General features: G+C 40.5%; 3 protein-coding genes across 3 annotated transcripts; 1 reads left to right on the plus strand and 2 right to left on the minus strand.

Moving 5' to 3' along the window:
- Nucleotides 1–732: 732 nt before the first annotated feature.
- SLC2A13 (solute carrier family 2 member 13) lies at nucleotides 733–134,384 on the minus strand (the record flags this gene model as incomplete). Its single annotated transcript, XM_079544480.1, has 10 exons — nucleotides 733–959; nucleotides 1,902–2,054; nucleotides 2,187–2,308; nucleotides 23,447–23,572; nucleotides 32,561–32,681; nucleotides 37,244–37,407; nucleotides 71,730–71,838; nucleotides 99,519–99,727; nucleotides 105,736–105,895; nucleotides 133,835–134,384. The coding sequence occupies 10 exons, from the start codon at nucleotides 134,382–134,384 to the stop codon at nucleotides 733–735; spliced, it is 1,941 nt and encodes a 646-aa protein (XP_079400606.1).
- Nucleotides 134,385–186,078: 51,694 nt separating this feature from the next.
- On the plus strand, nucleotides 186,079–247,473 carry LRRK2 (leucine rich repeat kinase 2; the record flags this gene model as incomplete). The annotated part of the gene is made up of 51 exons (XM_079536224.1): nucleotides 186,079–186,238; nucleotides 186,317–186,402; nucleotides 190,826–190,932; nucleotides 194,272–194,360; nucleotides 195,727–195,861; nucleotides 196,370–196,504; nucleotides 199,432–199,563; nucleotides 201,814–201,933; nucleotides 203,094–203,218; nucleotides 203,811–203,890; nucleotides 204,482–204,588; nucleotides 206,490–206,619; nucleotides 207,599–207,723; nucleotides 209,337–209,467; nucleotides 210,713–210,857; nucleotides 211,163–211,302; nucleotides 212,613–212,741; nucleotides 212,827–212,997; nucleotides 214,560–214,815; nucleotides 215,031–215,219; nucleotides 216,877–216,998; nucleotides 217,385–217,454; nucleotides 217,891–218,111; nucleotides 218,607–218,857; nucleotides 220,072–220,220; nucleotides 221,198–221,291; nucleotides 222,329–222,515; nucleotides 222,917–223,098; nucleotides 223,611–223,840; nucleotides 224,616–224,743; nucleotides 225,852–226,070; nucleotides 228,045–228,246; nucleotides 228,861–228,949; nucleotides 229,937–230,124; nucleotides 230,842–230,996; nucleotides 231,944–232,090; nucleotides 232,245–232,436; nucleotides 232,561–232,707; nucleotides 233,035–233,135; nucleotides 233,287–233,477; nucleotides 234,158–234,318; nucleotides 235,083–235,253; nucleotides 236,857–236,957; nucleotides 237,633–237,827; nucleotides 238,941–239,134; nucleotides 239,430–239,502; nucleotides 240,326–240,510; nucleotides 241,867–242,019; nucleotides 242,784–242,996; nucleotides 245,659–245,729; nucleotides 247,352–247,473. 51 exons carry the CDS (start codon nucleotides 186,079–186,081, stop codon nucleotides 247,471–247,473), a joined length of 7,596 nt encoding a protein of 2,531 aa, XP_079392350.1.
- An 8,962-nt stretch (nucleotides 247,474–256,435) lies between these two features.
- On the minus strand, nucleotides 256,436–274,064 carry ERGIC2 (ERGIC and golgi 2; the record flags this gene model as incomplete). The annotated part of the gene is made up of 13 exons (XM_079544614.1): nucleotides 256,436–256,501; nucleotides 257,100–257,179; nucleotides 258,064–258,226; nucleotides 260,325–260,422; nucleotides 261,633–261,731; nucleotides 262,691–262,746; nucleotides 264,156–264,251; nucleotides 265,205–265,306; nucleotides 266,416–266,456; nucleotides 267,967–268,037; nucleotides 269,293–269,339; nucleotides 271,121–271,229; nucleotides 273,959–274,064. The coding sequence occupies 13 exons, from the start codon at nucleotides 274,062–274,064 to the stop codon at nucleotides 256,436–256,438; spliced, it is 1,134 nt and encodes a 377-aa protein (XP_079400740.1).
- Nucleotides 274,065–280,771: the final 6,707 nt, after the last annotated feature.

Here is a 280,771-nt window from a genome sequence, read left to right on the forward strand (position 1 = left end):
CTGGGTTCTGTTTCCTGTTCTCAGAATGTTGTTCTGGCAGTGGATCTCACAGACACGAGCTGCTGACTGCAGCGTGTCCGTAAAGAGCAGCAACCGCAACACAACCTGGGACAACAGACTCGTGCCGCCCTGATGAGGCACCACCTGCGTGACCATGGCTCTCCACAGTCATCTCAAATGAATACAAATGAAATTCCATCGGGATAATTTGGACAAGGTTCCCTCTGACAGACACAGGAGATACATGTAATCCTTTCAAATGGCTACCACTGCAGCAGCAACCTTTGTTGTGTGGTATACAAGAGCTGTCTGATAGACTGCTAAGAGCTGGGGATCTGACTGATGTCAGCTGCTTTCTGACTAGCTACAACATTACTTCAACTTTTGCCAGTATTGAAGATAAGGACAACTACTGACCACCTAGGATAGCCTTCTACATTCATCTGGCACAGTACATCATGCAAAATACCTCAGCATGGTGTGGGATTGCAAACATCTGGCTAATTCATATAATTGTGGAATTCAATCTCTTTTGGAAGCCATTGCTTTTAGTTATCAAGAAAACATGAGCATATTGAATTTCCTCCCAAACGGAGCCATTTTGAACACGAAGGCATTTTTAACTAGACAGCAGAAAGGAGAACCAGACCAGAAGCAGGGCAGTGAGGTCACCAGAGAGCTGCTTTTCCCCCAGAAGGCTTTTACATGATTAAATACATTAGCAGCTGAAAATTATTCCACATCAGAAGCATCATTGTCAGAAAGATGGTAATTACTTCCCTTCACCCGAATATATTCAATATACCTCCCTTCATCAGAATCTGACATACCACATGTACACAGCCTGCTTTCAAACAAAGATTCAATTTCCTCTAGTTTTTTCCCTTTAGTCTCAGGAAGGCAGCCATAGATGAAAAGGAGTCCCAGGCCAGCAAACCCTGCGTACAGAAAGAAGGCTCCTGCAATACAAAAGAACACACACAGTCAGTGATGGAGCATCCCACCCCTCTGGGAAAGGCAGAAGAACTCATCTGTTTTTTGGCAAGTCATTTTACTGTGAAAATAAGCAGCAATTAAATTATTGCATAGCCAATAAAAAAAAGGTGATAGGAAGGGTGAGAAGTTTCTTAGTTATTCTTAATGTCACGGGAATCACTAAGACTGCTTCCCAAAAATGAGAAACTTCAACAAAAAAGAAACAGCCGGGATTAAAATAGTGCTTGAGACTCTTACATCTAATTATCACTTACCAAAGACAATTAGCACTGAGAATGATCTCATCACCCCTCATACATTTGCCCCCCCCATTTATGGGGAGCCAAGAAGGCACCAAGAGCCCAACATTTACCTGCCATTTGTTTCAAGACCGATGCCTGAAAAGAGCAGCAGCAGCTGAAAGGCTCTGCACCAGTAATGATGTGAAGGTCACCAGATCTTCATGCAATGTACAGGACTTGTAGCAGAGGGGCTGAGCAGTAAGCTGACCAGCTCTCCACAGGCTCCAGCAGACAGGACTCAATAATCAACAGCTGGGAGCAGATCAGTAGCATCTTCAGCTGTATGGAGTTTTGGCAATGACAACTGATAATGGTCTCAGATGCCATTACAAAATGAGAAATTGCAGATGCCGTCTTTCTAAGTGAAATATTTCACCAAGCCAAAAGGTAATTTTTTCAGATTCCTTGTTTATGCAACTTTCTAGAAAGAAAGAAGCATTTCTTATGGAATCAGGACCAAACTGCAGGCAGGTCATACCAGGTGCCTGGTCTTAATGGAACACAGTTAGGTGAGAACACTGCATTCACAGTTGCAATTTCACAGCCAAACTAACTGAGATCTAGAATCTAAGTAGCAGAAAATCAATGCTAGCACTGTGTCCGTGGACACAGACTGTTCCTTACCATAGTAGGTCAGATATTCAGCTGTATGCAGGAAGGTCAGTGACACCAGCACGTTGAAAACCCAGTTGACTCCAGATGAACACGCGTTTCCTGTACTTCTAGCCCACAGAGGGTAGATTTCAGAATTCACGGTCCAGGGCATGGGACCCATCCCTAAGAATTAAAAACAAATCAATCTCAGTTTAATGGCTGCATTGAAGAGCAAGTTTAATGTGTAGCCTCACCATTTATTATTTCACCTTTACCATTTCTTAAACTTCAACGTGAAAACAAACATTAGCTTACCAGGTGCAAAGAAAACCAAGTATAAAATAAGGCCCAGAAGTGCTGTCCAGGAGTATGGGGTGGGGCAGAAATTATACGCCCAAAACAAATCTTCTTTTTTGAATATGGTTTCATTTGAACACCTGAAAAAAAAAACAATAAAATCTAGCGTTAAACAGTTTTCAGGGAAAGGATGACATACCAAAATTATCATGGCATGCAGCTTCTTAGGGAAAGCTGACAAACGTGAAATTAAGCGAGGAAAGCCCCACCCTGTTTTGTCCTTTAAGCCAAATCCTACATTTGGAAACGTGCTTTTTCCTGAGCCTCACAGATAACATTGTGTGTGGCCTTAGGAAAAGCACCCTGCAGCACATTCCTGAGTTTAAGCACTTGGCTTCTTGTATCTGCTCCTTCAAATGAATTGTCTTTATCAGGCCAGCAGTCACACCAAAGCCAATGAGAACACTAACACAGGTATCACACAGTGCAACAAGAGGTGCAGCGACAGAATTTGAGCTGAAAATGAAAGGATTTAGGTCAAATGGAAGTTAGCCCTTAAGGCACTGATGAGCTGTGTGCAGCACACCTTGGGTGTAAGGGATAAAGGCTGTGGAGTGTGCTACAGCAACATGAAGTTGTAAGAAAAGGAGAAATAGACTTCCTTTTCTCTGCAGTGAAATAATTAGGAAGGTCACGGCATTTCAAACTAGACAGTAAAAAGCAGAATCAGAGCAGAGGTAACAGAGCCTGAGCTGATAAAAGAAAAATTGATTTTATTCCCAGGACTGCGTAGAAATTGCATATTTCTAGGAATAGGCATAAAATCATGTATTTGAGTGCCAACAATGTAAAGTATTTTAAAGGAATTCTGACAACTTCATCTTTTCGTTATATATCTTATTTGTGGAAATCAGCATTTGTTTAAAGGAACAAGAAGCCATTGCTGTAACTAGAGAAACTTTTCAGCTGCAATCTCAGCAATTGCTACAGCTGAAAAAATGTGTACTTCTGGCAGAGTAGACTTAGGCAGAGAACACCCTTTCATATGCAAACCAAGTTATTTACTTGAAGAGAAGTCACAGAGTACTGAACATCTGTCTGGACTACAATTTCCAGCTTAGCTGAGCACTTATGTGAAGGACAGGACCCCCTCCTTTGTAGAAAAACTAGAACAAACCCTGCAGTGGGTGATAAATCAACATATTGATATTGCAACAAATAGCAAGACAGAGGAGCAAAGATCACCACTGCAGCCAGCTTCCTAAGGAAAATTTCCAGCACAACTTTCTCCTCTAAGTTTTCCATTACGAAACAATCAGCCAGCTCTGAACTGAAGAGGAATGAATGCTGGTGAGCACCAGGGTGCCCAATGGCTGATTCTGGGGCAGAAACAGTCCTGATGTTGGCAAGAAAGTAGCAACAAAACAACCTTTAAATCAAGGCATCACCATGAAGTCCCAAACCCAGTTTTGGGACAGTCGGACATCCGGAATTCAAATACACTTAAACAGAGGGGTTAATCCAAGAAATCTTGGGAAGTGTGTGTGAAACCTTTTCAATGGCAGTGCCAGCTTGCACCTACCTCATGTAGGCACACAGATTCAGTTCTGGGGTGATCAATAATATAAGGAGAACAGAGTTCAGCTGAACAGCACCCTGACAGATACGTCCCTCAAGCCTGAGATGCTGGCAGCTGCCAAATCTGGTATTTCTGCCTTCTCTCAGAGTGAAATCCTACAGCCAGCATTACAATTTCTTGATCTTGCTTCTCAGTACTGCCCAGTACTGTCCTTCTTACGGCACTTTGCTCTTTCATGGCTCAGCTCAGTGTCTCTTTTATGTCATGACAGCCAGGCAGGGATCATTCCCCATCAGCATCCACTCTGACATTCTCACGCTGATCTCTCACCATGTATGGGTCACATCAGCTCCCAGATACATCTCAGGTACAGAAGGCAGAACTGTGCAATTCCTTACATTAGGGAAATGCTGTTTGCAAGACGGATTACCTAATACCTGGAGATGACATTGCTACCTCTCATTCCACCTTAATAGCTGCCTGCTTCAGATCAGCATCCCTGTGAAATCATGGCATTGCTCAGTGCCACACATTTGTACAACTGCACATTTGCTTCTTTGCTACTACTCTCATTTAATTCGCAGGTGTTTGGTAATAAATACAAACTGATTAGCGTGCTAAAATGCCCTGATGCTGAAAATGGTTTCTCCAGTCAGGCCAGCCAGCTTGGCAGCTCCTCGAAGAGAAGCCTCATACATGATGAGCTTGGTTAATTACCTCACACACACCTCTATCAGCCAACCTGCCAATTCACAGCCACAGCTATGGGGAGGATGTGTCCCCCACCACCTTTCCCTACACACCATGTATGTGGGAAAGCCATGTATCACTGAAGCCTCCTAAATTGCAGAAGCTGCTGACTATGCCCTCCTCTCTGACAGTAACTAAGAGGAAATCTGGTTGCAAGAAAGCAGATTCAGTACACTGAAACAGGAAAAATTGCACAGGAAACATGGATTTAACAGAAACCTTGCAATAATAAGCTTCTGTGTTTTACTTATCCTTCAGGAGTAAAACAGGATGGCACACAGAATGTAAGCAAAGACACCTGCATCTGTTGGAGTCTTGTATTCGCTGGGTATGTACACAACAGCACTCCAGTGAGGACACGTCCGGGGGTGCACTCAGGTGCTGTCACTGTGCTAATTCTCCTGCTGCACTCCATTTCTATGAGAGCTGCTTTGTGCTAAAGAATATACTAGTGATTTCTGTATAAGATAATGCCAGATACAATTCTGAATTTGGTCTGGGATGAAAGACCAAATAGGAATCTACACTGGAAAGCAGACAAGCAGCTACTGATCTCTTCACTAGCTAAAAAGCACAGAGAAGCTTCCATGTAAACCACTTACAAGTGAAATTATGCAGTCACGTACCACTGCAAATAAATAACAACGTGCTGGGTCATTGGCACCTTTGTATAAATGGTGAAGACAGACCACATTCTTCCCTCTGAAATTGCTGCCAAAGTGAAAGCACGATTACTTTGAAAATCTTTACCACTCATTATGTTCTCCCCAGACATTTTAGGAAGCACATCTGTTATAATCAGTGGAAACCAAACCTTCTGACAATTGATGTGAACAATTCTATGGACTGGAAATTAATCAGAACAGCAGCAGATTTCTATGTCATGTGCATTATGTATTTGGTTTCAAAGAGCCCATCCTAGATCAGATTTAGCCTGCAGTGCAGAAGGCGTAAAGCTTTGCTCCCTGCCTTCTAAATTACCTTCGTACGGTGCATTAAAAGGTGAGAAAGAAGGGCTGCTGCAGGTGGTCTAAGAGGCAATTCTTAATAACAAGAAGATAAAACAAGATAAGACCACTTCCTTGATAATCAGTCTAAATTATCCTAATAGTTGAGCCAATTTGGTTGCAGAGTAATTCTCAACACCGAAAACCACAAACCAGGGCTGTCTTAGATGCTACATAGCAAAGAACATGTTAGCACAGCACAAGAAGGCTGGTTTTCTTCTCAAACTTCTGTTAATTTTTACTTTGCTCCAGTGAGGAATGTGTGGCTCTAAATATATGGCTTTGTAAGAACTGAGTGTTTCATTTAGAAAAGCCCTTATATTTTTAATATGAAAGCTGCTAACTTCTCACTGTCTCTTCAGCCCTTCAGAAGCATCTTAAGTGGATTTAGATAAAAAAAATTCTAAAAGGTCAAAACTCAAATCTAATGAGATTATGGAAATAAATTACTGCTAAAGAAAATCGAGTGTTATCGTTTGTGTTCTTAAAAAGCTCATTAGAGCAGCCTTATTTCCAAAGTACGCATCCTGCTCTGAGAAAAATGTCAGCATTGGGTTTGGATGGTACAGAATTCAGATCCAATTCTCAGTTGCACTAATCCACCATTTCCTTGTTCTAACAAGAGGAAAACTGCTTAAGGACTGTTGTTATGTCAGACTTCTGTGTCTGGGTTATCAAGACAGAGATAACTGACAATTTATCAACTTAGTTTCTGGTGTAACACCCAGTTCATGGATTTGAAATATCAACATTAAAGTGATCTTAAAAGTCTCCTTGTGTAAAGAGCTGACTTTCATATCACGCCCATCAAACTGAGCAGTATACAGTTAGCCTGAGCTTACTGACCCAGCTTTCCACCAGAAGCCTGGGCACGGCAAGGACAGAGCAGCCAACTGACCTCACTAAGAGTAGCTGCTGCCTGCAAGAGGAACACTTCCTGTGGGAGATGCTTGGGGACAACTACAATTATTTACCCACAGGCAGCTACTGGTCCCGTGGAAGAGTTCACTCCTTAACATTTGCTTTGGTTGTCACAGCTTCTCTGCTTCCATTGAAGATAGCTGTTTGTTCAAACAGACCCCTAACTGTCATTACATTACTTACAGGAGAGACCTTAGCAAGTTATCAGCCTAATTGTGCAATAAGTTCGTATGGTCAGACATGTAACTAAGGACAACTTTGGAAACTGCCTCTATGCTGCTCATCGGGTGAAGCTGAGCTGAGGCTGATCCAAACAATACCCAAAATCAAGCTGTGCTGGCACCAGAGGCAGAGGAGTTCAAAGCTACAGGTTCATTCACCCGGCCTCTACCATCTGCCAAATGCAAAAAAGATTCCTTAGCAAAATCCATTGAACTGCAAGATATAGTTTCACTATAAATCAGTATATCCTGGTTTAAAGAGAAATTTCTACTCCTTTCAGCATCTGATTTTATTTTTATATGTAGATATACATAAGGTAAGATGCTATCTGAAGCTCTAGTGTAACTCATTCCTTGCAGCAAACAGCAGATTAACTACACAGTGAGCAGTATCTGAAGCCATACTGAAACTTCTCAAGGTTCCCTAGCTGCTGCCTGCTGTGCCTCAAAGATGCACCATAGATCCATGTCTCTTTAGAGAAGTTTGCATCCACTGCTTTGAGTCTGTAGTTGGCACAGAGAAGTAACTCATCCACTAAACTGGATGTTGCTAAAAAAATGCAGGTGGCATTCTCATGCCAAGTGATGGCAGTAATAAAGTAATAAAGCACATACACACAAAAACCACAGAAAAGAACAAGAACAAAGAACAAACATACGCAACCTTGGAAAACATATCTGTACCATTTTATGGCATTCTGCTAGACATGAGTTAACCCTCACTGCAATCTGAATTTTGAGACATTTACTACTGCATTTTGCTAAAACTAGTAAGGGGTTTTTAAGATACTAACATGCACCTTAAAGTCTCAGGAATAACAGTTTACTACAGGAAAGCTCCCATTGAATGTGTTTGCACATGACAGAAAAGCAGTCCTCATCACTCTGAAGCCCACCGCTTTGTTATGCATGCAGAGCTGTGAGTTACATCTTGAGCAACTGGATAACAGCTGCGGTAATTGCCACTGTCCAAAAGAACTGAAAACTCTTAAACTGAAACAAAATTAATTAATTTCTTTATGCACTGCATTCCATGCCCAGTGAGTTTATGAGTGTTACAAGAGCTAGCACAGTGCCAGCAGCAGGGTGTTCTCCTGGGGTTGAATGGTTCTGCATCTGGGAAGCTGAAAGCACATAGTCAAAGACAAATCAAAAAGGTAATATAGGAAGCTTGGCTGCTTTACCCATTTCAGAGCCAAAGAGCTCACAGTAGCTTGCTTTATTCTGTGCCGTAGGAGAAGAATTTCTCCTGCCATTTTACATTTTAAGCAGACATTTCTTACAGATGTGTTTGGAGACAGCCGCAAACAGATTCAGAAATAATCATCATTATTCACATCAAGCAACTTTTTCTTTACTGGTTGTTATCCTCCGATCCTCCTTTTATCTTCTTTCTTACAGATGTGATTGAGACCCCACAGACTGCTAAAATCTAAAATCAATCATAAGGAATTTTTTAATATATATCATTAGGCTGTTACATTAATAAATTACTTAATATTTCATGTACTTAAGGATGAGAGCTCTCTGAAACAACTACTTTATAGAATTTTCTATAGCACGACTACCTTCCATCACCTCAGCCTTCTCAGAAAGCACACCTGCATGACATTCAGTGCCCTGCTCTGGTTTACCTCTGCTCCTGACCATCTGGACAAAGGAGCAAATGCTTTTCATACATACATATATGAAGAAAAGTCTTAAGAGTTTTAAAGATTTGTATTTTCGCCAGCTGTTCCTATCCTCTCCAAGTCCAACTTGCTGCTCCTTTAGGCTTCTTTCTCCCCCATGCTAGCATCTCCTGAGCTCTGCTGGCCTCCTCGTGGTCACTGGCTGCAATTGTCCCGCCCTGCAGTCACGGTACAGATGCTTCAAGCTTCGTTTTTATTCTATCTACCAGAAACCAGAGAGAGGCAGCCCACTGCTGCCTCCCACACCGCTGCTGTATATGCTTCCCTCCTCAGCCTCTGTGTTCTCCTCACCTCAAGATACGAATGCAAGCAGGACCAGGCAGAATACACCTGAGGTTAAAGCCCTCCCATCAGATTTCACAGCGGTTGGTAGCACTCATTAAGCACATCCGTAAGCCAGTCTCCCATGAAGCACACTTAGGAACCACGAATGGAACCACGAATACCTTTTTGTTTGTTATGGGATCTGAACCACATCACACATGCGCAGACGTCTCTTTCTTCCAACCATTTTTCTACTGTTCTAAAGTACCAGATGGTAATGAACATGACGTGCTTGTCCTTTACAGAGTGCCCCATCCTCAGCCTGATTCTGATCTCAACTGGACACACTCCGCTTATCACAATACAAATTAAAATTAAGTAGCAATAATTAAATTGTACATTTCCTAATTCTGTCGTGATCAAACCATAAATAATTTAAATACTGTATTAATAATGCATAAACTTGAGGCGGCTCATACAACAGCTATGAAAAATAATCATCATCCATTCACTTACATGTCCTGTAGTCAGGCCTACAGAATTTTAATGGACAGAACTGAAATAAAAACCTTATCAAAATGCAAACTCTAAATCAGCTCGGGGGCTTGGGGTACAAGCATCTTAGCTTAACGCCACGGTCCTTCATGCATTTCTGCCTATGCTTATTTCAATGACTTTAATTGTTACACAATAGGTCAGAGTTTCAAAATGAGGTGGTCAGTACTTCTTAACATCAGACACTTTCAGGTTCCTAACATGTAGCTGATAGCACTAAATCAGCTATTTGGTTGAGAGACAAAGATGAAGGAAAATGGCATATCCATCTCATTTTCTTGAAGAGAAACTTCAAAATTGCTCTGGCTTTCAGAAAAATGAAATGAGAAAACAAAAAGGATAGGAATAGAAAAGAGCCCAAAACAACTTTTGGTTTAAGACTTTTTTTTTCTTTTTTTTTTTTTTCCTCCAGAAAGCTATGAAAACATTTAAATATATATATAGTTACAGAAAATGAGGACCTTATAATAATACTTTAAATACAAACTCATATATTTAAACATATTGCTGCACAATCTGAGCACACAGAGGTCTAATTTATATCCATATGTATCCAAGTCTAAGGCTAAAACAGCAGGCAGGAGGCTTGGGTAGGTTGAAACCACAGCTGTGAAAATCAGATGCAGTACTCTCAGTTAGGAAGCCATGACACAAATGTGTTGCTACATGAACCCAGAAGGTTTGAAGGTGCAAAATTCAGTGATAGCTATAGCACAGAAAGATGATTCTAAGATGGAGAATCAAATGCCAGCATGTACAATAAACAAGAGCACAATCTGGTAATCATTTCTGGATAGATTCTTGCTAAAAGTTAGTTGATTATTTAAAGATACTTTTCCCTGTAGACACACAGAGATATGTTTTTGTTTCTTTAAAATATAGACATTCTGAAGAGCTTTTTCCCAATCAGATGACTCACTTCTTAGCCTGATATGTTGATATTTAGCTGCAGAAAATATTTCTCCAAAATATCAGAAAAAGCTTCACTGACAATGATGTCATACAAGGTCAGTGTTCCAGAAAGGTAAGCAGAAGCAAAGCCCACATCTGTTAAATGCTTTCCCAAAAAGAGAAAATAACGGATTTTTGCAAATTTAAAGATCAATCTGTAATATAATATTTCAAGCTACCAAAAGTAGGATAATGTAACAAAAGAATGCACTATTTCAGGTACTGCTGAGAATGGTAATGCAAGACTTTTGCTCTTTTGCCCTCTTCCATTTGTCCTCTAAGGATTTACAGTCTCTTACATCTGTGTACTTTAAAGACCAAGTCCTTTCATAATTTTTGCTGCTTTTTCATTTACATAATGTTCTCAAAATGCTACAGAAAAACACTAAATCTGGCAGTCCATACTGAAAAATATGTATGCAAACATTGGTTCTGTCCCATTCATTGACACATCCTGGCACTACAGTTTCTGCATCTGCAAGAGATTGTGCCTGCTGGTCCACCAGGATTTTACTGTTCACCACAGAACTCTGCTTGTCCATGTCTTTGAACAACTTTATTAATCCAAATCTTCTATTGCTCCATTAGGATAGGTTCCACTGCTCCACAGCTTCCAAACTAATGATGGGCATGAGGACTTTGATCACTTTATAAACATGGAGGTGTGCTCTCGCACAGTGCCATTGGCAAGTTATGAAGCTATGGGGATACCAACTTCCCTGTGCAGCCTGTTCCAATGCTGGACCACCCCCTCCATTAAGAAATTCATCCTAATTCCCCCTTGGTGTAAGTTGAGACTGTTTTCTCATGTCCTATCAGACACCCACCTCACTATAACCTCCCTTCAGGTGGTTGTAGAAAGCCATGAAATCTCCCCTCAGCCACCTTTTCTCCAGACTAAACAACTCCAATTCCTCCAGCTGCTCCTCAAAACTCTCGTTTTCTAGTTACATCAGCTTGAGCAACTCTACATACTTCTTGTAGTGAGGGGCCCTGAACTGAACCCACTACTCAAGCTGCAGCCTCACCAGTGCACCACACAAGGAACAGCCACCTCCCCAGTCCTGCTGCCGCACTACTTCTGATGCAGCTCAGGACGCTGTTGGCCTCTTTGGCCGCCTGGCCACAATGGTGGCTCTCATTCAGCCAGCTGCCAACCAGCACTCCCAGATCCAATTCTGCTGAGCATCTTTCCAGCCACTCTTCCCCAGGTGTGTACTGCCGGATGGGGTTCTTATGACCAAAGTGCGGAACCCAGATACTTTGTTGGCGGTATTTCACAAATTTTAGACATAACAATCATTGACTAGACACAATTTTTAGCATTAATAACAGAAGCACAAAGCTGTCCGTGCACTAGAAGAGCGGAAAGGTGTGGAGGCAGTCTGGAGACCATATGTACTGGTTTGATATGTTTTTGGAAGTGGAGGGAATATGGAAAGAGCTCCGCATGGAATTACTGATAGAAATTGGGTCAAAGAGCTCAATAATTCCTGATTTCTGCTTCCAGAAGTTAAAGCATTTAGTCTTTCCAATTGTATCACTTCGCACCATTAATATTTAATAATTAAATTGTGGAAATAAATTGGTCTGTGGATAAGGATGTCAAATTCAGCCTTTAGAATTGCATGCAAATTCACTATCAAATAAATCTCTACGCAATGTTTAATCTCATTTGATTATTTTTTTAATCTGATTTTACATTTAATTAACTAAATAATTAGCATTTTAAAGTTTTCCTGGTTACAAGGCAAATATGAACCAGCTGTGTATTTGTTGCAGAAGCATTAGTTTCCCTCAATGGCAGCCAGCAGACCCTGAAGGCGGCCAGCAGCCCCTCTTTCTTACTTCCTATGAAGACAGGCTGCCTCAGCGATCTGCACTGCAAGTGCTGAGAGCAGGGCCCAGCTCAGATTTTAGAAGAGAGGAGGGAGAGAAGACGGGTTTTTGATCTCTGTTCACAAAGGTTATATTTTAATTTTAATAAAAATATCAAAAGCAATGTGAATATCCTCTTAAAACTTTTCCTTTAAAATATTAACAGAATAGCGTGCAAGAATTGCTGGCATGACGGAACAGTCTATTCTATAAAATACAGGCTAAGTCAGCTGCAAAGGAACCATATGGACCAACATCTTTTACTCCATTAGCCAAGGAACTACAAGAGAGATGGAGGCTGATACCTTTGACATCAGAAGTTGAGTAAGACAAATTCTATCCATACTTCTTGGTCTTACTCACACTTAGAAGTAACTTTCACTCTTATGCACTGTGCTGTTCACACACTGCCCAAACGTCAGCAACATCTGAAAGGCACCACTTCAGTTAGAGTTGCCAAAGGTAATGCTAAGACCAAAGACACAGGAAGCCAGGACGTTGATGTATTTTAGGGTGATGGTGACTTAGCAGAGGTATTGACTGCAAACTCACCTCCAAATGAAACAGGTTCTATTGCAGTGTTATCATTTTGTTTTTCCATATGCTTCCAAACATTCCATTAAGCAATAAAAAAAAAAAACAAAAAACCAAAAACAAAAAAACACAGAAATAATTCTATTGGTTCTGATCAGTCACCAAGTTTGTAGAGAATAGCATGTAATTAAATATAATACAAAAAAAAAATCCTACTCTGAGCCCACAGATGGGAAACGCTGAGCTACAGACGTGGCACGGAATGGCAAGTGTTACAGATTCAATTCTTAATCCAAATGAAACACTTTCAAAGTTTCAGTCCTGAAGTCCCAGCCAGGTGAACTGCAGCACAAGTGCCAGCGGGTGGCCCTGTGCCAGCCCTGCTGCTGCAGGCACACTGCTGCAAACCCAACACCACTTCATCCTGCCTGAACTGCCCAGCTGTCGCTGCATCTTACAGCCTGCAGAAGTGACCCTGCACAGAAAATGGTTTTCCATACGGCTCGTAAACCTCAGACTCACATTCATGTTTCAGCTGGAAGTTAAGAGAGAACAAAATTTTGTCTGTCTGAAGTTTTGCTGAAATCCAAAGGAAAGTAGATGGGTAAAAACGCTCTTCTGAGTTTGCTCTTTTGTTGAATCTGATTTAAGGAACGGTGAGAACAAAAAGCGCAAAGCACGTTATCAGTACTGTCTGTATGAGCATGCCTTTTTAGCACCTTCCTTCTCTATTTCATTTCTAGCTATTGATATATACACAGATACATTTTATGTTAATTGTTCCAGTTTATCCCACTTCCAGCCAAAGTACAGAGCTGTTACACTCAATTTCTGTTACTGTAAATTAGATTCAGGTATTACAATTTACCTACCATCAGCAGCAATGTCTGCCATTACAATCAAAATCCATCTAAATCTGAGACTTGTGGATCATTTTCTAAAATACATCGTGGAACAACAAGCTTTTCCCTGATTCCAGTAGGTGGCAATGTCTTTGCCCTAAAGAGAAAATGCAGCTTCAGAAGGGAAAAGCATCAGCACATCCCTTCCTCAGAGGCTATGGGGAGGGTGTCCATGAAATTGATAGGACTCTAAGGAGAACTGAAGGAACTGGGGCTGTTTATTCTGGGGAAAAGGAGGCTGAGGGGAGACCTTACTGCTCTCTTCAACTACCTGAAAGGTGCTTACAGCGAGAGCAGGGTTGGTCTCTTCTCAGTGGTGACAGAACAAGGGGAAATGGCCTTAAGTTGTACCAGGGTAATTTTAGCGTGGATATCAGGAAACATTTCTTTACAGAAAGGGTTGTTGAGCTCCCCAGGGAGGTGGATGAGTCGTCATCCCTGGATGTGTTTAAAACCCATTTGGATGTGGTGCTCGGGGACATGACTTAGAGGAGGGTTGTTAGTTAGGGTAGTATGGTTAGGTTGTATGTGGTATGTGGTTGGACTCGATGATCTTTAAGGTCTTTCCCAGCCTGAGTAATTCTATGATTAAGAACAATTCCTCAGCTTTCAGTCCTGGTAAATGCTCTGGAAATCATTAATTTGGGGACTGCAAATGGAGCCCCAAAGAGATTTTTAAAATGTCCAAAGTCCGCTTATAAAGAGCAATTATTTCACACTAGATTTGTGAGAGCAATCGCTCAGCATACAGCATCACTCTGCTTTGATCTGTGAGCGCAGGCACAACACCTATGGCAAACGCAGGGCATTTTATAAAATACAGAAATGATGAAAGGTTACATTATCTCCAGCTTATGATATTAGTAAACGTCACATACCAAGGCTTTCAATATTACAGGAAACTCAAAGCACGGAATCTGGGAGAATGTAGTGTGCTTTTTAAAACAGTTACTTTACCAAGAAAATGTGCTAAATGGGAATATGCATCACCTGAAGCCCAGGTTTTAAGAACTAAATACTCAAACGGAACCACAGGCGGCAGAGAAATCACAGAATCATAGCATCACCAAGGTTGGAAAAGACCTACAAGATCATCCTGTCCAACTGTCTGCCTATCATCAGCAGTCCTCACTAAACCACAGAGAAAAAAGTCCATACGACCCACATGCCAGAAGTGCCCCATGTGCCACAGTTCAGCAGCACACCCCATCCCTCACAGGCTGCCCACTTCTGAGCTGTATTAACAGGAACGTTGGGTTAAAATAAGGTCATGGCTTTAAAGGAAATGAATCAATAATTCTAGCTCGTCTTGTACTGCTGAAGGACTGATGTTATTGTCTCCGTCCTCAAGGAAATGGACCACACACGCAGACAGTGCACACAATAATTCATACAAATTAAAACTCATTAATCATACAGAATTACTCCACAGTTCTAATGCAGAAATGTGCTAATTTATTTTCTCTCCAGAAGGAAACATAAACAGACAAACAAAAATACTCTGAAAAAGCTTTAATCCTTTTAGGAAGGGAAGATATCACTACCACTTCATTAAATGACACCATTACTGAATAATTACTTGTTATGGAAAAGAAAGTGGGTAAAATACGGGCTATAGATGCTGGTAAAGGTACAAACTTCTGCTAGTAGAACTGGGTTTGACTCTGCTGAACGTTCTTTATCAATACAGATCCCCAGGAACATCCATCTTTAGAAGACTTTTTAAGGGAACGGGAACAGGAAGGGAAATTTCAATTTATTAATTCTTTTCAAAGTGTAAGAACCTAAAAAATCTGCTGAGGCAGTTTTCAATGAGGATTTTTATTTAAATCTGAAATTCAGAATCAGTAGTGAATTATACATGAAAAGTCTTTACTGTCCCTTCTCCTTTCTCAGAAATCAAAATGCACAGGCTCCAAAACAGGAAGCAATCCCTGTTGCACCGGCTCCCAGGGAATGGGGAAATTCCCAGCCCGCTCCCAGCAGCAGCTCCGCAGTGCTCCCAGGAGAGGCAGGAGGGAGAGGCAGAGGCTTTCCCATCTGTCCCTAAAAAGACGAGCAGCTGCAGAAGCTAATTAGCAGCAGACCTCTATGGGTAATGAAAGACTTTTCTCCAATGCACATTTTGTAAGAGTGAGAAAGCAGCTGCAGGAGTTGTCCACCCACTCTAAGCACCTTGACAAGAGACAGGCAATTCTCTCATTTATGTCGGCATTCTTTTTCTTTCCTTTCCTAGCTACCTCCTTTGTGAACCAAAAGCTTTTTAAGTGGGAAACGATTATTTTCCTCTAGTCCCATCCCAGTTAACATTTCTCCATTGAAATCACTGTAACACATTTTTAAATGACATCAGACAGCACCTGGGAATGCTTTAGCTCAAGGGCCACCTTTACTCTTCTATTCCAGTTACCTCAGTGCTGTACCATTTGAAGTAGCTCTTACAGCAACTATCCCAAACAGATGTCAGCATCTGTCTCTTCATTATTCTCTTTCAGAATGCCTTTATGAATAGTAATGCAGACTAAGATCTGGAAGTGGGGTTCAATTCCAGAGATGAGAACAGATGTACAAATGACATTTCAAACTAAGCAGATCTGCTTATAAATCCTACTTTGTGCTGGATGTCTCCAATAAATACATTGTCTTCAGTATATAAACTAAACATTTCCAGGATCTGAACATATTCACAACAAAACTGACTAGGCATATGTTTTGTCCTCCTTTCATCCAGAATTTGCCATTGGTTGAGTAGATGTGATGAGTTAGAACCATAGTAATATAGCTCCAATACATATTGCTCTAATAAAATAGTCATTCCCAACTAATTACTCTAAAGGAACAAAAACAGTTTCAGTTCAGATTACCATGTTGCTCTGCTTATTATCTGAGGCCTAAGATACAGACACGATACGTAAAGAACATTAATTGTTCAGGCATTAGATTCAGTCAGAAATCATAAAATCCACCCTGCATATTAAAAAGAATCAAGAGACTCCATCTTCTATTACAGTTTCAACAATATTGCACCTCCAAAAATTAAAGTACCACAAAGTAAGTACCATCTTTTTAAAAGTTTAAAGAGATCTGATTAAAGTTATCAGTCCCACCACATAGTAACCCCATTTTAAGAGATCTAAAATACATGACGTCTCAAGGATTTGAGGGGAAAGAGTGGCTGAAAGGATCAGAACATTAAAACTGCACTCATTTGGCTACTTACTTCTGCGTCGCCAAGAGCATAGGCTTCATCTGTGGCTGACACAATACTCCGCATCACTCTGTCCTTCTGTTCTTCCCACTTGCCCTTACCCATCAGCATTAAAATATGAACAAGGGGTTTCTGAAGTTCGTCCTCCACCTCCCCTCTCTCAAGAATCACACCTCTGCGTGCCATATAACCACGGTGATTATGCTAATACCCGCCTCTCAGGAAAGACCCAGTTCTTAGATTTTACGCTGACAAAGACTGTAATCAGCTTCAGAGCTCTCATTCATTTCTGTTTCCACACACCTCACTACCTTATATTAGATGTTATTACGCTGAAGGATGTCCTCCTAATCAAAGAGGACAAGGAGCACTGTGAGCTCCCTGCTGGCCCAGGTTTCCATCCTCATGGGCAAGTGGTGAATGTAATCAGAATTAAATCGTATTTGAAACTACAAACATTCTGTTTCTCCTTCCTAAATGATAACTGGAGGGAGAGGGAAGATTCTGTGTTATGGTTCCCAGTGTAGTCATAAATATTCCAATTCAGTAAACAATTAGCATAGTTTAGAAAGAGATTTTGCTATGAATAACAGCAACTCTTCTAAGTGATGCTTACGTATGCACGGATGTAAATATTCTGTACATCTAGCCAGTTTGCAAAATACATTTATTCTCCCTGCTACACTTCTGCATCACAAATGTGAGACAGTTCTACGCATCATCTTTATCAATCAGAATACTTAATAAAAGAAATACTAGTTTATCTTCTAATTGGTGAATTTAGTAACACTTTTCCATAGAATCCTTGTAGAAAGATTCCAGATAATGATTTCAGTAATAAAATTCTTCCTACATCTCGGAACAAGTAATGGACATATGACATGTGGACATACGGACAGAGGAGTTCTTCATTCTTGGAGTGCAGGCTGGTGCCAGCCGGTGGGCACAGGGCAGGCTTTGTATCTCTTGTCCTGCCATGCACTGAAAACAGGTTCTCAGGCTCCAATGACTGGAGGACACACACATTTATTTGTATTAATAAAGCAGTCACAGCAACTTTTACACATGTACTTGGCACTGCAACAGCATCTTCAAAGAGAGTGACTTGCAAAACAAACATAAGGAACTCATGGCTCTACTTATAAACAGCAAACAGAACCCAACATTTCTAGAAAAAAACTAATGTCTCTACCAAGAAAAAAGTATTCTAGTAACTTCTAACAGCTTCATCTGCTATGGATTAGACAACAGGAAGCACAGTGTGGATTTAAAATTCTCTGGAATACTTACAAGGCTGTGACAGACACCGGCACATCCCCCACTGGACACAAATCAGGCCATTGTCTGAGAACCCGGCTAACAAACTTCTCATTTTTTGTAAATGCTGGAATCTATTTAGCATCCAAGCTTGGATGCTGAGGCCGCAAGGCAGATTCCTGTGGTGGGAATTCTCATGCAACTGGGAGAGGGAGTGCAGTGGCTGATGAATCTACAATGCGTGATTTAAACCCAACTTTGTCCAGAACTTTAAGCTACAGTAACACAAACTCTAATGGACACAAGCACCAGGCACAGAGTGACATGCAGCATCTGCATGCACACTTTCTACCTGAGAGGAAGTGCTCAAGAGAGCAGCAGCCATCAGACAGCAAATGACTTTGCAAAAGGGGAGCTCTGCTTCCTTCCACCTTCGTACCAAATGCCCTTGGAGAGTGGAATGCTGCTTTACATTCACAAGAAGGTTTGCTGGCTTCCCACGCATTAATAACAATGGTGTATGTTTGGGGTTTTTTTTAATCTTTTGAGATTACATACTTGTCTGTTTCTCTGCCTTCTAAGCATGTAAACTTTTACACTAACTTTGAGTTGGGAATATTCTGTGAATGTTCTATTGGGCTGCTGAAAGTCTAAATCTAGAAGTAATTGTAGCCATGTTTGTTGAATAAAACCAGTATACTGCAGTTTATAGCACTGCTATTCCACGAAGGGAAGGGACTGTCCTGCTCTGGTACTGCCTCACTTTCAGCACTGGGAGCAGTTTTGGGCAGCACACTTTAAGGACATAAAACTATTAGAAGGCATCCAAGGGACAGCAACAAAGATGGGGAAGGGTCTAGAGTGTGAGGAGAAGCTCAGCTCCCTGTGTTTGCTCAGCCCAGAGCAGAGGAGCTGAGGGGAGGCCTGATGGCTGCAGCTCCTCACAGGGAGCGGAGGGGCAGCGCTGAGCTCTGCTCTGTGTGACAGCGACAGGGCCCGAGGGGACGGCATGGAGCTGCGTCAGGGGAGGGGCGGGAAAAGGGGCTCGGGAAAGGCTCTGCACCAGGGGGCGGTGGGCGCGGAACGGGCTGCCCAGGGCACGGTCCCGAGCTGCTGGAGTTCATCCAGCAAGAGTTCGGTGCTATCAGAAATACGATTTGATTTTTGGGTGGTGCTGTGTGCAGCCAGGAGCGGGACTCAACAATCCTCGTGGGTCACTACCAACTCATAATGTCCTGTGATCCTACGATTCTCCATCAACCATTAAACTCCCGTGACAAAAAAGATGTTCCTTGATGAAGTTAAAAATGGCAGAAGAAAGCAAATCACTTAGCTCTTCTCCTTCATAGATTTCTGCTACCAGTCCTCCTCCTCGGGGGATTGTGGAGACCTGCCAGCTAATTCTGTGGACAGGATGGCTTCTAGACTTGCCTCTGATCTGCAATGATGCTATTATTTCTTCATTATTGTCTACTGTATAAAATCAGCATCTTTCTCCCCAGAAGGAGATTGCTCAGAGTTGCTCATGAGAGCCATTTAGCTCACAGGGGTGGGCCTGCTGGGGACCTACAATATTCCCATATCAGGGTTAATGTCACATCAAGGCACTATTAGTACCTCCTTTCCTTCCACAGTTATTCATTCAGCTGTAAGATTACTAATGCAATTTAAAGTTCTTTCTAGAGTACTGTTGGCTGGCCGTCAGGGTTATTGTAATTACATGGAGAGATATTTCAAGGTTTCTGAGAGCACTGGGGTAGAAATTGCAGTTGTGGGGAAGGAGTGGGTTTTCAGTTACACTACAGAAGTGCAGAACTGAAAGCAGCTGCCTCCACATTCGGCACTGACCAAAAACTGACTCTGCCCAATGCCACCCGAGCTGCGTATTGGAATTTTCCCACTGCATTCCCATCTGTAGAACAGAGATAACGTTTTTTATCAGCTTTGTGGGGATTTTATAATTCCATGTTCATGAAGAGAATAGAACTGCCAGCTACAAAACTTTCACAGGCCTTGGAAAACAGAATTCCAACAGAGAACTCTCATAATGCACTGCAAGAGAAGACACTGCTCTTCTTCTTTTGTAACAAAATGAATAATTTAAGAACACTCAGTTGCTGTCTTGAAGCCATCTTTTACTTGTCCCTGGGCAGAGCTGGAGGCAGCGTGGTTTGCATGCCAGCTGCTGTTTGTTAGCCAGTTCAGCAACACCGTGGGCTGCGAAGCACTGGCTGTGCCAGCATGATAGACAAGATGCTCTTCTGCGTTTTTTCCCAGTATTAGAGCCAGGCTTATGCAACTGATTAATAACAAAAACAATCTATTTTCTTTGTCTCATGCGAATGATCTTACAAGTGTACCCATTGTGCATTACCTGCACTGCTCTTAGGCTGGACTTGGATTTGGTCTAAATTATTCTTGCACTATTTCTATGGCATTCTCCATCTCCTGGGGCCACTGCTGGCTGCAAAGTTCCCTATATTCAAAAGGAACCAAAATGCTATATTCTTCTAGAAAAACATTTGGATGGTTTAATTGTCTGCCTAGGTTCCTATGACAACCACAGCAACACAAACAGCCTTCCTGGCAACCACTGGAGACCAAAATCTCTGCTCTCTCCCCTCCCTTCGCTATAACTTCTCAATTTAGAACACACTGTAACTGGATAAATATGATTAGCAAAAAAAAAAAAAAAAAAAAAAAAAAAAGTAGTGTCTAGTATACAAAGCTCGCACTGGGGAAACCTCTTGCAAATGAAAATGTATTACTGTATTTTTAGATAACAGCCAAAACATTGCCTGTTAGGTCAGTGTTATCAAAGTACCTTGGGATCAACTGTAAAGAGCAGTGCAGAGCTATAAACATAGAAAAAGGAGGGGTTTCTCTGTCAGCTCATGAGGTTGTGGTGAGCTGTAAAAGAAGTATGACAAGATCTCTCCTGGTGCCTCATAGCACCGCTCACCTGGCTGGCAGGCTATGCATCACAAATAGATACACATGGCAGAGCTGCTGGGGTTATGATGGCTGCAGAGATATGTGGCTGCACGCACATCGTGTGATGTGACCGTATGCACTCCTCTATGTCTGCAGCTCAAATCCTTCCAGAAAGAAAAGCATAAAGAAGACAAGAGCACAGCAGCGCAGAAACACCACATGGCACAATCAATGCAAGCACAGCAGAAGCTGTTTTTCTGAAGCTCCAGCATCATGGAAGATGGCCAGCATTGCTGCCCGAACAAACTGAGGTCCAGCAGATCCCAGATAATATAGCCTGTGTATTCTTTCTCCCCTAAGCAAAATTGCTGCCAAAAAAAAATGGCCAAAATTAATTCTAGAGGTTTAAGAACCTTAAACCCATTCAGCCAATACTGGATGGCATTAAACCATCAAAACAAGTTACAAAGAGGCTGTGTGTGATGCATTTAGAGGATATTCACAACTCACAAAATTGTCTTTTAAGCTATTAAACTAGTTTCTCATTGTAAAAATATCATATATTTGTTGAGCCTTGTTGCTGTAAATCTAGCCTGTGACAACATAACTTTGTGGAACAAGGGGATTGCAGTTACAGCACAGCTGTAACTTCTTCACTAGTGCGGTTGGTCTCCCTTAGGCACCCATCCTCCCTACAATGGCAGAATGATACAGATGGCTCCTGCCACACTGAACAACTGGAAATGTAACTATACAGGTTTCACCACAACAATCCTCTTGGAGAGGAAATCCTCTCTGTGGGACTAGTTTTGCTGTGAAGCAGACTCAGCATTTGAGGAACCAGAGGTAAGAAGTCTATGATGTGAATCCTCAGAAGCCAGAATTCTATAGTTATTCCTTCCAAACCATTATGTGAGATGTATGTGGGAGGAGGAGGGGAGATACATGCCAGTCCCACAGGATGTGTGACAGAAGGCAGCACCTGGCAGTCTACAGCTTGAATGACCAGATTGTGGAAAACTTCCTGATTATGCAGACCAGGTGGAGGCAAGATTAGAACTTAATGAATTAAACACTAGACATGAGGATGCACACATAATCTTTGGAAAAAGAAATGTAGTTATTTCATTGGATTTCTTTCTTAAGGCAGGAAATTCACTCTAATGAATATCAATATAACAAATTTAAAACTTGAGTTTTTTATTTAAAGATTTTGAACAGGCTCATTGTGCTATGAAACTATTGTACAGTATATAAATATTGTATTCTGCAGTTTGAACTTGAAATATTTTTTTCTTGTCTAATTTGCTCCAGTAGGCTGCACAACAAGGAGTGCTCTGTGAGACTAAATCACAAATGTAAAAGGATTACTGATACCTATATTTTCCACATGCTGTATAATAAGACTATCAAATAAAGTTTATCTACCAATTATACCTTACAAATTTATGTTTCCATTTATATGTTACCGTGTGCTTTTATGATATTGCTAAGTAAAGAATAGTACTTAAAATTACAGTATAAATGAGATGAATGTTGACAGAATATGAAGGCTTCTTTCTGCATCTGGAATGAGCCACTAGGCATAACACCCTAACAGTGCTGAAATAAAAAGGAGGACAGTTTTACAGTCATTTTAAATCATTTTATGATTCGCTGATACCTTCATATCTTCCAAACTCTGTCCAGTATGACTTGCTACCTGCTTGGATTTAATTTCTGAGAAATACATGCAAACAAAAAAAGACCAAACCTCCACACAAACTTCTGCATATTTTCCAAGTATGTTTATAGTGTGCTGGTGGCAGAGATAAGGAATGGCAAGAAGGTTTTATCAGCAGCAATTACACACTTATCAGCAGTGATTCTCTTGTGCCATTGAACCATTCTTCAGTGTAAGCCTAGCCCTGATGGTTTTAGAAGTGTTGATAAAGCCATTCCAGGACTTTACTCCATCTCCTGAAATCATTCTTTAAGAACAGTCAATACTTCAGCAAACTTGGGAAGTGCTGTGATTTCACCAGGAATCTGTGCTGCTTAAGAAAAAGAGGTGTGATGTATTTTGCACATCAGTGGGTATTCTGCAGTTACACTGGGACATTTCACTGAATTCACACATTTTTACATGGTAAGTGCAATGTACATCATGTTCCCATGTTAAGCACAGAAACACAGAAACGTAGCTGCAAACCATGCTTTGGGCAATTTGAACTTTTCAGATTTTTACCATTTTAGATTCTTCAGCAACAAGGTTTCCTCATTAAGTCAATAATAAAAATGTTTCTTAATCAAAGTACTTAAAAAGAAAATTAATTCAGGGGGTAGAAATGTGTATTTAGGGAATATGCCACCTTGAGCAAATGAAGACCTCTGGGGAAAGTTAATTTAACTAATTGCTGATATACTTTTGCCATGGCAAAACTGGCAGAACATGCAGAACCCACTGGCATAAATGCTTTTATTTAGGACGTTTGTTAGAATGTAATTGCCCATTTATTTACAGTGCTTTTCTTTTTTTCTTTCAGAAGATCCTAGAGTAAGATTCTATCTAAAAGAGAAAGTGTTCTTGACTGCACGTGTGCCATAAGAATAGCGTAAGGCCAGAAGATCTTGAAAAGCAACATACCTGCCCCAAGCGGCTTTCATCGTCGAATGTTTGTCAACAGGGATGCATGAGGACTCAACAACACTTGATTTATTCAGTTTGTAGCAGAGACCACAGTCCGGATCTAACATACATCCATTACAGTAACTGAAAGAGAGAGAAAGAAAGAAATACTTAAGCAACACTTTATTTACTTGTAACTGTCAAAGGCAACAGCATTGTCTAATCATTCTTGGGATGCACATAATCAAGTTGTCAGTGCTGAAGACAAGATAATAGAAATGGCCCTAAAGGGAATACAAATAACTTTCTCCTTCATCTGCATGACATTTCGGCAAAGGGCAAGACTACTTGCAAATCTTGAGCCCTGTGAATCTTGATCAGGATTCAGGAGAATTCTCCTATGAAATCAACTGTGAATTTAAAAACAGAGATAGATGGTGGTTGAATAGAAAGAACTGTGTATCATACAGTTGATAATCAATCCAGGATTTGGGCACATAGGATTTGGGAGCCCATCTGAAATTATATCTCCACGTGAGAACTCAGGCAATGAGTTCTAGGCAGAGTAAATATGTCAGTGGAGCCAATCCATATAGAGGCATCCAGCACCCCAAACATATAGAGGCATCCAGCACCCCAAACTATCCCATCTGCCCTTTACTGTGGCAAGCACTGCTCTTTCGATCGTTCCTGTGTATCATATTTGCCAGCTTCATAAATATATCTCAGATTTCCTTGGGATTCTTACAGAGCAAGAAATGCTCACATTGAGGCAAAGTTTGGTCAATGCATTCTCGAGAGTGATTCCAGTGACAAGGCTGCAAACTTTTCCAGACTCTTTATCATAGCAACGACTCAGTGAATGAAGAAATAATCTGCTAAAACTACTACGCTGTAATTAGCAAATGTAAAAGTGACTGGATAACAAAGTTCCAAAATCTAATTCAATAACGTAGATTATAAGGCTTTTAAAAATCCGAAAGCACGTTTACCATTGAGTTATTCTAACTTTCCTTACGGGGGTGTAGCGATATAAAAGCGGTATAATAAGGTGAGTTTGTATGATACTTGGCAAAACGTCTGGGAGAGCATTGAAACCAATGCATTAATTTGAAGTAGGTACTTTTATACTTCTCTGAAGTTTCAGCACCATGTAGTCTTTGTTACTGCAGGCTTTCTAAATTACCAAATGATTGCAGAATTTCCAGACTGTCTGCTCTTGATAAACTAAATGTACACCTTCCTCTTGCGTAACTGAGAGCTCAAATCCAGGTTTCAACATCTGGCTTTTTTTTTTTTAATAATTTCGTCAACTCTTAGCAGTAAAGATTTCTTTCCTCTCTTGCATATATAGATAAAAAGAATACAGCTCTGCAATTATAAGCCCTGAAAGGAACACTTCAATATTACATTAGCTGAAGTTAGTTGCATTTTGTTAATCACAGCAATGGACAGCAATCAAAACAGAACAGAAACAGAAGATAGCAGATTAATTTTTTTATGTTTTATATATATTTTAGATTAAATATTCTATATTTTTTATAAATCACGAATGTTCAGGTATGTAACAACAATTACAAAATAACTAAATACTAAATACACCTACTTTCATTAGTAGCTGTAATGGAAAAAATTACATCCTATGATGTCACACAGGATGCTAGCATATGATTTTCAAACCACAGAACGCCATCCACTTCAGATACGTTGTATATCAAAGCATTTTTTTAACAAAATAAATTTCTATAAAGACTCCTGCTCCAACTCAGCCTGGCTTCCTGGCACAGAAGGCTGCTACCTCCAAACACCGTGTGCTATCCAATGCATGGTAGATTTTCAAGTCAAATATATGCGAATTCTATTTAACGTGAACATCAGGTGGAAAATATGGCACATTAAAATGTAAGTTGTATGCAGGAGTTCTCTCAGGAGCATTACAGGATAGAAAGTTCTCTAGATTTATTTTTCGTGGGTTTTACCTCAAGCAGAAATACAGCCCAGTACACAGCACCAGGCAGAACAGCACAAGAGCGCACAGGAATGACAGTGATACACAATGATGGGATCATCCCTGTGGTGTTCCCTGTGAAGGATGGAACAGGGATGGAACACTTCATCATCTACCTCAGCATCCTCACAAAAATCCACACACAATATGAATGGCAAAACTAAACTCTTTATTCTGTCCTACTGAGCTTGCTCTACAGATAACTCCATATAAATATATGCAGAGTTGGGTATGGCTGTCAGTCCTGAAGCAGAACCTATCTCATTAATTACTTCTTCTTCATCCACTGGTTCAGAAAAAATAAAAATCTGATTATTAATGACTTCATCTGTCTTCAGGCTTTATGAGTGTGCATAACTGTGTCCTGCAGTTGCCATTCAGCATGATAAAGGCTGCTGGATTTCAAGTGATGTCAAAAGTCAGAGATTATTGTTACTCATAACAGATTAACAATCCAAAAATTAACGTAGATGTAAAATATGTGTTAGTTTCAGGCTTATGCTCTTCTTCACTTCAGCCCTATTATTGTTTGCTAAATAGAAATGTTTAAACAATTCAAACTTGAGCCCATGTTCTTGCATACATGCTCACAGTGATGCAGACAAATCAGGAAGCACAATGAATCAGGAAAAGAAATGTACAATACAGTGCTTACTGACATCTAACTATCAACTACTGATCTCCTCCTTGTCCTCAAATGTACCTTCTTATCAGCCCTACCCAGATATACCCAACTGTATGTCAGAATAATGAGATAGAAAATAGAAATGCTGCCACGTATTCATATACACACTGCAGTCCAGTTATAGCATTGAAAGCTCCATCCCAGAATACATCAGGATGTCTATGTTAAGAAGGATATTTGCATCCAATTATAAAAAGGAAATGCATTTCCTGCACTTTATCAGGACATATTGATTTCCACACTAAGGTTACAAGGTAGCGTCTTGGAAATGGGCTCCTTTGTGAAGAGCCAGCAGAAAATTCCCAGACAGAATGTTGTCAGTGAGATGTCAGTTTGTCAGGATTGAAATATCTGGCAGAGATTATTTGATTTTGATGAAGCCAGGCAGCAGGAAGGTTCTGCAGTGCACCTAGTGCCCTCACAGCTGGATCCTAGGCAAGCCAACAAGAAGGCCAGACTTCAGGTGCTTCAGCCTACCTAACGGAGTAACAACAAGTAGAGAATCAGGAAAGCAAGGCTCCAGAAGTCCCTGCTTCTTTGCAGCTCAGTTGAATGAAGCCCTCAAAACAGAAGTCTCAGTATCCTGGCCCCTCTATTTATTGGGAAGAGCCAAGGAATGGCATTTCTGGGACACTGCTTCACCGTCAAAGCGCATTTTCCAACAAGCTGACGGACAGTTAGGAGGCTGCCTGTCCCCAGACTTGTAATTCCCCACTCTCGTGGTGCCAACTCAGCGGAGGCTTCCCAAGCTCTTACATTCTTTTCATCTGACCAAATGGGAATATCTGAAGCTTTGAAAGCCTGACAGCACTAGCTTTGAGGTCTCTAGCTAGCAGTTTCCTGTCAGGCTGAGCACACAAGCTTTCAGGATGCAGCCTGCCCTATTAACTTTTTTTTCCTGAGTTTACAAGTTGACAATTCCTTCCTCTTTCAGAGAGGATTTGAAGTATTTAGATGTATAATGAATCAGCTGGCAGTGCACACCTTTTCTGAACCAAAAGTACAGCTTGCTTGCTTTCTAACAGTGTACTTTAGAAGCCTCTGGTGCGGTCTCATAAGAAGGTGAAATAAAATCTCTGTCCTGTTGAAATGGTCCTCCAGATGCCAAGGAAAGGTTGACAATTGCTTCTCCCTACTTTTCTTTCCTCTGCTGTTTAGAGTACTCCATACTTACGTTTGGATTGTCACTACATTTTGTGTTTTAATATTGATAGAAGTACTTCTAAGTATAGCTTTCTTACAGCTCTCAGGGGTTTCTTAATTCGAGCTGCAAACTGTACCATGCCAGTTTTTGAGTGATTCAGTAGTAAAAAAGCTTTGTCCAGTGTTCTTGTTCTGCAAGCACTGCTACTCTTTCTATCAAGCTGTTTACATTCCTTCTAGCCACGCCTCAAATTTGCAATTGTTAATTTCAAAACATTTTATCAGTTTTCACTTTTGCCTCATTTTTAGGAACTTTCAGCTTTCTCTTCCACATTTTGCAGCTATAAAACTACATTACTATGAAAATCTGATCCACTCACAACACGCAAGACATTTTCCTCATGCCCTGACAGACTGGGTCTTCTCCATAGAGGAAATTTCAGTGTTGAGTGCCTGCTGCCCTCCACTCCTTCTCCTAATCCTGAACTTGGGTTCAAGGTCTAGTGCTGTTTGCATGTGCCTCGCTGCACCTCAGGCACATAAACAAGCACTTCCTTATCCTTCTGATGATTCCTGTGTTGCTTCCAAAAGCCAATCATTAAATTCTGATTGATCACATACCACTGAGCAAAGAACATGGGGGATACTTTAAGTAGTTAAATCCTTGGAAACTGCAAGCTACTACTTCAAGCTGCCATATCTGGGACACAGGAAATAGGATATTCAACACAAATGAGAAAAACACAGCAGGGCTTTGGAAGCATTTTTTCACTACTGCGAGAAACTAAACTACAGAAGCTGTTTGCTGGGCTCTGCTGACAGTCTGAGAGGTAATGCATATACACACCTGACGTGCTTAGGTCCTCGTGGCTGCACCCCCGCTGCCAGAAGTAGCCTGCCAGCAGCTGGTGTGCTGGGATGCTGACCCACACACAGAGCATCTCACCTGCGCATATGTGAGGATCTATCCTCTCTCAGCTCAGATGATCTTTCTTCCTGAATTTATACTTTAATAAGAATCATATTTTTAAAAAAATACTGGTTCTGAGGTATAGTGACGTTATGAAGGATCCTGAACTCCCACTGTTAACGAGTTAACTCGGAAAAATAAAGTACAATAGTTTGCTCTATTTATATTAAATACTCTGTTAATGGAGGATGTACGTTGTTTTTACTAAAGCTGTTTAAATCACTATAACCAGTCTTAGTTCAGGGCTGGTCACAATAAATCATTTTTGCAAAATTCATAAAGAAAGTACATATTTTTGCCTATTGTCTATCTAGTATAATTAATGTGTAACAGCACTCAGTGTTGGAGCCTTCAGCTCAGTGATGTATAAGCATACATTGAACTCAGGACTTCGAACCATGTGAGGATGACAAAGTCAAAGAAGAACAAGGGAATCCTTGTGAGCCCAGCCCAGCTGGCGCTGCCCAGATTGTTTTACTGAAACTATGAAGACAACCAGCTTGGGAAGGAACCTGAGGAAGTTCTGTACAGGTATCATTTCCCTGCAGTATGAGCCTCAGGGTCAGCTTGAGATCAACCCCAAATTTACCATTTTCACACAGCAGCATTTCTTAAGCAGAACAAGTTCCAATTATGCCTTGTACAGCTGATCAAATCTTAAGCAGTACAGTAAAAGAGACACTTGACTGGAGGAAGATAAAAAGGCCAAGAACACAAGGACACAGGACAATAATCTTTGTTCACAAATGGGTCAGTTTCCCAAAGAAAGGTAGAGTGGGATGGTCACCTATGATTTGCTGAATACTGGAAAAAGACAGAAGCCAGCTACTGCACCTGTCCTACACTTGACCGCTTCTCAGAAGCAGGCAGGACCCCATAAAACTGGGAACATCTTTATAGCTTTGAGAATTCAAGAAAACAGCAGGAGACACCTGCTCATCTTTTCTCAATGACAGATTTTGGAATCCTGCTGTTCTGTACTCCTGAATTTACCTCTGAACTTCTCTCTGTCTTTGAAGGTAAGTAATAGATTGCAGCTATTCTGTTGAACAGACTCAGATCAAAGAAGAGACGTGGTCATGCTGTGAACACCTGCACAGCCTTACCTGGGCTGAGTGTGAAAATAAAATTTGATTTAAGGGCAGTACGTAGGAAGGTGTTCCCCTTTCCTTTCCTCAGTGAGACAGCTGTGAGGAGATGTGGAGGCCTTCAATGGCCAGGACTTGTGCTGCCTCCATGATGACCTTGTGAGTAAAGATTACATTTGATTTTTTTCACTGATTTATGCATTATTTTTTGACTGTTGCTCCACTATCATATTGTACTTCTCTACAGCACATGAAAATATTTTACTTGATATTTGCGGAGCACCTTATTGGTTTGCATTCTGCAAAAAACATGTGTCTGTCTGCAGGGTACAGCTCTTTCAAAAGACTGTATTCAAGCCCTAGGTGTATTTTTCAGAATGCTGTCAGTGCTCTTTGTCAGTCCGTTGTATCTTCATTGCTGTTCTTCCAGCAGCAGGAATTAATCTGTGCAGAGGAATACAGATCAAAGGAACAACAAACAAACAGGCTATTTGTAGTAGTTCTAAGGCTTCCATCATGGACACTCATGCTTATTTTAACCCAGCTGATCTGCAAACATAAAAAGCACTTTTACTCTGCACCGTATCAGCAAAACCTCTGTCAGCAAAATAAATTTTGCTGGTGTTGTTTTAACTTTCAAACACATTTTGGCAAAGATAAATAAAAGTGATATGTGGGAGTCCCCCTACACTATGAAGCACCCAATCTGCACAACGGTGTAGATCCTGGAAAGTGCACCTCACCCCAGAGAAGCCCTGCACCACGCCAGCTGAAGGACTGCTGGCTGCATTTGTGTAGGCACGCTAATTTAAAAGTGGTTACAGTGGCCACAGGGACATGACATTATGTGTTCATCTTCTGAAGTCCTGCTGGCTTTTGGTTTTCCACAAGTGCCTGAGACCTATAAGAGGATTGCAAAGTACAATACTAAGCAAGATGAGATACCAGCAGTTATACTGAAGTGAGCAAAATATGGATTAAACAGCAATAAACCCTTGCAGGGGACATACAAAAACTAACTCCATCTTCTAACAGGTTGATTGGTGAGGATGCCATTTGCTTGCTCATGACACAAACATTTTTTAAAATTTAATTTCACTTACACAGAAAGCAGCTGACTGGTATCTCAAACAGCCACTTCTTCAAGGTGTATACAGTGTATAGTTCTATGTCATCCACTCCAAAAATAATCTAGGTAAAGGAATGAATTAATCTATATGCTCTCTGTATAGCTACAAAAACTCAGCAGAAAGACATGCTGAAACCAGGGTGCACTGGGGATATCACTGGGGATGAAATGCTTTTTAAAATCGTTTCTTCTTCCCTTGATCTATGCTAAAAAAGAGAACAACATTTTGTGTAGTTCCTGCTATCTGGGCTGAAAACACTTGGAATTTTGAGGCTTCTGGTACTGGGACAGAAGCAAGCAGCCATTGACTTCCATTCTGGACACTGAAATTCATTATTCTGAAGAAGTTTGGGGATGTTTTAAATCAGGAAAATTGATATCCCAAATATATGAATTTTTATACACGTGTGTGAAAGTCATCGCTCACGATGTAAATGCTTGTTTTTTATTGAATGTTTAAAGAGTGGGTGCTGTAGCCTAATTCTATGATTTGTTACATATATTAGTATCATCTCACCTGGCTTTTGTGTCTCTTTCCAAAGTTATGGTACAAGATGAAAATAAAAGCTCCTAAAGGTCTCTCATACACTGCTCACTATTTTACATTTTACACTATGTAACACTATGTTCAGTTTTGTCTGAGAGCTCATTCTTTTTCAAAATACACCCATATGAAAATGTGTCATTGATTTTCTTGCTCTTATCTAGATCCCTCGAATTATCATATCTGCTTTTTCTCTTTTTATGTCAGAAATCACAACAGATTAAAGCATTCCAATAATCATTAAATAATGTGCTTTTATTTGAATTACTTGCTTTATTTGGTCATGCTTTTAGCTAGAAGTGCTCACAATACTGAATGTGAACTACCCATATTTCTTACATGCACATCTGTACACCGTTTCAGGTTATAAAATCACCTACTTTCATCAGATAGCAAATAACAAGTCCTGCAAGTGGTGCATCAGCTGTCTCCAGACATCTTGTCCAAACAGTTAACCAAAGTCTGAGGAAAATCCTTTTGACATCTTGCTATTAACATTATCTTACTCTTAAAGGAGAGCATTTGAAAGCTCTTCGCCCCCTCTTCATTCTTTAACTAGTTTACTTGTAGTCTAAAAAACTGCATAGGCATATCTAAAAAATAGCAATATAGCTGACATCGCAATGGGAAAAAAAGTAAAAACACAGCTTTTGAAAGTTGTGATCCTCATCTCTGCTAGTATTAGCATCTGTGTACTCATCTGAACACTTTCCTTCCTGTCCACATGGGCCTGTGAAATTTCAGTTCCTCAGAATCATTGCTGTAGCATACGAAAAGCCTTGAGCCACATTTCTAAGCAAGACCTCTAGGAGACCAGAAACTACCATTCATTTCTCAGTTTTATGTCTATAACCAACACATGTACAACATGTTTTGAACTTAAGAATTTCTCCAGCCACGTAGCCAGTTTTGTCTCAATTAGAGCCCTGACATTTACCAGCCTGCCAATTTGGTGAATGTCACTCACATGAGTAAGAAAACACGAAATATAGAAAATGGCACATTCATAATACCTTAGAAATTATCTTATTTGAAACCACAACTGCATACAGTTGGGAATGTTTTATATACTACAGAATAAAAAGTCAAAAAATCAGGTTTAACTGTTAATTGGTCTGTAATTGTTGGGAAGTTGTTTGTTGTTTGTCTGTTTGCTAAAACAAAAGGCAAGGAACAAGTCTTTTTGAACAGTTCACAGCTGTTACAGATGACGACCCTACAAGCAGACTAATAACAGCAACCATATTTGCAAATTACTTTTAAAATATTTCAAACTTGGTGTCCACTGTGAACTTCAGCAGGTCTGATATAACAAAGAAGATCTGAAGTGTGCAGTCTGGTGCTTAACTGCTCTACTTTATCCAAGAAACTACACAGGATTATTCACAGCATTTAAACAAAGAGTCTAATTTTCTTCTCTATTGAGGGAAGTAAAGATTTTAACTTCAGGTATCCTACTTAATTCCTTAAACTAGAGTGTGTGAATACTTATCCATTGCCCACATGAGGCTGTAAAATCCAACTGGCTGGAAAAAAAGTCTTCAAGAAAGACCATGAAATCTCACCTGTATTTTGTGCAGGTAGAGTTTTGATGTGAAGGATCTGGTGGATTAAGTGTGACTCTTGGCGAGACCTGAGCTGACAGCAAAAATCCCGAAGCTAGGATAATGAGTGCTACAGCAGTGCCTAAAAATACAGATAAAGAACAATGTGATACTTTTCTCCAGAAAACATGAAATAATTCTCTATTGAACTGGGCTACGCTTCAGAAAGCAAGGTACCCAATTATTATGCACACGGCATTTGCCATTACGCAGAGCAGCTGTGATGAGAACCTGAGAAGAATACCCTTTATACTACATCTTCATCTTGAATTAGGTTAGACATTAAAGTCAAGTGAATCAGGTTTAACATCCAGATATTCAATTAATAGGTCAAGACTTTTTTGTCATATGCGTAATTGAAGGCTGCTTGAATGAACAGAGAAACTCTTTTCAGTGTTGAAAAGTGCTGCAAAGGTAAAATTTAACAAGCAGTGTTTACATCACATTTCCTCCCATTCCCAGACTTGCAGGCTTTCCTGAAGACAGAAAATAGCATCAGCTTTTCCATCAATTATTCTTCCCTTTGTCAAACAAGAGAAATCTGACTGTTCATAGAATGCCACCAAAATGTCCAACTGCAGTTTCTGAACTTCTTGTTTCAAGGATTGCATGTAACAAAACTGATAGGAAAGAGCCCCCTCCACCTCTTTGCTCCTGGCTCCAACAAATTTCTTGTACACGCCCAAGATTCCTACTTTGTAGAACAGGTCATTGCCTGAGCTCTATGCAGCTTTGCTATTTGTCACACACACACACAGCATGTGCTGCATCATTTCAATGACATCAGTATAATCCATTACTGAGTATTGCAACCAACTTGAACTCAGACTAATGAAATCTTTACATCTTGGTACTTGGTGAGGCATTTAATTCTGCGTTGAATAAAATGCACTCTTTGTCACATAAATAGCAAGTACACAAGTAGGTGTATTTTGAGAGGTCCCATAGACCATCACGTACAGACGACCAAAAATACAGAACTACTTACAACTTTATTTGTGCATTAGTTACTGATTGTTTAATCACATTTTCCTTAGCATACAAAGACTGACTCAGGCACCACCAAAGCACATTCCAATTGGAAGGCTGTAGTGCATTCTGAAGTATGCAATGTCACAGCTTAATGGTTGAGGGCAAATAAGAATATTCAATCCAAGAAGATGCCTCAGCAAGCACTTGCTGTTCATGATAGAAATTCACAGAACGCACCTGTGCAAACCTTTAAAAATGTCACTGCATTGAAAACCTTAACGTGTCACTCTTCTCACTCTTTAACAATTACACATTCTCCATTTTTACTTTTTGATTCTTAGTTTTTTCTCTCTCAACAAGAATTTTCTAGCAGGCAAATCCTTCAAGAATAGGATTTTTTTTTTTCTGAAGTATAAATAATATCTTAGGCACCAAGATAATAAAAATATAATTCATTAACATGTCTGTGCAGCAGCCATGGCTAATAGATATGAATATGCATGAACTCAAGATTACTGGAACGCAGTTACCTGAATGGAGGCAACTGACATCGTAAATTCAATCACAAAACATATATGAGATAGCAACTATCCACCATAAAACATAATTTGAATTTATTCTATACTGGGCTTTATACTGCTATGGCGACCAGCTATGCTGATAATTCCATTTTTCTGGGCAGGTGCAATACTGTACTAGATTTACTGTACTTTCTGTATTTACTAAGCTTTCAAAATGCCATGAACCAGACAGCCAATATATTTAGAGAGGGCCCCTAATCTTATTTATATTCATTCTAAATATGTCATGTCTTTCTCTCAAGTTAACTGAATACACAAATGTGCATTACAGTACCTCTGCACGTCTTATTTCTTTGGAGAAGTACTGAATTATAAAATTGGTGAATTAAGTTTATTATATGTTGTCATTCTGTGGAAGGTTTGTTTAAGATTCACTAAAACATACAATTGTAGTATGCCATTAACTGAGATGAAAAAAAAGGATAAATATCTTGAAGATATTCTAGATCCATTCTGCTACAAACAAAAATACAAATTGTCAAATGCCCAAATATCACCATGCTTTCAGATTGCCGGTTCTGAAGGAATGAAAGGAAAACACGAATAAAATGGGATACTGCACTTACCAAAATTCCAACATTTCACAATGAATAAAGTTGAGAAAAGAAATACACAGAGGAAAGGAAAGATGGAGAATCCTTGCCAAGATACATGAAGGGGAAATTAAGAGGAATCAGTAACTAAGAGTGCGTTGATGTTTAATCAAAATCTTACCATCTTTTTACAAAAACATCAAATCCATTAGCCTTTACAAAAAAAAATAAACAAAACCAGCAGCCTTGCAGCAGCAGGCAAAGGTAGCAGTCTAACTCTCATTCTGTACTGGGGCTCACATGCTTTCCCCAAAGAAAAGCACCCAGTGCAATAACTCCATGTGAAAATTGATTTCCTTAGAACCATAAACCGAAGTACAGCAGTAATACAGAAGTTCACCCGAGACAAAAAAGTTACTGTTGAAAACAAATCCACCAGCTGATTTAGTGATTATCATGTTAGCCCACTTGCTGAGAAAAGAACATCATACTCACCACTACCTAAATGTTTGTCAACACTTGTATCAAGAAATTCTAAATAGCACAGACATGATGTGGGATTTCATTACTGTCATTATTGCTGCCATATTTTCCTTAAGCAGAGACCGTGCAATACTGAGCACAGTGAGAATGCAGCATGGATCAAGTGAAGCTGCAGGACTGACAGTGGGCCGCCAACTACAGAACAAGGAACACAAATATCATTACTAATGACTTCATGTCCAAATACCATAAACAAATAACCCTTAACTGTGTTATTCTCCTTTGCTAATTTGGTGTCTTATTTCTATCCTCTCATCTGTTCCATGACTCATATGCTTTACAAGACACATTACTATCCACATTCAATCTTAGAACCTTTGAATACATCAACCAGAGCCAAAAAGAAGAGTTCAGTGATTGTGTACAAAATCCACATGGTAATCACACCTGTATGGTGGTTCCAAACAAGCAGTGAACCCCCATAGGGCTGGCCAGACATATGAGGTGTCATGGCATAACACAGAAATATATAAAAACAGAATGAATTCTATTAGAGTATAAATGAGAGATAATGCCCACAAAACAAGTTTCAGGAGAATGATAGAATTGTATTTCACAGGAAAAAAAAAACAGAAAACAAAAGAGATAATCAAAGGAAAAACGGAATTGAGCCAGGTAACAGTACAGGGCTGGGGCTTTTTTCTCTGAAAGATGTGATACTGGCTACACAAAAGAACCCACAGAGGAAAAGTAGTTTAACAGATCCGAAGGTGGGCTGATAAAAGGATGTCATCCAAAGGTCAAGGTGATGCACTTGGGTCAGAGCAATCCCAGATACGTGTACAAACTGGGAGAAGAACTCCTTGAGAGCCACCCTGTGGAGAAGGACTTGAAAGTCCTGGTGGACAAAAAGCTGGACACAAGCCAACAGTGTGTGCTTGCAGCCCCAAAGGCCAACAGTATTCTGAGCTGCATCAAAAGAGAGGTGGCCAGTAGGGAGAGGGAGGTGATTGTCCTCCTTTGTTCAGCCTGAAGAGGTCCTCACTACAGCCTTTCAGTATCTAAACAAAGCTTACAAACAAGATGGAGGCTGATTCTGTATACAATCTGATAGTGATAGGACAAGGGGGAATAGTTTTGAAATTAAAGAGGGGAGATTTAGGTTAGATGTTAGGAGGAAAATTATTACTCAGAGGGCAGTGAGGCCCTGGTACAGCTGCCCACAGAGCTGTGGGTGCCCCATCCCTGCAGGCACTCAGGGCCAGGTTGGATGGGGCCCTGGGCAGCCTGACCTGGTGAGGGGCAGCCAGCCCAGGGCAGGGGTTGGGGCTGGTGGGCTTTAAAGTCTCTTCCAACCCAATCCAAACCGTTCTATGATTCTACATAAAGGTAACCCTCTGAGATTTTTTTGGTCATTTTTTTAAGATGTGAGGAATGTGCTTTCTCAACCTCCCTCCACATCCATGGACTTGGATCATGAAAAACATTTTGGGTTTCTCAGCTTCAAATCAACATCACAACACATCAAACACAGACTTCTTACAATCTGGAAATACCAAACATGCCACAAGTCCATGTTATACCAGTTTAGGTAGCTGTAAAAAAATACACGCAATACTGCCATCACTGTTTGGCCTAAAAGAAGGCATCCAAATGCTCTGGGCAGACAGATACCTGTTCTGGGGGGACTGCAAGTGGGCAGGACTCTGGCAGGTATTCCTCTCTGCTCTATCACATCTACAGCAAGTCTGGATCCCACACCGGACAGCACTGTGAGATACAGAGACATTCAAGCTTGCCAGTTAAGCAGCTGTGAGCATTAATCCAAGAGGAGCAAGAATCTCTCTCCTTCTTCCAGACCATGGTCTTGGAAATACCACAGCCTTCACATGTTCAGCAGATACTGCCAGCTGTATTGTACTGCTATTCTTGATTAGCTACATGATTTCAGCGAGGAGACAGGAGTCAACATCATTAGTTTGAAGAGGATTACTTTGATCAAGTTAGCACTTGGAACGTCCTTGTTTCATTCACGTTACCACGAGGAAGGCACATCTCACTCCCGAGGCACTCACCTGCTAAGCTGCCCAGTGTCAGCTTACGGCGGCCCATCCTCTCAACGAGCCAGACTCCCACCAGAGTGAAGATGAAGTTGATGAAGGCCGTGAGGGCAGCCAGCCAGATGGCCAGCCTGTCATCCTCAACCCCTGACATCTGCAGGATGGTCGCACTGTAGTACCTGCAGGCAGAAGGACACAGCCATCACTGGCATCAGTTTGCCTCCCGTTATTCTCCGATTGTAAATCAAAGGAGATGACAGCAAACGCCAAGTGTGAGCTCCTGTGAATGCGGCCCCAGCCGGACACCAACCACATGGGGAAACCAGGCGTTGCCATGGCACGGCTTGCGCTTGGCTGAAGTTTTGACCGAAGGACACTGAGAGATGAATTGCCATTCCTTTGGCTGTTTGCATTTCCCATGGTCAATCATATTCTGCCAGAAATTAGGTTTGCACTTTTTATTTAAACAAATCTGCACAGCCATTGCTTTATGCTCTTTTTTCTTTTTTTTTTTTTCTGCCAGGATGTGGGATTTCAGCAGTGTACTGTCTAGGGAAAACATGAAATATGTTTTTGCACCTATTAAAGGTCACACAGAAGTAGTCTAAGGCACCCAACACATCACAACCGCCCCACCCAACCTCCTTTAGGTTTCAGGCTGCGTAGTTTTATTCCCCTATGGCTGTAGTGCCTCACAGTGCTCATTGCATCACCTCTGTCCAGCCAAAATCCCATCGTCTTGAAACACATCAGCACCATATTGCAGGAACGTGAATCTGCACCAGCCAGGAGCATTTGACACAAGTTTCTGTTTCTTTTTAGAAGGAATTGACCATTCCACCCAAATGGTAACTTACATATTACTCAGCTGAGCAAAATGAAAACAGAAGGAATAAATAAAGGAAATCTCCTATTGCTTTTCACAGAGATTGGATGAATACAGATACTGCACCTGTGTTCCCAAGGAGAGTTCAGGAAAACACATGAGCAGCTTTGTTTGCGTTGCATAAGCAGTTTTCTTCTTGTTCTGTTAATTTGTGCCAACTGCGACACAGAATATTCTGTCATTCAAATACTTAACAGCCCACGGGCTTTCAGGCAGTAATAACTGCCAAAAATATCAAAGCTCTGGTTTCTTTTTTTCCCTCGGTCAAAATGCAGCTTGCTTTCAAAGCCACTCCATTGCCTTAATGCCCAGATGTGTTTCCTCCAGAAGTTTCACTGATCAACATGTTTTTAATTCTAAGCACAAATTGCTTTTTATTTCACACCCACAACCCATGATGGACAGAGGGTTCAGTGACTGCTTGTAACAGAGCCTGCTGTCTGCTTTCGGAGCTCCACGGACAACCTAACGGCTGGAACATCTTTTTTAGGCTCATTTGGTCTGAAAGAACAGACTGCGTCCTTGAGACACAGCAACATGTAATATATTGGTACTATATGGTTAAAAAAGCAAAGAATAAAAATGACTTAATAGCACATAGATGTTCAGTTCCAGTCACACACACACAGGCACCTTCCACACCCGACACTCGTCTGAGTCGCTTTCTGCAATGGTTATCTTTCTCAGCTAGAAGCTCACTGCTTACCCACAAGTAACGTATTTCACTTCTATGGAAAACAAATTAGGGAAATCTATAATCTGTAAATCCAAATAACACGCTAACACAGCTTGGCTGCTGGGCATGATGCTAATGTTTATTACAGCACAGCAATCAAATTTCAGAAATTTAGAAGAATACTTGCATAGATAAGTACTAAATATATATTTGCTTATGCCAAGCTATTTCAGAATTCCCATTTTTAATACCAACCTGTGCAACCCTAACTGCCTATTAATGCAACAAGATCACGAGTCTTGCTAATTTCTTCCTGACAAGGAGAAAAACTGTGTGGCAGAAAAAGGTCAGGCTGCGATATTATACAACCACAGTAAATACTGCAGCTCTTACAGGAAATGCAATGTCAGTGACAAAGTTTGGCAGCCCTAATTTATTTTCTAAAATGTACAAAAAATGACAAAAGCACACACACACACCTCCTCGGAATTTTAAAGCAAGCACTTCATCTTTAGAAGCAGAAAAATACAGACAATTACAAAACCAAACAAACTGAGTCAGACACACACCAAAAGATTTTAATATTGATCATTTCTAGGGATGTCAAAACTATGAAGCTGTTCTATCAAGAGTAAAAAACAACTCAGGCATTTCCACAGACCTTTCACTGGACTAATCTTTTCACTGAAAATGTGCAGAAATGTAACCTGCACACACTTTCCTCTCCCACCTTTATGGTCATTTTAAAAATGCCTGCATCTACTGTTTGTAGAAAAAGAAAATTCAAGACAATTTCAAAAGCATCAGGTCCCAGGTTAGCTCACTCAGTAGCAGATCACACCAGGCTTTGTAGCTCTCAATCAGCCACCCAGAAAAGCCTCTCAAACAGCTGCCAGGTTGTCTGCATCACAGCTTTGATTGCCCCAGTCCTTCTGGAGGAGCTGCTCCAGCCCATCTGTTACAGCTAACAAAGTTTCTATCCAGTGATGTTGACCATTTTGGACAGAATTTGTCATTCCTATAAAACTAATGAGTAAACCTAAACTCAGACGTAACCTTAACCATATTAAAACCATTTATTTTCTGTTGCTGATTTTAAGAAAATAAAGATCTAATACTCTGGCACTGGTTTGTTGAGTTTTTCTAGCACAATATTTTGGAAAGCAGTGTCCAACTACTCAAACTACTCAGTTCAAGAAAAACAGTCCCTGGAGATAATTCATCCCTCCCTCTTCCTCCTCAATTCAGTTGCAGTAATGCAAAGTGAAATGCAAGGCGTGCCACAGCCAACAAACGGATGATGAAATATTGAAGAAAATCCAAAATGGTGAAAATTTCTGCAGGTTCACACACTCTCTTTCTGCAGCTATGCTTAAACAGGTCCTCTCTTTGTGCCCTACCAGTTTACTGAATGTCACGACTACTGGCCTGAGAGACAAGACTGTTCAAAACAAAACACCCCACACTCACAAAAACAGTAGTCTTGTTTCTGCACCTTGACAATGCTTCTCTTTTCCTTTAGGGACTATTAAAGCTTACTGCCACCAAATCTGACGATTTGCCTTCCTTTAAGTAGTAAGGCTTATCGTTCCTAAATATTCTAGATATTAAAGGTGCTCAAGAAAGAGCAAGCACAAGCCCGAAGTTCTCACTATAATTACTGCTACTGGAAAGAAGCCAGGCACATTGAATACTGGCAGATTAACAGGAAGATTGTAGAGGCTTGAGCACAGCTTCCAGAGCAAGGCTTGTAGAGCTGCACACTTGCATCTGCCTGTCACGTTCATTTACACCAACATTAAGAAAAAGGGTTTATTTAGAAAGATTTAAGCTCACATTTTAATGACTTCAGAACTACTACAGCATTACCGATACATTGAACTGTGGCACCTCATCTTTATCAATGATCTCACAGAAACAGCAGAAGAAAGCAAGAGCAGCATATGGGAGATAAGGTGAGAAAGAACTGGAAATGAAAACAAGATGGGAAGAAGCTAATGTATCTGGAAGGAGCCAAACACAGCACTTGATCCAGGTATGGCAGATATCAGACAGGTCTTGCTGAGCACCACATGAGAACTGGGAAAGGGAAACAGGCACAATGGCAAGTTGGTTATGGTTGTTTGAAATACGGATTGCAGAACAAGATGGCAGCATCTATCAGTAATTGGAGTGTTGGATAACGTGGTTCAACAGCCCAGCTTCATGTCCTCTACACCAGAGTGACAAGGAAGATGTTCCACTTTCTATTTCACTGCACAACATCTGTAGATCCCAGTTTAGAGAATAGAGCAATTACTGAGACATTGCTGCTCCCTTGTCTATAACTCCTATCCTGTCTGTCTAACCTCTCATCCGTCTTTGGTCAAGCACTGGAATGGGCTAACCACAGAAGAGGTGTAGTTTCCATCCCTGGAGGTATTTAAGAGACATGTAGATACAGCACTAAGGGACATGGTTCAGTGATAGGACATGGTAGGTCAGGTTGATGGTTGGACCTGATAATCTTGACTGTCTTTTCCAACTGAAATGATTTGATTCTATGTCAATGAGACCTATTCTTTGATAGTAAGATCATTCCAGCTCTTTAGATCCAAAGGCAACTGGACTTAAGCTATAACACAGAACTTCTGGATACACATGAGTTTTCTTTATCCTCAACATAAAAAAGCCTGAAATCATACTGGAGTCTTTCAATTCATAGCAGATGCTGCAGATTTACAGGATGCCAATTCAGATTACAGCTGAATGTTTTTCTATACTCCTACTTTAGAGACTTAAGAAGCTCCCAAAGGAAAAGGTGGCTGCATCATCTGAAAGACTGTACTGGATTTTCCAAAAACAGTGCCTAGGAGGCAACCTGGGGCAGTGCCACTGTGTACCTACCTATTGTAGTTACACCTTCAAATTCCCCGTTTAGCAGTAATGATGTGTTGTGTTATAAATGCTTTTAGCATAAAGTAAAATGACACAGTGATTAAAATCGGTATATTTTAGTAATAAAAACCCTTAGAATTTGGTCCTGGTTTTTTTTTTCAGATAACTCCTTACATCCAGCAGGTTCTCTGATTCATCTTCTATATACATTATGCACAAGCAAGACACATGCAAATATTTCAAGGTTTATCATTTAATTATGCTAGGAAAACACTGGAATTCTTTTTGTTTGTAAAGAGTCTTATTAATACAGCTACTAAGCGAAGTTAAAATACCAGTGTTTGACAGGGATTAAAAATACCTTCAGAGGATTAAGATCACCAAGATACACAAAGGAATACTCACTTTCCTAATGGAAGGGAATTCTGTCACAGAGATATTTGGCTATTTTAAAACTCTGTTGCAGTATCTGCTGTGAAATTGGGGAAAAAAAAATATTTCATTTTTCTGCTTATACACTCTGCACCCGATATGTCTGCACACAGTCACGTTATGTTTTACACTCAGGCATACCCACCTATATTGGGTCGTGTACAGACTTCAGAGTTTTCACATGAAACTATAGAGGATGGAAATTGTTTCCCTCTTCATAATAGAAAAGTGGTAAGACACAAAAGAAGGATTTCAAACTGTTGTTTAAAAGGAAAAAGAAAGAAGAAAAATAATACCAACCCTATACTTGAGCCTGTAATGGACAAAGTGCTCTGTAAATTTGAGGACAAAACCCTGTAGTCAAGTCCCTTAAAGAAATAGGTTGAATTCAACAGTAGAGTTAACTGAAGAGAAACAAGCAACGCTCGAATGTAAATGAAAGCACCAAGAAGAGCAAAGTCCTGACCTTCCTCCTCTTCCCAAATCACAGATGTAGTTTCCAGCATGCTACAAATAGGCTGCATTCTGCAACACCTACAGTTCAGCATTGCAATGAAAAGCAAAATGTCAACATTTTCACTTTGTCTATGATGTTTTCACTCAATATAAAAGCGCCTAACCTCAATAGAAACTTTATAAAAGAGAATTACCACCATCATCCCTATCTTTTGGGAAGAGGAGAAAGGCAGATAAGTACTGGCAGTCATTTCCCAGTCCTACCTGGACCACAGTAATGACACTTCAGAGTCTCTCTTCAGATAAGTGCTGTCTGAAAATTAATAAGTATAAAAGCAGGGAAAGAAAATCCCCCAGGTGTTTCACAGAATGTACCTCATTCAATTATTCATTCATTCTGATAACTTCAGTTTAATCTAAATTATGTTTAATATTGTAGGATATTCTAAAGCTGGAAAGCACTTATGCCTGCAATAAGGTACCTGGGATCTAGAAAAACAAATGAGTCTTCATTAAAATCAATGAACTTGCTAAACGTGTAGCATTAAAAAAAAAATTAAAAAAATGAAAAGATGAAGCTTGCTCCATTGTTGAAGCCAAGCTCAGGGGCAAGCAAAGGGAAGGAAGTACTATAGCCTGGAGAGGCAGGAGTTAGCAAGCTGGGAACAGTGAGAGCTTGGAAAGCAATGAAAAAAAAATAACAATGTCTTTATTTTGAACCTAGTTCATGGATGCTTCTGCAGCTAAAAGTAAGCTTCCATGCTGAATATTCATTTACCTTCTGGAAAATAGTACTACTTACATTTTTTTTCTTAGGAATAATAAAAAGATAATGTCAACATCTAACCCCAACTTTTCACCTTTGGTTTTGTATCTGAATGGAATCATGATGAATGTCCCAACCTACGTTTCTATTCATGCTGAAGAAAAAAATGCACTATAAAGTGTTAAAAAAAATAGTAGTCTTAATGTACCTCATGGAATCTGACCTTTCAGTCATTTTTCAGTTGAGAAGAAAGAGGTAACAGTGTTATTCAGTTTACACAGCACTCCTTTTCACACAGTACATCTTGAAAATGCAGCACTTTTCACCCCTTTATTAACCAAGCAGGGTCACATTCCCCTCATGTGCTCTGCAGAGCTCTCACTACCAGAGCTCAGTGTCACCCCAGCAGGAGGGGCTTCCTGGAGCAGCCATTTCACATTTATTAGCATGCACTGACAGCACCGCCTGAAGGTACCCTGCTGTCAGCTGCCTGGCATCACCAAACTGCCCGCACACCCTGCTGCCGCCGTGCTCAGGCCAGCTCCTGCCCCTTCCCTGCCCTAAAACATTCTCCCATGTAACCACACTCGCTTCTTGTTGTAATTCAGTAAGCTCACCTGCACACAAGGCGTTTTAAAACTAGAAGTTTCTGGTTTTAAATATCTGTACAACACTACAAACAAGATATCTTCATAAATCTAGCTTATAGAATCATAGAATAACTTGGATTGGAAGGGACCTCCAGGATCTTCAAGCTCCAGCCCCCCAGATCTTTCAATCTTGTAAATATTAAAAACTCAGTCTTACATACGTGGAACTCTATTTCCACACTGAAATCCTACAAGTGATCAAAGTAATTTGTCAATGGTACAAAAAACTAGTAATATTTCAGTGGCGGTACAAATATTAAGTCATATATGTAAGTTAAATCATATACGTAAGTTAAATCTTATGAATATTCTATTCTTCTCCATTTTAATTAAAAGATGTTGCATTAATAATGTTTATTTTGCACATCTTTAGAACTCTTTCCACGAGAATGATTGCAATGAATTGTTACTAAGAATCCATAAAATTGGTCTAAAATAATCAATACGACACAGTGATATCTTCTGACGAACACGAAAAATTCAGGAGGGTTGAGGAAAATTGTTTAGTTAGGAGAAGAGAAGGTTCTGGGAAGACCTCATTGTGAGCTTCCAATACTTGAAGAGAGCATATAAACAGGAGGGGCAGTGGCTGTTTACAAAGGTGGACAGTGATAGAACAAGGGGGAATGGTTTTAAACTGACACAGGGGAGGTTTAAGTTAGATATTAGGAGGAAGTTTTTCACACAGGAACAGATTGTCCAAGGAGGTTGTGGATGCCTCATCCCTGGAGGTATTCAAGGCCAGGCTGGATGTGGCTCTGGGCAGCCTGGTCTGGTGGTTGGCACTTAGCAGGGAATTTGAAACCAGATGATCATCATGGAACTTTTCAACCCAGGCCATTCTAGGATTCTATGATCCCTCAGAATTAAGACTAGGAATGGAGTCAAGGTGTTGACTGAACAAACAAAAACTGACAAAAACATATGCTTTTATTTATTAAAAGATGGGCAAGCAAGAGAGAAAAAAAGAGAAGAAAAGGAGGGAGAGGAAAAAAAAAGAAATGAAAGAAAAGCAAGTACTGTTTGTTCTGCACCTTCCACAAGAGAATTACAGTGCAGTTTTTGTTCTGAGGCCTTCACAAGATTGTTAGGGTTTTGTTCCTAGCTGCCAGTCACCAGCAAGTCTGTCTCTGAACGGAAAGAGAGCAAGAATTCACAGTGCTACAGTTCTGTGCTGTGTTGTCGCAGAGTGCGAGCCAGAAACACGTCACTGCATTCCCACAAAAGGCTTTGAGTACCTTTGGATCAAAAAGAACAGAAAGAAGGCAGCTCCCAAGCACACAGCATGCTGTACCACTAGGGAGGAGCTCTTAAACCCACTGTAGTGACACCAGAGCACGCCCCTGGCTAGGTTGGAATGAACAGCAGAAGCCTACTTCAAGAACTCTGCAGCAAACATGCTTCTCCTCATTCCGAATTAGTCAATTGCAGCACCACTCAATGAGTAAATCATAACAAAAAATAAAAAATCTATCAGCACCACCTCCGCAGTCATCCACGGAAAATTCCATGCTGAGCAATGGGAGTAACAGCACACATATGGGCGTATGAGGGCACCGGAGCTGCTCTCACTACTGGGCACGATGCCTACACTAGCAACAATTTTGAGCATATGTCCCGTGTAAGAAAAAAAATAAATTCGGGGAAATAATTGGCACAAAAGTCTTCCCTGGACTCAAACACACAGATGCACCCATATGATCAACAGTTATTTCAGGACTGTTTAAAAAACAAACTGAAAAGAGTAATTCCAGTGCGACATCATCTGAGCTCATCATTCACGGAAGCAGATGAGATCCTTGTATGGAATGTAAGTTTTGGCAAAAAAATTCAACAAACTCTATTGTCCATGCTAAATCTGCATCTGGGAATTCGTGTTTTTGGATGTTCCCAGCATCAAATATGAAGAAATTGAAACAGTTCAGCACCTTTCAAATTCAAGCAGCTCCACTTTGGTGCTTTAATTGAGATTTCTAAACCCAGTCTCAGGTTTTAATATTCATACAATCCAATATTACATCCGCATTGTATTTCAGACATACGCTGCACAAGATCTCAACAGACTTGTATTTTCTCCTTCCTTAGAAAACAAAATGAATTGCACTGCAAACTAAAGTGTGTGCAATGTGAATATTAATTTGTTGGTGTCTGTTTCTATTACGCATAGTTTTTTACGTTGTCTCTCACCCCATCTGTTCCAGCAGTGAAAGGAAAAATCATGGCAGACCCAAGAAAAACTCCTTGGAGTGACTTCACCAATACATACAGATTTTTTCCTCTGACGTTCAGGATGGCTAAAAGCCACAGATGTAGCATTAACACAGCACACAATGACAGTGAGAATATGAAAGGTTTTGATTCCTGATGTCTTAATGATTAATCCACCTGAACACAGCTTCCAGCTGCTACCTGAAAACTAAAGAGACAAGGATCACCCCGCTCCCAAGGAGCTCTTTGTGCCATCTCCTGCAGTACAGCTTGCTTCACCTTGCTGGTCCCCCCCACACACCCCATGGTTTGATTGCCTCCTGTGTGCAGAACCCACGCGTTTCACCTGAGGAAACTGAATTTACTCATTCTACCACGGATTTAGCTCTTAACTTGCACTTTCTTAATTGTGACGTGGGTGCAGCTATGTTTCTCTACTGCTGTGAGGTTTGTGGCTTCTGCACCAGCTGCCATTCACAAATGCTAAGAATAGCTGGCATTACCCTTCAGTTGCAATGAGAAATTAAAGCAGCAGGAAATAGGCCTCATTTCTAATGTACTGTGAAAAAGGAAAACGGCACTATAAAAAACACAGAATGGCTATTTGGGGAATGTATATTTCAACACAGGCTGCACAATGAAAGCGAAGCAACATTTCTGAATGTGCTACCTATTTAAAAGAACTAACATATTGTATTTTTCTTCAGCATAAAATGTGTCAATTAAGTACCACATCAACTCTATTAGAGTTATATAAAGCACTGTGAAAACAAATGCAATAAAGACTAAGATTCTCTACAGTGCAGAACAGTTGTCTTTTCATCTGTGAGCCATGTGTTAAGCAATAAATGTGTCTGATAACCTTTGGATACACTCTATACTTCTATTCTGCAGCCAAATACAGCTCTCAATTTATGCAGACAACTTTAAAAAGATTCTTTTATATCACTTAGCCATATAGGAGAGAAGTTATCAGTTATACCATTTACTGCTACACAATATATAATATTTAAATGTACTTCAAATATATGTAAAATAAAACTTAGGATAAAATTGTGTGAAAATTTCTGACTCATAATGAAGAAATAACCATGGAATCATAGAATGATTTAGGTTGGAGGGGACCTTAATGCCCACCAGCCCCAATCCCTGTACCAACCAAGCTGCCCCCCACCAGCTCAGGCTGCCCAGGGCCCCATCCAACCCGGCCCTGAGCGCCTGCAGGGATGGGGCACCCGCAGCTCTATGGGCAGCTGTGCCAGGGCCTCACCGCCCTCTCATTAAAGAATTTCTTCCGAACGTAACCTAAATCTCCCCTCTTTTACTTTAAAGCCATCCTCCCCTGTCTTACACTATCTGACCGTTTCAAAAGTCGCTCCTCCTCCTGCTTTAAGCTCCTCTCAAGTACTGTAAAGCCACAATGAGATCTCCCCCACGCCATCTCTTCTCCAAGCTGAACAAACCAAGCTCCCTCCCTTTCTTCATTGAAGAGGTGCTGCAGCCCTCTGATCCTCTTTTTAGCCCTCCTCTGAACCCACTCCAACAGCTCCACATCCTTCCTGTGCTGAGGGGCCCAGGCCTGGACGCAGTGCTCCAGATGGAGCCTCTTCTCACGTACAGATAGGCAGCTCACCATCCTGCGGTTCATCAGGTCTTCCTTTCTCTCTTTCTTGAATGTAGGAGTGATGCTTCTCTTAAAAATTCCCTTAAAAATAGATTTTGCTAAAGATTTTATGCTGGATATTCTGAAGTTGTGTTCTACCTTATCTCAGAAATAATCATTGTTACCTGCAAACTCTTAGTAGAGGACAGACATTACATGGCCTTTGTGTTTAACTGCTTCAAACAAACACGTTCCATATCAACTCTGTTTTCCTTTGTTGCCGCTGGGTGAAGAGCGCTTTCATGTTTTATCATTTTCTTGTTGCAAATAATTATGCTGCCAAGTTTTAAATCCCTGGCATCTCACACTATTCAGACCAATTACTTTGTGCAAGGACAGTGACTACATGCAATTTATGTTCTCTGTCCCTCAGAGTTCATCATTTGAGCTCAAGGCCAAGACCAAAAATCTAAATTTTAATCCCAATTCTCTGACTTTGTAGCCTTGGACATGTCACTTCACTCATTTGTATTTGTTCCTCTTCTGCAAAAGCTTTTTAAACATTTTTTCCACACCTCTCATGAAAGCCTTCATATGTGGATCATAATTTTCTCTTGGAAAAGAGGAAGGGAACAAAGGTATTCACCAGTTCTCCTCACGTTTACAAGAAGGGCCCTGTGAAGGCTGTGTTAGAGTTTAGGAAGAGGCTGGACAGCACTAGTGCTCTGGAAAAGGGGGTGAAGAGCGAGCTTGTTTTTTGAAAGAAAGAACTCCATCCACCAGCATGGACAGATGCTAAGGTGGGGTTGTGTAGCCTGAAAAATATGTTACAAGGAATCTAATCGGTGTCTTCCACAACTGAGGCAGGGTTACCAAGTCAAACTCTTCTCAGAGCAAAATGACTAGAAGCAATTACCACACATTGCACGAGCTGAAATTTCAACTCATAATAATGGGAAAAATTCTTTACCATCCCGGTTTTTAAGCTCTAAGATTGCCAAGAGAGACTGAAGAATATCCATTCTTAGACACCTTAAAACCTTAACAGGACAAAATCATCTTTGCAGGCAGCTCTACTTGGAACAGCAGGATGAACCAAATGGCTTCTATGTGTTCCTTCCTACTGAAATCACTCAGTAATATGAACTTACTACACGGTAACTCAATAGCTAAAGGCTGCTCAGTTATTTTCCCGATCAGGCATTAAAGGTATACGAATATCATTTCTAACTCTCTTGAGATTCATCCGAAACAAAGAACTGGCACAAAACTCTTAAATCAATCCTTCGCTGCTGCAGGAAACCACAACACACCCCATCAAATCAGTTAGGCCCTTCCTTGCATTATGCTCCAAAATCATCCTCTTCCAGAGGTTAGAAACTGCCTTCTCACTTCAAGCCTATATTTACTGCCAGTGGCAATAAATCCTAATTTTGTTTCAACGTCATTAGCAAAGTGAAACCTTTGGCACCAAAGTCTACAGCAAGAATAAGAAAAAAGGCAAGATTAATTATTCTTTCCAGTACAGTACCTCTCTCTCAACCTTCTGTCACGTCATCTTGGTTAGACCTTTACTTATCTTACGGTTCTTGAGCAATGCCATCTACTCAAAAACTAAAACTCAATTAAAAAATGTTTCATGTGAACGAGGATCCATACTTGGGTGGAATGCAGATAAATGAAAACTTCCATTTCTCCTCAGCCTAACAAAAGCAGTTATTTTCTCACAGAACAGTGTCTGGTTTGTCTACAGCTTCATTTTCCTTTGTCAAATCAATGCATTATAACCTATTTATCCCATTTTACTTAATCCAATTACTCTTCATACTTTTAATTAATTTTCCTTTGTTATCTTGCAGTGCTCCTTCTCTATTTAACTGTTATTTTAACCTATTTTTTAATTGTAATCTCTTGAAAAAAAAGAAGAAATTTTGCTCTATATTTCTACACCATGTAGTACAGCACTGCCTTGCTCCACAAATGAGCTTTTAAACACAACAGTAATACAAGTCAGCTTTATCAGGGTAGAGGCTAGCCATCACAAAATTGCCCAATTTCTCATCATTTACTGAAACAATTCTATGTTTTCCTGTATTCACATGCTAATAGTAACACTTGCTGCGAGTGGATAAAATGTTTTTTGTTTCCAGAACTTACTATGATTCAGCCACTTACTGGCTTGGGGGAGAAAAAAAAGCAGCCTGTGAAGACTTCCAGTAAGTGACAAACCAAGCGTTGCTAATTTTTTTTTTTTTTTTTTTTTTTTTTAACACTACCAGGTATGTAAAATATAATATATGGAGAAAGATAGAGAAGTGAAATATTCAAATGTATGGAATCAGAGAAGAGGAAAAAAAAGTCCTATCATTACCGTGTGAACAACGAACAATGAGATCACTGTGCCATCACCTTATCCATAAAATGAATTCTGTTTTACACAGAGATTGTTTTTAAACACAATTTTCATCACTCATGCTCATTCAGCAAATGGAAGTATGCACAAGATTTGTTTAGAACAATCTTTGGGTTTCTATGCTAAAAAATATCAAATGGCATTATATTCCTTGAGTTTTCTCATGTAGGCAAAAGTAACTCACTTATGGCATTTTTAGATAAGTACTCTACTATTTCAGTATAGTCTACGAATACGAACTGTCAATATGCACTACAGAAATGCATAGAATAACTTTGATTTTGGGCTTCTCTGTTAAATAAACATTTTTATATTTTGATAATCTCTGTACTGCTTGTAGACTATAGTGTCTAAACAAACTCATCTTGGCTTCTCTTCGCATCTCGCACAGAAAGTTTTAATGAACTGGTTGTCTGGTGAATACTTACTGTTTCTTATTAGATCAGGTTACATGCAAATCAGAATGAAATATTTCTTCTGCTAAAATAAGACAATTGTGTAAAAGTCCAAGTGAGGCTGAAGCTCTCTAATCAGAAGCCTTGTTAAGATCTACAGAGAAAACCAGTCTTCTTGGCAACTTTAACTTACATCCTGCAACTGGGCTTTTGGTTTAAAATGTCAACTTGAGCAAAAATTTACATTTGAGAATTTCCATGACAGATATCTGGAGAACTTAAGGGCACACAAGAATTTGAACTGAAGTATTCTGATCAAGTGGCAATTGCAGGGTAATACAAAGCCAAATCTCCCCACAGGTCCATTTAAAAACAGCAACCTTGAATGGAAACTGCATCTAGAGCTGACAGCTCAGGTGATGGAAGACGGCTGCCTTCACAGCGTGCAAGACCGATGACATACTGTTCTGCAAAATATTCTGCTTCAGACAAGTGAGGGCTGTGTGAAACCGACAAGAGGAAAAACATCTCCTAAATGAAATTTCTATAAGAGTTTCATTGACACAAAGAAAAGGTCTTCTCACCTAAGGACATTCACTTTCAAATTCTTAGTGATGAACGCAAGATTTCATTTGTAAGAGCAAAGCAAAAGGCAAAGAGAAGACAGAGACCTACAAAAATGCAAAGCAGCAGCAGAATTCACTGATCAGGTGTCTGACTTATGTGAGAAGCAGTAATTCTATTTCCACTTTTAAGGCAGCTGCAAAAATCTTTGCAAGAAATGCTCAGACAATGTTTCCTTTCTTTGAGGCAGAAATCCAGACCAGAGATAATTTATATATATGTTCCTATATTTTTACCCATACGAATGTCAGTTGGGTCACTTCCTTAGATATGACCTATAATACTCAGATGTAAGTGCCCCCAGGTTACTGAATGAGTCCATGCCCCCCAGGTTACTGAATGATCCTAGGATCAGGCAATTTAGCTTCTCACTCACCTACTATCAGTTTAATCCCCCTTTTTTTAAGGTGACACAGAACTATATTCATCAGCAGATGACTTGGTGACCAGCAGGATGACGCTGCCTTTGTTCTGTTCATTCATACTCAAAATATCTCTGCATGTAGGAAATCTGGGTTTCTTTCCTGTCTGCTTACCCATCAATTACAATCTGAATGCTGTTGTTTTGTCATAAGCCACCTTTTGTGTTTTGAAGTGTTCCTCACCATTATAAAAATTAAAAACAGCTGGATGGCAACTGATTAGTCACACTGGGCAGTCAAATCATGACCGGCTAACAATAACAAAGTTTAGAAGTTGGCAAAATGTAGGATGTAAAACAATTCCTCCAAGGCCTGCTATTATCTGATATAAAGAAACATTTACTAAGATACAACCTCCATTCTTATCTGTTCAGAATATTTCCCGTGCTGGTATAGAGGAAGTTAACCGACACACCAGCATGCTAAAATTCCTCTATTCATCCGAAATCTTGCTTGTGCTTCTGCCTGCTTTTCCCTACTGATTGCTCCCTTTGTCTTCATTCTTCCTGGCTTTTTATTCATTTGCTAGAGAGAGATGTGCAATCTCTCTCTTTTTCATTTTTTCCAAGTTAATGCCTTTTTGCTTCTTTCACTTTCTTTCACAACACATTTTACACTGGCCTTTTAGTTCCTATTCTGTTCCTCAGTGTTGCCAATTCTAAGAATTTCAGATTGAAACCTGTTTGAATGTATTTCTCTTAGCTCCATCCCTAGTATAGAACCTAGTTATTGCATCAAATATCTCAGATTATCAAGGTGTTGTAAGAAGTGCATAATATTTGACATAAGGGAGTGCACTAGAGAGACCAGTAAATCATATTACTATATTTGAGAATTTACTAGTTCAGATTTAGTAGACAGTCACACATATTCTTAATTTAAATAACTCATCGTAAAATAAAACACCGCAATGTCAAACTCTGGGGTTATAAAATGAAGATGAGCTCTGGTAACTATGGTATGCTCAAACACCATCACTGACCAGTAAAGAAAGGGCAACATCTAAACATTTTCTCACAGAGAATTTAAAATCTCAACTTCATTTATTAAAGAGTGTCCTACACCACCATCAAAGCTGCCTGTGACCGTCTGCCAACACATTAGGAACTTCCTTCCAGAAGGAAAAACTGGACCAAAAAAAGAGCAAGCATTCCACCAGTGCACATTAGTGGAAAGGAAAAGAAGAGAAATCAGAACATCAGATTCTATATTGGGATAAAACCAGTTATTTAGGAGAGAACTGCCTGCAAAATTACCCCATTCAAAGCAACATGTCGCATAGCGTCATTCCTAAAGGTCGGCCGCATTACCGGAACGTCTGCCTTCCCACTGGAAGGGACACAGTATGCTAAGTGCTGCACAAACACTGAACAACTGAATGACCTCTCCCAGAAAGCTGGCAAAGCAAACACGAAGCAAAAAGAAGAGGGAAAAAAAAGCAACCAACAAATGGATGCTGACAGATGGGGAAAGAGAAGATGCTGAGAAAGGAGCTCTCGTCACCACCATGCAGTGATGTTGGCACATCAATACCATGGTGCTCACGTAGTTCTGTCTTTATGAGGGTTGTTGATTTTATTATTTAAGAATTTGCTTCAGAAGAAAATTTGAATTGTGGGGGAAAAGAAAATCAAAGGGAAATTAAAGGTGAAAAGCTCTCAACAGATTACATGGGTAAAATGGGCCGGGGAAATACGAGGTTGGCACAGCGAGGAAAGAAGCATCAATTTTCCCGAGTAGCCAACTGTTCAACTGCCCAGCTTGTCTGCCTGACAGCAGTGTCCTTTGCTTCAAGGAGCAGAGGGAAAGCAGAAAAAGGCACATTTGCAAGCAACTCAGGGGATGTAGACAGCTGTTCTGCCCACTGGGACACAGCTCACCAACACAGCCTGTGTGTGGCCTCCGCTGGACCCAGTGCTCTTCTTTAACCCAGGCACAGGGGAGCCAAGTGGCTGGGAAGGAGTGAGCAGCAATTCTCACTGCCTGAGCAACAATTTAGCAGGAATACTTCTGAGAGAAGCCAAAAGCTTTGGCTTTGAATGCTCCTGAACATTGAACGGGCATCTCCTGAACACTGACATGCTGCTTCTCCTTCAGACCGGTTACTGCCCCTCACAGACTTGGTAATGTTCTCTCCAGACACAAACCTTACACCAGCTGCTTTTCATTCAGGCCCTTATCTTGTGCTGGCACTCAGCAATCCTAGTGATGCCACAGCCTGCATTTGATGGGAATAACTACTGAGCTGGGGGTTGTCAACATTTATTATAGGTATAAAGAGACTGGAATAAATCAGAGGCAGAAGTGTATGATTCAAATACAACTTCTGAAAAGAATGAATGCTAAAAAGGATGTTAGCTTTTGCTAACTGTACTTTCATATGGAGGGGCATTAGAAAAGAACAAAAAAAACCCATATAAATAGATGGAAAAAAATCTTAAGAAATACTTACCTGGCAGATCTGTCTACATAGGTACCATATTCAAAAATTTCAAAGCATTCAAAGTACGTCAAATAGTAGTGTGCATACAGCAAACAATTGTGCCCTGTACCATTAGATGCCATGCCTCTCTCCATTGTTCTTCACAAATATTTGCAGGGAAGCAATGGAGGAAGCCTCCCTCCAAGGGAACACAACACAAACACATGAATTACTGTGCAATTCACAGAAAAAAAAGTTTACTTTGCTGGTCAAGCAACAAAAGATTACTATTATTTGATACATTTCCTTTTGCTGGCTAATACCAGCAGGAGGATTAGAAATCAAGCCTTCCTTATTGCTCCTGGGAAAGATGCCACCTTATTGATGGGATCAGGTTTCCTAAGCAAAGGTCCTACTCTCCCAAAAAAAGCAATGGTCAAGAATGGTGGCCTTTGAAGACTAAAGGGTCATATGCCTTGGACAGTGATAGATAAATGCTTACTCTAATGTCTTCTCACCATTCAGTAACACAATTTTTCAGTCTTTACAAAAAGCTGGTAAAATCACCCAAGGTATATATGGGTCTATAAATATATATATATATACACCATCAGTATCAGTGTATAATGTTCCCAATTTCCTTGATGAAGAAAGAGTGATGCTACTAACAGTTTAATGTTGCATAGACATACAGCAGTAACAAAGATTCCAGCATTTAACATATTTAACATATATACTGTAAATAAATTTTCTTTGTGAACATAAAGCACCTTTATTAGTATCAATAATATGTAAGATATTAATGCTCTGCATATTTGTTTCTACCATAAATTGCAAAAATAAAGCAAAGTCGACTTATTTCAAAACTGCCATGTCATCCTTTCTCTTCCCAGAAATAGTTCACACACCATTTATCATCTTTAAGCCAAAATTTCCCATCCTTTTCTAGAATCTCTAGAGTTGCCCAGACATAGGAAAAGGTTTTAGATCCATAACAAATCGACAGGCAGTCTGCTGTTACAAGTGAAAAACACAGTGCCACAATGAAGTTGCAGCAGATTCAGTGCCACATATTGGTGTTCTGCTTTTTAAGGGCAGAAACTAATGCAAGCACGATGGTTTGCTCCCATTCTCCCCATTTCACTCCTCTTTTATCATAGTATCCCTAATTTCACACAGGGAAAGAATTCCCTTATAGAGTGGTGGTTGCCTGGCCATTCCCTTCCACAAATACAGATGTCACTGCGCTTAGATACTCTGTACAGCACAAGCAAGATTATACCAGGCAGCAATCTATTTAAGTTTCATGACAACGTGAAATACCTGCTTGTCTGTATAAATTGCTATATGCAAAATTTTAAACACTGAAAATAGTCAATAGCCTGAATTTTCCAGAAAGCTAACTGATATGCCCATTTTGGCAAGCTATGTCATATTGCTTTACTCAATCATTAATTAGTCTAATGAACACTAAAACCCCTCTAGATAGGATGAAGTTGTGACTCAGAGCAACAGATGTGATTGTGATCTGCAGTCCCCAGGGAGTGCCTGTGACAGCGATGTAGCAGTCAGCCTGAGGAGCAGCACCATGGAGAAAGGAATTTCTGCCATGAAGGAAAAGAATTAGTCCTTGAATGGCAGTTAATTTGTTCCAGACAAAGAATTTTGCTGTTATGAAAGGAAAATGTCTTTTATGAAACCAGAATAAATCCCCAAGCAAGTAAATTATTTTAACTCTATAGAAAACATCTAGTTTAGAAAGAAGCATAATAGTTGCTAATGCACTCTTCATAACTATATTTAGATACAAGATAAAGTAATAAGCTAATGCTGAGAATCTAAGACATACTAACACCAATGAAAACATTAACATTAACATCTTAAATTTACTTTGAGTGCTTCTGTACATTATGGTCTACCACGCAGCAGGCATGGGATAGCTGTAAGGTTATGTTGTTAGCAAAAACCAAAGTTGTCTTGCGGAAAAGTCAAGGTGCAGACCAGCTCTGATGTGGAAGAGAAGACAAAGGACAGGCCTTGGAGCTGCCCAGCTGGTGGCAGTGGCTCAGCAGCAGGCCTCCTACGCCGCCTGGGCACTGGCCTGCATGCTGAAGCTTGCGCAGGTCCAGAGCTTTACTGCAGCTGACCACAACTTCCAAGCTACAGACTAGCACAAACAAGCCTCACAGCTGAGGTTGTGATGCTCCAAACTATGAAATCTTGTCACTGTGTGAATACTGGTACACCCTATAAACACACCACAGGAAGCTACAACGTGTCATTTAATGAAAGACAGTAAATTGCTAGCCTGAATTAGAAAATGTGCTCCTAACTTCTTGCAGGCGTAGGTGCCAGAGTGGCTAGTTGAGAAAGAACAGAGGTGCTCCAAGAGCATCTTCTCTTCTCTCTTACACAGCCATTCGCTCCATTGTATTCTCACAAGACAATGTAGAAACAAGAGCTCAAGAATTGCCAAACTTAGAGCTGTTTGGTTACTGCTTGTAAGGCAAGAAAGTAAACACGGCTCATGTTCTGCTGAGAGGAAGGCAAGTGAGCTAAGTTTCTAACCAAGGAATTAACTTCTCTTTCCAGTACATTTTGAAGCACTGTCCATCTCTGTTAATGTGTCTTTCTTCTATTTCTTTTTTCATTCTTGCTTCTAAAATTTATTCCCCCTCTGGCATTCTACAGTGTCCTTGCCACATCAATTGTTTCCAGTAGAATTTTACTATTTTACATTTTACTATTAAGGCAGCTAAGATTTCCAAAACTGGTCAGTAGTCCTCCAACTCAAATTGCTAACCTATATCTATTATAACCATCTGGTTAGTAAGCATTTCTGCATTGAAGAGTTTCCACAGTTGGTTGCATCACGCACAGCCAAGTCAGTAAAAGACACTGCAGTTGCCCAAACACAACTGAGGACAGCAAAAACATTTGTGGAGATGCTCAAAGAAGAGGCAATCAGACCAGACATTTTAGAGAGGGACTCTTTTCTCAGGTGACAAGCAATAGGATGTGAGGAAATTGTCTCAAGTGGCAGCAGGGGAGATCTGGATGGGACATTAAGAAGAATTTCTGCACAGACAGGGAGGTAAAGAATTAGAACAGGCTGCCCAGAGAAGTGGTAGAGTTCCCATCCCTGCAGGTATTTAAGAGGCATGTAAATACAGCACCAAGGGACATGGTTTAGTGATGGGACTCGTTAGGTCAGCTTGATGGTTGGACTTCATGGTCTTTAAGGTCTTTTCCAACCTCAGTGATTTTATAAAACCACGTGAGAATTTGTTTACACTGTCTTCTAGCTAGTTTAAATTAACAAATGTAATAAATCAACAAACAGTGAGATCCAGATGCCTGTGGAGATCTCACCAGTATCTTGCAGAGTCTGTGTTCCAGATCTCAGTACAGTCAATCATATTATATACACGTTACTGCAAGGACAACCTGTTTCTGCCTCTGTTCAGAACTCAAGCTCACTTTTCACAGTGTGACAAGAATCCAAATGAAAAATAGTTTTTTGCTGTAAGATAAAAGCACTTAAAGTAGGACTGTATATCCTGGAAAATACAATGAGCTAAGCCTTGCTAATTTTACATAATCAAATCTCCAATAAAGCAAATATGAGAGAAAAAAGAAATGTGATGTATTGGATAATTTTAAAATCATAAATGCTTAAACGTGATGATTATTTCTCAACTGTCATGTGGAGCAGTATGAAAAGAAAGAATGGAAAGTGACTCAGAATGAGTGTGTTTTCCTCAAAGCTGTCCTATCTCATGAATTAGTCAGTCTCCTTATATGCATTAGAAGAAACACCAGTCTGCATCCTGTCATTTATTTACATCATAAAGAGATGGCATATATTACAACCTGCAACAAAAAATGTAAATTCGGTTCTTGAACATTAAAATTGAGGTGGCTGTTGAAAAATCTAGGATTTTTGGAATGTGAAATTGAAAGTGCCGTCACCATCAAACAGACCACAAACTTTTCACTCTTGTAAGAACCCTTTTCTTCTGTTCCTCTGTGCAAATGGAAAGGGGCTGCTGATGCTGCATAGCACTATGATTTCATTCAGTTCTTTGCACTGAAATCAGCCCACCATTTATGTGCTCTTCTTTTCCATTACAAGACATAGAGAATAATTAAAACTTCTCTGTAGGATTCATAAAATTCATCCGACAACTTAGCCTCACAGATTTTTCTGTTGTCCAAACTGTGTGTAAGGCACGCTCTTGGGAGAGTACAATATACAAGTGACTACTGAAAGGAAATAAAATATCAAAAACAATTTTGCGCTTTCTGAAAAAGTTCAAACAACATTAACTGAAGTATTTTTACCTGCCATGGTTGTTAGCCATGCTAAGCAGTCCCAGACAGGTCCCCTGTCACCCAGAGAGGATTGGACCCAAGTTGCACCCCAACGTGTTTCCCTCCAGCTCTGCTAACCATGATCTTTGAAGAAACTACTGGACATAGAGACAAGAAGCACTTATTCTTTTCGTTTCTGTGCCCTAACCCTCTGGTTGTGCTGGCATCCTTGTTCCCATCCTGAGCCCCTGTCATTAACATTGTCTGCTTTACCACTCGTTTTCCTCACTGGCTTTGCACATAGCACTCTTCCTCACTGTACCAGTGAATTAAGAGTCACTTCAGTGATTTCTTATTTTTCTTTCAATTTGGTGACTGTACTCCATACCACATCATCTGCATGGGCAATTTTGATTACAGCAATCTTTGTTTTGTAGGCTGCTCACAATAACCAACCCTTGATTAGCCTTTAGATGTTACCTATTTTTTGCTATACTTTACGATCCACTTCTGGACTATTTTCACTTACAGTAACCTCTTGCACTGAGCAGAAGCTTTCTATATATACAAATATTCTGTCTCTCAACCTCTGCTGTATAAAGCATTTTGAGTAGCCTGATGTGGTTTAACTCTTATTGACAGACTCCATAGAATCCAATTTACAGAGCTGGTTTCTATGCCCTTAAAGTAAAGGTGAATAAACAGATTTAAAGGGCATCATATCTCTCCCTCTGCATTTGAATGGGATTGGTAATATATTTCACTGAGGTTTTCGTGTTGCTGTATAGAGCAGCATCTAATCAGGTGACCTTTTCCAGTCTAATTTTGTGTCTTCTCAGTATGCACTGTATTTGAATTCTTTTCCACGTGTTATTCCTTTTTTCTGTGTAAGTAGACACCTTGTTATTGCTAAGAATATATTTGAGTAATACATGTCCCTTAGGTTTTCACACATGACAGAATGTACAACATAAACACAATTCCCTTGCTATACCTTAAGGAAAATGAACTGAATTGGTCACTTATTGATATCTGATTTCCTCGTCTAAAAACCAAAGAATGGCCCTCACTAGAGGTAACAGAAACATAAGAGTTCAACAAAATCACACCCACTAAACATTAAAACTATGGAAAAAGTGAATTTTTACAGGAGAAACTGCTGAGACAGAAGTGTGCTCCAGAAGCTATTATGATAAATAACATGTTTTTAAAAAACACCACAAAACAAACAAAAAACCCAACCCTACAGCATTACTATTTAGGGAACCTTCTCCAGCAAGCATTTATGAATGATTTACAAAAAGCATCGCCACTCTGAGTTCATTTCATTGCTTGGCTGTACATGTGAACAGCATGAATTAGATGCATTTAACTGACTTATCAGTAGCAACACCACGTCCATACTAAATGTAAAGCCAAGCCTTTTCAGTTCACATAATTGCTAATAACCCAAGCCATATGTTCCAACAAAGTCTTTGCTCCCTTCCATGCAGTTCACGTATTTCCTTCTTTATGGTCCTGCAGTGAAGTTAATACTGACTTTGTGACATGAGAGTCATTACCAAGGCAACAGACAGGAATCAAACAGCGTTATGATTTCACTATAGGCAAAAGGAAGAGATGAAGCCAAAAGCAGAAAAAAAATGGGAAAAAAATATATTAAAAACAAAACCTTCAATAACGACAAAAGAAATGCTAGAAAATATAATTGCGTGTACATTTCTTCTTCAAATAAGTACTTGGTTTTCAAATCGTCTCCATAGTGAAAATCCTTTAAATGCTGTTTCATAACCTAGAGAACCATAGGAACAGATTTTTATCATCTATCATTTTAAAAAAATTACATTAAGGCAAAACAACAACGAAAAGCAGCATTAGCAGGATTGTTCTTCAAGATTTTAATAACAGCTTCTCAAAATTCTGGCTAGCTTCCCTCTGAAGACTACATTAATTTTTATGAAAAGACGGTGAGGTGGAGGGGGCGAAGTGTTCTTGTGCACACAGTCCCTGTTGAAACTACATTTTATTAAAAAGAAAACATTCTTCTAGATAATAACCCAAGGCAGTAGTCAAAAGGGAATGGGAATAAGGAAAAGATTTCCCACTGTAGCTCACTGAGTTAAAGGTTCAGCTTTGGAAGAGAAATAAACAGGCGTAAAGCATCAGAGATATCAGCCAAAAATATAATTTCAAGATTTATGAACTGGAAAAAAAATGCAGTGTTTCAAAAAAGATTGAGAATCTACATTTAAGTGCCCAGTGTAGGACCTCACATCAGTACCCTAAACCTGCTTCCTCTGCATTCTTTGTTATTTGTTCTTAAACCTAAGAAAAAATATAATGCAAATAAACATCAGTCTCAAGATTAAGTGCTTGGTAGTCTAATATTTATTTATATTTCAGTTTGTTTAGGTTTCTTTTTGCTTTTACAATAGATATGTAGGTTAAGAGAATTATTGGGAGAGATACGGGATATAGAATTTTAACTTAAGGAAAATGCTCTTTGATCTGACCCTTGTTTTCTGTAGTATGCATACTAATTCAAACACCAGAAAACTAAACCTCATCTCTAATATAACAATAGAGAATGTACCAGTTTGAGCAATTAGAAAGGATGAACTTCCTGCTTGCTTAAGAGACATTTTCAGCCAAACATCTCCAAGCACTAAACCATGCTCTGATAATCACTCCAGATTTTACTTCCCTTAATTTCACCCCATTACTCCCATTACACAATACTTTGAACTATTTGCCCGATCTTTCTGATACTCATCCCTTCAAAAGTTTTATGCCTGAATTACTCATCCTTTGATCTCCAATATTTCATCCCCCAAACGATTTGGCTAGTTAAATTGACAAAACAAGTAGCATCTTCCATAAGACGAACTCTGTACAGCTTTAATCTATCTAACAACTCCATCATGATTCATCGGTCTGTTTTGCATCTTTTTTTTTTCTTTTCTTCAAATGCCTTAGAGCTGCGATTTTTCTTTTCTATTTCAAAAGGACTGAAAAAACAAAAAGCACAAGAACTGGAATGAGCAGAGAGAACCTTCTGGTGAGAGGCAGCCTTGCAGCTCTGTGTACTGCACTGCCCAAATAACCCAAGCCTCAGGTTTTTGCTTGCTGGCTTCACAGTGAATTTCAAATCTATACTTACAAACTGACTCAGACCATTTTCTGACCATCACACAAGGTCAGCACAACAGGAGAAGGAAGATTCACTTTCTGTTCAATGTTATCTTTAATTTGAAACCGAGCATAGGGTGGTTTTAGTGCTATCAACACTTCACAGTGCTTCACGGGTGTCTTTTTTTTTTTTTTTAAATAGTCTCTCACTGGTATCCAGAACAAACTCTCAGTTATTTCAGCTGATAAATTACAGTCTTTGGAGATAACACATGAAACCCTTAAGCTGCTGAGATGTATGCACAGTTGTACACACACAGCATGGGGTGTTGCTGGCCATCTGCAACAAGCACTCAAAAATACCCAAGAAAAGTATTTTACTATTTTACTAAACAGGCACAGAAAATGATACATACATTTCAGCAACATCACGACAGACTATAAATTATCAAGTTTACTGAAGTGCCTTTTTTTGGAAAAGGTCCTTTCTTCCATCCCATTCTTGGAAGCCAAGCCCTCCTCTAGGTACTGAAAGCGCACCCACATTCCAGACTTAAGGGAGGAGGCATCACATACTCTTCACCCCATCTCAGCATCCTCTCCCTAAGGCAAACAGTTACTTTTATTCTCAGGCTTGCTGCAATTTTCCTTAGCTGGCTAACTTGCTATTTGTTTGCTTATTTTTTAATTCTCGGGTACAGCAATTGGCATCTTGTCATCAACACATCCATGGTTCAGGTTGCCATGGATGACACAATCCCATGATGAGGTAGAAGAGAAACTTCAGGACAGGAGATGGCAAAAGGGGAGGGGCTCCTTCTTGGCCTAGACCCAGGGGAGGGCCATGGGGAAGAGCTGCCTTGCACACGGCCTTTCCCAGCAGTTGTAAGCTGTGCGCACGACTCCTGTAAAAACACTGTCATCAAATACTGCCTACAATTTCTGCTACCTGTTCCCATTTCTAAGTATCTTAATGTGTTCCCATTTCTGAGCATCTTAACTGCTGGCTTTTAAACTCTTCCTGTCCAATTAGCAAATTTAAGACCCCAAATATCAGGCGGCACCTCCATTTCTGAAACAGAATGTGTCCTCCTTGGTCACATCCAAAGCCACAGCTTTTCTCATCAGGCTGCAGAATAATGTTCCATATTTAAGATGAGATTTCCACAGACCTAGTAACTTTCCAATTCAAATTTGCAAATTTACTAAGAGGAAAAAATACTACTGCACTAAAAAATAATAATGTATGTTCCAGGGCTTGGAAAACATGTAGCACTGTAGAGTCTTCATGCAATAATCCAGTGTCTGATAAGGACAAATAGGTGACTATCAGGTGTTTGGAGCTCCTTTTTTTTTTTTTTTTTTTTTTTTAATATGTTTTTTTGAAGTTTTTTAATGTTTCTGTTGTTTATAAGGAAATAATCTCAGCTGTGACAGTAGTACATTGTCTATGGATAGCAAGAAAGGTTTTTTAAGCATATTAATAGTAAAAGGAGGACTAGGGAAAATGTGGATTTGCTGCTGAAAGAAGTGGATGCCCTGGTAACAGGGGACACTGAGAAGGTGGATCTACTGACTATCTTCTCTGCTTCAGTCTTTACTGCTAACACTGCTCCTTGAGAATCCCAGACCCTGGAGGTAATAGGGAGAATCTAGGGAATGGAAGACTTCCCTTTGGATCTGATCAGAGAGCATCTAGCCAAAATCAATGCACACAGATCCATGGGCCCCAATGGGATGCACCCACATGAGCTGAGGGAGCTGGCAGAGCTCTGAACAGTTCATCTTTGAAAGAACTGTGTGCAGTTATATATAAAGCATCTTTCAATATGAAGGAAGGATAATATGGTAAAATGAAGGTCACTCCTTGAAAAAAAAACAGGTTATTGCAAGTATTTATTAAAACTCAATAAAATATTTAAAGGATTGTTAACTGAAAAGCAAGCAGGCCTGTAACATGCAGGCTTTCTTTTGGTAAGGCCCCTTCTCTAAGGCCCAAGGGGAAGATGCAAAATTTAAAATATGAGATATGAATGAGATTTTCTCCACAAATAATACTGAAGGGCAAAAACCTAAGCAAGTAGCAGCTTAATGCTTTAGAGTCGGAAACAATTAAGCCTGCCAACTGCCAAAACTTCTCAAAAGTGTCTTGACAACATTACAAAGGCTGTATTTTAAAAACATTAATGTAAGTGCCCCTCACTTCAGTCAGATTTAAAGCACTGTTGGATCTCAAGAGTATTCAAAAACAACTGAGTATAGAAGTTACTGGTCATGAAAAAAAGGAGGTGACATGGCAATCTGCTTGGAAATTATTGTCACTCAGTTTAAATCTAAATGGAGACCACACTAAAAGATACTTCATTCTTTAATACATGCCATTCAACTTGCATGTAATCTTAACATTGTGTAAGCTTCTGGGACTTTACTTTTTGTTTTAAAATGCACAACCAAAAAGAACTTAATACAACCTAAAATCGAAGCTACAAATCACAAGTCACAGAATTGCCAAGGTTGGAAAAGACCTATAAGATCATCCAGTCCAATCATCCACCTATCACCATTATTTGCCACTAAACCATGTCCCTCAGTATAAAATGTGACCTGTAGTTACATTTTTCCAGTACAACCTCTGTTTACAGATATCAACAACTGGTTTCCAATATGCAAACCAACAGTCAGTGGTCCAGCAAAGTCTCATTTCAATGACCAGTTTACTAATTTTAAATCTGGCATAAAGCATAAATAAATTCATTTTTAAATTCTGAAACCCTCTATGGCTGCTGAAGCCAAAGGAGAAAAGGTTGCTACTTGTATTGTAGTTTACAAAATCCTGAATAAATAACATTTAATGAGACACTTTTTACCGATCTTCAACCCAAATACCAAGGGTTTATCAGCAGCCACTGTTCTGTGCTACCTACTCTATATTTTATTAAAATTAAAAAAAAAAAAAAAAAAAAAAAAGCATAAGAACTGGAATTCAAAGCAGAGTTTCTCTATCTTGACTTTCCCAATCCCTGAGCGTTAAATCACAGGTTGCTCCCCAGGGCAGCTGTCCTTCTGAGGACAGGTGAATACTGCCTGATGCTCAGCAGCTGACAGGAGCCAAAGTTTACAGCTCCTCACAGGTCGGAGCCCTGTAATTGCTGCACAATAGACCCAGCTATTAAACCTGTCAGGAAATATTCTCTGATTCTATTAAACTCCTCTCCAGCATCCATTACACTTCAGAAATATCCTGGCCTCTTTCCAGCCTCGTTCCTTTCCTCTTTCTTTCTCTCATTTACATTCAGCATGGTGTTCATTCATTTCTCACATTAATTGCTTTTAACATTCTTAACTTATCCTCAAATCTTCAATTTCCAGTTGTTATACAACTTCCTCTTGTCTTCTTTTGTCTTGTCCTTTCTTTTTTACAGCTTTTCCTTGTCTCTCATTGCTTTGAGTTTTTTTCCTTCCCCATGTATTAATTTCTTCCACTTCCTATTTCTTGCCAGTTGGAAAAAGTTGCCTGTTTTTATCATCCCTTTTTTTTTCTTTTCTTTTGTTCACTTGCACAGATTAAAAACCCAAAACTGGTAAAGCTCAAAAGCATCTGTGGACCAAACCCAGACATTAATATATATTTAACATGTGGATTCACTTAACTTTTAGGAGATGCATGGATTTCTTAACAATGAAAGGACATTTTGTTAAGTAGGAAAAACAGATCATGTATGCAAGCAAAAATAGGAGCCTAAATGTTAACAAAAATGCTGAAGGCCTTAAGTGCTCCTTGTTGGTACATTACACCATGTTTGTGCTACAGAAAGCTTTTTCAGCACAATGTGAAAAGATAATGGCCAATGACTAAATTAACATCACATTAAGGTTATTGTTTCAGCTTCAGAACACAGTACTTTGTCTGCCTTTTATGAAGTCCACTTTTCTTAAAGTTCTGCAAGAACAGAGGTATAATCAAGATGTTACAGCTATCTCATACCTCAGACGTATGGTCTTCTTTGGGGCACAGGCAGTCTGTGAGAAGACACATCAGCCAGTCCCAAAAATGCCAGTACAGATGACAGTACCTTCAAGAAATTCTGACAAGACAATACTGAGCTGCCTCCAATTACGGCTAAATTACTGCTTAGTATTCAAGGGAACTCAGTATTGTTCCGAAAGCTTTCTTGTCCATGACAGTTTTTTTTCTTTTGAGTGCAGTAAAGCTGCATAGTGTCAGGAATGTTTTCAGAAGTCAGTCTTGCTAAGATTTGAGAATATAGCTAAAACACTGACTGAAGTCTTTGCTTCTTTCTCCTCTACTGAAGTTTTTCACCAGATAATGTGAAATAGCCAAATCCTTCAAGCCTTGTCTTCCCCCTGCCCCCTCCCCCCCAAATATTTTCTGCCTTTTTATTGTTATTACTATTATTATTAAAAGAAGGAACCGATGGGAAAATTGAGCTTACAGTTTTGCCATTAAATGGTCCTGTCCTCCGATATTTTAAGAACAGTCACCGTGGGCTTGAACATACCTGCATACCCCTGTTTCAGCACACTTCTGGGACACCTTATTATCAGATAGCTAACTTGTAGCACTCAGTATTTTGGAATACCACTTCTTCCCAGGGCCTTTCTCAGTACCTTGTCAGACAGATTTGTTAAACGAGGCCTGGAAGAATCATAGAATCATAGAATCATAGAATCACTAAGGTTGGAAAAGACCTAAAAGATCACCCAGTCCAACCGTTCACCTATTCCCAATAGCTCCTACTAAACCATGTCCCTCAACGCAACATCCAGTCTTTCCTTGAACACCCCCAGGGTCGGTGATTCCACCACCTCCCTGGGCAGTCCATTCCAGTGCCTGACCACCCTTTCTGAAAAGTAATACTTCCTCATGTCCAGCCTGAATTTCCCCTGGCGTAGCTTGAAACCATTCCCCCTGGTCCTATCACTAATGACACGAGAGAAGAGGCCGACCCCCAGCTCACTACAACCTCCCTTCAGGAAGTTATAGAGAGCAATAAGGTCTCCCCTGAGCCTCCTCTTCTCCAGGCTGAACATTCCCAGCTCCTTCAGCCTCTCCTCATATGGCCTGTGCTCCAGACCCCTCACCAGCTTCGTTGCCCTTCTTTGAACACGCTCCAGGGCCTCAATATCTTTCTTGCAGTGAGGGGCCCAAAACTGGACACAGTACTCGAGGTGCGGCCTGACGAGTGCTGAATATAGGGGAACAATCACCTCTCTGCTCCTGCTTGCAACACTGTTTCTGATGCAAGCCAGGATGCCATTGGCCTTCTTGGCCACCTGGGCACACTGTCGGCTCATGTTCAGCCGAGCATCAATCAATACCCCAGGTCCATTTCCTCTACGCAGTCCTCCAGCCACACCGCCCCAAGCCTGTAGCGTCGCCTGGGGTTGTTGTGGCCGAAGTGCAGGACCCGGCATTTGGCCTTGTTGAAACTCATCCCATTGGCTCCAGCCCAGCTCTCCAGCCTGTCCAGATCCCTCTGTAGGGCGTCGCTACCCCCAGGCAGATCCACGCTTCCAGCCAATTTGGTGTCATCTGCGAATTTACTGAGGGTGCACTCGATGCCCTCATCGAGGTCATCTATAAAGATATTGAAGAGGACAGGCCCCAGCACCGACCCCTGCGGAACACCACTCACGACCGGTCGCCAGCTGGATTTGACTCCATTCACCACCACTCTCTGCGCCCGGCCCTCCAGCCAGCTCCTTACCCAGCCAAGAGTGTACCCATCCAAGCCTCTGACTGCCAGCTTCTGCAGGAGAATGCTGTGGGAGACAGTGTCAAAGGCTTTGCTGAAGTCTAGGTAGACCACATCAACAGCCTTTCCTTCATCCACCAGATGGGTCACTAGATCATAGAAGGAGATCAGGTTGAGCTTCTGTTTTCAAGAAGAGAAAATATCAGAATGACAAGAAACTGGAAAGCTGAACTATTTCAGATCTGCTTGCAGAAGTGTTAGAAATGGTTGCCTAAAATTGCCTGACTTAATCTTTTACAGGCAAAAGCTTTGACAAAAAGGAAACATTTTTTCTACTTCAGGCACCACCTCCAGCTGTGGTATCTTGTTCTTAAGGGGGGAAAAAAAAAAAAAAAGAAAAATGAGTGAAAGTAATAGGTCACTGAGCTTTATTCTTTTAACGACTAAATTTATCATGCTAGCATTTGTTCCCATAAGAGTCACACGCTCCTTAGCCTATTTTTACTCTCTGTGTCTTTTCTAGATTCACCCCCTCAATGCAGAGGTTGCTCTGCATGCTGTTCTCACCATTTCAATAACATCTTGTCCAGGACTACAGTTCCTGGTTCCCCAAAGTTGGATGACATATGCGCATACATGGCTGACACAATATGGAACTACATCAGCTTATTGCACAGCGGTGTGGCAAGAGTCTTCAAGAATTCTTACCAATGTTCTTTGAGTTCTTCTTTCACCATTCCCAAGAGAAATCCAACTACATATGGACTTTGTTACCCTCCTTGGATTCAGAACCGATGAATATTTTCTGGTTAAAAACTTGATAAGGGATTTCTGAACCCTTAAACGCTGAAGAGTTGACAACTGTTGTTGTCTCCGTGTTTTGGGGTTTGTTTCTTGCTTTTTAGGATCTCTCCTGCTCCTGGGGACACTTGATGATGATTTTTAGACCTCTGAAAAACTCCTCTACACAATTTCCTACCTCTAACACCCATACTTTTTAATTATTGTTTAACTACTTTCTTCCTTATACTTTCATTTAATTTTCCTGCTTTGTACTTTTTATCGCTATTACTAACACTCATTTATTTACTAGCTTTAAAGATCCACACAAACTCACTCCTCTGAGAATTCCTTTCTAAAATACAAGATTTAACAAATCCCTTTGCATCAGAAGAAATGGAAAGTCCCAAGCTAAAAAATTAGAAGAAGCTGGGGCCCATCATGCGTGCCACCAGGTTCAGTGCTCACAGTGCAGAAGTGTGCTGTGGGAATATGTATGGAGAAAGGGTCAAAGTACAGGCTGCTCAGTGCTCTACAAGGGAAAGGCAGGCAACAGCAAAACAGGATGGTAAGACCTTTCTCCTGCAGCATACAAGGAGGACATTCAGCAGCACCAGTAAGTTACAGTAAACAACAACCATCAAAACATTTTTTTACAAGCAATGGGTTTTGGTAACTGAGTTTGCCAAAACAGTGAAACCCTACAAGCTCCATTTTCCTGCTGCTACAAAACAGAAATCCCAGAATGACAGAACCAAATGTTAGGGAGAGAAACGTACTCTTTAAAAAATTAATACAATCTGACAGTTCCACAAGGTACCATTTAATTACTGCATTAAAAAGCAATCATCAGACTCTATGCAAGCAAACCATTAATAGACTGATGCTTACTTGTATTTGAAAAATATCCTTTCATAGGAGAATGTTTATCTTGCATACTTGATAAATAAAAACTTTCTTATACAAGATTGTTAAAAAATACTAGATATTGCAAGTGGTTTACAAGTCAGGCATTTAACAACAGTGCCTTCACGTGTTTATTATAGGCATTTTCTTGTTTTAAAGTCAGGATTCAGAAATGTTTTATTGCAGTTCTGTCCACCTACACATCCAAAAAGCAAATTAGGTCAATTCTAAACTATTTGCAAAACCTCCTACAGATGAAGTAGTTTGAGATTTTAAAACATGCAAAGGTTGAAATAAGCAGAGTCAACCTAGCAGAGTCACAAACCTTGTAAACTGTCAGGTTTTGGAACTGGCCTAGGAATACATCCCCAAAGCAGCAAGAAACAACATGTGAAAAAGACTGTCCTTGGCCAAAGGCTGCATCCATATAAACTATACTAATAGTTACATAATGTTTATTATATCAAGTTCTCTGATTACTTCTAAATTTATTTCTACTTTTGAAATCCATAACATCTAACATCCCATGGCAATGAGGTCCATCCTGTAACTATGTCTTGTATGAAAAGAATGTTTCCTTGTGTTTATTTTACTGTTAGGTAAGAACCAGAAGTCAACAAAACTGATATAAGAATTAATTACTAACCATAACCTTCCCAATTTTTGCACAGCATTAATAATTTTACATGTGTATTTCTTTTATATGTGTATACGTGCATTTCTTCTCAACTTATTTCTTTTCCCAGTTGCAGAGTTCTGACTACCGTGTTCAAATACAGGTGTCAATCTCCCCATACACAACCTGGTTTATCCATATTTAAAAAAAAAAAACGATATCTACAGCTGTTTGAACTATTACAGACTGATCATGAATATCATTGTTGTTTATACATTGAATTATATTCAGCTTCAAGATCTCGAGACAATTCTCCCCAGCAAGCTTTGCTGCAAAGTATTGTAAAATTAACACTTTTGCCACTTCCCTTGTCATTTTGTGTTATTTTCCCACAACAGTTCATTTTCACAGATTTGGGATATTAACCTTCTGAATAGTGTATAAGTACAAGCTGGTTTTTTGCTGTTTAACCTCCTTCATAAAGTTAAAAATGTCAGAGAGCAAAGATCTCCAAGTAGATTCCTGTAGGATTCTACACAGGACTTTCCTCCACTGTGACATTTTCTTCTTATTCTTTGTTTCTTATCTAAAAAGTTATTAACCCAGGAGGATTATTTTCTTACTTTTGTGACCAGGTGACTTCTTGAAGAAACTGGCTGCCATGGATGAATGTGGTTGGATCGTATGGCACAGTCCTCACATGCCCACCAACTCTCCTACCCATCAGACTTCCATCTATAGAATGCATCCAACAATCACACTGGTTCTTCTTCATTATCTTATCTTCCCTGTATATATGTTTTTCATATTCATAAACACATCTCCTCCTTTGATTCTGTGACAGTTTTAATTTTGGTATGGTGAGAAATAAAACCTCCTGGACTGGAGCTTCAGACAGAGAAAGTTACGTTTCCAAATTCTGTTATTATGCATTTGAAATAGTCCAGACCTATTGAGCACACCCTGATTAAATCTAGACAATTCATTATTCATTTTAATCTGCTTTTTCTAACTCTACAGTTTGCAACAGAACACGTGAGGCATCTTAAGTAAGCTCTAGTGTGGGAATTTTCATATTTCCTCCATAATCAACACAGACGCAACAAGGGTCTTTAAGATTTATCTCCTGCTACTGTTCTCATGCCCTGACCCATACTGGACCTAAAGACCCTGTTATGTTGCTTCCTCTGCTGTGCCTGAAGATTTCTTCAGAGCTCCTTCTGTGCCTTCTGATTTTTACAGATAACTTAGCAGTTGTGCATTCTCTTCTTTCTCACCCTGGGTTACAATTTCCACTTTATAATGTCACTCTTTATAAAGTCTATTTCGGACTTCCCTTCTTCACAGCTTAACAGTACTATTTGTTTTTGTTTTTTTTTTCCCCTTATAACAGAGGGTAGATATTTAATATTTAATACGGAGGCTCTCAATACACTAAAAGCTTTATTATTTAAGCTCTTCCTTTTAACTATTTCTTAACCAGCTTCCTCATTCAGATGTAATCTCTCCATAAAATGTTACTGCAATGTATTTTAGAATTCCTCTTAAGTAACAGAGAAATCATGATTGTTATGGCTACTCTTGAAGGGAAGCTCAGCTGTAATTTCATCTTAAAGTAGGTCTTGTGCAATGTACATTTATCATGAGCTACTCCTCACGTGGGCTGACAGTTTATCAGGAAACACAATATATTCTTTTTCATCTCTGCATCTGCTGAGTCTTTGTACACATAATAGAACATATGATAAGGCAAATGTTTCTTCCCTTAGCATCTTACCTTCTGTAGCACTTCACAGTAATTTTCCATTCTGTTTGCATGGTCAACAGTCTCATACTCACAGCATTTTGATTTATTTGCACACAAATGCAAGTCATAAGAGTACCTTCTTATCTATGCTTGCATAGCTTGGACTGTAAACCCCAGCATATACTAAAACATATACTAATGTCTCTCTCAGAGTAGTTTGCAATGTCATGTCTATATAAACATTTACCCTTATACTAACGTCTTGCATCACTTTGCTGAGATGCCAAATATATCAATATACAGATTTAGAACCAGCATTCCAGCTCTCACACTCAATTTCTCATATTTCAGATTTTCTCCAGAAGGCCAACTACAACTGGTCCAATTTTTCTCCCTTTTTTTTTTTCCTTTTTTTTTTTTTTTAATATATTTTTAAAAGAGAAGCAAGCAGCAGATACATACATGACGGTGTTAATCCCTGACAGTTGTTGAAACATCTGCAGACCACAACCCACAATTAAGGCTCTTCGAGTTGGAGGGTATGTTAGCATTCTGCAGATCACAGGTCCAGCTTAAAAATAAAAAATAAAAAAAAAAGAATACGTAATAGTTCTTAAGTGATCTCTACAAAACAATGTTCCCAGGCACAACAGGTCTTGCACCTTAGTTTCACACAAGCTTGGCCTATTTCAATTATTTTTGAACCACTTGATCAGTTCAGTTCTACTTTTCCATACTGTACTACAAATATGATTGTCATGAAGCACCAGGCAAAAACACGAAACAATTTTTGGATGCAGGGCACAGTTCTATGGATGGCAGATGTACGGTTCCCCTATACCATACAACAGACTGCACATCTGCTGAAACTGAATGTACACACACTTATCACAAAATATCTTATTTGTTTCTTTTCTTAAAGCTCCCAATGTTTTTGTAAGGTTACTTCAAAAATGCCATTACGCACTGCTCAGAGCCGCTGGATCTTCCAGATGGAAACATTCTCCCAGTTCCCACCAATGTTCTCTCAATTTCCATAAAATTACTGCAGGTTTTAAAGGTGTGGGAGAGATCTGTGTGGCACAGTTCTAAGGCCAGCAAAGGGAGCATAAATTAATTAAACCTTTTCCATACGCTTGGTAGCTGGTTTATGCTCAAAAAGCAGACAATACTTTCACACTGAAGAGAAAGCCAAACATTCCTGGCAAACAAAGTTTTCTTCTCTGTATCTCAGAGAACTTTAAAGGGTCCTAAAAACATTTCATACAGAAAATGATATGAAATCTAGCAAAAATATAAGTTATTTTACTCCATTATTTACTTGATTTTATTTCTGCACACAGCATTGTTTGGGCCAGAATAAACTCTGGTGAAATATTCTAGGTGTTACACATTTTATCACACCTGATATATCTCTCAGAACAACTCGTATAGATGACATTATATGTAAGTCATAACAGTTGCCATAAAAACAAACAAACAAAAAAAATAACAAAAAACCACAGTAATGCAAGTCATAGCTGGTGGAGAAAAGAATCTTTACTTTATGGCTATAGTTTCACATTTTCATCAACACCCCCCCCCCTCCCCGTATAGGAAGTATTACATGCACTGATTCAAAACCAAAAGCTGTACAGGTCTGTTAGCGAAGAACGATTTGTATACATAGCTACTTGCCTGAGGAAGAGTTATTTTCATGAAAGAAAAAAAAAAGGATTTTTGTCACCACTTAGCTTTGCTTCTTTGTCATTAACAGCAAAATCTAGCACGACGTTTTTTCCAGCTGGTGTCCAGGTAACATTGCATGCAGACAGAACACAGCTGTACCTATTCTGCCACAAGGCCACAACACAACCTTCAACACATCTCTAAGTAAGTCACTGATAAACAGAACCAGAGTCAAGGTAAGATATTCTCAAGCAGGATGTGTGGCACCAAAGGACTGAGTAGCCCAAGTGAGATTTCCTTGGCAGAGGGACAAGAAGAAGCAGTACTGCTGCTAGCTAGCAACTCTCCTCAGCTCCAGAACACTCATGGACTCCAAGTCAAATGGAAAACACTACTATCTCAAACTTAATTCACCACCTCAAGTCTTCATGCTCTGCATCCCACCTGAGCAGGAAGGCTTTGGGCTTACAAGGCTTTGTCCACAACAGGTTTTGCAGCATCCTTTATGAACCCACCGTGCCGAATGCCTATGAGCATCTGCTCCATAAAATGCCTACAAAGTTCTCAATCAAGCTCAAGTCTTGAATTTTGAATCAACAGCAATGCTCACTGTAGCAGAAAAGGAGGCAAGAGTGCCATATGGAACTAATGCAAAGATTTTAACAATTTTTGATCCATCTGATATTTGATGGAAGTTACATAAAACCCTATTCATAACAAAGCATCATACAAAACAATTGAAGACATTAAAATGAACAGCTCAAAATTAAAGCAGCTGTTCCCAGACAATGGTTTGCAACTCAGAGGGATCCATGAACTCTCAGCAAAACTTAATTGCAAAAATCGGATTGTGTGCCTGCAGTTTGTGTGCCTGCAGATTGTATCCCTGCAGAAAGTCCAGGGCCACATATTAATGTCTGCCTTGACCTTTTCTGTCAGCTAAATTCAGTAAGCACTGATTTTTTTTCATATTTCATGATGCTAATGATAATACTGTTTATACTGGAGACTTAAAAGCTTCACTACAAATCTGCATCATAGCAATGGCATAAATGAATAGGTATACACAAAATTCAAGGATTTTCTTTCATAAAATTCACAGCCTTCAGATTTACAAGCCAATAAACTGACTGATAGACATAAAAGAAATTGTTATCTCTGCATTAAAGAAGCTTTATAAACTCAGCTAAAAACCCAAATGACTTTTGACGTCTGTTTTTAAAAACAGAAAGAGCTTTATTTTTTTTCTTAAAATTATCTACCCTTATACTATTTTTGTGTTTCCCTGTCTTCAGCCCTGCTACTCATTTTTTGTTGTGCTTATATATTACAAACACCTTAAAACTACGCAACTGCAGGCAAATAAATCATAATTGGCCACAGCAGAAAATGGTTCTAAACTGAAGGATGAAAAAAAATAACCTGAACATATTTTTACACTGAAAATACAACTTCAGGAAGCTAAAACTGTAGTTCAGTGGTTTGATAACTGCTACATTTCTTCTTATTTATTACTATGGAGGAAAATGGCACAAAACAACAAAATCAAGGGAAACAGATGATGCAAAGGATGCACCACAAAAAATAAAATTTAACATTTGGCAAATTTTGCAGTGGAAAAAATAGATATTTGACTCCATAATACTTCTCCCTTCCTGCTCTTGTTTTATCATTCCTACACTTGAACTTGAGATATCACTGAGATGTTTGTTTTTCTTCTAGCCATGAATAAAAATGAAGTCAAAAAGATGAGACCCACTAATGTCATCATTAATTTAATGAGACTAGATTTGCTCAATTTTTTTTAATGCCGTGGCTTAGATAATTACTTTAGCTGAAGTAAATTTCCTTAATGCATATGTTTACCAATGTTCACAATACGCTTTAGTAAAGGGCAGCCAAAGTGGTTCTAGCCAAAGTGCAAAATGGCAGGAATAGATAAAGAGCAATGGGAAAAAGGATACTAGGATAAGGATGTAGAAGGTGACGTTGCACAAAGGATTGCTGTGCTCTAATCAGCTTTTTCTGAGCTTGGTCTAATTATTATACCTAACCAGATATTTACCTGATAAGCAAAAGGGAAAAAACAGTACATTTTGGGAGTTTGGCCTTGTGCTCAAAAAAAAAAAAAAAACAAAAAAAAACAAATGTGCTGTGCCAAAGCCATTTACAGGTTTAAATATCCATTTGTCAAGTAACCAAGGTGACAGCTTGTGGCAACAGCTTAAGACGACATAGGGTTGCTGCCACATTTTGTGTTCTTACTGTAGAAGACTGTTCCTGCAAAAGCAAGCTTACCAAGCAAGAAGAGTTACCCATCAGTACAGCATCACTTCAGCTCACTCTACAGATAAGCTTTACAAAGCTGCTCTTATCCTAAGTCAATGCCTTCTCTTCCATCCAGACACAGCTTCCCAGAACTGCCCTAGTGTCATGAGTGGCACAAGGAAGGATGTCAGGCTGGTGATCTGGATGGCGGAAGGCTGACATGGGAACCACTCCTCTCATTTGGCTTTCCTTACAGCAAGGCAACTTCCAGCCCAGCATCTTCTGCATCGTCTGGAGAAAGTGACTCCACCTAAATCAGCGCTCACTGAGGTTTTCTGCACAGGACTGATATTCTAAAGCAAGCATTTTCTTTCCCAGTCTTACATATACTATTTTCTGAGAGCATCAACTTCATTCATTTTTCCTTTTTTATTTACCAAATTAAAAAATATCAGAAGTAGTTTTGAGATTAAAACTGGAGTATTTATCCTGGACAAATACAAAACCATTACACCTGTATACCAAGCTCTTCCCCACATTTTTATGACCCTTCCACTAACTCCAGAAGAATAACTTGCAGCACTAAAGGAAGCTCCTCACCTCAGAGTTTTCTATTTCTTGGAGACAGCTCAAAAGGATGCTTGAACCTTTTCCTCTTTTTTCTTTTTTATGTCAGTCAACCATTGAACAAGACAAGAAAATTCTGCTAGCTTGCATCTGAGTCTGAGTCCATTTTTGATATTCCAAAGCAAATACATCCAGCGGTATAGCAAGACAATTTGCTCTAGCAGAAAACAGTAACTTAGACACAGTCTTTTCAGTTTCAGAGATTTGAGGAAATACAAGGAGTTTTTCCATGCCTACTCAAACAGAAAGAGGTTTTTTTTTTTTTTTTCTCAGGAAATACAGATTTCAAATAAACAGTCCCTTCAAATGATCTTTTTAATCCATACAGAATTATTCAGAATAAAGATTTTTTTTTTTCCTCATGTTGTTTTGACAAGAAAGTAGGGTTGGTCTTTCGGGAATCATGAAAACAAAACAATTTTCTTCTTTCTGTAAAAAGAAAAAGAATACCATCTTTCCCTTAGTACCACATTCTTTGATTCAGAGCTTTGGTGATGGAAAATCTATGTGACTGAGTACTTGCACAAAGAAAGCAGCAGTTAAGAATGCCTTTGAAAAGGACAAGCAGTGGCATGTGGGGAAGCAAAACAAAAAAAGTAGTGTGTTTTGGCTCTGTATGACACGTTTTGTACAGAAAAGAGAAGCCATGGTAATGAATTCCTTTCAAACCGGAGACACCACAGCAAAGCAGGATACAGAGATCAGCAGCAATTCACATGATGCCACTGGGAGAAGCGGCCACGATGACTGAAGAGAGACAATGACTGAGGAGCTGGACCACTGCCTGCCAAAACCTGAGCAGGGCGCGGAGCTGGGGAGGTTTGCCTGCTTCTTCAGTGGGAGAATGGCTTGAGACAGAGGAAAATCAGGGCCTCGTTGTGCTTTCTCCTGGCACAATAACTGCCTTGGAAACAAAGTGGGACGTGTTAAGGCTGACTTTAGCATACCCTCAGCCTGCAATGTGCTTTGAAGCAAAAGGCTCCTTCTTTTCACCCTCCTCATCACCTAACTAATGGCAGTGCAGAGCGTTTATCAGTTCGGAACTGGAAAGCTTTTTTTTTTTCTTTTAAGTTGAGGAATGACACTTAAAAGGAAATTGCAGTCAGGGAAATTTCAAGATTTATTTATTTATTTGCTGAAAAGAGCATCAAAAAAGCTGATGACTCAAGTTCCTTCCAACCTAATCAGTAACCTACTCTCAAGCTGATCCTTCCAGCTGTTACCCTATTAACACTCACGCAGATATTGCATTCTGTTTCCTGAAGAGAGCACTTCAAGCCTTACACCTTCTGCACATTTTTCTGCTAAGATGTTAGTTTAGAATGTGGTTGCATTTGTTTTGTTTTCTTCTGCCTTACCCTCTACCCCCATTTCCAAATGAACTATCCCTGTTCCTGCCACAAGCTGCTGCTTTTAAAGGTGAAAACCATGAAAAAATGAACATTATTAGAATTAGTGTAAAGAAAAAGAAAATGGAGCTCAGTGAAAATCTCAGTGGGAACTTTTGGCTACAATCTGTTGCATGCTCACTCCTTTGTTTACTTTATTAATAGCACATTTAGTTTAGACCACCCATGGGGCCTGAATAACTCCTGTTTCTTTTTTTTTCTTTTTATATTTATAACATTAGCCTAAGTTGTTCATTTTAAAAAGAACACGTGCAATTTTTTTTGCTTCTGCATGTTACATCTCAGTTGAGTAGCAAACCCAACCCAACCACCTGCTTTAGCACTGTCACTGACTACTGGAAAATTGCAATTAAAGACATAGAGAACAGATAGCAATCTCCTGGGCTAAGGTCTTAAGAAGTGTTTCTATCATGAGAATTGAAGATTATGAAAAGCTGATGGTAATGACAGTTTTCAGATCCTCCAATTTCTGGAGGATTCACATACAGCCTCCGTGAATTTGTGTGTGTGAGCCACTCTGGAATTTCAGACATAATAAAGTACTTCACAATGAAGTATGATTCTTGGCAATCTTGCATCTGATATAATCATCATCACCTATGCAAAAGCAGAATGGAAGCAGTTCACTCCTACTTGTACAAAGAAGAAAGCCTATGGAGAATCAGATAAGGAACCTCTTCTCATTTGTTTCATAAATGCTGTCAGGGGTAGCAACAAATTGCATCCAGCAGGGTGCACAGAATGTTCTTAACGTATCTTCACAGAAAAGTCTCATTGGCTTCCAAGAATTAACAAGAAATTGCCTTCTGCACAAACTTCGGAGAGTTTCTCAAGAGTAATTCTTGCTAAGGTCAGTAAGACAAAAGTAGCTGTATTTATGTGAAACAGTTTGTACAGCTGCAGTATTTTTTGCCTGCTGATTAACAGGAGAACACACTGTGGGTCTGGCTTTTGTTTTTAAAAGTAATTTCAAAACCTGACAAGCAGATATCCTGTATCATCAGCTGCAACTGAATCACTGAGGAAAGGTATACAGAACATAAAAACCACTCTATAATACCACACGGAACAGCAGGCAAAAGGCAGCTTGTCACGTCAAGACTCTGGTTTTAGGAAGAATAGAATTAATATTACATAACAGACAGTTCAAAGTCCCTCACGTACTATGGATTACATGAAATTTGAAAGCTGCTTAGCTTGTACTGAGTTGAAACCCCTCTGATCATTTTCAGCATAATGATGATAGAATGGCGTTGCCTAAATATGTTTATATGGAGTTTCCTTATACATACAAAGTATTTTAAGCAGTGGTTCTTTAAAAAGTTATTGAAAACCCAGTGGAGTGTTAAGATTACAGCTAATATCTCTTTCCATGTCAGGCATGGTTTTTCCTTCAAAAAAAAATCATATATACATAAAATCAGTCTAAATTGTAGTAAATTAACTGTTTTATTAATGTGCTACATGTGATAAAAACATGTAGGACAAAGACCTCTTCACTGCCCCTGTAAAACTCACAGATCTTATAGTTAGAAAGGAAGATCATCAAGATTTTATTAAATCATTCAGGAGCCTGAGGCCCATTTTTCAAAAGAATACAGGGATTCTGAGGTTTCCTTATGAATTTCAGCAACTGGTTCTTTATGCTGATTTTAGACTCTCAGTGAATTAGCTCATCAGCTGAAATAAAGGATAATGCACAAATGACAAACATCATTCAGAAAACACTAACAGATTTTTTTCTCATTTTCTAAGATAGATAAAAGCTGGTATTTATGATTCATCTCAGTTTTCTCTTCCACTCCCATATTGATTTGTTTTAGAACGTTAAGTTGAAAGTTCAAGCTTGGGACAGATGTCATCTTTTTAAACAGTGCTTCTTGTACTTACTGCTTGTCCTAATATAAGAAAGTTTTTACACAAGTAAAACAGGTCTATTAAGAGTGGATGAAATGCACATCAGAACTGCTATTTCACACACTTAAGTGAAGGGTCATCTCTCAGACATCTGCAGTGATCTGAGCCATTTCAGTTTCCAGAGACGTGTCTTTTGTGATAGACACTAACAAAAATGTTAAAATACCAATTATAAATGCTACAAGAATGCTATTTTCTCAGAATAAAAAGAGAAGGGAGCAATAGGATTGGTTAGAGCACCTTGTGCCCAGAGGGTTCTCATCACAAGGAATCACACCCTCTCTGGATCACCCGCTCCAGGATGAGCATTATTCATCACTGTGGTAAAGGAAACAGTTTATCACAGAATAATGCCTAGTAACATTCTCCCAAACAAGAACAAGGCACCAAGAAAGCTACTGCACATCAAGAGACCAATGCGAGGTTTCAGTTAGTGCTTACAGCACCAACTCCCCAAAGCTATGTTACTGCACCTAAACATCCATGACTGCAACTTGTCTCAAGAACATCCCAGCTGTCCTTAAAGATGCTGCATGGAAACGTGCTACACTCAGCTTCTTCCTAATTTCATTTGTTAGTGCTCATTTTTTTCAAATACAAAAGATCAAGGACAGAAATAGAACTAGCAGTAATAGCACCACCAGGACACACATAGCAAAATCAATACAAATATAAAATATAGAGAAAACCCACGCAGTCTAGTTCTTGCACATGAAAAGTGCTATTAGTACACACTATTCAAATACTTTGGTCTGCTAAAGTTCTAGACCAAGTCTAGAAGAATTAAGAAGTAGCTGCACTGGTGCGGGCTCACCTCAAGCACTGGGTGCAGTTTTGGGCACCACAGTACAAAAAGAACATAAATCAGACAATCATGGAAGAATGTGGGCAGTGGACGTAAGAATCTGACAACAGTGCTTGGGAGAAAATATAAAATTAAATAAGTGTCAGACATAATAGAAAACCTACTTCACAACACAGAGATGATATCAGCTTTGCTGAGCTCACAATCCCACTACGTCTTTGGGTAATCAGAGAAGCAGTAAAACACTTCCATTTTGGAGACCATTAGGGCACTATGCGTGAGACAACGGTCAGTTTTCACGGACACACTGATAGAGAAGGAAAAACCAAAGCATGCCTGTAGTTGGAAGTTCCATAAGCATTTTGCAAAGTGTAATTACCAGCCTATGAATGCATTAAGGAATTATCATTCAAGCACCTAACACTCATCAGAAGGGAATGGTGTATGTTTGAGACCAAATACAGTAAATGCCAAGACAGGTAGCATGTGTATCTGTGTAAGCTGCAAGACTTGGGGTGAAAAGTTTGGCCACGGCATGGCAGCTGTGAGATAAAATTATCGCCATAAGGAAAAGTAATTTCCTGAAGAAGATAAAATACCACAAAGCCCTTCCCTCCTCAGAGAAGTGCAAACTTTGACTGGCAGAGGAGACTACATGCAACCCTACCACCTCCAGTTATCTATAAAAGTTAACAATATGCCTGTGCACGGTTATACAACATGCTCTCGTTTATAAAGAAAATGAATTCCGTGAGGCAGCTCATGGTTTAAGAAGCAGCGTGACCATATGCATCTGGGCAGCCTATGGAATGCAGTAGACTGGGGCCACCAGGCTGAAGCAGTTTGAAGTTGAGGTCTCTCAATGTGCACAACAAATGATGTGAAGATTTTCTGTCAGCCTGGATTTAGTCAGTCCCTGAGGCAGAGTACTATCACAGCTAGGCTGTTAGAAGCCATTGTGTGAGAGAGGCCAGTGGTTTCAACCTTCACACCTCCATGAGGGTCACAGAACATTGAGGGCATCCCTGGAGCAGACCTCTGGTTTTGTTTCCACTGAAGGCATTTCTTAATTCCATGGGCACTAATGCTCCTGGGTGATCTGAACAAACACTACGTGGAGCAATGGCAGGAGATGAGCAGAGACTCACTGCAGAGCTACACCACTGTTCCAGCCAAAATGCAAATGCAGATGCAGCCAGTGCATCTTTTAGTAGTTGACAGCAACTGGAATGGTTCTACGTAAAACAAGGGAAAAAGCAATAATAATAAGCTGTTCTTCCAAACTGTTAGGTTCTATTACAAATTAATTTTGAAGTATAGGACAAAATTAACTCCATATTTAGTAATGCTAGCTCAATGAAATACATTATGCTGCATGTCTATATGGGCTTGAGACTTCTTCCTTTTTCCTTACTCTCCCATTACTAGTTTTGCAAGGTCAACCTAAAACCTGGCAGTCAACCAAGTTCTTTGTCTGTTATCGTTAATAGCCTTTGGCAAGAAACAAAAGGTGTTTTTTTCCAGTGGTGTTTTTTTTGTTGTTGTTGTTTTGTTTTTACAATGGAATTCCAAAGTTTTACTGCCTCCAGTATGGCTGTATATCTTTTTACTACACAAGCTAAGTACTAATAGAAAATGTGTGTGCTGGTGTTGCAGGGGCACAGTAAAGACAGGCTCTGACAGATGGTCGTGTCCTAAGTCCTCTGCTTGCCTACTTGATTTTCAGGATAACCAAAAGGAAGAGTATATGGGATTTTAAAATAAATCTGTCAACAGGGATATGGAAAGCTTTAATAAGCAGGTTTTTATTTTATGTTGTACATCACATACTAATTGCTCCTGACGTTCTGCTTTTCAATAATGCCACTTCCTTGGACAGACCCTTTGGTCACAAGGGGAGCCCACAGGAAAGGATCTCTGTGATCTGTGGGAGAAGACAGCACACTTTTCCATTCTTTTTGATGTCGAACCTAACTTTGCAGTGTTAAGAAAAAATCCTAAGACTTATAAAGAAGCTGAGCAAGAGGCAAGAGGAAGTTGGGAAGAAGGAAAGCAGAAAGCTGGGGTTGTGATTCTAGGTAAAAGAAAAAAAACACACAACTTCTCAAAGAGGCAGTTTCAAAGAAAGCTATTTACTGCCATCTACAGATGTGGGGGTTAGGAGAAAAAACTTGCTTGTGCCCCAGAAATGCAACAGACCTCTCCCCTCCCCTGAAAACACATCAGGGCACAGCCAACAGCCATTCTGGGGGGCCCAGCAAGCCTCTAAAGAAACACCACGAACTTCTATCAAAAAATAGACACAGTCCCTACAGAAGGAGCTGGGGGGAAGTGGCTTGGCAGAAAACAGACCCAGAGGCATGAATCCACACACACCCCAGCTCAGGGATCAGCACATGCTGCCCTAACAGAAGAAGTGATTCATCAGGCAGTCACTCTGTAAACCAACCCATGAGCCTAAGGGCTAAGCCTAAGAAGAAATTAAAGCAATGTCACCTCATTCTGCTACAATACAGGAATTGTGATTTTAAACTCTGGCCTCCTGCAGTAAAGGACAGCAACTCAATCCTGTGATGGAGAAGAGCAGTATTTTGCTTTAGAAGTCACATCTTGATAGATAGCATTGCCATGGCATTGATTTGAAATGGGAAGCTTTCCTACTCTCAGTGGACAAAAGCAGTGATCAGAAATGTCACCTACGTGACACGCATCATCTTCCCAGGCTTTGGGTGGGGAGAAGCTCTCAAAAGCAGCTGATGTGACACAACAACAGCAAAAACACACAGTGCCTTGTAGGAAAGTGACATCAATATTCGAGTAACCATTCCAGATCAGCAGCATACAAAATGTACACCAAAGGGCCCCTTTCTCTGCACAAGGTGACACTCAACCTTCCACAAAGCTCTACAGCACCAATCACGGTGCTCAGTTTGTTACCCGATTTCATACTTTAAGCCAGGTCCCCTAACAGACTTCCTCACACCACATCCTACCTGTATTTCGTTCCTCCCAAAATCCAGGTGTTTACTTTATAACGCTTGTTGGTAACTTAGACCTCCTAGTGACATCCCATCAGAAGGGCCAAGTGGAAACAGTGCACACACTGTAATTTCTTACATCTGGATCTCCAACATCTCTCTTTATTTTACAAGCTTGGAAAGAAATATTTTAAGAGATAATAAACTCATTAATCTGGCACTGATATGAAAAGCGAAAGCTGTCGCTATTTGGTATCAGACGGAAGGAAAGTCTCAAAGACTTGTAGATACCAAAGAGCAGAAGAAAAGAAATGAGTTACAGCATGACAACTACTTTTCAGTTAATAAAAGTAGAACAAATGTTTATTTAATTTTTGCTTGTTCATGCTTTTCTTGAGAACAACGATGTAACTGGTTTGAAACCAGAATAAAAGCGAATCATGCAAGACTTTTCAGAATCAACTTCATAAATATTTCAACTGCACCTTAAAGTGCACTTCATGCTGTACATATAAAGCAGAAGAAAAAGTCCAAAGAACCTGTTTTAAAACAACCCTTCTTATATTCACTGGGCACACTCAGTTTCAAGAATTGGAAAAATGTAAATTCCACCTGGAATCTATACAGATGCACATCCTCAAGGGAAACAAGACAAAACAAAAAAAACAGAAAATCAATAATGACCACCATCCTCTTGGGACACAACCCTCTGGCTGTGACCATCCATAATTCTTTAGCCACATAATAGTCCAAATGTCAGATCTATATTTTTCTAATTTAGATAAGGATGTGGTACAGGACCATGTCTAAGGCCTTGCACAAGTCCAGATCTAACAAGAAAGTACTTCCTCTTTCTTTCTCATGGGTCTTTTTCCCAGTCTGGTTGTTCCCATCAATATTTGAGATTCTCAGAATTACTGGGTAAGTTTCTGCTGTGGCTTTACTAACCCAGCTTTGTTTTTCATCTCAGTGTGGTGATCTTCAGTGCATGTACAAAGCATCCAAGTGGATTCTTTGGAAAGTACATGGGCTCCATGTGGGATACTGCTGAGAGGCACCACTGTGTTACACTCAAATGCACTACATTCATGGAAACTACTGAAAATGCCAACCAGTGGAATAGCAGCATCACAAAGTACAAAATAGCTGCCCTAACCCTAGAGACAGCTGCTGCTTCTTGCTATCATATAGGCAAAATTTAGGATATTTTCTCCCATGGACTAGCTCACAAGACATTGCATCTTTCTGGATGTGACAACTTTAGTAAACTGGCTATAAAAGAAAAGAAAATTCATTTAAAGCTAGCTGACAAGACAGATACAGACCAAAAGTAAACATGGCCAAAATTTCAATCTTGATTTCCCTCAAGTACTGCAAAACCTGCAGCTGTGAGCAGCAAGTCTCTGTTCAATTTTTCCTAAGTATTCCTGGTGGATACCAATTCATTAGCCATTGCTATTGAAACAGCATTATAATAGAAAAAACAAGAAGCATCTATCCCCATGTGGTATTATAAGAATTAGGGAAATCAAAAGACAATTGCAGATCTCAAAAAGTAATAAAAACAGGTTAAGAAAATGAAGAAAATAACAACCAACAAAAAGCTTCGGGAGAACAAGCATTGCTCACAGCTCATTTTTCAGGAGGTCCATACTTCAAAAAAAATCCTCAGGGATCAATTTGTGACTGCTGCTTGGACTAGAAAGCTCTAGCTCATACAGATGGATGCTTCGCCTTTGAATCATGCAAGATGTAATGCATGTGGATTGTCTGTCCACATCTGTCTTTGGGGATGCACTGCCCCGGTTTGCCACCCGGTTCCATTTTTTTGGGTGATATTTTCCAAGGTTTTTGTTTGTGTTGCTTAGCATCAATTTTTAAAGAGACTGTGAGAGGATCACTGTGTCTGCACACAGCAGCTCAGCTTGCACAAGGGCACAGGAACAAGTTCAGGTGATGTGTTGTGTTTCTAAAAAGCTCAGGAGAAAAAGCAAGACACCACTCCAAGCTTGCTGAGAGCACCAGGCAAGAAGAATTTCTGTAACAGTTCCTGTTCTACAGCATCATCGCTGCTTTGCACCTTCAAAATCAAGGCAAATCCCTTGCTTGTTCTCTCTCTGCAAAGGAGTAATAGTTGAACTTCATTACATTAAGGAGTTGAAAACAGTTAGAAATCAAGAGGTGCACACTTTCAATGTATGGACATTTCCTAATTCAGGTTGAAAACCTGGGAAGCAAGAACTGTCTTTTCTGTAAAAAGCTAAAGAATTTCATCAACAAAAAGTAGTCAAATCCTAAAAAGTTCAGTTCAGGAAACTGAATTAGTTTTCTGTAAACTTTCAGAACACTTAGTTCTTGTCATAAAAACAATAACAAATAAAGCCAAAACCAAAAAAGCCCACACACAAAGCCCACACATCTAAATACGTAGGAACATCTGATGAAAAGCTAAAAGAAAACTCAGATTAAAACAAAAAGCAACAGAATTAAAATCATCATTTATATGTCACCCTATAGTTAATCTATGGTTGAAGTTTAACTATGCACAACATAATAAAATTGTGCATGGGGAGACCAATTTCATGGACAATAAACCTGAAATGATCAGAAACTGGAAGAGTGCTTGGTACTTGATAAAACATCATACATGTTCATGCTCTTCTACTGCTCCCTAGACATTTTCTGTTTGCTGTTGTTGAATCATGATTGGGTTCACGGTACTACGTGAAAAAACAAGCCAGTAGATCTACGGACAATTTAATTATTTCATTCCCACCAGTGTGTGAATGCTTCTCTTTGCTTATGTGTGCTCTTCTAATATTACTGCTGAATGTTCTTTTGGTATTACCAACACTTGTATTCTGGTAATTAAAAAGATTGTGCAACCATCTGTCTGCAGTCACTTGGGTCCGTACATACCTTTAGCAAATGAGACAAGAATAATCCTCTAGCAGCAGGTTTATTATCACTAGAAGATGCCAAGTAACAAACTGAACAGTAAATGGCAGAAGCACATTTCACAAGTGGTGGATGCAGTATGGGAACTATACTGTGCCTCAGAAAGGTGCAGCAGTAAAAGAACTTGATGCCTTGGGTCTATTCTCAGCTCTACCAGAAATTCCATCAGCCACCTCAACCATTTATTCTGAGCAACAGTGGGGTGACCTTGACAGAATCCTCATAGTGGGAGAGCTATGCAAGGAACTGAAGAACTGAAGCCTTTATTTCCAGAACATTTAGTGTGCCCTTGCCCCAACAACTTCAAATGGAGGAAAGGAGTAGAAAGTAGTTTGCTTGAGCTTTCGTCGAGTTTAGTTCCATGCTGTGCTTCCCAACAGTGAAGAACACATCGCAATTTTTACAGGTCAACAATAGATGGAATTTTTGTTTACTTGTGTTGTTGGGTTTTTTTTTCTGCTTGTTGTGTTGTTTTGTTTAAAAAAATATAAAGAAAAGCAAAATTTTCTTATTCCCACGCTCACCACTAACCTGAAATTACAAGCTGTTTTACCAAGCACACAAGATGTTTGCTGATACGTAACCACAGGAGTAGTTCAGATACTGCAGCAATAGATGGCTCTGAACATTTTTACTAAGGAATATAACAAACATACGCAACTTACACAAGCTATTTCTGAAGATCAATACAGAAGAATGAATCACTAGACAAAAAAAAAAACAAAAAGAACACACACCACAAAAAGTCCAAGTTTATCCTACAGGTAAAATTTAGGTGAGGCATTACTACATCTCAGGTCCTAACAGCAACCTACAGTAAAAATAGTTCTGTCATTGAAGGTTTATACCCTCAACGGAACTCAGATTGTAGATGATATTTTTCTCATTGTAGCTATTTCAATTATTGTAAGCTGCTGGAAGGAATCTTGAAAAAACGACTGTGCTCATCACCATAGCAACAAAATACTACACTTCTGAGTTGGATGTTGTGCAGGGTTTAACCAAAATTGATTAGCAGTTTCCAACAGTTGTTGGAAATCTAACAATTAGAACTGGCTACCAATCTGTCTAATATAATATTTATGTCTCAATATCATTATTGGTAAATGTAAGCAAAAGTTAGGTCTAACACTGACATCAGAAAAAAACAGTATTCAAATCTGCAAACACTGAGAACACAAGGGAGAAATTTTATTACCAAACAGAATTAATACACTTAAAGAGACATGGAAGGAAGAGAGGATTTCTTTAAATTATCAAAGTCATGATAAATGAAAATTACTTTGAAACTGCTATACTAAAATTGAAGACAGCTCTTCATGAGGTTCCTATCAAAAATTTGGAAGGCATGTAAGAGTTTTTACAGGTTATTTTCTCTCTGCTAGAGATAGAGCAAAAAGGAATAAAAGCTTATCAGCAGGGCAGAAAAGAGCAATCTTATTAAAACTGCATTTCAGAATAACTCTCATTGGATTCTAAAAACTTTTTACAGATAAGAAGGAAAAAAAACCACCCAATTCAGAGCACATTAGAAGTCCTTATTTTAAAGTATTTTTGCAATGTACGATCTCCCAGTGTACCCAGCACAAATTACCCTGCCTAAGAAACTGCAGCTGCATCCATGATGGTCCTCCCGAGTTTGTGTTTTCAAGGACCCACCTGCACCTGTAGAGGGAACACTGTGACCTCCAGCAGGCACATTTCTGGGGTTGGCCAGAGCGCTATGCACAGCAGGTATTTGTACCTCACAGAGCACAAAGGCTGCAGATGGTAGGGAATGTTTCTTGGATGAGAACAGAATGCTAAATTGAGCAATGACTTCTCAAATTCGTAAAACACAAGTATTTGCCTCAAAGTACTAAAAAAAACTAACAACGAAAAACCCCACCCAACACCATAACTCCTTCATAATGCTGCCAGCTTGGGCTATACTTGCATTAAATATAGAATAAATTTAAGCTACATTTTAAAATGTATCTTTTTTGTTTATCTCAGTGATTTACATAAACTAACACTTTATGTCAAGGAATATTTTAAAACAATATCATTAAAATGCAGCGCTGCAGGACGTATATTACTCCTAGACACACCACATTACTCACCAGCCATAATTTGTTATATTTACACACATTTATATAAAACTGGGCAGATTTCTCTAATAAAGTACCAACAGATTCATGGTCTACTGACAGCCCAGATACCTAAAGCTCTTTCTTTAGGTCTCCACTACATGTTTTCATGATATTCACTGTATTTTCACTATATACATTGCCTTTGACACCAAGTAGTTAACACTAATTAAATGAATTACCAAGGACAACCAAATGAGCATCCACTGCAGTGAAAGAAATAAGAACCAGAAACTACAAATTAAAGTTGTTGTTTACACATTAAGTATTCTGAAGGTCACAACTAAGAAAATCTTGTCTGTTGCAGCAAAAGAAGATTTCATAAAGTCTTTTAGATGATTAAGATCTCAGAATGATCCAGTTTCAGCCTCAAGTTGGTGTCAGATGTTCCCATCCTGCCAAGTGCACACAAGCATTGCTGGTGTTTGTCAAGGTCAGTGTCTGATAGGGGCATGGCACAACAAATTGGTGTATGAATGACCAGCCATCATGTGGTTTTTATGTATGCACACACTATGCTTAAATAACAGCAAGTTTTGACTTCATCTTGAATATGAAATAGAGTGTCTACACTCTGTCCTTTAAAAAAAATAAAGAGAAAAAATGTCACATCTATTTAATCCTCATACTCGTATATTTTGTCCTATGGATTTTGAGAAGACTTAGAGACGAAAAATTAAACATCTTGACGGATAGCAGCTGAGACAGATGGGGGCATGATGATTAATTTGAGGCTGCTCATTCTTGAATAGGTGCTATTTGGGTATTCTACAATGGAGCAATCCTCTGGGAACATGCTTCCAAGGGCTTTGAGGCATGTCAAGCTTTAAACAATCCAATCTGGAGACAAAATGGTGCCTCAGACCTCTTCCATTGTTGCCCTGCACTGCAATTAGAGTAGGATAAACACTCTTCACTAAATGCAAATCGATTTATTTGCAGCCTGTTATCCCCTACCAACCCTACCAATCTGGTGCTTTGGTAAATACTGCTTTAATTTATCTTCTTTTATAAGACTCTTATGCCTTTTGTCTCTGGGAGCTACTAAACATTATCATTGCTTAAAAAATTTGATGTCTAAACAATTTGAAGTCCCAAAAGACGCAAAGGTAACATGAATCAGCATTAAAGTTTAAATCTTAGCATTTATATGCAGAATCCCATTTTTCATAGACAGTGAAAAGAAGGAAGGAGAATATAAAGGGGGAAGTAATAAATACCAGAAAGACCTTATAATTCCAATTTTTTTTTTTTTAATTAAGTATAGGGCTATTTTTCCTTAATAGAAATCTTATTTTCCTTTGGCTATGAAATGAGCTATTCTGCAACTGTCACCTTTATTTTAGACTAGCAACAGTCAGAACCACCTACATTTCAAATTTGCTTTTATTGCCATAGAAACGTATGTTTGCTTTAACTAAAAAGGACGTCTACTGGCCCAGAGACAATAGCCTACTTTCCATATCACAAGCTACAGAAAATATTACAATTTATTCCTCTATATCCATACTTGCATTCTCTGAGTGAGCTACATCCACCTCAACTACAGTGAAATTACATGTACTCTGTGTTACATATTTATACACATACATTCAAATTAAATGAAATCAGTGCAATCCACTTTATAGCATCACAGAAGTACAGAATTACTTTAGAATTACTTATGCTCTTCAACAAATCCAATTTCAAGTATACTTTAGAAAACTTCTGCTTCAATAATAATTTAATGTTTAGAGCAGTTGTGCACCATTAGATTCAATATTTGCAGTGAAACCTTTTCATTTTCACTACGTGATGACAAACAGGTCAAAATATGCCAAGAAAATCATATTTTTTTTCTCTTTATAGCCACTATTGTCATGAAGAATGCAGTCAGAAATGAAAGGTATTCAGCACTCAGAAAATATGTATTAATGTGGTTTAGGTATCAAAACAAAGACCTACAATCTTCTTTCTACCCTACAGTGTTGCCCCACAAGGTGTCTGAGCAGAGGTACAGGCAGCCCTCCCAGTCCAGTTCCCATGGGGCCAAAGACATCATTCCAGCCATCAGCATCATGCCCCATGAAAACTGGTAGTGCTGCCGGCAGGTTGAGGCTCTCCTGCTTTACAGCAAGATGCCTGCTTCATAACCTGCAGTGCTAACTGCCACTGCATAACCAAAAGGCAGAATTAACATGCAGCATGTCCATTTAAACACAGCTAGGTAATTACAAGAAATTCAGCAGCTCAAACTGTTAGCATTCTCTTTGTAATTCTACAAGAACTACAGCAGGAGAGGGGAAAAATAATTTTTCTAGGTTTGATGGTGTTCTAGGTGCTAGGTTTGATGATGTTAAATATGAGCCTAATATAAGGAGGAATCAATGAACACTAAGCATAGCAGGGAAAAGGAGATACTTTTCTAAGACATTCAGAGATTCTGTAAATAAAAGAATCCTCAATATTGGGAAAAAAATCATTTCTTCATTTGTAAATCACTACAGCTGCAGTGTTAGAGAACTTACTTTGACTAGATAAAAATATCTACTGTCTGATTTTTGGTAAATATTTGAGTGTCCTTAGACACTGAACAATACTGTTTTTGAAAACATTATTTCTTATTCAACAAAAATAGAAATACTGAAGTACATCCAGAATTGGGATAAAAAACGTTCAAAACAGACATACACAGAGATGCGGAATTTCTGTCTGACTGTTCAGGGGAAAGAAAACACACAGATCAACGACTTCTGGAGCAGTGCAATGCCCCTTTCCTCAGAGGAATGAGGGAGAGATCCATTTACCAGAATAGCAATATGCTGGGAAAGAAAGAATTACAAAGTGACGAAAGACTTTTGGTGACTATTTGGATTCTTGCACTTTACACCAGAGCATGAAATTTCCTGAAATAATTGTGTTTGGTTTCGTTTTTTAGCAAAACAAAAACCTGAAAACGGGAGGGAGAAGAACTCACAATCTTACTGAGTCTTGTTAAAAAATTTAGGTTGGCATCAGTGATTTAGAGCTTTATATGTATTGCTATTTCCAAAACATGACTGAGATATTGTTTAATACCTAAGAAAGACACATTTTTAAGAACTTAGACTAAAAATTTTAAGTATTCACAGCATTACATACAGTTTCACACAGAAAAAATCTTTAATGCTTCCCAAACAAATACATCGAAGGAAACTGTAGTTTCCCCACAGACGACTGACAAGCAAAAAGAAAGTCTAAATTAATTGGATAATTATTCATTGTGGATTATTACACAGCAGTAGTTACACACACTTCAGCTGTATAAAATCCCTCACCTACACCAGCATTTTCCAGGAGATCAGTCATACACTGGATTACAAAAGGCTCTGATAGCACAATAAACTTCCCAGAAAGTACTTGCTTCCAGAAATGGCACGTGACAAGAGTGAGCCCATGGACTCGTTTATTCAGACGACAAAAGGAAACGGTGGTGCTAACCTTTCCTATTCGGGACTGAAATAGTATGGGCAGAAGCTCCTTCTCAGTATCTTGTTTCTGAATGGAGTCAAGCACAACGCTGCGCAGCTAATGAGCATTACCACAGCTCAAGGTATCATTACCAAAAAAGAAAGCAGAGTTCCAAATTTTTGTGGACCAAAAATTAAGAATATGAATGAAAAACGATCTTGAATTTGTTCACCCCTCATAAAAATTTTTAACCACCAAAGAGAATTAACAATAACGGAAGAAAATTTTTTCTTAACTACCAGATAAATAACTGCTCTAGCAGGTAAATAAATCAGCTTAGTAAGTGTGATAATTACTCCTTAGCAGCTTAAAAAGAAAGTTTTCCTCCATGTCCATTAATATTTTCACACCACACTGTATATTTTGTCTGAATCCCCACTGCATGAATACAAGCAAATCAAGTGGGAGCATCCTGCTTACAATTCCACATTCAGTCCAGATGCCAGGTCCAGCAGGGAAACAGTGAAGAATTTTTTTTATGCTTTTGTTTCTTAAATAAACCAAGCTCTTGCATTCTGCTGTTAATGCAGCATGTGCCCATCTCTCAGAGGAGCACACCAGGAACACCTCCAGCCTGGTGGCTCCCCACACTCAGCTCCCATAGCCTGGAGCTGAGGCTGCTCTCTGGGCACACCAGTTCCAGCACCCATCTGTTGGTTATTCTCCACACAGGCCAAGGAGGAAGGCGAGGTTATCAGAAGGTCACCGCTGGCAAGGCTGGGGTATGGCCAAGCACCTCCAGCTACAAGGCATAGCTTTCCTTTAAGCACACGACTCTGTTCATTCATGCTACCCCATCACTATCAGCCTTTTACCACCTACAGGCTTCTCTTCCCTCTGGCACATCTCACTTCCTCAGGCTAAAAAACCCAACCTGCATCAATTACAGATGTTTATATAGGTGTCTCCCACCATTTAGCTTTTCTCACACTTCAGTACTAAGTAATCTGCCTTATCACTCTTCAGGATAGGTTTTCCCTACAGCAACAAAAGAACGACCACCTCTTTTCCTTCTTTCTCCTCTACCTCTACTCTTTGCTGATTGCTTTGTTCCTTCACTATCCCTCACACTGTACACATCCTTTTTTTTTTTTTTTTTTTTTTTTTTTTTTTTTTTTTTTTTTTTTTTTGCTGATTAAAGTCTTTTTCCCCCAAACTCTCTGAAGTCCACTCCCTTCAGGAACCTTTCCATGCAGTTTGTTAAAGTAAAGCTTAGTAAGCGCATCCTGATATTTGTATTTTTCACCTCAACCAGCTGGGACATACAAATGCTGATTGAATTTTTTTCTATTTTAAAGCATATTTTTAATAATCGGTCAAAATATGTCACTAACTACCACTTCTTCTGAAATTCCAGTTCATAACAACTCTGTTTCTGTTCCTCAACAATATACTTGATCCTAAATTGGAACACGTTCCTAAACAAATCCTAGAGAGGAGCAGAGTGCCCAGTGATGCATTTGGATTTGAAGCAGCATCCACAGATACCCTATTAGCAGCAGTGAACACCACTGAAACGTCAGCAAATTCACCTTTGATCTGTGAATGTCATTTGATTTACAACAAAATTACTATGTGTGAATTTATTTTTCAATTAATAGAGACAAAAACAAAGGTTTATTTTATTTTCCATACTTCTAGCTCTAATTTTCTACAGGCATCAGACTGAGACAAAGCTAACAACACTGCCCATGGGAAGTAGTTCCACTCTGAAGTTTTTACATAAACTTTAGAGTGAATCTGAAACAAGTTAAAAAAAAACAGAACAGCAGCTCCTACACAAGCACCCTACTGCCTCATAATGATTCCCTATGCTTTTTATGAAGTTTCACTTTTTTCTGCCCTTTGGGACTACCCTATACAAAATCTGTCCAGACCTTAGGTAAAGAAGAATTTGGCTCACAACGTTCACCTGATGCAGTCTACTCTAAAGTAGCTCTTCTTCAGAGGCAGCTAATCCCCATTTCCAGATGAACATTCAATTTATGTAGGCGTGTTGGAAACTAACGTGAAAGATGAAGGGATTGGTTTTGGTCATGAGCTGCTGAAGGAAGACCAGCTCCCAACATCCTGCCGGGTACAAACTGTAACCCCAGGGCCCTAAAGTACACACACATTCACATACTCCTGGCTACATCTGCAGCCTGCAGGCTGCTCTAATGTAATGAGAGATTATTTTGAACTTACAGTAGTTTTATTTTTTGATAAGATAGAAAAAATTCATATATTTTTTTTACAGACTATTTTTCAAAGCTCATGTTAGCCTTTAAAAAGCTTTAAGGATAAAAAAGAGAATCAAGAACACTTTTTATCTGTCTCTATCAATTGTTTAGTATAGCAATTCATACTTTCACTACTGCTTGCTCAGTTTGCAGAAGGCTGCAGCCAGAAGAATATCCCCGTGCACCAGCACAGGCTGGGGACTGACCTACTGGATAGTTGTTCTGTGAAGAAGAACCAGGATGTCCTGGTAAACAACAGATAGACCACAAGCTAGCAGTGTGCCATTGTGGCTTAAAATGCCAATGGAACCCTGAGCTGCATTAGGAATAGCACTGCCAGCAGGCCCAGGCAGGTAAGTAACCCTGCCCCTCTACTCATACCTGGTGAGGTCTCACCTGGAGAGCTGTGTCCAGATCTAGGCTCCCAGCACAGGAGACACAGAGCTCCTGGAGTGAGCCCAGTGAAGGGCTACTAAACAACAAAGGGACTGCAGTACCTCTCGAATGATGAAAGGCTGAGGGAGCTGGGCCTGTCCAGCCTGGAGGAGGCTGTGGTGGGATCTGACTGATGTGATTAAGAACCTCAAGGGAGGATGACATGAGGATGGGTCCAGATTCTTCTCAGTGGTGCCCAGCAATGGGATGAGAGGCAACGGACACAAATTGAAACACTCCTTCCAACCTCAACCCTTCTGTGATAAATTATCTGATCATACACTGAATCGAGTTAGCGTACTTTCTCAAAATCAAAGTGCCTCTATGTTATATTTGATTGCATTGTATAAATTTTAAATTAACCAGAGGTGTTCTTTTTTCATGGCTTCAATTCAAAATAAATTCCAGTGAAGATATGTCACTGCACAGGAAGAATTTTTGTTCTTAAGAGACAGGAAATAATTCTACAGCTCAAATAGTTACAATATGTGAATGGAACAGTGACATTTCTCCAGATACCTCATGTGTTGGCTGTACTCTCTCACAAAACCAAAAGCAAAACTGACTTGGTTTTGCAAAGTCCCTCACATTGGTATTGTCACAAATAAGAATTTCAAGCTTGCAATCACGTGGACTTTGGGGTTTTCTTGGACAAATCTTTAGTGCATCTCTTTTAAAAGAAAGAAAGGCTTTAACTCAGTTTCTGGGTTACAGGTAGCAGCAGCCACTCAATCTCATGACAGAGGGATTCATTCTAAACACGGATTAAGCGCCTACAACTGAAATGGTTCAGAGCTTTGCACAGCCCTTCTGCAGCATAACAGTACTACCAACTTGCATTAAATAAGATTCTAGCTGATGTCCAATAATAAGCATGTCTGTATCTTTTTGAATTCCAGGCATGTCAGGCAATTGCATGGGATAAGAAGGACTCCCAGAAGCAGGGGTAGTTTATGATTAATAATGAAAGTATGGAAAGCTTCCAGCATCTCCCTAGGGAGATGTATGTCAAATAGCTGCAGCCAAAGCCATAGGCAGAAATACTGACAAGTTAAAATGTTCCTTAAGCAGAAAAGTTGCAAGAAATATAAATATACTGTAGCCGGGAAGGCTACCTTCCCTCACAACATCCTATTTTAACTGAGAGTTAATTGGTAAAGTTATAAGCTGAAAACTAATGGTAATGAGGTGATCTTTCTTTTAAATCATAACACATTCATCTCCTGCAGGGAAATACAAAACCTGAAAGAGTAGACTGACTCACAGATCAGATGGTAAATTCAGCAAAAAAAGAAAGAGAGTGAAGCTGAAAGTGAGTGAAGCTTACAGGATTTAAAGAATAGTATGGATAGGTTGTTCTCAAAGAAAACCCTTAGTCTAACTATTTCTTTTTTTAACAAAGAATTACTGGAAATACAAGAAAATACCTCAACCAGAAGCAACAGCCATTACAAAACACTCTGGTACAGGCACAAAAAGGTCGGTTTAATTATCCTACAGTGCAATTACTCATTTTCTATATCACTCAGTGTACTTCAACAGAAGCATTGTGGTTCCACGCACTGCTAAGCCAAGTACACTTTTTACATGGCCAGAATTACAAAGCATAACGTGCAAATAAAAACATGATCAGAAATTGACACATATATGTGCACAGAAGCATACTATAAAATGTCTATCCCAGGTCATAGTGTAGAGGTTCAAGAGTCTCAAAAGTAACTCAGAGGTCAGAAAAACATGGAATAAATGGGACTGGGGGAGATTACACTGCTCTCCTGGTATAATTACAATCCATGCCTATACGTACTTTATTTACGCAGACATAAATGTCTAATCTTAATACAAATTATATTTATTTTGTCAGACATTGTGTTAGTACAACATTCACCACCACTAATTTTGTGTGTAATGTGGGGTATCCTGGTATGCCATAGCTCAATACTGGTACAAGAGGAGCATGTGGGAAAGCCACGCAACTTGTAGGTACTTTCATCCGAAATTTTAAAAAAAACACACTTTCATATGTTTTTCTTTGAATACTGGAGATCTGTTAAATATTTAGGAAATTAACTATCAATCCCCAACTTCCCTATTGAACAGCAGCATAATTTCTTTCTGGTTTGAATTTACCACTACAGTGGCAGTCCATAAAACTTTCACAAAGGTATGTAGCTCTTCTGTTACTGTAAATTCACTCTAAAATGCCTGCTCAAGAAGATTACAAATCCCACTCTAATTCACTTAGCAGCACAGGTTCTTCATCTGTACCTGTATATTTAAGTCACTGTAGCAGTGCTTACATGCAACGCTACGATCAGATTGCCAGTTCTTCACTAACATGCAGCACAGAACCTCAGCAGCAACGTTTAGCTAACGGGAGGCCAAGAGTCAACCCTGCCATTGATGCTTTGATCTAACTGCTCCTACCTGTTTTCCACCCTCTTCCCTCTCCTTAGGACTTCATGAGCCAAGCAGTGGGGAATTTGCAAAATCTAGAGCCTGTTTAAAGGGGAATAGCACATACCACTTAAAAATTACTGTTTTCCCCCAATCTCAGGGAGCTCTCTCCTTTCTAAGGTCTCCCCCTGTAACACTCCTGCCCTGGATACTCCTATCACCAGATCTCTTTGCACTACAACCCTGTCATCTGAGACGATGATGTTAAGAGATGCTGTTGAGCTGGACTTGACCTAATTGGTTTTGTGACATTACTGCAAATGCAGTGCCTTCCTCCTCTGTTCTCAAAACATGAGCTGTGGTGCAGAAAACAGTCATGGATTTTACAACACCACAGGTTGCTTTAGGGGTACAGAACAGAGCATGCAAAAGTCGTATTCACTGCTGCTAGAAAATTGTCAGCTGTATAATCACTAAAGAGGGAAGTGTTTGTCACAATCTGAAGATGCTAAATCTCAGCTGTGGTGATCTGGTTGAATGTATTGGAAAGGATAAAGAGCTGTGAATCATTCACCCAACAGGTATCCCACACGAGTACAAGAGACTTCTGAAACAGAAGTTGCTGCTCAAGGCATTTTTATTGCTTTCAAGATAGAAGCTGCTTGATGACCATATGGAATCTGCAATGAACCTCTCTGGTTTTATGATAGACGTTAATATTAAACCCTTTTAAAAGCAGTTGAAGTAACACAGATGAAGTTCTCCTGTGATTCATTAGTTCAGTGACAAGAATAGCTGATGAAACAGTTACAAAAGGCAGATTTTAGTGTGGGACTAGGAGAATATGTTCCAGCTGCACCCTGTTACTCCCTTGTAGAGTCAGATATAAGTTTATTCTCACTTAGAAAATGAGGCCCTGAAGAACTGGCAAAGATGTTTATGTATCAGTTATTGAAGAAGAACACCTGTTCTTTTTCAAGAAAGGAAATGCCAAAAAAGGAAATGGCACAATTACCTAAAAGTAAGCGGGATGATTTTTGATTTGCAAAGTTGTCTTTGGTTGAATTCCACATACGAACAGGAAGTTGGCTCTCGTACCATGCATTCCACATTCAATTCTGAATATCTAGACAACTCCTCAAGAAATGAAGATAATTATATTTCAACATTACTTTGAAGAACCACCTATAAGTCCCAGAAAAGTAACAAAATAAGCACATTTTGATGCTGACACACAACAAATGTTTTTAGAACAACCAGGAGTCCGAGTTAAATGGGATAAGAGCAATTACAGCTAAGTTGCAATCAAACTCGAAAGTGACCATGGGTATGTAATGCCTGTTTGTAAGTATTTACAACAAGTGGGTAAGCAGGTATTCAGAACTACCCTCACTGTGCCATTTGGTGGCAGCTCTGAAGCTGTTGATTATCCAAGAGGAAAATGCCAGTTTCCATGTAAGCATGCTTTTCTATGGGAACATGCTTGACTAAACTCCAGCAAGACAATTATTTTTTCTTTGGGAAAAAAATAAATAAATAAAAAAAAGTCAAGAAACTCAGGAAGCTCTGTAACTGGTCTGCCAGTCTAAGATACAGCTGCAAAAAGGACCAGGTTGGAGTCAGTCCTACCACAATCTTACTACAACAAATTTATAAACTGCAAAGCGGCAGCATAAAAATGATTTAAAGGAGAGAAACAAGGTTGTGCTGTACAGCCCAATGACTGAAAATAGGGAACCAAACCAGCCAAACACCTGCTTCTTTCATTTCTACAAAGCAGATAAACATTAATACCAGACATTAAGTGGCTCTCCATGGAATCAAACAGTCCAATGACTAATTAGGATTGAGAACCTTGGTACAAGACTCAAAATCCAAGCTGTTCTAAAAATGCCCACTTCAGCTTTTTGTCAGATCAACTCAAATAACTTTTCTTTCCACTGCTAAAGAAAAAAAAAAAAAAAAGTGTTCAAAAGCCTGAAAAAATAATGGAAGAAACAAATCCAGCCCTACTACAAATCAGTGATGAACATTTGAACGTTTTGAATGCAGTAACTTCAAGATACCCAGTCTTCTATTGTAAGCTTCAAGCTTCAAGCTCAAGGAGGCAATGAGATTGGATACTATCAGACATTGGATCTCAGTATGTACAGCTGTAAAATAAATTGCATTTTTCTTCCCACATCCTGTGAGAAGTTATAGTACCACACAAACTACATTTAAAGAAGCAAGAACTAAGGTGAATCTCACTTTAGAGACTTAATTAAGAGTCCTATTCTACTTCAGCACAAATCTAAGAAAAATTATTTAGTAGACAAAAAGATAGTCAATGGAATGGTAATCTTGCTTTATAATACCTGCCTATGTAAACACAAAGTTTTGAGAAATTATAGAACAAGGGTACAAAAACAGAATAAAGTATTTGATTAAGATGCTGCATTCTCTTGGGCAGACTAAGAAGGCTTCAGAAACTGCCCTTACTGAAAAATTATTTTGTAAATCTTTCCAAAACTGCTTAGCTGGAATTATGATCAGCCACAATATAGACTCTGGATAACGCATGCATGCAAAATGCCTTCTGACCTTAATGGTTGTTAGATCTTTTTCTTTGAAGAGAGAAACCAAACTATTTTATTTCCACTCTTCAAGATGTGCATTCTTAAAATGGGCAATTTTTTTAGCAATTCTTATGTAACTCTAGCTTGCATAACTTGTATTCTTACAGAACTTTACTTCTTCCTCATTGAAGAAACCAGAATTAAATTTAAAACTGTAGTATCACAGAAACATCTATTCAACTCTGAAATTACCAGTACATGAAGTATATTAAACAGCAAAACTACCAAGAACAGCAAATCATCAGGCTCCCATAGGCTATGACGTGAAAATTTCTTCTCATTTCATCTCTTCAATGATTGACAGAGATGCCAACAAGCATTCACAGCATACCTGCTCCAACTTCTTTTTCTTCTTCTTCAATGTTGTTTTTGATACTGTCATACTCCTCATCGATTGCCTGGTTGCCACGCATCTGAGACAGAATCCTCCTTGCTCTCTGAGTCTGGCCTTTCTGAATCAGCCAGCGGGGGCTTTCAGGGAGAAACAGGAAACCAAAAAACTGTATAACTGCTGGCACAGCTGACAGCCCCAACATGTACCTGGAAATAAAGAAATAAACAAATTTCTTGTATTTGCCTACAAGAGCGTGCTGTGAGAAGACACACAGCAACCGAGGCTGTAATTTACAAACCAAACCTTGTTCCTTTGTATTCATTATTGCCAGAAATTAATCAGGCAAGAACCCTACTCTGGAAGTACCATAGAAAAAAGACCTTTGCTTTCTATTCCAGTATACCTCAGGATGCTCTGAATATTCTGCTGTCACTGACTCAACAGTTGCTCATCGAGAGGACACTAACTCAGACTCAGTGAACACTCTGAAACATTCCAGTGGTTTGGAAACTGATACCCCTACTGTGAAGATATAAGAAAAGAATTAACAGGAAAAAAAAAGCAAAGGTGTACAGAACAGATGGGTACTGCTGATGACAACGATGAGGCTGAAATCCTGCTCATTGTTTTACAGACATAATAAAAAAGATAAACCAAAAGCAGCCAACCATAATTGCTTAATTTGGTCAGCAAGTACATGTACGCAGTCACACGTGGCCAGGGAATAAACCTCTTGTATAAGGAAATGGCTGTTTCTGACTGTAGAAAGAAACACTGGAAAAAGTTCATTTAATCAGCACTGCATCCATTTACACTAGATCTTTCAGATAGTCTGCTCTTAAATGTTCAGCCAGATGCAGCGTTGTTTTAAATCAAAACAGCATTTTAAGTGCACAGAGGGATTTCACTGTACACAGCATTAATGCCAGGATTACTGCTGCAGGAGAGCTGCCCCTCCAGCAGCCAGCATTGCCACCTGTCCAGCACTCACACACAACAGGACTTGCTCCAAATGAAGTGAGGCCAAAGGCCGTGGAAGATAAGCATATCACCATCTGCCATAGGTGGTTCTGATTCTCACACTCCACATTATTCAATAAAACACTAAAAACAAGAATTACAGAATAGAACATAATGTTATTCTGCTTTTTAAATCTGACTTTTTTCCCTACATCTGATAAATCGTTTGTGCTTGAAAGATTATTTTGGCTTCTGTTAAAGACTTTAGATGATGTTGGCATCATCCATACATCACTGCAAACAACATAGGCTTCACATCAGTGGTTATAACCGTTCCACCACCTCCAGAAAAGTCTTCACCCTGAATATCAGGGTACTCTGTGCTCATAAATAGGTTCACACCTTGAAGTCAGGAAAGTAGGGAGATGAGCAAATCTTTCCTCTAGCCTCTCTCACTGTGCACTCTTTCTCACTGATGGTTCTGAATTCTCTCGCATGGATGTTTTTATAAAGTTGGCTATGCAATGAGATTGCTAATAGAGTATGAAAGAGAGCAAGATTGTTAATAGAAACCTCATTTCAGGGCAACAAACCACAAGTATTTGACAAGTCCAAATGCATTTCCAGTGAAAATGGAAAAAGACTCACAATCAACAGGGCAGAAAAATGAAGAACGGAAAAAAAATACAACATACAAAAGGTGAAGGAAAGAAGTTGGCCACCCCTGGACAAGGTGCATGCAGGCCAGTCCTCCCATCCCCTAGCTGAGCTCTCAAGTTCCTCCTTAAACTGGCAATATTGTCCAAAGGTTATATAATTACATCTTGGTCTAGAAATAAAATTGCAAACAAGCCTCTCATTTTCAGAATGGTATAGCTCATCTTTAGTCGAAAAAAAAAAAAAAGGAAAGCAGGAAGAAAATAAATTCAAAACGCAAACATTGTGGAAGGATTAATTGCTGAGCAGACTTTAGCCAGCATATCTAACAAGTGTCACTAATGTTCTCGTTCCTCATTCACTAATGGTCTCATTCATCTGTGTCCTCATTTCTTCCTATGCTCCTCCTTCTCCACAAACAGTATTTTGGAAGCTGCATACAGAATCACATCAATATATACACTGCTGAAGCTCAACAAATAGTATATTCAATATCTGTGATTAGTGTGGTATTTAGAGAGCCTCTTCTATTTCAAATGAAGAGTAGCCCAAAGACATAGAAATTAAAAGCACTGACAAACTGCAAGCAAAAGGATTCTTTTAGCACATCTAAGTATACAGATTTAGTCCTTGATACTCATATGACCCAAGTCTACTCCTCCAAAACCCTTCCACCCCTTAAATGCAGCAGAATTTCCAGAACTGAGCAGCTGCATACCTGCAATTATTTTAGGAGGAGAAAAAAAAAAAAAAAAAAAAAAAAAAAAAAGAGAAAAAGCAAGATCTAGGCTGTTAATCTACCACTGAACACTGTTGGGTTGTTTATCACAGAGGAGATAGAAAAGAAAGTGTTTGGTCACTAAGGGCAGTTTCCAACTGCCATGTTTCTGGTCAAAGCAGAGTACAAGGAGCAGGCCAGAAGGAAAATATTCACTTAGGGGCATACGTCCACTCTAAGTTCATGAGCTCTTGCAATTTTCAGACCAAGCAATTTTGATAGAACCAATTTAGTAAAAGCAGGCAATTTTGGACATTACGTGCTGTGAGCCAGCTTTCTGAAATCTAATACAGTTCTTTCCTATACAGAGAATAAAATTTTGCTTTTGAAGTCAGATGTCTAGCAGACCTGAAAAAATCCAGCAGAAAATTTAATACATCAGTGATAACACTTCTCCTTGAGACATACTGCTGCAACACCATTAAAATGAATGAGTAGTGTTGTATAAAACTAACTTGTCAGATTCAACATTTGTTTTCTTTTGCTTATTTTTAATTTAATATCCAGCATTTCCAAGAATAAACAGAATTAAAGTTCCTGTTTTTTTTTTTTTCTTTCTAGTACACAGTCACTTGATCACTGAGAGCTACAATAATTGCTGTAATTCTCCTTCTTATACGCAGAGATTCAGGAGCAAACATCTCTGAACTCTCCCCAGGTGCATGCTGGACACTCTTTCCAAGGGAGGGCCCATCTGTATTCTGTTCTGCTCAGTCTCAGGTTGCAGCCAGCGAGCTGAGGATAGAGAAGTATGCAATTCCAAACCCACCACTCCAGCACTTCCTTGGATACCTCAGCATTAGCATAGCCTATTTCTGCCCAGCACATCTGAGAAGTGGAAATGACTACCTAACAAGATTTTCAGAAGTCAGCTGGACAAAGGCCTGAATAAATAAATTCAGCCTGCTTTACCTTAAGATGCAAACCCAGCTTGAGGAGCTGTACGTTAGCCTCAACACCCCGGATTACCTTTCAGTGGAATTTTTCTATGATTCAGAAAGTGCAGATCTGTTCTTAGTTTTCCACGATTTATTTTTACTGATTTGAAAGTCGTAACGTTTCCTTCTCTGTTGCACTGGTCTTGTACGCAACTATGTCTTTTTTTCATGAAAATCCAGAGTCATAGAATCATTCAGGTTAGAAAAGACCACTAAGATGACTTAATCCAGCCATCAGCCCCTCACCACCGTGCTTACTAACCCACATCCCTGAGTACCGCCACATCTATCCTTTTTTTGAAAGCCTCCAGGGACGGCGAGTTCACTGCTTCCCTGAGCAGCCAGTTCCAATGCTTGATCAAGAATTTGATCAGGCCATGTGATGGCATTGAACAGCCATGGACAGACACACACGTGGAAGAAACCAGTACAGAACAACAAGACTGAGGAGCATCACAATGAGAAGGACTATGGTCTTCATTGGCATCACTGGCCAGATAGACTGTAAGGGAGTAAAATATGGTTCAAAGGATCTTTTACACACATTGCGTTATACTCACACATTGTGTTAATGACTGTTTGCTACGGTGGACAGTGACAGGACAAGGGGAAACGGTCTTAAACTGAGACAGGGGAGATTTAGGTTAGATATTAGGAGGAAGTTTTTCACAGAGGGTGGTGACGCACTGGAACAGGTTGCCCAAGGAGGTTGTGGATGCCCCATCCCTGGAGGCGTTCAAGGCCAGGCTGGATGTGGCTCTGGGCAGCCTGGTCTGGTGGTTGGCGACCTGCACATAGCAGGGGGTTGAAACTGGATGATCATTGTGGTCAGAGGGGCAGAATCACCTCCCTCACCCTGCTGGCCATGCTGCTTTTTATGCAGCCCAGGATACAGTTGGCTTTCTGGGCTGCGAGGGCGCATTGCTGGCTCATGATTTGTATTTATCTGAACAATTACACAAAAATACAGCTCAAATAAGATCAAGGCTTGTTGGATATTTTATTAGCAATATTTTTCTTCCTATATGGTAGTATTTACGTACAGATTACAAACACATCCTTAGCTTGTAAGCATCAGCCCACTGACGCAAAAAGAAAACAACAGCAAAAAAATGAAAGAACCAAAAAACCCAAACATATTTATATCCACAAATGCTTTTCCCAGCAGAATCTCTAACCTCTAAAGTAAACTGAAATCAAAATATCTGCCTAAAAAGAAAGTGCACAAACACCTGAAACACTAATGGTGACTCAGAGCTCCATTTCTAAATAAATACCTTTGCTGTCCATTCCTCACCACCCAGCCCCATGCATAAGGAGCTTTTACATTAGCAAATTACTTAGGCTAATAGTCAATTTAAATTAATAATGTAGCTACTGGATAATCTGTATTGGTTGTCAAATACTTCCATTTATTTTACCTAGCCAGGCATTACTGCATACCATTACCTCTTCTAAAATTTGAACATATTTCATTAACTGCAGAAAGGGATTAGCAATCCCCTAAATTTTTCTTTCAGTGAAGTCATTTCTCTGTCCTCTATAACTGGAGGCACAGCCTGAGGGAGCATGCAGCTGCTTTGGCAATGACTAGGATATCAAAAGATTCATGAAAATGTGAAAATGTGAAATGCTATTTCCATTTAGGCTAGAAAGCAAAAAGCAGAGCTAGGATCGACTGTATTAAATAAAATCAGCATGATGTCATTTTTTTTCTTAAGGTCAGAATGTGACATCTTTTTACCTAAGAGGCAAAGGAAGCGATCACTTCAGCAGAAAGTAAAATCCTCAACGTTCTTGGACCTTCAGACATATATAGAATAAACTGTGGATTCACCTTTAAAACATTAACTTCTTATTTTAATGCATATTTCTTTACATATTAAAGAAAGATCAGCCTCTAAATACCTCTACATATGTTCCATATGAATTGTTACTAGCTTAAAACTTATCCTTACTCAATTCCATTGAAAGTCAGTGAATGCAATAATATTTATATTGCAAACTTTTTGGGGGAGATAGGGAGCGAAAATATTTCATATTAGGATTTTCAAATATCAAAAAGGTTCCAGGCTGTAGCAACAGAAATTGAAGACCCTACAACAGCACACACCCTTTTCCCACAAGAGTTTTGATAAAAAAAGCAAACGTAATAAGCACAAGTTTCCAAAAGCTGGAATGTGCGGTATAAGTTACTCCTCCTACACATTTCTGTTAATTTTTTCACATCAGCACTGCAACTAAATTGCTGAGCTCCAGAAACGTCTGAACTCTCTCAAATGACACATCACCACAAAGAAGGTAGGTGCAGTCCATAAACTCTTAGCAATGTCTACAGAAAGAGCAAAATATTCAGAAAGTAGAGTAGAAGAGATTCATAAATTCCATATAATCAAAAGTTTATAGTTAAAAGTTATACTACAATACCTGTAACTTCAGTTCTGATTAGATTACTACTGCTCAAATTAAATGCATTCAATATACACCTCTGTTCTGTGCATGTAGTATCAGTTACAGGAAATGTGCCTTTTGAAAAATCAGCATGTAATTATTCTAAATGCAAAAGGCAAAAGGTACTTTTATAAACATCATGATGATAGTTCAAGCTTGTTGATGCATATGCATCATATGCAATGCATTGCTCATCCATTTTAAAGTTTAGTGAAATCAGAAAACGAAAACATTCTGTGATACTGAGTGAAAGCTTTATGTATATCATTTGGCAAGAGTTATTAAAACTTCACTTCAGAATGCAGATCTACCATTTTATATGTAAACTCTGTGGCGATAGCTGTCAGCCACTAAAAGTTATTTCACACATGTATCTAGCTTTGCTCAAACCATAACCACGTTTTGCTTTTAGCACTGAAGGCTCACATACCTCCATCCATCCTTCACGAGGTAGCTGAACAGTCCATCCACGACGCTTGCAAAAAACTGCCCTCCAGTGATGAAAAGGGTGTTAATGGTGACTAATCTGCCTCTTAAGTGTGGCGGAGCAACTTCTGCGATGTACACAGGCACTGTCATAGATGCTACACCTACAAGAATAAATTAAATTACATTTAGGAAACTGAAAGAGATACTACATTCTTTTTATTTTTATAGAGCTATGGCACGATTTTCACCTTGAAGAAAACACAAAGCTAAGCATCATTGTTATTATTACTACTAGTATTATATAATTTTATTATTGTTATGTAGAATTAATTCTTTCCTGACTTCTCTGGAGTTTAAAACTACCCCATAATGCACTAGAAGCTCTAATACCATCTAATACCATTTCCAGTAGGCAAAGACTGAGGCTAAAGCATAGCCACCTTTTATTCTCTCTTAATACCAGTAGTATCTTCTATGAATCAAGCCCTGGCTCTAGATGAACCACTTGTACAGGAGACATGCCCATGGGAAGACTACCATGTGCATACAACCACAAGCCAAAGAGCAGAAGTTCAGTGATATATAAAGAGCAGAGAAGGGCACAGCTCATGTTTCAGTGGTCCACATCCACCTAGAAATCCACAGTCACTTCCACAGAATCCACAGAAATTTGTTTCCCTATTTCATTAGAAGAACCAACATGACATCCTGCAATGATATTTTTTTAAATCTTTGTTTAAAAAAAAAAAAAAGAAAAGAAAAAAGAAAAAAGAAAAACCCACTAGCACAGCATGCACAAATCCACATTTCTGCTGAAGCTGAGCAACTGCCTCCTCCAGCCCATCCTTCCCCCTCAAGGCAAGCTGACAGAGCTGCTGGGCCTCCCAGAGCCCCAGTGAGGAATACAGATTGGTTAATAAGATATTCTGGTGCTCTGAAGATATTTTTTTACAGTGCATGTTTGCAACAACTTCTCTGCACAAGAGCCTGGTTCCTGAAGCAAAGCTCCTGGGACACACCAGTGCCTCCTGCAACTGACAGAGCAATCCACACACAACACAAAAACACATAGAAGCGTCACCAAAGAAAAAAGAAATTAAAAATGTATTTAATCTTTTTTCCAAATTGCAGTAGAAGACACCAAGGAGAAGAGCATCCAAACAGCCCTTTGTAATACAGAAGTATATTTTCTAACACATTGCACCATTAGGGATATTCCCCTTGTGTCTTTCACAGTACTGTTTCAACTAATTACAATTAAAGTGATGGAGACAGCACACAAACAAGAGAAAGGCCTTTACAGGAAAGTGGAGGAGTACATTTGCTTTCTCAGAACGAAGCCATCAGCCACAGACCAGCCACAGAGAGCTAGGAAAGGCTGGGCAGCGGAATAAGCTCCAAGCAGTCCCCTAGCACAGCCTAAACATGCTTTCAGCAATCACTAAGTCCCGCAATTCATTTACCAGGGACATCTGGTATCTCTGGAGGGTATCACTTTTTGTATGTTTGGGGTTTTTAGATACCATTCATATTTTGTTCTACTCTGAGCAATCCTTGCTAAAAGGCTACAATGCCTCTAACACACCACCGAGAAGTGACTGAATTCAGAGCAATAGGAATGACATGGGAGACCACGTTCCTCCAACAAGCAACTTGTGGGTATGGAAACAGAACTGGGTCTTGCAACATGTATATGTACAAGGAAGAAAAATATTGTGTTTCTCTCTTTTGAGGGACCAAAAAAAATCCAACCTTATACTTCTTTCTTGAAGGCTACTGGAAGTCGATCACTCACTTTCCCCATGGCGTGCAAACATGGATGACATTAAAAGTTTTAAAAAATAACACAGAACCACAGAATGGCCAGGGTTGAAAGGGACCTCAAGGATCATGAGTCTCCAACCCCCCTGCCATATGCAGAGCCACCAACCTCCACATTTAATACTAGACCAGGCTGCCCAGGGCCCCATCCAACCTGGCCTTGAACACCTCCAGGGACGGAGCACCCTCAACCTGTCTGGGCAGCCTGTGCCACCACCTCACCACTCTCTCTGTAAAGAACTTCTCCCTGATATCTAACCTAAATCTTCCCTCCCTCAACTTAAAACCATTTCACCTTGTCCTGCTGTTATCTACCTTTCCAAAGAGTTGATTCCCCTCCTGTTTGTAGGCTCCCTTTAGGTACTGAAAAACTGAAAATACAATTAGGTCACCCTGCAGCCTTCTTTTCTCCAGGCTTAACAAACCCAGCTCCCTCAGCCTCAACACGTATTCCCAACAAGGCTACCTCTGAATTAGATAATCATTCAGTAATGCTACTTTAAGAGGTTATGTTGGGATGGTCTGTACATGGATTTTACTGGTAAGTAGTTAGAAAGACGTGCACAACCAAAACCAAAATATGCCCTACAGAAAGGCTACTTTTTTTTCCCTCTCATTGCACATCTTGTTTAAGGTCAAAGTGATTACAACAAAATTCTCCTCATATTGTGATTTTTCCACCTAGAGGTTGTGTTAGCTGATGGCATAACAGTACCTCAGTGACAGGGGTGCCTCATACAACCAGTTAGAAAAAAATACCATGCATCAAAAACTGGGACGCTTCCTCAAGCTGACCAGCTGAGGGGCATTTTCATAGATATGCAGCCTCAAACAACACACACACACAAAAAACAAGTGTCGTAGTGTTGTAACACCACATAGAATCCTAGAACCACAGAACGGTTTGGATTGGAAGAGACCCTAAAGCCCACCAGCCCCAACCCCTGCAGTGGGCTGGCTGGCCCAGGCCCAGTCCAACCCAGCCCAGCCCTGAGTGTCTCCAGGGATGGGGTACCCACAGCTGCCAGTCCTTACTACCCTCTGAGTAAAAAATTTCCCCCTGACATCTAATCTAAATCTCTCTTTTAGTTTAAAGCCATTCCCCCTGGTGCTATCACTATCAGACTGCATAAAAAGCCGATCCCCTCCTGCTTGTAAGTTCCCCTCAAGTACTGGAAGGCCACAATGAGGTCTCCCCAGAGTTTCATCTCCTCCAAGCTGAACAAGCCCAGCTCCCTCAGCCTTTCTTCACAGGAGAAGTGCTTCAGTCATCTTCTAGCCCTCCTCTGGACTTGCTCTAACAGCTACACATCATTCCTGTGCTGGGGGCCCAAGGCCTGGATGCAGTATTGCAGGTAGGTCCTCATGAGGGCAAAGTATAGGAGGACAATCACCTCCCTTGCCCTGCTGGCCACCACTCTTTCAACGTAGCCCGGGATGCCTGTTGGCCTTCCAACAGCTGGCCTGTCCAACTCTTTCTGAAAGCTGATTTTATACAGGACCTGCAGAGAAATCTTATTTGAAACATGAAAAATTGTTTCCAAGGCATCCAAGAAGCAGGGTCACACCTGCTTGGTACAGATCAGCAGATATGGCCCATTACAGAGCACACTATCAGTCTGTTAGCCATGTTTTACCTATAACTTGCCATTCACTGAAAAATTAGAGCCTATAGGAGATCACCTGGTCTAGCCCCAGCTGCTCAAGCTAGGCCAGCTACAGCAGATTGCCCAGGTCCATGCTGATCAAACAAAGGTATCCCTACCCATGGCAGCGCGGGGTGGAGTGAGATAACCTTTCAAGGTCAATTCCAGCCCCAAACATTCTATGACACTGTGCTCAGTTAGGCTGTGATCATCTCCACAGGTAGATAATCTCCAGCCACTGTGATTCTGTGACTTGCGCATCAGTTTTCTTACCTTGAAACTTTTCACATCATTGCTGTACATCTTGCCTTATACTCTGACCTTATGGCCCCTACTGAGTTTCTCAAAACCCAGAGGTTCAAAACATCCAAACAATTTCTTGATGTTCAATCTCAGTTGAGCAGAAAAACAAAACAAACAAACAAAAAGGTTATGTGTTTCCATTTAACATTTAAAAATCAAGACACATGCATTTCTACTCTGATTCTGAAACAGAGAGCAGCAGGTTTCAGGAAACGGAGGAAGGCGAGTGGAAAAGCCTCCCCAGTTTGACTGGCTGCCATCCAACAAGTGCTATCACAGAAAAGGATATTTTTCTATAAAAAATTGCCAGAAAGAAAAAAAGCTATTCTGAGGCAGAATTAAGGAAAAATTCATATCACTTAAAGTAAAAAATGTCATATTTCAGACTTTATAATGTTATTCCTACTACAGTTTTGCTTTCAGCTGCCTTAGCATATACTCTGCAGATTTTCCTTTCAACTTGTGACCCAGAACAGTGTAGGAAGACAAGTTAAATAGCTATAAAAATATCTAAAATACGTAACCAGTACTCATTAAGTAGTTACTTTAATGGACAAATATTAAACAAATTTGAAAGCAAAGAACATCTTTCCTAGCAGAATAAATACAGCTGCAATGCAATCTTTTCTTAATCTTTCATATGAGAATGCTTTCATTTACACTTAGATGACATTTTCTAATATGCCCTCACTGTTAAACTGCTCACACCAAAAAAAAGAATCTTCCTGCAGGCACATGTATTGCTATCTAACTAATAAAGCTCGTAAGTGACAAGACGTGAAGAAAAGAAAATGAAACAATTAACTGGAAAGCTGTCAGGGAAAGTTCAAACTCCAAATTGTGCGCAACAGCTACGAATTCTGAGAAAATGCAGCAGACGCTCCAGTCCTTATTCACTGCAATGCATTAGCCTTACGACCTCGGTAAAGAAAAGGGTTCAAAAATATATATAATGGAAGGTTCTTTCAAATTAGACCACAGTTAGTTAGTTGCAGCTATTTGCTTTTCAGAAAACATACCACAGGACAGACTGAAGTTTTCACATTCAAATGTTTTTTCCACACCTAAACCAGTCACTTCAGACACTAATTACTAATGCTGTCACTGTAATCTGCAAATTTAGAAAGCAGTTAGGAGAGTGCACAGCTCAATTTTAAAACAATCAGTAGAAAGCAGGTATGAAAAGGCATCTTAGAGTCACATTAACATCCAACAAGGTATTTTTGTTATGAACTTGTATGCATTATAAAGAGTTCATTGAGAAGTCCAGGAATTAAGTCAACAGGACAGGAAAGTTAAAAAGATCATGAAGGAGAATCCCTACAATAATTAGGACAAAAAGGAAGATCTGCCTGCTGTAAGTGAAGATCAGGTTCAAGACCATCTAAATAACCTGAAGATGCACAAGTCCATGGGATCTGATGAGATCTATCCATGAGTTTGGGAGGGAAGTGGTGGATGAAGTTGCCAGGCTGCTATCCATCGTATTTGAAAGGTCATGGCAGTCTGGTGAAGTTCCCACTGACTGGAAAAGGGGAAACATAACATCTGTTTTCAAGAAGGGAAAAAAAGAAGATCCAGGGAACTACGCGTCAGTCAGTCTCACCTCTGTGCCTGGCAAGATCATGGTGCAGATCCTCCTGAAGGCCCTACTACTGCATGAGGAAAATAATGATGAGGTGATTGTCATGCCTGACAAATTTGATGGCCTTTTATGATGGAGTTACAGCATCAGTGGATAAAGGAAGAGCAACTGATGTCATCTATCTGGACTTGTGCAAAGCATTGGATACTGTCCTGCACAACACCGTGGTCATCAAATTGGAGAAAAATGGATGCGATGGATGGACCACTTGCTGGATAAGGAATTGGCTGGACGGTTGCACTCAGAGAGTTGTGATCGATGGCTCAACATCCATTGGAGATCAGTGATCAGTGCTGTGATTGGTATTATTTGACATCATTGTAAGCAACATGGACAGTGGGATTGGGTCCACACTCAGCAAGTTTGCAGATGACACCAACCTGAGTGGTGCAGTTGACACATCAGAGGAAAGGGATGACATCCAGAGGGACCTGGGCAGACTTGAGAGGCGGGCCCATGGCAACTTCATGAAGTTCATCAAGGCCAAAGCGCGAACTCCTGCACCTGGGCTGGGGCAATCCCAAGTACAAATACAAGTCGGGCGGAGAATGACTTGAGAGCAGCCCTGAGGAGGAGTTGGGGGTGTCAGTTGATGCAAAATTCAACATGAGCCAGCAGTGTATGGTTGCAGCCCAGAAGGCCAACAGTACCTTGGGTTGCATCAAGAGAAGTATGACCAGCAGGTCAAGGGAGGTGATTCTGCCCCTCTGCTCTTGTGAGACCCCACCTGGAGTACTGCATCCAGTTCTGGGGCCCCCAGCACAAGAAGGACATGGAGCTGTTGGAGTGGGTCTAGAGGAAGACCACTAAGATGCTCAGAGGGTTGGAACATCTCCCTTATGAGGACAGGCTGACAAAGCTGGGGCTTTTCAGCCTGGAGAAGAGAAGGCTCTGGAGGAACTTTATAGCAGCCTACCAGTACCTGAAGGGGGCCTACAGGAAAGCTGGGGAGGGACTTTTTTTTTTTTTTTTTTTATAAGGGCAGGTAGTGACAGGACAAGGGGAAACTGCTTTAAACTGGAAGAGGGTAGGTTTAGACTATAAGGAAGAAATTCTTTACTGAGGCTGGTGACACACTGGAACAGGTTGCCCAGAGAGGTTGTGGAGGAGGCATTCAAGGCCAGGCTGGACGGGGCTTTCAGCAACCTGGCCTAGAGGGAGGTGTCCCTGCCTATAGCAGGGGGGCTGGAACTACATGATCTTAAAGATCCCTTTCAACCCAAATCATTCTATGATTCTATGAAAATTAAAAGTATATTTAAAAAAAAATAAATTAATGTAGCAAAACAAAAAGATTAAAGGTAGAATCCAAGTTTTTCATCATAGAAAGCATTTGGGAATAAATACCAGAGAGATGGAATGATTACGTAAGACTTTTGTGCAAGATCAGATGAGCACCAACACACCCTGTAACAACTAGGACTTCCACCACAGCTCAGATGGTGTCTAGCGGACAGGAGGTAAGGAGCATTACATAAACAACAAATGAGCAACAAAAGCTGGAGACAGGATATTGAATAAGATGCACTGTTTCTCCTAACGTAATTAAAAAGCTCTAAGGCACCAGAGATGTGTCTGCCATTTCAGGAGCATCAACAAATAACTAGCAGCAGCAAAAACATTGGGAAGGACTGGGAAGGATTCTTGACATTTTTGTTGTTGTTGCTATATTGATTGTCATGAGAAAAGGATCATAAAAACAAAATAATAAAAAAAACAGACCATACAACTCACAATTGTCAGCCTTTTGTGCTTTGGAGTAAAGAAGGCTGCTTGTTAACTAGAAGCACTAAGGAAATCCACCCAGGAGCTGGTGCATCTATGAATCATTTTGTTGTTCTGTCCCTCCTTCCATCAGCTCATACCAATTCCTTGCACCGACACCACCAAACCCAACGGTAAACTGGAGATATGATCAGTTCACCATAAGACCCAGAGCCTGCACTGGCCCAAAGGCAGAACCATGTACAATAAGAGATTGGCCTGAACTACTGTGGAACCCGAGATCACCCAGTTCAAAAATAAAATTGGGCTTTGAAGAACAAAAAGCAAATGACAAAGATATTCCTAGTTTTGTTTCAGTGCTCTCACAGTACAGTACTGAAGCCATTAATCATTAAAAAAGAACAGTCACAGCTCATTAAAGAAAACTATATTGTTAAAGGTTCCAAGTAAACAAGCAAAAATTATTAAAATGCTTCCTTTCGTAATAATGGTCACAGGGAATGAGGCATTATATGCTAACATATAAAGCTGCACTGAGGTACTTAAAAAAAACTCACAAAAAAACTATTGTCTTGGTTTAACATCTCTATCTCCTCTCTTAAAATGAAATGGTAAGAGCAAATTTTCTTTACAACGTTAAACTTTAATACAAGCAGCTTTCAAGTTCACTTCATTAAGAAGTGGCAGTTTGTGCTCCCTGTAAGGGCTCCAAACAGCCGCAGCTAACGGATCCTTAGAGGATCTGGAGAGGGCACCTGATGAAGAGTGAGTTCATGGAAAAGAGAATCAGGAATAAAATATTAATAGACAGCTGAAAGGATATTGTTATGCTATGAGAAAGTTGGAATAGGAACTTCAGGTGCAACTTTTGGATTCGTTTTAATTAAACAGGCAATCTGAAAAACTTGTTACATTTTTGGCATTAGACATGTACATGCTTAGTGCCTGGAAGCACCACTGATCCCAGGAGCACATCATACGGTACAGACTTTCATCATTTCTTTTCTTTCTGTTGTATTCCCACACATGATCCTATAAGGTTTATATTATGTCTCCCACAAAAAAAAAAAAACCACAAAAAAAACACAAAAAACCACTGCTGACATCTAAGCACTAACATTCAGGAAGGTGAGGGAAGGAAGCTCAGCATGCTGAAAGAACCAGGAGTTCCACAATAATCCTATATTCTTCTGCCAGTCTCTAGGAGAATTAAGTAGTCTGTGGGAGAAGAATGTCTCAGTAACTAAGGACACAATTTAACTGCAAAGAGTATTTGTTCTAAAAGACCACCAGCTTTCATAACCACATGTGTGAGCTGGATGGCTCCAAAGACTGCTCTGCAACATATTGTAAAGTCATCACCAATTCTAAGGATTCACCAAAACAAAAATAGAGACTTTTTGTAGTCTCATAGAGGCCTTTTCTGTCATTACAGTTAACACTCCAGTTTTCAGTAATGACAGTCAGCCTGAGGGGACATTAGAGTGCCTCATTACACAAGCTAATGGGAAGTATTTGAGGAAGCAGCATATTTGTATGCCGTTCTAGTACACTAACCACTTGCCTGGCAGACAAAATTGAAACAGCTCTTACTTGAGTCAGGGGAAAGCTCAAGTCCCTCAATACCTAGGCTTTCCACCAACCACACACACCTAATAAAGGCATTCACAGCAATTTAAAATTGGTTCCTGAAAGCTACATAAGGGATGACTGGCAGCAGATCTCCCATTCCAGTCTCTCTCTATCATCAGATGAGTACAAGCCCTGTTCTTCGCAGCAACATGAGCACATTGGGCTGCAGCACAGCTCTGAAACACATCAGGGCAATGGGACAAACCACTAACACTAATCACATTTTATTTTGGAGAATGTACATCACGGTAACCTGCACAGCTCCTCTCTACAGGGAGTCCAGTGTCAGAAGACTTCACCAAAGTCTGGAACTTCATTTAAACAGACTTATCAAAGCAGAAAGAACTAGTTCATCTCAGAGAACCTGTACCACTGAACATCACAGAACGGTCCAGGTTGGAAGGGACCTCAAGGATCATGAATCTCCAACCCCCCTGCCACATGCAGGGCCACCAACCTCCACATTTAATACCAGACCAGGCTGCCCAGGACTCATCCAACCTGGCCTTGAACACCTGGAGGGACAGGGCACCCACAACCTCTCTGGGCAGCCTGTTCCAGCACCTCACTGCTCTCACAGTCAATCTAACACCCAAAGCTGTTACAAAATACAGAATTGCTCAGATTGGAAAAGATCTTAAAGATCACCAAGTCCAAGTGCAACCTAACCATGCTACCCTAACTCTAAATCCTTACATTCCTTGCCTAAACCAGAGCAACCATCAATGTCAGTGCCAAAAACCTGAGCTACTATACAGCAATCAGCTGTGAAGGAGTCCAAGCCCTGATATTGCTTCAATTTTGTGAAAGCACCTTTTCTTAATGAGCTGGGATGAATAACTCCTCCTATTCACTTGAAGATTTTTCAGCACTGTGTATATCAGCAAGGACTGAGAACACAGAATTACTGTTCACCAAAAAACCTCCCCCAAAATTGTGTGCTACTAGAAATGACCACAACTTTCATTTGTAGATAAAGAACTAATAGCAATAGAAATAGCCCTTGTGAATTACATCACATATATAAACTCTCCTTTGATCAAAAGTTACAGATATAAACCCAAACCATCAGAAAAATAAGTAAAAACAGTGACACAACTCTTGCATAAGAGAAGCACTAAAATCTTCTGACACCTTCAGGGCAAGGAGAGCATAAGGAAAACCACCAATTACAGCAGAGAGACGTAAATACACCACAAACTGAGTCATCATGAGGGAATTACTCATTACAGTACTTAGGGGAAAGGGAAAAGTGAGCCTAGAAACCTGCAATAAGACAGAGAAGAACCTGCCATTTACAGACTAGATTGTCAAAGTTCAGTAAAATAAAGCCTGGTTTGTTTTGTTGCTTTCTTAGCTGATTAATATACTATTACCTTTTATTGAAACTTTTGTTATCATTATTGTTATGAGCAAAAACATGAAGTAATACATAAAATTTTGCAGGAATCTTTTGTTTATAATACACAAAGAGTAAATTAAAATCATTATTCACAGCCAGAAAACCTCCAGTCTTCTAACAAATAACATCTGCACATAGAAGGGAATACACAGCATGCCACAGTCTGTAGACACCAAAAGAGTAAGTAGGAGAGCTAAGGGGGGGAAATACTTCTCCTGTAAGTTTTTCAGAACAGGAAGAAGGGAAAGAATTTTACACACAGGCAAATAGAACTGAGAATGTTGTTAAGGTCAGATGAAAATAATTGTAGTGAAGTGTTTGAATCACTTCAATTATGGGATCCCCACCCAACTTCAGCCCCAATGTTAGCACTATAGATCAGTTCTTTCTAGGTCACAGTTAGGCTGCTATCAATTAGTATTTGATAACTTGCGACTCCCAACATTGAAAGGAATTTTTTTTTTCCCCTGAAATGAAGCAGGCAGGAAGAGAGGAGTTACTGACAGCACTTTTAGGAAAGCCAAAATGAAAAAAAATTCTCAAAAAATATGTGCACTCACACAGGAGAGGGAGCATCCCTGAATTTCAATATTGAAATTGTTATGGCTCTCTGTACCTGACTGGTATCAGAAATTGTGATGAACTGCATTTTTGATCCATGCAAGAAAACAAGATTAACTATCAGACTGAAAAGCAATGAAGAAGTTCCAAAAGCACTGAAGTAGAAAGCTCTAATTAGTTTTGTTTCTGAATTAATTTTAATCAAGCAGTACTTACAAAGATTCTGGGAACTTACAAGCTGTGGAAAATCTGTCCTTGTGAAATAGCAAAGCAGCATGGGTTTGTGTAAAAAACAACCTTGTGCAACCTTTTTTTTTTTTTATTTAAATCACATTATTGAGATTCTCACTTAAAGAAAATAAGAGCATTTTATCTTTCTTCCATTTGACGAAAAGGAGAACTACTAGGTTGTATTTATGATGGCCTGAATAAACATGTAAGACAAGCTCTACTTCATTGTAAACTGAGAGTGGAGCTTTCAGTTTTAATAAACTGTGATTGATATCAGCAGTGCTTTGCTTTCCCTTCAGCAGGTGCAGAGCTGGCACAGCACACCTGCTCGCTCACACCTAGCAAAACAAGCAGGCCAACACGGCCACGTCCCAGGGCAGAGACCAGGAGCCACCTCCCCATCCTGCAAGGCGCTGGGCACAGACACAATCCTGGGCCCAATAACCCTTTCTCACCTGCACTTGTCACCTGGTGGCTGACATGGCTTTTCACAGGGGAAAAAAAAAAAAGTGATACTTAATGAAAGAGGAAGAAGCTTTACTTTAAAAGCATGCCTTGAACTTAGACCCAAAAGCCCTACATCTTCAGCTAAGGAATAACTTAGTTTCAGCCCTATCTCTTTCTATAGGTGCACTCATGAAAACAGGCGAGCCAGGCAACTTCTCTGTAAACTGCTTTGGGTTTCAGTGAATTCACTGAAAGTCCAGCAGCTGACTGAAAATCGCAACGTGAAGCTTCGGGTGAAGAGAAGATTGCATTCTCTTATTTACCGCCCATCTTTAATTTCAAAAATGAATCTAAAAAGTAAAGCCAATCTCATTACAAACTTAACACTTTAGAGAGTAACTATAAAGTAACCCTATTTGTACCATGTTCTGGAGAGCCATTTATAAAAACACTGTCTGGTTTACATTCCCAGTAATTTCATGCTTGCAATGTGCAGATACATTGCAACTATCAGTGCAGAAAACCGTTTCTGGATACAAATTGCTGTATTCAGTTGCCCACTTACGCAAAGATTATTTCTAGGACAACTGGTACCAGTTATAGGGTTTTACAATTATTGCTCTAAAATCAAGGAACAGACTAGAACCTGACTTTAAAAAAAAAAAAAGAAGTGTTCAATTACATCATTACAATGAAAGTAACAGTCATGAATTTAAGTGTTATTACAGTTAAAACACAAAACACAGGGAATGCTGAGATTCTTTCCACAGTAGGTATTTCACACACAACATCACATCTACATGCTCCATTTAAAGTAAGTGATCAACGTAGAGAAAACAAAAGACATTTTTGACCAGGCAGAAAAATAAATGATGGAGCACTGGAGCTTGAGGTGGAGGGGGGCAAAAATCAATGCACATCTTGCTCAAGATACATAGGCTGCTCCAAAAGTAATGCCTCCTACTTTATTTCCATGGAAAGTACAGCAGATCTGAAGGGTACAATAACACTATTTGATAGAGTCAATTCTTAGCTACAAAACACTATTTTCCAGCACAGTCACCACCAATAGCTATACATTTTTGCCAATAATGAACAAGAGCCTGCATGATGCACTCCCAAAAATCTATATCAGCAGAGGTGATCATAGGTGGTATGATGGCACTGTTAGGAAAGTCTGTCTTTCATCAGCCTGAAGGGGTGGAAGTCAGAAGGCACAAAATCTGGACTATATGGTGGTTATGGTTGGAGACAGCACAGCCAAGACTGGCATGCTCCATGATCTCCAAACTAGTATGGGGCCTGGATTTATTGTGTTGCAAGAGAAAGGTTGTCTTTTTCAAGCCTTTGGCTTAATAAGCATCATGACGTCACAGAGTTGAGTTTGTCTGGGTTCCAGGAAATCCAGAAGGATCACCCTTTTCTTATCCCAAATGACACTGCACATCACTTTACCTGCTGAAGGTTGCATCTAGAACTTTTTCTTTGATGGGGATTTCACAATGGACTGCTGTTTGGACTCCAGCTTGAAGTGGTGTCACATCTGGTCAGTGGTAATGATGTGATCCAGGAAACGGTCACCTTCAGCTTTGTATTGGTTCAGTAAGTCCTGATAAACTTGCACACAGTGTTCTTTCTGAACCTGTGCAAGAATTCATGGGACTCACCCGGCACAAACCTTGCAGTCTTTCAGCACTGTCACTACCATTCCCAATACACTGAAGCTGATATTCTCTGGATGTAATCTAATGATTTGTGTGGATGAGCTAATTGAGACACTTCATCTCATGGTGTGATAGCTGCATGTGGCCACTGAGAACATGGCTTGTCCCTTGCATTGCTAAAATGCAGCACCCACCACCTCACTGTGGTGACATCCACTGTTTAGTCAACATAAGCATTCAGAACCATCAGTGATTGTCAGTGAGTGCCATTTTTTTCCCCCACATAGAGGAATTAAATGACAGTCCTTCACTTCATATGCACTTCCATGTCAGACACCATTTTGCCAGAGTGCCCCTCTGCTGCAACCTGTTGAACAGCAACAAAACATAATGAAACATTGGTGGGAAGTTTCAACCTCTACTGCCATACCACCACCATCTGCCTCTGATGTCACAGACCAACATAACATGATAGCAGGCATTATTTTCAAACCAGCTCTCATGCCTCATATGTTGTATTATCTTGCATTCTAATATCTTTTTTAGTAAATTAACTTTCCTCCTCAGATCACCGCCTGTTTCATTTTTAGGCCCATCTCCCTACCCTTTCCTCTCTTCCCCTTTCCCGGGGTGTGGGTCCTTGGTTCCCCTGCCCCATTAGTCACAGAATGAGGCCAAACCAGCCCATAAACTGTTGACACATGGCATGTGTGCTTTACATGCTAAGGAGAGCACTGTCCCTAGTACATGGCAGTTAAGTCAACACCTTAAGTCCACAGTCCAAGCACTGCACATCTCTTTGCTTTGCAAGGAGCAGCCCATCAAATATCTAGCTTCCGTGCAAGTCCTCCCCAGAGCCTGGAGCCTCCCTCTGCCATTTCCACAACTGCTTGGTGCACATGATATGTAACACTGACAGGAAACCAACATGATGAGGTGGAGAGAATTCAATAGGGACCTCTCAGGTAAAGCAGTGAAGTCCTAGAAAGGGTTTTGACTATTACACAGATCCTGCATTGAACTTTCCATATTAGAGGGAAATCTTCACTGAATAGTATTGAACTTCATGTCACATGGGTTTATTCCTAGAACAGACCTGAGACAGCCTAGATCAGCAGTCACGGCTGCAGGGCAAAGTCATGACTCACAGCATAACACTCAAGCTGTCAAGGAATATTAGGGTACTTTGGCCTATTTTGGTACGTATTTACTTCCCTCAGTCACTTTTGCTGCCAACAGGCAGACGTCACAAGTGAAGAATTAGGCTGCTGCATCCATGGAAGACAAACAGTGGCTGTCAAGGGCTAAAAGGAAAAAGGAACAGATCATCTACTCCATTACCAATACCTAAATAAACAGAAGCTGAGGAGTCTCAAAATTAATCAGGAGCAGGTGGGAGGAAATCACTGCTACATTTTCTGTCAGAAGTGGACGGCCAAAGAATTTGCTAAAAACAAGACTGTGAGGCTCATGGCCTTGGGGGAGCAACTCGAGGCAGGCAAAAATTCCAGGAAAACCTCCATGGCTTTCAGCTTCTGACAATTCACAGTCTCAGACACTTTAATGTAATCTGCAGACATAATCCAGCTAACAGGACTGCTTTATTTAAAAGCTTGATTTGTAGAGCTCCTTATTAATAAGTGTTCAAAGGACAAGGATGAGAGAACCTAGATCACAGTAGGGTCAGAGCACAGGGCTCCCCTGCATGCCCTGCCCCAGTCCTGACCATGTTCCAGGCACAGTGGTAGCAGAGCACTGAGACAAAGCTGGAAGTCAGCCTGCAGGCACAGCTGGGAGGGCATTCTGACATTCTCATTCACTTTTGTTAATTGGTACAAAGTAGAGATGGATACCCAAAGCACTCTCCTGTCACTCAAAGCACCATACTGATTCCCTCTTCTGGAAGCCTTTTCTTAATGGACACAGGCAGCATGAAACTGAAAAAAAGCAATTTGAAGAAGAACTAAGAGTTGGTAAAGTGGTGTATTTGACAGTCCCATTCCAGTTAACACAGATGCAAGAAGTACCCTTGTTAAGGCAAAACCTGCTTATCCTGTGAATTCCACTGCATCAGCTGCAGTAAATTAAGAAAATGACTCAACAGATAACAAAGTGTGCTGCTGTTTAAGCGTGCCATCTTTCAGCCTGCGAGTGCCTCATCTTTCTTTACTCTGAGGCACGGCTACTATGGGAGCCCCTCTTTAAGTGAAAAGACTACTGCCCCAAACCAACACCAAGAAAAACAATTCAGACCATATCTCTCTGAAATCACAAGCTCTCACCTGCAGCAATACTTGGCCTTCATAGAGAACATCTGTAAAGAAATATTTGTACTCAGGATAATTGATGGTCCTAACACTCAAGCAGAGAGGGAGCTCTGAATCCTCACTGCTGTCTTTCCAATGAAACTCTGTGTGGTAATAAGCGTCTTCCATCTTATTTTTCCCCCACAATCCAGTCACATTCCATCTTTTAATTAAACTTTTCATAAAGCAAGATCGAGTTGAAATATTAATTATTACAAAACCTAGATGTGTAGAATTGAATCTTCACTCAGAAACAGAAAAAAACACTTTTCTTTACATGTTACATGTCTGCTTTTCCCAAATCAAAACAGTCTGGACTGCTAATGGTACTCCAAAAGGGCAGCATCAGGAGGCAGAATTAATTATCCAGTGGAGAAGAACTCATTAAGCTGAGCACTATAGGTAACTATGAGTAAGACAGAAACCGGACATGAGAGCTTCTAATAAAGCACAAAGAACTAGCAATGATGCACGAAACAGCTCACAGGTGACTGCACTTCTGAGTTCCTTATTACCCACTCCTACCTTCCCACTTTATAACTTATATTTGCACACAATAAGGAATGAATCAAATAAGAATACCAGAATATTTTCTCTTTTAAAAAGTTCTACAACCCAGTGCCAAGCTGCTGACAACAGGCTTAAATGTACAAAAGGTCTGGAGCAGGCAAAGCAGAATCCCTGTCTCTAATGCTTGCAACCTACGGCAATAACATGAAAGCTTCCCAGGATCTACGCTTCCAATGCACAAGCACTGCAAATGCCTGCTGCTCTTCACCTTCAGGTGCCGTATGACCCACATTCCCAACACTGTCAAACTCACATCTGCATTCTCCTGTTCTGAGATTACATTGCTCTCTTTTCTTAAAAGACTTTTTAATTGCTAAACCGTGCAGACCCTTCAAGTACCATTTCAGTTTGCCGGAGCATAAAATTCAAACTTAGCTATAAATTACCTAAAGCATTCAGCAGCAAAGTCCTTTAATTAATCTTGTGCCAACTGCTTTTAAGGAATAGCAAAGACTCATGGGAGTACTTGAAGAATAACAGCAGTTAGTGGTACAAGTGTCAGTTCTGAAAGTTAAGTCTACATTATTCTGCTGAGATTCATCTTATAAAGCTATTTATAGAGCTGGGTTGATTTTAGCCATCTTACTTTTCTGGATGATGACAAGTACATGCTAATTTGTATGGATGGATTATGGGGGAAAAATAAGATGGGAGACACTTAACACCACACAGAGTTTCATTGGAAAGACAGCAGTGAAGATTCAGAGCTCCGTCTCTGCTCGAGTGTTAGGACCATCTATCAACACACTGCTGGTGTTTTCAGTCAGGTAAAATTACTTACTGTTACAACCCATCTGGGAATTATGCAACAACCATTCATTATTGTAATGGCAACAAATAATTTCTGGCATTTTAGCAGTGTTCCAACACCAGGCAGCAGTGAGCACAGGGCTCTGACTGCTGCCACCAGGGCACTGCCTGCCAAGAACATGGGATGGAGCAGAGAAGGAACACAGACTGTAGAGAAAACCTGAGGAACTGAAGGAAAAAAAAAAGTCAGGCTATGGCATGCATTCACAGAAACAGTCATGTTGAACAGATTACGACTGATGTAATTAGATTTTTATTTTTATTTTTTAAAAATGTGTTACTCATGAGTCCCAGAACACTTCTGTAAGACACAAACAAACATTGGGCACACCTTACAGAATGACAAATGGAGGCACAAAGTGCCACAGTCACCTGAAAGTCAAGTCATTAGAAAGCAGTGAATTGAGAAATTATGGACCAATCTCACATTCCCTTAGCAAAACCCAGCACATCTGGCATTGGGGGTTTCACAATGTGCACGTCAGGCCTCCCAGTAGTTAACAGGCATTTTCTTATTGCTGTAATTTATGTCAGCCTGCCTTCTGAATGGCAAAGTGAAGTAACTGTCCACATGTATTTATTTTAACAGAAGGCTCACTGTAATTCAACCTTGAGACTACAAAACTGTGACACAACACAACAGTTTCACACTATTTCACAGTGGGAAAACGAATTCAAGGGCATTTGTCTCTTTCCTCTGTATCAGTATGAAATAATGTTTTTTCAGAATTTATTGCTACTACAGCACAGACTCACTGTGCAAGCTCCAACTCCCAAGGCAAGGCAACTCAAGTTGTGTTTGCACTGGCAACCTTTTCTGTGTCTTAGAAAACTAATGGCTGCAATCTCTAACAGGACAAGTTTCCAGAGTACAGAACACAGAGCATTTGTAAAAATGAAATGCAGCAGAACAAACACATCTCAGTTTACTGTTCCTTTAGGGATGTATGTATTCTTATGACTGATATTGCATGACAAATAGAAATCCAAACCAAAGCAATGGTAGAAAGCAGACATGATGGATCAAACACTTCTGAGTCCATTACTGCTTTAGGGACACATGTACTTGAGTGCTGGTAACATATGAAAAAAAGAAATCTAAACCAAGGAGAGACATACATTGCTTCTGAATGACTCAGCTACATTGGGAACATATTTAGACAAGACTGAGAAGTATGCACGCAGGCATGTTTCTGTTTCACTACAACTAACTGAGTCATTTAGGTTCAGAAAGAAATAATTTCTGCAAGCAAAATGTCATAGAAGACCAATGCAAACATTTCCAAATTAGTATTATGTGCTTTATTTTCAAATACCAGCTTAGAAGTCTTACAAACTTCTCTAACAGATCTTCCTGAAGTTGTATTTTCAGCTGCACCCCAGTAAAACATCCATATCTACCATACAATACCTACTTTCCTATGAGTACTGTACTAATTAGTAGTTTATTAAGATGATGAGGCAAATAAATCAGTGTTGCCATAATGTCAGAGGAATCACACTGGCTGAAAGCTGGTGAAGGAACACTGAATCAGGCTTCCTGAAGTTCTCTTACTGGCATAGCACAGATGAAAAAGGGTTACTCTCTGAAAGTGTTAGACTGTACAAGCCCACATGGTCTAAGCAGAAGAAGAAACAGACATCCCTACTTGATAAAAAGAGGAAAGAATTGAGCCAAGAAACATATTAACACTTGAGAAAAATTGGAAGAAGCAGAGAGAACTGTTCCATGCCCCAACTCAGCTTTTCACATCATCTCCTGTCCTCTAGAGCACAGTTGTGGAATTCACTCCCAGAACAATCATCCTAAAAATCTGTACAATCGGATCACCTCTTTCCACTACACTTTCATCTCCAGCACAGAACTTTTTAAAACATCTATTCATGTAATTGCATTGCATTACTTGATACCTCCATATGCTGACATCTTCAGACATTTGCACTGCTGCTTCGAAGCACACCTGCATCACAGATTCCTCCTCATCACCACTGGCCAGGAACCCAAGAGGTCACAGGTGAGTTAGTGGAGTACAGTTACTGCTACTTCAGCACCCATGCTTCTAGTTCTTGGGGCCAGTGTAGAGGGCATAGCTTCCCCACATTCCAGCTCAAAAGAAGGCCCTTCAGAGGCAAAACTAGGCAACGGCGAAAGCACTGCTACTAAGCACACATAAATCAAAGAATGGAATAGTTTGAGTGTAAAGTGGTCCACAAGAAGTCCTCATCACACCAAGCATGTACAGCTTCACTTCAATAACCCAAGAAGGGAAGAAATGTAGCATTTATACAATAAAGTCCTTAAGAAGTTTTACCATCATAGGGTGAATTACTTAGAATTGACTTCTGAATAGACTAAACACAAATGTTCCAAATAGGTGGCTCAGATCTTCAAAAGATCAGTTTATGTTACAGAAGAAAAAGCTCTGCTGGTCTTGAGCTACCAGGAAAAATCTTTTCTGCACCGCTGCGTATGTAAGCTCAGAACACCATTTCCCTCTGTGCAAGGGAGCACTCCACATCTAAGTGGATAATGATTAATCACCCAGATAGTACTTGGGTGACAGGCAAAGCAATTAACTTTGAGTCAGGGAGAGGCCCTGGAGAGATACAACAGACAGGTTTTGACTCCAGGGAATAAAGATTCAGAAACAGGAAGGAATAGGCAGAATCAAAGGCAAAGCTCAAGCTAAATCTTTCCTTACTTCAGAAGTCACCACTAGCAGACACAAGCAAAACAATAGAGCTTGACCTAAAAAAATTACACCTTACAACTAATTAACTAATTTTTTTTTTGCAGAATTACACAAGCTGTTGAATATTCTAACATTTTGTTTGCCTTCCCAAATAAAGGTGCAGGTTTAGGGCAGGAAAGGAGAGAAGCCCTGAATTTGCAAGACATTAGGATGCATAGAGCTCACTACAAAGAGCATGCAGGTGTAGGCAACCTTCCCCTAGAATGAGACTTTAAGATAATTAGCCTTTCCAGACAAGCTTTCAAATAATCCAGTAAAGCACATTCCCACTTACTAGAAGAAAGGAACTAAAGAGAAGTTTGCACTACTAGTGTAATAATAATGCAACAGCTCCTGTGCCCTGATTTCTGCTACACATACCAATAATTATTCCCAGGAACATTCTAGTCAATCATTACAACAGAAAGAAACTACTTTCTGTGCCTGATTTTTCCTCCTACCTACAAACAATATGCAGCACAGAACCAAACCCCAGATTATGGCTCAAAATATTCCCGGAGTAACTGAATTTCTGGACTAAAACATCTTGAATGTCTACATACAAAATTTTGTCTTTTTCACCCTTGTTTGAGATCTTGAAGTTGCTGTTCAGACATGTCTAATTTTCCATCATCCCAAGCTGATCCACTGTGAACTGGACTGGTGAGGTCAGCAGCACCTATGATTAATGCAGCAGCAGGATCCGTGAGGCACAAGTCTTAGCCAGTGAACTCAGAAGTGAATAAAACCAGCTTTACCTTTTCCCCTCAGGCAAGATCCCCATTCCTGTGCTGACATAACTACTACTGATCTCAACAGTCCAGTAATCAAGGACCTGTAAACAAACAGAAAAAGTGACTTATACACAAAGATTTGCTGAAGCACACATAGCTCTGGTCTCAGCCAGCACTTCCTTCATGCTCACAGTGGCCTAGTTCACCTGCTGCCACACCACCTTGCCTGCATGCGATTCTCTGCCCAGGATCCATCATGGATCCAACCAACAACCATTAACTGATCAAATCAAAAGAACAAGTAGTTCCAGGTGAGTTCCCTCAACTTTAGCCTCACGGATTAATCAAAACTTCCTAAGAAGGCGGCTATAAACAGAAAATTAAGTAAAAAAAAAAAAAAAAGAAAAAAAAAAGAAAAAAAAAAAAAGAACAATTAGTCAAAGTTATTTCTAACTGGATTAGGATTTAGGAATGCAGCACACTGACCTGAAACTCAGTAACACACACACACACAAAAAAAAAAAATTTAAAACACCAGATACAATGTTTCTTTCCCACTAGAATTCATTTGGCATGTAGACTCCGAAAGCACACTAGCTCTAACCAGAGGCATCTATCTATCTTCAGGATCCTGGACCAGCTAAGGACCTGATGCTCTCTTCACCAGCTGTACAAGATTCTCTCCTTCATCCCACTGGGTGGGGGGCCAGTGAGCCTTGGTACAGCCTATTCCTTTGGCCAGGTTGGGTCAGCTGTCCTGTTGCTGCCTGCTCCCAGCTCCTTGTGCACCCCCAGCTCCTCACTGGCAGGGCAGCATAAGAAGCTGAAATGTCCCTGGCTCCGTGCACACCACACCAGCTACTAGTAAGAAAATTAACTCTGTCCCAGTCCAACATCAGAAGATGTGGCTATGCACAAAGACATCCCTAATACGACCTTTCAGCTGCTGGAAGACAACCACCATTTTCCCAAAGTGATTAAGCCTGCAGGCTTATTACAACCACAACTACTGGCTTTGCCTTCCTGAAAGCTCACAGGAGAAACAGTGGGGAAAACTACACACAGAAGGCTCCCAATAAAACAAGAAGAGATTTTGTGAACTCCTTGTTTCTGCCCAGGATGGAAAAGTTAGTCTGTGGAAATTCCCACTTCTGGAAAAGGGCCAGGAAACTCTTGCCTTAGGGATGCAACTAATGGTACAGGTTTCTAACATTATTTCTAACAAAAATATGGGCCGTCGCCAGGTTAATCTACTTTTGGATACACATTTCTGTTTACACAGCAGGTCTGCCACCATTTCTGGCATTTCTATCACCGGAGGACGGACCATCAGATGCTAACGTATACATCTGCACATGCCCACACAACAGAGCCCTTCAGTGCTTCTGGTTGTCACAAGACCTATGAAAAATTCCGGGCTTCTCAAACATACAGCACCAAAAGGAGAATGGAAAGTTCCAGTGTGATGCCTGAAGCCACCTCCCAGTAAAGCCACATCTCCCCTTTGGGGCTGCTCAGCCCCACAGTCCTTCTTCATGCTACAAACATCAGGAACCACAGGGCTGCTCAGAGCAGGCAGAACACGCTTGCTGTATGAAATGCTTGATAGCGACAGCAAGCTCCAAGGCTTGGGCCTAGTGCTTCCGGAAAACATCAGCTCTAACAAGGGCCAGAAAGCCTCTCAGATCAGCCCTGGAGGGAAAAACCACTGCAGAAAGATTCTCCCTGGAGTTGGCAGACAAATTGCACTGAGAAATTGGAGCAGTGAGTGAGGAGTTTGGCCAGGAGAGCTGTGTGACAGCTCCTGAACACAGCTGCAGAACCTCCCTCAGCGGGTGGACAGAGCGTCTCTTAGTGATCCCTCAAGCAAAAGTAAGCAATATCAATAAACACACTTTTTAATACAAACAACTGCTTCAGTGTCTGAGCCCCCAAGCACAAAGAGAAGAAAAAAAAATGGCCCCCAACAAACAGCTGAGAGCAACCTCCAGGGCACAGGCAGCACTTCTGAGGAGATGCTGAGGAGCCAATGCCTGAAGGGAGGACACCAGGAGTGAAAAGCAAGCTGTGCCCCAGAGCACAGACACAGGATTTTAACATCCTTGCTGTTTAAATGAAAGTAGCTAAATAAAAGACACCCCAAAAAAATAGAGAATACATTTACTAATGCCATGGCTCTGAGGTCATGCCAGGTCGTGGCCCACACACAGCCAAGGTGGGGGCTTGGAGAAGAGGGTGTGCATCTCACCCATGCAAGTGGATGTGACTGGCAAAGGAAGAAGGCACCAAGACTCTGAGCTAGGAACCTCAGCTTCAGGTACTGGCTATGCAAATGTTCAAAATGAGAAACCACCAAGGAAAGGCAAAACACACTCAAGACTAAATCCCTGAAAAAAACACATATCTAAAGACTCCAGCACAACACAGGAAGGTCAGAAATGGAATGAAAAGGAAAGGGAGTTTCAGCATTTACTTTCAGTATTTCTTTTTTCACTGCTCCTCAGGAAGCAACTGATAAAGCACACAGTAGTATGCTCAGAATAAAAATGAAGTGCATGTTCTGACATCTCACTGAAGACAGCAGCCAGCATTTCAAGTCTGCTGCTGGGACTGTCCCCAGATGTCCTCTGTCATACCTCTCCTGATGGGGCTGTTATCAACTTCAGCCAGCAAGTTACTGAAAGCCAAGAGCTGTAGCTGAATGACATTCTGTCTTAACATCACCATGCTCCGTAGTGGGTGCCACTGATCTCTTGTTCCTGTAGCAAAGCGGGCACTTTGAAAAGAAGCCCATCTGTAGGATCCACACAGATACTCACAGCACGTAAGGAAACATTCGTTTTTAATGCTGTAAGCTTCCTCCAAGCTGCCTTTTTTGTAAAGAGTAAGAGAATCATAAAAGTTCCAATTTATGTAACATAGTAACTGTATGTATTGTACCGTTTCAACATAAATGATAAATACTTGAAATACAACAGGAAATCTGCAACGATAGAACCACAGCAATATCATCAACTGCAGGGAAAGATACTTCAAAGGATTCCCATGTTTCAGTTTCAAGGTTTATGAAATACAGGACTTTCTTTTAGGTTAGACAAACAACAACACAAAGCCCCCCCGGAAAAGGGAAAACAGAAATCAACACACACACACACACACAAAAAGCCATGCAGACACAGAAGAGACACCCTCATGACTTTAAACAACTTCCAGAAGAATCAGAAGCCCAAAAATTGTTAGCTCTAACTCAGAATGCATAACACGTTTTTCTGAACAGCTCCCCAAATACGTGCCAAAGGCAGCAATGCGCTGATCTTTGGGTACTGCACCATCAACAGCACAGCATCAGATAAAGCAATAATGGAGCAGTGCTCACTGACACAACAGTGAACTGCACATAGGAAACCACAAAGTCTCCAATGCCCTCAAAATGAGAGGACTTGAAAAAACAGTTTTTCATCTTAACGTACCCCCGGTATCCTGCAAGATCACAGAAACAGTCAGCAACTGAAGTTTCTTTCCAGGAATGAAGCAGATGCTCCTGCTCAAGAGCCAACAGATCAAGCATTTATGAGGCACAGAGCCAACTCCAGAGCACACAGTAGTTCTGGCAGCTGTAAATGCTCTGCAGAGCAGCTCTGGTCAGTGGCCACATGTAGCCCATTCCAGCCACGTGGATGTTTGTCTGCCCGTTTTCTTCCATCTCCAAGGCAAGCTTATACTTACATACCACTGAAATCTGCGTTAAGAACAGACTGTGAATCATGGATTGAAAATTACAGGCATCTGCCAAAGCAACACAACGTATCTGGGGGGTGAGGGAGACTCTCCCCTCCAAAATATTTTAAGGTATAAGCACCTTTAAAACTGTGGTTGGTGCCCACTCATGAAAACAGACTGGAGGCTGCAGGTTTACCCACAGCATGGGAGAAGGGAAGAAGAAGAGATCAATCTGTAATTTTCCAAGACAAAATACACACCATCAAAAAAAAAAAAAAAAAAAAAAATCTGTAGCATTCTTAAAAAGTTAAAAATTATGATAATAGGGGAAAAAAAGCACAGCCTCATCTTGATCACAGTGGTTATTTTCACAGCATATGTGGTAAACCAGGTGGACCTTTTTTGACCACTGTGAAGATAACACAGAGCTGGTACTACATGATGTGAGCACTTGGGTTATATTTGGTTATTTTTATTTGCTGCAGGAACCAGCTCCCAACGGGGGAGCCCTGCACCTTATGCCAGCCATTTTCACTCCTGCCTACTTCTGCATTCAGCCCTATTACCTCCACTCAGAAAGTGACCTACATATGCAATAACAAGATGCTGCCAGGAACACTGCATATGCCACATTCAAATACAGCATGTGGAAAAGACAGCTAAGCATTCTGAATGGAAAGCAAGCACTGAGCAGGAGGCTCACACCGCCCTGCATCAGCAGTGACAGAGGTCAGATAGAAGACATGACACCTGCCCAGGCCAGCCCCACTGCGCTGCACAGCTGGGAGCAGACCACATGCCCCCCTTCTGCTAAGGGCCTGGGTGGTGAGCATTAAGCAACAACCACTGATAAAAAGAAAAAACAAACCCTCTTACTCAGTGAAGAGCTGATCATTAATTGTACCATCTATTTTGCATGCTGAACAAGGCAGGGAAATCTAATCATGCAACTAATGATGTACACAATAGCAACCAAACTCTGGGTAGCTTCAGCAGCTCTTCTTCCACAGACATCACCTCAGGTTTTTTTGAAGCATTGATGCAAGCAGCACACCACCTAAAACACCACACCATCACCCACATGTGTCACATTAACTGAACATTACCAGGCACAGAAGTATGCTCCATATCAATGCATTTCTTCCCAGCTAGGCTCATACAAAGAGCTGCTGAACACACGTGATCCAGTTCTCTCAGCATCTGAACGTCACCCACATTTTTTTGAGGAATATCTATCCAAATGTTACATTCCTGATGGCAAACTCAGCCAAATTCCTAAAGAGCCATAGGCATCAGAGCTGCTCAGGAAAGGGAGCATAGGAGAGAACGATGGCCACAGCTTTGTCCTTAATCTGTTCTACCTGAAGTTTTCTGAAGAGTTTCAGCCTGGGGTGGACATCCACCCCCTGTATCCCTTCAACTTTGCGTTTAAAATTCAGACCTGAAAAGTCCTCAGCATATCAGCTTCCTCATCATACTAACCAGGGTTTTCATTTCTTGCATCCCATTCTGCATTTACAATGAGGTGTGCAGGAGGGGAACACGTGACTTCCCAATAACAAAAATCTACTCAACACCAGCAACACATGAGGACTTTGGTTTGTCCTTGAGAACAAGACTACATTCCAGAAACATCTCCATCTGTTACCACTGGACAGAAAAGGAGAGTTCTATCTCCGAGCAGCTCTGTGGAAAATGCTGCTAAATGGAGAAGACAGGCAAGTAAGAGATGTTCCTCATTTCAGCATACATCCTGTGGTTTTCATCCTGAAAGTTTAACCGCAGTCCTTTCTAAATCACAGTCACAAGAAGAACGCCCGTTTTCTCCCATGGTCACAATTAGCACAGATCCACACTGACTGAAGCCACACAGGCAACCACCGTCTGTTTTTACAGCACGGTCAGCAGCACAGTAGCTCATTTACTAAATACAAGCAAATACACAGCTGTGGAGCAAAATTCATGCTGTGCAATCAACAGATCACTGCAAGAAAGACTTCAATAAGGTACAAAGTCATACACAACTAAAAAGCTGTTATTGGTTTGCACAGAGTGGTGTAGACTTGGGAAATGCTTTCCTATCTGTGCATTTCAGCCGCTAGAACTGTATCTGGGGTAATGCTGCACTGAGCTGTGTCTTTAACCCAGGACGAGGAAGGTCGCATTCACTGCTGGCAGCCAAAGGGCTCTGAGAGAAGAGAGAAAAAACTTAAAAGTTCTTTCGATTTCTAATTCCTTCATGACATCATCCCGGCTCCCTCTGGTGGAGGGCTCAATGTGGCACTTAACAACAGACTGCTGAACACGAACAGTTTTCAACCTCATTTTTCTCCTTTGTAAAATAAACCCCATTAGGATTGGACTCTCACAGTGCTTCAGTGATGGCAATCTAAGGCAACGCTTGGTTTCTGACCAGAACCTCTTTCACGCATAAACAAAAGCAATCTCTGATAAAAAAGGAGAAAACAGCTACTTTTATTATATTTTTTTTATTTTCAGCATTAATGTCTTTGTAATCCAAAATTCTCAGGGTGCTTCGCAGTCCTTCCTTCAGCTTTCCAGGCCACAGCAGAACAATCTCCTCTCTCCGTGATGTGGGAAGAGGACAAAAGTCTCTCCCCAAACCACACTGAGACCTGCAGCTTCACAAAAGAGCAGCCCCTCAGCGCCCAGTTTTCATCTTGGTTTCTATGCATTAACCACCAAGCCTCATATCTCTCAGATGATGCCAGTGTTAACGCCATAAGACAACACTAAGAAGCCTGTGCATCTCGTACACACATACACAAAGTCACACCAGCCTTCCCCTTTCCTCTCTATCTCCCCCACCCCAAGATGACATTACTGCAGCCACTTACATCCAACAAACCACATGAGAAGCTTCACAAATGCAGAAAGGGGTCACATTTCACATTTTTAGAAGGTACCATTAACATCTGTGCTACACAATGCCATCAAAATACCTGTTCTGCCCTTTTATATCAAAATTGTTTTGACTCCTGAAAATAACAACAAAGCTTATCAACATTTTGCAGTCTAAAGTTTGATTAAAAAAAGGCACAGGGCATCAGCATTTAAAGAAATAAATAAAAGCTCAGCACCCAACTCAGGGTAGGAAGACTGCCAGCTGCAGGAGATGTGCCAGCTGCACAGGGAAGCCAGTATGGGTCCTTTCAGGGATGGAGCTGATTTTATTTCCAACAGCCTTCACTATGACTCACTAACTTTTTTCCTTACTAAGACTGTGAATTGCATCCCACCAAGCAGACATAAAAATTGAAAAATATATTCAAAGGTTAAGACACAGAATGCAGTTTTGCAAAGATAACAACTCTAATTCTTCACTTGTCCTCATGTTCAGAGATAGCAAGTGTTGTGAGATCACAGCAAGAGTTACTTTTCTCTTTTTCTAAGACTACATTCCAAATAACCTCACAGTGCCTACCATGGATGATGAATGCAAATCAAACTACAAACTACTGACAGGGTATCAGCTGAAGCACAGCCCAAATCCTGGGGACAGTTGGGATTTATTTGGCACGGAAAAGAGCCTTAAGGTAGGAAGAAACATTCCTCATCGCTTCGCCTTCCCTGGGACAAGTAAGATAAAGTTTTACCAGGCTATCTGCTCACAAGCTATGCGACAGACAGGTAGGCAGCCCCAGAACACATCCTGTTCTGCCGGATGCCATGAATAAAACCCGAAGCCTTCCAGAGCAAACATCTCCGCCTCACGATTACAGCCTCGTTCTGTCCCCATGGCACCCCTTTAGCGCCCAACGGAACCAGAGCCGTGTGGGCAATCAGAAGAGCAGTTCAGTCCAGAAAGGCAGGCATCATCTGCTCACTTCTGGCACCCCAACCACACCACGTGAAGGCTTAGAGGTGAGCTGTGGGCAGAGACCCCTCAGAGGTCCGCGTGCAGGACGGCAGAGGGGCGGCAGCCCCGCAGCACCGGGCGGCTCTCCGCCCCACAGCGAGCAGAAGGAAAGAGAACAAGCCCTAACACCCTCCCTTCTCAAACAGGGAAATAAAAACGTTTCGGGGCACAAAGAGCCACGTTTCGGGTTCCGTCGCCGCGTTACATAAACGCGGCGCGGCAGATCGGCTCGGGGGGACCCGGAGGACGCAGGGACCCGGCCGGCACTCACCGATGCCCAGTCCCACCACCACGCGGCCCCCCAGCAGCGTCTCCTTGTCGCGGGCGGCCGCCAGCACGCCGGCCCCGGCCGTGAAGAGGCCGCTGGCCAGCAGGATGCAGGGCCGGCGGCCGCACAGCCCGTTGAGGACGCCGCCGGCCAGAGCGGACAGCGCGGCGGCGCCCACCGTGCCGGAGACCAGCAGCTCCTGCCACAGCGCGTCCAGGTTCAGCTCCCGCTTGAGGAGCAGCAGGGCCCCCGACACCACGCCGGTGTCGTAGCCGAAGAGGAAGCCCCCGAGGGCGGAGAACACGGACACCACGTAGACGAAGCCGGGCGTCTCGTCCCGCTGGAACTGCCGCCGCGCCGCCCGCTCCAGCTCCGCGCCCGACGCCGCGCTGTTCAGGCTGGAGCACGACTCGGCGGCGATCAGGCTGCGCTCGCCCGCCGCCGCCGCGCCCGAGCCGGCGGCCCCCTCCGCCTGCCGCCGCCGCTTCTCGCCCATCAGGTTGCTCAGGCTCCGCAGCGTGTACTCCACATTGTCGCCGGCCTTGCGGGACATGGGACGGCCGCGGCGGGGCCCGCCCCGCCCGGGGGAGGGCGGCTGCCGGGCTGCGGGGCGGCTCCGGACGCGGCGGCTGCCGGCGCTCGCCCTGCCCGCCCCTCTCGGGCCGCGCTCAGCCGGGCCGCATAGCGCCCGCCGCTGCCGTCGGCCGGACTCGAGGGGAAGTTGCCGCCGCTCCCAGCGCCCGGGCGGAGCCGGAGGCGGGGGCGGGCGGGGACAGCCGCCAGCGCGGCCCGGCGGGCGCCAGGGGCCGCCCCTCCGCACTCCGCGCCTGCGCCGAGGGCCGCGCCTGCGCAGCGGCTGAGCCGTGTGGCGGTAGCGCGCTGGGGCGCCGTCCGGCCCCGCGCTGGGAGCGAGTGCTGGTGCGGTGCGGGCTGCCGGGCGGGTCTCAGTGCTTGCCGCTCCTCGCCCGGCCCCGCGGTCTGCCCACTGACAGAGCCCGGAGTAACGGGCGTCCCCGCCTAAAGATCGCGGTTAAATGAATAACTCTTATCGCTCGAATAAAGGCAAAACCTAAAGTTGATCTAAAGATCCAAGCGGCATTAGCTAATGGAAAAGCGGAGCAGTTACGCCCTGGGGAACAGATGTGTGAAGGGGGAAACAGGCCTGGGGCTCGTGCTCGCCTTTGCGCTCAGTGGCGGCGGAGCACAGCGACCCGGTCCGTCCGTTTCAAAGCGTTTTGACTTGGGATTCTCATGAAGAGCGTGAAGGGGAAGATTCCGCTCAGACGGCATAGCGCTATAACGCGCCCTCCCGGCGGTTCGGTGGGACAGCCGCGCCTCCTGGCGGCGGGCGACCGAAGTACGAGCGGGTTTCTGCCAGGCGCTGCGGGCTGCGCCGGGCGGGAAAGGTCCTGACAGAGTGAGACCGCCCGCGGGGCCTCAGCGGCGTTAGCGCAGCCTTCCTGCCCACCTCACTGCCGTTTGCCGGGGTGCTCTCCGTGAGCCCAACCGGTAGATGGAAAACGATGGCAATCCCATGGGTCACAGGTGCGCTCAGCCCGCACCCTGCACGTAGTACTAGCCTCGGGGATTAAAACACTAAGAGGGGAGCACCAAGTCTGAAGGATGCACAGAGCCTTTTGCCTCTGTGTCAGAGCATCCTGCGAAACGCCGATGTGCTGTGCTCAGGTAGTGCCGACTAGAATGGGTTGTAATAAAGCTACGTAGTGATTGCAGTGACAGCTGTGGCACTGGATGGTTAAATATAGCTCAGTTTCCATGTCTGAGAAGCCTCAACCAGGTAAAAATTGAACATGTTAGCACCCAGTTGTTTTTAATTGAGATTTGGATAATGTGGTGTCATTGGTACAGGGCGCTCCTTATTGCTTTCAGCCATAGGACCCAGCCCAGCACTCCAGCAGGATCCAGGCAAACGCTGTGCTGCAAAAAGCTGTGCCCTCAGGCCCAAGGCTCTCCGGGGGCAGGCTGGCTCACATCTCCAAAAGGCCATCAGCAGAGAGATCTGCAATGTTCCAGAAGCTTCCTGAACTCACCCAGTAAGCACAGTGCTCATTGCTTTCATGTGGAGGCCCCAGTAAAAAATATGGGACACAGCGCATTAAACAGAAGACAGTCACAGTAAATCCCCAGCCAGCGAGGAATACAGCAGAATATTGTTACAGCAGCTGGCTGTCACAAAAACAACCTGTCTTTTTAACAGCCACCTCAGAAGCTGGAGACATTCTGTGTGTTATAGTTAACACAGACTCAGGAGAGCTAACAAAAAGCTTTTTTTTTTTTTTCCATGGCAGGCCCAATGCAATCAAAAACAGACGTATTTCTTCTTAGATCATGCTGTCAGGATTATCTCTTAAAAGCATTCCCTGAAGAAGCACAACATGGAGAAGTTCAGATGCAGGATATACTACACCTAAGACCGACTGCATGAGGAGAGAGGATTTGTTTGGCTTTTGTATAGATCTTCATTACTGTGATCATCCCTCCATGGTACCTGGATTTCATGGTAACAGCTGCCTCACAAAGGATTTTACAGTAATGTGGGGGGGGTCAGATCCACAAAAGGATTTGAGTGGATTTTAGGCGTGTTATTATTTCAGGAGGGTTTAATGTTTAATTGCAAGACTTACAGATTCACTGCACTGGTCATTCTGTCCTGCAAGGTCTGTTTGCAGAACTGTTTGCAAGGCTGTCTTGTGAACTAGATCAAAGAACCTGTCCAGCTTTAGCAAATTCAGCTTTGTAGATTTCAGCATAGAGGAAGAATAATTACAGGATTGTACTACTTATATACGGTTAATACATGGCACACATCAGAAAGATGTCTTCCAAAAAGCTACTGAGAGCTTGTGTGTGTGCCCAGATCTCCCCCAGGCCTGAGTAACTGGGAGTTAGTTCCCATCTCAGTGTTTATTGGCACTTGAAAGCAGGTGGATTGATGCCTAAATCTCCTGGCCATTTCAGCACAGCAAGATTTGGCTCTGTTATTTTATAGGTGAATGCTGCATGGCCTCACATAGGAAATGGGAGAACCAAATCACAGATTGGTAATCCTTCCAGTTCCTGCTTTGTGTTTTCTTTCATATATAAAGAACCAATACCAATAGCTGAACAAAAGTTACCCTTCATATACAAAAGCTCTCCTCCACTGGACTCCTTTACGTGGAACTGTAACTTCTTTCTCTCTTGATGTGCAGGGTGACTTTAAAGCCAATTATTTATCTTCTACGTTGGTTATCTGAACCTGTAAACCAAGGCAACACTATTGACAACCTCTGTAAAATCCATTATAATGAATTTGTTAGTAAGGAACCTACTGAATTTATTAGGAAGGAGACATGCATTTAATCCTACTGGTCAAATGTTATGGATAATTTACTTAGCAAGTAGAAAAGTTACAGTATTAGCACTGGAAGAGGCTGTGGATGATGGTGCAAAAAGCTGACAAAATGGTGTGGTGACACGTTCCTTACCCAGTAGGCAGAGCTAGTTGCAGCACAGCTGAGGCTGCAGAGGACTTCATACTACAGGCTTTTTAAATTTCATATAACTTCACCAAAGTCATCATCTGAGCTCTCATTTTGCATAACTGCCCTCTCTTTCATTCTAAATATATATTTATAAATACATAAGTCTCAGCAAATCCACTTCAGACCCATTGAAAACGCAATTGTAAGAAACACGTGTTTTCTGAAGTTACATTTTCTGCCTATTTTTACAGTCTCCAGCTTTTCCATGCGTTACAGCAGGACTGGATTTTTGGCAGGAGAACAGTTCTTTTCTGCCTTTAGCTGTCAAAAGAAAGATCCAGCAAGCTTTGCCTGAAAGTCTCTGGTAGAGTCAGCAGCAAGATGTGCAGGAGTGTGCCTCTGGATCCCAGCGGGCTCTGCCTGGGTCTGCAGCTATGTGCACCAGCCTCCCTGCTGTCATCCGGGGTTGAGATGTGGCACTGCTTTAAAAAACTTGGCCTTGCACATGCTGAAAGTAAGGGGCAGTACAAAATGGAGACTTCTACTATTGTACGATATGGGGATTTTTACATCCACACGCATGAAATGACAACATCAGGTTACAATCCTTATAAAGTCAATTGTACCCTATAAAACCTGTAACTACTTTTAGTTGTAACACCTGGCAACATCAAAAATCAAGGTGTTGGCACAACGCCACCCACAAGACAAGAAAGGAACAACTGCTCTTGATACACTGTATTTTCAAACAAATATCTCTCAACACAGAATGGTTTGTCTGCCTGCCAAGGAGAAACCTCTTTGAGCACTGCATATGGCTGGAGAAGAACAGGTCCTCCCCAGCAAGCCCCTCTCTTGGGATCAAATCATAACCACAGTAATCCATAGAAGATCATAGTTCATGGGAAAGATGCATGCAGAGGAAAGAGAAGCATGTGCAAAACATCTGCTTTATTAAAACAATCAAAAACAAACAAGCAAAAACCACCAACAACAAAAACAAATAAAAAGTAAATAAATTGGAAAAGCTTTTAGGCTTATGCATGACTTCATGCTATTCTGCATTCCTAGAAAAGCAATGGCTGACCCAGCATGAGTTCACTGCTTCATAAGCTCTCACCTCATCAAAGTAAAATCTAACCTTCAAATCTAAGTCTCAAGAAGTGGGAGCTATATGTTTCAAGTGGCAGGTTAAAAGCTGTCTTTGCTGTCAGCTCTGACATTGCAGTGCCACTGAGCAGAACACCAGACAGAATTGCTTTATCTGAGATTTGCAAATGAAGCTGAAAACCCGGGGAGGAATTCAGCGACTGTTTCAGAGAGCTGGTCATACCCTCTGGATCTGACAGATGGTGAAGCAGTTAAAACTTGTGGTGTTTTTTGTTGTTGTTTGGGGTGAGGTGTTTTTTTGGGGGGGGGGAGGCGGGATGACAGACTGCAATGGGGGATAAGCAAATTTGAAAAGGAAAGAGAGCTACATGTGTTCCTTGTACAAAGGCAAATTACACATGAAGAGTGCCTACAGGGGGCTGATATGAGCACGGACATCATCCTGACACAGGAAAGATGAAAGCAAGCACTTCCCACAGCAGCATGGGGAACAGGCTGGAGCAGGAGCAGGCTGGGGCTTTCATCTGCCGTCTTGCTTATTTCTTTCTGTATCTGTACTTCAAAAGTCCTATTTTCAGCACAGTAGATAGGTATCTTTTTTAATCTATTGGTCTGATTTGTTGGACTGGCAGTACTGGAATCTGCTGCACTTTTTAAAATAGGTCCTCTGTGAAACGCTTTATGGAACTTCCTTTAGCAATTTCAACAAATTCCCTAGCAAGCTTCAAACCTGCCACAGTGATAATTTTAAATATGAAATTAAACACACATGAAAATCACATTAATAATAATTCTTGACTCCTTCAAAGCAACTGATGTGAATATATGCTAATCTCACAGGAAGGTTAATGCTGTCAGTGGGAAGTGTTGAGCAGTCTCTGATATTTACTTCAGAATGATGCCACAGATTTTTTAAAAGCCTCTATGAGCTTGACTGTGACTCTTGCTTATATGTGACACTGGGGCCAGGGACACATCTGGGAAGTGCTTCTGATTTGGTGGCTGGGTGAATGAGGAGGGGTGGGAGTTAAACACACAAGATCTCTTTCGAGTGACCTTTAAAGGAATTATCAGCCTGTTTTCACTAATTATGGAAAAACTGTGCACCTGCTTCTCTCCACCACAACAAATTATGTGCCAGGATAAAGCATATTTGATACCATCCCATTTTTTCTTGCATTATAAAGACAGCAGTGAGGTGTCTGTGTGCTAATAATGTGCAGAGCCTGAGCAACTAAGGGGCACAGCTGCAGGGTCTCTGTGGTCACAGAGACTTTGTGGGGTGTTGCACATGACTGGGATGTAGCTGTGGGTGGATACAAGATATTTAGGAAGGATGGGCAGAGAAGAGGAAGGAAGAGTCCTGCTTTACTTTGAGGACCTCCTCAACTATGAAGTGCCCTGGTATCAAACTGGAAATGTGCCTGCTGGGAGCTTCATTGTCAAGATCAGAGTGAGGAGGAACCTGGGGATGATTTGTTGGTGTGTTCCAGACAAACCAGAAGCAATTGATGTTTTCTGTAAACTCGGCATCTCCTGCTTATGAGCCCTTGTCCCCATCTAGGAATCAGTCATCTGGTTATCTGCTGGAAGAGCACCATGGCATCAGGCAGGCAGTCCAGGAGGTTCTTGGCTGCTGCTGGTGACGTTTTCCTAATACAAAGCTCACACATGAACTGTCTATCTCCTTGTGCTGGAACACAGGGAATTTCAGCTGACAGCCCATTTGGCTAAGCAAGAACCATCCCAGTGAGCTAAAATACCAGTGGGGAATATGCAAAAAGCAGAAACGGGAGAAAAGCACTGCTTAAGCACTTAGTGGCAAAATCAGAGAGGCTAAAATCCAGCTGGAAATACAATATTTATTTTTAAGGCAACAAGAAGAATTCAGATTACTGTAGTTCAGTCTGTTTGATCTCCAGGGAAAGAAGATCTCTGACTACATCCTCTTCCATCTGCCTGTAGCCAGAAATGCTGGTGCAGGTCACCTAGTGCTGCGGTGGAGAAAAGCTCATGAGTACCTGATGGCATCCATGCTGTGCTTCCCTGAATCTGTCATTTGTGCTGGGAGCCTTGGTGCAGGTGACCTGGAGAGGCTGCAATGGGAAGAACTACAAGTGCAGGGAATTGAGATGCTGCAGCAGCCCCTGGCATCTAACACATGGGGCTCATCGTGCAGCAGGGAAGCTGCCCTATTTCTGCTCAATACAGACAACCTGGGCGCAATGGTCACAAGCTTGCTCTTTGTTATTTTTGGAACATTTATTTGCAGGAGAGAAGGAGAGCCCTGGATAGGGATATGGCTTTGCTCTCCACATGAATAGTGGTTGTTCAGCACCACAGGGGTGTGTGGTGCTCATGGAGCCAGGCCCAGGTTGGAGGATGGCACAAGGCAGAGAACATCAGCAGGTGCAGCCGTGCTCCTATTGCCAGGAACAAGGTCTTTGAAGCAACCCGTCCCCAGCCATTTCCAGGTTCTGCCTTGGATCTACTTGGTTTGCTCCAAAACGGAGGCTGGTATGAACTGAAAGTTAGGCACTTGGGCCCATCAGGGATCAGTGCTTGAGTCCGCTCTCTAGCACTACATTCAGCACAGCAGAAGGCCTTCTCGACTGGCCATGCACATCTGCTTCCATGCTTAAAGCAGATGGTGTGAAAACCCACCTTGGTGTAGGCAACTGGGCATGTTGCCTGTACTAAAGCATTTACTACAGAAAAAAAATTAAGTCCCTGAGAGGCACAGCCTTGTTATACAGGCATGAATATGAGGTCTTGGCTTACAGAAAACAACATATGGTATTGTCAGTGGTGAAATAAAGCAATACGTATTTAATGTATTAACGTGTTAATTTGAAATATATGAGGTAGTGAAGATGGTTTAGTATTAAGTCTCACTCTAAGGCATTAGCAGTGCAGTTCTGGATACCTGCAATTTCTAGCTCTGACAGTGACACATTTAGGTGACTTACAGTGAAGTTACCATAGGAATGGCATGTACCTACTGCTAATCAGTAGTGCAGGTGTTGTGAATGCATCCTGAGGAAACACAGCCAAAGAAGTCACATGGAGATAAGTAAATGTAAGGGGGAGGGAACACATTTAAGGACTGCGTTTTGAGAAGTGCAATTAGGCTGACAGTTTTCACAGGAGCACCATGGTACTGTAATCAGATTAAGAAATTATGAATGGTTTGGCTAGCTGAAACTTGAGCCTACTCTTTACAATCAACAGTACAAAATGTACATTTTATTTGTTGCAATTCTACGGCTAAATACTTACCCTTAAGTAACTGTGATTTCAGAGGGAAACATCGAATAGAGTAGTAGGAATTTAGATGGGCTGTATCTATCTAACAGGAAACAGGTGGAGCAGCCCCAATAAGAACTACTCAAGGAACGTGACTTGACAAATGTGGCTCCCACTCCTAAAAACATAGTTCAGTGACCAGTGAGGTGGCTATGGCTTAGGACTGATGGGAAAGTGATGTTGTCATTTCATTCTTACACTCAGCTTTTCAAAACCCACAATTAGAGATCAGAGAATTGGAGAGAACCAGAGTTAGCTTTGATATCAGTAGATAACATAAGTGAGGAAAAGTGAGAGAGAAACAGAAGAGAACAAAAATGGCAGAGGAAGGAAAAACTGGAGTAGGGAAAAATCAGAATCAAATAAATAAATAGGCTTGTGGGCTTTTAGAAACACTGAAGGTGAAGAAGATTAGAGATGGGGGGGGGAAAAGGCATAGAGAATAATAATAGAAGCCCAAGTTTTAGACATTCCTTCCACATGGGCTGGGCAAGGTCAGGAGCAGGAGCTTTCAAGGCAAAACATCTGAACATTTTTTGAAGAAAAATAACCAATCAATTCTGCTTATGGTACAGCCTCTCCCTGTGTATTGAAACTGACACTGCTTTAAAATCCCAGCTGCCTTTGTTTGTAGTGTGATAGTGAAGCAGTGTATCACAGAGCTTCCAGGCAGCCATTTGCTAACACAGACTTCTGCTGAAGCACAAGACAAACCTTTACTCAGTTCCTTTGCAGGGAGGCAGAGTCTAGATGCTGGGTTTTCTTAGGACTGCCTCCAAGTCCCAGCCCTGCAGGTGATGCTCTGGCAGGATCCTGTCCAGTGTTGTGGATGCACCTTCTGCAAGGCACAGCCCAGCTGCTTGCCCTCCAGAGGTGCATCCTCATCCTGCCTTTCAATGAGGGGGAGATGAGGAAGATGGATGGGCATTCCTTCTTGGAGCCTTCTTTCTCTAAAATCAGCCTTTGACAGTATAGCTAGTAGCCTGCCTCAGGAATAGCATTTATCAGTGGCCTGATGTTTCAAACCATGTCCAAAGGCTGTGATCTCTGGAGGATATAGACCAGCACCCAGATACCTTTTTGCTTTGAACCAATGCAGAGCAGCAGTGGCTGTCTGTGGGCGAAAGCATGCATGCTCTTGGACCACCCCTTAGTGTGGCATGTCCAGCACCCATTGCAGATGGGCAGCAGGCCCAGCCTGTGAGCACGCAGCAGAACCCTCCCTCCTGAGCATCCCTGGTACTTCCACCCACCCCTCATAGCTGGAAGGGGGCAGGGAGGCCAGGCACAAATGACCTCACTGACAACATTGTTGCTCCTTCTCCTCCAAGCAGCGCACTGCATAGAAACCAGTGTATTGAGGAGTACTCTTGAACAGGAAAATTACTAAGCATCTCAGTGATCCTTCTGTCTTCCCCAATAATCTTGCAGTGTACATTACATTGCGCTTTGGGGCCAACAGAGCCTCAGAACAATGTTGGGTTTCTGAGCAAACAGTGATATTAGCAAAATAGATCCTGCCCTGGAAATTCAGATTTAGACAAAACCAGATAGTGAAAAAGGAGCTGGTACATAATGTGAGCAGAGTTGCTGTTGTGTTTTCTGCACAGACATTCTTATTCCCCACCAAGGAAAAAGAGGGGAAAATAGGTAGGCTGTGAGATGGAATGTTTCTTACAGACATGCTGATTCCTCAAATTTAGTCATAAAAGGGAACAGGGAAGCGAGGCACGGCACTATGGTGTCACAAATTACTTTAGAACTTTCTTTAGTACTAATAATACAACCAGTGTCTGTCATTTAAAATTTCTTCATCAGTCATTGCTTTGGGAGTTATGTGAAAGGACAAAACATTTTTGTCACAAAATTCCTATAACCAGTTGCAAAATCGGGGTACCTGCAGTGATCAAAGAAAGTGTCAGATTTACAGCAAGAGAGATGAGAGGATCCTCCCAGACTACTAATGAAAGAAAATCATAGAATCTTAGCATCACCAAGGTTGGAAAAGACCTCTAAGATCATCCAGTTCTACCCATCTATCACCAATATTTCCCACTAAACCATGTCCCTCAGTACAACATTTGAATGTTTCTTGAACATCTTCAGGGATGGTGACTCCACTGCCTCCTGGGCAGCCTGTGCCAGTGCCTCACTACTCTCTCAGGTAAGTATTTCCTAGTATCTAACCTGATAATATAACTATAATATAACTATAATATAATATAACTGTATCTAACTATATCTATTGCTAGTTACATGGGAGAAGAGGCCAACATAAATAAACCTTTTAAAATAGATGATGGATTTGTTTGGGGGTCCTACATGTGAGCGATGTTCTTTCTTCAGGGTCATTACCTTGCTTCGGCCATGCAAGCTGTCTCTGTCAGTCTTTTCTTGATGCTGCCAAAGATCACCACCCATCAGGTCCAAACAAGTTTTGGATGGAGCTGTTTCTGTTCCCTGGTACCTTGGATACACTGCTGGAATTCTGGATGGTCCCTGCAGCTCCTGAGGCATCTTTGGGTTTACACTGCTGTTCCCTGGGCACCTCAGCTCAGACACCCTCATGCAACTTTAGGAATCAGCACCCTATTCTGTGTTTATTTTTCAATTGGTAGTCACTTTGGGGAGCTAGACCACTGAGACATAGTCTCTCCCTTGACGACAAAGGCAGACTTTCCATTTTAGACAGACTTTGTTCAATCCTCTGAGAATCAACCGAGCAACAAAGTGCACAGAAAGAGACCTGGTGTTTAGGAGCAACACAAATGCCTGCTTGAGGCCAGCATTTCTAGAGCACATTCACTTCAGGTTCATTTTCTGAGCAGCCAAGACTCTCACACGTCTCTACCTAGATCTTCTCAACATGTTTTTTTCCCCAGAAGGTTTCAGTGCCTTGTTTTAGAAATCTCAAAACAGGCAGCCAAATCCAAGTCTCCCTGCTTCTCAGCAGTCACTAACTCCCAAGCCCAAAGCAAAGAGGTTATTGGTCTTCTCAGTAAAAGGACTGTAAGAATTGCGTATTTTGTCACTGACATGATCAAAGCAACTTCTTTCTTCCATCATTTATTTCTCAGGAAATTTTACCTTCATTTTTAGGGAAAAAAAAAGGGGAGGAGAGGGGAGGAGAGGAGAGGAGAGGGGAGGGGAGGGGAGGGGAGGGGAGGGGAGGGGAGGGGAGGGGAGAGCGGTGGTACAGCAGCAAGATGCCACACCAGATGTGTTCTGATACATGAATTTATCATATGGGCTAATCATTAACAAAATTCAATCAAGAAGTCTCAATGGTTTTAAAGGATTTTACTTAAGTATATAAATAGCTAAAGGTTCATGCTCATTTGTCCCTGCTATCTAACAAGAAAAAGAGTCTGGACTTTTAAGAGAAGCTTGTAAATGTTCAACTGTACTCCTGAAAACAATAACGAACGTGCCGGGACTGAGAGAGGAGGCAATGGCAATGAAGTGGAGACACCTTTTGTAATTCATGTAGCGCATTCCTCTGGTTGCAGCACTGAGTGGGATCTTCCTGGCTTTCCTAACTACGGTCAGTTGATTAAAGCACCAACTGACTTCTCTAGGACGACCTGAATTCATTTTTACTGTTTTGATCTATCTGTCTGAGCCTGCTTATTGGTCTAAAATCTATTACTAACGCTCACCTGACCAGTATTTTTCAATTCACCACTACTTTCAATATTAAACAAGACTATCTCAATGAAAGTCAATCTCTTTTGGGATCAGCTTTGCCTGAATGAAATAGCACAACCAAAATATAAACCTTATTCTCCTCCAGCATCCCAGGCTACTAAAAGTAACACAAAAGTGGTAGCAGTTCTATCATCTAAATTCTACAAACTGTTTCATTATGATTTTTGTACATGGAAACTGCTTTAGATCCCATAGGCCATAATCCATCTCACCTGACACCTGGAAAACAGCAACACAGATTTAGAGGAAAAGCCATTACAAAGTTTTGACTGTATGAGGTAATATTCCTTCCAATAATATTGGCACTAACATAATTCTGAATGTCAACAACAACATCATTCTTCCTAGGTTACTACAAGAACATGGTGCTACAACTGCTATTTTCGCATCAGCATCTGTTGATGCCTTATGGAAATTTTGACTTGAAAGGAAAAACTAACCAAATTATGCCAGTTGTTGGAATTTATAGATTATTAGTAATTAAAAAGCATTAAATGCTGATTAAATATTGCAGAGTATAAAGAATGAGAAGTGTTGAGTAAGTCATTAGCTAAAAGAGATACCATGGAATTCTGACATGCTGCTGCATGTGATGGATTTGGAATACAAAGCCCTGAGCCATTCAAGCAGTGGACAATTACAGGAGCCACTTGCAGATGTGATGGAAACTGAGCAGCCTTAGTTACAGGACTCAGCAGCCAGTGCCAGGTGAGACAACATTACTTGTTCCAATTTCTTGCACAGAACAAAGGACGGAACAAAATAATCTTTTATAAAGCTGCCTGATCTCATTTGCACCAGACAGTGCAAACTTACTGGTTTGCACTTATCAACTTGCACTAAGCAGCAAACTTACCATGCGTGTGGAAACCCCCATCTTCCAAATCACGGATTCTTCACCTTGTGGCTATTATGTTTTGTCTAAAGCGCTGAGGTTTGTCACTCCTCACTCCCACAGGTAAGCATTTATACAACCTCATCAATCACCTTCGCAGCTGAAGAGATCACATTTCTAATATTACATGCTGGAAGATTTATTTGACAGTGTCTAATTTGTTTTTCTGGCTGTAATTGTGGGTGATGACACAGCTCTTATTCTATACACATGGACACCTTTCTTCATGAATACACATTTTTCTCCACAGTTTATGTTTATGGCTAAGGATAATATGTAGAAATTAGGGCAATGAAAACATACTTTAGTGAGTATAGCAATTACATATAGATACATACCGAAAATAATTTTTTAAAAGAGTGCTATTTAATTGAGAAGTAAAGTAGAAAAAACATACACGAGGATCTCTGAGCCCTAAACGAGTCTTCTTGAGCATCCATCCAGCAGCTTGAATTTCCTCTTGACACATACACTGAACATCACACCATTGTGCCCAACAAGGTGCACCTGCCTAAATCCTTCTCTTGTATTGTCATGGTTCTGTCATGAAGTAAAGCATATGCTTTACTTCACCTTTTCAAACACCTTTTCAACCTTTTGAATTAAAAGAGTAAAAAAGAGCACCAAGTTCAGATTTTTATTTCTGGGAATCAGCACTAGAAGTGCTAACACCTTAAACCCCTACTGTTACAGCTGACAGCCTTCAAAATGATCTGTGCTGGCTGGTTAGTAGCACATCAGTTTAGCATGAAGCTCCCACTGCTTCCAGGAGCTGGAAGTGAGACAGCTTGAAATAGGGCAGGTAGCCACAGACTTGGGATCTACTTACAAGTTTGGCTTTGAAAGTAAAAGGGGTATCCTATAACAATTTTCCATACTCTCTACCTTAAAGGAGACCCATATTACACATTATCCTTTATCCTTCAACTCATTCAGTGCAGCTGCTGTGGCTGCTGGGCTTGGGACAAGGGTTGCTGCATGCTTGCACAAAATAGAACATTCCTGTGTAGTTGCTAAAATTACCTTGAGGACTGAAAGAAAATAGCAATTAACAGCTTATAGTTGCACAAATGCTGATCAGAATTCTGTGCGATGCAGAAAAGACACTTCTGAAATCCAATGCATCTCCCCTGGTGGACATCAAACACCTGTTATAAACTGAGGAGTTGTGAGAGCTTCTTAAGGAAAAAGCAATGTTAGTCCTTAGTACTTAGATCTTTTGTTGATTTCAGTCTTCCCCATCTTCACTCTCTTCCTCTCTCTTTCTTATTAAATGATCTAAACCACTTTGAAGTGTAGTGCTATACAAGGCATTACACTCACATGAAGTCAGGAGGGTGATCGTCCATCCAGCCAGTACACAAAGACTCCCCAGCACATAGCAAGTATTCAGACTTCAGAGAACTCTACCCACAGAATACAAAGAAAAGGATCTTTGTGGTACCTAAACCCAATTTCTAACCTCCTAAGGCAGGTTTTGTAGTGTGTTCAGAAGATAGAGAGATCTAGATCTTGCAGACAAGCTGAGGAATATGTTTCAAATCCTAAGACTCATTTCTATAATATGGCCAGGTAGTTTCTAACTCCCTACTTGCATGGTCTGTTTATCAAATATCTCAAGCAAGGTGATTTCACAAACTCCTTCTGTCTGATTCACGTTCTTTTCAGCTACTTGGAGCAAGCACTTTGCTGAACTTACAGTACACAGGCTTCCTTTTTTTAATCTTGCTCTGCTTCTCTGGTGTAGGGAACCTGCTTTGGCACAGGGGTTGGACTCGATGATCTCTGGAGGTCCCTTCCAACCCCTACAATTCTGTGATTCTGTGATTCTGTGATTCACAGAGAGTTACTAGTGACAATTAGTCCTTATCAGCATCCTGCTATAGACCCAACACCTTCCATGGATCCAAATGCAGCCTCATGCCTTTCCTTTGCAGTACTTCTGCCTCAAGGGACTTCATAGCCATACAAAGGGCCACAGAGAAAGCTCCCAGCTTGCCGGTACCTGGAAGACAGTGGTCATACTTTCCTGTCCCTGTGCAATGCTGAGCTAGAGACTGAAATGGAACCCTTCCAGATTTTTTGGAGTGTAGGATGTAAAAGAGACATGGGCCGTTGGGTCTAATAGCTCATTCATAGCACATAGCATAATAGCACTGGGTCTGTTTAGCCTTGAGGAAAAAAGACTGAGAGGGGATTTGATCCAGGTCTATAAATATCTAAGGTGTGGGGGGCAGAGTGGCGAGGCCAGACTGTTTTCAGTGGTGAGTGGAGACAGGACAAGGGGAAACAGCAGCATAGGAAGTTCCTCACAAATGTGCGCAAGAACTTCTTTACAGTGAGGTGACGGAGCACTGGAACAGGCTGCCCAGGAAGGTGGTGGAGTCTCCTTCTCTGGAGATGTTCAAGACCTGCCTGGATGCCTACCTGTGCGACCTGCTGTAGGGAACCTGCTTTGGCAGGGGGGTTGGACTCAATGATCTCTGGAGGTCCCTTCCAACCCCTACAATTCTGTGATTCTGTGATTCATTCAATGGGCAGCAAGCAGAAGCACTTAAGCTGTTAGCATGGGGGGCCATGCTCTGATCAACCACAGACAGCTCACGCTCCTCATCGTTAGGCATATGGATGAAGTACTTCTGCAGGGATGCAGATGCTGGAGGCCACGACCAAGGTACTTGTCATCAACTTCAGCAATTTTATTGTACTGTCAGTTGCTACAAGCATATTTCACACACATTTGTGCAGACCCACATGGTTAATTACCCTCTCTCAGTCAGCTAGCCAGTACCTGCGTGAGCTCTGCAGAAAAACATGAGTTCCTCAGCCTGACGTTTGGCTTGGCTGTGCAAAATGTTACACCTATTCAGAGAAAGGGGACCTAGCTCTTTATTTCCCTGTGGAAATATAGACCAAAGCCACAACTTGCAATTAATTCTGTATTAACATCCTGAAAAGCCATGGAGCCAGCAGATTCTTTAGCACTAGTATGACCACTGCTTCTTAGGAAGGAATAAAATGAAGCCAACAGCAGCGCCTGGTAGCAGCCCTTATTTCAGCACATTTCTATTAGAGATGGCAAAGATGGGCCCAGGCAACTTTTCTGGCAGCTTGAACTATTTTTTTCTGAAAAGAGGTTGGTATGGGGGGTGGGAGGGTCTCTTTTCCAAGCAATCTGCAGTAGCATTTCAGATGCAGCTGGGATTATGAATAGCATCCTGGCCAATAGCTGGATTGTGTTACTCTTCTGACAAAAAAAGAACTGGACCATAAAAGAACACTGAAGACCCTTGGGGAAAAAGAATCTCGGGGAACTCCTTACCTGCTCCACTAAGAAGTATGTCTAGCTTGGCAGTAATATGGGGCTGGAACTAGATGATCTCTAAAATCCAACCCAAACCATTCCATGATTCGGCAGCTTTGGGAATAAGACATTTTTCTAAATGAGATGCTTTTCTTTGTGGGTAAAGTTAATAAAAATCTTGCAGAAATGACTGAGTAGGTTTCAGTTTCTGGTCACGAAAACTATTTCAGCCTGACAGTTTCAAAAGAAACCAGTATTAAAAGTGAATTGCTAATGTGGAAAACAGCCTGTGAGGCACAGGAATTAAACATTTCATGAAAGAAAATGTGAAGATCAAAATAAATGGTGGGAGTCAATGTACACTCAAATCTTCATTGCTAGAAATGGGAAATTTCCCTCCTTATCAGCAGTGTGAGCAGCTGCTGGGCAAGAGCTGTCACAAACAGGATTTTGGGGAGACTTATTCCCCGAAGAACGAGACAAGAAAACCATTTTACATGAGAAGGTTTTATTAGCCGGCATCAAGGCAGGGTGTGGGCAGCAGCGGTGGCTTCTGTGAGCAGAGCTCAGTGCTGCCCTGTGCCAGATCAGAGCCAGCTCCATCTGTTCCGAAGGGACCTGCTGCTGCCAGAGCTGCGCCATGAGCAATGCTGGTAGTGCCTTTGGAAGAGCAGATTTAAGAAAAGCAAAAAAAAAATGCCAGGCAGCATCTGGGAGAGAGGAGTTAGGAAATGTGAAAGAAGCAGCTCTGCAGCCACTAAGGTCAGTGCAGAAGGAGGACAGGAGGTGCTCCAGGCACAAAGAGGGGGAGTTGCCACCTGTGAGAACAGTGCTGGAGCAGTTCCTGAAGGGTGGGCCCCATGGTACTGAGCCATGCTGGCGCAGTTCTTGAAGAGCTACAGCCTGTGGGAAGCCCACGTGGGTTATTTTATGAAGGATGGCATCCCACTGGAGAGACCTCACATGGAGCAGGGGCAGAGAGTGATAATGGAGGAGTGGCAGAGATGAATCATGGACTGACCACAGCTCCCATTTCCCTGCACTACTCAGGAGGAAGGCGGCAGAAAAACTGAAATTGAAGCTGAAACTGGGAAGAAGTGGTTTGCACCTCACAGAGTGCTGGTAAAATTTGTCTTTGCACTGAGAAGGGCAGTAAAGTGAGAAGGCACTGTTCTGTGCAAAAGCTTGCAAAGCCCTCACCTCAAGAGCCATTTGCAGCCCCACACCTCAGGAAGCAATCAGCAGAGTCGGGGAAGGAACATGAAAGGGTCACTAAGATGATGAAAAGGAGAGATCAGCTGCCTTGCAAGAAGAACCAAAAATGCTGAGGAGGCAGATGAGCAAAGATTACAAAACTATGAAAGTGGAGAAAAAGTCAAATGCAGAACTTACCCACCAAATCCTTCAACAAAAGAACTACAGACCACTCCCTGAACATAGCAGGGGGATCCAATAAACAGGCAAAGCCTTCAATGGTGGTAAGCCCAGGGATGGAACTGAGATGTTCATACCAGGATCTAATCCCTGTTTCACCAAACAGTCAACTTCAGGGACTCAACAAAGAAAGCCACTGTAGTGAGAGGGGCATTGGCTCAGCAAAGAGCAGGATTTTGGGGGTAATTATGTATCTGATTTGTGCAGGACAGTGAAAGCTGGGGAGGGCAAAACCCACACATTTCAAAATGGCCTGAAACAGTGTAAAGCATGCTGACTAGTGACATACTCTGGAAATTTCCATTTTCTATTAGTTGGTTCAAATAAACAAAATAAATGATTCCTAAAATAATAAAACAGGGATACAAATTCTCCCTGCATACATCACCTCTTCCTATAGTCTCTACTTCAGCAGAGCCTTACTTACCTAACAAACAGTAGTGATATACACAACATTTGCATTCAGGATTGCCTCAATAAACACCAGTCTTATGTTTAAATACAGCATCAAGGTAGACAGCAAGTCCTCAAGCTTGTGGCTTTCTTAAACTCAATAGCTGAAATGTATAATACATAAAGGAAGTTAGTGTGTAGCAAGAGAAACAGAGCAAGCTGACACCCAGGGCTGCTTACTCTGATCTAGACAAATCAGTAATTGAAGATCTGTTCATCTCAATGTAAAATATATTGCAGTGACATCACCCCAAATGTACAACTTGGCATTGCCCCCTTCCCACCTCACTACTCTGTATCCATTTCTCTTTGATCTCTTCTAGGTATGAGCAAGTTGCTGATATGATCTTTCAACCAGGTGAACTCCTTTTGGGTTTCCAGCAAAGATTGAACTTAAACACAAGTGGAACCATATGTTCATCGATGCAAGCCCATGCACAAGTGTCCTCTCAAGAGTCATTTTCCCACATTCTGTTTAGCTGTGATTTTTGGTTTGTTTATTTTACAATTGTCTCCAATTCCCATTTTCAGTAGTTGATTCCCCTTTTTCAGCCTTGGTAGCCACATGTCCCAGTCTGCCAACCCCAAGTAATGAAGCAGTATGTAAAGAAGCTACCTTGCCTTTCCCTTTCCATGTGATCCTGCCATTTTCCCCGTGGTTGAACCATACAGTACGCCCAGAAGCTATGTTTAGTATTCTGAGCCTGGTTGCTCATTTGCCTCAGCAGTGATTAGCTCAGCCTAATGCAACCATATTTGCAAGTTTATAAGGCCAGCTCATCCTCTGATGCATCTCCTTTGCAAACAGACTTGTCTAGCATTTAAACGGCTTTAAAACTGAATTTAGAGTTGCAAGAACATGTTTATAAACATATATTACATTTTATATGGAACTGAATTTGTATTTCACTCTCTGGTAATGTTTACCAATCACTAACTTTTATAAATACCATAAAACATACATGACATAAAAGGTAGTAAAAGTGGAGGTAAAGACAGACCAAGTTGATCTCAAAAAAAAAATGTAAAGTAACAGAACTCGGGTCTTTAATCCAATCTCATTATTTCAAACTGCCTAGGAATTCCATTCAAATTACTTCTATTATCAATTGTTACTTGAAAATACTGTTCTCTGTTGTCACTAGGGCGGCCACAACTGGAAACTCACTTTTGGTGAAGATGTTAATAAAATATGTTTTCCCTTAAGCTCAGTGTCAGATGGAAAGGCTCACTTTATTGCTGACTTGTCTGAACAGAGCATGAGGAAAAATTCACAGTATGTGAGCCAAGAGGTGCACCCAAGTCCTGACAGAGCAATGCTTGAAGTGACAAACATTCCAGTTCTCAGTAATTTAATATGGAGCCCTACAGGCTTTCCAAATACGCTTTGCTTGACAGTATGATGGCAACTCAGTAAGTGTTTCATCTTCCACAGAGTTTCATGGTAATAAAATTCTCTGTTAATGCAGTAATTTTATGGTATCATCACATGCTAGATTCTGCCTTTGAGAAAGCATCAAGGCTTTAATCCACACAGCATTTAACAACAACAGAAATTAACTAAGAGTTAAAAGCTACAGAGATGGCCATGCTAAAAAGCAGACAGCTTAAAAATTCTAGCTTGCCAGTGAGAAAATGACCAGCTTTTCAAAAGCCAAAATGGCAAACTAAAGAAATCTGAAAAACAGCACTTTTCATTGCCTAATTTTTGAGGAACGGGAATTTTGCATGCAGCAGAAACCTTTTCCATCTTAATCCAGAACAGGTTAGTATGTGGGTAAAAAATCATTGCCTAATCAAGACTGCAAGATGATTTATAACTTACTTTCACACTTCTGGTATACCAGCTCACATGGGCAATGTTTAACATAAGACAGCACTTAAGATTTTCATCTGTGGGTGTTGAATGTTCTTCTGCCACTGACAGACATTTTAGAACAATTTCATCTCTCCAGAGAATACATTCAGAAAATAAATTTTCCATAGCAAAGAAAATATATGACAAAGTTATGCCACAAGTTAATGGAGACTGGTCTACTCACACACCTTACTTTTGTGCATTTGTGCCTTTCAGTGGTTTAGGAACACTCAAAGTAGCAAAACAACTCAACATCGGAAAGAAAAGCATATGAAATACAACTAGTAGCAGGGTAACTTACCTGCTTTTTCTTACTGTTGTAAATACTTTTCTACTAGCTCTCCATCTATCACAACAATTCAGAAATAATATAATTCATCAAGAGAAGGAGAGCTGGGTGCTGTCTGTTATATTTGGAAGAAAAGACAATAGAGATGTTTGCATAGCTGTAGCTCCCAGGGCCTTGAAATGAACTGTACAAGTCCTACCCAAATGTGCTAGGAACAGTCTGTGTATGAAAGGGAACAGGAGGGAGAAAGGAAGGGAAGAACTAGAACCTGAATTTGAATGCTCACATTTACAGTTGTGTTTTGGTTTTTGGTAATTGTTTTTTCTTTGTCATACAAGAGTAGGATGCTAAAAATAAGTTACAATAAGTATGTGACAAGGTAATTATTGAATATCTAATTGGATTGTTCACGATTACTGGTACGTGAGCATCATTGCTGGTACTGGTGCATCAGCAACTATAAGCATGATAAACCCGAGTGATAACGAATGCCTTCCTCTAACTAACAGTATAATGCATGCAGCATTCCTCTAACTCTAACAGTATGATGCATGCAGCCGACGGGATCAGAGGTTATCAAGAGATTGTAACTGCAACAATCAGAAAAGGTTTATGTGATCATTAATGATTTGAATTGGACCTGATAATAATATTTACACAGCATCCAGAAGATAATTAATGAAATTTTGCGATTACAAATTTATATGAAATAAATGTTGTATTTCAGAATGCAATATATTCAATTAATTCATTATAAATAACTTGCTGCTCTCCATTCAACAAAGTCACGTGCGGAACTGTGGGCTTTGCTATCAGAGATCTTGTATGGTGTGCAGCTATAACTCCATCAGTGCACGTATTTCACATATCCCTGAATCAGACTTCACATTGATGGCAGAACACCTCAAAGGGAGATGCAGCATTCCAACCAATACCAAATAACCCCTCGTTCTAAATATGATGGATGTAACATCTGCACGTGCTGGAGACTTTCACAACAGAAGGTTGATCTTTTAATTTATTTCCACTCATTTAATCAAAAGCCACACCTGTGAATGGATTCATTCACCAGAAACATTTCAAGCTGCGATGGCTTGGGTTTCTGAGGGAATAGGAAAGGTCCTATGTAAACGCAAATAGGGGTGCTTGAAGAAGATGCCCAAAGTTAGGAACACTGTGATTATATCCACTTATAAGTAGTACCTTTTAAAACAGTCAGCATGAAACTGCAATTCAAACAGGAAGTTGATCAAACTTTTCAGAAATGTGACAGCTTCATACTTAGGAGATCCAGAAATTCAATGCATGTTTGAGATGTATGGTTCCAATTTCAACTCTGATTGATCTTTGTCTCAGATAAAATTATTGCAGCCCAACTGACATCTTACAAAAGTGATTTCCAACTCAGTTCAGAAATATCTCAGTTCGTTCAGCCAAACTGATTGTTCTCTTCTACACAAATTGTGCAATTGGTAATGATGAAGATGCTATCATCAGCTCATTGCTCAGGCAGCATTCTTTCTGTGCTCTGCATCTTATTAAAATCTGCCTTTTAGCCCTGGCAGGACAAATAAGGCTTGGCTGGTAGATAATTTCAGAGCCAGCAAAGGAAAAATTCATTTAAGGAAACAGATAAAAATTATCACCTGCTATTCTCTTCATTTTGTGTTGGTACAAACTGTGCAGATTTGTACCAGGACTCAACCTGTCTGCTTCTGACCAAATAAAATTAAAGAACTTGTGTTATAAACCTGGAGTTTCTTCCATTAATGGAACAGTAAGAAGGAAGCTGACAATATATTCTGACATGCTCAGTATTGAATCAGCATTTGAACAGAAAGGCTGAAGATTTTATGTTCTTTTAACCCTACCAGCAGCAAGGGGACCCACAACTTCAGAGCACACCTGGTGGGAGTCTCCAGCTCTCTATTCAGTGAGGTTCAACACCTTCCTCAGTAAAATTCATACACCATTCTTGCAACAACCAAAGTAACTTTTTCTTTTTTTCAAATAAAGGCTGGAAAATGCAGAACTACTTCCAAAACTGAAAGCCTCCTACATTTCCTCAGAAAAACAAATTACAGTTCATTATCTGAAAATACTGTAAATTAAACCATTAAGAAGCATTTTTTCTTCCTCTTAAATCTCCTTCAATGTCTGGTGAAATCAGCTTCAAATCAAAGCCACTTGCCTATTAGTCAGCCCTTTTATCAGTGATAGATCTGTTTTATTATAGACTAATTCAGCAAGTAAAAGAATCCTGCTTGGACACCCACGGCCATGAACTGTACCGTCAGAGAGACACATCTCGAAGGCGAACACTTTCAGTATACCATCTCTGCAGTAACATGCAGAGCAGATGCTTCCTTTTCTTGCTGGGATTGATTCCAGGATTGTATAGTCCAGGTCAGTCTGGGCTTTTTCTAAAGGTAAAAATTCAATGACCGGTGGGGGGAGAAAAGGAGATACTGCTCAATGGTTGCAAGACAAAATTTCCCATTCTTTACCTGCCCAGGTGAGCAGTGTTTTATCACAGCAACCTGTCCTAGATGGTTTGGTGCTTCTTCATCAGGAAGAAAGGTAAGAGTCTCTAAAAATGATTTGCCTGCCTTAGTGCCATAAGCACAGTCCTTTCAATGTGCAAACTGCCCAAGTGATCTGTGATGCCAAGTTTATAATGAGCTGAAATGAAAGCCAAACTTCATCCCATACACAACGGGCTATCAACACCAGGTGCTGCATCACACTTGTCAGCAGGTACTCAATACTATGATTTGTTACTGCACTAATGAGTCAACTAGCTCATCAAGAGCCCCATATCTTCTGTTCTTTCAAGGCTGAAATAATTGCATGCATTACAAAACTGCTCCTCACCAAAACAAGAAAGTAGAATAGTGTAGCTCAGGGTGAGGAACTCACAGTGAATATTGAAGCAATACGCTTACCTACCTAGATGTTCCCAGTTTGCATCTACAAGGAGACAAAACCACAGTCGATACTTTTTAGAAGCTAAATCTTTCCAAATATTTTTCCTTTTTCAGCTGATCTGAATTGCCAAAACATCTTAGTTTCCTAAAGCTGAATATCTGTAGCATACCATCAGTCAGAGTACCCAACAGAATGCCAGATCTTTCAATCAAGCTTAAGAATGGTTCAGCTGACTGAACTGAGTTTCTGAGTACTGAGTTTCACCAGTTTGAAGTTCATGTGCAATTTCACCAAAATGTTATTTTGCATCAAAACAAAAGCAATTGCTGCTGCCTTATAGTGGGAGTATAAATCTAGTGCAACTGGAGTTATTAATGACCTGTCCCTCCTTACACAAGGAAAAAGTAGAACTCTCAAAACTGAATTTGTGGTTATGCTTTGACTATGCCACATGAAACTTAAATATATCTATGAAGATTACGGCAGATCTCAGTGTTAATGCTACTACAAAACTTTTACTTCCATAGCATCTTTAAGACTTCAGTATAGTAAAATTTCGCTTTGGAAAGCAATTCAGAGTCTTAGTAGAAAAACTACTATAAAATAAAGTGGATTCGAACATCTACTTCTCAGTTGGCTTTACTATCATACAAAGCTTAGACTCTAATTACAATTAACTGGCTACTATCCTTTGTAGTACACGTAGTACATGTTTGTTCTGAAAAGGTAAACTGAAAATAATTGCACACGCTGATGTGTAATTTTAAAGTTTCGTCACAGAAATGTGAAGGCTTTTGCAACCCTCCTAGCTGTCTAATAAAGCAAGCAACAGTTTTCCCCAGCAGTGAGATCATAAAGAACAAGCGTGCTAAAATCTGTTTGTAGCGTCATCTGTAAAGATAAAAAGAAAAGAATGGTTCATAAGAGAAAGCTTTCCAATAATTTTCCAATTAAAATCCCAGCCCTGAAACAGTCTTACCTTACATAATGAGAAACATTAAGGCAAGCTGTTAATTACTTTTTATTTCTGTGAAAATTGCAAGATATTTTGAGCTTAATGAGAACAGCTCCTCCTACAGTATTACTTCAAAGGCACTAGGAGGAGCTCTAATTGTTCCCAAAAAGGGACAAATTACCACATAATTACTGTTAAGGTATGCCTGGTTTACTGGGTTTGTTAATGCACATTTTACATAAAAGGTATGAAATACACCCATACCAAAGAGACATGCAATTTATTGCTAGATTCGAAAAAAAATGTTATACAGAACAGAATTCATAAGTACTGCTTATTATGTGCAGCTTGAAGAGGGCAGTTCGGTCAGGAATTGCATAACTCTTAAACTATCACGCATCAAGGTAACACCTTCCTCCTTTACTAAGAGTTCTTGGTTCATTTGACAAACGTAAAAACTGAAGCTCAGCTCCACTCAGGAGACACTTTCACAGCTATGCTTCTCCAATAGCCTCATGAACATCTGCCTAAGAGGAGGCAGCCCTCTGTGACGTGACTCCTTCACACACCTCTGAGTCAGTGGGTATCCTCCATAACTCTTACAGTCGGTAGATTTCCTGATGGTGGGCTGGGCTGTACAGCATCTGGAAGAATTTGGCTGTTTTCTGTGAAGTCAGGAAGGAGTTAATACACACCAGTGGAGGGTGCAAATGTTTGTTTTCCCAGCTGAGCTCTCCTGCAGCAGCAGCAGGAGCAGAGCTGAGGAAGCACAGTTCTTTAAAGAAACATTTCAAACGTACCAGATGATTAGGACAGTGAACAGGAGCTGTGGGAAGGGACTTAGAATCACTTTGTGATCTGAGTGCTGTCACACAAAACTGAATTTAAGGAGGGGAATGATATAGTGAGCTCTTTGTAGGCAGGTCAAAGGATAACGCTGAGAATATCAACAGGATAAAACTGTAAAAGGACAGCCTGCGTCCATCTGTCTGAACAGGTTTCCGAGCCTGGTTTTGGCAGCTAATAGAGATCAGATTGCTCAGACAGGGACTCTGTATCAAAACCTCTTCTCTGAGCCCAAAGCTGCACTTGAACTCTGTTAATGAGCAGAAAAGGATGTCCTTTCCTTCCAGCATGTCACTGCACTGTTCTTTGAAATCCAACGTGCTGCATCTGGCAGTGCCACCCTTCCTGAATACAAATTTAACTAAATGACCCAGCTGTGTGAGTTTTCTATGCTGGCTACCATTTCTTCTCCATGTTGTTTACGTATGTGTTAAGTAACAACCAGGGCCACTACCTGTTGTATCACCAACGATCATTTCTTGACTCCAACATCAGTTTCTGCATTATCACCACACAGACCCACTCCAGCTGCTCAGCACCAGCACAACTTGCCACGTGCCTCTCATTTTCAGCCACAACCAATAACCTCATACAACTTAAACTATAGAACAGAATAAATAGTTTCAGTTGGAAGGGTCCCACAAGAATCATCAAGTCCAACTGTCAGACCATCTGGGGCTGACTCAAAATTAAAACACGTCCTTGAAAGCTTTTTAAACATGCTCAGACACGAGGTATCAATTACTTCTCTACAAAGCCATGGTTGTCAACATAGCCTTGCAGTTGTTCTATGTTGCTTTTTATCAGCAATTTCATGAATCACTCTGTTTAATTTCTATAATGCCATAATTTTTTATTGAAGATGGAACATTATTTATTAAGTAGCTGCTGAATTTTGGCATTGACTGAATCATACCCATCACACCCAGTCTGCCCTACACAAAGCAGCCACAATTCCCACATCTTTCAGATAATATTCACTGAAAAATTATATAATCAAATTCTGTTCAACTATTGCTAGGATTCTGGATATCTTCAAACTTTTTCTTTTTTGTACAGCAGACAAGGAACACTGTAAGTTATTACAAACTTGTCTTTCATGTTTATTATAACCTTTTTCCTCTCCTTTTCCAGACTGTGATGTCCACTGCCATGTCACCAAGCTGTTGGCTATTTCCATTTTACCTTGGTGCAATATCTGTGTAATGCTGATTTTGATACAAATATCTTCTGTGTTGAAAAATAAGAAACCAGTGAGTTAACAAAACACAGGTAGAGACTGAGATATGCAGCTGAATGATGTACACATGAAAAGGAGGACAGATAAAAGAAACCCTTTTTAAATGCCATCCCTAGTCAGAGACATTGCTCACTCATCAGTATGTAACACATCAGCCCTTGGAGGATCTGCTCCCTACCTGGGCATTACAAACTCTCCAGTGAGGCTGCACATACCTCTAATAAAGACTATGTCCAAGATACAAAAAATCATTGAAGGGAAATAGCTGTATATTTCTAGCTTTGTGCAAGCACTAGGAATTGTATCTGTTCAGCTGACTGTTTTTAACCAGCCATTAGTTCTGGAGAAGGGGCAATAAGCAGAGCATGTCCACATGAAATCGTTAACAAACGGTACTATAGCTACTGTATGTCATCTATACTATCCTTGTACAGGTGGGAAGTCAGGCCTGCTAGGATAAATCCTGAATGTTTTCTATAAATAACACTGAATCTCCAGGAAGCAAGGATCAGAAAAAGGCTGTGAGTGCTGAACCACTCATTCTGAATTCAGCTGCAGACACATTTCACACAGCCAGAGACAGAAGCTTGTGTAAAAATAAAAATAATAATTAAAAAATCATCTTTTTGTACTGATTTGTACATAGGCTTTTACGCCCATTTCTATTGCAGCACAAGTATCATTGATATTCTTCACATCTCAGATCACAAAGGTGTTTTGGGATTAGTCAGCTATGCAATTAGTATCTCCTCATCCCTCCAAATGAATACAAGAATGGAGAGTGACAAAAAGGATCAATGAGCAAAGTGCATGGGGTTATGTGACAGAAGGGATCACAAAATGAACAAAACAGGGCTTAAGCACTTGCATGTAAGCAAGGAAGTGCCTACAAGGTACCATTATGGAAAAATCCCTCTAGCACTTTCTAAGAAGTCTGCAGGCTGGGGTGCCTCTCTGAAGTGTCTCGCACTGATGCATGCAGGATGGGGAATAAACAAGATGAGTTAGAAATGCATATGCAGTTGTAGAATCCTGTTGGGATTACAGAGAAAAGGCAGGACAGCTCCCATAACTGGAGTGCAGCAATAGAGGGATAGAGGCTTTTAAGGAAGGAGGTGGTATCTGAGAATCCTGGGTATGAAGTCAGGAAAGCTAAAATCCAGCTGGAATTGAATCCAGCTGGAATTGAAAAGCCAAAGACAATGAAAAGGGTTTCTGTAAGGATGGAGGTGGCAAAAGGAAGACTAGGAAAAATGTGGGCCCACAGCCCAAGCAACCAGGGACTTCATTACCAACGACAGGGAAAAGGCCAAGGTGCTGAATGCCTTCTTTGCCTCAGTCTTCACTAGCAGGACTGGCCTCAGGAATCCCATGTCCCAGAAAAAAGGTTCAGATATTTATCAGTGACTATAAATACCAGAAGGGAGGCCGCAGGACAGTGAAAGGACAAAGTGAAAGCACAAGGGGCAATGGGCACAAATGCAAACACAGGAGGTGCTGTCTGAACATTGAGAAACTTTTTTTTTTAAACTGTGTAACAGCTCTGGCACAGGTCACCCAGAGAGCTTGTGGAGTCTCCCTTATTGGATATATCTAACATCTGCCTGGCCCTAGTGAGCCAGCTTGAGGTGCTAGGGGGTCATTCCAGGTGACCTCCAGAGTCCCTTCCAACCTCAGCAATTCTATGATACCCTCTATCTCTGGTTCCCACACTGCTTAGTCTCACAGAGCTCAGGACTGTCTCTCATTCTGGTGCTACATTTCATTTCCTCAGTTGCACAGATATTTCAGGACAAACTTCTCCCCAGCATTTGCCCAGCAGATGACATCAAAGCTTTGAGTGCCAGGTTATAGCAATCCACAAGCAAGTAGAAACAGACTGCTGGACACCAAGGTAGGATTTGAGCAGTTCAAGTTTCAGCAGTGCTTGCAGGAATCAGCATCTCAGGGACTTCTTGATGCAGAAGTGAATCTTGAACTCTGTAGTCATACTTTGCTTCTATGAATAAATCCAATCATTTTTGGAAACCGAGCAAACCTTAGCCTCCACAGTGTCCTGTGATGAGTAGTTCTATAGTCAAACAAGCACCATATGAAGAATTATCTTTTGTACTTTTTTTTTTTAACCTACTACTGGCTAGTTTTGTTTGTCATCCACTAATTCTTACACAGAAAAAGGATAAAAGAAGTTCCCTTGCAGTTTGTACCACTCACAATTTTATACATGTACAACCCAGATTCTTTTATTTTCCAAGAACAGAAAGTTTGGATGAGGAATAGTTCATTGAACCCTCATACAGGAATCATTCAATTCATTCCATTCTTTGATCTCTATCAGAAAATCAGCCAGCTATTAGAACTTTTCCAGCACCATTATTTTCTCCTTGAGAGGGAAGGATCAATTATAAAATGTTCAAGATGCCAATGTACCACAGATTATACATTAACATAATCATTTAGTGATGAACAGTTCAAGGAAAGAGTACAAGTAAAGGATGTTGCTGAGGGAGGATGATGCTAATTGCATCTGCTAAGCCTCACAATTGAGCATGATGACTTTAGAACTATGAATAAGCCTGGGAAAAGCAACATTCTCCACGAGGCAGTGAAAAGGACTCTTGTGACAGAAACAGCTGCAGAGAGAGGAAGCAGCAGCATCTACAGAATGTGCTTTAACCATTCATGAGATACTTCACTGCCACAGGGCTGATGTGCAAGACCATGGAAACAAAAATTACAGCTACAATATTCAGTGGCTTTTCCAATATGCATACAAGAAAGTGTGAAAATTTCTATGATTCTATGAACATATGAAGACTGATGGAATTTTTGGTCCCCTATGCAGAAGAAAAATGTATTATAGTCCTTTCTCATCAACACAGAAGCATCAAACAAGGACCAAGTAGTTTTATTAGCAGTTATTTATCATTTTCACAAACAGGAAGGCAAAAACACCTCCAGATTTTTAGCAGTACATCCATAAAATCTCCTTGACTATATCACAGCTCACAGCCATGCATTATATATTGAAATGCTGGCTACTCTTGTCACAGTATATTTGCTATTCAAAACATAGCAACTGCTTAAAATGTGTTTAACATGACTATGAGGAGAAATGCTTTGTTTGTATAACAATTCCACATTCCTTATGTTTTCAGACTGCTACCTTCATCAGTTCTATATTTTCACCATTTGCCAAAGACATTGAAGCCTGAAAATCAGCATGACAGCACAGAGCAGCACCAGCAGCAGGGATTTTCATGCTATCTCCAAAAGAACTGCATATAACTCAAAAGGTAAATTCACCAGCAAGAGATGCAGACCTGACAGCAAATACGTGATGCATAGAACACTTTGAAATAAATAATGATTTTAATTTGCTAACGATAGCTCCACATGTTACAGCAATATCAGGAAGCAATACATTATTTCCAGCAACATCTAAGCAAGGCACACACTGAGCATTTTTGCCTTAGTAACACTTTCATGTCTAAACCAAGTAGTGGAATACAAAAAGGTAGCTCTTCAAACTGAGCTATGCTTAAAACAAAACCTCAGGTTAACCTCTGTGACATTTACAGAGGAAGTGAAAAAACAATGCAAGACTGAACAATAAATACAAGGATCATTGCAGAGAGCACAGTAAAGCTAAGGAACGAGGATGAATTGCATCAGCTTTCTTGTTGGCCTTCTCTGCTCTAACAAGATAATGTGGATATACTCATCTAAAACATTTTAAGACCCACCCATGAAATTTTCAGTTAGAAAATTAAAAAGCAACAATATTAATTTTGTCATCAAATCAAACTTCATTTAGATATTTCTCTAAATCCCTGGAGAGAAGCAATCTGACAGAAACAATAATGGCAAACCAGCATCATCAATCAGCACTCATTAAACCACTCTGAAACCACCTTTAAAACTTTATATTTGAATTCTGTGCTTATTCTCTGTATACATTTGAGACAATTTAGTGAATATATGGTTTATATACTTGTTAATATTATTATATTATTTGAATAATCTAGACTGCTGGTTCAGAATTTACACACACAATTATTGCTCTAAGTAGGTTTCACTTACAGCAAAGACATCTGTTAGACACTGATTTAGCCCTAAAAAGTCAAGGTACATGTTTTCCAAGTTTAAAACAGAAGTGAATATTGGGGAACTAGAACAAGGAGATATTTCAGAGAGGCAACAAACATCTCATTGCTGCAAAATCTGCTTTCTGGCTGTGGGACTAAAGCCACCACCCTTTCCATTCAGTGTCTTACACTTGTATGAACTGTGCAAAAGAAAATGGGCAAGATCCCTGTAAGTCAAATCTGCCATGTCGAAGTTGAGAGCCCTCAGGAATAACCCACTTTGCAGGATAGAACACCCCACGTGTCTCAAGAGCAATTAAGAAATCATCTCAACACAGGTTGCATTTCTAAATCACATTTGGGGGGGGGAGCTAGGGGGGGAGAAGAAGAAAAAAAATCAAAATCGATGCCCAGGGTTTAATGTTGATTACTTTCTTTTGCCTACATTCCAAAAATAAGTAGGGTCAGTATAGAAAAAAGTTCTACACCATTACCTGGTGATGAGCTGAGGTCATAAGAGAGCACTACAATGATAGACAGATAGACAGGTATTAGCCAAGATATGTAGGCATACAGCCAAGGGCCTGGCAGAACATGAGAGGACCACCCAACATCATACCTATAATAACAACAAAAAAATTGGTTGGTTTCTTGTATTGAAAGAGTGAAGCTATGCCATACGAACAGAATGCAGCATCAAATCAGCCAGGGAATAATTTCAAAACAGCAAGAACATTTACAAGTGTTGACACTAACACACTGGCACAAGAGAAAGCAACTGAAGGGGTGTGATTCTTCTAAGGGCTGTGCATCTGTCAGAAGGTCGCTTCTTGACCTTCACTCAGCCATGGGGTGGTCAAGCACAGACACATGGAAGGGAAACTGTGCTGTGCATATCATACACAGCGGCAGTGTAGAAGCGTTGTCCTCAGAGCAAAAAGTCTAATAACAAGCGACCCTTGAGCTACGTCCCAGCTACATCTAGGCTAGCCTTTGAAAACTGTGGGACAAAGAGAGGTGAACTCACATCCTGCAAGAGAAACTCACCTTCCACTCACTGAAGGGGTCCCTTAATGACCAAATAGGTTTGGGACCTCTACCACAGGGGACACAGGTCAGAAGCCATGTTATCCACAGTGGGACACAATTCATCTCAGGATGTGAAGATGTGTGCATATAATGTTGCCATCAATCCTCATATAATTACAAATGAAGGTCATAACCTGCTATTCAGATCCAACGACTTCAGTATATTTTGTCGTCTTTTGCCAGCATCAGAGCAAATTACTGCCTGCAGCTTGATTTGGATGACGATGTACCTGTATCTACTTAACACTGCCAGGTAAAAAAAAACAAAAACTTCATCTGTGGTAGGTCATAAAAGTCAGCTGAATTCTAAGAAGCTACCAAAGACTAACAGGAAAATGGACAATATTTACATATGCCATGATCCAAATCTGGATCTGTCTTCCATGTTCTACAAGTATTCTGCTTTTTATACTTAATATTCAAAGTTTTCCATTTGCACTAGAATGATGAAAAAACTAATTACAGCTTCTTAAATTAAACAAGTTTTTAACAGATACTTTGGAGAAGCTAGCCTTGCTACAAAATGCCTCAGTCTCATTTTATGACTATGTTCAAAGCCAAAAATGAAATGTAATTGCACAGTAAAAACCTTGAACAATATCCAGACAGAAAGAGAAAATAGAATATGCCAAAATTGGTCAAATCCAAAACCTTCCAGCACACACATTTCAAAATAGCTCGAAGCACAATTATTATTTTTTTTAACCTCTAAAATGATCAAATCAGAACATAATTGATCAAATAAGAACAAGACATATACAGCCATTTCTGACCAACATGATTAGAAGCAGAAAAGGAAAGCTATCACAACAATAAATGGAATTTTAACTTCATCTCAACAGCAGCAAGCAATACTGTTACATAAAGAAATAACCTTCCAATAAACAGGGGTAAAATCATTTCAACTGGTGAGTATTGAAATTAATTCTCAGCTTTAAAGATTCCTTAATCATGGACAATCCGGAGACATGTCATGTTCAATCCACTGTTTTATAGGAAAGATCAGTGAATTACAATGGCAAGAAGTTGTACAAAAACAGGATAAGCTTTTAATTTGATCCACAAAGCCAAAAGTATCAGCCTTTCTATTAAGAATGACCAACTTAAACAGGGCACCAAATATTATCTGGAAAGCTATGACAGATTGATTAGAAATGCCATTTAGCAAGATGGGAATAAGAAAATGGTTGCTTGGCTGCTGACCCTGAAACTCAGATGATGAGCACAAAACTATACAGAATTGAGAAGGTACACAAAAACTTTTGAGTATAACATGTGGATTTAAGACTGCTAGTAGATGATGCATCAGTGTGAAGACCGAATGCTCTTTTGTTCAACAACTTTCATCAATATTTTAATAGCTTATAAAAAGTGAAGTGTTTCCTACTTCACTGATACCTTCAAGAATTGTGTATAATTTATACTTATCTTCTAGGTTCAAAATCTTTATTTGTGTTATTTTGATCCAGTTTTAGTCATGAAACAAAGAGCGCCCAAAAGCACATGGATTGGGCAGATGTTCTACTGTGCATGAATGCTGTGAGTCGAGAAATGAAATGCAAATAACTAATGAAGGACCAAGAACTTTTAATCTACAATTAAGGAGCGAGATTATCCTACTGTGAGAATGGGAATGAATTCCTTTACGAGACCGTATATGCATGCAATTTGGTTTCAGCAAATGAGCCTTAGCAGAGGAACAGAAATATTGTTGTGAAAGAACATGGTGAAGCAGCTACTGCATGCAGCATGCTCTCCTGTATCTCCAGTACTGGACTACATTTATTCTGGGAATCAAAAAAAGAGGTTCTATCTGAGAGTACTTATGAAGGTTTATCTTACAGAAAGTACAGTGTCTCAGCAACACTGACTACACAGTGCAGTGCTGTAATGCTATAACATGATAGAAAGTACAGCAATAATAGCAAAGTAGCACAATCCTAGGCTGCAGCAAATGAGAACAAGCCCAAATGCAGCAGTTGTAGACACAAAAGCAAAGAAAAAAAAAAAGCTTACCTTTAGAAGGCCTCTGGTAGGCAGGGATCTCCAGCATGATATCCTCATCTCCACTGCCAACCTTTAAATGAGGTCTGGGAAGGGATGGATCCTGGTCTCACCCATTCTGGTCACTCAGGTGCATTGCATACACCAGAGCTCCCATGGGTTGGCCCTGCCTTCCCACCAGGTGCTCTATCACTGTTTCAGGCCATGACTTAGCAGTTCTGCTACAACAGAGACTTCTGGAATAGTCCTGCAGTTCCCAAGTATTTCTTATTCCTTTCTATCACTGTTATCCAAATCACGCATCTAAACATGGGATAATTTATCTTGAGGACAGCATTAATCAGCATGTTGTTGCCATATACCTACAAGAACGGGCAGTGCTTCACAGAGACCTTAAGGAATTAAAATCTTCTTGTAAAGTATATTTCCAGGATCCAAATCTCAATTTCTGTGGAGGAAGAAGAACCTTGGAGCTGCTGAAAATGGGTAATTGATACCTCGCATTTAACAACTATAAACCCTTCAGGGAAATCACCAAGCTTTGAAGAATTACTGAAGCCCATGAGTCTTTCACATTAGACTTCCTTACAGCTGCACAGCAGACAAAATCAGCTGAGATACAACACTGTTAAACACAGAAGCTGTAACTGTGAAATGAAACGCTATAGTTTATGTTGTATGGGACTACTGTCTGACTACCCAAGAGACAAGAACATCACTGAAGTTTTTTGTTGGTTTGTTTTGATTGGTTGTTTTGTTTTTAAACAGACAGATACCTTTCGTAACCACCACTGTTTGAAGACACTGACAGCATCAAAAGTGAGGACTAATTTCTGTAGGTTCAAAGTAATATCTCAGCCTAAAGTGGTTTTCACAATTTTCAGGCATTTTCCAGTGCACAAAGCTAAAGACAAAACGTAGGCTTTCTTTTTCTAAAGCAGGCATAAGTGCTGGCAAATCTCTACATTCTCCCACTCTTTAGGGGCAGCTACATCATAGAATGGGTCGGGAGGGACCTTAAATATCATTGAGCTTGGTATCTGTGAAGGATCACAGGAAGCAAGCATGCCAAACTCAAGCCAGAGCTGAGTTCTTTTAGGGACAAAAGCCAGAACTGAATGATTAAAGTACGAAGACCAGCTCCACTCAACTGATCCCTAATAAGATGGCAAATGTTGTTGAGTGATTGAAGTGAATGACACATCAGTTCTGAGATAGGTTTTGTTACTCTGACAGCACTGAGTAAAACCAAAAGGATACTGTAGACATCTTCCTTACACTCTTGTTAAAAGAGCACTAAATAAAATTGTACTGCTTCATTTCCAGAGTTGAAATGCTTTCTGCTGATATGGTAGGAAGACTTCCAGAAAGCTGACCACTGCTAGCTTTGAGAACACTGATAAATGCCCAGCATTACAGCAAGCGGCCGTGTACTGGAAGCACTCAGTGCTGTACCCTGAGCCAAAAACTTATCTTCCCCATAAGCACTTCAATATATTTTGGAAAGAGGCAAAATCACGGAGGAGATGGTGAACAAGGGGAACGACAGCTGTTTGACTGACCCTCTTGCGGCTCATGGCTGTGATCTTAAAGCTAATGCAATGTAGCACCACAACAAATAGTATAGAACTACATAGGTGTGCTGTGTTTATGGACTCAGTATTGACAACAGCTCATTGAGCATCACATTATACTGCTCACGCAGCAGTGCATCGACTGATTTAAACTGTTGTTTTCTGCTAAGCACAATATAGTTTCAACATGATCATCCATCATGTACACTAACTGGAAGCATCCCACTGGCCTAAAATACTTGAAGACAGTTTAATGCTCTATCACAGTATTGGACAGCACCATTATCAGAAAATTGTATCAGTACTGTGGAGCAGTCAAATCTATCATCACCCATCACTACTGGGAGCAGCAGTGGGATGGCAGGCACCTGACCAGGCTGACTGAGGGAGGGGAACAGTGTTACTGCAGGATGTGACAGCAGGGCACAACCTTCTCTCCACGCAGGCTCCCAGCAGAGGTCATGTCTTGGGCAGGCACCAGTTGTGCCTCGAGCGTGCTGTGAAGGACAGTAGGAAGCAAGCATGTCATATGCAAGAGATGTTTTGAGTAGTCAGAAGAGTTCTCAGAGGGACAAAAGACAAGACTAAGGAATAAAGATCAAGTTTCCCATTGTACCATCAGACTTCTGCTCTAACCCAAACTATGCAACAGTGTGCAGGGTTGGCCTCTGCTGGCAAGGTCACAGCACAACCACTATTTATCTCCAACAACTTTTGTAGTGTACGGAGCATCAGCTCACCTTGAAGTCACCCCAATATGATACATGACAGATTTCACAGGCTTTGAATATATTCAATTCACTGGTGACAGAAATGTAACTTTTTGCTATTGGTATATAAAGACTTTCACAGTGCTGTTATTCCAATAATTTGAGATGAACTCAATATCTAGATCTCTCTATATAGCCTCTGGCACATCCACAAGTTGCATTCAAGGTTAAAATTTCAGAATTTGCCTGTAATTAAAATAAGTCAATTTGGAAAACACTGACAATCCAACTTAAGCCACGGAGAGCATACAGCATCCACCTTTGTAGAAAAAGACAGATGCTAATTTATGCTTCTGAAAATTGCAGAAATTGAAAGTCCTTGTTGGTGTCACTGACATTGGTCTTGTCCCGCTCTCATAATGTGATACTGCCTTCCTAACCTGTCCCTGTCATCTCAGTATCCTACTTCATTTTCTAATTGCACTTTGCTAATCCCTCTCCAGGTAACTGGAGTTATCCGAAGATGTTTCAAGCAGTTCACAGAATCACACAACTACTGAATATTGTGCCCAGAGGCACAACATGCCTTTGGCAAAGTAGCTGTTCTCTGATTGTTCTCCCTAGTCTGTCAGATTCAGTGTTGTCATTGCCATTTGGTTCCTGACTGTGGGACCTCCTTTTGAAACCTACAGTCCTTTGCAAGTACAACAGGACACGGTATTACCTCTCCCAAATCAGCTGCTCCCTCCAGATCAACTGGCCCTCCCAGACCTCTTCAAGAGACTCTTGAAATCTCCATCCAGGGATTTACTCTTCATGTTGCATCTCCTTAGAAACCAGACATAAATCCCACTTACTAATTCCTCAGACATTTTTTCCTTAAGAGCCTGACCAAGTGAAAGCTTTACCTCTTTAATAGAGGCTGTATAATCAGCTGGATACTGGCAGAAAACATCCTGAACATCTCCTTCACTTTCTAATTTAGAGACACAAAATGCATTATCAGCTGTTCAGCAGGAAAATTATATAAAGTACTACACTAGTCTATCTGTTCTATTAACAGAAAGACCGAGTGATACACAGTGATAAATGGCAAAGCAGTGCACCCCAGAGGACAACAGAAGGGAAAAGTATTTTGGAGAAAGGCTGGGATTTCAGGAAAGCAGAGGACAGGGATTTCAGGCAAATCTGTATTTTCTCAAGAGAGATCAGAGGAAAGAACAAGTTCATGAAGATAAGAAAGAATCAGGTTCCATACTGCTCTAAGTACACCCACCACTAGGTGTCACTCCAATTTCAGATATACGTGCACAAATCTCACCTTATTATAGTTAACCTATACCATGAAAATATTCAGCGTTTCTAATGACTAACAGTCTCTTCTGAAACATGCATATGAAGCACTCTTAAGCTGCCTTTAAGGAACAAACCAAATGATATTTGCACAGTAAATGTATCATTAAGTATCTAGCACCTTCTCGAAACTCAAGTAGGGCTTCAACAAAGGTACATTTGGAAGCTGTGGAGATGACAAACCTTCTGTACAGAACACTGAGAAAACTCAAACCCCCTGATGGCTAAAGAATGAACTGAAAAAAAACATCTTTTATGTTGTGGCAGAATATCTGGCCCCGCTACTGCTTTCTGAAGCTGTAACTCCATTAACACCAGAGTCCCTGCTGGCTAAGAGATAAGAGCAGATGAATCATTTATCAGCATTTTGTCCAGGAGACAATCAATTAACTATCATATCATTTCTGAACAGGCCCCGTCTGGGCACTTTCTGTCTTTCAAGTTAAGACCATTCCTTTCCAATCACAAAACTTAATACACAGAACAGTGATGTAACACAGGGAAAGGTATTTATTCAAAACATTATGCCTTCAGTGATAGATATGAAAGGGCTTTTTAAAATCAGACTTCAGAAAGAGAAAATGTGGCCATGAAGTCTCTCACAATTAATTTTTCATTTATCTCTAAAACATAACGAGGGGAAACTGAAAGTGGAAAAATGTATCCAAGACTGCCTGGGTCAGAAAGAGCTTGCAGAGAGTCCCCAGGTAATTGCTAATGAAGCCTCTGAAGTCTCACCCAGCAATGTAAAGCACTGCAAATAAGGAAACAGAAGAGCAGGAAAGTAAAAACACTAGAAACAGCCCAAATAGAAGAACAACTTTTAGAAGATCATATTCATTTCCAGCAGGGAATAAAACAGCCTAGTATCTTTGCTTGCACACAGCCTCCCCCTCCTGTCAAAGAAATGAAGCTTCAGTTGTGAGCATACTCACATCACACTGCAACACAGCCTTTTTACACAGCTGACCCACTGCCTGTCTGCATTTCCTCTAAAAAAAAAAAAATTATTAAAAAAAATTACAAAACACCCATGTCAGTGTCAGCACCAAAGTTGGAAAGGATGACAAAATGAGGGAAATGCTACACAGCTGATAGCAAGACAGGTCTGAGATGAGTGATACCAAGGACAGGCTGAATTCGAAGTGAGAAGTTCTATGACAAAGATGACAATTGTAACCAAGAGGGGAAAAAAGGGAACTGAGGCAGCAAAATCATTTGCAAGAGACATTGGAGATAACTGAGAACAGAAGGCAAGCCACCTTAATTGTCAATAAGTTCTAATGAATTTGACTTCTAAATATAGTTCTCAGACTGGGCTGAACCTCGGACTCAGAGGCCAGCTGTAATTCAGACAAAACTTCCCAGGGAGGAGGCTTCTGCCAGCTTGCCTCTTCCTTCGGAAGCCCCTTTGCAGCTTCACTCCAGCTGAAACTCCAGGCTTTGTTTCTCTCCTTGTCCTAAATCCTAAGGATGGGCACAACCAGAGGATCCCAGCAATGTTCCTTCAGCTGCTCCTCAGTTTTATGAACTTCTATCCCATAAACCACTGAGAGGAGCTGAAACATAAATCAGTTACAGTAGGCTCAAACCTATCATTGCTTTCATGTAGGAAGTCCCTGCATGGTTCAATGCACCCTTCATTTCTACATGACATTACACAAATTCTGAGAAAGTATGACTGTTTATTACACACTGGGTGATGAGGCCATAGGAATTGTAACATTAAAATGAGAAAACTGTTTAATTGGGAGTTACAGCCTATGATCAACATGAAATTCTGCTTCAGAGAAAAGAGCAGAAAGCCTTGAGTGAGATTTATGGCAACATTGACTCAAGATTTATTCCACAAAGCACACGTCTTCAGGTTTCAGAAGAGCCTTAACCATCTCAGCTATGAGAATTCAGGGGAATATCTTGTGTTCCTTGAACTCCTCTACAGTTTAGTCTGTAAAGCAAGCATTAAGTCCTACAGCCCCACTAGGATATTGTGAAGTCATCATTCACTTCCATTCGTATTATATAGTCTGCCTTTCATTGTAGGCCTTGAGTAACGGCTGTACTCAAGCAGCTGAATATAGGTGAGATGCAGAGAAATAGGAGACAGTCTGGCAGGAGGTACTGTGTGAGAGCGACATATGCTACACTGGCAGAAAAAGTGACAGGAGATGAGAGAAGGAATCATAGAGCACTTAGTCACTGTGCACAGAGGTTCGTAGACTTATGCAAAGGATCGTTCAGTATTCAGAATCATGTAAGAATGAATACAAATACAATCTGGAAGAACATATACATTTTTGTTTGGTAGAATCAAGCTTGACCACAAGAGTTTTTGCACATCTTCATTCCAGACTTTGCTCTGTCATAAATCACTGTCCAAGAAACACACCATCATGGTAAGATAATGCCTTGGTGCTTTGGCAGGGCAGATGCTGGTTACGGCTTATGACTCCACCACCATCAGTGCTTAAGCCACACCTCAGCCCCACACTGACTCAGTGAACCAAACTCACGAATGATTCCAAACACCAACCAGTTTAGCTTCAGTGTATTTGTTTACATTGCTATTCCAGTGTCAGTCTGCCCTGAAGGAATAAACTGATCTGCAGTGCAATCTATCTTGTATACCTCTACCAGGTCACTGCTGTGCACCCAACAATTTCCCTGGGTGCATCTGGGCATCCAACAAGAACACATTTATCACCTCCCTTTGAAAGGCGGCAGCTCTGAGATAATGAGATGGTGCACACAGGTCACAGCCCTGATGTGCCCTTTGCATGTAACCACATCAGAGGTGCAGCCACACTACAGCTTCCAGCAGTCCTCCAAAAGGATCCTGGACTATTTCAAGTCTCACCACACCTACATGACACATCACTGGGGCACGTTTGACACATTTTTGACACATTTGCCCATATAACTGCAAAACATCAGTAACAATCTAGATAAAACAGCAACCAGAAATTATCTGCAGGAACCATACTTTCGTGCCCTCCTGTGTATACAGTAACCCATGTACACCTCTGCAGCTTATATACAAATCAGAATAGTCTTCAGAGTTATTTCAGTGGCTGTTCAAAACCAGTTATTTGGTTTTCCTGGTAAAAGATGAATTAAGGATATCAGGATTTCTTGAGCAACAAGGCAGAGGCTGAAACTTTGTCATGCACATACACCCTAATTGTTTAAACAGACTTCAAGATTTTGCTGTCTGTGTGGTTTGTTGGGTTTTTTTTTGTTTGTTTTAAACTCTGCACAAAAATTGTGGTCACACAAGAACAGAAGCACTAACAGTAACAAATACACTGGTTAGAAGCAAGTAGGCTTCACACAAACTAATACAATGCCAAAACATCAAGTGTTAAAGCATTACACCTGCAGGTGCCTCTGGTTGTACAGCCAAGTATCATGGTGCACTGAACATATTCGTTCAAGAAAAAGGAGTTTTTAGAATCTTGGTTAATGCTCCCAGAGTCCCAGAGACACTGGGATCCAGAAGGCATCCAGTCCAACTTCAATGGGAACACCATAACGAATGAAATGGAACAAAAGCAAAAAAAGCAATTTCAATTATTACAGCTGGACTGCACTGGAAAAAAAAAAAAATCTTCATTACCATACTTCAGATTTCCTCCAGAAGGAGGAAAATAACTTCCTTAAGCTAAATCTTTTCCACCCAATAACTGACTTAGAATGAGTCAGTTCCACGTAAAATATTTTTCCCCACAGCTAAGATGGTCCTTGCTACTCTCAGTGCAGTTAATCTATAATGTCAGTAATATGATTTCCACCAGGCATTATGCACTGCTTGATGGGGAAAAATACTATTATATTCTACACCAGACAGACAATTCCAGTTTTAGCGAAATGTCTGCATGGTCTTAGTGATACAATTTTCTTTTTGTCTGCCTTGGACATTACATTTTTCCTATATATAATCTGGCTCTTCTCCTTACAGTATCTGGAAGTTGCCTCTCAACTACGGAACTGTCAACTCCATCTTTCCAGACTTAGGATACACAGCTGCTATTGCTGCTTCTGCTGACACCTAGGAGAGATAAGAACCAGGAAAGCACAAGGTCTGTGAGCAGATGCAATGAGGTCTATTAACTTGTCAGGCTACAGTGAAAACCAATATAAAGCATGCAGATTACACAACACTCTGCTTCTTCAGGCCTGTAGCTTCTGGGACACCTCAACAAAACCAGCAAGTCACAAACACCATTACAAATACAGGGGCAGAAAAGTCAGATCAGATCGAAAGCCGGGTACTCCCATTTCTCACTGTTCTCTTTATCAAGAAAGAGTGAGGAAGGATAGAAACAAGGAGAGAGGTCACCAAACCAAATATGTAGAAAGGTGGCTGAAATCAGCTACTGTACCCATGTATGGAGACTATATACAGGCCCTGGTGGACAGAAATACTTCAGTGCTAAATGTTACAAGCTGCACTGGCTGAGAAGGGAAGCACATAGCAACAGGCTTTCAGAAGGTATAGGCAAGAGTTGGCACGGTGTTACATGGAGGTTGAAGCCATATCCACTACAGCTCTGGGGGAACAGAGAACAGCCCCTGTAAAGGAAAAGAAAAAAAAAAGCACATGAGAAGTGGACTAACATTTAAGTCTATCTTAACAGCTGTGCTCTCATGACCAAGATTTTCTTTCCACTAAAACAGAATGAGGAAGAAGCCAGAGTAGTATTTCCTATTACACACATAACAGACTTAACTGGTCCAGGAGTACGCCCCCAACACACAGTTAGTCAGGGTTTGAGCCATGACAGCCCATTTTCTAAGATTTAAGATTTAAGCTCAACTGCAAGAAGATTCTCTCCAGCAATCTAGCCTTCCCTATTGTCAACGGTTTATGGGCTGGTCCGGCCCAGTTCCGTGACCAGCAGGGCGGAGGGATCTGCGGATCCGCGCCTCTGGGAAAGGGGAAGCAGGGGACCCCAAAATACTTGAAAACAACAGCACTAATCTGAGGTGGAACAAATGATTTTACTAAATATAGTATTAGTAAAATACAATGAGAGAGAGAGAGAGAATCTGTTTGAATTGTATAGACCTCACCACAATGCTGGGGTGAGAAGTGCAGTCCAGTTGAGTGACTGAAGTACAGACGGCAAAGTGCAGATGGCGAAGCGCAGGCAGCGAAGCGCAGATAGCGAAGCGCAGACAGCGAAGCGCAGGCGAAGAAGCAGGATCAGGTGACCTTGCATGGAGTTATATCCCCTTGCTGACCGCAAAGCCTCCTGGGGAAATGCAGTTCTTCTCCGTCGGACGAACATTCGGCAGATATCAAACCCCACCCCCAGTGCATTACATGATGTTATGGTGTGGAATACTGATGACCAAAAATCATAAAACCATGACATTCCACCCCTTATTCTACATCACTACATCATGCTTAACACATGGGATTACAGACTGCACTCCCCCAACATCAAATTCCCTTGTGGTACACACTGAACATCCCCGTTTTTCTGCATCACCCACCAGGTGGACCCAGGTCCCTGGGCAAAGACAGTTCCGCGAAGAGGTTTGCCCTTCCCAGAAGCAGGAAAAACCCAAACTGCTTTTCCTAACATGTTCTTTACATGTACTACAGGGACCTTATCTCCCTCTACAATATGTAGGGAGCTGGATTGGGTAGGACCATCTCGACTGATTGATCCTCTGGTGTTAACCAGCCAGGTGGCTTCTGCCAAATGCTTCTCCCAGTGTTTAAATGTTCCGCCACCCATTGCTTTCAACATGGTTTTTAACAACCCGTTGTAGCGTTCGATCTTACCAGAGGCTGGTGCATGATAGGGGATATGATAAATCCACTCGATGCCATGTTCTCTGGCCCAAGTATCCACAAGTGAATTTTTGAAATGAGTCCCATTATCTGACTCAATTCTTTCCGGGGTGCCATGTCGCCACAGGATTTGCCTCTCCAGACCTAATATGGTGTTTCGGGCGGTAGCATGGGGTACTGCATATGTTTCGAGCCACCCGGTTGTTGCCTCCACCATGGTGAGCACATAATGCTTACCATTGCGAGATCGTGGCAAAGTGATATAATCAACCTGCCATGCCTCCCCATATTTGTACTTTTGCCATCGCCCTTCCTCCCAGAGAGGTTTCATCCTCTTAGCTTGTTTAATTGTGGCGCATGTATCACAGTCATGAATGATTTGTACAATGGCATCCATAGTTAAGTCCACCCCTCGGTCTCTGGCCCATTTGTATGTTGCGTCTCTCCCTTGATGACCTGAGGTCTCATGGGCCCACCGAGCTAAAAATAACTCACCCTTGTTCTGCCAGTCCAGGTCTATTTGAGCCACCTCAATTCTGGCAGCTTGGTCTACCTGATGGTTATTTCGCTGATCTTCTGTAGCTCTACTCTTGGGCACATGAGCATCTACATGACGCACCTTTATAACCATATTTTTTGTTCGGGTAGCAATATCTTTCCATAAGTCAGCAGCCCAAATAGGCTTGCCCTTTCTTTGCCAATTATTTTGCTCCCACTGCTGTAACCACCCCCATAAGGCATTTGCTACCATCCATGAATCAGTGTAGAGATAGAGCATTGGCCACCTCTCCCGTTCAGCGACATCTAAGGCCAGTTGGACAGCCTTTACCTCTGCAAATTGGCTTGATTCTCCTTTCCCTTCGGTGGCCTCTGCAACTTGTCGTGTGGGGCTCCACACAGCAGATTTCCATCTGCGATGCTTTCCCACAATACGACACGATCCATCTGTGAACAGGGCATATTTCTTTTCATTCTCTGGTAATTCATTGTATGGTGGGGCTTCTTTAGCACGAGATACATCTTCTGCTGGTGGTGTTCCAAACTTTTTACCTTCAGGCCAGTCCATGATGACTTCTAGGATTCCTGGACGGCTGAGGTTCCCCATCCGTGCTCGTTGTGTAATCAGTGCAACCCACTTACTCCAAGTGGCATCAGTAGCATGATGGGTGGAAGGAACCTTTCCCTTGAACATCCAGTTCAGCACTGGCAGTCGAGGTGCCAGAAGGAGCTGTGTTTCAGTACCGACTACTTCGGAAGCAGCCCGAACCCCTTCATACGCAGCTAAGATCTCCTTTTCAGTTGGAGTGTAGCCCTCCTCCGACCCCCTGTAGGCTCGACTCCAGAATCCCAAGGGTCGGCCTCGGGTCTCTCCTAAGGCTCTTTGCCACAAACTCCAAGTGGGGCCTTTCTCTCCAGCAGCAGTGTAGAGGATGTTCTTCACATCCTGTTCCATCCGTACTGGCCCCAGGGCCACAGCACGGGCTATCTCTTGTTTAATCTGCTCAAAAGCCTGCTGCTGCTCAGGACCCCACACAAAATCATTCTTCTTCCGTGTCACCTGATAAAGTGGGCTTACAATGAGGCTGTAGTTTGGAACATGCATTCTCCAAAAACCCACTACACCCAGAAACGATTGTGTCTCTTTCTTATTAGTGGGGGGAGACATGGCAGTGATTTTGTTGATCACATCTGTCGGGATGTGACGACGGCCATCTTGCCACTTTATGCCTAGGAACTGAATCTCCTGGGCAGGTCCTTTCACTTTGCTTCGCTTAATAGCAAAACCAGCACGGAGAAGGATCTGGATTATTTGCTCTCCTTTCTCAAAAACTTCCTTTGCTGTGTTGCCCCACACAATGATGTCATCAATGTACTGTAAGTGCTCAGGAGCACCTCCCTGTTCCAGTGCAGCTTGGATCAACCCATGGCAAATGGTTGGACTATGTTTCCACCCCTGGGGCAAACGGTTCCAGGTATACTGAATGCCCCTCCATGTGAAAGCAAACTGTGGCCTACATTCTTTGGCCAAAGGAATGGAGAAAAAGGCGTTAGCAATGTCAATGGTGGCATACCACTTAGCTGCTTTTGACTCCAGTTCGTATTGGAGTTCTAACATATCTGGCACAGCAGCACTCAATGAGGGTGTAACTTCATTCAGGCCACGGTAGTCCACCGTCAGCCTCCATTCTCCACTGGCTTTACGCACTGGCCATATGGGGCTGTTAAAAGGCGAGTGAGTTTTGCTGATCACTCCCTGATTCTCTAATTGATGAATTAACTTCTGAATGGGGAGCAAGGAATCCCTGTTGGTGCGATACTGCCGTCTGTGCACCGTTTTTGTAGCTATCGGTACCTGTTGCTCTTCCACTTGTAGCAACCCCACAACAGATGGATCTTCTGATAGGCCAGGCAAAACAGATAACTGCTTAACACCTGTGTCTACAGCAGCTATTCCAAAGGCCCATTGATACCCTTTGGGATCCTTAAAATATCCCCTTCTGAGGTAATCAATACCAAGTATACATGGAGCCTCTGGGCCAGTCACAATAGGGTGCTTTTGCCAGTCTCTACCAGTGAGGCTGATTTCGGCCTCCAACATAGTCAGTTCTTGGGAACCTCCTGTCACCCCATGAATATAAATTGATTCTGTCCCTTGGTGACTCGAGGGCATTAGAGTGCACTGTGCACCAGTATCCACCAGGGCCCTATATTTTAGTGATTCTGATGTGCCAGGCCATCTAATCCACACAGTCCAATAAACTCTATTATCCCTTTCCCCCCCCTGGCTGGGGGCAGGGCCCCTCTATTTGTTACCTCCGTTGTCTGCAGCAACTGGAGCAATCACCTTTCTGGAGAAGTTCACCTTGGTGGTTGATTTGTCTTGTAATTCTTTTACCCGTGCTTGAAGTGCTGGAGTAGGTTGCTTATGCCACTTCTTCATATCTTCTCCATGGTTGCGTAGGTAATGCCACAAGGCAAAACGTGACGTGGTCTTACTGTTGTCACTTGTTCGAGCAGGAGGACGTCTTCTTTTGATAGCTGAGACGTTGGATGACACTGACTGGGAGGAAATCAAGTTGATTAGCCCCTCAAGTAGGCTGTTTTGGGAATTCTGTTCCTCATTGGATGTATCTGTTACCACCATGTATTCATCGGCATCAGGCACGATTGATAGTTTACCTATTATATCTTCTTGTTTGTTCTCCATTCTGTCCAGCTTTTCAGCTACTTTTTCAATGGCTGAAACACAAGCTCGTAGAGGGCTTAAATGTAACTCAAAGTCTTGAAGTTTATTAAGCAACTCATTTATAAGGGGTCTTCTTTCCCCTCTGCCATACATAGCTGCAAATGTACTGGCGTACCTTTCTGGTGCAGTCTTTGTGAATGTACGCCACATGTTTGGTGTACACCTGGCTCTCTCGGGATCATGCTCTTGGTCTGGCTCATCAGGAATGAAATCGGGGCTATGTAGTGTTTCCACCACAGCACATTCTCTCAAATAACAGATGCCTTCTTCCATATCAGCCCATTTCTTCTTCTCAGGCATCAGATCGTCTTTGAAGGGGTATCTTTCTTTTACAGCTAACAACATCCGCTTCCAGAGGGTGAAGGCCTGGTTCTGGCATGTACTAATACCTCTGTCAATGGCTGAGTCCCTAGCAATGCCACCCAGTTGGCGAGCTTCTCTACTATCTAGCCACACACTGTTGGCCCCATTGTCCCAGCATCGAAGTAACCAAGTAGCAATAGGCTCATTTGGGTGGCGTGAGAAGTCTTTTCTCAGACTTCGAATTTCATTCATTTTCAGAGATCGATCAACAAAGGTAACAATATCTTGCTCACCTCTTGCTCTTCCAGGACTTCTTGCCCTTGTAGGTGTTGGTGACCGTGGTCTTACTGAGGGCCCCTCCCCTGGACTCAGAGGTGCTTCTCTTGGCCCTCGGAGCCACTCCTCTGGACCTCTTTCCTCCTCTTTTTTCTCTTCTAACTGAGTCGAGATTCGCTTTGTTTTCCGTCCTCTTACAGGGGCAACTGACATCGATTGTGGTGCCTCCTGTGGTTGATCAGGTTGGTCAGTTCCAATGCTCTCATCCTCCAGTTCAGCTTGGAGCTTGTTTCGTTCGATTATGACATTATCTAGCTCAGATTGGAGGGTGTGTTGTTGAGATTGAAGATTGTCGAGCTTGGATTGCAGGGAGTCTCTCTCAATTCGGAGGGCATCTCTCTCAGATCGGAGGTTTTTCCTCTGGAGCAGGAGACTCTCTCGCTCATTTTGAACTTTTTCCCTGAGACTCTCCCTTTCAATTTCAGAAGCTCTCTCTCTCTCCAGGATAGTATTGAATAAGGCCCGATAAGCATTAGCCAGGCCCCAAATCATATGTGCCTCCTCAGAACTGCCCAAGCCGCAACATTCCTGCCTTAAATAGCTGTTTAGACTCTCGGGGTCTTTCAGGTGTTCTGGAGTAAAGTTCCATGAGACTGAAGATTTCCATCTGTCTAAAGTCTTTCCCAGACCTCTCCACACTCCCTGCCACTCAGTATTCTCTGGTTTTGGGGAGGACATGCTCAAAATATAATAAATACTAATACTGAGCGAAATGATGAGCAATACATTCAGGGAGATTAGTAATGCGACTAGGTGTTCATTCAAAAACTGCATTACAGGCTGAAAGGTGAGACTGGAAACCTTAAAAAATCCCAGTCCTGTAAAATTGACAGCTGTCTCCGGAATTGTAAGCCACATTGTACGAACGTGCCAGGTCCATATTTCCACCCATGTTTTCAATTGATTGTATATGCCGATTGCTCCATAGAGCAAGGTGGCCAGCTTAATTAATGCCCAGTATGTTTTGAGCATTAGGAAAGAAGAGGCAGCAGCGTGCAGCCCTTTAAGAGTCAGTTTCACTACAGAAAGCATTTTTTTTTTTTTTTTTTTTTTTTTCTTTTTTTTTACAGAGGCAAGATAGTAAAGCTCAGAGTTTACAAATATCCTACGATACTGGCAGTCCGCCTGGAGTTCTCAAGGTCACGTTTTCAGAGAGTAGTGGTAAAACAGATAAGCTTTCCCAACGGAACTCTCCGAGAGCAGAGAGTCTAAACAGCTAGAAAGCAACTGTTGCCCGCATTCTCCACCAAAAATGTCAACGGTTTATGGGCTGGTCCGGCCCAGTTCCGTGACCAGCAGGGCGGAGGGATCTGCGGATCCGCGCCTCTGGGAAAGGGGAAGCAGGGGACCCCAAAATACTTGAAAACAACAGCACTAATCTGAGGTGGAACAAATGATTTTACTAAATATAGTATTAGTAAAATACAATGAGAGAGAGAGAGAGAATCTGTTTGAATTGTATAGACCTCACCACAATGCTGGGGTGAGAAGTGCAGTCCAGTTGAGTGACTGAAGTACAGACGGCAAAGTGCAGATGGCGAAGCGCAGGCAGCGAAGCGCAGATAGCGAAGCGCAGACAGCGAAGCGCAGGCGAAGAAGCAGGATCAGGTGACCTTGCATGGAGTTATATCCCCTTGCTGACCGCAAAGCCTCCTGGGGAAATGCAGTTCTTCTCCGTCGGACGAACATTCGGCAGATATCAAACCCCACCCCCAGTGCATTACATGATGTTATGGTGTGGAATACTGATGACCAAAAATCATAAAACCATGACACCTATCACACTGATGGCTTCACCTACAAACAGAATAAGGAAATAACTTCTTGCTTCTTACAAGAAATCATGCCTCTGACAAAGGGCAGGCTATAAATATTTCTGTGTTATATTCAGAAGAATCTACATCTTCACTGGTTAAGTTTCTTCTCAGCAATGTGGCAGCCGCTCCTCAGGCATCCTATTACACAGTCCCACATCAAACCCTGGATCAACCAGCCTTTCAGCCACATCCATGCACTGCCCCAAAGTGAAATCTGTCCAGCACACACCTGGATTCTACCTGAATGAGCTCTCACCAGACACACTACCGAAGAGCCTACTCCAAGCCCTATCTCTAGACTCTCATGGCCAGTGGCACAAAGTTTAAAAAAGGAAATGGAGGTTACTAACTACAAAGGTGAGTCAGGTTAAAAACAATGGGGTTCAAACACACCAGCTGTTAAATGCAGTCCCACAGTCTTAGATTAACTGAGAGTGGCTGTACTGTGATTAATGTGATCAGGTTCCTATTTTCTCTACTGAAATCAGGTGACAAATAAGAAAAAAAGACTTCCTTATGTACAAGAATCAAAAACACAATAATCAAAACATTCATATTGCCTTATATTTTCCTGAAAACCAAATCTCAGTCTTCAATATAATATTTCACATAGTTCTGCATTGCTCTCATGTGTTCATAAACTACAGCAGGAAAGTAGGGGAACCTAAAATTGTACTTATCCCATTTACACCACAATCCCCAGACTCATTTGAGCAAGACTATCAAATCTCCACTGCTCTCTGACACCATGCTTTTTTTTTCCAATTATGATACAAAAGCTGGAAGTTGAGATCTGCTTCTACACATCACCAGAAAGAAAAATTTATTAATCTCCGTATTAATACATTGTTATGTCATTGTATCTGTCTAAATGGTCACACTCCAGAGATAATACATTACCGAATGGGTATTAGAGGTCCCATCCAGGAGGATAAATACACAGCAGTACAGACAGAGCAGTTAGCCGTCAGTCTCATTAAAAACAAAAAGGAGAAATAACTTGTACACCCAAAGCACCCAGCCTCAAGACAGAGCCAGGTGCTAAACAATCCTAGTTTCATTAAAAAACACTTAAGGAAACAAGTGCTTGGAAGTGAAAATCATTTGGAATTTAGGGAGTGCCAGAAGAGCGGATGGAGGGGTGGACTGACAACATACACAAATAGGACATGTTGAAGAACTGAACCTGAGATCCCTTAGGAAACAGAAAAAAAACCTCTTAAAGTATGAATCAAGATTACATTTGAGCTTTAATATCTGCTTTCTCTTTTCATTTACCGAATAATCAAGCTTGAAGTTTGCTAAACCACTGAAAGCTGTTTGAAGTAGAGTTGACCAGAAAAGAGCTGACGCACACAAGGCTCTTAAATGCAGAAGAGCAGAAACTCAACACATACATGTGGACAGCAACCAAGACACGAGAACTTACTTCCTTAAAGCCACAAATTTATGTCACTTAGATCCACTGACACTCCAGTATGTAACTTACACCATTGCATCCTTATATGAACTGCAATGTAAAGAAATCCAGAGCAGCAGCACAGCCAGAAGGAAGTTCAACTGAATTTACAAAATGGCCACAAAACCCCTTTCAGTATTTGAAAGTTGTATTAACATGACTATCAGTATCATTAGTTGTAACTGCAGAGATTCTAAAACTTAAAGGTGACATTTCTGACCAGTATTAACTCCAAAGATTGACCTTTAAAAATCTTTTGTTGAAGTCTGATAGAGGCTACAGCTTGGCAGGTTCTGGAAAAAGCCAATTACTGATAAAATCAGAGACAGCGGATTTGCATTTGTTTTGCAAAAAAAAAAAGCTTAGAATATCTTTTCTTGATTTAAAAGTTATTATTTATGCATGAATTAATGGTTTTGCAGTAAGAAAAAACTTCTTTTGAATTAAATGGATTGGTTTCACTCATCTTATTTTCGTTTTATTCCAGATGCAATGAGTTCCACACATCTCAAACTATTAGTCACTATTTCATAAGGCTACCTCGCATTTTGTTTCCCAGTGCTTTAGAGAGGGAGATACTACCAGCTCATCACTAAACAAACTGAGCCCTAATTAGCAGACTATAATTGGGATGCCAAGACAATAGTTTCTCTGTGCAGATGAGGGCAGCAATGTCTGAGCCCTCCAGGACCAATACACCAGCACCATGAGTGTTCAAAGCATTCACAAACATGGCTGCTTAGAGCTTATTTTGAAAAAACTAATGACCTGTAAATCAGCTGTTCAATCAATATTGCACATTTCTATCAATCAAACACTAATCTGAGCACAAGCTTCAAGTAAACCCATACTCCTACCACGAACTGCCAAACTGGACTTTTGTCTAAAAAAATTCCAATTTAATTGCAAAGTTTATTCCCTTAATATTCAAAGAGCATACAACTCCTCTATGTAACTTACACCACTCGTAATGCTTTTCTTAGCTATTTACTTGGCAGCCTGCTGCCCACATACCGCTCCCTCAGTAAAGCGGCTGAGGCGCCGGAAGCATTGCCAGATTACAGGAAGATTGCATCAACCACAGGTGAAGCAATGCATGCTCAGGGCAGGAGAACTTTCTTATCTCAGAATCGCAAACTCTCCCTGCACAGCTTGGAGTGAAATTTTACTTCTACAGGCAACAAAAGGTTTCTTTTAAGCAAACCCACAGACCTGACCAAGCCCATGGGCCAAAATACTTGCAAGCACTTGCCTCCCTTGGCCAAGGTTAACCTGCTCCACCAGGCCCTCGGCATCATCTCAGCTGCCTCACAGCAGCCTCACCTTTCAGGAAAGGCCTCAGCTCCCACCCCATGTTCCACCAAGAAGAATCACTGAATTGTAACGGACCTCTAGAGATCATTGAGTCCAAAACCCTGCTGAAGCAAGCTCCCTACAGTGAGCCACACAGGAAAGTAAGGAAAGTGCTCAGATGGCCTTTGAAATCTCCAGAAAAGGATGCTCCACAACCTCTCCAGGCAGTCTGTGCAAGTGCTCTGTCACCCTCACAACAAAGAAGTTTTTTTCCCACGTTTGCATAAAACTTCCTACATCCCAATCTGTACCCACTCTCCTGTCTCTGGACACCACTGAAAAGAGCCCGGCTGCATCCACTTGACTCTAGCCCTTTAGATATTTTTAAGTGTTGAAAAGATCCCTTCCTGGTCTCCTCCAGGATGTGCCCCAGGTCACAGCCTTTCTTCATAAGGGAAACACCCCAGGCCCACAGTCACCTCTGCAACCCTCTGCTGGACACTCTTTCTTGCACTAGGGAGCCCAGAACTGGACAGAGCACTCCAGCTGCAGCCTCAGCAAGGCAGAGCAGAGGGGGGGGGGTCACCTCCCTTAACCTGCTGACCAAACTCTCCTTAATGCACTCCAGGAAACCATTGGTCTTCTTGACCACAACATCATACTGGTGGCTCATGGCCAACCTGCTGTGTAGCAGAACTCCCAAGTCCTTCTACACAGAGCCCTAGAGAAGGACACCCCCAAACACTGCATCACACAAGGAGACACCAGGTGATCTCAAGACCTGCCGCTCATCCAGGGAATAAGCACGTTAACTACATCTGCCTCCTTCTCCTTCCCTGCTGTGTAAGCTACCACATAGCAATGCTGCCTTCCTCACGCTAAAGAAGAAGAAAAACACAAAAACAAAACAACGCGCCCCCCCCCCCCCAAAATAAATAATAATAAAAAAAAGCACCACCAAACGACCCCACCACCCTCAATCAGCAGCGCACCCGCCAGGGCTTTCTTTTTAGCCGGGGCGGTGCCGCCGCTCTGCCATTCTATTGGACGCTCGTGTTGTCAATCACTGCAAAAGGGTGGGCCGCCAGCACGCCGGCCCTCGCGGGAGCCCCCTTCTGGTGACGGCGGCGTTCCCTCCTCACCTCCCTCCCTCCCTCCCGCCCGCGGGGTTTGGCCTCGGCCGTGTACCCGGAGCGCGGGGCGGGCGGCGGGAGGGGCGAACCGAAATAGCCGGGTGAGGCCGGGTGACGCCGCGCGGCCCTGCGTGCGCGCCGGGACGGGTCCGCGTCGTTCGCTGTCAGTCCCCACGGGCCGCATCGGATGGGGTGAGGCGCCCGGCGCGGGGGACAGCGACGCGGCCATGGCCAGCAGCTGCCCCTGGGAGCGGACGGTGGCGGCGGGAGAGGAGGAGGCGCTGAGGAAGCTGCTCGTCCGGCTCCGCAACGTTCAGGAGAGGAAACGGCCGGAGACTCTGGCGCAGACGCTGAGCGACATGCTGGAGCTGGCGGCCCGACAGAGCGGTAAGGGGCGGCCTCTGCCCGCCCGCCCTCCCGGCCCCGCTCCGCCGGGCCCTAACGCAGCTCTCCGTGTCCCCGCAGCTCCGCGGCTGTTCGGCGGCTGCAACGCCCACGTGCCCCTGCTGCTGGTGCTCGACCTGTACGCGGGAGCGGCCGGCGTGCAGCAGGTAATGGAACGCTCCTCCCCGACACCGCGCGCGAGCGGTCCGCGGGTCTGTGGGCTCTTTACGGGCTTATCGTGGAGTCAGCGAATGGTTTGGCTTGGAGGGGACCTTAAAGCCCACCAGCCCCAACCCCTACCGTGGGCTGCACCAGCTCAGGCTGCCCAGGGCCTCATCCATCCCGGCCCTGAGCGCCTGCAGGGATGGGGCACCCACAGCTGTGGCAGCTGTGCCAGAGCCTTACAGCCCTCTGAGTAAAATATTTCTTCCTAACATCTAATTTGCGTCTCCCATCGTTTAATTTAAAGCCGCTTCTCCTTGTCCCTCGTGTAGAAAGTTGTTCCTCTTCCTGTTGATAAGCCCCCCTTAAATTACTGGAAGGCTGCAGTGAGGTCTCCCCAGAGCCATGTCCAGGTTGAACAGCCCCAGCTCTGTCAGCCAGTCTTCATAGGAGGGGTGCTCTGATCATCTTCATGGCCTTCTGGACCAACTCCAACAGCTCCACATCCTTCCTGTGCTGGGAGTTCCAGGCCTGGACACAGAACTCCAGATGGGGCCTCGGAAGGGCAGAGCAGAGAGACAAAATCAGCTCCTTCTGCCTGCTGGCTACCCCTCTTCTGATGCAGTTCAGGATACAGTTGACCTTCTGCACTGAAAGAGCACACAAGTGCTTCTGGGCTCTTCACGCTCTTCTGCACACCTGACAGTCTTCTGAGCTATCAGAAGTGCCTTCCAGTGTATTTCTGATGTGTCAATATTTTACCATAGTGACAGAGACTTCTAGCAGAATGGCTTAAGGTACATTTCTGCCCCTGTGGCCCAATCCTTTGACAGTCATACAGCTGGTTTGTAGGGGAAACATGCCCTGTACCTCGGAGGAGCGTCTGCAGCTGAAGGTTCTGCTTGGCTGCTCCTACAAATGTCCCGTGTAAACATGGGGTAGCACTTGACCGGCTCAGTGCTGAGCTCACAGTGCTGCTGCTGGGCCATGGAGAGCCCCTTCTTGGCAGGCATGTATTGAATTCCTGACTATGCTGTGCCCAAAGAACGTTTACAAACTCCAGATGTGTGCAACTCACTCTCTTTGTGTATTAAGTACGTTGGTATGGTTATAAGATTTCTGGCATCCTCTACTTGTTCCCAATTCACAAAACAAATCATGCTGCATATGCCTCTTAAATAATACTGTAGTGTAAGGTTTTTTTTTTAATTCATAGACCTTAGCTAGTGATCAGAACATATAATTCAGATTAAAATATGAAAGGTTCTTCTAAAGACTGAGTGCTTGTGCAGAGTCTGAAATTTTAATTTGTTTTACTGTAGAATTGTCAGGTTGCTAGGAAATAAAGATAAAGCAGTAATTTTTTTTCAGGATGAAGCATATTAGATATGTCACAATTCACAAAACCACTGCTGAGGAGTTCAGGCAAGGAAGTGAAAAACACGAGATTGAAGCACAGCCAGAAGCAGGTCTGAGAGGGCTGCATGAGGCTCTTAAGAATTCCATTACAAGGCAGCGATCACTTAGTTTTCATTTTAATAGTAGTATAAATCTCAACTTTAATTTGATGTAATGCAGAACTTTGAAGTGACTTCTTTGCATTACTACATTGTACTCAGGCATCAAAACAAAGCTCAAAGGCAGTGCAAAGCTCTAATCTGCACAAAATGCCGTGGGCAGCTCTTCCTTCACATTCTGTTATAGTATTTGCAAACACCTGCAGTGTCTCAGCAGAGTGCTGCCCTCCTTGCTGCATCCATTGCAGCTCATTGCGACCTTTGTGAATACAAAATCCTATGGCATCAGTGAGATGACATGGCCCTGATTTCGGTGTAGTCTCTTCATACTGCTAATGAATTTTCACTGAATAAGTTGATTGAATCTTTTTTTGCTTTTGGCATTATAATAAAACTGACTCTCATAATAGAGTAAGTGAGAGCCATATCTGAAATGAGGATTTTCTTTCCCATCCTGTGCTCACCTAGTTGCAAAGCATTGTATGCTGTTGCTGTTCCGCCAGCTTTTACTGAGTAAGTTTGCTTAACAGCTCAGTATTTCAGGTACCAGTGCAAATCAGGCTATGGGCATAAACCTTACAGGCTGCTTTATAAATAGAAAAAGACTGAGCTGTAAGGTCAATACCACTGTGAAGTAAAGTAGACATCTTCTAAGGGAACATGGCAGTTTCTTTGTTCAGTTACTGGCTGACACTAACTGGAGTGGGTTAGAAACTGTGGAGCAAAATTTGTGTGCACTTGAGGAAAGAGCAGTCAGCAGAGCCTTATTGTGTCACATAGAAAGGTGTGAGCTAATGTCATATAAATTCATTGCATGCTAGAAATGAAAAGGACTTGATTTAAAAATAACAGAGTTTCATTGCTGCCGTCAGCTGTCTGTACGTGTCGTGGCCGCTCAGATGTTTTTAAGAATATCTTTGTATTTTGTGCTTTTTTCCTTTCCCTTTAGAGTTTCTGTTATTTAAAAGATCCTTACTTGCTTATGTAACTGTAAATTGATAATAAGCTCTTTGTTATTTCAGGCTGTGATGTTAATATTGTAAAACTGACCTCATATCAGCAGGTCACATGTTTGCTTCTGACTTCCCTGGCTCCACAGTCCTTACAAATGTTTGGCACACTTGGAGTCACAATAATCCAAGTAAAAATGGTCGATAGAAATATCAATATCAGAGCCCATTTTAGTACAAAAATTACTTCTGTAAAGTCATTGTGCTGATTTTCATTGGGTTCTAAACTTAGCAATTACTATGGGAGAAAGTGGCCCTTCAAAATCTTTTCAAAATAATATACAGGGTATCAATTAATGGTCACCTCTGCAATGTATTTGCCTTGCAGCTTTGATATTTGTTGCTTTGGACATGGAAAATTAGATGGTATATAACCCCATACTGGGGAGCTTTGCTGGTCTGTATGTATTCAAAATTTGATTGAAACTGTCACACAGCCTAGACTAATTGTCTTGACTGTCCATATTAATTGGTTTCTACTTTAACATGGAGCAAGTCAGCTAGCTGTCTAAGCAAGGGGAGAGCATGGAAACTGGCTCATGGTCAAGCTCAGATTGCAAGTTTCAGCTGAAGAGTTAAATTGGCTTAAAATATTTGGCTCTGCAAATCTACACTGCAACAAAAGCTAAGCTACTGCAGGCAGTGTGAACGTAGTGCCTGTGACCCTATGAAGTGTAAGAACAGAATTCTTTTTCCCCGGGAGCTACATCACCTTTTTCATAGACTTGCCAAAGCTGTCACGAAAGCTGCCAAGTTTCTAGTCTGTGCTGCTCGTGTCTCTCGTCTTTCATGCTGCAGGTTAGAGATCACAGAATCTCTATGAACTCTGCAGTTATGCAGTTACACTCCATGGAAAAGGCTGCTTACTTTCCTGGTTTTGGTAGCTGTCTTGTCTTGACCCCCTTGCTCTATATAACTCTTCTGCTGAAATCTGGTTTAATTGTGCTTATTGTTTTTGAGCTATACCTAGATTATGGAATCATAGAATGGCTTGGATTGGAAAGGACCCCAGGGATCATCATGTTCCAACCCCCCTGCCACAGGGAGGGTTATCTTCTGTTTTAACCCTATTGATACAGCACACAGTTCTACTTCCACTTTTTGTTCTTCTCCTTTTTTTTTAATGTGCTCAGGTACTTTTATGCTTTTGTTTTCATTTCTATTTGTAAAATCCATTATATCTTGAATTTCTGACCTTTTCCAGCTCTCTTCCTCTCTTTAGTACAACGGGGTTTTCTTGTTCATCAGCTAATTTTTTTTCCATGGGTTTTGCTCAATGCCATCATCCACATGTTTGGTTTTATCAGCCTGAAGGCCGATACGCCCAGCATGCTGTCATAATGATAAAGACCATTGTTCCAGTATCAGGGAACAGGGAACGTGAACGACCAAAGAGGAGCATTTTTTTCAGTTTATTTATCTTGTTTATTTTCAGCTTTATTTTCAGAAATTTGAAAGTCAAGGCACTTGACATGGAGATTTCAAAAACAAATACATCCTTTCTCCCTATCAATTGCAATTAAGCATCAAATTCTTATGATGAGTGCTGTGCTTCAGTGAAGTTGGAATAGCTGTCCAGTGGTCTTTAGTGGCCCTTGATGGAATACTGTGGATCTCCTACCTTTTTTTTCCTCTCTCAAAATCCCTTATGTGTGTGTTCTCTAGCCTCAAGCAGTGGAAGGTTGTATGTTGCTACTAGTGATGCACTCAGAATCATTAGCATATGTTTGACTTTCAGCTCTTCGCTCTTTATGTCCTTTGTCTTGTGTTAATTAATTATCTCTCATTTAGCTAGGTATCTTTTCAGAACATGTATCTTCTGAAAGCCAGGGTATTAAAACATAACACTTAGGTTCCAAATGGACTATCTCTTCTACAATAGCTGTATTTTTCTTTTACAGATGGGTTGGTCACTTCTTTGCAAGTTGATTGAAATTTGTCCAAGCACTCTGCAGAACATAGCTCTTAAGGATGTTGGGAAGGACTGGGAAGTACTGGGTGTTCACCAGTAAGTATGTTGTACGCAAAGAGTTTTTCAAAATGTTTTATATCACGGCAGCATACATATGCAATAAAATGCTTTTATGTAAAGTTATTACATCAGCTTCTACATAAATATTTTTATGGATTTCTTCAGGTTTTACAATAAAAGATTCATGCAAGCAGGGGTCTTATCTGTGTGTATAAATTCCTGATGGGGAGAATAAAGAAAACTGAGCCAGGCTCCTCTCTGGGATTGCCTAGTGGTAGGACAAGAAGCATTAGGCACAAATTGAAATGGAGAAAATTCCTCTTAAACATGAAAAAAAACCAATCAGTTGTATTTTAATGGTTTGAGATTGATCAAAGAATGGAACGAGTTGCCTAGAGAGGCTGTGAAGTCCTAAGCCTTGGAGATATTCAGAACCCGACTGTCCATAGCTCTGAACAATCAGCTGTAATTGACCCTGGGCTGGGGAGCTGAAATAAGATCTTCTGAGCTCCTTGCCAATTACAGTGATTCTGGGATGCTGTGGCTGTGAAGATGTTTTATTTTAACAGACAGTATCACCTGGACAGTTCTGTGTATGTGTTATTCACAAATATGATGTGTTATTATCCACAAGTCTCAATTGGTATAAATCAAGACGTTTCTCACACCTGATCGTAGTTGTCTGAAAATAAAGTATTTAAAGTAGTCACCTCAACTACATGTGAAGTCAGAGGACACAGCTACTTTCAGAAGGTGATTCTTTCCATCGTTGCAGTAAGTAATGCTGAAGCAAGGCATGCTTGGATTTCAACATGCCCATATCTCTCCATTGGCTCTTGAGGGAGCCTAACCAAAAGTGGCTGTGTTTAGATGGGATGAAGACTGACAAAGGTTAACTGAAGTTGTACCATGATAAATGCTAGTTGCAGATGCAAGTATAATACAAATGGAAGAGAAGGGCTTGCTTTGGTGCCCTCTCACTTTGACAGGTTGCCTCATTCAAGGCAGATAATGACAGCAAGAAGCTACAGCCGTATGACTTCACTAGTAGATCTTTCTCTGCTTTTACAGTCTTCACCATACCCTTCCTTAGAAAGGCTGCTACTGTTACGTTACTTGCATGAAGTTGTGGTATGTCTGTTGTGGTTTGTTTTTTTTAATGGTGGCTAGAGTACAGAGTCAGCAGGGGCATGAACTGCCTTGTTTTTGTTGGAAAGCACAAGTGATTTTTTGTTGCTTTTCATGAACAATAATGAGGTGAAGCTGTACCAGCTAGTTACGATTTCTTTGGCACACTTGTTAATTAACTTATTCTGGAAGGTACAGTAACTCTAAAGATAGTGTTTATTCTTTGGTCCCCAGAAAATTACTCCGTTTTTGAGCTGGTATTTCGCAGTCTCCTGTTGCGGGTTATACACTCACACTTGTGAGATAAGCAACACATAGCCACCCATTTGCTCCCTCCAGTGGGACTGCAAAGAGAATCAGAGGGGCAAAAGTGAGAAAACTCATCATTTGACATAAAGGCATTGCAATAAGTAAAAGAGTAAAAATCAATAAAACAAAGCAAGTGGCATAAAAGCAATAATTTGCCACCGGTCCACCAATGTCCAGCCATTCCCCAAGCAACAGCAACCCTTGGCAAACTTCTCCCAGTTTTATTGCTGAACATGACATTACATGGTGTGAAATATCTCTTTGGTCAGTTCAGGAGAGCTGTCGTGGCTGCATTTCCTCCCAGTGTATTGCCCACAGCTGATTATGGAGCAAGGAGGTAAAGAAATCTTCATGCTACAGTTTCTACATGGGTATGCATGTATGCTCACACCTGCAAATAGAAAACAAAATGCATTAGGAATGTCTAAGACTACAACATTTTAATCAGCAGGTTAGGGAACCACATTTATAGGTGTTAGTTACTCTACCAGCTTGGTTAGGGTGGCTCCTTGTTTTTGTTGACTCATCACCCAGATACTCAGTCCATCCACTTGGGCTTACGCTTGGCCAAGAATTTGCCTCAGGACTGAAATGCCAGTATCCAAAGTGTGCATACAGGAACTTCAGGGAGGAATCTGTTCTGAGTTTGAAGTGTGGGGGGGAAGGAGGTGGGGGGGGAAGCATCTGCATTTAGTTGGATTTTATTTTCTATTCTTAAGATAATCCACACACAATATTTTTTCTAGCCCTCTTCTGTGTTCTGTGATCATCACAGCTGCTACAGTAGCGCTCCAGGAGAGATTTATGCTAGCAGCATCATAGTACATCAAGAAAATAAATAAAAAACTTTTAATAAAAAATACATTTTAAACATTAAGAAATAAATACAAAGAGGAAATATAATCATCCTAGCTTGTAAGTACAGGCATTAACAAAGCACACAACATCATCATTATTCAGTGTGTGGCCCGCTGCCTTGTTTTGGATACCCTGTCTGAAAACTGGCCTATTAATTTCTTCTTCGCTTTTCTTTGCATTCGTCAATATTGCCTAGAGCTTTACAATCTTGTTGGGAGGAGTTGTTACAGATTTGAGGTCACCATCTTAGTAAATGGTGTTAGAAACATCAACTGATTTTTAGGTGCCTAATGTGATGCATGCTCTGGATTTTTCAGAGTAACTACCATTGCTTGACTCTCTTAGTGTTTAAGAATTCAACTTCATTTGACTCTGCTTGCAACATTTCAGAGGTTAATATCCACAGATTTTGTATCCGTGGAAGTTGACTCACCCAGAAAGGAGAGAGTGTGCAATTGTGAGTCTGTGAAACACTTGGTAGTGATTTGTCCAGCATCACATAAGTGCTGTACAACAGAACCTTAGGGTAGAATTCTCCATGATGCTGTTCAAATTCTTTAGCTGAGTAATTGCTTTTTCTCTTCCAGAAAATCCTTCATAATTCACTGTAACTTCATCCTTGCAACAAACAGAACACTGCCATACCATCACTGGAACAGGTTGCCCAAGGAGGCTGTGGATGCCCCATCCCTGGAGGCATTCAAGGCCAGGCTGGACGTGGCTCTGGGCAGCCTGGTCTGGTGGTTGGCACATAGCAGGGGATTGAAACTAGATGAGCACTGTGGTCTTTTTCAACCCATTCTGTGATTCTATGATTCTATGATCTACAGCCTGCTGCACACCACGGCCCTGCTTTCTGTAGAATAATTAGAATAATTGTGTTCTGAATAAAACTTGTCTTCTGTAGAATTAATAGAAGTATACACAGTTAAAAATTAAATGGCTTTAAAGACTGCTGCTAATTTCTGTTCTTGTTTGTTCTTTTTTTTTTAAGTAACTTTGATTTTAAAAAAAGTATGTTTGTATTTCTTTATCTATAACTCTTCCTTTTTTCTTTTTTCTTTTTTTTTTAATTTTTAGGCAGATTCTTAAAATGCTCACAGTCCACAAAGGAAATGTAATTCTCTCAGTAATAGGACTAAAAACATTAAATCTACTCCTGATGTCAGGTATTGTCTGTTAATTTTTCCTACTCTATCTGAGCCTTTAAAACACAGAACTGTGGTATAAATTGTGTGACTGTACGCTTTGCCCTGGCTTGTCTGTTTTACTCTCCAAAGTCATTTGTACTCGTACGCAAAGTAATAACTGTACTGTTTTGCACCTTTTTTGAACTAGGTGGAAAGGAATCTTCTAATTGCAAGGCCATGAAGAACATGCCTTGCTATGCTTGTTATTAGCATGGGCATAAATACTTGCTGTATAATTAAGTTAAATAAGTAAGAGCTTATTCTTCCTTAGCAAAGTATAAACTTGATGACAGTCTGACTTGATTTCTTTAGTACTGGTTTGTAGATTTGAAAGGAGTAAAATCATCTCTGCTGTATTTATTATTCTGCTCTCCAGAGACTCAATCTTACCGGATACTGAGACCTTTTTTCTCAGTCCTAAACTGTTGAAATTAAAGAGAGACTGCAAAGGAGGTATTCTGCTAGCTTTATTCATGGTAGCGTATAATACTAAATTATTGTTCAAATAGGAATGTTTCCACTGATTTTAGAAAACATTAGAATCAGCCTTGTTTACATAATAAAGATTAGACTTTATTTTAGGTAGTTAAAGCTCATCTGGCTGTCCAGGTTTCTGCTACAAGCAGCAGAATGAGGCAGGCCCATTCAGAAAATGCTGCATGCTATTGATTTATCTATTTTTTAAGATTGTTACCTCATGAACCTGATTTCCTCTTCTTTTTAATTACAGACTTAAACTCTCATTCCAACTATCTTAATTCAGAAAAATATTTCAAATTGTACCTTGTTACTTTGTCAGAGAAGACTGCTAATGTTCTTTTTGTCTCTGAGCCCAAAAACTTGAACTGCATTCTAGCTGGAAGTGATTAGCCACAATGGCCAAGAGAGTGCAAATATGATTTCATGATACAGATGGACAGATATCATGGTTCACCCCATTTGCTTTCCTCTGTAAATGTATTCCAGCCCTCGGTATTGCAGCAGTTTTGTCAGTGAAATTCTTCAGCTTGAAAGAAGTGTCCTTTTGGGTTGGTTGATTTTCCACCAGTTTAGCAAGTTGAACTGGCTCACTGAGAGGTCTGACAAGTGCCAGTGCAAAGTGGGAGCAAGAGTGTAGAGGGGAAACTATCTTTTTTGCCAGTAATGTTTTAGAACATACCAATTGTATTCTAAAATATGGCCTTAAACAATAACAGCCTCCTCTGTTATACGAAAACCTGGATTTGAGCCATCAGAGTATAATTTAAGGGCAGAATTAAAGACTTTGGGATTTTAATGTTGAGTACAGTTCTTCAGTAAACACACTGAGAATGCATCAGCTCAACATATGATCTCTTCTGTTTAGATGTAATTGCTTTCCTGCTCCTGGAGGAAGAAGTGGATGTGTTTTCCTTGGTATTTAATGCCATGCACACCTTCCCTAAAAATGAAGAGATCCAGCAACATGGGTGTACAGCGTTATGCAAGCTTTTTGAAAAAGGTATTTGTATTTTGTGAGTTATTAAATTGGGAAATGTACAGGTTGGGAAGGGACTGTAGATACTTATTTAACTGGAAAAAAAAAAGTATTCTTGCATTTCAGATTAAATGTATTAAATGTGTTCCTTGAAAGAGCTAACTCAAAACGCGTTTTCACTGTGTTCCATTACTTACATGATGTCTTGGTGAGGAACGCCTGAACTTTGATCTGTAAAAAAGACTGAAAGGCATTTTTGCAAAATAATCATAGGGAAGCATTTAAAAGTCAGAACTCAGTTACAGAAAATGTAGTCTGGAAAAACTGCTGGTAAAAGGGGCTCGGTTTTTGTAAGAGGAATCTTTATTGAGGAAAATGGAAAGTACGGGTATGGAGAATACCTATGGAACACATGTTCCACAGAAAATAATTGTAAGGAAACTTTATAAAAACAATTACATTTTCTCATCTTGTATCAGAATATGAATTATTTCCTCAAAACATGCATTCTTTCTTTTCCTTTTTAATTTAGTTCCAGAAGAGCAGCTGACTGAATTTGTTGAAAGCAAAGATCATATGATCATATTGGAAGTATTTAAAGAGTTTCCAGAGAAAGAAGAGGTGATTCTTCCTGCACTTTATTCATTACATTCCTTAGCTGGTCCGTGTAAGTGCATTATTGAAAATCATTCTTCCCATATCTTGTATCAGCTCGCCTCAGTGCGTGGTAATCTTTTGGTGACTGTGAATAAAATAAAACTTACATGTCTCTCTAGAGAAAAACTGATGCTGCAAAAATGGTGACTCATTTTGCCAGAGGGTACAGCATTGCAGTGAGAATTGGTTGGGAGTGGTCAGGCAAATCACATTTCTGTTCTCTATGGGAAATACTGACTTGTAGTTTTTAATGAGACTTCTTCCTTTTCAGCCATTCTTGTAGTAATTATATCTCCCATAAAGAATCTTTCTTCTGCTCAGAATAAGTGATAACTAAGATACTTACCATGGTTGTAGGGGTTAAATTTCAAGTTCTCTGCCTTTTAAAAATGATTGAATAATAAGACCTATTTACTGACCAAATATATATTCAGTAAGTTTATGTAGCCTGTAAGGACCATTGCTGGCCGAGGCTATTCCACGGGGGAAGATTTCCCATGCACTCCAATGCAGGCCAGGGCTGAGAAAATGAGTTTGGCTCAAGCACCCCTCTCTGATCATTCAGTGGTATCTGCAATGAGGAACATGAGTAGCACTGCACACATTATGGAGTCTCATGATGCTTCATACATCCTGTCTATTTGTATAGGAAGCATGCTGGCCCAGAGAATGCCGTAAAACAGGAACTAGACTGTAGTTTCCCACATTTCATCAGGCTCTGAGCTGTTTAGTTTCTCATTTACAAGCTTTTAGCTTTTCCAGTTTGTGTTTAAAAATTAAGCATTCCTTAAGCCAGAAATAGTTGTACCTTAACCCAGAAGTTATTTCTGTTTCCTAAGGAAGAGGGTGCCAAATTCTAAGGACTTTTAAAAGAAATAATTGCTTAGACAAAGTGTATTAGTTCCAAGAGGAGACCATGACAAAGATTTTGTTCAAGGTAGGTGTTCATTTTAGAGTTAGCACGTTCAATTTTTGATGTGAAGGACTGAAAATAGGGATGTGCATGAATATGCAAAGCAAGGCTACTTAGGCCAGCATTCATACTCTGTACATCCCACATTACATGCACCTTGGAGAAGCCACCTTGGAGAAAATCATTCAGCACACACATAGGCTTTGTTCCATCTCATATTTCATAAAAAATGGAAGGGTGGAAGTTTATCCCAGTGCTGTACAAGAACTCTTTCTAATTTCAGTCATCTTGACTGAATGAGTGAATGCTTTGCTGCCAGCTGTCCACCAAAGTCTGTAGGGAAGTGATGTATCACATGAGTTTTGCCATTTAAATGTCACACATTGATACATCTGTCCAGGCTTCTCCTATATTTAATGAGGAGAAACAGGCACCTCCAGCAGAAATTTTATCTCAGGCTGACAGAGGTACCTGTTATGCCCTGAATTATGGACTGCTCAGATCTCCTCATCAGTTTCTGTGAGATTCTTGATGTTCAAGTTTTGGTGGTTAAGGTTAGATGTTACACATCTCATCTCCTTTTCTCTAGCTGGTGCTGGGAAATGGGGGCTCACTATGTATGTAGCACAGCTTTGATGTTGCAGGATGTAAATATGTGCTTAATTATGCTTAATTATGCTTATTAGTCAGCAATTTTAGAATCTTATGAATACTGTAATATGTTTATTATCACCTGTGAATTGATGACTTGTGAAGTGTGCAAAACTTTAAAAGGTATTTTCCAGTTAAGAATGATATTACTAAACCACCATTATATTAAAAGCATTGTGAAAAGTACCTTCCTTCACTAACAGAGTGATTCAGAAATGCTTCTCACCAGAACTTCCTGTTTTGATTTGCAGAAAATCATTATATATAGGAATGCCAAGCTGTTGAAAAGAATATTAAGAAAGTTTGTGGACTTCTGTAGGGCAGATCTGAACTGTCTTGGAGTCAGTGACAGGATTCTCTTTCATTTGTTGGGGCCAGGATTTGTCCAACATTATCTACTGCAAGGATGCTTTCATTTTTTTAATTAATGTTTTTAATTAATGTAATTCTATTTTGTTTATAATTACTAAATGCAAGATTGCGGTCCTCTCTAGAAAAGGATGCATTCCATCACTTTACTGGATGATTTCTCCCACTGATTTCTGTATCTGACCTGCATAATAAACTGTAAATAGGGTGTAAATAGGGTGTAAACTGTAAATAGGTGACTGAGCCCTGGCACATGCTGCCCATAGAGGCTGTGAAATCTCTGTCCTTGGAGATACTCAGAAGCCATTTGATCATGGTTCTGGCTCAGGCGGATCCTGCTCGATCAGAGGGGTTGTTCCAGTTGACCTCAGAGGTCCCGTTCAATCTCAGCCATCACTGACTCTGTGAAATACAGAATTTGAACTGACTTTCAAAATATCATAGGAACATTAGATGAATATTTCTATGCCCTCAGTATGTAATAGTTATATGGTAGAAGTGATTTGAACCAAATTTAGACTTGGTGACTTTCACTCTAAAAATGAAAGAAAACGAAAGAGGAACAACACGGTTAGAACAAATAAATGACATCTATTAGAAGTGAGAAATCTAAATTGTTTTCAGGCTGCATGCGCCTGGCAATATCTATCATAATGCTGTAAAATATGGTAGTGAACTAATATTTTTAAATCTGTTCATCTTTAAGAAAGTATTTACATACTGGTAGTTACTGAGGATGATACATGGCATGGTGTGAAATGGAACTAATCCATAAAAATTAATATGGACTCTGAACTTAATGAATTATTTCCAAGTGTTGGTAGTCATTAATTAATGCTTTCTATGGCAGGACTAAGAAAAAAAAATGCCACTCTCTTCTCAAATTGTAAGCAAAAGTTGAAACATGGAATCCATTTTCTAACTCTATTTAATGAAAGTCTCTATTACAACCTAATTACTGTTTTTTTTCTCTTGAAAAGTAATTTTTGTTTCTGTTTCTTTAGCCAGCAATGTTGAAGTGCTCATGTCTGGAAATGTTCGCTGCTACAATGTTATTGTAGAAATGATGAAAAGTTTCCCCAATAGTGAAACTGTTCAGGAAGTGTGTTGCTGCTTGTTGCATAAGCTTACTTTGGGTAAGTTCACAATTTCTTTTTTTTTTTTTTTGTCAGTTTAGTCCAACCGTGTAAGAATCAGAGTTACTGACGTCTAGTGTTAAAGCCAGCTAGGGCTACGATGCCAGTTAGTCTTCAGGGGGGTATATTGCTCGGTATTTCTAACAAAGTGAAGGTGTTGAGGTAACACAGTAGCAGTCAGTATGGAATCTTCCGTGATAAATGTTAGTAACAATGACAGAAGCTGCCAGAAAAGCCTGGAGAAAAGAGTTAGCAGATCAATAGATCTCCCATTCTTTATAACATTATTATAGAATGGAAGAAAAGTCCTTCTAAAAGTATTTTTTGAAGTGGTAGTGCTGGATGTGTGAGAACTTGGTGCTGGTATGGAATGATATGAGAAGCGATCCCCAAGGCTGTGTTTTTCCTGCTGCATTCAAACAGTAATCCAGTAAGCTTCTTCTGCATTCATTCCTGCTTGGTTGTGGTGCCTGCCTCAGGGCCCCCTGCCTGCAGCCATGGGACAGGCAGTTTGCTGGGCTTCTCTTGGCTGTGGTCCTTTGTTCATCTCAGCTGACAAGGGCTGGTGTCACATCAAGCAAAATAATAGTAATGTCTAAAAGAGATTGGATATACCTCTTTTCAGCTCTGTGCTATCTCTTGCTGTTGTAGTAAGCTGATCTGAGCAGTTGCTAAGGATTATGTAATAGGAAGTTCAAATGAAAATAAATATATTTTTCTCTCTACTGTTTTAAAAAAGACTGTGAGTAGCAGCTGAAGTAGCCTATGCTGCATGGCAGGTTCCTCATCACTCAGCCAAGGTCTTTCTCATGAGTTAGACTTCCCATTTCTTGCAGGTGGTGGCCTGAAGCCAGTACCACTGCACAAATCCCGTAATCAAATCGATCTCATCCTGTCACCATCTGTTTCCTCTCCTTCATGCAGATACTGTGCAGAATACAGATCAAACTTGACTGCAAACCAGAGCAACTTGCACTTCCCCTCCAGAAAGCCAAATAAACATTTAAAGAGAGTGTGGTGGCTTCTGAGGTGGTATTTGCAGCTCTTAGGCAAGAGGTGATGTTACCCTTGAGCTTCCTGTGCAAGGCCAACTGAATGGTAACATTTGTGAGGACACAGCAACTCTGTTGACATGCTGTGATCCTGCCCTGTGTGCAACCAACCTGATTTCATGGTCTCTCTCAGGCAGGAACATGCATTTGTCACGAGTGTTTATTGACTATCAAGTAATAGTGACAGTTAAACAGCCACGAGATCTGTTACTTCTTCTTTCAGCTTAACAGATGCCTTTCCTCTTGATAAAGTGCCACTTTGGGAGGGATATGGGAAGAGGTGTCCACAGCAGCAGACAGTGAGGGAAACAAGTATGAAGTTTCTAGGTTGTCCTTCCTGCCAAGCACATGAGACTGGTAAAGAGGTGGGGTTAGGTTTTCTTGTGTGTAATTCCATCTCTGAAGCTCAAATACAGGTATTTCAAGTACTTGAGAAACATTGATACAGATTTGAATTTCACTTTTCATGCTGCTAACGTGATTCTCATTGTTATGAACAATAGTTAAAATTAAATGTCAAAATAGAAACCGTAGCTATTGAGCTGTGTTTTACCACATGAGTGTTGCTGTATTATGCGTGATATTTGTTTTCACAGTAAATTGAGAAGTTATTTTATTTTTCTTGCTTTCGTTTGTGCAATTCCTTATATTCAACATACAATATGTGCCGTACAGCTTATGATAAAATCTGTGCTTTAAATGCATTAATCATTAAAAGCTAGTTCTTTCTACTGTTCCACAATGTATGTGTTCTGGATTTACAAAGGTACTTTTGATCTATTTTATGAGGACAAAATCAGAAGGTGAAACAGGGTTAAAACAGTCTCTTGGCAGGATAAATCAAATCATTGCAGGAATTCAACACCACTATTGCTTTTGCTTCCTGGCAGGAAGTCTGCAAATGATACACAGACTGTATCCTTCTTATTTTGCTGACAGCATATATTTCATTTTGCATTAAACCTCATTCTTTTTATTAAAAAAAAAACAAAAAACATCGCAAAGAACTTGGATTCCACTTGTCTTTTTCTTTCTCTTGTTCTTTCCTCATATAAAATAATGTTATGTGAATACCCCTAAAAATAAATCAAATGTTTGCTACACACAGTTTTTGCATTAGGTGTTGAGAAATTCATGCTAAATGTGTGTAAAACTAGGTATGTGTTTATGTTCACTTAATATCTTAATCTATTTTCAGGAAACTTTTTCAATATCCTTGTGTTACATAAGGTTCCAGAAGTCATTGTGAAGGCTGTGAAAACGTATTCTGAAAATGCAAAGTTACAGGCTGCAGCTCTCAGTTGTTTAGCTCTTCTCAGTGAGTAAATTCATTTCTAAATACATCAATATGTTACTTAATTAGGAAATTGGGAGATCAGTGTTTTAATATTTAATATTTAATTTCCTGTTGTTCTTAGTTCCATTTCTTTAATGTGAAAGCCTCAAATAAGGTAGCTTTGATTTTCTGCATGCTTAGTTAAGGTTTGTTTTGTTAATATGATAGTATGACATTCTTGTGTTCATGCCATATTGCTGAATGTTCAGAGCTGGAAAGTCATGCTGAGAGATCCTAACAGGGCAACCTACTTGTTTTCATAGGGAAATGTTGGATAATTCCTCCTTAATAAAAAAGTTCTGGAAACAACAATGCTAATTTGATGCCATGTTTGCCACGTACAGCAGTGCTCACATTGTGCCAGTTGACTGCAGCACTAGATCAGAGCTTGTACTTGAGTTCTGAAATCAATTAAAATGCTTAACCTTTTCCTTGAGTACACCTCAGTTGCTATTTTTAAACAGAAGTTAGTCAGCCAGTGGCAAAAAGCTGATCCTCTTACTCTTCGAGATATACAGAAGTCACTAGAAATGCTGTGTAGCAGTCCTCAAAAAGGAAATGTGAGAAATCATCACACACTCCAGTAAGCTTCAAATAATATAGTCAGCATTGATACATTTTTTTCTTAAATGCTGAAAATCACAGGCATAAGATGATTTATTTTACATTAATTTGCACTTTGTGGGACCAAATTTTTCTCTGAGCAACTTCAATTTGTGTTTTTAAATGGTTTCACTCTTCAGAGTGAAGATGGCTCTGTGATAGGTGGTTACGTGCAGATGAACCACAGTTACATTATGTGTGTGTTGTTCTGTATGTAAATACATAATATAGCATAGCATGTATGTGCAGGTCTTTTCAGAACCTCAGCCTTGACTGATATGTAATTACCTACTTACAGATACACTGAAGTACTATGTAAGAAAATGTTTGATTCCCATTATAGCCCTTTTTCAATTAGATATTTTTCAATTCTGTCACGGAACTTGTGTCAAAAGACTTCCCCTTCCCTAGGAAACATTAATCCTCCACCTGACTTTCCCACATAGATAATGTGAGTAGCTCTATGACTACAGGAAGGTTAAGACGTAAATGTTTTGTCTTTACATTAAGAACTGATTGCAAATATTTTGTATTTCAAGCTGAAACAATATTCTTAAACCGAGACTTAGAGGAAAGAAAAGAAGAGGAGGAGGAAGAAAAATTATGCTGGTTGGAAGCATGTTACAGAGCATTAGAACTGCACCGGAAAAATACAGATGTACTGGTGAGAACTTCTGAACAGCAAGGCTGTGGAAAGACTGCATTACTCATTAAATGAAATGTTTAGGAACAAAATTATCTCCCCTATGTCCTCAAACAAACAAGGCCTCAGAGACCGGATCAGCTTATAGGAAAAAATCTTTCTGTTTTTGCCATTCTTTCCTTTGTTCACCTGAACCAGTTTCATTCAGTCTTTGGATCAAATGCAGTTAGATGGTTAAGAATTACCACCTGGAACCTTGGTCATACAAAAACTTGTTGGCAGCAAAACACAGACCCATCGAAAGAAGACTTAATGCTGGTCTAAAATGAATCTCAAAATAAAAATCAAATAATGAGAGTGTGGCACGTGCTTGTAACTCCGGCCTACGCCAACTGGCAAGGAATGTGCCAGTCAGTACTTCATTGTGTTTCCACATAAAGCCACTTGTATCTTTTCACAGAATCATAGAATGGTATGGGATCATCTACTTCCAGCACCCCTGCTGTAGGCGTAGAATGAAAAACACTCCACCTATTTGGAGATTTTTAGGTTTTATTTTGTTATTCTTAAGATGTATCTCTTTAATCTTTTTGTCTCATCTTGTTTTATTTAGGAGGCTGCATGCTGGGCTTTGAAAAATCTGTTTCTATATCAACGCAGTCTTCATGAGAAGATTGGAGATGGAGATAATCAGTCAGTGTTAATACCTTTAATTTTATTTCTTTTATGAATAAATGTTTCTAATGTTGTCTAAATGTTTCTAATTATGTCTCATGTTTCTAATTATTTTTATTTTTCCTACTTGTTTTATAATGCATGACAAAATGCATGGCAATCAACATGGAAAATTTATTTATCATAAAGTATGATAACCTCTACTCAGGCCAAATTGCTAGTGTTTTAATAAAGGATCAGAACACAGTCTAATAGAACTGATTTGTACAGTTCACAAGAAACTTCTTCAGTGCAACAAAAATAGGGAGTATTAAAAATGTAGGAGTGGGAAAAATAGAGAAGATTAGGATGTGAGTATGGAAAAGCAGTGTGTGTTCTCCCACAAGTTAGATGAAAGGGCATGGTAGGGAGAGTGCTGCTCATCAGGGAGAATCTAGGCATGCATAAGACAAACTTTCATTTAACTTATACTTTTTCTCAGAGTTTCTGCTAATATCAATCATTCCAAATTTGATTAGCCTGTTTTTTCACTACTTTTTGCACCTGAAATCGCTTGGAAGTAACTGCTGTAATATGGTCAATGTATGTTGATTTATTTCTCTGTGAAAGGTTCCCCATAGATAGAGCGGTGATGCTGTCCATGCTGATGCACTCCTCTTCCAAAGAAGTGTTTCAGGCAGCAGCTAGTACCTTGGCAATTTTGTCGCAACAGAATGGTAAGAGAATTTAACTATCTTTACTTCCTAATTCCACATGAAAGTATTACTTTTATTTTAATAATAATTACATTATTATTATAGTACTGAAGAGTGTTTAAAGTGTGCTATTGTTTGAATACAGTGTTCAAATTGATTAGAATATTATTTTGTGTTTTTGTGTAACTTCTTGTTGTGTTCAGTAGGGAATTTATTTCTTGTTTTGGAAAAGTTGCTCTTAGCTAATATTGAGGAGTCTATGTGGAAGAGGTCTCTTTAATTCTTGGCATTGTATCAGTAGGAAAGAGAGGCCTGAAGGGGGAAAAAAAACGTAGATCTCATGCTGCTTTACACGTGTTCACCATGAACACTTGGGGATTTGAAATGAGCTATCAAGTCTCAGTAAATGACCAAAAAGCTCTGTCTTTTTTCTTTGGGTGGGTTATCTGCACTGGGGAGTTCTGTGCCACCCCAAGCAGCAATTGTGTTGCCATTGCAGAAGATATGGAGAGGCTCACCTCTTTATATGCTTGTTTAAGTCTCTATCGTGTTTGAATTTCACCAAGAGCAGTACTTGTTGAAACTCACACCAGCAAGAATTACTGACAAATTCTATTTTCTTGCTTAATACAGGGGATTTGAGCAGTCCTGTTGACTGCAGGGAATCGCATCATGTGTAGAAACCTAAGCATATACATAACAGTTTTCAAGATTGTTTCAATCCTGATTATGTCCCCTAACTTGGTTTCCTAACTTTTTTCAATTTGCAGACCCCCTCAAAATTTTTCAGTGGAGATGTGGACCTCTGGGTAGAATATTTAAGCCTACTGACAGTTGGCCTTCTTTTGTTAGATACCTTTCCCAGAATCCATTGACATGGTTATGGACCTCAAGTGGTTTGTAGACTGCACATTGATAACCACTGACTAGATAGGAAGATAAACATTAACAGTTAATTGCATTCTTTAGGTGAGAAAGCATTGTTTTATCGCTGGGTTTCTGAGCCACCCAAAATATCAATATAACAGTAAGAGTTTTTGTTATTTGTTACAAAAGTATATATCTACAGGGAGAAATCTCATAAATGTAACATACTGTTATGTATTAGTTCAGGTACTTTCATAATGGGTTACTTAAAAGTAGACCTCTGGTTCCTGTTTCCAATTAGAAATCCACAGCCAGTTTTCATGTTGTCTTTTTTTTTCCTTTCCTTTTCCCCACCCCAAATTAAGGTGTTTGCACCAGAAAAGATAGACATAAAGAAGCGTAGTAAAACCCTATGATACAATGTAATGTTGCATTAACTAGCCATCTGAAATGGATGCGTGGATCTGGGAATGACAAGAATTGGTGATAATTGCCATGATAATAAGGAAAGTTTTTATAATATTCCCATCTGTAGTGGCTACAGTTATAGCTACAGCTTGTGCTTAGGTATTTGGATAATAAATGATGTGTTAAAAAAGTAATTGGAGTGGGTTAATATTTCATTTTTTAAGTCTTACCTTGAAAGTTAGAAGCTTTTTTGGAAGTTTTTCTTCTAGATTTCCTGCTGGATCACAGAGTACAGTTCAGAGAAAAAATTCTTTAAGAATAAACATCTTAGAAATAAAAGTAAAAAGTAAATAAAAGTAAAGCAATATATTCTCCTTCTTTAAGTTAACGTTATGCAAGTAAAGATAGCAGATGTATTTAAACTGATTAGTCACCTCAGGGCTTCTAATGTTTTTGATTAAGATATGCAAATTGAATTTGGCTTCAGCTTGAATCGTTTCCTATTTTGACTGACAGTTCTATAGCATGTATGATTTTGAAGAAGAAAATCAAAAAGGAAAAAAGTTAGGAGTTCTGTTGTTTTTGAGATCTCTACAGAGAGAGAGTGAGATACTTGCTTATGTGAAGCTTGCTGTTTTGTGTTGTAGTAAATATTAGGAAGACACTTTTGGCCAAAGGAATACACATGAATGTTCTGGAGATAATGAGGAAACACCCACATGCTCCCGAAGTGGCTGAAAGCGCCTGCAGAATTCTGAATCACGTTTTTGAAGGAAGGTAATGTACTGAGAAATAACACGGCACTTCCAAAGTGAAGGTCTGCTCCAAACAGATGCACTGCTGTAATTGATTACATTTATCGCCTGTTTCCTATATGTTAGAATTGACTAGGCTGACACTGAATCACATCCAGCCTCTCTTGTTAACCACACTAAATTCACTTGATAGCTAAGAACGTTTCCATAATATTAACTCCATTTAATAAAAAAATTGTGATAATGTTTCTTTTGTATTGGCTTTTGCAAATGCTCTAGAACATGAGTGCAAAACAAACCTCTGACTCAGAAATATCAGTGTAGGGTGGAAACGTGATTCCATTCCAAGTGTCTTGCCAAGTTTTTCCAGCCTTCTCCAATACCTATATATATGCTAAGCTGTCAGTGAAAAAATGACAGACTCGATATATATTCATAGAGCTTTTTACAAATAATTTGATTTTATAAGGAAGAAAATTTCAAAACTTCCATAATCACGCTTGTAGGAATAAAATGCTTTGTAAAGTAAAGGAAGAAAAATTACCTTAGAAGTGAATTATAGGCTTTTGGCCACAAAGGTTTTTTTTCTTCAAAATTTGAGCCTAAATGATTGATATTTTTCTGTTTATTCTGCACATATCTGGCAAATCATCAGTATTTTGTGGCAACTGGAGAGCAGTAAGTTAGGGAAGATGTATCTTCTCACATAGAATCCAAGTGAAATATGTAAATCCACCATTCACCCTGAATGAAGTACTATACTCTCTGTGTATCAATATTCTGGACTGAATTGAAAATTACCTCTCAGTTGTCTCAAACTGAATTAATTACATACTCTGCATTCATGTAATGGCGTGAAAATAACATATTTATTATGCAGCTAAAACATACAGTGTTCAAAAGGAATATCACACAGTGATTAACAGTTAAGAGAAAGAAGCAAATGTATGTACAACTTAGAAATGCAGTATTCTTATTCATGTTAAAAATAACATTTTCAGTTTCCCTCATTTGGATATAATGACAGTAGCTGCATCTGAAGTTGTAAAAGCCATGAGAAAACATGAGAAATCACTCTCTGTACAACTGGAAGCACTTCGAGTCCTTTTACACTTTATGATGCCTGGTAAGTTGTCTAAAACATAATCAGTGTGGCATCATACACCACATTGGACAAAGTAATTAGATAGCTGGGTTTTAATCTTTCTCATCTTATGTGACAGCCTTTACCAAAAAACCACCAAAGTTGCATGTTTAACAGAGCAGCTCTAAATCTTTATTTTTCAAGATAAAATCATAGAAAGCAACAGGCCAAAATTATCACTGCTGATATCCCTTTGATTTCATCAGTGATGGTTTAGCTCTGCTGTAAAGAATGAAGGGAATGAATGTGGAGTCATTGCTTTGGTTGAATACTCTCATCGAAGACAATCTTTTAGTGAGAGCAAGCAGTGATAATGATATCAACATAGGGTTTTTTGGTAGTATATCTTGAGAGGAACAGCAAAATTGGATCTCTGACACCAAGACAGTGATTCAGAAACATGAAATATACTACTATACACCATTTTTAACAGCAAAGAAAAAAATAAATTGATGAGAATGAATTGAATTCCTTTCTCTCCCCCCAAAAAACTCTTTAAGGACAATCTACAAATGGAAAAATGTGTCGTTCTTTACCTTTAATAGAGTTTGGGGAAATTTTTAACCCATCTATACTGTTTACTGTTCTGTATCCCAGTTTTTCCCCCGATGTTAGGTGTGAGTGTAGACATGTGGTACTGATTTTTTTTTTCCCAAACAGTGTTATGCAGTTATCTTTCAGCAGTTTTAGTTGAATATTTGCAAAGCCAATAATTTTGAAACTAGCAACTCCATTAACCTGCAGATTGATTACAGGTTTTCAGTTTCTTTCTATTCATTGAGTTGTAATCCTAGTACTGCCAAACTTTTTCTGTAAACAGGAGGATTAAGACCTTGCACATCTATTCTATCATGTAGGCCAGGGTATTTTTTTGTGAGAATCCTTCAAGTGAGACCACCCTAAAGTGTAACGAAACACAGAGAGTACAAAGTGGGCATTGGCATTTGCACATTAATTGGAGTGTTAAAAGTCATTTGGGGGTAATCGGAATGAATATGAATGCTGAAGTGACTTTTAAAGGAAATCTCAGGACTTTCTGTACTGCCATTTTACTCCAAGTACTGATGGCTACAAGAAAAGTAAATCTCATAGACCATTCTGTGTTCTTTAATTTGCTTTCACATCCCACTGATGTCATCTGTGGGTAAAAATTGCCCTCAGATGTGCTGCCAAGTGAAAAAACATGATTAGTTTGTGGCTTCTTTATCATGTCTCCTTCCAAGAAGGAAGAGGCGTTCTGAAGTAATCAGGAGAAGAAATCATGTAGCTCAAGGAAGTAGTAACGTATTGCAGTGTACCCTGGGCAAAATTCTTTGGCATGATTTTACATTTTCACAGTAAGTGCTGAACAAACATATGGTGAAACTGTCATTTCAAACAACGGTGTAATCAATACTACAGTGTAAATCCAGAGAGGCTCCTGTTTCTGTGAATACAATGTTCTGAAAACATCATAAAAAATAAAAAATATACCTGCTGAGTCATTTAGGCTGTTTGTTTCAGTTTAGTTGTAGTACTGGGTTAGTAATATTGGTTAATATTGGGGAGAATATTAAATCTGTTCATCTGATGAAGCCTACTTTCTGTTGTTTCAGATATAAAGAACGATCAGAACAGTTCTTCCAGAAATATGGGAGATGCTGCTTTCACACTTACAGTAAAAGTCATTAAAAGCCAATGTCTGCTGGAGGGAACTCATTCGTTGGTGCTTGGTGCATTGAACAGGGTATAGTTAAAGCTTCATCCTAATGAATTTTATCCCTGTTTTGCATGTGCAGTGATGAATCATTTAGTTTTAGTTCCACAGTCATTTTACTATTGATTTTATCAAATGAGTCCCAGCCTTCCGTTTCGTTTATCATTGGGAGTTCTTTTTCTTACTTTTTGTTTTAGAGTACATTAGATCATCTTCTTTATACACTAATTCTAATTTGTATTTATAAAAACATTGCTGTTTTGTTTTTTTTCAAGTGGGCAGTTTGTGATTTTATTAATGGACTACTTTATACACAAAAGGTGTTCTCATATCTTTGCCTCAACTACACACAGAAATGAGAGGCTCTTTAATATGGCAACTGTTGATGCATACTCCTTTACTTTTAACCGAGCAGTGATTCTCAATTATATCCATTCTTTGCACTGTTCAATTCCATAATTTTCTCCTGACATTTCTTGACCTGAAGATAATAGGAAACAGGAGTTAAAAGGAATTAAATTTTTACTTCAGACTGTTTTAGTTTTCAGTGCTTTGTGACCATCTTACCTGCTTTTTTTTACCCTGCTGGTTTGTGATTTTGGTTACTACATTATCAAGCAGAAGGGCTAGAAATTTTTGTATTTTTATGAAATAGTAGAGAAGGAATAAGGAAGGAGATGGGCATGAGCTCACTGAAATAGTTTTACAACATTGCAAGTCACTGTGACATCCACACACACTTTCAGACCTAGGCTTTATCTAGGTTTTCTCCATCTAAGAGTGAGGAAAAATTGTGATAAATAATCACAGATAAACCATTGAATTGCTTTATAATGGAAAACAAAACTTCAAATTGTGATACCTATATTGCAATACCTACATTGCTTCATAACTTCTTTTTGTAACTATATAAAAGGTTCATATTTGTCACTTGTCCCTTGTTTTCACAGAACCCCATTTTTGTTCCAGTTTAACCATAAATAAAGTACATTTTTCCACTTTCCTTTTCCTGCCAACGTGTGAGTGGTTGTAATGAAACTGAGGAAAAAAACATCCCAATCTCTGGTAGAAATCTATGGAGGTTATAATAAGGAGCTGAAAAAGTAATTGAAAAGAAAATTAAATTCAAACAATTTGTAATTGTAATTCATGTTATTTATTGTCATATCAGTAGTAATTTTGCATACTTTAAGAACAATAATCACTAGCAACTCTTCTATTGCTATTGTAGCAAAGCAGACTGTTGATTTGAATTTCTATTCATTTCTCTGTTAGTTTATTGGAAATCCTAGCATTCAGAGGTGTGGATTAAAACTACTTACTTCTGTAGCTGAGTGCACTGGTGCTTTAGAAATTTTAACACAGCAAGGAGCCACTGACACTGTGCTTCACACCCTGCAGATGTATCCAGATGAACAAGGTATGGAAGATATTTTGTTAGTTGAATGTGAATGATGTTGTAGGAGGGGTCTGATGAACCATACAGTCTTTTACCTGATTATTACACCATTTAGTACTGGATATGAAGTAGGTGTTATGTGGCAGGAAAAGGCAGCAGCACTGTATAGTCTCCAGGTTCAGCCACCCTTGTAATGCTTATCCCTGTAATAGGTAATGCAAATAACTGTCTAGAATATTAACAATGATACTCTACTGAGGCCACAGGTTTATTCCACTCAGAATGTCTGAACAATCAACTTTATTAATTTTTCTTTTTTCTTAAAGACATACAGAGTTTGGGTTTGAGTCTTCTGCTCTTTTTGATTACAAGAAAGAGTTTGTGTATTGCAACTATGCATGTCCTGGCAACTGTTCTGGTTTCTACTCTGCGACGATTTAAAGAGGTCACTGAAATCCAGATGCATGTATGTGTTATTTCTACCTACAAAGATTAAAAAAAAAAAACAACACTTTATAAAATTATTTTGATGTAGTTGTACAGTTGAGGCAAAATTATTTGTTTAGTTCTTTTTTATTTTACTGCAATTATTAGATTAGTGTAAGCCTTTAAGTCAATATGATTGTCATAGAGATGGGTTTTGTGGAGGCACATATTAATTCCAGAACATATAAGCTTAAGTTTGGGTGTTTATCTGGCAAACTAGAACAAATTTTTCAGTCACTATCCATCATTTGTTGATCAATAGTCATTTAGTAGAGTAACCACCATTATTGTATTCATCACTCTTTTTTGAAAAGCAATAAACGCATTTTGGTTCACAGCCTTGTCACTGTCAATAAGCTTAGTTTAAGAATTTTGAATAAAAAAGGATATTACCAGAATTCTAAGTCAGAGTGACAGATTTTGGATTTACTTCTGAATATGGAAACAGAATTCTCCTTATTCTGTCCTGAGAATACACATTCAGTCCCCTTGTGTGAAAGTTCTGTTTCCTCTACCTTGGAAACTTTCCCTGTTTGTTGCCAGCTTAATTTTACTGATGGAATGAAATTTCCCTATGAGATGAGCTTACAAAAGTCTCTACACTTCTGTTTCAGATCAATCTGGAAATATCACAAGTGCAGCCCCCTTTTTTTTACTTCTTTTTTTTTTTTTTTTCCCCCACAGCTTCTAAGTTTTGCTTAGGAAGCAGTATAGAGAGACATCAAAATAATGTGGGTAAATAAGAAAGTTAAATAAAGTCATTTATTTTCAATGAGGTTTGAGTTAGAGTTTGTTGTTTACCCACTTCATCCTCCTAGGTGAACTTTACGTACAGAATCAACCTTGTCTATAATCTTGTCTTTCTTTTTAATTTCTAGCTACATTTTTTCAATTTTTCTATGTGTTTTTTTCAAAGTCAAGGATTCTGGAGTGACACATTAGGATACGTGATGCATCTTTTTGAAAGCAGATTGTTTCCTCTATACAATTTTCAGGAAATCACGAGTACATGTGTCAGGCAGGATGTTGTCAGATATTGCTGTGCATAATTGGGCTTTTCAAAATGTCAGTTAATATCTGCTCAAGTGGGTCAGCTAAGCAAGAGTGACACTACAGCTCTAAAAACACAGAAACACCAGGTCTTTCTGCCTTCTCTCAGTTTATGAGTTATTGCATGTTTAACTGCATAACATAAAAAATAAAGTCTGTATCTTTAGGTCACAATTTAATTTTGTTTGAAAATTACACATTTTAAACAGTATACTTACAGTCTTTTAATTGTGCTCATAGGGATTTCATGCAATCTTGTCAATTCTTGGTTTTTCACCTTGTTTTGCCAAGCTGCTGATAAATGAATCATTTGACACAGTAATCTTCTACCAAATGTCTATGTGCTTCACTAACCAGCGAGATCGACAGGTATGTGTCTTCTCTTTTGATTGCTCCACATCTTGAAAAATGTTGGTGCTTTTCTTGCCCTAACTTTGATTGTGTTCCCATTCAGTTTCAAAGCCTGTGTTGTAAATGCTTTGCCAAGATAGCTGAAAATGATGATTTAAAAAATATGATGCTTGAAAAAGCATGTGTTGAATACAACAGTATTATGGCTGAATGTTTACTTCTACTGGGAGCTGATATTAACAAGAAGACAAAGACAAGCTCTTTGATCTATCAGGTAATATGTGAAAATATATGTACATTCATTGCTTTAAAATTTCTGCTTTTGGGTTCCTTTCTCTATATATACAGTGGCACTCTCTAAGGCAGTCTGACTGTGACCTAGGTGTTGACAGCTGTTGCTATTCCTGGTGACCACACCTGGTTTGATACTCAAACACTTTTCACTTCTCTAAGGCTCATGTTTACTGTCACCTCGAACATGTCCACACTGCTAGCTCAGTTCTGGTGCAAGTTCACTTTAAAGTCATGCTTTCTGCTTCTTCACCCCGCTCACATGCAAACTGACGTTCACGCAAGTACTGACTTAGCTTTGGAGTATTTTTGAGGAAGAAGACTTCAGCTGAGACAAGTTCAAGCTTTTCAAACTCCCAGGTGTTTTTTTCTGAACTGATTATGCATCAATGGTATCAAGCCCATTAGAGCCCAGTTCATGACCTTATCTTCCAAATTCAGCTCATTCTAAGCACTCTGAAGCCAAAATGCAGACAGCCCAGCAGCCCACACTATGCATAAATTGGTTTCAGTGTGCCACAGTAAAGTTCCACTCCGCTAGATCTGCAGTGAAGATTTTTTCTAAAATGCCTGATGGTGATTTCTTACTTTGTGTTGTACTTATAGATCATTACAGTCATCAGTTCTTTTGCTGATTTAAAGGCTTTCTATCAACATAGCTACAGTAATGTAGTATCTTAGAATGACTGCACACACACTAGCTGCAAAGTGCTTTATCCAGGGTTCACATACAGAACCTGAACTAGCTGAAACACACTGGTGTCTTAACTATTGGCCTTAGCATTGGCTGTTCCCATCTGCATATAAGTATTCCCTGCTAATTGTGACTGTCTTTAAAAAAAAATTTGGAGAAACTGTATGTTGTGCTTTAGTGTCAAACCAAGTACTACCTGAAGTAAATCAGGAAGTGTTCCTTTGAAGCCTTCTGCCAGCAGAGCTGTCTGGGTTGTCATCCAGCACAGATGGATTTTCAGCAGACCATCCATCCATGGAGTCTGAAGCAGGCAAATTAGTGTTGGTCAGCCACAATGGAAAATACTGAAGTAACTGGCATTAATTCTAAAAATATTTGTAACATTCATAATCAACACTGCTCCGTGTAGCAATGCAGGCTGAGTGACTGAAAGGAGCTGAGCTGAAGCCAGTAGGCTTGAGTCCCTAGCTCTAGGCAAGTCTAGCATTGTTGCCCTTTCATCTGATATCCTGCTGACACTAAGAGTGTTTTGGTTTTTTTTTCATTAAGCTACATTCAATAACAAAACAATGTAAATCATTATTAATTTTTGCCTGAAAATTCTGTGAGCTTATGGCAGAAATTGCAATGAGAGCTCAGGCATTTGCTGTATTTCGGTTAAGACTTCATGAAAATGGGAGTTGGTGCTTAAGTGCAATTCACTAAGCCCTGAGGTGCAGGGAATTGTGTAATTGAAAAGGGAGCCCAGTCCTAAAAACAGAATGAATCTAAATTTGAGAATGTCTCTTACTGCAAACTCAGTTGTTGCCTGAGTCCCTCACATAAACTTGTTAATTGTTTTCTTGCTTTAGGTTTGTGAAAAGGGAAATAATCCTAAACTGGTGGAATTGCTGTTAGCCAATGGTGTCCGAGAGCAGGATGTTCGGAGTGCTTTAACCATCAGTATAAAGAGAGGAGATAGCCAAATCATCAGCTTGCTCTTAAAGAAGCTTAGTCTTGATGTCGCCAACAGCAGTATATGTCTTGGAGGATTTGGTATTGGGAGACTTGAGCCTTCCTGGCTCATTCCTTTGTTCCCAGATAAGCTTACTCCACCAAGAAAACAAAGTGAGTGTACACAGAATTTACTACAGTACATGTGTTAATATCTCTTGCTAATATTAATTACTTTAGATCAAGACCTTTGGTTGAGACTCTATAGTGCTTAGCTGGTTGCAGAAAGTCTGCAAAATCATGAAAATAAATCAAGTATTTCTGTTATTTTTTGAGCTATATGCATTTTTCAGAGAAAGTGTTACCTTCTTGGTTTCTGATACATACAGATGCAGGCTCTGCACTAGCAAGAATGGTGCTTAAATACCAGATGAAGAATGTTTCTGAGGATAGATCAGGAACTTGTTCTGATTTAAACTTCTCTGAAGATGGAGTGGATAAAAACTACGATTGGAATTTCATTTCTGACCCATTAGTGGACACTGTTTTTCCTTCAAGTGATGATATTGATAGTGAAGGTAATTGTGTTTGTTTGTTTTTGAATTGTCCAAGTCTAATATACTGAAGTGAGGCCGTAAGTATGAATCCCTTCAAATTATTTAGGCAATTGTAAGACTACCAGCTGAGGAAAATATAATTAAAAAAAATTATTTGTCAGTTGTTTGTTTGTATTTGGTATAAAACACAAAACACTTCTCATGGAATATATATGTATATATATGTATATGTATATATATATATATAATATATATATATATGTATGTATAATATATATATATATATGTGTATATACACATACACATACACATACTTCCATCTAAAATTTTGCTTGTGGTATCTCTGGAAAATAGTTTATGGTCAATAAGTATATGCTTTGCCTGCAAAAGTAGTGTTTTAAAGTATTTTTTCAATTATCCATTCAAAATCAGGTCTTTCTGAACTGGAATACATTCAGTTGCTTTCTTGTAGAAAGGATGGGATTCATCCAGCCATTTTTAGCTAATGCCTGCTTCTGAGGTCAGCTTACATCAGCTGTTTTGATGTCTGTTTCTGAGCAATTCTTATATGCTTCCTCTATAGACAATGGCAGAGGCAACAAGTGCTTCAGGAGCACATTTTGTCTCACCATGAAGTCAGGTAACTGATTCAGAAATGCTCTGTTCCCTGGCTTGTCTATAAATGAAAAGAGCACAACTAAGTTCAGTATAAAGAATTATATTGTTAACAATTAAATGAGGTGGAATAAGTCCTATCCCAGAGGTATCCAGCTGATCAGAAAGTGTAAATGACAGACCTATGATCAGTCCAACGTTGTTCTTGATAGCCATGTCAAGAACATGATGTGCCTTTGACTTAGAAAAGACAGCATTTCTATCCGTATTACTTAATAACAACAGTAAGGAGCCTTATAAAAGTCTTTTACTGATTCAGAAGACACTGTCATGTTTTAGAAGTGTTAAAGTCATTGCAGATGAAGAATTTGAATTTTGTGATCAGAGAATCTTAAGGATTTTTTTTATTCTCTTCTGTTCTTTTCCTTGACATCATTCAGCACCATTTTTCATTTCTGTAGGACTGTGTATCACAGGCAGATGTTACTGATAGCGTGTGTGGCATTATTTCCACACAGAAAGTTTTGAAGTCTTACGTAAACTATGATAAACAAAGAATACAGGTTTTGCCAACAACAGGGCTTTTAGGAGTTAAAAAACTACCCTTGAGAGGAGGAACACAGATGACCCCAAATCATTACCAAAAGATGCCAAAGAGCTATTTGGTGTTTCATTCTCAGTAAATATGGAAGTGCAAAAGCGTCAATTTAAATACAGACCTTTTCCATATTAAAAAGATATTGACACTGCAGTAGCACGAAGATGTGTTACAAAATGTATAAAAATGTAAACTTGCTGGAAATTTTAAGTGATAAATCACCAGTGTAAAAAGCTGCAGTTTGTATTCTGAGTATGTCAGGTAGGCATGGCCCCTGTGCTCTAAAACATGTTAATATTCTAGGCTGGTTGCACACACAGTTAACCAGTGAGTTCCTGCTGTTATTGATCTTTTGAAATATGTCTCTCCTTTGTCAGCATGTATCTGTTGATACAGTTGAATTCTGAGCCTCAGATTTGAGTACATCTTATTTACCTATCTTCCTGCGTTATTTCTTTGTCCTAGGAAGTGAAGGTTCACTTTTTAGAAAAAAGAAGTCCAATTCCATTGCAGTTGCTGATTTACATTGTAGAGAACTTGCTTTTCAAAGAGGTTCTCCTACTTTACCACGACATTCCTACTCTGTGGTAAGCCACGTTTGTATTCATTCCAGGTTTCTTCTGAAAAAGCATCTATCTTGCCCGGTGTAAAACTGTTAATAATCAAGTGTAAGGAAAGGTTCTGTTCTTCACCCTATTGCCCCACCCCAGTGAAAATCATGTTAGGTTGTTAAAAATGCACTATATTCTTTGCACTCTAACATCTACTGTTGTTTCATAGTGCATGAATCAGTAAGTTTTATAAATCTGTGACTTGTTATTTTTAGTGTTAAAAAGCTCAGTCTCTATGTTTTCCACCTGAAAGTTCTGATTAAAAGAAACATTAAAAGAAATTTCCTGAATTCAAATCGTTTTATGTATCTGCATACTTCTATACCTATTGTTTGTTTTCATTCTGTTTTGGAATTTTCCAGGGACCTGGCTCAGATTATGAGCCATTAGTGAAACAAAGAAGAAAATTATTGCTTTCAGATGAACCTCCCAGTAAGTAAACTATACAATTTAGCACATATAGGGCTGTTTAATCTTTAATGCTTTCACAAGCATAGTTAGATTATATATTTGTTTACGAAAAGGAGGGTACGTATTTAATGCTATCATAGAGTACAAATAGTGCCTACATAGTGCAAAATCTTTTCCTGGACTTCTCAAATAATGAAGTAGAATTGTACAGACAGTGTAATTTCGTGAGTGCCCTTAGTTTTCAAAAACTATCCCTGTTGTGCAGTGCCTAAGCCTTTGTCTCTTCCCTGCTGTCTCTTAAATTTCTGTCTCCTCAAAAATCTTTATGGATTTGGGCTTGACTAGTATACAAACATTCTCTGTCTACTGTGTATTTAGATCCTAGTCTGATTCATCTGAATTTTAGTTTTGTATTAAGTGAAATCATGCTATTTTTCCCATGTCTTTGTCTTTATAGAAGGAATCTCAAAAAGCTCACTGCATTTAAGACCTTCAGACAGTCTTTCCTCATTGATCTCAGAGAAAGAATGTATTAAATCACTAGATCTTTCATCAAATGAGCTGGAGAGCATTGATGCCATCAGCCAGAACAGCAGCTTAACGAGTCACTTGGAACATCTTGATAAACTGGAGCTCCACCAAAATGCTCTTACAAACATTCCGGAACAGCTGTGTGAGGTAGTGTTGCATAATTTTATGTAATACAAATTAAGATTAGTTACGGTAAATAGTTTGTCTTTAACTACCTCCTCAAAACAATACCACTCTTGAGCATGGGTGTATATTTTGGCATGCTTCATACATTTCTTGCTTTCATTCAGGATTTAAGTGCAGCTGGAAATGGAAACATTTTCATGGGACTGTTTTAAAGTGTTTACATCAGAGAACAGCTTTAGGATGTTGCACTGAGTAACAGAACAAATGAAACTGAGACCTGCAGGCAGTTGATGATTGTTAAATTTTATGAAACTGAGCTAAATGATTTTAAATAATGCTTATATTTTGCTCCTTAATATAAATACTACTGGTTACATTAGTATTATTGATATTTTCTGCTATTTCTCCTAGTCAGACAAATGTCAAGTAATAAACTGTGTAAAGCGTAAATCAGTTTAAAACCTATAAATTCGTGTTTTCATTTCATTTTTTTAAACATCTCTTTTTTACTTTCAGAACTTGAAATGCTTGACTTATTTGGATTTGCACAGCAACCGATTTACTTTTTTTCCTACTTACTTGCTGAAAATGAACTGTATTGCATATCTTGATATCTCTCGAAATGATATTGGACCTTCCTTTGCTTTGGATCCACATCTCAGATGTCCAACCCTAAAGCAACTGAATCTTTCATACAATCAGCTGATGGGCATTCCTGAGTTTCTTGCAAATGTTGCTGAAAACCTTGAACAGCTATTGCTGGAAGGGTGAGAGTAGCATTCATAAATGGACTATAGCATAGCAGACAGCAGAGATAATATTTTTGTTATCCAGAATGGTCTCTGCTGTAGTATGGAAAGGATCGTTTAATCAGCAGTGAAACAATGATGTTACTTTCTGAGTGTATAAATCCTTTCAGTTCTGTGTTGTATGACAAAGTACATTAGAACATCTGTGAGTCTTGGTTGAATCTAATAACTTTACATTTTTGTACTAAAAATGATGTAGTTCAGCATTTTTCTACTGCCACTCTGCTCATCCCCAAGATTGTCCATGTCATCTACATTTAGCTAGATTTGCTTTATGCAGAATACAGCATCCACTGTATTTCGTATTAACCAAAGGCTTTTGGAAGTCTGATTGGTGTTATGAATATGTTTTAAATGACAGAAGCAAAGAAAATATGTTGTGGGTTTTTTTTATTACCAGCACTTTTTATCATATTTGTTAGTGAGTGAATTAATTCATATCTCTTGGGAATTCATGCAACTGATGAAGTTGTTAGTTCTGTACAATGTAGAGGTTGTCTCAAATGCAACTATAATTTCACTGTAAGGATGTCATATGTCTTGCACAGAAATTCATGGAGAAAAAAAACAAGGTACTTAACTAAACCAAGTGGTATATAATATGTGAATCAAATTCACAAAAGTACTGTTTGAAATTTAAAATCCAGTTGCATTTCTTCATAAGCATTATTATGATCTGTATTAGCAGCATTGCTTGCAGCACATTGCTGCATGATTCTTTTGTCAATGTATTTTCAGTATCTTTGTCTCTGGTGTTTTGCTTCTAACATCATATGCCAATCCTAAATTGTGTCCCCTGTTTGGAGTATATAAATTTTTTTAGATTGACAGTCATTCTGTGGTTATAATCCTGAAAATGTACTTCTTTAGTAAACAGAGCTGCACACAAGTGCAATAGTTCTCTTTGTGTGGGATTGAACTACAGTACATAATCAGGAAATGACACCTTATAGTACACTCAGACATACGTTCTTCACAGTAATTAAACAATCTGAATATCAATCTTGTTTTTCTGCGCTACCACAAGCACCAGTATTTTCACTGACTAGTCAGTCTTTATTTAGATAAATGTGTTTTTTGGTTTACCTGTGTAAGAATGTCACATTAATATACTTTCACTTTTTTTAGCTAATAGTTTCTGAATAAAACATGCATTTTTCTTCTTATACCAGAAACAAAATTTCATGCCTATCTTCACCCATGTCCTTGAAAGAGCTGAAAATTTTAAATATCAGTAAGAACAATATTTCATCCCTTGCTGAGAATGTGTTAAAGGGCTGTGCAAAGCTGGAGCTGTTCAATGCCAGGATGAATGCTCTTGGTAAGTATCTATGACCCACCTTCTGGAAACCATTCACTTAATTCCTACTCACCAGCATTTGGAATCTTGGGAGAAGAGTGAAGGAGAACAGCATGTATGCAAAATGTACACTTGAAGGAGAATAGCACATATGCTTGTCCTTGTCTATACTGCTTCAGCTTTTGTTCGCTGCTGGAAGCACTATGCTTGAAGCTTGATGGATGGAACTGATCTTGTTCTTATATTTGTAGTGTAAGCTGTAAAAATGGTTGAGTGTAGCTGAGATGTTGCATACTGCTGGGGAAGGTTCCAAGCAGAGGAAATTGCTCAAGGTTAGCTTGAAAATCTATTACTAATACAGGTCTAATAATGTACTGAGATATACATCAAGTATAACTACACTATATTCAGCATAGCTTTCTGAATAATGTAGGATGATTGATTCACTTGCCTAAACATAGGTGTCATTTGAGATGCACTGAAGTATGGCACTTGGCCTACAGCTTCTGATTCTGAAAAAGCAGGTCTTCCATAGCAGGTGTGTTGTGTCATCAAGGCATGTGCAGATAGCTCAGGTACCACAGAGAAGCTCGCCTTCATTAGACTCTTCTGTTTAAGCAACTTAATTCAGTCTCAAATGTATTTCATGGCTTAGAATACTTTCTGCAAAGGTTTCGAAGTTATTTTGTGAATTATAGGAATGTGTAAATAACGATCATTTTAGTATTTAAGGCCAATATGAGATGGAATATAAAAGGATGTAATGTGATAAAAGCAAGTATATGAACTCTGTTATATGCTTTTCTAATTTGGGAAATTCAGTAAAGGAGCTTTAAAATACGTTTCAGTTTCTGTCTTAGGCAGTTTATATAAGGACCTATGTATAGAAGATGATTGCCTGACCTTTTAATCTGTCTGTGATTTTAGAAAACTACAATATGAAAAATACTTTAAATAGTTCTGAAAAATAATGGTACTAACTTCTTTTTCTGTTCTAGAGATAATACCTGACTTGTCATCTAGCATAACAACCTTAAAATTATCCCAAAATTGCTTTATTAATGTTCCAGAAACAATTCTTCTTCTACCACAGTAAGTTGTTCTTTTACTTATTGAGGTTAATATCCAGTTCTTGATGAAGAAAATTCAGCATATTTCCCTGATTTTTAGAAAATTCCCTGTCCAAGTTTAATTGCTGAGTAGTATCTTTTAACTGAAGCCAAATGAGTCCATTTTCTTCATTATTTTGGGAAGTATAATTCCTCAGATTCAAATAGTTATGTTTAGACTCAAATAGTTATGTTTAGACTCAAATAGCTTCAAATAGTTATGTTTATGTTTTATATGTTACTTGACTGTTGAAGCAGACCATTGTTCTAAGAAAACCAGAATTGATTTAATTAAGAAATTAATTTAAAAATACTGGCAATTTTTCCCTTTCAAGAAGTTCTGCAGCTTCAGATTTTTGCACGTGTCCACTGAAATTATTTTTTTCACTTCCCAAATATCACAAGATATTTTTTCTCAAAGAATGACACTTCCTCTGTATGGAACTGTGATAATGATGCATGTGACATTTGTTATGCTGTACTTTCAGAACATTACTCATGTGAAAATCAGGACTTAAGCTTTTTCTATGGTCACCAGAACGAGATGGTGGGAGTAGCACTGGAGGAGATGTCAAGTCAGGTGCCTGGTAGATTGTGTGGATGTGAGTGCTGGTGGGGGAGCAGTCAGTAATCACAGGAAGAGGAAAGAGCCCTGCTGTTATCTCAATGTGTGCTTCCTTACATTGACTGTAATTTGCTATCTGAAATATGTACAAAATATAAGTGAATATTTTTTTCATGACATCAGTAGCAAACACAATGAGAACATATTACACTGTATTTTTAACATGCATTTTCTTGTTATTTTTTCCCAAGGTAGTGAAGACCTGCTTATAATATCATCTTAATTACTTCTGCTCACAGTAGTAATTCCCATCTTCCCATCTACATTCCTGACAGAAAACTGTCTGTTCTGATATCTAATCCATTCGTTTATTGAAAACCAGTACAGTTCCAATTGATCTCAGTTGGATTTATTTTGTTCACTAACTTTTCTCTTCTGTATTTTCATGTTTTCAGTTTGCGATCAGTAGATTTAAGCCAAAACAAGATCATAAGCCTGCCTGGGCCGGTGCACTGGAAATCACTGAACTTAAGGGAGCTGTTATTTAATCATAATCAAATAGGAGTCTTGGACTTGAGTGAAAAGGCATGTGCATGGTCTAGGCTAGAAAAGCTACACCTGTCCAACAACAAGTTAAAGGAGGTAAAGAGTAAAATTCTACCTAGAGAAAATCAACTCACTTTTCAGTTTCGATTGTCAATGTTCATACAATTTTCCTGTCACCACCTCACATCACTGAATGTTCTAGTAGTGAAATGGTGTGTTACTGGGAATAATTTTTCCTGTGCAGGAAAGTCCCTATATTCTATTAAGCTTTCTTTCTGGAATGTGTGATATAATCAGTTTTCATAATGGATTAATTATGAAGTTCTTTGTATATTAGTGAGGAGCATTTGGTCTGTTTATTTTAAAAATAAAACCACAAGAACTAAACTACAGCTGTAAAAATACCCAGTTTTGTTAAATGTTTATAGTAGTCATGCTCATACAAAAATATATTGTTTTTTAACATTTAGGTGTCTATTAAATGTTCTTTTATTTAGATACCTCCTCAGATTGGCTTCCTAGAAAACTTGACTTCTCTGGATGTAAGTCATAATCCTGATTTGAGATTCTTTCCGGATGAAATGGGAAGGCTGTCCAAAATCTGGGATCTTCCTTTGGAAGGACTCCATCTTAATTTGGACTTCAAACATGTGGGATGCAAAGCCAGAGATATCATCAGGTTTGTTTCCCTATAGCTCTCTAATATTCTTGTTTTGTTTTCTTGGGGTATGTGGTGAGCAGTAAGAGAGCAACATATTCATTTGAAGAGAAGTGCTGGTTCGTCATATGATTTCCATTACAGCTGCTACTCTGCACGCACACACACACACACACATACACAAAACTGATTATAGTCATTTTGAAAACATGGCTTCATTGCTTTTTTAATTTCACAATTCTATAAACCAAGTAGTAGATGGTGTTTACAGGTTATTTCTTGCATTCCTTGGTTTCCCAAGTGCACTGCATAGAGTACATTTTTAGTTAACAACAAAAGCAAAAAAGACTTCACTTAATGGATTAAGCTTTAACTTTGAAATCAGAATAAAGATTAGAATCCAATAGCACCAAATCGATGCTGAAAATTTGAAGGAAATTGTACGTGTTTTGATTTTTGCTTGGTCTCAAGGTCTGTTGCTGTTTTTCTTTATTACACATTTCTGTGAGTTCTGCCAACTTCTTTCATGCTAGATTTCTTCAACAACGACTGAAGAAGGCTGTACCTTATAACAGAATGAAGCTAATGATTGTTGGAAACACTGGTAGTGGAAAAACTACACTGTTACAACAGCTAATGAAATGCAAACGAACTGAGCTGGGCTGTCCAAAAGCTACAGTAGGCATTGATGTAAAAGACTGGATCATTCAAGGGAAAGGCAAAATGAAAAAAGAGCTTATATTAAATGTCTGGGATTTTGGAGGTATGTTGAGAGCTTATTATCCTTTATTATTGACTTCTTTAACACATGAATGCATTGCTTATTCTTAAAGTGAAATTTCAAATTGTAGACAGTAAAATTATGCAAATTTGCATCAAGAATCAGGTGACCACATATTCATGAGGGAGTTCTGCTAATTCCCTAATAGGGGTTTTGGTAAACCTTTCTAAGTCTGGGGGATTCTAAAAGCGCTTCTAAGATGTAGGGGTGTTTCAACCTTTAGAAAAGTTTTTCTTAAACATTGGTCTGTGGGCAGCTTAATACAGCCTATATCACAGTGCATATGCATGCATGTTAAATGGCTAGCTTCAGTTGTGACACCTTGTGATTTCAGTTGCTGAGCCTGTGAATAAGGCTCTTATTTTGAAGTTGGTTAAATAACAAGAAAGGAAAGGGAAAAAGAAGGGAAGGAGCAAGGAAGAAAGCAGTTTATATTTTGGTGATTAGAAATTTAGTACTGGGTTTTTGAAAGAAGCATGGAATGCAGCAAGAATGTGTATCCAGCTGTTGAACCTTATGCTTCTTGATTGAAAACCAGCTTACATATTTCAACACTGCATTTCAGCCAACGAGATACCACAGAATACCTACCTAAAATTCGTAGTTATTGCAGGTTTCCTATCAGTTTTGATTATTTTATGCAAGCATTTATTTCATTTATGAAGTCGTGATCTGAGAGCAAGTGTTATACTACTTTTTATGATCTGCAGATGCTCAGTGAATGAGGTTCTAAACAGTGGGATTTTTTTATCATTAGGACAAGAGGAGTTCTACAGTACCCACCCTCACTTCATGACCCAAAGAGCTTTGTATCTTGCTGTTTATGATCTCAGCAAAGGACAAGCAGAGGTGGATGCTATGAAGCCATGGCTTTTTAACATCAAGGTATTAAGCCATAGATATGTACAGAATGGAGTGCCACATTATGGGGAGCTGCTAATGAGTGCAGATTAACCACAAATACATTTAGAGAGGAGAATAGCAAAGAAGCTCTTCAGTAAATAGAACTAGTAAGATGAAGCAAGTGCTGAAATGTATTATGAATTGGATGTGAAAGACTGACACCATTTTGTACTTGAGATGGCAGAGTGATGTGCAGAACAGTTTGTGTGTTCTGGCAGTATTTTGGATTGAGTGATAAATATAAAAAAGGGATTGTATTAAAAGGATAACGAGTTAAGCATGCTTTTTCTTCTACACTGTTGTAACTTCTGGGAAAAATGGAATTTCATTCGTGTAAAACTGACTAGACGGTTATTTGAAATCATGTTGTTAAGTTTATGCTTAGCATCCTGTTGTTAAAAGGAATGATCCCAGGACTATAGTAGGGAAATTGATCTTACAATCTGCCTGTGTATTTTTCTTTTGCTGTACGAGGTTTTTCTTTTGCTTTTGGTGGAATCATCCCATAGTGAACATTAATTGTCTTTTGCTTTCAGTCTGATAGTTAGCCAAAGCTGGGCAAAAAAATCAGGATTTTGTATATGGGTCCTGTTTGTTAAGCTTACCTTTTTCGTTCTTTTCACCTTGAGCAGTGGTACAGTCAGATAAGTACTGATGAAGAGCACTTCTGATGTGTTGTTCCTTGCTGTGCAGTGCTTGATGGTGTTTTGTTGTTGCACTGTTCCTCTGACAGCTGGCATAGTACCCTGTGCTTTTCCACTGTATTAGTCTCTTCTAATGAAAAATGTAATTGCCCGTGTTACTGCCAATACTATTAATCTACCAAGAATGAAATCCAGATCTAAACCACTTCCTTTAAAAAGTTTATTCTGTAGATTTCTGGTTTTGAAGTTTACATGTATTTTGAATAAAGGCATAAAGTAGTATTTCAGATTTAGATTTACCCACTGCTCAAACTTAGAAGAGATATATTTAAAAAGAAAAAGGAAGAAATCGTTTCTTTTATCACTGTATTGATTATTTTGACCAAATTGTTCAATGTTTACATGCATATACATTGAGTTAATGGACTGTATGGGTATTGCTACAGGCACGAGCTTCAACATCCCCCGTCATTCTTGTTGGCACCCACTTAGATGTTTCTGATGAAAAGCAACATAAGGACTGCATGAGTAAAATTACTAGAGAGCTGTTGAATAAGCGAGGCTTCCCAGCAATCCAGGATTCTCACTTTGTGAATGCTAGAGAAGAATCAGATTCCATTATGAGACTTCGGAAAATCATAATAAAGGAGAGTCTTCATTTCAAAGTAAGCTGCATACTGTTTGTAACATTGAAAACATCCTAGTTCTAGTTAAGTACATATATTTTAAGGCATTCATTAAACACATAATTAAATACATTTTTTGGTGTGGTAACCTTGCCTTGTATAAAATGCAGACACAGCAAAATCATGATGGAAAATTCCCAGTTTTTACTTTATTTATTTTTCTACCAAGAAATCTATTTAACAAAGATCTCAGCTAAGTTTCTTTCTCAAACACTAAGACAGAAAATAGAATATTTAATTTAAAATTGTCCATCTTCTTCTTGTGAATAAATCTAATCAAAAACTACCCATTTTTGTTGGTTAGCAATATCTAATTGCAATAATAAATATTCCAAGTTTTCAGGGGATCAGGACAGAAGATTCTGTGATTTCTGAAAGCCAACTAATTCTTTATTTACTGATTTGATATTACACTATGTGATGGAGTTCTTAGGAGGAGAAAAGTAAATGAAAGCAGGAAAAGGCCTCCTGGTTTGAGTGATCCTCCTAAACTGGCAAGTCTGCTCGTAGTTCTGTTGTCTCTAAAGTCATCCCTGCCACCCACCCACTTGTTGCCTAGTCCAGGCACTTGTTGCAGTCCAAGCACAGAGCTGGTAGAAAGACAGGATCCAGTCTATAACAGAAAGAATGTGGGTGTTTTCATTTTTCTGCTTATGCAATATTGATCATATATGCAGTTTCATTAAATGTTCAAGAGAGAAACTGATGTCTTGCACTTCGAAAGTCACAGGCAGAACTTCATAAATCACAGCAGAACCCAGATTACTTCTAAATTATTGCTCTGATGATTTTAATGAGCAAATTCTCTTTTTATGGCTAGCCTCACACTGTTGTGTTACAAAGGAGGGGAAGTGTGGACACTCCTCATTTTCCTCTCTGAGGAACCATCAGCTGAGCCACATCCTTAAACTGCCCATCTTCATTCCACTGTTCAAGGGGTAATTAACCAGTGCAGTAAAAATCATTTCTGTAACACACACATGCATTCTGGCTGTGGTTTAAACTGATGTTTAAGCTTCCATATGAAAGTAAAGTAGTCTAAAAGAAAGGAGATGTTTTCCATAAATAATGTAGACACTTTGTGAAAGGAGTTACAAGGTACCTGCCTATGAATTAAGCACTGAATTAAGCACTAAACATGGCCCTCGAATGCTTTGAGTCTTTGAACTTCCACAAGAAAGTAATTACATTTCTGACACAGAAATGCCACAATGCATTGGTATTTAGCTTCTTTGGCAGACTAAGAAGCCAATTGGGAAATGTTAAGACAATTGTTTCCCATTTCCCCCCAGAAAACAACTTATTCAGCACCTCTGGAGAATAAAAAACCTGACTAATGGCTAGCTAATACCAAAGGTCAAAGCATGTGTCCAGGAAGGAACTCAGACTACAGGAAACAGGAACAAAATCCTTGGCTGTGTTGCTCATCTTGCTAGATTTATTCTCTTCTGTTTTCCGCTGGCCATCACCATCAGTTGACTGTGGACACTCTTACTTAAGCGACTACCCTTTTCCCCCTCACTTTTCTGGAGACATTGCAGATTACAAAGACTGTGATTTTCAAAATTATTTTGTTTATCTGTTGTCCTCTGTTAACATGAGATGCATGGCATTATCTGTTCATACAGCAAATGTTGTCCTTTTACTTCAAATCAAAGCTTCTCTTAGTATCTCTTAGATGTCATGCTAGATTTTTTTATTTTCCTAAATGCATGTAATAGAGCAGTATTTTCTTCTATGCTTTTTCTTTTCCAGAAAGACATGCATACATTACTTCTCAAAGAATTAGTCCCATCTATTTTTCAGAAGCCATATTAATTAGTCAAGGTGTTCTTATTCCTTGCTGCTGCTACGGTTAGGCTAATATCCATAGCTTGCATCTGAGTTGCAATATTGTTTACACTTTATGTGAATAAATAAGTACATTTTATATTATTATTCCTAATTGTACAGATAAGAGATCAGCCAGTGGTTGGTCAGCTGATTCCTGACAGCTATCTGGAGCTGGAGAAGAGAATTTTGCTGGAAAGAAAAAATGTCCCGGTTGAATTTCCTGTGATTGATCAGAAACGATTACTAGAAATGGTACAAGAAAACAAGTTACAGCTGGATGAAAATGAACTCCCTCATGCAATTCACTTTCTGAACGAGTCAGGTAAAATACGATCTTCAGTGTATGTTTTGTTAGCAATTTGTTGTAAATCTGCAGCAGGTGAGACTTGTATGGATTTTTAAATTTCACTCAAGGTCGACTCAGTGTGTTAAACTGAAATGCTGCCCATGGGTAAAATACTGCAGTTTGAAAATCCACATCATTATGTCATAAAGGAATTTCATGATAAAAAGCGTCACTCTTGTAACAACTTATGTGTATTGTCACTCCCTGGAAATATCTAATTGCTTGTTAGGCTGCACAGTGCCTGAAGAAAGGTACAATTGTAACAGCTTGAACAGAATGGCAGGTAACAGCTTGTATCAGCACCATACAGAATTCGTAACATTAAATAATTAACAACATAGAACATAGCTTCACCAAAAATGCCCAAGTCAGATAGAAACCTAACAAAACATCTGAAAACAAAGGTAAAGCTGAACAAACCATGATTTCATTCTATTCTTCCAAGATACTGACATAGATGCAATAACTGAATTTAATGTGCAGATTGATTGTATCAAGTCACATGAGAAAGACAGCCCAGAGTGGGGCAGTTATGCTGCTTAATATGGAGCATGAGGAATGTGTTGCTAATTACAGTGTGTTTTGTGCAGGCGTACTGCTTCATTTTCAGGACCCAGCACTGCAGCTAAGAGACCTGTACTTCGTAGATCCTAAGTGGCTGTGTAAAATCATGGCACAGGTCAGTCTCTGATTACTTTCTATGTCTACATTCATGAAACTTTTTCCCCTGTACCAAACCACTGTAACTTATAAATGATTCTTTTTCACTGTTTCTGTACGTTATTTAGTATTTCTTCATGGCCCAAATTACCTGTCTCTTTCTGTCTTGTTTGCATTCTAAACAACTGCCCATCTCAGTTTTTCCATTTCTTACATAATGCCCAACATAATTTCAACTGCACTGGATGCAGGAAGACCCATGGAGTAAAAAAACCTCAGAGATGCACAGTAATCCCACAGGATATTGCAATAGGTGGAGGAGAAAGCAGAAACTCTGAATTAAAGTAGTAATAATGGGTGAGGAAGGGCCACCGTATGCTTGTACTGGTGGTGTAGGAAAGTGGACGATGCAGAATCATGTAATAGGACAGAAGCGTAAGAGGCTGTCTGCTTAAGTGAATCCATAATGCTATTTTGATTTAGAAAGACCACTCTCAAGCTTTTTGATAAATATTCATATAACCTAACCTCTGAAACCTTTCATTCAGCGGAGGAAACAGGAGAACATAAATGTAAGTTTGAGCCTACAGAGCTCAAGTAAAAGTAAAAGCTCAAAATGGGAGTAAGAGTGAGAGAAGACTGGGGACATGGTGTAGTCTGCACTGCTCTGCTTGTGTGAAGTGCTGGTATGAAAGATCACTATGTGTATGTTGCTTTTAGGCTACACTTCCATAAATTAGCTTATAGAATATCTTTCTTATAATATTCTTATAAATAGTAAGAGCTACTGAAGAATGGTAGCATATTAATGGCTTGGAAAGGTTAAATTTCATCACTGCTGTCTCCTTGCTGGTTAACATTATGGAAGTCATGGTTTCACTGTGACATAGAGTCCAGTTTTTCCCCTAAATAATAGACTACCAAATATTTCAGGGAACAACATTAGTAAGGAAAGTACAATCTAATGATGACTGTACACCTCAAATTGTTTTACTTTTTTGGAAAGATTTTGACTGTGAAAGTGGAAGGCTTTTCTAAATACCCTAAGGGAATTGTAAAACGCTCAGATGTGGAAAAATTCCTTTTAAAGAAGAGCAAGTTTCCTAAGATCTACATGTCACAATACTTCAAACTTCTGGAAAAGTTTCAGATTGCTTTGCCTTTAGGAGAGGACCAACTACTAATCCCAAGCAGGTAAGCAAAGGCCCATAAACCCATAGAAAGTTATCATAATAAAAACCTCCCAAAGGGCTTGCTAGCTTAACTCATCAGCAGAGCAATTTGGCATTTGAAAGCATATTACATACTTATTACTTAGTAAATGCTTTCGGAGACATGTTAAACTCATCCTCTGGCAGATAAGCTTCCATCTTTGAAAAATAAAATGCTTTATGAGTAAAGTACTTCTTTAATAGTTTTCATGCTCCACAACAAGAAGATTATAATTTAGCCTTACATCATGGTCTGCTGACATTACAGATATTTATTGCAAAGTAAATTTTTACCATGAATTCTTATGACTTATTTGCTTGAAGTCAGAACCAATCAAGTTACTCAGAGGCAGAATCTCTCCAAAACAGAGCATTGATTAAATGCAACCAAAAAGATGGTATGAATGTGGGCTTTTTGCTCTGTCTGAAGCAAGTAATGGTTTCTCTGCCTTAGGTACAGATTGTGTGTTAAACAGTGCTTATTTTTCTTAATGAAGAAATTTTTTGTGAGGTTGTGATGAGTTTGAATTATAGCATAAATTTACTTTATCACAAACAGAATAGGCAAATGCACTGTCTGTTGCTGGATTGTTTGTATTATTCATTCATTAATGAATACATTTTGCATTGTAAGTAATGTATGCCATCAGTTTGGATAAAGTACATCATTAAACACGGTATAATATTTTTGTTCTTTCAGTTTGTCTGATCACAGACCTGTTATAGAGCTTCCTCACTGTGAAAATTCAGAAATTATCATCAGACTTTATGAGATGCCATACTTTCCTATGGGATTTTGGTCCAGGCTGATCAACAGGTTGCTTGAAATATCACCTTATATGCTGTCAGGAAGAGGTACAAATCTTTTGTTTCATATGCAATAGTGAGCATATTTCCTCTAAACGTGAACATGTACATTCCAAAGCTCTAATCCCCAGTTCTATTTTGATCTAGTTATTTTCTGGGCCATTCAGAAATGTAAGAAAAATGGCAGTGGTAATTTTTGTAATTTAGAAGTATCCAGGAGCAATTACTGCATGAGATCTTCACAGTGATGTGCAAAAGAAAGTGAAGGTGTTAGAGGCCTATTTCTCTCCTTCGAGTGCTAGAAATAGAGTGACTCTTCATACGTGTGCAATATTGTTGTTTGATTCCACAAGAAATATAGGAAAGAAGAGGTTTTCTTCACAGAAAGATGGTTTAATCTGTTCTCCCTATATGAATGTCCAAAAGCTCTGCTTCGGTCAGAACTGTTGATTTTCTTGGAATTTTTCTCTACTATTTCAGTGTTTTGACTTGAGATTTAGCTCCTGAACTTTGTAATTTCATTCATCTTTGGTTTTTTATATGTGATTTATTAACACTAGTGATGAGAAAAGTGTACAAAATATGCATTGCTAATCTACAAATGCTACTTATAACCATCACCTGAGTATAGAATTCCAGTTGCATCTTGATATACCATGTATGTGTGATGGAGGAACAATTTAAATCACTGATTTTTTTCACACAGGGCCTAAGATAATGTACATTTAAAGCTGAATGTACTTAGGCATTTGTTTAATCCCTGCATTTTTTACCATCTCATTAAATATTTAGCTTGTAGCTTTGCCTTATAGAGCTGTTGACACATATTCAGCATTTGTGGGGCTGTTCTGACTGCAAAGTTGTATCCTCCATTTTGTTTCTTTGGCCTAAGTGTACAATGATAATTAAACAAATATCATTACTTATTCTGAATATTTAAAAAAATGACTTTCATATTAGAGATCAGATTTTTAATCAATTTTTATATTTTCTAGCACGAGCTCTTCGTCCTAACAGAATGTATTGGAGACAAGGCATCTACTTGAATTGGTCTCCTGAAGCTTATTGTCTGGTGGAATCAGCTGTATTTGACAACAACCCAGACAGTTTTTTGAAAATTACAGCACCTTCTTGCAGAAAAGGTTAATTATTCCTGAGATTGATTTGTGCTCGAGTTTGATTGCAGCTTGGCATTTTGCTTTGTTGTGCTTTTGCCTTTTGGAATGCAAAATTCAGCTTTATAATTGTAAGTTTACCAGATAGAGGCTGCAATTTCCCTGTTTTGGTTTGTTGAAGGTTGCATCCTTTTGGGACAAGTTGTGGATCACATTGATTCTCTTATGGAAGAATGGTTTCCAGGCTTGCTGGATATAGATGTATGTGGTGAAGGGGAAACACTGTTGAAGAAATGGGCTCTGTACAGTTTTGAGGATGGTGAAGAACACCAAAAAATACTACTTGATGACTTACTTAAAAAAGCTGAAGAAGGTACGCATGTATCTGAATTTCATTATAGCTATGTTTGTCATGTGCACTTTTAGAGTCCGTGCATCTTCCAGTGCCTTTTGATTGCTGACTGTGCTTTCTTTAAATTCTAATGTATTTTTCTCAGGAGATCTTTTAGTAAACCCAGAGCAGCCAAGACATACCATTCCCATCGCTCAGATTGCTCCCGATCTGATCCTGGCTGACTTGCCTAGAAACATTATGTTGAACACTGATGAGCTGGAATTTGACAAAGCTCCTGAATTTCTCTTGGGTAAGCATTATTTTGAAGGTCTTTTTAGGAGAGCTTACATTGGCAAATCTGTTGAAATCAGTTCTGCAATGTATGAAAGACAATTGAGAGATTTCTCCTCAGCAGAAATGTTTTTTTTTAAGATGCACAGAATTTCAGGCTATTCAGTTCTGAATTTTCCATTAACTGTTATACAGGGACTCTGTTTTTAATGTGTTTTGATTATTGATCATGATGTTTACCAGTGGATGATCCACACATTTTAAAATAGGATCCTTTTGGCTATTTTTGATAAATGACTGATATGCCTTTGTTTTTAATATTCTTTTCAATGTTGTTTTTGAAAAGGTGATGGTGGGTTTGGATCAGTGTACCGTGCCTCCTATGCTGGAGAAGAAGTTGCTGTAAAGATTTTCAATAAACATACTTCTCTCAGGCTCCTAAGACAAGTAAGAAGTGATGCTTTGTTTTCTGTAGTGCTGCTTGGGGAATACCAACCCTGGTAAAGAGCTTAAAACACTCAAGTACTGTGCAAGACTATTTCAAAACATTTCAGAGCTATGCTGCCCACAGTATTTCATCTGATTTTACAATTTTCAGGAGCTTGCAGTGCTTTGTCACCTCCATCATCCCAGCTTAGTGTCTTTGCTGGCTGCTGCTGTCCGTCCCCGGATGCTGGTGATGGAATTAGCCCTTAAAGGATCTCTTGATCGTTTGCTTCAACAAGACAAAGCAAACTTAACTAGAACACTTCAGCACAGGATAGCTCTACATGTAGCTGACGGCTTAAGGTAAAGGTGACTTCTGTGCTGCTGTAAAAATACAACTGCAGTTTGGACATACTGAAAATGAAAAGCTAATCTTGTCTTACATCTTCAGCAGAACACTTATTGGGCAGACAAATACCTGTATTTTTCTGATGATTATCTGATATACAGAGCACAGGGTTTTTTTACCTGTTTTTAGGTTGCGGGTTTTTTTTCTTTTTTGTGGTAATAAGTGGTGCTCACAGAAGCAGAGATATGGCAAAAGCATTGATTGGAATTTGCTATGTGGCCATGGATTCTGTATTAAAGTATCACAGAAATTAGTTCAGTTACATTTTTACGTTTCTGAAAGTCCATGAATGTCTTCAGAAGCTCTGGAAGTGTGACCATGAAACCTCAAAATCTGCAAAATTTGCACAGAAAGTTCAGCTTGTGAGATTGTTGTCAAACAACCACTGACACTGCAGATAAGACTTGGCACTCAAGTTCTACAGTGTTTGTGTGGCAGTAAATACTGTATCAGAACAATTCTGAAGCTATTATTTAGTAAGGCGGGGTCGTGTTGGTGATTCTTCACTTTTTTGTTACACGATATTTCACATTTGAAACCACAGTTTACTGTTGTGGGAACGATGCATTTAGTGTTTGTGTACACGTATCCCTGAATTATGAATGCTTCTAATAAATACTTCTTTGGTTAACAGGTACCTGCATTCAGCAATGATCATTTACCGTGATCTAAAGCCTCACAACGTGTTGCTCTTTACCCTGTATCCCAATGCTGCTGTCATTGCAAAGATAGCTGACTATGGCATTGCCCAGTATTGCTGCCGAATGGGAATTAAAACCTCTGAAGGCACACCAGGTCTGGAAAAATGCTTTGGCTTACATCAATTCAAAAAAGTAGTAATACTTTTTTGTTTAAGTTTGTAAGAAGCCTCCTGTCTACACTGTAGTTGAAATCTCCGACTGTGGTCATGCTCATATTGTACATTGTGGTATCAGATTTGTACCCCTCAGCATTTATTCCTTTTGTGCTCTAACCCCTCTTAGAGAATTACGAATCATAGAATCCTTAGAGTTGAAAGGCAGAAGTCTTCTTTTAGTATAGATTTTGAGGTACTGAAATTATACTTCTAAAAGTGTTTGTTGTTTGAATTTTCAGTAATGCATGGATAGGTCTTTTGTTTGTTTGTTTTTTAAGGCAATGAATACCTGCACTATTCTCTCACCTGCAAGAGAACTATTTAGCATCAGTTCTAAAGCACTGAGCACTTGAAGAACTCTGAATAGTTCCTTTAGGTCTTTGAAATTGTTTATGACATATGGCCTCAAGTGTTAGCTCTTCAAAAAGACTGCAGACTTGTTTTTCATTTTAACTTTTATGATAAATAAATTATTTTATACCTATTGGTGCAGGAGGTCTGTAATTTATGTATCATCTCCTTCCTTTACATTGATTACTGATATTTTGGTTAGTCTGCCACATGCAAACTATTCCAACCCAGAAATAGTGTGACATTTTTTGTTTACTGCCTCTGATATTTTCATCAGTAAGTGTTTACTCTTACAAGAACAAAGATGGCTTCAACTTGGTATGAATCATAAATATTAATGATTTATTTGCAGGATTTCGAGCACCAGAGGTTGCCAGAGGAAATGTTATTTACAATCAGCAAGCTGATGTGTATTCATTTGGCTTGCTTCTCTATGACATTTTAACAGGAGGAGGTAGAATAATGGAAGGTGTGAAGTTTCCAAATGAATTTGATGAGTTAGCAATACAAGGAAAGTTACCAGGTATGCCTTGTTTCTTCCAGATCTAACATGAAACCAGGCCATTTGCTTCATTTCCTCTAAAAATAACAGCTCTTGTTTTACGTTGTATCTGATGTTGATCGAAGTAGAGTCCAAACAATAACACTTTTCAGAAACTTCTATTTCCACACAGTCTTAAAATGGTGAGAAATAAGCATCTATTCAACGTACGTTGGTTGTAATTTCAAGGCATCAAGTTCATTTTAGAAAGAGATAGAGATTTTCCATACTTACAATTTTGCCCAGACCTAACTTAGATGAGCATTGCTTGAGGTATCTTCTAAAGTCATGTCTGGACTTGACCCTTGCCTACTACTTTTTAATGTATATCATGTAATGTATCATTAAAATAAATCTACTTCTCTTCTTTGATCATGATACATCACTGATTTTACATGATGCATAACTGAGGAGCTGCTTAACTCACAATCTTTTGAAAAATCTTATAAATGCACTGCCTTTAAGAGCAGCCACTGCCCGTGAAGGTTTTAAATAGTAATCCCCTTGAATGTGTCAGGCACTGGGAGTCCCTGCCTAGCTATGTAGCATTCTTCAAATACCAGATGCAGTGAAATATGTGGTTGCTGGTTGCTGAAGAAAGGCTAAGCAGGGTGAACATGATGTAGTCAGCTGGACAGTGTAACTCGGTGTTCTCATTTATTCCCCTGCAATAGAGGATAAGAAATGTTCTTCAAGGCTGAAAAGTCACTCCATCTAAGAAAGGGCGGTTATATGACTTCTCTATTTGAGAGATAGAGTTCACACATTTTCAACTCTGTAAAGAGAATAGTCCAGTTCATAATAATGATCAGAAGCATTAATTACTGGAGATAATACAGCTCCATCTGTATACATGGTCATCTTTTATATATTTCCACCACAAAAAGGACTGGCTGAGTTCACAAGTAAACAGAGCCCATTGTTTGCTAAACAGAATATGTTCATTTGTAGGTTTTACTCATTAACTTACTAATTCATGCTACCTCTGCCTAATGGAGGACTGGAGTATCTGCTGTACATGTTGATGAGTCAAGAGGAAAAGCAGTACAAGCACTGGTACTCATGAGTGATTTGTTCCTCCAGTGGTCAGCACCTTTAGTGATAAGATGCACATTCAAAGCACTGAGTGGGGATTTAAACTTCCATATCTCATAAATACTATTTGGAGTTGCTTATCTGAACTGCTATAGCATTTATTGAACACAGGAGAATAAATCTGGGGAAAAGAAAAAATTGTCGATAGGAATTGAAGACTACAGACAGAAATTACATGCCCTGGAGTGGTCCGCGTGAATCTTAACATAACTCACACATATCTGATTCAGTCCTCATGAAAAGGGACTGAATCCATGTACTTTAACTGCTTTTAATGAGAAAGACTCTAACTCCATGACTCTCATTTTTCTGTGATAGCAGATGAGCAATTCCAAGCTGTTTGTTCTGACATTTTGCCTCAGAGCGTGGTATTACTTAGAGCAGTTTTGTAAGAAGTTAGATGGATTCTTAAATTAAGGAGAAAGTTATTCAGAACTTGTAGTTCTGCTGTAAGAGGCTGCCTAAGAAGTTATCTTATTTTTCATTTAAGATCCTGTCAAAGAATATGGGTGTGCCCCCTGGCCTAAAGTTGAACATTTAATTAAAAAATGTTTGAAGGAAAATCCTCAGGAACGGCCAACATCTTCCCAGGTATTACTTAGTGTGTTTATTAGTATTTTTGTGATAGATGACACCTTGAGGTTATTGTGCTATCTAAAAAGAAATAGCAGGTTTTCATCAGTAAGAGGCACAGTGTTTTCAGTGTTGTTCTCCTTCTCTGGAAAGAAAACAACCATGGAATACTGCCTGCCCTTATTACCCAGGATAAACTGTTCCATTCAGATCTACCAACCATTTATTGCAGCCTTCTGTTTTTCCTTGTAATGATTTCCTCTGTAATGATGATAGTGAAACAGAGTGCAGATTACTTCATATTTTTTACTGGAGTTATGCAAAAAGGACTTTGTTGTATAATATCAGCACAGATTCCTCACACTGCTCCATGCATGTGAGAGGAGGAACAGTGACGTGGATCTGAAATCTACTGTCTGTTATCACACATCACAGTGCTCTTTGATGTGAAATTTTGAAGCACGCCTTAATCCCACTGATCTCCTGAAAAATAAGAAAATGAAGGTAAAGTTGCTCGTTGAACATTGCTCATTAGTAACAATATACAAATTAGCTAACAATATACAAATTAGCAGACTTGCTGAGATAGCATGTCTGTATTCCATAAAACATTGTTATCCATCCCTTGTTATTTACTTAGCCCTGTACAAGCCCTTGTTATTACCATGTGCATGCTGTGGCTTTCTTTTGTAGGTGTATGAGATTTTGAATTCTGCAGAGCTTATCTGTTTGATGAGGTATGTTTCAATACCCAGCACTTCCACAGCAGAGTGCATGGTAGCTGCCAATCAAAGCTGCAAGAAGGCAGGAGTCTGGATAGGCAATGGGAACACAGAAAAAGCACAGCTTTCGTTTGTTAACCTAAATACAGATGGACATACTTGTGAGGTATGTGTGAAAGTTGTCATTTATTATAACTTCTTTGGCACCCAGATGTGTTTCAGAAGAGTTAACTGCATTTGAACAGTAGGATATTGCTTCTGGACAGTTCAGCTTTGAGAGATCTTGGCAAGAAAAAAGATTTCTTGTAAATGAATCATCCTTGCATCCATGAAACGTAACAGAAACACTCTCTTATCCTCTCTTCCTGACATCCTGCTTGAACTTTTGACTAATTCTATCTTTTCAACACCATGTTTCTTTCTTACACTGAGATGGGGATTGGAACGTGATGATCCGTGGGATCCCTTCCAACCCAAGCCATTCTATGATTCTATGGAAGCTATTTATTTCTAGCATGGAGGCCAGGACGAGAAGTAATAACTGCATAGCTATTACATACCCTTTGTGCCTCCACGTCCCCTAATAGTCCAGCTAGTCTCTTAACAATTCCTCCCTTCCCAGGTATGTCACCTCCTCCTGACGCTTTGGGTAATAACCTTCAGCTCTCTTGATTTGCTTTTTGTTCGTGCCTGTCTTGTGCCAATAGGAAAGTTTTACCCAGGCTTGATGAGCTGTGATATCCATGTGTTTCTCTTCATCTTCCAGAACTGAGTATGACTCATCATCAAAGCTTTTTAAATTGAATTTCCATAAAGTGTCTGCCATCTGTTGAGTGTGATACATTTGAATTAGTAGACTTGGCATAAATTGTATGCCTTATTTTTCTAAAACTAAAATGGAAAAAAAAAAAGTTAGACCTCTAGCTTTACTGTTAGCAACTAAACTGAACCAATATTGTGTAGCTCCGTTTGCTTAATGCTCTGATGGCTTTTGAGACCTTCATTAGAATAGGGAGATAAAGTATTTTTCCCAGTGTTCATCTTAGAGATTTTCCTATGTGCCGTTTGAGGCGACCTTCCCAGTGCTATGAAGATAGATGTACAGGTGAAGATTGTTCTGCTAATCAGGAATTAGATGTCATGGAGAACACCTTCATGGGAAGACTCAATGCCCAGGAAGATTGTACCTTATTTTTGCTACCAGCAATTTACTACTGTTTACCTGCATTAAGAACACAACCAGTTTGCTGAGTGTTTTATTGGTTTTTTTCTGACTCAGGATATTGCAGATAGTAAAATTTTAAGTTTGGCGTTGGTGACCCTTCCTACTGAGAAAGAAAACTGGATTGTGGCAGGAACCCATTCTGGTTCTCTGTGGGCAGTGAACACAGAAGATGAAACAAGACGGCACCGTCTGCAGAAGATGTCTGATTCTATCACCTGTTTATACTGTAATTCACTTTCCAAGCAAAGGTGTGTATGGCTTTTAAATATTTTGTGTTACGCTTCAAAAGTGCCACAGAACAGAGATGTTCAGAAAGTGACAATTCTACATTCATGAGATGCTTTTGGCCTATTTTATCCATGTTTTCACTTCCTTTTGTATCCAGTGTAAGTGGAAACTATATTCCTGATCACAGGTGGTTGTATTTGTTGATAGGGTTCAGTGAAACTCTTGAAGCACCAGTGATTACTAATTTAATTTTGTCTTACCTGATTCATGCATTTTTTTGAAATCATTGTTTTATTTTGTTTTGTTTTATTTCAGCAAGCAGAAGAATTTCTTTCTGGTAGGCACAGCTGATGGTACACTGGCAGTGTTTGAAGACAGAGCAGTAAAGGTACATTTATTCTTTCTAGTCTGTTCTAAAAACGCTGCCAGTAATATGTAAAGCACTTACTGATAGTGGCTTTATTTCTTGCAGCTTATCTTTAAATTGCTTCTCTAAAATTAAAAATCATTTTTCTGTACAGTCTGAGGGGAGCTGCACATATTTTACAATAAATGTTTTAACCAGTTGTTAAGAGGGGAAAATTATTTGTTGTTCTAGGACTTAGCAGTTCTATGATTCTGTGACTTTGAAGGCCCGACTAGAGAGGGGCATTAATAGTTACTATTCAGAATATTCTGAGACCATCTCCTTTAGCTATTGCTCCTACAGTTCCTTTTTTTCTTTTCAATCTACACTACATTTTCCCTCTGTAAAACAGATACTTCAAGAAGACAGTATTGTTTAGACTCCCTAGAGTCAGTTCTGTTCACAGAACATATAAAGAGATGCCAGTAGCCATTCCTGTTGGCTGGTTCCTGAGGGTTAGCTGCTGCCCATAGGCAACTTAGGGCAGTTATGGGGTTGCAGTGCACTTCAGAGCTAGAATATGGCCTGGTCTGGATTTCCACTAGGATATCACTGTGGCTTTCTTGGACTGGGCCAGCAGTTGTAGAAGTTACGAGTCCCAGCTCTGTCCTGTTTCTGTCCACACAGGCTGTATTCTTTGGGCATTCATAAGGGGAACTTGCAGTCCCTGCCATCCTGTAGGGAGAATGTTTCAAAAGATCCAGCTGTGAATATTCTGTGGGTTGTGTGGTATTGCTTTAATAGTTCCTACTTTGTGTGTCTGTGTGCTCCTTGTTTCTAATGGAGAGCGTATTTCTTCCCGCAGTGTAAGGGTGCAACACCTTTGAAGATATTAACCATAGGAAATGTTAGCACACCACTGATGTGCTTAAATGAATCCACGTATTTATCTGAAAAAAATACAATCTGGGGAGGCTGTGGAACAAAGCTCATAGCTTTATCTAGTGATTTCTCTGTCCAAAAGCTGATTGAAACAAAGTCAAGCCAACTGTAAGTTTTTCAGTGTAATGTCACTTGGCTTTTTTCTTGTTTGTGTCAAAGATTTCTGATGGTACTTTGGTATGATGTCTTGTTCTGGATCTGTTTGGGTTTTTTAAGTTCATCTTTCCATTATTTTCCTTCCATAATATCAATAAAATACAGTGTGCATTAAATCAAGATCACCGAGTGATGTGTAAAGTATTCATTGCTGCTTTTAAGCAAGGGAAATGCATTGTTACTACATGAAGGGTTTATGATGTCAATATGTATTTGAAAACTCTATAAATGCTAATGAACACTTTCCTCCCTTGATGGCATTTGTGTAAGCTTTGGTTGCTTTAGTCAGAGGCTACACTCCATATTTTGAGCAGCATTTCTCCTTATGTGTTGGTATTGCACGTGCATCTATCTTTTTGTCCTGCATAGGTGAATCGTGTGTGACTGCTGACCTCTCACTATTTAGGTAGTTTTTGGAGCTGTGATTCTGATCTGGCTAAATCCTGCTCTGAAGTTATGGGCGTTTTTCCTGAGTTTGTAATACAGGGTTTGATTTGATACTAATAGAGAGAATTATTCTAGGAAATGAATTTGCTTTGGAAAACAATGTTAACATAAAGGAAGAAACTAAAGCTTTGGTAGAATTCAGTTCAATGGCAAGATGGAAAGTGTGTCACAGGAGTGCTTCAAGCTTTGAAGGAACTAACTGTGTGCAGTTTAGCAAATGAAATTGTCAGAAACAAGTAGCAGTAGGGAAAGCAGCAGTGTTGCTGAGTCTGTTGTCAGTGTCTGTGATTTGGAGCTGCTCTTCAAGATACATTGAAGAGGCAGTGGAATAAGATAACTGATTAATTGCAGGGCTAGTAATAATTCAATGTGTAGATCTGGATGAGAGCCAAAGTCATTTGTAGAGAAAAGCAGACAAAAGGCAGTTGGCTGCATGGAGATGAGCAGAGCAAAGTGAACTCAATCTCACTGCTGCTTTTTAGGCTTAGTCATCCTTGGTAAGTGACTCTTATGGTCTTGTGGGCCCTGCAGCAGCTGTCAGGTAGCTCCAAATATTGAAAGAGTGGTTAAAAAAAAGGTGAAGTTTGCCCTGCTGTGATGTGAGCATTTGTGATTTGAGCAGACAGGCAGGAAAGATTTGGAATATATCTCCAGGGATATCACCAGTGCAACCTCACTACTGTGAGCATTCACACTAAAGTGTAGGAAGGCTACAGCAAGCCCTTGCAATTGTATCTTAGCCCACTTGGGTTGTGAGGCTGAATAAATCTCTTCAGAGTTACAGACAACTTGATTATATTCAGATTTTTTTTTCTGCTGGATGTTTTCTGTGATTCTGACTGGAGTTTTTCTCTCTTCTAGGTTCTGCCACAACGCTTACAGCGATGCAAACATTATTTCAATAGCAGTAGACAAATCCATCTACTTGGCAAAGAAAAATAGCCATTTTGTGGAAATCTGGGACAAGAAGACAGAAAAGCTTTCTGAACTAATTGACTGTGCGCATTTTCTTAAGTAAGTACTTTATTTTAAACTGATGGCCTGTTGCATAGAAAGCTGACTGAAGGTTGACTTCTCCAGCATATCTGTACAATGTGCTAGATATACATACCTCACATTTCTGGTGATAAGGGGCTTGCCCAGTTCCTTAGGGGGATTTCTTTCCTCTCTTCTGGCCCAGAAAATCAAAATATTCCATATGGAATCTCAGATCTCTAAGACCTTTATTATATTTCACAATCTGTGATTTCAAGAAGACTAATTTAACTCTATTGAAGAAGAAAGTCTTTTGCTGTCCTCAGCTGATTGGGTAAGATAATCATGATTTGTGTTCAGTTTTACTGCCTGCATCCCCTAATAAAAAATGTCTTCTCTCTACATCGGAGTTTTAATAGCAGTGACAGCAATTTACATTTGCATTTAAATTGTTCCTGCCTCTTTCTTAGCGTTCCACATCCATTTCATTTTTTATGAAGGCTAGGAGCAGCTTTAGATGTGCTCCTCCCCCTCTGCAGAAACCCTATTCTCCTGCAAACTGAGGAAAAACAGAAGTGTACCTGCCTCCTATTTAAAGATCTTTTCCAGGACACTGGCTGGTTCTTAGAAGTCCAGTAGTTTTCATCTCAGACTGTTTAAATTAAATGAACTGATTAGCATGAGGTATTTGCAGTTTGTCTTGATGAATGATCATTTGAAAGGCTGGCACTGAGGGAGATGTTCTAGCAGCTATGGGATGGCGTGCCACCAAAATTTAATACAAATTCTCTCCACACTTTTAGGGATGAAGTGGAAAAACTAAACCAAGAATCAAAACATAAAGTTGCTTATTCTGGAAGAGTGAAGACCATTTGCTTGCAGAAAAATACTGCATTGTGGGTAGGGACAGGAGGAGGACATATCCTGCTACTTGATTTATCAACACGTCGTCCTGTACGAGTAATAGATAACTTTTGTGACTCTATTCGAGTCATGCTAACAGCTCAGCTAGGTAAGTAAAGCCATCAAATGACAAGCACTTTGAAATCAGTGCCAAGATTAGGCTCACTGGCTTCTGTCTGATGCGGTGTTCCAGGTATGGATCAGCATTTTCCGTGTTCTGTTCATTCATGCTATTCTGCTGCTGTCATCTTCACTCAGTGTCAGACAGACCTACAGGCTGCCATAGCTGTGCTCACAGAAAACAGCAGCTTTCCCCTGGCTTATGTGAACACCCCCACCTTCACTGTATCCTTTGTGCTGTGCTTCAGCACAGCTCTCACTGTCCTCTGTCCTAAAGGCATTGTCTTAATCTCTGTCTGCCTGTGTTGATTCTCCATCTTAAGTTTTATGCTTCTGGTTTCTCTGCCTGTGGAGCTCGTTGTGTTTTATTATTTTCCTTAATTGCTAATTTCCTGCTTTTCTTCTACCATACTTATTCAAGAATTACAAAGTCACTTAGGTTGGAAAAGACCTTTAAGATCATCAAATCCAGCCATCAACCTGACCTACCAAATCCCATCGTTAAACTGTGTCCCTTATTGCCATATCCATCTCTCTTAAATACTGCCGGGGATGGGGACTCCATCACCTCCCTGAGCAGCCCATTCCAAAGCTTGATCCAACTTCCTCCATGAGGAAGTTCTTCCCACTGCCCCATCTGACCCTCCTCTGCTGCAGCTTGTGCCCATTTCCTCACATCCTATCACTTGTCACTCAAGAATAAGGACTGACATTTTCCTCGCTGCATCTTCCTTCCAGGTGGTTGTAGAGTGCAATGAGGTCTCCTCAGCCTCCTTTTCTCCAGACTAAACATCCCCAGTTCCTTCAGTTGCTCCTCAGGACACCTGTTTCTTCACCAGCTTCAATGCTCTTCACTTGCGCTTGAGCAACTCAGTGTCCTCCTGTAGTGAGGGGCACAGAGCCCAGCCCAGCACTCGAGGTGTGGTTTCATTGGTGCCGCATACAAGGATACAGCCAGTCCTGCTGCCACGCTGCTTCTGATGCAGGCCAGGGCACACTGATCTTCTTGACCACCAGTGCACACTGGTGGCTTTCCTTCAGCCAGCTGCCTCCGGGTCCTGTTCTGCTGGACAGCTTTCCAGCCACTCTTTGCTGAGCCTGTACTGCCTCATGGGGTAGTTTAAAGCTCAGAGCAGCACCCAGCACTTACTCTTGTTGAATATCATTCAGATGCTTTTTTCAGGCTTGGGTCTCAGGCAGATAGCAGCAAAGCTGGAAGAGTGTCCCAGGCTTGGACTCAGATGAATACATATGTGCTGTTCCCACCACCTCATCAGGCTGCTGTGATGCAGTGATCTCACAGTGCTCTCAGTGTTGTATGAGTCAAAAAAACCTCCATCTTTCTTTGGCTTGCTTTTGCCTGGGACAGCAAGTTCATATTTTGTTCCTCAGCTCTAAGTGTGCCAGCTTCTGAGTCCAGACCCACTAATACAGCATTATGAGTCCTTCTGGTCTTGATAGCTACAGTATTAGTGCTGTTAAGGGACCCTTCTATTTTTAGTGTTTTGTACAAATAGAATAGTTACCATAAAGGTAAGGTTTCTGCCTCACGTTATTGCCATTGGCAGGAAAATTATATTGTACAAAGTAATACTGTGTGACTTCACAAGCCTTGAGTCTCATATACTTGGTTTCCAGACTACACAGTGTTTTTAATCAAAATTTTATAGAGAGAAAAGTTAATACTTCATGAGAAATGGATTGGTTGCATTTGCACACAACTCAAGAATGGCAAGAGACTGATTCATGCCATTTGATGTGTACTTTTTCCTTTTGATCATTTTCTCCCAGCAATTATTTATAGAAGCTGGGCTTTTCTCCTACATTCAAAGACTTTGGTTCCACTGGTGTATTCAGTGGAGAGAAGCCCTGGAAATGGCACCATGGCTGCTGAACTGTTCTTCATTTTAACATTAAAATACATAATGGCAATGTAACTATTTTCAGAAAAAAGGATTGTCAGATGTTGATACATCAATTTTATCTTTCGTTTACGTATGAATAAGTGAACATGTCTTTTTCTAATTCTGTCACTTGACAATTCACAAATAATACACAAGCCATCGTCTTTAGGGGATGGTTTATGTGTAAATCTGTGTTTTAGTTCATTTTGCAAGTGACAGTGTAGACTTCTCTACAGTAAGCCAGGCCTCTAGTCTCAGTAAGAAATCTTGCACTTACGTTCCCATCTGTTCAGTACGAAGTATGGACAGAGCTAGGTGCAAATAAGGCCTGTTGTGACAATGAGTTTGTATCGACTGTTTCTCTTGTTTACAACCAAACTGATTGCTGGCACTTTCTGCTGGGCATTGGAACTTTGCAGCCTGTGCCTTCACTGTGACATCTGTTTTCTGCGACTGCTACGTCTGCACATGGTGAATAGCAGAGTACTTTGTTCTCAGGCTAGTTCAACAGGCTGAACAGCTGATCTAGGCTTTGAACTCTGGTCAACCCCTACATTAAATAGAGACATTAACTGTATTGTTTGTTTTCATGTTGCATTTTCTCATGGTGGATGACTATGAATAAAGGGCCCAAAGAAAAATTCTGATTTCTGTCACCTTAGCAGCATTTGTAAGCTACTCTTTCTGTCCTTAAATTACAAAGTTCCCATTAAAATTAAAATCTGAATTTTCATTTCTTTGAAAAAGGGAGTCTGAAGAACGTGGTGTTGGTTTTGGGATACTGCTACAAGGGTGACACCGAAGATGACAAATACCACAAAGGTATCTGAACTGTGTTTTGTTAGTTTATATTATTAGTGGCGCAGAAACTTTGATGCTTGGCCACCCTCTGAGATATATTTGGAGAGCCGATGATCAACATTTGATACACTCTTACTAAAATTATTGTTAGTTTTTGTCATCTGCTGCATTTCTTGGCTCCTTACAAACAGTAGCTACCTGAGCTGATCAGATGAAGCTACTCTTTGAAGGGCATATAATTTTCTGGAAAACTATTTTCTGGAGGGTAATTGCCCATGTCTAATTGGAGAGTGTGTCAAATGGATTTCCAGAGGGGCCTCCAGGAATATTCAGTGTTCTTGTGAACAGTGTGGATGAAGGAATAATGTATCTGCTTTTCATTTTGGCAGACAACACTTAGCTCAGAGAAGCCATGAGCACAGGGGAGGACAGGATTGGAATTCACAGCAACCTTGACAGATTGAACAAATGGTCTGGAAGGAATTGGATACAGTTCAGTAAGGACAGATGCGAGCCCTCAAATGTAATGAGGGGAGATCTGCAGATCTGCTGTACCAACATGAGGAAATGGTCAGCTTAAGCAGTGATGCTGAAAAAAGGTTTATTTTGATCACAAATGAAACATGAGTCAACAGTGTCATGTTCCTGCAGAAGGGGCAAAAACCGTTCTTGTGCCAATAGAAAAATGGCTTCTCTAAGACGTGGGAACTAATTCCTGTGCTCTGCTGAGCTCTGATAAGGCCTCGGCTGGAGGAGTGCATCCATCTGGGACACTGCTGAACGATCTGAACTGTTAGGAATAGTCCAGAGGAGAGAAATGCAACCTCCGGGAAATATTGAAGATAGATTCTTAATATAAAGAAAGCATTCAAAAGATATGATAATAGGCTTCAAGTGTGTAAATAAAGAGGAGGGGAATAACACTTCAACATACTATTCCCTGTGGGTAGGATAAAGGCTAAGCAGTTTCTATTACAGCAAGGGAGATTTAGGTCATACATCAGGAAGAGCTTCCTGACAATTAGGATAGCAAGTACTGGAATAGGAAGATAAAATTAAGAACAGTTACAATTGATGCTCTCTCTGATGCCCTTCTTCAGCTTTCTCCCATCGCTGTTTCTGACACTCTTGATAACAAGACAGTATACAGTTAAAGATGGCAAGCGTAGATGAGCTGACTGCAGCAGAATAACAGTCAAACTAAAGACTGAAGAAGTGGCCCTGTTTCAGTATTTTCACTGCCTTCTGAAATCAGTTGTCAGTGAATGGATTTTGAGCTTTTTATGCATTCTGGGTGTATCCGCTCAGAAACAAAGATTAAATGTTATGCTGCCACCTCAATATTAGCGTTGACCATAGCTCAGGTCAACACCTTCTGGCCCACAGGCACCAGAAATGGTTTCTGAAGCACTTTAAAATGGTTTAAGAGCTGGAATCCAAACCATTGTGCAAGTACAAATGGCTGTGGCCTGTAACTTATTTACTACACACTGAAGGTGTTACACAGCTTAGCTTCCAGGTCCTAAATGTTATACCTCAGACAGGCAATTAATGAGCAATTAAAAGATGAGCAGACAAGCAAAATCACTTCTGTTTACACATTTGTTCTATTGCTATTTTCTTTTTTTTTTTTTTTTCCCCAGAATTACAATCCTGTGTGTCAGTGTGGGACATTAACCTCCCCCATGAAGTGCAAAACCTGAAGAAACATATAGAAGTGAGACAGGAGCTAGCTGAAAAAATGAAGAGCTTCACTTTAGACTGAAAAAACCCCTGCAAGTGCCATTCTCTTTCCTAGACCTCTATCCTAACTCACTGTGCAATATTCACAGCCTCCTGTTGCTGGGCTCCTTAACCCAAACCAGGAAAGAAATCTTCCCAAGTCATTGTGTGACTAAGAAGAAAGAAGGGAGTTATTTATAATGTTCAAAAGGACAGAAAATCATTAAGAATTTCATAATGTAAAGATTATCACATGTCTGTTTACTCATGAAGTTCTAGAAGTGCCAAGCAACCGTGGCTCAGCTTTGGGATAAGTTTGTTCATCCAGTTTTTAATCCCTCTTCAATTGGGAATAAGCCAGAAGACTGAAAATGGCTCTGATTTTCTTCATTATCTCTACTGAGTTGACACCAGAGTAAGAAGCAAAACTGAAGGCTCTGTTCGCTTATTGCAGTCTTGTATGTGTGAGTTGTCACTGATGATTCACGTTTTATTCGTGTCAGAGCTCTTGACCTCGGCCAAAGGAAAACATTGTATTTTATATAAATAACTGAATTTAAGGAGCATGTAATGACTGTTTTCACAAGGAGCAGTGCAATGAGCAGATTACAGTCTTTGCTTCTTTCATCAGTAATTGACATTTTCCATTGCGATCAGAAAACCAAACTGTGCTAAAATAATACAGTTCCTCTGAATTCAGAATTGAAATGCACTGACCAGCTCTGCACCTTGGTGCCCTCTTGCAGTAGTACGGTCTGCCCTGTTCTGAGCAACAGGGTCACAGAGTTAGGAACGTTTGCATCCATGCACATCTATTGCACAGCTCACTTTTGGAGGCCACGGGAAGAAAGAGAGAAAACTCCTGATGGAAATGCTGCTATGGCTCATACCACAAAGAAGGAAGCACGCTCAGGTTCTTAGTGCAGCTTGCTTGTTTGCTTGCCTCAGGCTGGGGGGGGCAGGGGGAAGGCACTTCAATATATAGGGCGGAGTTTTCACTTAGGCTTGTTCTAATTGATACAGTTATTTGGGGGTAGGCAGTGAAACCTCAAGGAGTGCAGGAGTTGGCCATCTCCCACGCGTAACTCCCACCAGAACTTGATGCCACACACCTCCATTACTTTCTGTCCATCGGTCCAAGCTGCTTCTTACAGCCTTCACCTCATTAAGTCCCTCCATTCCATCCATCAGAAGACAGAGCTCATTTTCTTGTTGTGATATCGAAAGAATCCATAGGGTGCTCCTGAAATCCCGCAGAGCAGAGAACTCTGAGCTACTCCTGAGTTTATTCTCTGGAGCAGAAGGGTCAGCACCCTGCAGGCTCTCAGTTCCATTTTCCCAGTTTTGAAGAGCTTCTATACCTGGACAGCAGCAGTTGCCACGTCCAGCTGTAGCACTGTCCTATTTGCTGCCACTTGTGGTGTGCAGACTCAGGATGCCTTTCAGATCTGTACCCCAATTTTTTATGCATTCTTGTATTCTGCACACAGAAGATAATGTGCTATTTATATGGGATTTTATAACTCAGAAAATATATATTATAATGAATACATTTTAAAAAAAGATTATATGTGATGCAATTATGTTTATTTATGAGATATTTTGAGATGTAAGCTTTCTACCTTTTTATTAAAGTTGTGCTTTGTTAATGACAGTCTCCTTGCTCATTGCTCCATTTCCAAGGAGAAGCTTTTCTAGACAGCTTTTGTTGCACTTGATCCCTTATGTCTACACTTGTATTTGTGTCCCTGGGGAGGAGAAGCACTGTCCTGAGAGGACCTGTTAGACTGGTCTACATGAGGAGGTGACCCCAGGCAGTGCTGTTCCCGTGCAGTCACTACTCACCCATCAGAAGATCACTGAGCAAGAACAACCCACAGACTGAACCTGGCCTAGGGGGTGAGTGTTACAGGGGTAACAGAGCCACAGAGCCAACAGCAGACAACCAAAAGGCAGGAGGCCATTACAAACACAGCTAAGCCGGCCACTGCTGGGGACTGGCCTCCCCTCCCAGCTGCAACCTGCTCAGCACAGCACAAGCTCTATCAGATGTGATGCTGCCTGCATCAGGATAACATCCAGCATCTGAAAACTGAAGATAATCTTTACTTCAAGAAAAGCCTCTTTGCCCATGGGAAACAAGCTGCGCGGCTGGGCTGGAAGTTAACACCTGAACTCAACATTTAATTTACCCCATGTTGCTCAGCTGCTCAGAACCATGCAGCTGAAGGATGTTCAGCTCTACATCTGCTACGGCAGCAAACTGTGCAGAGGGAGCCAAATACTTCAATATTGATTTTGGTATTTTCCGCCTCAGGATTGTTAAATTCATCTCATTCTTCTTACTGGTTGCTTGCTCTGGCAAATTACACAGAGCAGATTCAGCCACACGATAATTTTACCTTATTTACAAGCAGCCCAGGTTGATCATACTGTAACAGGTTTGATAGGCTGGTTTGATGCCCCCTCCGGTTAATATCCCATCATTCCTTTTAGTCTGAACTGTCATGCTTGCTCGTGTCCGTCATACCCTGTCCTGTCAGGATGCTGATCACTGAGATCCTCCCAGAAGCCACACATGGGAGAAGCAGAGGTGATCTGAGACAGCCAGCACGGCTTCATCAAGGGCAGCTGGTGCCTGACCCATCTGGTGGCCTTCTGTGATGGAGCAATGGCAGCAGTGGACAAAGGGCAACTGGTGTCAACTACATGGACTTGTGCAAGGCCGCTGACGTGCTCCCAACACCACATCCTTCTCTCTAAATTGGAGAGAGATGGATTTGAAGGCTGGACTGCTCAGTGAATAAGGAACTGGTTGGATGGTCACAGCCAGAGTTGTGGTCAATGGCCATACAGGTGGAGGCCTGTGACTCTGTGAATCCAGTACTTCCTTATGGACAAAGGTCGTTTGTCATTGCTGCCACTTAATAACCATGCCAACCTACCTGGAGCAAGGAAGGCTGATAATCAATGTTATGGAAACTTGTCTGATGGACAGGAGAGGCAGCAGAGCGCTGGGGAGGGCTGGGCAGTGGGAATGCTTCATAACAGCCAAAAACACTTTGTGGCCAAATAAACACAAAAGGGTTCAGCAAATTAGCAAAAGATGGCATTTTGCTCTCAGTCTGCCATGCAGAGAACTGCACAAACAATTCCTCATCGCTTTTTCTGGCTTGTCTGTCAGTCATCAAAAATCTGACACCAATTCCCATGACTCGTCTTCAGAGGACCAGTTTTTCTGATCAGAACTGGCAGGTGCTTGTTCTTCTGTCAGAATAGGTTCTCAGCCCCACTGGGAACCCATCCCACGCCTACTACAATGCACAGTTTCAACAATAACTCATTTCTGGGCCTTTGAATAAACATAAAAATTAATTTTAAAACCAACACTCAATGCCTGTCTAATGAGTTCAACTCCTGCCCTGGGTCCCATTTGATCAAGCAACAACTGCAAGAACAGCGTGTGCCTACAACACACACCTCAGTGCCAGGACACTGCCTGCAGGCTGCTTCACTGATCTGAACTGAGCACTGAACTGGAAGCGTTTCATAAAAGTTCTTAAAAATGATCCTATTCAATGTACCTATAAAACTGGTACAGCCCATGTTTCCCCATGGCCACAGACGGGCCCTGGGTCACCCTGCCCAGTGACGGGGCGCAGTGACTGCGCTCACAGCTCCAGCCCTGCCCACACAGCCATGGCACAGAGCCACCGAGCTGCACACAGCGAACCTTGTTACGTGAATGCCAGCCCTGCTGCTTTCCTTTACCTTGGCATCTCAGCAGTCATGTGGAAGGCATCCATTCCTCCCCAACACCCCCGGCTTCCGCAGCACTCCCAGCCATAACAATACAGCAGAGGAGCTAAGGGCAGCGCTCAGAGCAGTGTAGGCTGGGTGCCGTATTCCTCACAGGTGACAGCACACGGGAGATGGCTCAGCTCCTGGCAGACATACAGAGGTTTCCCCACGGCCACCCTAAAGCCTCGGCCTCCTCGGCTCTTCCAGCCACCCCACTCTGACCTGCAGCTCCCTGGGATGGGACCGCTCTGCAGGCAGCAGTGGCAAAACCTGGGTCCAGAATTGGGAAAATGCTCCCTGAGATTCACTGAGACTTGACATGAAGTCATGGGGAAGCCCATTTCACACAGCAGCCCAGCTCTCTGAGCATTTCGCTGAACACCCACAAAGCCCACACGAAGACTGCCTTCCTAAGCCCACTGCCTCGAAACTCAGAGCAGGGCAGACGTTTTTCCATCCCATCCTGACCAGACCTCATAGGAAGGGCCTTTGGAGGAGGACCAGAAATCCACCCACTCCCTGCAGTACTGTTGGACTGGCAAACAGCACTGTTCCTTCCCCACCTGAATACTGTGACTGGCAGCTCTGTCAGCAGCTGGTGGCAGCTCAAAGGATGCTGTCACGTTGCATTGTACGAGTAAAGGCTCAGTGAGTTCCACATCACTTCAAAAAAAAAAGTTCAGCTTTGAAAGGTGAATTTCCAAACTTAAAATCCCTTCTCTGGCTGCAGCTCAGAGAGCAACAGCATCCCCACCTGGGAGTGGGCAGCAGGCCTGTTGAAAAGCCAGTTGTTCACTCTCATTAACAGCTTACCATATACATCTCATCACTCTTATTAACAGCTGCTAGCCAGGTAATTAAGCTGCAGTAAACAATAATTCTCAATTCCATCTATTACCCCCACCCAACCCTGCAGCTATCCCCAGCCCGGCATTGCGAATGCACAGAGCTGAGTCCTGCTGGAAAAGCCTGAAATCCCCATGGCTGCAGCTGACATCCAGCTTCTGCCAGCTCCCAGGGGCAGCTTGTCCAGGGTGGGGGGCTTTGCAAGCCTCATCACTCCTTGGTGGTACTCACACCAAGAGGGGCACTGGTCCTGGGAATACAGATGTGGGAACATCTGTAAATGCTGGGGTGGCCAGCAGCGAGAGAGGTGATTGTCTCCTTCTGCTCTGCACTGGTGAGGCTCCATCTGGAGCACTGCATCCAGGCCTGGGGCCCCCAGCATAAGATACGGAGCTCTTGGAGCAGGTCAAGGGCCATGAAGATGATAAAGGACTGGAAGAGCAGAATAAAGACAGACTGAAGGAATTGGGCTTGTTCAGCTTGACAAAAACTGTGGGGAGACCTCACTGCAGCCTTCTAGTACTTGTGGGGAACCTCAGATACTACCTCTGGGGAGCTTAACAACCAATAACAAATGAATTCTAACATCAGCTGCTTGGTGTAAAACAACTGCAAATTGCAAGCTCAAAAATACCAAGCAAAGTAGGAAGCCAGCATCACCTGTGCATCAGTGTGACCACTGCAATTACATTATTGCTGCTTTAAAGAGTGCTGGCACTATGTTGTACAGGACACGGTGCCATATCCTCACACAGAACTGCACAAACAAGGCAGAAGCTGACTCCCCGACCTCGCCTCTGTCTGTACAGTTAATCACAGCTGAACACACACCCACCTCTGACAGTTCCTAAGCAACTGTGCTGGCTACATGGAGCTCGGCTTCACACAGCAGCTCCTGAAGGGCTGGCAAGGATCTCCACAGGGCAGCGGTGAGTGGGGCAGTGCTCCCAGTCCTGGGCACAGCCAAACCCAACACAACAGCTCCAACCAACACGACTGCAAGCTGCCTCCCGGGCAGTGCAAGGGCTGGCACAGCAGCCAGGGTGCGTGGGGCCCTACACAGAGCCCAGCACCTTGCTAGCTTCCTTCTGCAGCACTCAGCACAACAGGTACCTCTGTCACACCTGGCTTTCTCCTGTCCACTGATGCACCTTGCCATTCCACCTCCCGCTGAGCCACAACGAAGGCAAGCCCCCATTGAGCTCCTGTGGGCAATAGGTCTGGCTGCATCCTCACCTTTTTCCTTCTCTGCTTAGAGATCTTTTGCAAAATGTATCAAGTAGCACAGAGATGTGACATCCCGATTCAGAGATTTTAGAGCGATTTTTCAGTGCACTGCAATTCTGGCTCTCATGTGATGAGTCTGGAGGGTACTCCATCCTGCTAAAACACACACAGCAGCAGCTTACTGCGTCACTTTGTGCCCTCAAACAACAGGGTTACATGAGACCTGTCTGCTTACAATGCCTCCTCACCCCCTCTTGTGTAACTATGTGTGGAAAAATAAGGCCTTAATTTCACTTACGACTTTTTGGCAGCACCCACTTCTCCCAGGCCTGTAGTAAGTAATGCATCCTGCATGAAGGGACAGGGTTTACCACCTGCACCAGGCTGGCGGCTCACTGCTGTCCTCCCACCACCCAGCACACAGGGATGCTGGGACAACCAATTCCTGGGGGCAGCTTGGTGCACCTGGGGGGCACCCCACATCCAAACACAACACTCAGCCACTCAGAGCTCCGATGAGCGCTCCCAATGGCACAGCCCACAACCCCAGGACACAACTACAGCAGCAGGACAAGTCCCAAACCATTCCAACTGGAAGCAGGGCCAGAAACACAGCAGAGAGGGACTAGGCAGCTAAGTAATCTATAACAGACATGCTGTGAACACACCTTACAAAGGTTAAAAGCTTCTTCCTGCATTTTCTTGTCACCATACTAGAACCAAAGATAAAAACACAATTTTGACCATTTTTCCTGACCCAGAAAATGACCATTTTCCATCCACTGCCTCTTTCTGGGCATACACATCACAACAACATTGGCATTTATTTCCCCTGGGGAGCCCATTCTTTTCATTTTTTTTCGTACTATGCTCTTCACTTTTTGCCCACACTGCAGATAAACCAAACCAACCATTTCAATAAACCACTGTTTTCTCTGGAACAGCCTTGCACATTCTGGCTTACCCAAATTACAGCACGTGGCACACATTTAAGCAGCACCAGCTGTAACAACCAAACCTCTGTAGGGAGGAGGCAAACAGCACCACAAACACAGAAGTTCAGATGATTCAGTCTGCAAAGCAGAGCCTCAGATCTGGAGTTCAACCCTAAATTCTCCTCCACTGTCACACAAGCTTTGTTCTAGACAGAAATACAATTATATCATACAAGGATTTAAGATATAACAAGCCATTTGGCTCTTTTATGTAACAGTAGAAAATAACATTAAGCTCTGGTACAGAAAGCCAACTGAGGAGAAGATCCCCCACCAGTACAGTTCGTACAGCTCAGAAACAGGTGCTGGGGCAGAGCCCAAAGAACCAGTCAGAGAGGGAGGGAAGAAACCTCAGAGGGAAATGCCAAAGGGAAATGGGAACGCAGAACTTACAGCTTCTAATCTCCATTCTCACTGAGGGCAAGAGTTTGCTTTTCAAGCTGCTGAGCTTTAATCAGTGTTAAAAACAAACAAACAAAACCCATAAACTCCCAAAAACAGAAAAGCACCAAAAAAGCAGCCGTTACCTCACAGACCTGGCTTCCCTGAACTTCCGCCTTTCTCAACAGTCAAACTGAGCAAAGGCCCTTCCTTGTTTCCCACACTTTATTTGGTACTTCATGCAGTTTCTCAGTTTAGGAAGCTCTTGGCTCTGCATAGAAAATCAGCTAAATTATTTGCACTGCGTTCATCACCAGGATCCAAGCTTCTGGTAAATCACATTAACAGAAGTCAGCAAAACCTGACAATGTCACAAAGCCTTTTATTTTCCTTTGTCCCTGGCAATGCCAAGGTCAGCATAATCTCATAATATGCTATTAGATCAGTTTTGCTGAGAAGGAATCATACTAATGTTATTTTTTACCCTGGGGAAAATAACTGTTTAAGCACAGGTGTATGCCCCATAGTTCAGCTGTAAGAGGAGGGTCTTCGGTTTCTCAAAGCACCACCAGCTGCATTAATAACACTCACTCTCAATAGCATATTAACAATATAAACTGATATTGCTTTTTGTTTATTTTACAAAAACCTTCATGAACAGTAAGGATGGACTCTGCACATCCCTTCTCCCCATTTGTTTGCAGCAAAATGATTCCGATTCCCTGAAGCCACCTCCTGCCTGGAGACCAAACCAACCCCACTCCATCTGGACTAGCAGGCTTCCCCACCAGTTCCATGTTCCTGTGATGTGTAACTGAACCAAAGCAAGGCAGTCCCTGGCTCTTTTGCCCTCCATACTCTGGATTTACATACCATGGCTTGCATGCTAGCAGCAACGGTACAAGGAAAGTTGCATTAAAGCAACTTCTTAACTAAGAAAGGAGCATATAGAGAGTTACCTCATCTTTTCTAAAGGAGTCAAAACTACGCTCGGATGCCTCATTTAAAAGGCTTCTGATTCCAATTCAAAAACAGTGCCAGGCACACTGGAACCCATTTTCAGAGGCCTTGGCCACTTTCACAACAAACACCAGAAGTGCTCGCTAAGCAGCTGTATGAAGACAGAGGAACTGTCCTGCTCTGCATTGTGTTTCTTCCTCTAAGGAATGTGAGACTACAGACAGGCAGAGGCTATGACCAACAGTATGGCTTGGGCTCCATCTTACTCCAGAGCTGCCTTCAGGATTTTCTAGATTTGCTCCCCACTTGTATCTTAGCCCCCCACCCTCAGCCATTAAAAAAGAACAAGAAAACACAAACTCAGTCTGCAAACCTAAGAGAAAACTCCAGCTTTACTACTGTCCATCTTTGCTTGCTGCCCAGCCCTCCACACATCCCAGTTGTTCTCTTCTCTCACTGGAGCCGCCAGCCTCCCAGGCACAGAACTGAGATCACTAAGCACACCCTCCAGTGGCTGACGACAGTCAGAACCATTCAGCTTGACCACAAATACTGTTCTGGCAGGAACGCTCCTTTAAACTGCAGAAGATGGTCCACGGCACCGGTCTCACAACCTCCCATGACTCCATATGCACTTAAAAAGACAAAGAGTTACATAAATTGCCATTTGTTTTTGTAGAAGCTTCACTTTGCACTGCCCATCAGCACTGTCTCTGCATATTGCACAATGTTCTCATTGTTATAAAAAATGTCTTCTGTATCAGGCAGGAAGAAAGAGAACTCTGCCAGGAGGCGCTAATGCGTGCTGTTGTCCGTAGTTAGAGGTAAGTGGTTGCTTGTGTGGCCATCGGGAAGTGGGTCCTGGTCAAACAAAAACAGCTATTAATGGCTTGTCCAGGAACATTACCTCCCCCTTGCCCCAAACACACATTTCTTCATTCTCAAGTAATTTCAGTATGACTTTCACCTGGCCTCCAAAAATTGAATAAACTTCATCATTCAAATCTATTCACCTTCCCTCCTCTTCTTCCACTTAGGTAACTTTACCAGCTAGCAAACTTCAACAAAATGTCAAGAGAAAGACAGAAGTCATAAAGGCTACCTAGAGACTAAGCTGAAAAAATAAGAGTGAAGTAAAATCAAGTAGTTGCTAGAGGAACATTACTACTGATGCCTTAAGAAGGGAAATGTAAGACTGCTCAGCTCTTGGAAAGATCAAGAGACCTGGTTTAATTAAATCAGCTCCTTAGAAAACACCCTGCTTCCTTATCTGTTCAGTTTTCCAATTCTAAGTTACAGAACCTTTCCTAAGATGTGCATCAATGGGAGGCTTACTGGGAGCACCTTAAGCTCCCCTGGTTCCAAGGCCCAAAGCTGTCCTACTTTGTCACAACTCCAAATTCTTATCGCCTACCTTCACATAGCTGTAACACCTATCAAAGCAAGCAGTTTTTCTTACCATTGTAGATCTGTAGGAGCCCAGTCTGAAACGGCAAAAAATAACTTCTGCTACAAATCTTCCAAAGCCATGTAAAATTCCTGCCATGACAAACATGATTTAAATTGTCACCAGTAGTAAAACCAAAGTATTTATGGAAATACTATAACAAAATTCTACACAATGATTAAACACAACACGTTGCAATAAAGCAGTATGTAAAATGCTAAGAAATCAACAGGAAAAAGAAAGCATCAGAAACAGAACTGTAATTTTCTGAAATGCATCAATAAAAACAAGAGCAAGGCTACCCAAACAAATGTAATTCCCTCTGCTTTAAGGGTTCTATTCTTTGAAATAGAACCATCTACTCTGAAAGACAGCTCTTAGCTTAAGGCCCCTTCAAATCAGTCAAGAGAGCAAGCAACTTTTAAGCAAGATACCCTTTCATGCCTCGACTAACAAAGTTAATTGTGTCTTTTTGACTTCATTATTACTCAAGGCCAGGCTGGATGTGGCTCTGGGCAGCCTGCTCTAGTAGTTTGGCAACCCTTACACAGCAGCGGGTTGCAAGTAGATGGTCTTTGAGTTCCTTTTCAACCCAGGCCATCCTATGATTCTATGATTCCTTGGAAGACCAAACCCTGCAGTACACTGACAAGTTACATGAGGAATACCTTGCCAATGACTTCAGATGGAAATGTTATCTCAGCTTTCAGCACTGATTTATCACTGGATCCCAACTACAGAAAATACAAAGAATAACAGAAGGAAACAGCAGGTACTCTCCAGACACAGCACTGGGACACTAAAAATGAGTGTATTGTACTGCAAATTTCAGCACAAAGAAATGCACTCTTAACCCTAAGCCTGCTGGAATATCAGGTCTCACTGTAATTTAGCCACACAGTGACCTAAAAAACCAACCAAACAAAACACACCCCACAAACTAATAGGACGTAAGAGGGAAAGCACTGATAGTTACCTGTAGTTGAAAAAATTCCCCCAATAATGCCACAGAGCCGTACTAAGAACTGCCAAAAAGGCATGTGTTCCTCTGTCACTGTCACCATAAGGGAACTGATATCGTATTTCATGAATATTCCTGACACTCCATGACTGCCAGCTGCATGGTTAATTACTCTTTCCTGAGAGATAAAGAGAAAGGCAAATTAGCTGCATCTTATCAGTCAGAAGGAAAATAACAGAGGTGACGACAAAACTCCTCCATCTAAGAGTCTAAGAGTCACTGTGGTGGTGAATTCCAGTAGAGTATTGGTGTGCCCCAACACACTGCCCCAACTCCTATGTTCTGCACTGCTTCCTTGGAGCTACATTTACATATCCCAGAGGATTTAATCCCTGGTTCTTAAAAAGCACCAGAGAAGATCCCAAACTACAACATACCATCACAGAAATTCGGGAGCTTAAGTTAAATTAGGCCAATTGCCCATTGTGAATTTATATGCCAAAATCCATTACTTCCACACACAAAAAAATTAAAGATCAGGTTCTTAAGTCAAGTTTCTGGGATCTGAAAACCCAAATCTAGGCTTCTTCATAATGTTTGTTTGAAGTGACCTGACTGAAAATAATCACAGACAAAAATAAATAAAAATAATAACCACTTCGCCATGACTCCTCTAAATGGATCACACACCTTAGTTCTAATGTGTTCACTGAAACCCTCCCATCCCCATTTTTACAATTTTTTCTTATTTGCTCAGATTCTTAAGCAAAAAAAAAAAAAAAAAAACAACAAACGAAAGAGGAGAGAGCATTTACCATCAATCTGCTGTTAAGGAAGTGCTGATAAATGCACTGCCAGCAAGTCTGGCTGAAAATAAACAAGAGCAGCAGAAAAGAACCTAACTGATGGCAGACATGCTCAGCCATGTCTCGGCCAGAAAAAGATGACAGACAAGCAAAACTGAACTGAACAGCAATACATCACAGCTCCTTTTCACCTACATTTAGCATAGTCTGTGCTCAAAAAATACGCAAAGCCACAGTACAAAATCCAAGCAGACTGCTGCTTGACAAGCTGCCTTTTTTGTACTCGATGTTGATATACGTTGTACTGCTGCTTTTGCTACCAAAACCAGGTTAAAGGATGACAAAATAATTTACTGATTATTGATACAAGTTCACAGAAATTTTACAGCAGTTAAAAACAGGGCATAAAATGTTTTCTGTATATCAAGAGCATGACAACATTCAGTGTTAGAAGATGGTTGACCAGGCACAATAACAAGGAGAAGACAACTGAAGGTATTTCAACTAAACCTTGCCATACACTAAGGCTCAAATTTTTGTTTGCTTGCTCCCCATCCTCTAATTGTTTCCCTAAGCCTTAATGGTCTTCTGAGGTCAAAAGGTGGGAAAAAAAAAAAAAAAAAAAATCAAGTTAAACAGAACACTCAGAATTCTACCATCAAAAAAACAGTATTTTCTTTTCTTCAGACCATCAGTGGCTATCAGTGAAGTTCTAGGATTAAACCTTTCTAACACATAAACACAGTATCTCACAATTCAACAACAGCACAGACGACTTTGCCTATGCCTTGCAAAGTGTATTTATTCACCACTGGCGACTGAACCTTACTGCACCCCTGTTTTAGCCACAGCTGACCAACTGCCTTTCTCTGGGTCTTCGTGTTCTTATACAATAAAGACATTAATTTGCTCAATGAATAACTGCCAGGAGCCTTTCCCAGCTCATCTGCTAGGGGTGTTTGGCTTCCAAAGGCAAACACAACAGAGCTACCTATTGAGAAGGAGCAAGGTATGTAAAGCCACTTCACCTCTATTCACAAGCTCTTCCCCTACTCAGACAGCACTGCACCATCCCTACAAAATAGAACTACTAAAATAGAAGTAATTTCTGAACTTCCTATCAACCCAAGGCTTTGTCCTCAGCTTCCATTTTTAATTAAGCTTTTCAAAGAGTATTTTCTTCTTGACTTGAGAATAAAGGATCAAAACAGAGTTCAGTGTGAAAACGAGGCGCACAGCTGGCACACGTAAGGCCTTTTTTCTCACCGACAGCAGCCTTTTAAATTGGTGTCTCGTGATTTGCCCCTGGTACCACACTGCAATACTGATGTTCTTTGTGGATTCAGCATTAAACTAGCTCTTAGTAGAGGAGTTTTCAAAAAAAACAGAGTACAACTAAGCCTCAGTTCTCACATTTAAGACCAACTGCTGCTAGATTTTCCCCCACATGGTTCTCTTATTTCCACTTACCCTTTCTGTCACTGAAAATTGATGAGTTTCTGCTGAAATTTTGTATGTATGGAGTTTGGTTGGCACAACTGTGATAAAATACTGGAACATCTGGTTGTCTAAAAGAAAACAAATGTCAGTGTTGAATTAAGTACAGACTAAAAGACCATTTGAGACACAGTCACAAAGAACTCAAACTGCAATTATTAAAACAGTTAACCAACTAAGCTGTTTACACTCAAGATATCCTTCAAGGTGTCCCAGCACTGCCAAGCCTACTTCAGCACCACCTGTGTGAACAAAGTTAGTTTCCATGGGGAAGGCCAACAGCAAATTTGTACTCAAATTCATGAAAACACTCATTAAAAAAGGGCCACTTGCGTCTTCCAGGGCAGCAGAATGAGCAAGTTTTACAGTCACTTCTTACACAACACATACTGCAATAGGCATCATCTATCTTGACAGTGGTTCAAGTAGGTTTTAGGTACTTAGTTGTCTATGTAAAAACAAGTGCCCTTCTAAAGTGGTTATGGTTTCTCTCTCAATTACACAGTCTTCTAGAGAATTCTTCTAAAGCAATCAGTAGACTTCAACATTTATGACTTCTGTCTTCATTCAAATCCCTAAGAAAAGAAACATTGCAAAGCTGAAGCAATCTACTTCAATTGCACAAAACTGGCTGAAAGAGCCAATGGAGCACACTGAGAGACAACGCCAGCTTTAGAAGGTTGTAGCAATCACCTGCATGTGGGAATGGAAGTCAGAGGATACAAATTAGGCATCACTGTAAAGCAGGTTCCTATCTTCCTTTATTTATACCTGGGAAAACAGTGAGATACAAACCCTTCTTGTAGCTGCCTTGCAACATGTATCACAGAAGTGACAAATCAAACACAGGAAGAGAATTTAATACTCGTGTTTGTTTTGCTGCTGGTAGGTTTGGGTCTTCTGGTTTGTTCTTTACTTCCTCTTCAGAGGAGGATTCTATGACCTTCCTGCCTAGAGCACAGCTGCAAAATTCTTCACAGCTTGTTCAGGCATACACCAACTTCAACACAACTTCTGGACTAAACTGTAAATGAGCTTCAGCAGAACAGTGAAGTCCATCAATACTGACATTGAAAAGAAACCGATCATTTAAAATGCCATGTCAGCAACTCAACAGTGCCTGTTCACTGCCAAAGTTAATAGGGCATATTGGTTCTAAGTCAGAGCACTCATGAAACATGATAATGTTTTATATGTAATTTACACGCAATTATTGAATCAATATAAATATTAAAGCAAGAGGCTTTTTTTTTTTCTTTTAAAAAAAAAAAAAAAACTTACGATCTGATGCTATTTTTTCTGTTCCATCCAAGGGATTGATAATTCCTGGAATAAGCTCTCCAAATGACAGATGATCTATTCTATGTGAGAAGTTATAAGCTGAAAAACAATAAGAGGAATGAAACATTTTAAAACTATGAAATTTCTGTGCCTTTCTCAGAGAAAAAGACTCCCCTATTTCTCACAGTACAGAACACTTTAATTACAATACTTACCACACCAGAGTGCATGCCAGTGGATTTGTGCAGGTGACTGCATCAATAAATCCACACGCGTATTTCAAACAACTCAAATTCAAAATATTTAAAAAGAGGTTTAATTGCTGCAGAAAAGAAATTCTAACACAAATTATATTTGTAATCAACCTAGAAGCTGAAGAGTTAAAGTTTAGCGATGGAAATTACTTGTTAGCCAAATACTGAAATTCTACAATAGTACTGTAGTAGTATTAAAAAGACTAAAATTTCATGAATTAATCATACAAAGGAAGCACCAGACAACTATCAAGTGACTAACTGCTTGATTTTGCTAAGATATGTAACTTTCACAGTATTCGTCTGTGCTCACAGCCAGACACTTGGGGGTTCAGCTATTTAAACACTGAGTCCATTTTTCACAGTAAGTCACCCTTGCCTCTCATTAAGTACCACAGCAACAGACATTTAGTATGTACATTCATAAACCAAAAGCAAACCTTCTAGAGACAGATGTTAAAAATTCTTAACCTCTTGAAAAGCAGATTTTACAAGCAATTGGTACTTTGGACCGAAATACAGCAACTTCATATGCTATCTGTGTTACAACATATCTGACATTTCTGTTATGTTATCATACTATAGAAGGAGCCTAAGATAACACTAATAATGTTGAGCCAACTGGGGGGATGGGGGAAGGCTATATTACTACTGAGTAATAATATTTCAAAGAATCTTATTCATGTCCTTCTGCACTGCCACTGCCCAGCTGGACACCACTACAACAACATACATCAACAGTCGGAAGAGTTTGTTCTGAAAGAAATGATGCTCATTCATATGGAGATAACAGAAAGCACTTACACTCATGGCTTACAAGGGCTGCCAAGTGAGCATGGCCTCGAGGGTGTGGTATAGCCCTAAAGAAAGCAAAATATGTTTTATGGAAAACTTGTTTAATGAACCCATGCAGAAAGACACGGTTTCCCAAACTGGACTATGTAGGGAAATTATCTCTCCCGCTCCAGTTCAGTAACACCAGAGAGAGAGCTTTCATTTATTTATATGTTAGAACTACAACCAATAACCAGGTAACCACCCTAATAATGAGGAATGAAGACCAGTTAACAAAGCTTGCAAGGGAAGAAAAAAAAAATAATAGAGATACAGATGCAGCAGTGAGCAAAAGGAAGCAAGGGAAAGCAAACTTCAGACAGGATAGATACGACAGACCATATGAAATACCAAAACAATTGGTTCTGGAAAGGGCTTAAGAACTTTGACATCTATGACAGAGGTGGTTCAAGACCAGACAGAAGAGACACTTGGAGAAACATCCACACAAAGACATCAGCTGGAATTCCATGCAGATAAATTAGAATACAGACTGAATGCTAAGACCTCTGCTGAGAGAGGCAGCAGAAAGAGAGGACAGCCAAACCAGAGAGCAGAGAAAAACTTAGCATAAATTTGCCTGAGATGTACCTAAGCTATTACCATTACAGAAACATATCAGAAAGTCTCTCTTCAAATCAAGAGGAATGGGAACTTCGCTTCCTCACTACGCTTCTGCACCTACACTCTCTTGGGACTGAAAAGACACACACCTACATGCTAGTCATGTTTGTTAACTGTGCAATAACAGAAGGAAGTTGGGACAGGCCCAAAGGATGGAGGCAGCTACAATCAGTCCATTCCATACCTTATGTCTACAGACATCCTTTAGGACACTGGGTCTGTTCAGCTTTGAGAAAAGAAGACTGAGAGGGCACCTGATCCAGGTCTATAAATACCTAAGGTGTGGGGGGCAGAATGGCGAGGCCAGACTGTTTTCAGTGGTGAGTGGAGACAGGACAAGGGGAAACGGCTGGAAACTGCAGCATAGGAAGTTCCGCACAAATGTGCGCAAGAACTTCTTTACAGTGAGGTGACGGAGCACTGGAACGGGCTGCCCAGGGAGGTGGTGGAGTCTACTTCTCTGGAGGTGTTCAAGACCTGCCTGGATGCCTACCTGTGCGACCTGCTGTAGGGAACCTGCTTTGGCAGGGGGGTTGGACTCGATGATCTCTGGAGGTCCCTTCCAACCCCTACAATTCTGTGATTCTGTGACACTGGCATTAAACCCTACACCGCATGCAAGAGGAAAGAGCTTACTGTAACAGCTTAGACAAGACACCAAATGGAAAAAGCATGTGTATGGGACAAATGAAAAACAAGGTCATTAAATTAAAAGTTAAAAGCATACAGACATATATACGTGCACATACTATATACAATGTAGAAGTCATTTTTAAAGATCTTTTATTTTCAGGAATTGAACAGAACATACTTGCCCACAGTTATGTGAAAATTCCCTGCCACTTTATTGACATACAGATGACCGTGAATTCTGCATGCATCTGGAGACTCTAATGAATTATCTTCCCTGTTTAAACAAAAACAACAAAAGAGGTACTTGAGGATATTCACTGTTTAGTAAAACCAACATAGTATACTTAGATTTCTTTTCCCTGGAACAAAGGCATAGCATTATCGCCTACCACTTCATCATATTCTTCTGGAATCACAAGAGGGATGGTAGGAAGGAGGGAAATGAACACAGATCAGCCTGCAGAAACCAGTAAGCTTTTGTTTATACTTGTATTCAGAGATCTGGTCTACAAAACTAACTTGCAACTCCTGAACAACTGAACAGAAAATACAGTGAGAACTTACAAATACCTCACTGCCCTTTGGATTCCATTGTCCCCAATTCCATTACTAAACGAGAATGTTTGTTCAGAGATTCTTGTTGTTGCATTGTACAGAACAAAATGCATGACACATAACACTGCAGCAAAAATAGCTTTCCCCATTTACTTTTTATAAAGCTTTCCTCTTCCTATACTTGCTGAGATGTCCACAACTCAGAGCATATCTCCAAACCTGCTTCTCAGAGGGAGAGGAAGAAGCTTCTTAAACAAACTTTATAGGGTTTATAGACATAAATAGGGTCTCAAACACTGCACTAGCAAGTGTTGTGGAGATAGAAGGACTTAACGAAACTGAAGATGTCAACTAAATGGAAAATAGGATTTCTGAGCATTTCTCAGCCTTGCCTCAGAAAGATAAGATGTATTTAGTCCTCAATCAGATTAAAATACATCATGTACATAGAGCGTTTTTGGTGTTTGCTTTGTTTTATTTAAGGTCTGTTTATATTTTACAGAGAAAGAAATTTCAGCTTATGTGCAGAATGCATTTTTTCCCTTAAAAATTCTGCAGCCTTTAGACTCAGGCAGGCCAAGTTTTCTGTGTAAGTGAAACAAAAAAAATATGAAGTCCACTTAAATTGAGAGGGGAGTGAGAAGAGGAAGGAATAACCCAACTCTTTCTTACCGTGGTGGCAGTGCTGTAGAAGCACTTTTAAAAGCACTTTTGAATATCACATCTTGAAGAGAGTGTTCTTCCTGCAGCCTGCTCTGAATGAGCTGCAGCATCCTGAAGATTACACAAATGTGAAAGTATCCAACATTAAATCAGAAAATAAGTTCACAATTAACTATCAGGTTCAGGTGCAGTTTATAAATAGGAGAGTCAGCAAGATCTCATGTAAATATCAAAATGTTGCATTAAAATTCGAGAATAATAGTTTATACACACAAAAACAAAGTAAATATAGCTTAAAGGTCCTGGTGTTAACAGTAGTATGTTTTCACAATACCAAAGCTCAGACTCCCTAATAAGTCGAGTTTCTGTTACTTCTGTTACAGGGCTATCAGCATAATCATCACACATAATCAAGCTATTCCAGTTTAAATAAAAACAGTGTATCAACTAAGGCATATGAAAGATCCAAACTCATTTGCTTTTGCCTGAATGTGGCCATTTGTTACTGTAGCTCAGCGCTGACATTTGGATGTCAAGCTATCTCTCAACTCATAATTAAAACTTGTGCTATCAAGCATTTGTTTTCTAAGGTAAGGTGAGTGAAACATTTATGTTTCTTGGCTTGCAACGGCACAGCCCAATCCCACAGATCAGTCCAAACCCAGTGTAGGAATTCTATCAGTCAGCTATTGGAGCAGCCTTCAGGCCTCACAAAAAGCACACGTGCACTGTATGCTAAGTCTTGTGTAAAACAGTAAAATTAAACACTTCCTCCATTCCTTCTCCAGGTATCTTAATGATCTTTTGGAGCAGTACAGCTCAATTAGTTGTATTTCAATCAGTAGAAGCTGAGCCACTATGGCAAATAATTCTTAGTTCTTCTCAAGAAAGCAAGAAAATAGTTCCACACAAAGAAAAATAATCTCACATTACTACACACAAAAATAAACCAAACCCCAAGAATGCTTCTACGAGTTTATTACAAACACATGAAACAACAGCACCTCATTGAGAAACAGCATGCCAATTCTTGTCATAGGCAGACATCCCAATTGATGACAGAAATGAAATAAATTCACTTCTTTTTACAGGCTCATCACTCCTAAATTACAAGCAGGAGCTGTGAGACCCAAAATACAGCTCTGTTACCCAACTCAGATATACCTTGAGGTCACTTCCGATACATATAACACAAACAAGCATCTCAGTACTTCAGTTACCTTTGCCATTCCTTTTGTTGTGGGCTGAGATCAAATACTACCTGAAACAAAAAAAACCCACATCCAATAAAACACACAGGAAGCACTGAAGTCCCATCCCTGAAACCCAGAAGAGAACTGGAGGGATGTAAAGTTGTGGGAGACTAGAAGTAAGGCCACATGTGGTACCAATGGAGTCTAGAAAAGGATTTTCTCTTTAAATAATATATTTACTGTTCAAGCACAGAAATTTCTGTTCCTTTCCCTGAAAAAAATACTCTTTTGTTTTAACGTATAACTTCAATATCTCTTCCTCCTCTGGTAACCTAAGTTAGCTGACCCTGCCCTTCTAGCCTTTGACTAATAGAGGCCAGAAGCAATATGCAGCAATTTATTTCAAAGTGATAGAATTGACAGGTGTTTTGATGCAAACAGCAACAAATCGGGCAAAGCAGCAGTCTTTGGAAGACAAAATCTGTTTCTAGGGTGATCCCCCACTGGGGATACCTTTAAGACGAGCCACCAAACTTGCTCAACTTCAGTCAGCACAAGATTAATATCCGTGTGCTGAAATCAATTTTATGTATCAGTTAACACTGATGTGCTCAACACATTTAATTCAATTGTAGTAAATGTTCCACCCTACCAGAGCTATGGCCAAGAGATCAGCTACAGGGAACTGCTTCTCTTAAACATAATCACTGGGGCCACTGCTAGCATGCAGCAGCAACAGCAGTGTAGAGATAAATGTCCAGATAAAGAGGATATATGGTATGAGAAGAAACAAACCAAGCTCCTTTCCAAATACCACCTCCCCTCAGCTAGCCCCAGTCATTCACACACACACACACACCAAGTAGCAATTTGAGAAAGAATTTTCTTCCTTACAGGACAAAACTTACATGCAGAATACACTTGGGTTATGAGGCATGTCATAACTGCAGCAGGAAGTTACGTCCTCTGATATATTTTCATTAAATGATAAATTACTTTCATATAGTAGAATTATTTCAAAGCTTATTGTATTATGCAAGCAAAAGCACTTTAAGAGCACAGATTCGTGAATTTTCAGTGCTTTCAGTTTGCAATATAGAAATTAAATGGACATATTTAATTCAAACTTGTCATCTCATACTATGAGGTGGTGGTTTTCCATTTTTATCAGTCACAGGATTCTTCTAGTGAAAAAGCAGTCACATCAATTCTTTTTTATGTTTGTTTCCCTTCCACATCAAATACTTTCAGCATTCACCTGAGGAACTGAGGAATATAAAAATAACCAGCTGTAGCAATCAGCTGGTTAAAAAGCACTGACCTGGGAATCTGCTATGATCAAACCCGCTGTGTTTGCAGAGAATGAGTATGCAGAAATCACAGTGCACAGCCTATTACCGTAGCAGATTCCTGCAGTGAGCACTGCAGATCACCCTCAAAGATCACACAATACTTGGAGACATTCTGTGCAGCCCAACTATGGCAAATAAAATCCAAGCCAGCAAACCAACCCAGCAGTGCTTCACATTGAGTAAAGAACTATTTCGTTTCTAAGTAAAAAGGTTTGACTAAACTTACTGGTTCGTAGATGAGGCCATCTGCAGAGGCAACCATTGTTTCTGCTAAATCCAGAACATCAGCCCCCACATCTGTTTTGAACAGGGAGACAAATATTGAGGCACACAGGTGATCAGAAACAAAAAAAACTTAGAGGTGTTCAAGTTGAGATTGAGCTTTCACAGGACAGTGGTCACCTTCAGCATAAGTAACGGGAGAAATTGGGGTAAGAACAAACAAACAACACCATAAACCAACAACCCAACACTGTATTTCTTGCTAAGAAAGTGCAAACAAAAAGAGAACCAAAGCTGTCAAGTAGCTTAATACCAGGGAAGTGGTGGGGGTGGGACACCACGGAATCCTACTTTTCAACCTATCAAACCTCTACGTATCATGAAGCAATGATGTTCAGTGACCAAAGGCACACTGTGCTATTTTCTCACTGATGTAACACTTTCAGAAATGCTGGATCACACACACACACAAACACACACACAGGCTTTCTAGGACTGCTTATATATATGTCAGTATTAGTTTGTTTAACAGGCACTGAATTCATACTGATGCAAGTTGAAGACAAAGTTTTGTTCATTTCCAACATTTCAAAAATAAAATTAAACTTTAAAACTTTTGGCGCTAACTGGAAAATAATTTTTAAGAGATTAAAATAAATTTTTAGAGTAAGGAATTAATGAATTAATACTAGTGAGGCAGTACAAGATCCCAATATTGCTGAACAATAGACAGACCAGGTCAATATCTGCAAAGGTCACTACCAAATTCCTGCTGCTGAATTGTGGCTCATAATGAGTTTTTATTCTAGCTAGCCAAAGATTGGTGCAGTCAGTCATCTTCCTTCCAACAGACATGCCAATGTTCGGCAAGATGTGAATGACTTGGCATAGATCACAGGACCATAGAATGGCCTGGGTTGAAAAGAACCACAATGATCATCCAGTTTCAACCCCCTGCTATGTGCAAGGTCACCAACCAGCAGACCAGGCTGCCCAGAGCCACATCCAGCCTGGCCTTGAATGCCTCCAGGGAGGGGGCATCCACAGCCTCCTCGGGCAGCCTGTTACAGTGCGTCACCACCTTCCATGTGAAAAATTTCCTCCTAATATCCAACCTAAGCCTCTCTTCTCACAGTTTAAAACCATTCCCCCTTGTCCTATGATGCTTTATCTTATACCAATTCTTCCAGTGAGTTACACCAGTACACTACATGTCATCAAGATCAAAAGTAGTCAGCTAAATACTTTGAATAACATTCTGTCATACTGAGAGCAAACACACACAACGAGGGGTCCTTAAAGTGCTGAGTTTTCACCACTGGATACTTACACTGACACCTCATGGCAACTGTAATGTCAATATTGATTCTAAGTTTACTGCAGAGAAAGAAAAGACAAAAAGGAAATTTACAGTGAATAAAAATACCAAGAGAAATGTTAATGGAATTCTTGGGTTCCTTGCAAAAATAGTCAGCTGACAGAATTCACACCAATAAATATAAGCTGTTTGAAATATGAATGAACCAAGACAGTTTTGACTATTAAAGCACTGATGACCACTCATTATTTAAGATATAAAAGCATCAGATCTCTCTGTTAGGAGCCTCAATACTGCGACTATGAGATTTTCCTGAAATATCATCAGTCTAAAAGACTGCCAGGCTTCTAAGAAGAACACACCATTTTCAGTATGTGACACATTTTTAATTCACAACCAGTGCAATGAGTTACACAATTTAGCAGATCCAATCATGTAAGAGCTGCAAATCCAACACTGAGCAAATACTTGGCCATCTTCCTGCTGTTTTGTCCTCAAGACAGGCCACTGATTTTCCTCAGGACGCTGAAGATCAGGCTGAGGAATTGCTAAAGTCAGTTCCCAGAAAAAACTGTCATCTAAAAAGGAATGCTGGTTTTGCTAGCACTACTTCAGGGTAAAATAGCTCTTTTCACAACAGGATTCCCATGTTTTAACAGCAAAATGCCTTGCACATTTATGTCTTTATCCTGAATTTTGTTAGAATGAAAGCAGGCAAGCAGAACACAAAATAGACACCAAGAGGCACCAAGTTTGATCCACTGGCATTAACCAGTAATGAGGGCATTCTCAATTGGTTTTCACAACAGCTTAAAAAAAGTTTTAATTTGCGATGATTAAGTGCCCTCATTACAGTCACGTGGTTGTGTCACCTCCAGGGATCTCCTTCTGAGAAGGGCAGCCAGATAGGAGAAACAGCAATTACAGAGATACAAGTTCAGAGCAGTTTAAATTGTTGCAGGACCGCAGGCCCAGCGATTAGCCCAGACTAAGGGGGCAGCCTGCAGCAGGAAGTCCTGTGACAGCCTCTTAAGCACCAGGCTATACTTGTCTTCTATGACAGTTTCAGTGGGGAAAGAACCTCTTTTAGAAACCCCTCACATCTGTTTGAACGAAAATGAAACTCTCCCTTACATTTCTCGCATTCGCTATTTTTTTCCTTACAGAACCCTTTCATATTTCTGAAGTACAAGACACCAAATTAATATACGTATATTTAGCTTGTTACCACAGCAACTAAGTCAAACAGCTTTTAAAGTTATTTAAATTCTAAACCTGTGATATTTAGAGGTGCTCTGTATATGAAATCTCCTTTAACTTCACACAGAATCAAGTGTGTGTGGCATCACCTAAGGAGGAAAGGCATGAAGCTGATGGCAAATGAATATTCAGTGATCTTGGGGACCACACCAGGAGCCAAGAGCAGAAGTAACCTCTTGATAACCCTTAAGCTTCATCTCCAACAGAATGAAATATATTGACAATTAATATATTAACTGTAAATCAGCATCACACAAACGCGGAGGGTTGGCACAGCTCAGGAAGAGTTACGAATCACAACACCTTCTGAACTGTGAGCAAATAGATCCTCGTAGGCCTATAGCACCAGCACACCTACATTATTTTGACTCCTTCACTGAACTAATCGTAGTTTTTCTTCTCCACATATTCCAGGAAAAAAAAAAAAACCTTCTGTTGGTTGATCTGTTGAGTCCCCTTAGTATTTCACTTATATTTCAACCACAAATTGCTTTCAAGTCACAAGCATATCTCACATCTATTCTTTCCTGAAAGGCAGACAACTTAAATTTGAAAAGAAATTATAAGGAATAAAAATTACCTTGTAAAATCCTTGTCTACTTCGTATTCATACTTCATCCACGTGTCCCGATACACCGTAAATTCCATTATAGTCAGGAAAGCTATTGTTGTAAATGCTATCAGAGAAACTGAAAGATAATGAAAAAAAAATTACAATCATGAGAAATATTCAGGAACAAACAGGACAAAATTCTGACATTCTAGAATCTGAGTATTACCAGTACAATCTTAATATCTTTGACTGATTCATACACCCATAAGCTGCCCTTATGCTCTCCAGTACTTCCTTTTGCATAGGAGAGGAAAAGAAGCTCTATCTTTGCATCAAGAAAGATGAATGGGGATGGTTATGAACTCCCTGGAGGATTCACTAACAGGTTAAATATTCATGAGCATATAAACTAAAATGCACTGTCAGAGTCGATCTGGGCAAACAATCCTAACTTCAGGCATGAAGGAAGGAGAAGGTAAACTTCCAAGTCCCTTCAAACTTGTCTACAGCTTATATAACTTTTATATTTCATTTTAGAGCCAAGAAAACACTATGTTGAAACAATACACATTGTACATGCTGTCCAGCAAACAGAAGGTCCCCTTGTACTGCTTGTGGACAGCCACAGTCAGGTCTGCCAACCCCATTACTTTGAACAGTTCCGACTGATGATAAGCAACTCATTCTCCCAACAGCTAATTAAGTGCAGAACTGATATTTTTATGAAAGAAAACTACAGCGTACATTTAATAGCGTATGTGCCCTGCTTATCTCCACTTATCACACCAGCAGTTGTGCAACACTGGGGGAACATAGACCTACTGCATACAGAAACACGGCCAGTGTGTACAGAAGCACTTGCTATGCACCCTTCTATTAAATTAAGGCTTTTGTTAAGTTGGAAAACCCTCAGTTAAGTGGCATGGTAGTGTTTTGCACAGCTCCTTTATAGGGTACGTTTTCTATCTGCATTCTGTAGAGTATTTCTGTGGCAACTGGAGAAAAACAAGACTGCTTTTCATAAGCTTCAGTTCACTATATTGTGGCCTATGGCCCAGAGATGAGAGCAGGGAAATAAAGTCACAGTGCTATAGAATCAGAAAAGAAATCATTTGTCATTTCATAAACATTTCAGGATCAAGTCTTCACAAGAAGCTGTCCATTTATCATATATATGAAAACCTTGATATCAGCACACGTCACAAAGGCTGGAGCCAAAACATCTGCTTTTTTTGTGCAATTCTGAGCAAAGGAATAGGCAGAATTGAGCAGGAGAAGGAAGTCTTTGAGAATAGATCCTCTTTTCTGAAGGCTCTCCCAGCCAGAGCTGGAATCAAAAATCAACCTGAGAGATTGGTCCTTTTTCCGTAATGGGTTTTAAGATACTTAAAGGCTGTGAAGAGAGTTCTGATAGGTTCTGTATCCTCATAATATCAGAAAGTGACCAGGCTGGGCAGCCTAGTCTTGTATTAAATGTACAGGTTGGTGGCCCCACATGTGGCAGGGTGGTTGGAGATTCATGATCCTTGAGGTCCCTTCCAACCCTGGCCATGCTGTGATTCTGTGAACATGAGCCTGATCTCCAATTCTGAATGAAACAGAGACACTATTTTCTATGCTGCTATAAAATTCAGTAAGACAATCACACTGTCTTTGATAAGGCTGTTGGAATAAATCATATGAACAATGCTGAAGTAACTTCTGGTGCTGAGAAATCTTTAAGGCACCTCTGACCAAAGTGAATTTCTCACATAGCATGGTGCTGCACCAGAAAAGAGGAATTTTTAACTCTCAGTTGTAATTTGCAGAAGAAAAACAAGGAAACAACAGCAACAAAAAAACACTTCACTTGCTTCATCAGGAAATGGGCTTTTTAAAATAATGAGTTATTTCATGACCTCTTAGAGGTTATTTTACATAAAATAACGCTTCAATTATTAACAGTACAATTCAGGAAACAGCAAGGTAAAACAGATCTTTGTGATATTTATTTCTACAGCACAAACTGTGTAATGACTTTAAGGGCTTATCTGTAGATTGCAATTGCTTCTTGTACTCTTTGTTCAACTGAGCTTCAGACATTACACACAAGATTTCTGCTTTCTATTTCAAAATGATAGCAGTTGCCTTCCTATAGTCCAACAGGTGAAGTCATTTCTTTATCAGGCTACCTGAAACCAAATGAGAGGCAACATTTTCTGGTCAGATACAAACAGGAAAGACAGTTCTTACAGCTACAGTCCTCAGAGAGAAGCTCCAGTGATAGTACAAGCACACGCCCTGAAACAAAGTGTTTTATTCCTCAAAAGGCTTCCCTTACTTTTAAAATCAACTGTATCTCCAAGACAAGAAGCGTTAGAAAGTGGTCTTCATTCTGCTGTTCAACTCAGCCAATTCAGACATCCCTGGACAATTTTTCTTATTTATGAAATCATAGCACTGAATCCAACTTGCATTTCACGCCATACTGACACCGTCTTACCCCAAAAATTTATACAGAATTGAAGGAAACGGCTTAGAGAGACTCCATAAATTAAGAAGTTTTACTATATCCTTGACACAGCGCATTTCCAGTTGTAGTCATTTCAAAGAGCTTACAGTGAACACATACATTCAATTCTCTCATCAGTTTCGCACAAAAAAATCTTGCTCAAGATGAGCAAAGACCACATCTATCAGGAGAATATAGTATGTGTTTAAATGAAGTAAATTAAGAGATTAAGATACCGCTTTTGGCTAGTTTTAAATGAACACAGATGACTGCTTTCCTTCTACTGAAGCTAGAAGCTTCAATAGGAGCCTAAGGGTTCACCAGACTGAGCTGACAGGCAGTCTCCATCATGTGAACATATCAGTAAGGCCTACCTGTTCCCCCGCTTGCTGAGGTCTCCACATAGCTTTCAGGAACCTTCGGGAAGGCATCCAACTCTTTCATCAAATTCAAGGTCTTCTTCCGATTCAGTCGCCTCATCTTCAGCACACTCCTCCACTTCCTCCTTCATATAATCCCTCTGATTTGACAGTAAGTTGTGATTAGAAGACACAACCAATACTGTTCATCCTCAAAACTAGCTGACATTAATAAGGCAATTAAAACCCAAGAAATACAGGTAGACAACTGGATACTCACTTTTGCTTCAAGAAAACCACTAAACCAGTACACACATCACTGCATACATTCCAGCCACATCTACAGCATTCAATTACTGACTCATTTCTTTCCCAATGTAACACTTCTTCATATCGGATACATAGGATTTCAATTAAAAAAACAAACCCCATTCTGAAGTAGGACCTGTAGTAAACTGACCTGACAATGCATGGAAGTCACTGACTTAGCAAAGAGTATCTAACAGGTTGCCTAAATCAGGAAGATTTCAAACTGCTCTCGGCCCCTGCATCGAGGCAACATGGGCACATCATATGCTGAAAAAGAAACGTTCATTTTGCATTTTTACTTTAACAGCTTTAGAATTTTACGATCCTAATAAGATTTTTCTATAAAAAGACCCCCCAAAGCAAATGAAATACCAAAGCATAGATTTAGCCTTCAGAATCCTTTTTGTCCATGCCACAAGCTCCGTTCTGCTTGCAGCCAATGAAATGTAAAGCAGTACGATGCTGAGAGCAACAGCCTGCCCAGGAAACAGTCTTAAACCATTTCCCAACTGTGCAAACACCCTCACAGCCCAGTCCTGCCAACATACGATGTGTTTTAACAAGCTGGCACCACTGCTTTCCTCCAAAGGAAACGCTGCCCTTTGACCAGAATTCTGAAGCTAAGAAAACCATCATCACATCATCATACCCTATTCAAGGCAGCCAAGCGAACCCGTATGGGAGCCATTCCTCATCACTGCCTTGTGGAAAAACGTGTTACTTGCCCCCATCCCAAGAGCGTGCCAAGCCCCAGCGAGGCCTGCTGACATTTCTGCAGGGCTCTTCCCTGCTCTGCCCCTCCCTGCTGCTACTCTAGCTTCGCTATTGAGAAATAACGAAGGAAGACGCTTTCCTGGAGATGGAAGTGCAAACACCAGGAATCGCCACTGGTGTCTGCCCTCTCCTCACTACACAGATCTGCTTCAGATCTCAGTGCGGACACACGGACCGGGCAGCCTGCCGGGACCAGCAACGCAGCGCTGTGCTGGAAGAGGCTCAGAGGGAACGCGGGCAAAGATTGGCGCTGGAACGGAATTTCTGTTATCCGGCATGGAAAAAAGAAATACAAACATTTGGGAAACGATGCCCTGTCCTCACCACTCCCTCGTGGCTGTGGCTGAAAGGATCGCCGCAACTCTCACGTGGTTTACTGAAAACTCGGACAGCTCGGGCGGGCTGCAGGGAGCTGCGGGCACCGCGTCCCACAGCCAGCCCGAGAGCTGCTCCGTCCCGCCCCACGCAGGCCCTAGCACCGCAAACGAAGCCCTCACGCCCCGCCAGCCCTCCGGCCCGCCCTGCGCAGCCCCGCGCTACCTCAGGCGTCTCTCGGCGCTGCCCGGCGCGGCGGGCGAGGCCGCGAGGAGGAGGAGGAGGAGGAGGAGGAGGGAGGAAGAAGAGAAGGGAGCCGCGAAGCGCTGCCCACCGCCCGCCGCGCTCACCATGGCCCCGCTCCGCTCCGCTGCCGGCGGGAGGCGCCCGCCCCGCGCGCATGCTCAGCGCCCTCACGGGCATGCGCGGAGCGGCGCCGCCTGGGCAGCGCCAGCGTGGGGAGCTGAGTGGGGACGTGCGCCTTGGGGGTCTTTTCCAAGCTGGGATATTCTATGATCTCGCTCAGTAACAACACTGCTTAAAGGAAGAGCGTGGTTTATAATATTTAGAACATAGATTCACAAGGTTGACCTGCAAGACCATCTAGTCCAACCGTCCTCCCATACCATTGCTACCACAAGCACTAAACCACATCTCGCAGCTCCTCATCCGGGCGCCTCTTGAACACTGCCAGGGACGGCGACTCCACCACCTCCCTGGGCAGCCATTCCAGTGCCTGACCACTCTCTGAGAGAAAAAGTTTTTCCTCATGTCCAACCTAAACTCCTCTGGTACAACTTGCGGCCATTTCCTCGGGTCCTGTTTGTTGCCTGGGAGAAGAGGCCAAACCCCTCCTCACCACAACCTCCCTTCAGGAAGTTGTAGAGTGCAGTGAGGTCTCCCCTGAGCCTCCTCTTCTCCACACTGAACAATCCCAGCTCCCTCAGCCGCTCCTCATAAGACTTGTGCTCCAGACCCCTCTCCAGTTTCGTTGCTCTTTTTAACAAATTAAAAACCTTTATGTTAAATATTTGTATTGACAGATCAGAAATGAGACTGAAGGATAAAATATTTTTTGATGAGGCAAGCAAATGAACCCAGAAGCACACAGAAAGCAACAAGCTTCACAACATAGAATCATTAAGGTTGGAAAGACCTCTAGGATCATCTAGTCCTGCCTTCAGGCTATTCTCACCAATACTGCCTGCTCACCCACACCCCTCAGTGCCACAGCCAAATGGTTCTTCAACACCTCCCTGGGCAGGCTGTGTCACTGCCTCACCACTCTTTCAAAGAAATTATTCCTAATATCCAACTTGAACCTCTCCTGGTGCAACTTAAGCCTCTTAAGGCAGCTTCACATCTAGTCCTATTGCTGATACCCAGTGAAGAGGCAGACCCCCACCTCAGCACAGCCTCCTTACAGGCAGTAGTAGAGAGCATGAGTGGAGGTTTGCTCTTCTTCACTGTTTAGAAGGAAATCAGATCCATGACAAAATAATCTCACCTAGCCTGCCAAAGTGCATGCAATCTGAAGGCAACTGAGTTTCTCTTGACAACAACAGTGTTCAAGAAGGAAAAGAACTTAAAAAGGACAAGGGAGCATGAACAAATCCAAAGAGTATTTCTTTGCTTTTCAGGGGTAGGAGGACTCTGAGCTTTGAAGAAGGAAAGAAGGTACAGCAACATCCCTCTGTTCTCACTGAATTCTGATCTGTTACGATAATTTTGGAAGCTGTAAATACAAACTGTACAACTGGATCAGAGAGCCAGAGAGAAAAGCTGGAAGAATACAGTTCAAGAGGCAGACGACAGGGCCAAAGCCAAGCTTATCCATATGCGTGTTCTCCCATCTCAGACAAAACAGCGGGCAGCTTTAGCTGCAGCGCTTTCAGCTCTCATACTGATGTGCCAGAGTATAATTCAGCAGCCAGGGATTTTACTTAGTAAGCTCCTCTTTCCCTCGAAACGCCCTCAACGTTGAGGACCGGAAAGAGCATCGGATGGATCTGTTATTAGCCGTGCCTCAGAGATGCTCAACAGATGTTCCCAGCGGCTATGAGATAAAGCAATCCAATCTGCTCATGGGTTTGGCATTACTGCCTAACTGAGATGTCTTTTACAGAGCAGCACAGGTAAAAAAACTGCTCACAGCTTTGCATATTACAGTCACATTTGTACCTACAGATATTTATATGGGATTTTATGGAGGAAAAAGCATCTTTAAGCATTTTTCAGAATTTAAGAAAAATAAAGATAGCATCGTATCAGTGCCATCTAATACACTTAATTCTGTGGATTTACAAACAATCTTGATGTGTGGGAAGAGGGGAAAATGACAAAGAAGGGATAAGTCTCACATCCATACAATTTAGCACACCACAAATGAAGCAGGACAAACAAACAAAAAAAAGCACCACTCCCTGGGATGTCAAGCTCTGAAACACATTTAATAGCAAAGGCAGGAGCAGAGAAGCCGGCAGGACAACACAAGAAAGGAGCAAGGTGGAGGATTTACCTCCTCCGGCAGCCAATGTACTGCAACGTGGTAACCCCGAGGTGGCATTGGAGAAGGAGGAAACGCAGGTGCAAGAGGGCGAATATGGAGATAAGGGGGTGGGAGTGGCTGGAAGGGGCGGACGGGGAACAAAGGAGGCCGGAGGGTTGCGCCGGGAAGGGCGGGGAAATAGAGCGCAAAGGCCAGCGATAAGGAACTGTTCTGAGAATAGCGAGGTGCGGCCGCCGGGTGGCATAGAGCGGCTCTGGCGCGTGGGCGGAGCCTCATCTCGGCCAATCAGAAGGAGCCAGGCTCGCAGGAACCAGCGAGAGGAGGCGGCTAGGAGGGCTGTCTTAGTGTCGTGCTCGGCACTTCCTCCCGCTGGGCTGAGGTGGGCTTCGTGCTTTCCTTCCGGACGCCTCTGCAGCACGAGGAGTCAGAAGTATGCTTCCTTGTGTCCGGGGTTTGCCTTTCTTTTTGTGGTGACTTGTTTTTAGTAGCGTTCCGTCCGTTTTTTTAATAAGCATACGTAGCGATTGGTTCATCCCTGCTATTTACGGCAGTGCTTGTTCTCTTACCCTGGGATGGAACAGCAATCCTATTACTCCACTCACAAGTAGGTTTTTCTCAAGTGTGTAATCAGTCAGAGTGTTGGTGTTGCTTACACCACCCAGCAGTTTACTGTTGTGTTTGGGCAGTGAGCAAACCTTTCTCTGAGGCATGCGGGTGCCAGCGTAAGTCAGTGTACTCCAGGTTGTCAACAGCAGCCTTCCAAAGTACGTTCCTGTAATACAACCCCACACCAGAAATTTGTAAGTGGTTGGGGAGACAAGTTGAAATCCTTCCCAAAGCGTGGTGTCTCTATAGCCACACCAGAGCGTGAGCTTGTATGAATTCAGACCTGAAAACTCCCATGGTTCTGTAGTAACAAGCTAGCAGTTACACCTGATGGTATTTTGATAGTCTCCTGCTCAGAAGTCTGTCAGTAATTTGAATTGAAGCCACTCTCAGTGAAGGGATAGCTGACAGGTCACCTCAAAGTGACACTTGAGCATGTATGTGTTAAAGGCCGGCATGTGTTCCTGCTAGGTCCTAACTGCCAGCCCAGGGCCAAGAGTTGGGCACGCCTTTTACTAAAAACATGAGGATCAGGAGAGATTTCTGGGTGTTCTTCCTTTTGGGTGCAGGAATCTACAGTTCTATAATATCATCATGTAAATCACTGGAGCGAGTTCATAGCGTGTGCATTCAGATGTTATGTGGCAAAAAGCTCTGTTTTAGGCCTAAAAGGTGAATGGAAATCCCCATCCCTCCATAAAGAGGAATCGCAAATGCTGCAATACACAACACAAATAGTCATCAGTGATGTGGTCTTGTTTACGTATAGTCTTCTGTCTTCCATTTTTGGTGCATATGCAGCTAATTGAAAAGTAAATAAAAACAAAGTGGCAATTAAAGAAGACCTCAATGTCTTCTCTTTTAAATCCTTTTTCCTGTTCCGTCCCACTTCTGGTTGTGGGATTTTTTTTTTGAGAGATCCTTTTTTACTTGATCATTATGAATATGGCTTTTTACAGAGATGCAAATACATGAGTCCAAGGAAAAGAAAAAATGTGCTATAGCAATTCAATCTGAAAAAGTTCCAGTTAAAGTGAATTAATCAGTGAAATAGCATAAGTCTGTTTTATGGAATCTAAAATTACTTATCACTACAAACCTATTTAGAGGAAAATAATCCTAATTCTTTGAATATTTTGGTGACATTTAAAATGTAATTTAATTCAGCTGCTAATGAAGCTCATACCATTCCACAAAATCTAGGGTAAGTATTGCAGTTGAGTACTTTGAAAGCTGCAGTTAAAGATGTTACAGCGTGATGTTGTTTTTCTCCTTTCCCAAGAATTTAAATTGTTTGGTGTAGACAGATAACTAACGTGAAGTGTCTTTCATTCAGCAGAGATTTGCTATACATTGTTGATAGATTGGAGAGAGGCAGGGAGGAAGGGAACATAAGTCACTGAGCTGAATTCCTGCCTAGATTACAAATGTCAGTTTGTGAGAAGATGATCATCTGGTTAGTAATAAATCCTGATCTATCATCACCTGGCTATTTTTAGTAATTAGATCATGATTACAAAACAGAAATATTTTGATAATTGATAAAGTTACATAAAGACATGAATCCTTTGGTATAAAGCTTCTTGAATTGTCTAAACACTCAGCACAGGGCCTGCAACTATCGGGACACAGAGACACACCACAGTAAATTGTGACCTTCAGTATTTCTTTGGTTTTAATGTTCTGTTTTTTCATTCTCTGTAATACAGTTTTCCTGAAAACAAACAAACAAAACCATATTGCCATTAACAAACAGGTTTCCCAAAGTTTCTTTGAAGTTTTATTCACAAATCATCATAAGCAGTGGCTTTTTTTACTTTGCTGTGTCCCAGCACAAAACCATAGTCTCAAAAAGTGTTCTCTGGTGAGGTGAGGGATAGAATTATTAGCCATTGATGGAGAAGAAGGCATTTCTGTTTGTTAATTGCATAAAAAGCACTAAATCTGTTTCAAGGATCAGGAGAAGGTCAGGATAAGCATATGTGAGTTTATGTTGACAAGGACTACTAATAAATACTAGTAGTTTTGCTATAGTCTTCTGAATACTCATCAAAACAGCTCAAGTTTTTGTATCCATGTGGTGTTACCAGTATACAAGTAGCATAAATGTTGGTAAAATTGACGCTTAGTCGGTAGAATGAGTTTCTCCAGATGTATTGCGTGTAGTTAAGTATGCACATTTAATTGTTTGCGCTCTGCAAGAAATGCATCTATAGAAGTTTCTTGAAAATTATTCCTTTGTTGTTCTGCCAAGTCAAACAGGTTGTAAGAAAATCTAGACAAATCACTGTAAAGGCTTTACTTTATAAGAAGAA

This window comes from Tetrao urogallus, assembly GCF_951394365.1.
Source record: "Tetrao urogallus genome assembly, chromosome: 1".
Taxonomy (NCBI): domain Eukaryota; kingdom Metazoa; phylum Chordata; class Aves; order Galliformes; family Phasianidae; genus Tetrao; species Tetrao urogallus.